This window comes from Sorex fumeus, unplaced genomic scaffold (assembly GCF_029834395.1).
Source record: "Sorex fumeus unplaced genomic scaffold, SorFum_2.1 ptg000018l, whole genome shotgun sequence".
In the NCBI taxonomy this organism is placed as follows: domain Eukaryota; kingdom Metazoa; phylum Chordata; class Mammalia; order Eulipotyphla; family Soricidae; genus Sorex; species Sorex fumeus.
This window is the reverse complement of record NW_026606075.1, coordinates 25,381,813-25,670,170: the sequence shown is the minus strand read 5'-3', so window position 1 is coordinate 25,670,170 and position 288,358 is coordinate 25,381,813. Positions and strand designations below refer to the sequence as shown.

The following is a 288,358-nucleotide window of genomic DNA, read 5'->3' as shown; positions in this document are numbered from 1 at the left end:
AGCATCCCCTGTGGTTCCCTGAGCACTGCCAGGAGTAATTCCTGAATGCACAGCCAGGACTTAACCCCTGAGCATTGCTGAGTGTGACCCAAAAAGAAAAAAATAAAAAGAGCTAGAGTACATAGTTTGCATGCAGGAGGTCTGGACTCAGTCCCTGCTATCACTCAGTCCCCTTAGCACCACTGCCATCAACTTCTGAGCAGAGCCAGATGTGGCCCCAGAAAAAAAACAAAACAATATTGAACATGCACTTTCAAGCAGTCTCTTTTAGAAACACATTTGTGTCTTACCCTTCTGGAATGAATCAGAGGATAGGAAGACACTAGAGTCCACCTCCCTCAAATTCTCTTGCAACTAAGCTTCCAGTTGTAATTTATTTGCTTGTGTGAAAGATAAGATTTGGCAAGTGACCAGGAGGGGATGGCTACCTTTCTGCTACTTCTGCTACAAGCATAGTTGGGAGTGATTGTGATCTCAGCCACAGGCTTAGTAGGTTTAAAGTTTGGGGCCAAGGCCTCCATGACACCAGTGTGCATGGAACTGGGGTGAAAGTCACCAGGTTTGAGAGTTCTCTTTACAGCAGAGGCACCATTACAATGGAGCTGGTAACTTAATGATTGCAGATGATGCCACAGCTTCTTGGATACCACACATCTATTAGGCAATTTTGGAAATTGCCCCTGAAAGCTCATCCAAGAGCCTTTTCTTATCAGCTCTTTCAAGGATTCTGAAGTCAATGAGATTAATTGCAATAAAACTCACATGTTAAAATTATTAAACTAAATTAAATAATTTTAACGAAAACTAGTAACTGTTCTCTCAACCTAACTCAGATTCCATCAAACATTCATCTTCCTGGGGCTAGGGAGGAAACTCAATGGTAGTGCAATTTTCTAGCATATGTGAGGTTCTGAGTTAGAACCTTGAACATCACAGCTGTATAGCCCTGGTGGCTCCTTGCAAGCACCACCAGACTTGAACATAGCACTTCTGTAACTGGCCGTATTCTACTTTTTCCCTTCAGTTATCTAGTTCCTTTATATATCAAATTACACCTTAAGGCAGTAATCAGTATTTGTTTTTCCTGAAGTATGAGAAACGTTTCTCATATACTCCTAGTCACTTCTTATCCTTTTTAATTTTGAAATGTTTGATCTCTGTAGACTTCTTAGTAATAAAAGGTAAAGGTAAAGGTAAAGGCCCTCCCGTTGATCGTCGATTTGCTCGAGCAGGCCCAGTAACGTCTCCATTGGAGACTTTGTTGTTACTGTGTCTGGCATATCGAATACTCTCGGTAGCTTGCCGGGCTCTCCGAGAGGGGCAGAGGAATCGAACTCGGGTCGGCCATGTTGGCCGCTTGTAAGGCAAACGCCCTACCCGCTGTGCTATCGCTCCAGCCCCATTTTTAGTAATAAAAATGTAAAGGAATTCTTTAAGAAAAACAAACAGAAAGATCAGTATTTTTTAAAATATATTTGCGGAATATGGCTGGAGCGATAGCACAGCAGGTAGGGCGTTTGCCTTGCGTGCAGCCAACATGGCCGACCCGAGTTCGATTCCTCCGCCCCTCTCAGAGAGCCCGGCAAGCTACCGAGAGTATCTCGCCCGCACGGCAGAGCCTGGCAAGCTCCCCGTGACATATTCGATATGCCAGACACAGTAACAACAAAGTCGCCAATGGAGACGTTACTGGGCCCGCTCGAGCAAATCGACGATCAACGGGAGGGTCTTTACTTTTACTTTTACTTTTACTTATGATTAATTAAAATAGTGAGATATGCAAATATTTCTAAAATATTTTAATCTGGGGGTCACATCCCATGACACTCAGGGATTACTCCTGGCTCTGCACTCAGGAATTACTCCTGGGAGTGCTCAGGGGATCATATGGGATGCTGGAAATTGAACTCACAAGACAAATGCAAGACAAATGCTCTACCCACTGTATTATATCTCTCCAGCCCCCAAATTTGAATTTTTATATTTAAATTCTACAATTTATAAATTGCCAAGATGAATCTCTCCTTACCCTTTTTAGTGGGGAGGGTGGGCCATTCCCAGTGGTGTTCAAATATTATTCCAGGTTATATGCTCAGGGGTCATGCATGACAGTGCTTAAGAAAACATATGCGATGCTAGGGATTGAGCTGGAGTCAGTCACATGCAAGGCAAGCACTTTAATTTCTGTTCTATATCTTGGGCCAGAACCTACCATTTTCCAAGTTAATAGTTGACTTTCCAATATTATGGCGATAGTTATAGGACCTTACCCTAAAACTATTTCAATAATGTAGATACAGTAAAATAGGAGGAAAAAATTCAGAATAAGCATTGCACTGTAGCACTGTCCTCCTGTTGCTCATCAATTTTGCTCGAGCGAGCCCAGTAACATTGTGAGACTTGTTATTACTGTGTTTGGCATATTGAATATGTCACGGGTAGCTTGCCAGGCCTTGCCATGCGGGCAAGATCCTCTCGGTAGATTGCCGGGCTCTCTGAGAGGGGCGGAGGAATTGAACCTGGCTCGGCCGAGTTCAAAGCAAACACCCTACCTGCTGTGCTATCGCTCCAGCCCTAGAATAAGCATTAACACTATTACAATGTCTACTTTGGCAAAAATTCTGAGTATTTCAAAAAAGAAGTCCTAGATTTATATCAACCTTAAGAGGGTTTTTTATTTTTTGAGGGCTATGCCAGAGGTGCCCAGGACTTACTCCATGACTCTCCACTCAAAAATGACTGCGGTTTTGTGGGGACCATATGGGATGCCAGGAATCAAACCTGGGTCAGGCTTGTGCAAGACAAGGACCCCACTTGCCGCATTAGTGCTCTGATTCTCCCATAAGTGGTTCTAAAACTGGTAATTAATACTCCAAAGATCAGATTAAGCTTCAAAAATAAATTGGAGACAGGATAAGACTGTGTAGTGCTTGGAGCTAGAAAACTCAATCTGAAATAAGAAGGGGTTAAGAAATCTGGAGGGTCTTCAAACATGATAACCTCTCAGTGTCTGTATTGCAAGCCATAATGCCCAAACGTAGAAAGTATGGGGAATCATGTCTGCCATGGAGGCAGGGGAGGGTGGGAAAGTGGGGGTATATCAGGGATATTGGTGGTAGGGAATGTTCACTGGTGGAGGGATGCATGTTTGATTATTGTGTGATTGTAACCCAAACATGAGAGCTTATAAGTATCTCATGGTGATTCAATAAAATTTTTTAAAAAAATCTGGAAGGTCTTATGGATTTCTGATCTATAGAGGGGATATTTTTTTAATGTCCCATTAAAAAATATCACTTGATTATGTTCTTTCATTCCCCTAGGGAATTACTCTCAATTACCTTGAGTGAAAGTAGGCTGGTAAAAAAAAGAGAAAGAGAGAAAAGCAACTGTCATTAGAGAATCTGGCTAACCAGTGAATCACTGATTTGATCATGGAACAAAAAGACTCAAGAGAAGTAGGTCTGAGATTCTGGAAGTCAACTAAGGAAGTTCCCAGAAGGCAATTTCAAAGTATCCTGTATTCCAGAGAACCACAGAATGTAGGAACTTGTGGACCAATTGTTGATCAGAGAGAAATTTTGATCCATATGTGAGGGCAGAAGTCATATTGCAATAGATTGAGAAGTAAATGGAATGTGAGAATGGAGAAATAAGTCTATGCACCCGTTTGCAGATGACAGAAAAGAATGATAGGGCAGTAATTGGAGCATAGTTGTGAATAAATTTGAGTATGGTTCTTCAGGAAAAAGAGTCCATGGAGAAAGGGATAATAAATAAAAGCAGTAAGGCATCTATTTTGAGTGTTTGTATCCCCGCTATGGCCACAAGTCTAAGACATGCTTGCTGTATCATTTGTGCTAATTAGATAAGAAAACCCAGGAAGCAGAGATAAGGACTTTGTTTTTCACACGCTTAAATGAGAGAAAACCCTAAAGAGACAGGATGAAGAAAGCCAAATACAGATGAATTTTTATCAGTTCCTTTAGCTGCCTTCTTGTCAACTCTAACACCCAATCATTGTTCTTTTCACATTTACTTCATTATTCCCAGCATCCAGTAAGATACCTTACATATAGTAAAAACCTAACTAATATTTGGGAAACTGAACTTAACTTAGAAATATGAAAATACAAGTGATACAGGAAAGATCTGGGCTGGAATGATAGCACAGTGGGTAGGAAATTTGCCTTGCACACAGCTGACCCAGGTTCGATTCCTCCATCCCTCTCGGAGAGCCCAGCAGGCTACTGAGAGTATCCCACCCACATGGCAGAGCCTGACAAGCTCCCTGTGGTGTATTTGATATGCCAGAACCAGTAAGAACAACAAGTCTCACAATGGAGATGTTACTGGTACCCACTGGAGCAAATTGATGAACAACGGGAGGACAGTGCTACAGTGCTACAGGAACAATCTAAAATTTATTTAGGCATTTATTTGTTCTTGTGTGTCTGCTATATACCTCTACTGGAAATCATTTTCAAACAGAAAGGCTATATTTACTGCTGATTTATTGGAAACATTAATCTTTTGTTTTATTCCAATAATTCCTTGGAAGATTTTAGTCTTATAGTTAAATATTAAATATTTAACTATAAGATATTAAATCACAACGAAAGCTTTTAATTGGTCTTTCATTATATTCAGAGCTTGTAGATAAAGTTTTCTTGATCTTAAGATAAAAACTTAACATCATCACGAAAATTATTGACATCATTAATATCATGTGGTATCCTTTAAATAACTTTTTTTGTATTTTTTAAATTTTATTGAATCACCATGAGATAGTTACAAGCTTTCATGCTTGGGTTACAATCACACAATGATCAAACACCCATTTCTCCACCAGTGCACATTCCCCACCACCAATATCCCCTGTATACCCCCTCTTTCCTACCCTCCCCCTGCCTCCATGGCAGACAATATTCCCCATATCTCTCTACTTTTGGGCATTATGGTTTGCAATACAGACCCTGAGAGGTTATCAAGTTTGGTCCTTTATCTACTCTCTGCACACATCTCCCATCCTGACCGATTCCTCCAGCCATCTTTTTCTTAGTGATCCCTTCTCTATTCCAGCTGCCTTCTCCCCTTTGCCCATGAGGCAGGTTTCCACCTATGGAGCAATCTATCTGTCCCATGTATCTACTGTCCTTAGGAGTCAGCCCTCATGTTATGTTGTTTTGTACTCCACAAATGAGTGCAGTCCTGTACGTTTCTAGCCCTTGTTCTTCAGGTAGGCATTAGCAATCCACTGAACACAACAATGGAGCAGGGGTTAAAATGATTTATTTTTTACCGTTTTGCAGCCCTGGCTGCTAAGCTGGGAGGCTGGCGCTGGCTGAGATGCTCGGCTCTGCCTCCTGTTCTCCCTGGAGCCTAATGCCTAACAGCTGCATTAACTCACCGCTTTCGTTTAGTGCATGGAAAGATCGTTTGCTTTTCTCCGCAGGCCTCTGCATCAACAGATGCCCTCTCGCCTGCAGATCATCAGAGTTCTTTCCTGGCACCTGACTTCCCATGACTGACAGGTGCTGCAAGAACTGACCTGAGTAACAGCTCGCCGTCACAAGGTCCAGCTCAATTCCCACCGCTCCGTATTTTCTCTCCCCCAGGCTGTCTCGCGTGTCCCTACGAATGAGTTAGCACTGCAGTGTTCACCTTTTCCCCTCCGCAGACTCTCCTGTAACAATTCTCTCCTTTGCCCCAGCAACGATGTAATTCTCTGCTGGAAAGCCTCATCTTCCCTCAGAAAGCAGGGCATGGAGCAGCGGGGTAGCAATGCCTTGGCTATGTGTGTGTCCCTTCCAAATTCATAGATGGCAGCCGTGATACCCCGCTAGTGGAATGTGGAGGTGGGGGAATTTGGGAAGGAATTGGTGCTTCAATTTGGATCATTTCTGACAGAGGGGGCCGATGGGGCTGGTTCCCAGGGGCTGAGGGAACCAGAAATCTTCCTCTTTCCCAGGTGAGGGCTTATGAGAGTGTCAGGTGGCCTTTCTCCACATTGTTCCCAGCTCTCAGGTTACCATAGATTACCCAGCTGGCATGAAAGGACATGGTGAGGACTTAAATAGGAGGCTCCTCCCTCTATTCTGAAGGATAAAAGGGAGGAACTCAAATGTTTTTGGAATGTTTAGCTACATGGTGTTGGATCAAAATATCTAGATTATAGGCAGGACATACAAATCTTTCATGTCACTCTGACCCAGATGCCCCAAAACAGGAGTAGCGAGTCTATGTGCATCTATGTGCTTGGGTATGTGTTAAGGGGAATGACATTTCTTCCCATAGCACACCCTCCAGTCCTTGCCTTATCACATTCCCTGGATCAGCAATATTTCCGGCCTGGCACTCATCCATCCATTCTTTCATACCATCATGCTTATGCAAAATATATAGGTGTGTATTCTTTAAATCGTGTATTTTACATAGAATATAAAATTACAATTTTAATTATTATATATAATATACAATGATATAATAATATATAAATGCATATATACATCAGAAAACAACCCCAAAGCATGTATACATACATACTATGTCACTGTCCCTGTCCTCCTGTTGCTCGAGTGGGCCCAGTAACATTGTGAGCCTTGTTACTGTGTTTGTCATATCGAATACATCATGGGTAGCTTGCCAGGCTTTGCCGTGCAGGCCAGATACTCTCAATAGCTTGCCGGGCTCTCAAGAGTGGCAGAGGAATCGAACTCGGGTTGGCCATGTTGGCTGCATGCAAGGCAACTGCCCTACCAGCTGTGCTATCGCTCCAGCACATATACTATGTATAAATAGTATATATGTAGTATTTTTAATATATAGTATTTATTTAATATATAAATAATATAGATAAATAGTAGCATGAATGGTATAACTATATTGTATGTATTTAGTATATATAGTATTATATATGATATAGTATGAGTATATGGGCTGGAGCGATAGCACAGCGGTAGGGCATTTGCCTTACAAGCGGCCAACATGGCCGACCCAAGTTTGATTCCTCCACCCCTCTTGGAGAGCCCGGCAAGCTACTGAGAGTATCTCGCCTGCACAGCAGAGCCTGGCAAGCTACCTGTGACGTATTCAATATGCCAAACACAGTAACAACAAGTCTCATGATGGAGACGTTACTGGGCCCACTCGAGCAAATCGATGAACAATGGGAGGACCGTGACTGATTATGAGTATATATAGTATAAAATTATATACATATTCCTAATATTTTGATATACCATTACAAATCATTTGGTAAACTTATTCTCAGGGACTAATCTTGGTATACCTACACATGCATATATACAGCTTTCTCTCTTGACATAACTGATATTTGAGACATGATCATTCTTGGTTTGGGCTGGCTGGCCTGCAAATATCAACAGCATCCAGCCTCCAACTGTGATGAGAAAACTATCTCCAGACATTGGGACACACTCCTGTTTGAGACCACTGATACAGAGTAAAAATCTGTAGCCATTTCCCTATTAATTAGGATTCAGGTTACTTTCCGTTAATTTTTTTTCCACTCAGCAAACAAACAAAACAAACCTCCAAAGTTCTATCATGTACTTTTAAACAACATTACTTCTGCTAAAACCTTCATTTTTCTTCTTTTCTTTTTTTTTGCGGGGGGGAGTGGTGGTTGTGGTGGAGAGGTTTGAGCTACACTTGGTGGTGTCGTGCTCAGGAATCTCTCCTAACAGGTTTCAGAGACCACATAGGATGCTGAGGATCAAGCCCAGGCCAGCCACATGCAATGCCAAGTGTCCTCTCTGCTGCACTGTACTTCCGGTCCCTTGTATTCTTTTCTTTTTGCTAGTCAGATGCATAAAAATTGGTATACTTTGATCTTTAATATTTCTGGTCTTTGTGAACATGTCATATTGGTCATTTTCTTGTCATGAAACCTGTGATATCTTTTGTCTGGTTTGATTTGTTTGGTTTTGGAGGCACACCCAATGGTATTTCGGGTGCAGTGCCGGGGCTTTGCTCCCAGCAGCATTGAAAGGACTATGTGGGGCTGGGATCAGATGCCAGGCTTCTGAAAACAAGCATGTCCCCCTTTCCTTTGAGTCATCTCCAGGCCCCTTGGCCTGTTTTTTGGGTGATCTGTATTTTTTATGTTCACCAATTAATGTAAACATTTTTGTTAGAAATATTAATCCTATTTCTCCCCATGCTTCTCATTGCAAATGCCTTAATTTTTTGTTGTTTATTGATTTATTTTGCAGTCATTTATTTTTCAGTTGTTTTTGTGATGCTGTATTCTCCCTTTCCTTCCATCCTTCTCCCCACCATGTCACCTTTTTTATAAGGTACATTCTCTAGCTAAGACTGGCCTTTTTATCTTATTTGTTTATGCCTATTTTACGAGGCCAGATGGAAACTGGGAGTCCCTGCTCAGGTTCTCAGGTGACTGTGCAGTTTCCAGGATCAAACTTGCATCTTGATCATAGAGAGCATGTGATCAGTCTGTTAAGCAATTTCTCTGGCAGCCATTTATTTTTTTAAGGGAGTAAAATAGTTTTATTTAAAGAAATTTACTTAGAGAAATGTGAAGGAAAAGAAAAAGAGTACATTAAAGGCTTCTCCAGAGTGAAAAAAAAGCAGAGAATGGTTTTGGAGAGAGGTTATATACAATTTCTCCAAATTGTCTTGACCTGGACGTCTCTTCATACATAAATTTAATCTGATGTTGTCACAGAAGAAAAAAACTTGGACTCGTGATGGTCTGTTCATGTTCTTATGATGATTCTCCTATATTTTTCCATCTTTGAAGTCAGTCTTCCCTTCTCTGGGTGATGACTAAGTTTATGCCTTTGCATGGTGGATCCTTTTCTCCATCTCCAAAAAGCTAAATATTTGCATCTTAAAGGTAAGTGGCCTCATGCTTTGGGGCTATTTCAGGGCCAGATAATTTCTTCTTAGTTTTATAATTCCCCCCCCCCCCAAACAACTCATTATCAAGCTCCCCATCTACCTGCCTGCAACATTCCCCACCTAGAGATTTTACCCTTTAAAGTCTTTAAGGGGCACCTGGGTGACGTTCCGTCTTCTATAACTGCTTCCTGATGCCAAAGAGCATGAGCTTGCCTATGGAAAGGAGTAAAATATTGCACTAACTTTGCATGATCGGTGCTTATGCAATGATTTCTTGGGTTTCAGAGCTGTCTTTTAATTTTTTAGCTTTGGAGTCACAATAGACAATGCTCAGGGTTTACTCCTGACTGTGCTCACGGATCACTCGTGGCAGGGCATGGGGGATGAGATGAGGTGCCAGGAATCAAATCCCAGTTAGCCGCATGCAAGGCAAACTAACTGCTGTATAATTTCTCCAGCCCCCAGAGTTCTCCTAGTCTGAAAGAGAAATCATACATTTTTTTAAAAACTGGAAGCCTTTTGTTTTTAATGTCAAGAAACTGCAGGGAGAAGTGACTTGCTTAAAGTTGCTCCTTGAGTTAATGAAATAGCAAACCAACTTACCCTCCCCACATCTCCAGATTTTCCCCTTCCTGGAAGTTGCCTTCAGGGAGCTATTCCTCCTACCCTGTCCTCATCCCTACATGCTCCATCTGTGCATGTTTACAACAATAGTTGAATCAACTTGAAAACCCAGGATAACAAAGCATGATAAACATCATAACATAAAAAACAACCCACTTGCCTTGAGCACAATTTTTTAATGTTCCCTTTTATAGTAGTTCAAACACCTAAGCAGTACATGGGGAGAAATTGCTGGCTCCTTGGCACATAGAGGGATACCAGGGATAGAGCAGATGGCTGTGGGGCATTCCTGGCTGGGAATTCTGCCAGGGATCATTCAGTAAGGAGAGACATAGATAGACTGAGCAAGACAGCCAAGACACTAATATGCTCAGATGGCATAATGCCTCTTCACAAACTGCTAGGCTCTTTATCTGTGGCAGAAGGAAAAAGGGCTTTCAGAAGCTCTGCCTAATACCTTACATATCACATCACGTTGGAAACCCCTACCCAGTAAGAGAATGAAAGTATCTGGAAAACATCCCTTGAAATATCAAGTCTGCTGAAATAATGTTTCTGAAAGCAGCAAAGACATTTTGGTCTCATTTGAGACATTGAGCCCTTCATTTCTACAGAAATGATTTGTTGCACTTTTTAGTTCACCTGCAGCTGGGTACCCAGAGGAAGGCAGTATGGTGATTCAAGAGCTTGTGTGTTTAATTTAATATTGTGTTGGAAAAAAATGGACGTCAGATGGTCTATCTGTGCTGTATCACTTATTAGCCTTCTGTATGGCTTTGGGGAAGCCAAGCAGAGCTTCAGTGCTTGCTTATGTCTCACAATTCCAAACACGTTAATACAAGATGAGTAACAAACATTAGGAAATTTGGGCTTAGATAAAATGTGCTTTTTAGAAGTTTTTTGGATGACTAAGGCAGTGATTTTCAACCAGAATGGTGGGAGGTGGGTGGAGAAGGAATTTTAAATCTACACATTTCCCCCAGGATTCTGATGTATCCTATTATAAGGCATCCCATCCACCTCCACCCAAGGAGACAATTAGGTAAGCCAAGTTGGAAATAGATGAAGCATGCTTTTGGTGCCATAAAGAAAAAAACTTTTGTTCAAACCAAGGTCACAGAAGATTTGTCCAATGTTTTCTTCAAAAATATTTTTAATTTAACTATAGGATCCATTTTGTATTGATTACTCTGTATGGTTTTGGGTATGGAATCAAGTTCTTATTTTGCATGTAGATATACAATTGTTGTTGCATCACCCTTTGAAATTGTTCCAACTATCACGTATCCACAGATTTGCCTTTCTGCCTCTGCTGCTCATGTTTGTATAAATGTATTTTTGAAATCTCGATTCCATGTATTGCAACCCATACCTCTGTTGAAACCCATACCTCATTGTCTTAAATATATTAGCTTTTAGTAAATCAACTAAATAGGGAGTGTACTTAAACTTTGTTCAACAAAAAGTTCTTGTCCTTTTTTTTAAATTGTTTTGCCAATTTCAAGTCCTTTGCATTTCTGTATGAATTTTAGAATCAATGAATCAATTTTTTATGGTTGATTTAAATATTTAATGTATTAAAATTTATTTGTAGGAGTCAGAGTTCATGGTATTTCAAAATCTTTTATAATGTTATTATCTTTTAATAATGTTTTAAAAATTAATCAACTAATCAATTTATACCGCTGTCCCCCCCCCCCAAATTCTCTGGGAGTTTAAGTTGGATTGCATTGAATCAATACATCAATTTGGGGAAATTTTTGTCTTAACAATATTGATTCTGACCCATGAACATGATCTAGCTTTCAATTTATTTAGTTTTCCCTAATTCCCTGTAGTTTCTTTCTTGACAACACCCTAGCAAAAGACTCTTCTCTACATAGATCGCCTTTCAAATAAAGTGGGGGCTTGGCAGCGTCAGGGAACCCTCTAAAACCAACTTTGCAAAAATAAGAGCTACATCTTCAACTCTGGAATTGCTCACATGCCAATATGAGGAGTGTTATTTCTTTAACTTTATGGGGTTCCCCCTCTTCTCTCTCCTTTCACATATTTGCTGAATAAAAGTTCTCTGCTTCACTACTTATCTTTAAAAATTCTTTTCTGCAAGCAAAGATAATGAGCCGGGGAAACCTCATCAGAGATTAGGGCTGACTTTTTTTCTTTCAACTAAGAATAAATCTCAGACCTGCCAGAGAACCTGAATTGCAAGTGGTGGAACAAGTATACTAAGTATATCAAGTGGCTCTCAGGTGAAGCTTGACAGCTGCCATGGAGGACAAGTGGACCCTAGTGTCTAGACCATGCAGGTACTCAAGCAGACTTAAGTTATCTGACCCCTCCTGTGTACTTCCCCGGTGATGTTGGGTTGGGTGACGCAGGAGGGGTTAGCACTCAATTGTGGCTCCTACCTCCCACACTCCCTCCTGCAGCTGAAGCATACTATGAGCCGGAGGATGTATAGCGGCTTCTGAGACTCTACCTATTACATGCCTTCTCCAATCTCAAGTTTCCTCCCATTGATAGACACTGGTGCAAATTTAGTCTGGACCATAAGCTGCTGGAGAGCATAAATTGTTATATATCCAGCACTCAAATTCTTGAAAGCATACACTCAAAGGCCTATGAAGTTAATGAATGATCTAAACAAATGAAAGTCATCTGTCCCTGTCTTTTAGAATAAGTGTTTTCAAATCTCATTCATCTTAACAACCAATGACATTTCTAATCAAATGCAGATATTCCAACTCCACTCCCAGAGTCATTCTATAGATAGCATACATATCACTAGCGTTTGTATTTTCACACATTTCTCTGTGATTCCAGAATCTGGGAATCTTAAACTGTACTACCATACTAAACACTGTTTAATAGGGGAGAAAATAGTAGTTCCAGTGGACCATTTACAAAACTTTCAAGGGGCCTGAGAGATAGTACAACAAAGGTGCAAGCTTTGTTCTAATTGGCCAATGTTCTATCCTAGGCACTGTGACTCTCTAAATACAGTGGGGTTTACACATTACCTAGGGCAATGGTTTCCTAGCCCCATTGTCCAAGAATCACTAGGAGTCACCTCTAGGCTCTCGAGCATCCTTGGAGAGGCCCTGACCCTGCAAAATCAGAATGAAAACCCAAAAAGACTACAAAAAAGTCTGAAAGTATTTATATACACCCTATTAGGGCTGGAGCGATAGCACAGCGGTAAGGCGTTTGCCTTGCATGCAGCCAACATGGCCCACCAGAGTTCGATTCCTCCACCCCTCTTGGAGAGCCCGGCAAGCTACTGAGAGTATCTCGCCCGCAAGGCAAAGCCTGGCAAGCTCCCCCATGACGTATTCGATATGCCAAACACAGTAACAAGAAGTCTCACGATGGAGACGTTACTGGGCCCGCTCGAGCAAATCCATGAACAACAGGGTGACCGTGACCGTGATTAGTAAGCAAATGCAGTTTCATGGTTAGGAAAACAAATGATTTTGCTCCTTCACAGAAAAAAATCGCTTTAAAATTTTAAAGCAAGAAGAATTTGCTTTTAAAAATTATTTAGCTGAATCTGTAACTCTGTTACAATGACATTGACCACATGGCATTTACTCTGGGACAAAAAATAGGAAATTTTAGAATTCAGTCTGGCATCTTTTCACTCTGCAGAGAACCACTGCAGGAGTCTGTCATCAGAACAAGTTCCTGAAGTGAGTTCTGTCTCAGCAACAGTCACTTTTTTTCAAAACTTCACTGGATGGAGCCCTTCACTTCCAGAGGCAGAATTCAATTCAGATTACCTCAGATCTGGTTTCTATGGTGACTACTTTACAGAATGAAGAAGAGTCAGAGAAATCACTCAGAAGTTTTGAAAGGGAAAGATTCTAATGATTTATTTCCTTTTTAAAATTCCAGTAAACTCTGAGTAAATATGAATAAGCTTGTTTTAATATATGCAACTGTTGAAGGACCCTATGCAGGGGAGAATAGTTGCATATTTTGAATGATTGATTTTCCAGTTGAATGATTTTCCAAGACAGATTGCTTAGGTTTCTTCATTTCTTTAATGTTTCTTTTAGAAAAGTTTTCATCATCTTTGCCATCAACCTTGTCTAAAAGCATATCAGTTGTGTGCCAATCCGGCTAAGAGATTTTAGAGAGGAACGGGGCTGGAATTTTGGTTGGCAGTAACCTGGAAACTTTCCACAGGTGACATAAACAACAACAACAAAATAACAATACTTAACAAGCTTTGTAAGATATTCTTCATCAAGTCATTCCAATATTTTTTGATGTTTAGATATATTTACTTTCCCCCATTTTTAATTTATAAACTGTGGTTTACAGTGGTTGTCAGTTTGCATGGTTGTCTGTGATAGTTTAATGCATACATTATTCCACCACCAAACCCACTATTAAAGTGCCCACCTGCCTTGCTTCCCTCACAGGGACCCCTCCCATTCCCACCTCTCCACCTTCTCTCCTCCAAGGACTCTCATTTCTATAGATAACTCTCAGTTCTGTTGCCTTTGGTTTGTTGTTGTTCCCTTACTGTATGTCTTTATATACCACATATGAGAGACCCTTCTAATATTTTTTAATAATTTGCTGAACTTTAGACATTGCAAATGTTGCTGGTTTTGTCTGCCCAGCTGTCACTGACTAAATGATGGACCTATCTGAGCCACACTGGAGGAAAGGAATGCAAATAACTCTTCAAACAACGATCCTGTTCCACTCATTGTCCTTTTTTTCAGTCTTGACACAATTTTTTAATTGAATCACTGTGAGATACACAGTTACAAAGCTGCTCATGATCAAATTTCAGTCATACGATGCTCCAACACCCATCCCTCCAACAGTGTACATTTCCCACCACCAACCAATAACCAATGTCCCCAGTTCCCAGTTTCCCTCCTGGCCCCCCCCCCCCCATCTCTATGGCAGGCTCTCTCTCTCTCCCTCTCTCTCCCCCCTCTCTCTTCCTCTCTCTCTCTCCCCTCTCCCTCTCTTCTCTCCTCCCCTCTCCCTCTCTTCTCTTCTCTCCTCTCCTCTCCTCTCCTCTCCTCTCCTCTCCTCTCTTCTCCTCTCTCTCTCTCTCTCTCTCTCTCTCTCTCTCTCTCTCTCTCTCTCCCCCCCCCCCTCCCGATACTGAGAGGTTATCCAGAGTGATCACTACCTACTATCTTTGCCATAGTGGTCTCTTCTCTATTCTGCCTTCTCCCTCATTCATTATCTTTTGTCTTTTGGTCTCTTCCTCCAGGGCTCTTTCCCACAGCTTTGTGGCCATCCTTAGGTGCCTGGCTTGCTTATTCCAATCAAGTACACATCAGATTATCCCCATGATTTCCACACAATCTGGTCTCGGCCTCGGTCTCGGCTCCTGTCACTGAGAGTACCCTGTGTCCCATGCCCCTAACTTCTCTGACCAGGACGCTGCTCCAACAATACAGGATAACTCAAAGCTTCGGGAAAAACCCTGTATGAATTCCAACTTCATGAAGTCCAGCCTTATTGTAGTCACTAGTTCATAGTATCCTACATGAATCTGGTGAAATGGAAATTTCCTAGATATAGTTGCTTCTGTTTTACTCATTAATATGTGATAGAGTTAACTGTGATTATTTAAATAAAAACAAACAGGCATTTTATTATTATTGATTAACTGTGGCATGAAAGAAAATAGAGTGGTTTTTCTATGGTGATGGGATGATATCTTATGATATATTTCTCTTCTTGCACTGCGAATAAGACCTGTTACACTAAAGTTGCAAGCCAAACATTTAAATAATAAAGTGAAAGGCTCTAACTAAAAGGTGAAATTGAGAAAATGAAGCCTGTGATTAGGAGAAACTGCTCTATAAGGGAAATAGCATGGTTTGGGGAGCCAAAAAGACCTTGGCCAGCGTCCCAAATCTACTACTTACATGTGTAACCTTGGGCTTGTCACTTACTCCTATGACCCTTGGTTTTAGATTATAAAAAATGAAGGTTGTATGGCGTAATATGTTCATGGTGCACACTTGTCTTAAAATTATCAATAAGGTACATAAAGCTCTGGGAAGATAGTGATAAAAATGTGAAGACAATCACATTTCTAGTCATTCATATCATTAACTGAAAGTATTAATCCTAAAAGCAATCAAACATATCTTAGAATATAAAGGAAAATTTTTCTCAATATACTCTGAGCTTATAGCAAAAAATAAAATGGGCATTAAACCCCTATAAATTTTCATAATTCTTGAATATCTTGTGAAATGTCTCTGAGAAGATTAAAGCTTTTTGCAAAGCAGCTCCTACTACATCAATCATCACCCCTTAATATTAATCTTCCAAAAGAAATAGTGGCACAGCACAAAATGCTTCACAGAGCTTTGTTTCTCAGGGGCTCTCATCTCATCGGTTCTAAAGTGATACTGAATGATTTTTTAAAGCATTGCTTTACACGGGGCTACATGTAAATTATAACCAGCAGAAGAAATAGACTCCACTAGGGAAAGAAATGGGATTGATGATGTCACAAGAAAATTGCCCAAGTGTGAGCATCAGGGCATCTACCTGTCCTTCCCTTCTTCACTAGTCTTCATTAATGGTGACTGGAGGTTGCATCCAGTGATGTAGTTCAGTTCTTGAACTTCAGTTGTGGTAAGAAAGGGAATTGGAGACAAGATGGCAGTGAAGAGCTCCCTCTGAATCATGTTGGACCCTAAAAATGCAGCAGAACACAGAAGCAGCCAGAAGATTCTATTAGCAGATGCTCAGGTGCAAACAGCTCCGGGAAAGTGTCATAGAAGAGCTTCTGTAGCAGAAGCAACTGGAGTAGCACTGTTGGAGGCAAGGGTGGAGGCAAAGCAAGCATACAGAGCATGGTCAGGGGCAGAAATAGTGGCTGTAAATTCACTCAGACTTGAGTCACCAGATGTGTAAGATATAAGAAAGAGGCTGGTCTGAAGTCTGATAAAGTCCCTGATAGGTGGGGACAACTGTGGCCCCAGCAGAAAGGTCAGGTCTGTGGCCCTAACAGAAAGGTCACTACATGCTAGACTAATTTGGCAGGCAGAAAGACACAGGTGACACCAGGTGAAGTCAAAGACTGAATCATCCCACAAAGAACTTCTGAGGTGAGGCATTTACACAAGTCATTTACACATTGATGATGTGATAACCATATTAATACATAGAAATATAAAAATCATATGATCACATCAATATATGAAGAGAAAGCATTTACAATTTCCAATACACAATTGCGATCCATAACTCTCAATATAATGGAGGTAGATGGAATTTTCCTCATTATAGAGAAGCCCATATATTGCAAACTACCAGCTAACATCATACTCAATGATGAAAAACTGAAATCCTCTTTTACAAGCTCAGGCACAAGACAAGGATATCCACTATCACCATGAGCTATTCAGCACAACATTGGAAGTCCTTGCCACAGCGATTAAGCAAGAAAAAAATACAAAAGGGATTAGAATTGAAAAAGAAGTCAAATTATCACTGTTGACATATTATTATGTTGACACACTATTATTTCTCTAATCCAGTAACATCACCACTACAAAACCCCTAGAAACAATAAACCAATATAATAAGGTGACTGGGATACAAAATCTATACACAGGAAAAAATTGTATTTCTATATGTAAACAATGATGGCTGAAGAGAGAAATAAATGAATCAATCAAATTTACAATTGTGCCCCTTAAAATTGAATACTTAACAAGGAAGATAATAGATTTCTACAAAGAAGACCACAAATCATTAATAAAAGAAATAACAAAAACCAAGGAAATAGAAAGATAATTCTTGTTCATGGATTAGAATAAGTAACAGTGTTAAAATGACCATCTTATCCAAAGTACTATATAAATTTAAATAAACTTATCATCAAAATTCCTATGGCAATTTTTAGTGTTATTGGCAAAATGCTGTTAAAATATATATGCAGTAATAAAACTTCCTAAGTAATCAATTCTCCCTGAGAATTGCTAAGAAATTTTTTTTAAAAAAGAATATAGGAGGCTCCTTCCTTTATTACTTTAAATTATACTATAAAACTATAGTAATTGGAATAAAGGAACATTCTCAGATTAAGGGAATAAAAGTAAGATCCCAGAGCCAAAGTTTCAGATAAGTGAACATTTAATGATGTTCAACAAGGGAGCAAGGTGCCAAGAACTGGAGCAAGAAAAGCCTCTTCAACAAATGGTGGGAATACTGAATAGCCATACGCATAATAGTGTCACTGTCACTGTCACTGTCCTCCCATTGTTCATTGATTTGCTCAAGCAGGCCCATATATTGCAAACTACCAGCTAACATCATACTCAATAATGAAAGACTTCTTACTGTGTTTGGCATATCAAATATGTTGCGGGTAACTTGCCAAACTTTGCCATGTGGGCACGATACTCTTGGTAGCTTGCTGGGCTCTCCAAGAGGGGTGGAGGAATCGAACTCAGGTTGGCTATATCGGTTGCATGCAAGGCAAATGCCCCACTTGCTGTGCTATCGCTCCAGCCCACTCAAAATAATAATAATAGTAGCAATAATAATAATAATAATGATAATCTGGATGCCTGCTTTATTCCATCTACAAAAGTTAATTCAAAATGGATTAAAGACCTCAATATTAGACCTAAAGCATAAAATACATCAGCAGAATCCTTTTGATATTGACTTTTGATATTGGAACATTTTCAATGTTCCAGTGCCAAATGTTCCAATGCCATTGATGAAGAAAACAGAGGCTAAAATAAAAAGACAGGACTACATCAAATAATAAGGTTTCTGTACTGCAAAACAATGACTAGAATTTTTAGAATATTCCCTAGTGAATGGGAGAAAATATTCATTCACCACACACCTGACAAAGGGTAATATCCAAGATCTATAAAGAACTTGCAAACCTTAAGAACATAAAGCAAACAAGCCCATCAAAAAAGGGGCTGAGAAATTTAACAGACACTTTTTATTTTTTTTTAAAAAAGCACATGGCCAATAGGTATATGAGGTGTTCTTTGTCAGTTATAATCAGGGAAATGCAAATAATAAAAGACATACACCTCATACCAGTACCAGTAAGGACAGCGTACATCAAAAACACTGGAAACTACCATTGCATCTGGGGATGGAGGAAAAAGAGCCCTTGTCTACTAATCGTGGAAATGTATCTAATTCAACCACTATAAAAAATATGGAGACTTCATAGAAGAAAATTTAATTGGATTGAGCTCCCATATGAACCAATAATTTTCTTTTTGGCATAAAAACCAAGAGCACAAAAATGGTCATTTGAAAGGATATCTGCACTCCTACGTTCACTGAAGTAGAAACATGACACATATACACAATGAAATATTCCTAAACTATAAGAAACCATGAAATCCTGAAGTTTGTTATGGCCTGGATGGGACAAAAGAGTATCAATGCTGAGCCCAGTGAGTCAAAGGAAAGGGACAGATATAAAATGGTCTCCCTCATATTTGGAATATAAAGAAACATAGTGAGGCAATAGCTAATAATTTATGTGAACAGACCCCAGAGTCTGTCTATAGGACTGAATTCACTAAGTGGGGGCAGGGGTGAGAGGGGACCTAGAGATCCTGGCAGAGGGTCACTGCTACTCTGGTGGTGGTTGTGGTGTAGCAACATTGTATTCCTGAAGCACTAATGGTAACAGTATTGTAAATCACAGTGCCTAAATAAGAAAGAAGGAAATTGATACTAACTTCTTTTTTTTTAATTTAAAAAAATTTTTTTATTAGTGAAACACCATGGGGTACAGTTGTAGATTTACATTTTTTTGTGCTTGGGTTTCGATTATACAATGATCAGATACCCTTCCCTCCACCAGTGCCCATTTTCCACCACCATGGATAATTCCCCCCCCACCCCCTTTCCCCCATCCCCCCCTGCCTCTGTGGCAGAGCAATCCCCTGTGTTCTCTCTCTCCTTTTGGGTGTTGTGGTCTGCAAAAGAGGCATTGAGTGGCAAACATGTTCAGTCCATAGTCTACTTTCAACATGCATCTCCCCTCCTGGGAGGATCCTCCAAACACCCTTTGTTTGGTGTTCCCTTCTCTATCTGAGCTGCCCTTTCCTCTAGAATGCCCGACTGGCCACTAAGCTATGGAGATACTAACTTCTTAGGGAGTGATTGTATCAGTGGTTATAATCTGCCTTGCTAATAAATAATATAAATACATGCCTATTTTTCTATTAACTTTTATCATTTAAAGAACACTTATGAAAAGAAAAACCATATCATTACTGAAATTATTGCTGCCCAAACCCTAGACATATTTCCACTGTCACTGTCCTCCCGGTGTTCATTGAGTTGCTCGAGCAGGCACCAGTAATGTCTCCATTGTGAGACTTGTTACTGTTTTTGGCATATCAGATACCTCATGGGTAGCTTGCTAAGATTTGCTGTGCAGGCAGAATACTCTCGATAGCTTGCTGGGCTCTCCGAGAGGGCAGAGGAATCAAACCCGGGTCTGCCATATACAAAGCAAATGCCCTACCCATTGTGCTATCACTCCAGCCCGTAATTTAGCAAATATTCAAATGAGAACTTTGAAGGCTGAAGTGGAGAAGGATTTCATGTGAACAGCAGTTGAACATGGGTCAGTCGGTCCTGAGAGATAGGCGAGCACCATTCTGAAGGGAAGGGGGATGGGAGCTCCTCGAGTATGGGGCCCGCCCTGGAAAAACCCCGTGGATGCTACACTTCGATGAAGAGTAGGAGGGCTGCTGCAGTAAGCCTTGAAGTCTAGCGCATGGGCCCGGGTGGAGCTGCTGCAGGTGCAGATTTTGGGGTAGTAGCAAATAGGAAAAGCATCATTATTAATTTTAGGATCACACCCAGCAACACTCAGGGACTATTCCTGGCAGTGCTCAAGAGATTATACATGGTGGCCCCCCATGAACGGCTCTTCAGCACAGCCATGGCTCCAGAGGCACAAGGATTTAATGCAGAGCCCTGCAGCTTGCGGCAGAAAAGTGAATGGACTATGCGTTAAACTACGGCACCATGCATGCCTCCCCAGGAGGGAAAGGGTGTTGTCGTGTTGTCTCTCCCTTCCGCCTCCTCTCCCCCGGCCCCCCCCCCCCCCCCCCCGCAGCAAGGTGGCCGCTGCCTCAGAGCTTATTGGAAAGCCAGGTATGAGCTGGTGGTGACGGGGCAACTGCAGCCTCATGGGAAGGGGAGCAGTACTGGCTCATCCTTCATGCCCTACCAAGGCCACGAGTTGCCCCCCACGAGTGGCTCTCTGGCACGGCCATGGCTCCTGAGGCATAGAAACCAATCTCGTAATTATCTGACTCTTGGCAGAAATCCCTCCAGACTTAATTAGTAAAATATCAGAAATCCAAAATCGCGCGGCCTCAATAGCGGCCACGCAACCTCATATGGTTCTCATAACCAGCTATAGAAAACAAATTATTTCACAATGCCTTTTCAGAATTTCTGACTGTTGGGTGGAAACTCTAAACAATAATGGTGCTTCTCTTGTCAAAATAATGAATGTAATCAAAGTAGAGAGAGAGTTAGGTAAGAATCATCTGCCTCACAGGCATTGGGGGGGAGGGGGGCATACTGGGATTCTTGGTGGTGAAAAATAAGTATTGGTGAAGGGAAAGGTGTTTGATCATTGTATGACTGAGACTTAAACCTGAAAGCTTTGTAACTTTTCCCACAGTGATTCAATATATAAATTAAAAAAAAAAAAGAAAGAGAGACAGAGACAGAGAGAAAGACAGAGAGAGATTATACATGGTGCTGGGGAGGGTCACCAGGAATTTAGGTGTCTTAATCCCTGGGCTATCTCTCTTGAAGTAAAACATCTTCAAATAAAGGGCAACAAAGTTAAATGAATGCGCATATACTGCTCATTATATGAGCTATATACATATACCTGCTTCTACCAAAGACTAGTATGCACTATCCTCCCGTTGTTCATCGATTTGCTTGGGCAGACACCAGTAACGTCTCCATTGTGAGACTTGTTGTTACTGTGTTTGGCATATTGAATACGCCATGTGAAGCTTGCCAGGCTCTGCCATGTGGGCTGGATACTCTCGGTAGTTTGCTAGGCTCTCTGAGAGGGACGGAGGAATCAAAACCGGGTCTGCTGTGTGCAAGGCAAAAGCCCTACCCGCTGTGCTATCACTCCAGCCCCAAATAAGCAACAGAAAAAAATTGGGGAGGGGGGAGTAGTACATCTTCTGGTACTCAGGACAAATTCCTGGCTTTGCAATCAAGGATCAATGCTAGCAAGCTCAAGGGACTATATAGGGTGCTGGGGATCAAACCTGGGTCAGCTCTGTGCATGGTAAGATCCTATTTTCTATACTATCTCTCTCTTGTCCCAGGAACTCTCTCTCTCTTTCTTTATTTTTGGTTACTCCTGTCTTTGCACTCAGGAATTATTCCTGGAGGTGCTCAGGGGACCATATGGGATGGTGGGATCAAACCTAGGTAGGCTGCATAGAAGGCAAACACCTTACTCACTGTACTGTGTCCAGCCCCAGTACGTTTTTTTTTCTTAAAGAAAATTCATTTTGTAGAAAAGTCTAAAAACTGAAAAAGGATGCCTAAGTAAAAGTCTCAAGGCAGAGTCTCCTGCCCCTGCGCCTGGCTGTCTTCGCCGGGGCCCCTTGGAGGGGAGCGGGTTGAGTTTCCCTCCCCCTCCCCCCCCACACCAGGGCTCCAGCAGCCGAAGACCTCCAAAACCAGCCACCACCATGCTGAGACCACTCTCCACACGCATGAAGGTACCGGCAGAGGAACAAAGGCATGTGGGTCCCGGGACTGAGATCTCCAAGCCTGCTCAGATCGGGGCTGAGCATCCTCCACCCAGATCCTCCAAATTCCAGTAGGCGGGGGTCATACCCACCAACTGGCCCCCTGGCGCCATGTAATCCCATCAATGGCCAAGACCCAGAGACTATAAAACCTAGCTCCCAGAACCGCAAGGCCACATTTGCGGCCGCACGATATCTTATTATCTCATTTCTATTTTGGACAAACTGGCAGGCTACCGAATGTAACCTGCCCACACGGCAGAGTTTTGCAAACTCCCCGTGGCATACCCAATATGCCAAATACCAGTAATGATGATGGGTCTCATTCTCCTAACCCTGAAAGAGCCTGGAATATGGCACTTTTTAAAAAATCTCAGGGTTAGGACAAAGGAGACGTTACTGGGGCCTGCTCGAGGCAATCAATGAACAACAGGATGGTCATGATCGTGAAGTAAAACTCTCTAAGATTGCGCGCGGCCAGCCCGGCCAAGCCAGGTTCAGAGTCCTCCGCTGCTCTCAGAGAGCCCGGCAAGCTACCGAGAATATCTCACCCACAAGGCAAAGCCTGGCAAGCTACCTGTAACGTATTCAATATGTCAAACACAGTAATAAGAAGTCTCACAATGAAGACGTTACTGGGCCCACTCGAGCAAATCGATGAACAACGGAGGACAGTGCTACAGTGCAATTCTTTCCTACTTGAGTTAGGGAGAATAACTGAACACTCTGGGCAGATCAGCACCAAAGGGAGCACTGTAGCACTGTAGCAATGTCCTCCCGTCCTTCCGTTGTTCATCGATTTGCTGGAGCGGGCCCAGTAGCGTCTCCATTTTGTGACTTGTTGTTACTGTGCTTGGCATATTCAATATGTCATGGGTAGCTTGCCAGGGTTTGCCTTGAGGGCAAGATACTCTCAGTAGCTTCCTGGGCTCTCCGAGAGGCTCGGCTGGGCTGGCTGTGCTCAAGGCAAACGCCCTACCACTGTGCTATTGCTCCAGCCCACCAGTGGGAGAGCTAGGAACACTGGTGGAGGGATGGGTATTTGATCATTGTATAATTGAAACCCAAGCACAAAAATTTGTAAGTCTACAACTGTACCTCATGATGTCTCACTAATAAAAATTTTAAAAAATAAATAAAAAAGAATGACGGCAAACCGGAATGTTTACCATGTGCTGTTGGTTCAAATTAAATGTCTCCTGGAACGTCTCAACAGTCCACTGCTATCTCCATTCAACCGGCATAGAGAAATCAAGAAATTCGACTTTTGGGACTAGAAAGATAGTAGTATAGTAAAGTGCTTGACTTGCAAGTAGCTGACCCTGAATTCAGTCTCTGACACAACACATGGTTGCCCAAGTCCTGCCAGGAGTCATCCCTGAACATAGAGCCAAGAGTAAGCCCTGAGTAGTGCTGGTTGGGTTCCCAAGCCCAAAATTATCCCCTCCTCCAAAATCTGATTTTAGGTTTTCCAACAAGACAGTATCTTTAATATGACTTTAAACAACGATAGAGTTTAACTCTAGAGCACAGACTCTACCACAAGTAAGATGGCTTTAATGTTACTTTTCTCAGGTGATTTTTTTTCTTAATGAGGCAATAGATTCTTTTCTGTATCTTTAACCCTATCTCATCCACTCAACCAGTAGCAGTATAAAGCTTCTGTTGCTCCACTTCTGACCCTGGCACTGTGCTGAGGGTTATTTCTCTGCAGGAGTGTGCATGTATCATCAATCTTCCTGCCAGCGAGATTGTAGTAAAGAGTCTGAGCTAGTCACTGTCACTGTCCTCCCGTTGTTCATCGATTTTCTCGAGTGGGCCCAGTAATGTCTCCATTGTGACACTTGTTACTGTGTTTGGCATATCAAATATGTCATGAGTAGCTTGCCAGGCTTTGTCGTGCAGGCAAGATACTCTCGGTAGCTTGCCGGGCTCTCAGAGAGGGGCGAAAGAATTGAACCCAGCTGGGCCAGGCTGGCTGCATGCAAGGCAAATGCCCTACCACTGTGCTATCGCTCCAGCCCCTGAGCTAGTAATAGTTCTATTTATTATTATTTTTTTAAATTATGGGGTAGGTTGCAATAAGATTAAAGTTAATAATATTGATGTACAAAGTTGCTGTATCACCACCGAAATGTCCAGGACCCTCCACCACTGTCCATGTGTCACTTTTAAATGGATCTTCATTCCCGTCCATTTCTCTCTTCACTACTTGGTAAACAAATTTATAATCCAAGGCCAGGGGCTAGTCATTGTTTGATGCTGTGTATTTTCTTGTTTTGCCACTCTGTATACTAAGATCATTGAGATAATTTGATAATTTCCTCCTTAGTTTGACTTACTCCTGACTTATTTTGCTTAACATAATTCCTTCCAATTTCATTCATATCACAACAAACAGCATAATTTCATCTTTTCAATTGGTTTCATAGTATTTTGTTGTGCACATACACCACAACTTCTTTTTCCATTTATCTTTCATTAGATATTTGGTTTGTTTCCATGTATTGGCTATTGTACTAACACACATAAACATATATAAATATATATATATATATATATATATATATATTTCACGATCACGACCATCCTGTTATTCATCGATTGCCTCGAGCAGGCCCCAGTAAAGTCTCCTTCGTCCTAGCCCTGAGATTTTTTAAAAAATGCCATATTCAAGGCACTTTCAGAGTTAGGAGAATGAGACCCATCATTGTTACTGGTATTTGGTATATTGGGTATGCCACAGGGAGTTTGCCAGACTCTGCTGTGTGGGCAGGTTACATTCGGTAGCCTGCCAGTTTGTCCAAAGTAGGAATGAGATAATAAGATGTCATGCAGCCGCGAATGCGGCCACGTGCTTCTGGGATCTGGGTTTTATAGTCTCTGAGTCTTGGCCGTTGATGGGATTACATGGTTCCGGGGGCCAGTTGGTGGGTGTGACCCCCACCTACTGGAATTTGGAGGATCTGGGTGGAGGATGCTCAGCCCCGATCTGAGTAGGCTTGGAGATCTCAGTTCCGGGACCCACATGCCTTTGTTCCTCTGCCGGTACCTTCATGTGTGCGGAGAGTGGTCTCAGCATGGTGGTGGCTGGTTCTGGAGGTCTTCGGCTTCCAGAGCCCTGGTCGGGGCAGGGAGGGAAATTATATATATATAATGCTATATATATTATATATAATGCTGTATAATAGCTAAAAAGTGAAGATAAAGTAAATGAAAGGACTAGCACATTGAGGAAGGAACACAGAAGATAATTGAGCTAGAAGTAATAAGAGAAATATTTTATTAACTTTATTTAACTCTGAGATTCTTAATAGCCAATGTAAACATGGAAAAGAAAGAAAGAAAGAAAGAAAGAAAGAAAGAAAGAAAGAAAGAAAGAAGAAAGAAAGAAAGAAAGAAAGAAAGAAAGAAAGAAAGAAAGAAAGAAAGAAAGAAGAAAGTATTTCTGGGGAGGAAGAATGATGTGATTGGAAGGTCATGTTTTAACCCCCTGGTTTGCTTCTTTAGAAGCCAATGAGCTGAATCTGAAATGCACTAGAACTCGGAAGCCATGTTTCTCTTCTGCCTCTTAGTGTGTTGACTACATGGGGAGGGGTGAACAACTGAGCCCTGGTTCACAGCTCTGGACCTGCAGTGTTGGCTTCTCAGAGGGGTTGCAGGATTGGGACTAGCTTCTTGATATGCTATCAAATGGACAAAACCAGAGATAAGTATAGACATAATTTGCTTCAGGGAGTAAGGGAAGTTTGGCCGCATAACTTTCCCAAATAGTTGGCATTCTATTTCTCTAAAGTCACAGATTGAGGAACTGCAGTGTTCAAGCCTGGGGACTGGGATGTACAGTCTTGTCAGGTAGAGTGACCAGTGAGGGGAGCTGGCTGGGAGGAGCAAAGGGGAGACAGCAGGTTTAATAAACAGCAAATATTCGCAAGCCTGTTCTTGTGGGACCTGAGTATAAATAGAATTTCATGATCTGCACATCCTAATAATGAGAATTATAGGTAAGCTAACTAATTGCTAAAGCACACTTTTCTCTCTGTCCTTCCTAACCACACCCCCAGAATAAACTAGAAGACTAAGTTCAAATGCAGAACCATAGATTCTGAGGGTTCTGCTTTAGTTTACAGTCAGACTTCTTCTCTTCCCAACTCTGGCTTATCCCATGTTGCTTAGACTTCAGACATGTCCATGTGGTCATCACATCTGTACATCTAAGCTTCTGTAATGTCTCTTTAGTCAGCTAATTGCACAACCTGAGTGCATAGGGTAGATATAGATTTCACCCTTTAAGGGATTAAGGATCCAGGTAAGGTCACTGTGGAGAGACCCCAAAAGCAAGTTCAAGACATTTGGATGGGGAATTCCAGGGTGGTGGGTACTTTAGAGATAAAGGACAGATTCTCAGTATGTGCATATCTTTGGTCAGTTTAACTCCTTAACTCATGAAGACGGTCTCAGGGAATGTGCTGCTCGTAATCTCCTAGAGTCTTCTAGGTGAGATTCAGTGATTAAATCCTGCTTGTAACAGGATGCAATGTTTATCACCAACAGTTTCCTCACAAGAGCTAGTTGAATGAGTCTGGCTCTCTCCTTTGGATCTCGTCCACCACCTCTCTTAATCCTTCCAGCAGCACACAGTAACGAAGAAACCTGGTCGGTGGACTCCACAACTCCCGGAGAATTCTCCTGGGCCCATACCAAGCCGATATCACCCGGAGGTCCCAGATGGGGTAGGTGCTGTCTCCCTACCTTCTCCAGATGGAATCCTGGCAACCATGAGTTTCTACAAGCATGGCTCAGGTATGCGGGCACCAGGACTATTCTTCCAAACTGCGTGAGGCCTTTCCTGATATGTAAAGTGAACCATGGAAAGTAAATGATCTAGGGGGCTGGAGCGATAGCACAGTGGGTAGGGTGTTTGCCTTGCACGCAATCGACCCAGGTTCAATTCCCAGCATCTCATATGGTCCCCTGAGCACCACCAGGAGTAATTCCTGAGTGCATGAGCCAAGAGTAACCCCTGTGCATTGCCAGGTGTGACCCAAAAAAACAAGAAAAAAAGAAGAAAGTAAATGATCTAGTATCTGTCCCTGGAAGGCAGGCTTTAATGGTGGTGGGAAAAATTGAGCAAAATATAATGCCCAACCGAAATGCATCTGGACTATGCATTAAACTATGGTGCTATGCTGCCCTGGGAGGGGAAAGGTGTTTGTTCCTCCTCCTGTCCCCCCTTGTGGCAGTGGCATGGTGGTCTCCATATTTTAGAGCCTAATGGACAGCCAGTTATAAGACTGCATTGAGGAGGCATGCTGGGCCTTGTAGGATGGGGGGGGGGGGGGTGGAACCGGCTCTGCTCCCTGCACTGACAAGGCCCTGGGTTGCCACCCACAAACGCTTCCTCTAGCTCCTGAAAGACCATGATACCAGAGTCACACAAACCTATCTCAGAACCCAGGGGCTTTTGGCAGTAATCCCTCTAGATTTGTTACTAAAATAACAGAAATCCAAAATCGCATGACCACTATTGCAGCCACATGACATCTTAAGCTCTTCATAATCAGCAATAGAGAACAAATTACCTAATGATGTCTTTTTGGCAGGTCTGAATGTAGAGGAAAATTTCAAAAAATAATGTTGAGTCTCTTGTCACAATATTGAATGTGATCAACATAGAGAGAGAGTAAAGTGGAAATCTGCCACACAAGCGGGGTGGGGGGTTATACTGGGGTTCTTGGTGGTAGAAAATGTGCACTGGTGAGGGGATGGGTGTTTGATTATTGTATGACCAACCAAGACTTAGACTGAAAGGCTTTGTGACTGTTCTCCTCACAGTGGTTCAATAAATAAAACTTAAAAAAAAAAGAGTACAAACAGTCATTTTAGTAAAAAAAAAAATTAAAATCTTTCCAAGGAGGTAAGTCTATATGGTAGCTGCTATATACATTCAAATTCACAGAGAGAAGAGGGTCTAAGGGTCTCCTGTGTACCAACTCTATTCAAGGCTAAAGGGTTTCCTAGCTAAGTGTTTTCACCCAGAGTCCCTCTGACTATGTCTACCAGCTATCACACCCCGAGACTGTGGACAGCCATGTCATGCCCTACAGACATGGTGCCTTGACCATCATCACAATACCTGACTCTATACATCCAAATAACAAGAATTATAGGTATATTATTGCTAAAGCACACTTTTTCCTCTGTCCTTCCTAAACACACCACCATAATAAATGAGACCAAGTTTAAATGCAGAACCATAAAGGCACTTCTCATGTAGTCCGGTTGCCCCATTATAGGTATATTATTGCTAAATATATATAAATATATTAAAAACATATATAAATATATACAGTGGTAGTCTCGCTGTAAGTCATACTCAGGAGTTCACCTCACTTAGATGCCTCATCTCGATATTATATGAAATATTTCTTTCTCTTCAGACTTCACAATGACAACAAATGAACAACTGAGAAGATGGGGTTCCAAACAAACCTGAGTTTATTTCTGCCACCTACTAGCTTTGTGAACTCTAACAATTTCTTCAACCCCCCTAAGCTTTTCAAGTTTTTCATCTAAAAATTAAAGATGGTATACACACCATGCTATAAAAATTAGATGAACTAATAGCTGTGAAATACTTAGCCAGTGGCAGGTTATTGATAAATGTATTCTCATCCTTTCTTTAGAAGTACTTAGGTCCTTACTTCTAAGGCATAACTCACCCCAAATATATTGTCTCCTCTTGAATCTCGATTTTCAGATTAGCATTCAAGGCCCTTTGGCAGTTGTCTCCAGCCCCATCTTTTGTCTGTCCCCGATGTGACTTTCCTGTTTCTGCCAAGTAAATTTCCATGTCCCAAGTGACTCACACTTCCCTGACTCCCTGTTTCTGCTCCTGCCATTCGAACTGTATAGTGTTCAACGCCTGAACATCTCTTGACATAGGACCTCCTCTCTGCAATTCCAGGTCTCAATTTATGTCAAAGCCTAGCTTAGTATTAACCTCTTCCAAGAGAACCAATGCCATTTTCCTTGCCACATGTAGTTTCTAACAATAGCTGTGATTGTCTTTTTTGATCCCACACCCTCTATTGCAATGTGACCTTACCAAAGGGTAGACTTTTTTCCCCTTTTTTGGTCACACCCAGCGTTGCACAGGAGTTACTCCTGGCTCATGCACTCAGGAATTACTCCTGGCGGTGCTCGGGGATGCTGGGAATTGAATCCAGGTCGGCCTCATGCAAGACAAACACCCTATCCGCTGTGCTATCGCTCCAGCCCTGGGTAGAGTTTTTTTTTTTTTAAATCTCCTTTCCTTGAAACTAAGTGGACACTGTGATAGTTTTAATGAGTAGGGTGTGGTCAGGTGTGATCTCCAGTTGTTTAGAACCAGACCTTGGGAGGACAAGTTGATGCCATGAGATGCCTTATTATGTTCACTCTTGTAAAGCAACTTGCATTGTTAGAAACCTGAATACCCTAAGCATGCCATGCAGTAAGGAAATCCAGGTTGGTTATTGGCCAGTCAGAGAGAGATGCCGGCCAATCTCCTGGTGTTTTAGACACCTATAATCACTAGCCTCCAAGTTTCTGGTGTTGACTATCTTGTGTAATATTCTTATATTAGGGTTGTTCTGTGCGATTAATAACATACAGAACTTACGTAAGAGAGGGAATGTAAGAAATTACTAAAAGAGGATGGAAACACACAACATTCTTGCTGTTCCTGTACTTATCAGCACATGAGAAGGGAACTCAAAGCAACCAGTTCTGATTGGTTACAGCACATGCTTTATGAAGAGAACTCTGGCCATGATCCCCCCCACTTTTTTCCTTTGTTTATTCTGAAATATATACTAACTCACACATGCCCTAGTTGTATACTGAAATGCAAATGGTAGATGTGACTACAAACCGGCCTGTAATCCAATACACTTATTCAATTTAGTACTGCCCAGACTAACCGAATCCCTACATGAATATTTCCTGCCTTAGTTTCTTCCCTGCGAGACCCTATGCAAAACTCGACATATACAACTCTCCCTGAAATAATCCATGCCTTGGCATGTGTTTTTCTGTTACTCAGTCCTTTTACTTTATGTGCACACTTTGTCTCATTCTTGAATTCTTTCTAATGAAGACAAAGAACCTAGTGAGTTGACTGAGCTTCCACTAAGTTCCCTTTTCATTGACTCCATTGTGTAAAATCTTGTCCTCAAATTCCATAGTTGCTCTGAATCCTACACCCAGGGATGGCAGGGAGACGAGCTCCCAGGCGTGTCCTGGAAGACGAGGTGATGCACCACTGCACCTTCTACTCTCGTAATTCTCTGATTCAAGAGGGAGAAGTATGCTCCTTACTCTTTGATACTGATCCTCCCAGCCCAAATCATCTCCATATATAAAGCTATGAAGTTCATTATCCAAGTGAAACATCAGTTTTATTATACTGCAAAATTTTATTTAGTATAAGCCAAATGCCACAGAGCAAGTCACTTTAATTATTCATTTTTATAGTTTTTAGTGCCTTATTCAATCGGTTTATTTCATTTTTCAAATACATGTCTGCAGGCCATTCCCCCTTCTGTAGTGTAATAACACTGAAAATTTCTTTCTTTTGCCTTTGATTTACTTTCATTCCACTCACTTTTCTGTACTGATCTATATTGAGTGAGTTTTCTACAGTATGAAACCAAATAGCACATAAATTAATCTGTTGTGCCCCAAGATGTCACTTTGTGGACTCTTTGTGCTTTTTCTTCTTTGTGCCTTTTTGATGCTGCTTTCATAAATGCAAGGTTTTGATGCTCTGAGCTTTATTATTTAAATCTCTTTTGTGTTGCTTTTCAATGTTAACGGTATCGCAACTGTTTTAGACTCCTCAATAAGTCTATTGCTTACAAGGAATTATGCCAAGCTCAAACCCTTGAGAAGGGTTTCTGTCCTTAAAATCCTTAAGGACACTGGATTTACCATGATAGCTTATAAGTCTACCATGATTTCTAACTGGGGTAGCAGGAGTTGAGAGAATAAATCCATCCAGTCATTTATTCCCCAGATAGATTTTAGCCATGTTGCAGGCACAGTTCTAGGCATTTGAAACTCCAGAATTTGGAATTCCAGAACAGTGAACCAAAGAGACAATGAATGGGTAGTAATTAATAATTAATAATTATTAAGAAGAAATTAATAATCAATTAATTTGTTGTGCCCCAAAATGCTGCTATAGGACTGTTAAGATTCTTTTTACAATGTGAGTTTTGTTGCTCTGAACATATCATTTAAACCTTCATTTTATAACTGCGCTCTGCCCCCCCATACACTTATGGCAAGGTTCTAACCATTGACCAGCCCCCCTGACCCCTGTTTTCCCTGGTTAGGTTAGAGAAGGGACCAGTATGATAATAATAATAGTTGAAAATGAGCACTCTGTACAAGGACTGAGTGTTGAAAGTAGATAAAGAGATATGCACGATAACCTCTTAGTATCTGTATTGCAAACCATAACACCCACAATGTAAGAGAGAAAGAGGAGGAGGAGGAAGAGGAGGAGGAGGAGGAGGAGGAGGAGGTGGAGGAGGAGGAGGAGGAGGAGGAATAGAGGCAGGGCTGGGGGTGTGTTCGGGAGGGAAAGTGAGAACAATGGTGGTAGGAAATGTACACTGATGAAGGGGCGAGTGTTGGAACATTCTATGACTGAAACCCAGTCATGAACAACTTTGTTACTGTGTATCTCACTGTGATTCAATAAAAAAATAAGTAAAAATTTAGAAACAACCCTTAATTTTGTCATCCCAAAGTGACTATACCACATACCATGTTATCTCCCTTTAGAAATGCCAAAATAAAGACAGACCGTTCGATAGAAGAACATAAGAAAGCCCTGAAACCTGGAGAGGCTTTGTGGTAGCATTTGAGTTGTATCTTCAAAGAAAACAAAAGGAATTAAGAGCTTCAGGACTAGAGGTATAGTATAGGGGTTGAGGGGTATGCAACACACTCCACTTCATCCCTGTTGGATCCCCAGCACCACATTATCTCCAAGAATCGAGAATCACAGGATTCAACTGTGAAGACCTCCAAGAACTGTTGGGGTGGCCTGCAGGGCCTAGCATCACTGAGGCCCCTGCAACAAACTGCCCAGCAGTTGGCCAAGAATCCTCAGGAGCTCCTCCCAGTTTCCTGAGCAATATCAGGAGGTGACCTCTAACAAACAAAGATTAAAACCAGCACATGCCTCTGTGCTTGGGCTGTTGAGAATGTCAAGAACATTCACCTTACCTGTTCCTTCCCCATAAACACTGCACCAGGAAGGTAACGTTTCAGGCTGGACCCTGCTGGCCTAAGATGAGTCCACCAGGAAATTTATGAGCCACCTAAAGCCCAGCAGTTTGTATCTGTCCTCTCTAAAGAGATACTTTCATGTTCTTTTCCATTAAAGCTGCTTGTTGTGACCATTCCTGAGTTCAACCTGCTAGCTTGTTGCTAACATCTAAGCTCTTTCTTCACTGGTCACCTTGTTTCTCTACTGATTGATCCCCTCAAGAGGCAGTGAAACGAGCATCATCTAGGTTAGTAAAATAGGAGGAAAAAGAATTATCACTGAGGGAACTAAATTCATGGGTATTGTTTACTGCAGAATATTGTTTAGTAGCATAAATTCATGTGATAACATAAAGATAAGAAATAAAAGAAGGAAGGAAGAATGGAGGTAGGAAAGGAAGGAGAGCGGGATGGAAGAAGGAAGGAAGGAAGGAAGGAAGGAAGGAAGGAAGGAAGGAAGGAAGGAAGGAAGGAAGGAAGGGGAAGGGAGGGGCGGGGCGGAATGGGGAGGGGAGGGGGGAGGGGAGGGGAGGAAGGGGGAGGAGGGGAGGGGAGGTGAAGGGGGAGGGGAGGGGGGAGGGGAGGGAGAGAAAGGAGGGAGGGGAGGGAAGGAGAGAAAGGAGGGAGGGGAGGAAGGGAGAGAGAGAAAGCAGTGGTAGGGAGAACGAACTATGATAGGAATATCTCCGGCAGAGGCTGTGTCTTACAGCTGCTGGGGAACAGAGAAGACTTCTCAGAGAGCTGATCAAATTCTTGATCACAGAGTGGAGGAAGGAAGGAACTTTAAAATGGTTACTCTACGTTTTTTGGATTCAGGAGACTCTCAGAAAGGTTTTCTAATGAATGAGAACTTATTTCCTACAAGTCAGTGTATGTTCATAGCACTATTGCATTTAAATAAAATGCAAAGAACATAAAGCAATACCCTCTTATTGGAGTACAGACCTGCCTAATCAACATCTTTGTAAATTAAAAAATAAAAAGCCTTAAGCTCTGAGTGACACTTTGTCCAAAGCAGAAGCCTCGAGACTCAAGGCCCCTTACACACACACATACACACACACACACACACACACACACACACACACACACACCCTCCATGCAGTCTCATTCATTTTATGACCCCAAGCATCACTAGTGACTTTTCCCATTACAGAAATTGGGGCTTTTTTTCCTGGACTATACTTATTCATGGTAATGCTTTGGCTCTCTTCCAGTCCAGCTTCTAATTAAATGCTTATATGCATTCCACTGAAGATCGGGAACTGAGCATTCTTTATTATGTGATTCATGTCCTTTGTAAGTCTTCACGACTTTTCCCCTAATATTCTTAATAACACTTTTTCTTTGATTAAAGTGTCATATACATATGGAGAAGTAAAACAAACAAACAAAAAAACCTTGAGTGTATTGCTTAATGAGCTTTCTTCTTTGAGTAACCCAGTACCTTCCCAGCACTCCAGAAGCCTCTTTGCATTTCTCCCAGTAATGATCTTCTCCCCCAAAGATAATCGGCCTACTAATAGCAGTGATCAGCTTTGTCTGGTTTTAACTGTCTGTAATTATAAATGGAATCACATAGCATGTGTTCCTTCCTGTTGGGCATCTTTTACTCAACATTATGTCAATGAGCTTTGTTTGTGGCTGCAATACATTCTCTATTTGTGCAATGTCCGAGGTATATCCTTGAAATCAACAGATCCCAGGGCATCTATCCATTGCTGCTGACAGCATTTGAGTCGTTCCCAGTATGAGGTCAAAGCACTTAGCTGATTGCTTTCAAAGCAATTTATGGACCTTTGTGATTGGTTTAAAAAATATGCTGTTAATGGATCCTCTGTTATTACAAGCAAAATTTAGCTTCAAAAAAATTGCAATAGACAGAAAGTTCCTTGAAAATAAAATGCATATCTCTGTCTCCATTGAATTTTCAGAGACATTCATGGTAGAAACTGGCAAACAGGGCAACTTAACAAACATTTGATAAACATTTAAATCAGTGCTATGAAGAAGCAAATGTCATCTTTAGAGGACTCATTAAAGAGGTCATAACGTTAATTGTTGAGCCATTTTTCAATGGGTACAAAGGATATTCTCACAAGTTTCTCAAGGGGTATTTTAGCAAAAAGTGAACAATCTTTGAAGGTCTATTGTAAAAGGGATCTCTGCAATGAGGGTACAGCAGATAGGACTAAATGATTTCAATTCTAATGATTTTTCTTAATACTCTTGGGCCTCTTAAATGTGTACATCAGCCTCCTCCAGAGTGGGAAAGTTTTCAGCTATGATCTCTCCCATCACTTGTTCTTTACTGTAGGATAACATTGCCACAGAGAACTTAGGTTTATTGGGTTACACTCATCACAGTGTTCCCTAGTCACTCCCATTCCTCTGTTTATCTGTAAACTCTTCTCTGTGATCTCCTCCCCAGCCAGTTAATCACCTTTTCTATCTAATCAGATTTTGTTAGCTTTTAAGATCAGATCCTTCTAAGGACACTGAACTTGTAAGTTATGTCCTTTGCATAGTTTACCTTAAAACAATGTCCTTTCTGTGTGAACACAGGAAGACAGTTAATATTATGCTTTGTAACTTGGGAGTTGATTCATTTACTCCTGGCCATCTGCTTTCTTGACTCAGTTGCTCTAGCACCCCAAAAGCAGGGACTGAATGAACCCAGGGCAAGCTGTGAGCTACCCTGGCATAGAAAGGGGCCAGGCCTAAGCGCCACGATACTCAACTATAAATTGAGGACATGAACATGGACAAATGCTGTCATGATCCAAAAGTAAGTAATGACAAGACTAGGACCCTGCTGGGGCTAAGAAGACTAACCTGGCCTGAGGACTGCAGATGTCCTCAGTGAGATGTCCTCAGGAAGAACCAAACTGTAAGTTTATATCTCTTACTGTGCTCATACAGAACGACATTGCTAGAAGCATTGGAAGTAGATTTACTATAACTATTTAAGTAGATTACTATCTGAGGAAAGAATACACCCTTGTTAGGATCCACCCTTGAGCACATCTCCTAGTAATCTGGAATAATCTCTTTAGATGAGATTTTATCCTTGAGTTAATCTCCTCGAGGAGTGGTCTTACCTCTCCTTGCTGATTTGTTAATGTTCAACCCACCTTTGTGTCACCACCCTACATGATTGATATATAAACTAAGACTGTAAGCTCGAGAGGGCTGGGGTTGGAGAGAGCGAGAAGGCTCAGGCTGAGGAGGAGACTGAGGCTCAGACTCAGGCTCAAGCTCAGGCTCAGGCAGAGGCTCAGGCTGAAGCGCAGGGTCAGGCTTGGGAGCTCGCACTCCAGAGGGCAGAGTCAGATGTGAGAGGGGCTCAGGCTTGAGAGAGAGAAGCAGAAGGGGAGTGAAGATTGGAATAAACTATAATTGGTATCAACCAGCCTGACCCTTGTTCCAGAGTCTGCCCATCACGGCTGACCTCCCCCGGGTGGGGGAAATGGCTGGAGACTACCAAACACGGGCGGCGGGAGAGATAGAGCACTGCGGGCCTTTTGAAAACACACACCTTTCTCATTTTCCTCTCCTTCTGGTATTCCTGTAACTTGAAGATTGTTTCTCTTGTTATCCATGAAGTACCTGGCATTCTCTTCCATTCTTGTGCTTCTCTTCTCTTTTGCCACTTCCTCATCAATGCTGGCTTGTACTTGTCTTCAAGTTTATCTATATGGTTCTCTCTCTGTGTCCCTGTGCAATTCTGCTACTATGGCTTGCTATCGTGTTCTTTAGTTCCTTCAGCTCATTTTTTATGGAACCTACTATCCTTTGAATAAGTTCTAATTTAAGCTGGTTGAACTTCTCTTTTTTTTTTTTTTTTTGCTTAATTTCACCGGTCAGTGCTTGCTTAATTTCAATTGCCAGTATAGCTAAGTGTTGACTTCAGGTCCTTATTGACCAGACTCAAGGATTTAATGGACTTGAGGATTTGCTTCGGTTTATATCTCTGTCTGACACAGCAGTTAGGTTCCTTAGTTTTCCATTGTTCTTTGAGTTTTGTGTGTGTTTAAGTTGGAGGTTTAGATTCCCAGTTACTTAAGAACTGATATGTTCAGTAGTTTAGACGAGAGGGCTACTGATAATACTTTTGCTGTTCAGATTTTTCCCTTTACCATGTAGTGCTATTAGAAAATGACAAGGGATTTTTGAAATAGTCACTCCACTTAGTTTGACGGTGGCATATGACTGTTTAAGGTCAGTGAAGTGTGGTAGTTGCATCTATTGGCTACAATAAGAAGGGTGTGTTTACTAATATCCTCGCAAGAAGGCTAATGAGTCCACATGGTTCTAGGTTTGGAAAATTAGCTATGGTGAGAGGGAGCAGGTTGGAAAAGTCCCAGGGCCCAGAAGCATACATGTGGTTTTGGAGAATTAGAACTGATGCCAGATGGGGTGACTCCCTGAAATAGGAGCTGAGATCTGCAAGGGAGAAGCCCAAAGACTCCTGGATGCAGGGCATTTCATCCTGAGCCTGGCAAGGGTGGGAAGGGAGCAGGTGGGTGGACTTCCCAAAGTGCTAGGCATTTAACATGTAATAACACAAGTTCAGTGGCTTTAGGTTAAAAGTCTATAAGAACAAGAGGAAACTAATGGTTTTGCTATTTGTTTCTGTTTGCAATTTTTAACTTTAAAATATATTTATTATGTAGTTAAAAGTACACATCCTCCAAAACTTCACTAGATCCCTCACATAAGTCACAGGGAAATACCTGAGAGGAAGGACATATTCTACAAGGGCAAAAAGGTGACCACCATTGACCGAATTCATCCAGAATCCTTTCTCGCAGTAAGAGAGAACAGTGCTAGTGAACTGGAAGGTCCCGCCTCCATACAACTACAACAACATGAAGAAACAGCGCAAATCCCACCATGTGGAGAGGATGAAGAAAAGATTCCAGAAGCCTCAACAGGGGTTTCCCACAAATACTATCTCTCTGATAAAGAATTCAGAGATGAAATGCTGGGGATGTTCAAATAACTCAAAGAAACAGTGGAGCAGGCATCCATCCAGTAAATTAAAGGAGGACATGCAAGAAACAGTGGAACAGTCAGCCAACAAAATACAGGAAGAAATGAGAGTAAAATATATTTATTATATAGTTAAGATAATGTGTTTACGATGGGTGTGGATATTTATGGCCTTGGCATACACAGTTACTTCATCTCACCACCACCACATTTAAATTTCCCAACACTATCCCCTACTCCTCCACACCCTGTGTCACATCCTGTCTATGTCTTCTCTTTTGGGAGGGCAGTTGTCTGCACTAAATACTTCACAGAGGCAGCAGAGGAAGTTGGCATTTCAATAAGTAGAATCCTCCACAGTACCAACATTTTGCTTAATTTTTGTGTTTATTTTGTAACAAAGGCTTCAATCATTCTGTTACATGACTTTAGTAATACTGTTTCTGCTCAAGGCAGAACAGATTTCTCAAAGGAAAGATCTATCATAACCATAGGGAGCAGAATTTGGGAGCAGATAGTCCAGGTTAAATTCTGGACCATTTTACTGTTTGCTAACAGTGTAACTTTCAATGACTTACCTAACCTCTTGTGCCTTGGTTTCCTCATCTGGAAATGCAGCTGTTTTTGGTACCTACTTCACAGAGTTCACTGCATCACTGTCCTCCCATTGTTCATCGATTTGCTCGAGCGGGCCCAGTAACTTCTCCATCATGAGACTTGTTGTTACTGTGTTTGGCATATCCAATACCTCATGGGGAGCTTGCCAGGCTTTGCCGTGCGGGCGAGATACTCTCGGTAGCTTGCCAAGCTCTCCGAGAGAGGAGGAGGAATCGAACTCAGGTTGGCCATGTTGGCTGTGTGCAAGGCAAACTCCCTACCTGTTGTGCTATCGCTCCAGCCTTCTATGCTATCGCTCCACTTCACAGAGTTATCATAGAAAATAATGTATGTAAGACACCTGAAATGATGCTGACACAAAATAAGCACTCAATTAGTATTCATTCTTGTTATAAGTACATTCCATCACTTATATTGTAAATATTTGCTATAGGCCACCTACTTAACTCATTAGATTAATATTCAGTAAAATATTTAAAGTTGAAGAGATGTTGTGAATGGTATTACTTATCTCTTATCAACATAGTACTAATTTTTAATGTACCTTTATATAACAGTCTTTTAATTATTTTCACATTAACTATTAATTGTCATAAATGTAAAACTAGCTAACATTTGCCAAAAATCAGTATATCAGTACAGTGAAAATGTAAATTTATTAAGATGTAATGAGGAATATAACATTTATTCAGTGAGTGAAAGTGTGGGCCTTTGAAGGAAAAGAACTTAGCGAAAACCCAACAACAGGAAAATCTCACTGGCAAGTAAGAGAAACAAAGTGTAGAGAATGCCTAGGGATAGGGAATTTTCACAGCCAGATTAGCCTTGGGGCTATTGAATTCAGTGAGATGAGTCTAGGTAAAAAACGGGGCCACCCAAGAGAGCTGCAGAATGCTGAAATGTACGTATATGAGGTAGTGTTCCTTGGCTGGGTGATTCATTAGCCTTGCATCCATTTTCTTTTTCTCTTTGTCTTCTGTAAAGAATTTACCACCTTCACTTTCCCTCCCTAGTTTCTGATTAAAGTTCACCAGAGTATTTAAAACTCTGGCATCAAAACTGTTTATCAGTCTTGGTTCTACTGATAACTTTGTAGCTTATGTATTGGAATTAAAACACCCAAAGAAAGTTATTTATAACCATTCAGCACTGTTCCAGCTATAAAGGTAATACCAAGATGAATCATGTTTGGAAACATATAATCTTTTTCCTGTTCATCAGTTTTTTAAAAGTTTTTCCTCTAAGGGAAAGACACAAAGAGAAAAACCTCTATATGTCTCTGCTACTTGTCTGAATAAAAATATAATAATAATAAATACTGCTGACAAATTAAAACATTGATACATATGATTTTAATGTTTTTGTTATTTTAATTAAAGGAATAAAAAACGTGAATATATATTACACAAAGGAAATTTGTAGCCACTGTAAATTCAAAAACTAAAATACCTTTGGAAGTCATTAAGAAAAGATGTATTCACAGAAGATGCCATATAACTGCTCAGGTAATACACCCAAAGTCGTAATTGTATTACTAATAAAGAAATGACAACAAAACCATAAAATTATAGTACTCTTACAATTGAAAAATCAAGTTTTTTATGAAACTCAGTGCCTCTTCTATCACCTACCCTCAATCTCAGAAGAACTATCTGTGTTAAGAAAGCAGAAACTGGGCCGGAGTGCTAGTACAGTGGGTAGGGCATTTGTCTTGCACATGGCCCGACCTGGGTTCAATCCCTGGCACATCCCATATGGTCCCCCAAGCACCTCCAGAAGTAATTCCTGAGTACAAAGTTAGGAGTAACCCCTGAGCATTGCTGGGTGTGACAAAGAAAGAAAGAAAGAAAGAAAGAAAGAAAGAAAGAAAGAAAGAAAGAAAGAAAGAAAGAAAGAAAGAAAGAAAGCAGAAACTGAAACCAAGTATAGTGGTTGGGGGCACTGGCTCTGCACACAGCTGACCAAGTTCCATCCCTGACATCCCATATGGTCCCCCAAGCAGCACCAGGAATTCCTGAGTGCAGATCCAGAAGTAACCCCTGAGCATCTCTGGGTGTGGCGCCCAAACCAAACAAACAAACAAAAAGGTAGGAATTAGTGGGACCAAAGAGATGATACACTTGGCTTGCATGTGACCAACTCGGATTGGATCCCAGGCACCATATATGGTCCTTGAAACACTGCCAATTATCCCTGAGCACACTGAGCACAGAGACAGTCCATCCTTGAGGAAAGAGAGAGAGAAAGAGAAAATGGAGGGTGGGGAAAAAAGAAAAGAAGGGAGGAAAGAAGGCTGGAAAGATCGGAGAAAGGGAAGGAAAGGGAGGAAGGAAGGAAGGAAGGAAGGAAGGAAGGAAGGAAGGAAGGAAGGAAGGAAGGGAGGGAGGGAGGGAGGGAGGGAGGGAGGGAGGGAGGGAGGAAGGAAGGAAGGAAGGAAGGAAGGAAGGAAGGAAGGAAGGAAGGAAGGAAGGAAGGAAGGTGGTTTGTAGGATGTGACAGTCCCTATCTGGGAGAACCACCTTGTTATATACTTTTTAGCTTTCACTGGACCAAGGGAGAGCTTTTAAAAGATACATCTGTGCCTATAAAGACCCAAGACCCTGGCTGGACAGCACAGGTCAAGGCAATCTTTGATCTTAAGTCTCCGTTCTCCTCATTACCCACTAAAGACACAACCCTGAGGATGTTTCTCTGCCATTTTCTGGACTTTCTTTGCATATCCATTGTATGATCCTCAAATGTGCTCCTACAATATTCTCCATTATAAATCTGTATGTGCTCTCCTGAAAAACTACTGATATGCATAGACCATTGGGTCTCTCTCACTCTATCCAGCATTTAAAAAAATGACTTTCTCTTCCTCTTTCTGAAGCTTGCTCAGTATCCTCTACCTGGTGCACAGCTTCCCAACTTCAGTTGTTTTTCTTGCCAGTAAAGCTCCACTTTTCTATTCTGGCATTACTGTGATTTTCAAATGACATTCTATCTTAAAACAACAAACACAGGTTTAAATGATTATACTAAGAGTTGTTGCAAATAGAGGCAGTAAAGGGGTCTCTGAGAAACAGAATTGGCACATTTCTACAAGATTTAATTTAGCATTATGTGTTGTCTTAATGATTATGTTTTCAGATCAATAAGTTCACATCTAGAAATCTATTCTAAGTGTTCAAAAGTCTAGCAAAACTTTGTCAACAAAAATATCCATCACAGCATTGCTTAAGCTAGTAGAACACTTAAAAATCAGACAAAATTGCATGTTTGATTATGTATTCCGTTCAATAATAGCAATAGCATTTGCATAATTTGCAATATAACAAAAAAGGAGCTATACAACAATGTTAAGTGAGGGAAACAAGCCATAAAATACAGTATGATTGCTATGATGTAAACACAGATTTTGAAAAGTCTAGAAGATTAGGCATCACACAAAAAAGATGAAGGAAAGAGAACAAAACAGCAGATATAGAGGTTTTTGTAGGAATCAGAACTAGGAATAAGGCTTTACAACACTTTTATTATCCATTATTATATGTGTTATACAAATATACCTCTTAAATAGGAAAATATATATTTGAAAAAGCAAGCAAGCAAGGAAATTAAAATATGCGAGCTTCCCTCTCCCCTCCCCTCCCTTCCACTCTCCCCTCCCCTCTTCTCCCTTCCCTTCCTCTCCTCTCCCCTCCCCTCCCTTTTCTTGCCCTCCCCTCCCCTCCTCTCCTCTCCTTTCCTTTCCTCAGACTAATTTTATCTGAACTGTGACTTTATTTGTAGAGTATAAATTCTACTATACAGGTTTTCCTATCAAAAGTTCGTGTTGTTAGAGCACCTGAGCCTGCAAGATTAAATCTTTTTGGGGGGGGTCACACCTGGCAATGCACAGAGGTTACTCTTCACTCAGGAATTACTCCTGGCGGTGCAGGGGACCGTATGGGATGCTGGGAATCAAACCCGGGTCGGCCATGTACAGGGCAAACGCCCTATCGGCTGTACTATTGCTCCAGCCCCAAGATTAGATCTTAAAGCCATTTGAGGCAGGCCATATAAAAAATAAAAGAAAATTCCAAAATTCTTAGTGCTTAAATTTCTTGGAAATTCCACTTTTCCCCAATCAACTCTGGGAAATTTTTGAAATTAATTTTTCCAAAATATTTTATTTTTAACTTTATGCATTTGAGGGGGGTCCTCAGCTGTTTGGGGAGCTCCCACGTCATTCCACTGAAACTTAGCTCAGTGGTGCTTAGACAAATAGTTAGGGAGTAATGAGGGTCACTCCTTTGGTGGAACCATGTGCTACAGAAATGGAAATCAGTCCCTTGCACATGTAAGGCATTGCTCCACCCTTGTCTCCTACCCACCCCCACTTGGGGGAGATCATATCTAGCAGTACTTAAGATTTTCTCCTGACTATACTCAGGTATTACACCCAAAGGTTTTCTAGAGACCTTATGTGGTACCAGAAATTGAACTGAGGTCAAACATATGCATGACAAGCTCTTTAATATCCATACTATATGTACTATCTCCCTAGCGCCAGGGAGCAACATTTTAGTGGAACCTCAAACATGGTTATTAACCAATAACAAAGAGAGACTTTGGGAACTCAGAACCTCTCACATTCTGGTGACTTCTAAGGCTGACTAAAACCAAAGTTTTAGTTCTTTTAATTCCAAATTTTACAAAATGAGTCATCAAAGAAAGGAGCAGTCAAGAATTTCAGATAACTATTGTAAATTCTAAAACCCATGCCAAGCATCCAAGCCTGACAAAAGTTGACCTCTTTTTTGTTTTTGGTGTCACTCATATTTTCAGCTGAACACCAGGTCATGAGTCTGTCACATTGCTCAACAAAACTCCCCATTTGACACAAGCTCTGTGATACACTGCTAGTCTCTGGAATCAAAATGAAAAAAAAAAGCCTTTTTTTTTAAGTCCTAAATGTACCAGCATCATATCAAATGACAGATACTTTGATTTTGTGGTTCATCGGTCACATGTCATTCAGTCTTTAATGATAAATTCATTGATTGACTTGTGCTGCCATGAGGATGATCTGCTGGAATATTGAGAATAGTGTTTTCATTGCCCAAAATCATTTTATCAGAAATCATTTAATTGTGTCTATATCTTATTTTAAAAAGAAAATAAGCTTCAACCACTACTCCTGGCCTAAAACTACCATTTTGCTGAATATCCAATGTATTTTCTTTTGGATTTCAGGTACTTTCATTGTGCATCTTTACTCCCTATTCTGTTATTTTCAGTTGTACTTCAAGGAGGCAGCATGTACTATGTAGAAGTCTCTAAATCTGAGTCCATACCAGCTTTGTAAAAGTGTGAAAGTGTTTTCCACACAAAGGTGTAAAACACACTTATTCTGTTAGGCCTCAAACTTATGGCCTATTTTATTTCCTTTTGTTTGCATTTATTTATATGATAAATTTACTACAAACTAGGCACTATATATGGAATAAGGCCAGGGCTCATGTGCAGACAGGAGATTGACTATGGTGAGAGGAAAAATACCAAGAGTCCTGAAACTGTCTCTCTGTCTCAGCCAGTTCAGTCGACATGTCTACAAACCAGCAGTTATCAGGATTTGTTATGAAAATTATGCCGTGTTCCAAAGGGAAGACATTTCAGATCTCTGACCTCTCCGGAGGTGTTCTAAATTTTTGCATCAACCCTAGGGCAGGCTCACTCAACTCTTGGTTGATCTGCTGTCAGGACAATATCAACCAAATAATCTTCTACCCAATGGTAATTTCCTACTAGTCAGCCTAGAACTAAGTTCTTTGTTCACTTGTCTCAATCATTGCTGCTGACCAAGATCTTATTTCTATGCAGCAACAGGTTAAATATTGGCAAAAACATAGTTTAAGTGTTTACTAGAATATTGACATAGACAAGGACCATTCTAAGATCTGAAGGAGAATATTCCAACAAGTACTGAACATTCTATGTTTTCATTATTGCAAAATAAAATTTGAAACAATAAATTGGGTGATGATTTGCCTTCTAATATGTGTGTGACTGTAGCACTGTAGAACTGTCTTTCCATTGTTCACTGATTTGTTCGAGCTGACCCAGTAACGTCTCCATTGTGAGACTTGTTACTGTGTTTGGCATATAGAATACGTCACAGGTAGCTTGCCAGGCTTTTGCTGTGCAGGCGAGATACTCTCGGTAGCTTGCCGGGCTCTCCAAGAGGGGCAAAGGGATTGAACTCCAGTCAGCCAGGTCAGCCACGTGCAAAGCAAACCCCCTACTCGCTGTGTTATTGCTCCAGCCCATGTGTGTGACTAGAAGGTGAGATTAGAAATTAATATTACAAAGAAAATCTAACCACAGTTTAAAATAAAAATACTTCAAGATTACTTCAGAATACTAAGCACAAGCAGATTTTATGAAATGCTGTGATTGTACTGTTTCAAAATTCTTTTCCATGGTCTTGTGCCTCTATTCACATTTAGAATGCCTTACAATGATATAGTAAGTAATTTTCAAAGTTCTGTAAGCAATTACAAATATACTGACTTTTCATAAAGAATAGAATATTGGGTTATATACCTGTTCTCTATTATTTTTATTACCCAAAACCAAATAACTAAAATCAATTCCTCAAAGCATCATCTTTATTCAAACAAGGGACCTAGTTTGATTCAGGTAATTGTGATGTCAAAAAGAAAGCAATGAAATTGTCCTGCCATTACCCCAATTTTGTATTCAAGGATGGAGTTATGTCTAAATGTGTGAAATAATAGGCCCAATTTCTCTCCTCTATACTTATTCTTTGGAGATACTGAGTTAAAAATTATAATCATTTAAAAATTATATGTATTGAGGCCCTGTTGAATGCAGAATTGTATAGGAAACAGAGAGGTATAGAAATCTGCCCTTTAAATTTTATGCTACTATGTTCAATTGCTGGAACTTTTTTTTTCTAAATTGGAAATTTAAAAAAAAGAAATAAAAAAATAAACAAAATGGACATTTCAAGTCCTGGGGATGTGGTTCAGATATAGATCACATATTTTGCAGGCCCAAGGCCAAGAATTCAGTCCTGGTGCACAGCAACCAAAGCGCATGCAAACTCTGAGGCTACTGTGTGCAAACCCTAACAAATACCACAGCCAAGTGTGGATCCAGTGAACCTAGAGTTTAAGAAAATACAACACCAGATCATCACAGCAACAACGGCAATAACAACAAAAGGAAGGGTGGAGGAAAGTAAAAAGTAAACTCGGCATTTTGAAATAACTGTACATCAAGAGAATTACAAAAAGGGTTCAAATATAAGCTACAGGATTTTATTCATGTCAAATGCAAAACAAAAATAATATTTTGTCACATCAAACTGTTTTAGTTTTAGTTCATTTTTAGTAGACACACTATACAAAACCAGGAATAAAATAGTTGAAACATTCCTGTGTTTTTATATTCTGGAGACTAGTTGCTTAATATTACCTGGAAAATAGAAAACCTGCTACCATCTTTGTCTTAAAAAACTGGGTAGACTGTTTTATTTAATGGAATTTAGAGTATGGGCAAGAGAAAAAGAGAGAGACCTCTGGCAGGTTGTTATGTGGATATAGTTTTAAGGGTTTTACTGTACCTGAAAAAAATTAACCAACTATGCAATGTTCTTGGTGATAGCACAGTGGTAGGGCATTTGCCTTGCGCACAGCCAGCCCGGCTGAGCCGAGTTCCATTTGTCCGCCCCTCTCAGAGAGCCTGGCAAGCTACCGAGAGTATCTCGCCCGCCCAACAAAGTCTGGCAAGCTACCCGTGACGTATTCAATATGCCAAACACAGTAACAACAAGTCTCAAAACGGAGACGTTACTGGGCCCGCTCGAGCAAATCGATGAACAACGGGAGGACAGTGTTTATTGTTTGCGATGTTCTCATGTAGATGGCTATTATCACTTACAGTTTTTTCACTCTGTGACTTGACAGTTACTCCAGAGAAGTAAGAGAGGCTCATTATAGAGGGCTATGTTATAAGCCTGGGTCAATTTAAGATGAAGAATCAAAATTAATATTATATTTCTTACCATGGCAGTCAGCCAATTCACTGGTGTTGCTTTTAATTAAACCCCAAAAGCTCCTACAGTGGTGCAGAGAGCAATGCAATACCTCATTTAAACTGCATGGACTTTCCTCATCAGAAAGCAGGTATTCAGATGCAGAAGCTGTGAGGAAAGGAAGTCGGCCATTCGCTTACCTGCCATGTTGTCCTGGCTTCCTTAAAACTACCTAGGAGCTCTTAATTCTCTGTACATCTCCACCAGCCCATCAAAACGACCCACTTTCCACTAGAAGGCAGAACCAATCCTCACTTTCTCAAGCAGAATCACTCTCTCTAATCAGAAGCAATTATCCTCTCTAGAGAACTCCTCTCCTTCCTGGAGTTTCCCTGGAGGTTTTCTTCTTGAAAAGAGTTGTTCTGTTGTCTCCAGCACTCACTGTAGCACTGTCCTCCCATTGTCCATTGAGTTGCTCAAGCGGGCCCCAGTAAGACTTGTTACTGTGTTTGGCATATCGAATACGTCACGGGTAGCTTGCCAGGCTTTGCCATGCGGGCAAGATACTCTCCGTAGCTTTCTGGGCTCTCCGAGAGGGGTGGAGGAATCGAACCTGGTTCGGTCGGGTCAGATTACTTACATTTTGTGTTCCTCCTTCCCCAAGGAGAAGACAGTAACTATCCCAGCCTCCTCTGCTGGAAAGGCACAGATGAGGGTGTGCCTAGCTTCTGCCAATGCTAAGGCATCTTTGTGAAAAGCTTTGATTTAGAGCTCATAGGGCTAGCCCTATTCATTTCTTACAAGTGTCGGTGCTGAGAATGTGGGGCGTTGGGGGCAGCGCCAGTGGAGATCCAGCTTCCAACAGGGAGGAGGGAATATATCAGTGTCCCTTGCTAGTGATGCAAAATCTTCACAGGCAAACACCAGTGTGGATACTAACTTCCACTGTGTTAGAACTTTAAGTCTAGTTCTTTGCTCTTTTCAGACATACTTGAGCTACTTCATTTCTATCAGAGATTTCTTCGCTAATTGAACTGTTACACTTCTCTGCTTACAATTAACTTGTGATAAAAGTTGCATGAATTAAAAAAAATAGGGGCTGAGAAATAGTACAGGTATTAAGGTGCTTGCCTTGCACATGGCTGGCCCGGGTTCAATCCCTGGCACCATGGTTCCCCCAGTACCACCATGTGATCCATGAACACAGAGCCAAGAGTCACCCCTGAGCATCACCAGGTATGGCTTAAAAATAAATAAATAAATAAATTTTAAAAAATTATAATCTTGCCTCTGCCAGAGATTTACACTTAAGTCTAAAAGAATTTCTCTTGCGGGCGTTGGAGTGATGGTATAGCAGGTAGCACATTTGCCTTACAGATAATAACCCAATTTCAATTCCCGGCACCCCAAATGGTCCATTGAGCCCTGCCAAATGTGATTCTGAAGCACAGAACCAGGAGTAACCCCTGAGCACTGTTGGGTGTGGCCCAAAAAACAAAAGCAAAAAGAGACATTTCCCTGCCTTTTTAGTTAGTGTTTCTGACACATTTGAAAGTATGAGCAGCTTTAAATTTTTGTGTATTCTTTTAGAGTGATTCAGAGTCACAGTGTATCCTAGATGCCTGTAAGTATCTCTAACCAAAACATACACAGACAATAAAAAAAGGAATAGTGACAATGAGGACATGGGAGAGTAAGGAAGGGAGAGAATAGACAGCATGAAGAGTGTCGCAGCATAGAGACAATGCTAGTATTAATGGATTGTGCAATGAAGTGTACAGTGCAGCAGCAAAATAAAAGGTAACGCAGAATCTTGGGTAGGTAGGGGGAGGGTTGGATAGGAAATCTGAGACTGAGACTGCGACTGCAAATCCCTGGAGAAAAGTCTACAGCAAACTCCACCTTGGCCCTGAGGTCAAGCTCTTATCAGAGTTTCTCCCAGGTGCAGCTCCCTCCAGGGAAGTGAAACACAAACAAAGGAAAACATCCCCTGTTACACCGCTCAAGACACACACACACACACACACACACACACACACACACACACACACGCACACACGCATGCATGCACACTTATTAGGAATGAATTCCTTTGCTTCCGAACCTTCGTTTTGTACTTTGTATATAATTTGTTTTGGCATGATTCCCCAAAGTACTCATTTTTATTTTGTTAGTCATTTAGTTTGGTGGATTAGTAAGGTGTTGCTCTGCCAGAATTGAATCCAAGTATTCAAGACAGGTGCTTTACCTCTGAGCCCCATCCAGATCTGGGAGGATTTATTACTTGCTCCTCTTCGTATTTTTTTTTAAATGGAGAAAAATTGCTTTATTTATTTATTGCTATATATTTTTTAAAATTTTTATTAGTGAAACACCTTGAGGTACAGTTGTAGACTTACAAATTTTTGTGCTTGGGTTTCAATAATACAATGATTGAGTACCCATCCCTCCACCAGTGCCCATTTTCCACCACCACTGATCCAAGTACCCCTCCCACCCCCCCCCCCCCAGACCACCCCACCTCTGTGGCAGGGCATTCCCTTTTGTTCTCTCTCCTTTTGGGTCCTGAGGTTTGCAAAAGAGGTATTGAATGGCAATCATGTTCAGTCTATAGTCTACTTTCAGCATGCATCTCCCATCCTGGGAGGATCTTCCCAATACCCTTTGTTTGGTGCTCCCTTCTCTATCTGAGCTTCCTTTTTCCCTAGCATGTGCGGCTGGCTTCCAAGCCATGGAGTGAAACTCCTGGTTCTTATCTCGGCTATTCTTGAGTGTTAGTCTCCTATTTTGTTACTTTATGTTCAATGAATGCAAACTTTCTATGTCTGTCCCTCTCTTTCTGACTCACTTTGCTTAGCATGATACTTTCCATGTAGTACCACTTGTATGTAAATTTCATGATCTCATCTTTTCTAACAGCTACATAGTACTCCATTGTGTAAATGTACCAAAGTTTCTTTGACCAGTCATCTGTTCTTGGGCACTCAGGTTTTTTCCAGATTCTGGCTATTGTAAAGAGTGCTGCAATGAACAAACAATTGCAGATGTCACTTCGACTATACCTTTTTGCCTCTCTGGGATATATTCCCAGGAGTGCTATAGCTGGGTCAAATGGGAGATTAAATTCTAATTTTTTGAGACTCGTCCATACTGTTTTCCAAAGGGGCTGAACCAGTGGGCATTCCCACCAGCTGTGAAGGAGGTTCCCGTTCTCACCACATCCACGCCAACACTGGTTGCTTTTGTTCTTTTGGATGTGGGCCAGTCTCTGTGGTGTGAGATGATATCTCATTGTTGTTTTGATCTGCATCTCCCTGATGATTAATGATGTATCCTCTTTGTATTTTTATGGTATTGCTTGTGATCAAATTTGGAAGAAATCATGAAAAATTGTCCCAGCCTAATCAAGAGCTTTGAATTCATCATTGTTTGCTTTTTGAATTTACCACTGTTTGTTTTTTCTTTATATGTGGGACTGGTGGAGGGTGGAGCACACACCTGGCAGTCCTCAGGGCTTACCCCTGCCTCTGCCTTCCAGGACCTCTGCTGGCAAACTGGTGAGGGTGGGGAAAGGGGTCCAATGGGACGCTAGGGATTGAACCCTGGTCAGCCTTCTGCAATGCATAAGCACTACTTGCTATAAAATTGCTCCAGAGCCCAAGAGCTTTGAATTTAGACCTGAAAGAAAACCCTCAGTCTTCTTCTCACCGATGTCTTATAGTAAAGACTTGATTTGTATTTTGGTAGGAATTGGATTGAGATGCTCAGAGAAACTAACATTTTCCTGGTCATCTCTTTTAAATATCAGTATTCTGGGGCTAGAGCCATAGTCTAAATGGTACGGAGCTTCCTTTGCACGTGACTCACCTGAGTTTGATCCCTAACTCCCTGCCTGGTCCCTCCAGTCCCACCAGGAGTGATCTCTGAGCAAAAAAGAGACAGGAGTCAGCCCTGAGTACTGCTGGGTATGGCCCCAAACAAAGAAATGAAATCAGTGTTCTGAGAACACAAAAATGTTCCATTTAAATGTTAATATTTCCTTTTTTGCTAACATGATCTTAAGATCAAACAACAAAATTCTAAGAACAATCTTCTTACAAATAATCAAAGAACATGGAACTCTTACAGTATTCATTTTTCTTATGAGACCTAAAAAGAAACTTAAAAAGGTGAATAAACATTGTAATTTAGTACTGTCTTTGATACACGAAAAGTTGGTTTTGATGTTGTTAATGAGTCTTATTTAAAATCAAATATTAAACTTCACTGGGAAAAAAATTCTAGTGATTGGTCTGGTCCTCCAGAATTTCTGTCTAGCTTTGAGGTTAGATTTCCTATTTGTAGTTTCCACTTTAGGACAGACCCAGATAGGAAATGACAGCATCAAATTGAATCAATTCTTGAGCCTGTTATGTCCAGGGAAGGGGGTCTCATAGTTACTCTTTTCTCCTTCCCTTTTTGTTGTAACCATTACTGCAATGACCAAGTGTCACAGACATTTGCTTACTAGGGGTGACGATGGTACTCACACGTGAGCTGGGGGGTGTAGTATCCCAGGCAGCCCAGCCCACCCACTTTGAGAAAAAACTTCACACACACCTGTCTGGGCACTAGAGATTACCACACCAGGGGGCCCAGACAGCAAAGATGCTGAGATCATGCAAGGTGCGTCTGGGTAGCACTGGAGACTGAACTCACGACCCCACAGCTGCAATGCAGGTGCTTTTAGTCACTAAACATCCATCAGATCTCTCAGAATTGTTCTTTTACTAAAAATACCTAAGGAGGGGCTGAAGACATAGTACAGGGGATAGGGCACTTGCCTTGCAGGTGGCTGACCCAGGTTTAATCCCATTGGTCCCCTAAGCAAAGTGCAAAGTCAGGAATAATCCCTGAGAATCATTGGATGTGGCCCCAAAATAAAAAAAATGCCAAAGAACTCTTACCTATTTTATTCAGCTAAATATACCTATAATCATCAGTTCAATAGCTTCACCTTGAATTCCTTTAATTTTTAAGAACTTTTCATTAATTCCATAAGTTAGCTTTAAAAGAATAGACAGATTTTTATGGTATTCAGAATATAGTGTATCTCTATGCATGCATCTTGTAAAATTTTAGCAAAATTTGGTGCCTTTATGCATATAGTTTCCACAATTTTCTTCCTAAAATTATCCATGAAACTTTTATATATTTTCTTGTGAATAATATCTTTTCAATAGTACTTTATAACAGTTATTGCTAATATACAGGGTAGCAGTGGAGTTTTGAACATTTCTTTGGATTTATATACTGCATCCTCCCTATCCAGCCATCTGTCAGTGGGTGCTTAGTTTCAAACCCTTGGCAATTGAAAATGGCATGAACAAGGGAAAGCATATATCTCTTCAAATAAGCGTTGTATTTCTGCCATTGTTTCCCAAAGTGGTGTCACTGCATCATACGTAGTTGTTGTTTCACATTTGGAAGACTCCCCATACTGCTTTCCATGATGGCTGCACTCGTTCACATTCTCACCAAAAGGGCACAAGAGTACCCTTCTTGCCACATTCTCTTAGACTTGTCACCTCTTGTCTTTCGATACTAGCCATTCTCATAGGCGCGAGGTGATTTCTCTCTGTTGTTTTGATTTACACTGTCTACATTTTACTAATAACATATGATGAATGTGTTTGATTGTGGCTATTAGCCGTCTACCAGATCCTTTGCTCTTTTAGTTTACTGGTTTTGGGGTCACACGCACTGGTGCCCAAGAGCTACTCTAAGCTCTGTGCTCCAGGGTTGCTCCCAGCAGTGCTTGAAAATCCTTGTGGCCCAAGGCCACCTAGCCTGTGGTTTCTCCGTATAGAGCATGCACTTAACCCTCTGAGCCATCTCTCCAAGACATCTGGCCATTTTAAAAATAAGATCTTCCGTTATTGAGTTTAATATGTTCTTTGTATACCTTTGGATGTTGACATCCCATCTGGATGTTAATGCCTCATCAAAGTAGAATTTGCAAATATCTCATATCCAGTAAGATGACTTTTCATTTTGATGATAGCTTTTTTTGCAATATGCAGATGCTTTTAGGTTTGACATAGTCCTATTATCTTATCTCTGCTTTTATTTCCTATGTTATTAGGGTCCCCAAAGACATCTCTAAAGCTAGTCTCTATGGACTTTTATCCTATGTTTATTTTCTCTATATTTAATGGTTTCAATATTGCATTAAAGTCTTTATTCTGAATTACTTTTTGCCCAGGGTATTATATAGTGCTCCAGTTTCATTCCTTTTTATGTGACTGTCCATTTTCCCAGCGCGATTTATTGTAGAGACTTTTCTTGCTTCACTGTAGGCTCTTAGCTCCTTTGTCCTCAATTTTCTGTCCATATGTGTGTGTGTTTATTTCTGGGCTCTCAATTCTGTCCATTGAATCACATTATTATTTGCAATCTATTTCTTGACACTATATTGTGCTTTTCCTCCTGAAAAAAAAAAAGAACCCTAGGTCATGGTTTGCTCTCTTCTTTTTTTCCTTCATCAGAAAAAGTCTTTTTGCTGATATATATGTATTCTTACATCTATATTATTACCTATATTATTAATTGAGACTGGTGTGTAGTTTTTTTGTTATTTTTGTGCTATTGCTTTGAGGTATTTTATATCATGGGTTTCTAGTTTTATAGTTAATTGGATAGCTTCCCATTCCCACTTTTTATTCTTCAAATAGTAATATAATAGTAATTATCTTATCCAAAAGGTTGAAGACAGTAACTATGTTGATATTCTTAAGTATTTGTATCCTGAACTACTTAAAAAAACTGGGAAATTTATGTACAAGTTTAAAGTGTAACTAGACAAAATAAACATCTTACATAGAAGCATCACAATTTTTACTGATACTGACAAATAAATGAAGGAAAATTTCTCTTGGTTTTACTTACTCTCTTATGTTGCCTGACCAAAGCACTAATAAGGTTTTTTTTATATTCCCAACTCAATAATGAGGTTGTATCTTGTTTCATAGTAGGAATTACATCTACTATGTGGACAAATGGTATGATGCACTGTAGCACTGTCCTCCCGTTGTTCATCAATTTGCTCGAGCGGACACCAGTAACGTCTCCATTGTGAGACTTGTTGTTACTGTTTTTGGCATATTGAATACGCCATGGACAGCTTGCCAGGCTCTGCCGAGTGGGCAGGATACTCTCAGTAGCTTGCCGGGTCTCTGAAAGGGATGGAGAAATTGAACCTGGGTCGGCTGCATACAAGGCATATGCCCTACTCACTGTGCTATCACTCTGGCCAAATGGTATGATCTCTAAGTAAAATTAATAATACTGATAGTATAAAAAAGGTAAAGTGCAAAATATAAAATTGATCAAAAGAAGGCCACTTAATGGGGGGATGGGGGGTGGGAGGGATACTGGGACTGGTGGGGTGGAGAATGGGCACTGGTGAAGGGATGGGTATTCGATCATTGTATAACCGAATCCCAAGCACAAAAATTTGTAAGTCTACAAGCGTACCTCATGGTGTTTCACTAGTGAAAATTTAAGGGAAAAAAAAGCTACTTAAGGGATATATGTTTCTTAACAAATTTTCAAATGGATACATTGCTCGATTTGGGGACTCTTAAAATAAGTTTGTTCGTCACAACTGAACTTCTGATATGAAATAAATAGTGGAAAGTTTGAAGTTATGATCACTCTGCCAAGAATTTGGAGTGCAGATTTTCTCGATTTGCACCATATGCTTGGAGTTGTGACTAAGGAGAGAGGTTGTGTCTTGGTACGGTCCATCGGTTTGATTTGATGGTCATGTTGTCTACCTGAGCAACCTAAATACTCAGCAGATCTCTCTGCCCAACTGCCCCTCTTCTATACACAATTATGCCATCTTGCTGCTCTGGAATAACATGCACTTCAACAAGTGCCTACTGTGTGGGGGAGGAGGGATGAGGAGGAGGAGATGGTGGTGGTGGGGTACATCCAGTAAGAAACAGAAATTGCTTCACTTCTCTCCACAGGTATCCTGTACTTTGCTCTGGCAGACGGGGAAGGGTCCACCAGGCCTGAGGCCAAGGCTCTTGGAAGACAGCACTTGTAACAGTCGTGTTTCAGCCTTTCCTTTTTCTCCCCTGATGTGAATTCTGATACTCTTTATAGCTAAGAATGTGGAGCTTTGGGCCAGGGAGATGGCTCAAAGAGCTGAAATGCAAATTTTGCCTGTGGGAGCCCTGAGTTCAATCTCTGGCACTCTATGGTCTCCCAAGAATCACATGATCTCCTTAGCATGTCTGGGTTTACTCCTCACCCCCACACAAAGAAATATTGAGGTCTGCTGTCTCTGGACACTGGAGTCTCAGCACAATCACCTCTAAGACTCCTGTGTTAGCCCACTAGATAAGAATTCTTTGCTTGCACTGCCTGGAAGGCTTTGGGAAGGTTTGGAAATTACATAGGCCTTTGGTCTGTGTGTCAAGTTGCAACCATTTTTTGATACTTTATGAAAATTCTTCTATGATCTCTGGGTCTTAACCTATCTGCATAGGTCAAGGAAATACCTCAATTAAGTATTCTGAAGAACAGTGATCTGGAATATACGCTGTCCACTATACCATTTCTACATTGTCTCTGGGGAGACCTAAAGAAATGTATGTCTTTATCTGGGGGAACTTGGGGATGTTTGGACCACACCTGGTGTTGCTCAGGGCTTACTTTTGGTAGTATTCAGGGGACCTTATATGGTGCTGGGAATTGAACCAGGGTTGGCCATGTGCAAGGCAAGCACCCAACCCCTAAGGGTACTATTCCAGGCTAAGAAATGCATTTTTAAGATCTTCTCAGTAGAAATCTGGGGTCAACTTCCATTCTTCCAAGGACCCACTCATATTACATTTACAGCAATCCTCACAGAAGAGATGACATTTAGAAACAGTAACTTCACACCAGTAGGTGACATCAGAGAGATGAGTGTGTCAGAGAAATAAGCCCAAGCCCACCATCTTTGAAAGGTACCAACTGCACTAGCAACTTGACCCCTCCTCCCACCGGTTAGATGGTCCGGGAATGGAAAGAAAGAAGCTTCTTTAGAGAGCAGACAAGTGTGCCAGAGTCCCCAAAATGACACAACACTTGGTAAATTATAGCTTAGTCACTGGGAAGTGAGTAGTACAAAGGTACTAAACTTTACTAATACCTCAGACACCATAATTAAAAACCTTTTATTTTTCTGCACAAAATTTCAAAATAAGTTCAAATTGCATGGTAGGAGATGCAACTATTATGCGGGATGCATTATTATGCAGGAAATGATTGGTTAGGCACCCTGGAAACTTTGGGATAGGAATTAGTAGCACTTTTGCTTTTGTTGTTAGTGTTTTCGTGTTTTTGTTTGTTTTGGGTGGGGAAGTCAAAGATGGGGGACACTTGGCATTGCTTAGGGGCTCTTCCTGGCTCTGCGCTCAGGAGTAACCCCTGGAAGTGCTCATGGGAACCATATGTGGTGCCAGGGATCAAACTGGATTTGCCTAAACCAAGGCAAGTGCCTTATCTCCCTAATTATGTCTGGCTCTGAAATAAGAGATTTAAAAAAGACTTTTTAAATCAGAAATAGTAAATATTGTTTAAGCAAACTATCTATACTTTTTTATTATCAACATTCAATTAAAGTAAAAAGAAATTTGTGTCCCCAAAATTTGTCAGCTTCTTTATATTAAGCCAAAAATAAAAGTAAGTGGACCTCTTGAAAGCTTCCTACATACATTTTCAATAGCTAGACTAAATGAGGGAAATCAGTGTGTCTATTATTAAAATAGAAAAGCTGGGTGTTAGAACATTAATTTGGAGCAGAAAGATTATGCAAGACCAGTCCTGAACATGAAAACAATAACTCTCCCTTGAGTAGGAAAACAAGTTAATAGAATTCAGTGTATTAACAAACCTGTAATAGAATGCTAAAAAGGAAAAGCCAGACAGTGATAGTGTGGAAGACCCAATGGGAATATTCAGATTTGAACTGTAAATCATTTGGATACCAGGGATCCATAACACTTGTTGCAAGATCTTCAAGCAGTAGCAGAAGGAACTGAGAGAAAACAAGAAGGAAATGTCCAGAGAGGTTACACTTGCCACTAGGTAAGCATCTGTGTTGAGTTGTTCTTGTTGTTTTGTTTTTTTATTTATCTAAAGAACAAGGGGTGGAGTTCAGTGGCAGAGCACTTCTCTTGCATATGTGGCCCCGTGAGTTCTATCATTGAAACCATACACCCAAAATACAAATAAAATAAAAACTAAAAGAATATTGGAGATTTCTCAAGATATTGTGCCAAGGAAGACACTGCAAAATTTAAAACTGTAAACCCATGCTCTTGGCAGCCCCAAGATGCTTCATTTTAGAAAGTTCAAGAGGAATAAAGAAAGCAATATTTGGGATAAGTATTCAAAACATTTTGGCAACTCTCAATCCAGAAACTCTTGTGCTGGGCCATTTGTGAGACTTCAAAAGGCTACTGTGCAGGAAAAAGGAAAGAGAACGCTCCTTGAAACCATGCTGCAAAGTGATGATAGCCAGGTATGCAGCTAAAACTAAGAACTACTGGACTGTAGATCAAGGAAGGAGACTTTTTCCCATAATGGTTGGCCAAGCCACTTCCAAGAAGATAGCATTTGGCAAGACAGACAGTGAGCAGGTACAGTGGAGTAGCTTTATACAGATGCAGGGAAACTTGGTGAGTGCAGCAGGATTAGGAATGCTGGGGAGTGCCCATTAACCCAGAATATGTGAGGTGAAAGAGTTCAACTGGGAATCCTGGAACGGGAAAGATAGAGAATAATGCCAGATCACAGCTGGCTTGTACTGCAGAGTCTTTGGTTTCAGGGCTTGAGTGCATGGTTGGTTAATGAGTTGGTTACTGCCTGGGGCCATTGGACATGAGCTCACTGGAAACTCTCAGAGAGACCATATGAATCTTGTTGACTTTCCAGAGGGCAACAACCCTGAAATTCTTTCCGTCAACTACCTTCCCTCACTGGTTGAGAGGACACGAACCCATGAAGTAAGTACAGGTATCACATAGTTCAACCATCAACTCTCATTCCAGCCCCCTCTTCCTTCTTGCTTTTTCTGTGCTGAAAGTTCTAGGGGGCTTGGATCTGAGCATGTGGACAGGCTGGGTCCTTGACACTCTTTCAGAGGCTTTTGCCAGCACTGAGGAATGGGGGGCTACCTTCTCAGCAGTTCTCCTCCTGGGAGTTGAAAGCCCACGGTTAGAGTCAGCCGGATCCTCTTCTTGGAACCAAAACTCAGGAACACAACTTCTTCCCTGAGGCCTACCAATCAGTGCTGCAGGACATCCTCTGAGTGAAAACTGACTTTTTTCTAGTTGTGAAGCTACATGGGTCAGGGGGCGGGGGCAGGGGGAGTTAAGTGGAGGGGGAGGAGGGCAGGCCCATGGGGTAAACCCAGGTTCAGACCTGCACAGCTTCCAGTTCCATATGTTTGTTAGCTGGTTGGTTAATTGATCTATGTATATTCCCACACACGCCACACCCCTCCATTGTGGTTGATACTGTCATGATCATGAGGGTAATATGCACACCAGGCTGTATGGTTAACACGTCTAGTCACCACGTTCCTGAATGAGAGGCAGTGAGCATATTCTTTAGTTGCAATTCTCAAAGCATGTTCTGATTATAGTATTTGCTCCAGGTCCCTGCAGTGGTCGGTCACATAGATGCTTGCCAGGGTTCACTCTTCCAGGGAGTTTGCATGACTTTGAGTGGTGCTTACACACACCTGCTTCCATGCAAGCCACAATGACTTGTAGCTTCAGAAATCAGAGACAACAGAGTTGCCAGAATTTGCTTGGCAGATGAGGTAATACCAGGTATTGAACTGGTGACTATGCACTTAGGCAGGCATTTTAAGTCACTAAGCTATTTCTCCAGGCTCCTTATAATCCTCTTTAGTACGTCTTTCCCCTTAACAAGAAAGTTTCCGGACAAATTCTGCATTTCTTTGCCAAGAAATTTGGACCTCTCATAAGCAATTCCACTCGGTCCCGATTCGCACTCTAGCACTGACTCCTAAGTGACTGCTGCTTTCCCCTCTGGGCCACCAGAGGAGGCTAGAGACTTTTCAGGTTCGCTTTCTTGACCCTGCACTTGGAAGCTTCTACCCTGGAAAGTGGAACAGAAAAATTCTTTCAGAATCTGAATTTTCACTGAGTTTAATTTTTCCCCTACTCTCAGCTTTCCATCTGGGCTCTTAAAGTTTCCCTTGAGCTTGTGAAGATGCCAAAGCCATTCTGGCTTTAAGTAAATATTTGCCAAACACCTTCTATGATCTAGAGACTGTGCTAGACACTCGTAATACAACAGATGGAGGCGTCATTCTTGTTTTCTCAACAGAAATGAACTCAGTGAATGAGTCAGTTTAAATCACAAGATACTATTGGGGGATCTACAGTGAGGATGGGATACATGTAAGATGCTTTCAATGACAAGTCAAAGGCTTTAACTGAAAGTAATTGTGTGTGGGGGGGGCTGGTATGTCACTCAGTGGGAGTGCACCCTCCTGACCCTGCTATTTGTGATTCGTAGAACCACATGTGTGTAATCTCTAACACACTGCTATCAAGTGTGTGACCCCTGGACATTGCAACAACAAAGGTAGGGTGGTGGGGTGTAGTGAGTAGAAACTCTTTTAAAATAAGGACATAGATTACTACGCAAAAGAGGTCAGTGTACACCAGGTAATATAGAGGACCCTTGCTCTATTCAGAAGTTCACCTAGCTTTTCCATCCATCATGTACTTTATCAGTAGACTATTTTACCTGCAAGATGGTAAGCCATTTATATATGTTCTATAGATCATATTCATAGATATTCTTTAAATCCAGAAATAGGACTTTTTATTTATGTTTACAGGAGTGATGAAACCTTTCCAGAAGCTGTCTAGAAATGTTTCCTTCATGTGTCATTGGTCAGGATTGTGTAATATGTCCCCATTGAAGCTTATCTGGAAAGGGCTGTGCAATGACATGACTGATTGGATCAATTAAGTTGCAATGAACTCAGCCACGAAAGGACAAAGCCAGGTGAAAAATGGTGGATTCTGGCTTGCTTCAAGGGTCAGGGGCCAGAATGATCATCTCAGGGGTTAGCAGGAGAAAGATGGAAGCTGGCAGGCCTGGGAAGAGATGGGTTAGAAAAGGCCCTCACAGGATGGAGTGGAGGAGTACTCTGGCTGTAGCAGGGATGCATCCTTGAAGAGTGACCTGTTTAGTAAAAGAAGTCAAGCCAGAGTTCGCGAAGAGGGCACACTTCAATTTTGTAATTGTTTATAGATGTCTTTGAGAGGGGATGCTGCAAAGCCGTGTGTAGGTGGCCTGGGGATCACTCAGCTCACTGAATCAGACAGTTGCTACACCAACCTGATGCTAAAATGCTGCGCAGGACAGTGATTCTGTTGGGTCACCATGCCCCCCAGGAGCCCTTAGAGGTCGTGCTGTCTAGGCTTAGAACTTGAGGTCTCCAGGCTCTCCAGCCCTTTGGGATATTTCCTCATTCCTGTTTTTATAGCTCTTAAAAGACCTTGCCATGAAGTAAAAAGATTGACAGTATAATGCCTACCTAGTACAACGTCTCGCAGAAAGAGGACTCATGATTTGTAACCCACAGTCACCAAAATCTCAAACTGATTTCTTGAACATCAAAAACTCCTCCTAATCAGGCAGCAGCTCCTTCAGGGCTCACGATGCCATATCCAATTTGATTTACTATTTAGTATATTTATTTTTCGACAGTGATGCAAAGAAACATACATATTCTTTTCCTCCCCTGATGATTGCTATTAGGACCTTTAAGCCTAAGAAAAATAAAATCCATCTATTTAGGGGGTGGATTTGTCTGTGTTATGGTCAGAATATCAACCAAAGTGAAAAAGGCATTCCAAAGCAGGGTCTCCTGAGTCACAGGACACCGCTTGGATGGGGCACAGGTTCTTGCTTGCTCAAGTGTAAATGTAGTATGTGCTTAGTACTGGTGGAAACGAACATTTTTGTGTATATTAAATTTGTAGGAATGAAGGCAGAATTAGTCTTCAGGGTATGACTGAGTCAGGAGCTAAAATTAACAGGCAAGGGTGACTTGAAAACCCGAGCATGCCAGCAACATTTACAAGCAGTGGGTGTATGAAGGTTGACAAAGTGAGCACCAAGTGTAGGTTTTAGGAAGGGGGCAAGAATGTTCTAGGAAAAAGAACCACCTTCCTCCTTTCTGAGACAAGAATTACAAGAGATGAAAACCATGTCCGTTATTTGAGGGGGCTGTGGGCAGGAATGGAAGGGAAATATGCCCAGTTCACTTTGCTCAGGAGAAACTGTGATCCAAAAGCCTCATTGAAGACTTTTACAGGAGCTGGCTGGCAGGAAAGGAACAGTATATAGAATGAGCTGAGCCTTATGAGCCTTTGGATGTAGGGGATGAGGATGGCAGGTGAAATTCTGTCGCTGCTGGTGGAACTGAAATAAACAAACCTGAAGGTGTTGGAGCCTGACCAGAGTCAGGAGAAAGAGCCTGGAATTCTGCCTTGCAAACAAGGCCACGTCATAGCTGCAAACAGCTAGGAACTCTGAGTAAACTGGGTTGGGGTCAGTATGTTCCGATACAGCCGCCTTCTGTTATAGATTAACTGTGCTCTGATTGGATGAAAGCTAAACAAATATCTTACTGGACTATTGTATGGAGCTTACATAGATTTTAATGTGGAATATATGGGAAGTGGGATGTAAATATTTACAAGGTGGTCTGATTTACTTCATCAAGAACTTTGTGTGTCATTAGGCTACAAAATAATATGTACTTTAAGGAGTTTTGAGCTTGTGTATTTTGATCTTATGTAATCTGACGGATGCTGGATGTTTTGATCGTCAGTCAACCCAATTAAAAGGGGCTGCAAAAGCCAGTCAGTGCTAAATGGCCTGAGTGAGCGTTAGCCCTCTGCTTTCAAATATTCCACACACCTTACTTATCTCTGCACCCCCCCACCAATCACTCAAGAATTAACATTGAAAGACTCAATGAGATACAATGTTTGGAAAGCATATGTTTTTGGGTACAAAATGTGGGTGCCTGTGTGTCCTGTTGACACCTTAATAACGTAGGTGAGAGGAACTAGAAGGTGAGGTTTTGGTTCAAGAGCAGGAGCTCTCTCTAAGACCTGCTTGAAAGGCAGGCATAACTCAGCTTGAGGAGTCCCTGGAAGGATTTTCACTTCACTGCACAACCTTTGGGAAGCTTCACTGTGCTATGAGAAAGGGATGAGCATTATTCTCTGCCCACTTGGTACAAGGCACTGTGCTTCTTGTGAATGTCATGTTATCACATGTAATGAGCACAGCATCCGTAGTTAGCACATGTTATTTCCATCAAAACAGATTTGCGGAGGTGAAGACATGATGGATGTTCGATGTCCTTAGTGATTCCCTTTCTGACTCATAAGCAGAACTGTCCTGAGGTTGAGACTCCTGATTTGGGAGGAAGGTGTTGGCTTTAGAGCCTGGGACATGGTAGGACCAGAGCAGACGTCCCTTTTGCCTCCAGAAGTTTGAATTCATAATGGAAGTATAAAGAAGATGATTCGACTGCTGGATCTAAAGAGTTGTGAGTCCCAGGGGGTGCACCAGAAGTTACCCTAGAATGAGAACAGTTCAAGAGAACAAATAAAGGCTGCTGTAGATAAGATCATCACAGGAAAACATTTGCTACCGTGCAGAGACACATTGAAGTGCCCTCTTCCAACACAACCTGATCTTAAATCAGACATTTCCTGCAAACACGCAATCAGGGATTTTCTTGTAGAAGCTATTATCTATAAATGCATCAAGACGTGAAAATCCAGGTGCTTAAAAAATGTACTTCTTTAAATATCTTCCATGAACAGCACAGGAGAAATGATTTAAGGAAGACATAGCAGAGAACAAAATTGATAATTTTTAAGGTTTCATGGTTCTTCAAGCTATCATTTGGAGAAACAATCCATTATTCTGTGACTTTGGGTGGCGGAGGTTCTCCAGAGGGTGTCCATTTGAAAAGTCATTTAATTACCAGTGAGTACATTTTTCAACTGAAAGCTCAAAGTTTTGCATATACTCCATAGGAAACAAAAAGATCTTTTAATTTCACTTTCGAAAAAATAATTCCAGGGGCTGGAGAGATAGTATAGTATAGTGGGTAGGATGTTTGCCTTGCACATGGCCAATCCAGGTTGATCTTCAGTACCCCGTATGGTTCCCTGAGCACCAACAGGAATAATTCCTGAGGTTGGAGCCAGGAGTAATCTCTGAGCATTGCCAGGTGTGGCCCAGAAAAAAATAAATAACTTCAATGCTTAGTTCACAGACATTCCCATAGAAGTATTTTTCTTCTCATGATAGAAACACAATAATGCCAACCCAATAATTACTTGAATAATTCATTTATGCAGAAGGATCCATGCAATGAGTATGAGCATATTTTTGAATTTTCACATTGCCTGACCTCTTCCCAGGACCACATGAGGTTGAGAACTGCAAAGCCTTTAAATAAAGCCAGATCCAGGCAGGCTTCCAAAAGACCAAGGACCAAGTGTAGCCTTAGGAAGGCAGGAGAGTTCTAGAGTGCTTTTAATGGTGAGTAAGGAAAGTCAGAAGCCAAGAATCATCTCTCTTCTTCGCATGGTATCAGGCATAGCACAACAATTCAAGCCTGAAACCAAGGTCTGTAATACCAACAGGAAGAACTGCCTCTTCCTTTTACCAGTTTCTTGGACTCAAGGCTGTCTAGATAAATAGATGTCATCTTCTCTGGACTCCGAGCTGCAAGAGGTGACTGATAGACCTTTTCCTGGGCCATGTGATAATATCCATACAATCGTTCATCTTGGCAAATTTACATGAATAGAACACATAGGTCGATGGGGGTAGTGTGTGTGTGTGTGTGTGTGTGTGTGTGTGTGTGTGTGTGCGCGTACACGCGCGCACTCAAGAGAGATATGGTCTGTATGATGATGTGTGTGAGAGAGAGAGGGAGGGGCAGGGGGCGGGGGAGAGAAGGGAGAGGGAGAGAGAGAGAGAGGGAGAGAGGAGAGACAGAGACAGGAGTCAGAGATGGTCTGTATGATGGTGTATGTGTGTGTGTGTTTGTGTGTGTGTGTGTGTGTGTAAGAGACGGGGTAATGATGGTGTATGTGTGTGACCATGGGGCATGGGCTCCAGCCCGGGAGACCACTCCCTAGCTAGCACGGGATCCGCTGGAGCACAGGGGTGGGTGGGGAAGAGGGAAGCAGAGCCGGAAGGCGGGCGGGAGGTGCGGGAAGGCGACGCCCAACTCTCCCCCCACAGCCCTTGCAGCCTGCTACACCAGCCCTGGGTGTGGCCTCGTGCGGGCAGGGCAGGATTCTCTCCAGCCCCTGCAGAGCCCTGTGGCCTTGAGGATAAAACTGAGGATCAATTCGGAAGATAAGAGCAAATTTCCCGTGATATTTCCCCCCTCCCCTTTTCTTTTTAATATTAGGGAGTTTACCCCAAGAGGGCCACTTGCAATGTCTGTCTTCGAGTCCGGTTCTCTGCATTTGGGGGGACTAAAGGAAACCCCGCCAAGTTTCCATCCAGTTTGCCCCTGCTGCTCGCACGCCCCCTCTCTAACACGCCTGCCGCCTTGGTGTTGGGGTGGCGGAAAGGTGGGGGTGGGTGGGATTGGGAGATCGGGGACTCTCCCTGCCCGGTGACTCCCCAAAAACCGCGTTAAAGTTAAAAGAGGCCCAGAAACAGGAGGAAAACTTTCCCTCCCTCCCCCCCCAGCCCCCGCACCCTGGGCAGTAGGGGCTCCAGCAAGCGGAAGCCCCCGGTGTCTCGCTGGAGGGGCCTCGGGGTGCCGCCCCCAGCAGCAGCACACACGGCCGCACTCCAGGAGTCCTTCCAGCTGCTGACAAACTCGGAGCTTCGACTTCTCCAGAAAAGTGCCTGCTACTTGGGGTGGGTGGGGGGCGGCCCCCATCCCGCGCCGCAGCCGCCACCGCGGTCCCCCGACTTCCCCGGGGCCGGCCTCCCGGCCCGCGCCGAGTCGTGCGCCGCGCCCGCCGCCCCCGTTCGCCGTGACTCCCGGGCGCGCCCCGCTCGTAGTCGGGCCACGCCGCCGCCCGCCACTGCAGCACCGAGGGGGCGGGGGACCGCAGCGAGCGAGCCCGGAGCCGCCCGCCCCTCCTCCCGCCGCCGCCACGCTCGGCGGAGCCTCCACTCCGCGCGCTGCGGGAGCGAGTAGCAGACGGAGGCGGCCCCGGGGAGCGCGCCCGAGCGACGCCCGCCAGGCGGCGGCTGCAGCGCGGACAGCACCCAGGGCGAAAGGGGGTCCCCGCCGGCCAAAGCGGTGAGTTGAGGGACCCTGGCGGCCGAGCGCGACGGGGTGGGTCGGCCTTTCCCGCCTAGGCTTCATTTCCCAGCCGAACCCGGACTCCGGGCGCTGCAGGCTGGGGGAACTTTTGCAGCCTTGCAAAAGCGCAACTTTGTCTCGCCTGCCTGGAAGGGGGAAGCCGCGGTTGCTCGCGCCAGGAGCCCCTCCCGGGCTGGGGGTCTCCGCTGGGGTGGGACCCGGGAAGTCAGGGTAAAGCTGTTAGAGTGACACCCCCCTCCCCAATTCCTCACTTTTGGTTTGGGGTTATGTTGGCTCAGGGTTAGAGAACCAGGATGCGCTTTATTCGGGATTCTGGGATGGGGGTGGGGGTGGGGGGGCGCCTTGGGCAGCTGCTGGGATGCAGGAGCCGCGCCCGCCTTCTGCCGGGAACCTCCACGAGTCTTTGCTGGTGTGATTCGACGGGTAGGGGAGGCTTATTCAAAGCAAGCAACTTGACCCGGGGTCCACCTCTTATCCAAGCCTGAGCGCAACTTTTCGGCGGGGATCCCGCTGCAGACGTGCGCGGGTGGCGGGAGAGCCGAGGTAGCTGCGGTAGGCGCTGCTGAAGCCGAAAAGAAACTCCGAGGACTGGAGAGCGGGGAGAAAAAGAAAGAAAAAAACTATTCCCTACAAATCTCCGTAGCCCTTGCCTTAGAGTGCACGCGAAGGAGCCAGAGGGAGGGCGAGCGGGGAACCCCACGGGGCCGGGGCTATTGTAAGAACCGGCGCGTCCGACTCCAGGCTCGCCTTTATTCAGCAGAAAAACACGGTTGAGCGCCTACTGTGTGCCGGAAGAGGCGGGTAGCCATCCCGCCTCAACTACCCAGTGAAGGTGCGAGCAGGACTGCAAATGCAGCAAATACAACCCCAAGGTTCTCTTCATTCAGCCCTGGGTTCTAGAACTGGGAAGACCCCCCCCCCCCACACACACACACATACACACACACACTCCCGACCCTCTCCCCCACGCCCCACAGTGTCGCGGGGGACCGCCCGGGCTGGACCCACGAGGACAGCGGATTCGGACGGAGGGTGCACTCGGGTGGGGGCAGCGGGAACCCGGAGGGAGCTGCACCCCGCACCCCCAGCCCCAAGTCCAGAGCGTTGCTGTGGGCGCGCGGAGAGCGCGGGCGGCCGGCGCGCGGGGGTGGAGAGGGAGGGGCTGAGTCACCGGGCTTGGAGGTGCCGCCTGGACAGCGCGAGGCTGGGGGGGGGGGGGGGGCTGTGTAGTGGGAGGGCTGGGGGCCGGGGCGTGGGGGGCTGCTGGCGTCAGCGGCTACGTGTGTGGGTGATGCAAATGCAGACCCACTGGGGCGGGCGGGGGGCGGTGATTCTCGGTGGCCGAGCGCGCGTGTGCGTCAAAGGCTGGCGAGTGATGGATGCGTGGCAGCGCGGCGGGCGCGGAGCGCGGCAACCCGGGGCGGGGAGGGGGAGGGGTGCACCCGGACTGCGGCTTGGGCGGCGAGGAAAGCCCCGCAGGGCCGCGGCGGCGGGCAGACGGGCCGCTCCGCAGTGCGCCGCAGTGCCAGGGAGGCGCTGCAGCGGCCGGCTCTCCCGGGGGGGCGGGGGGGTCCAAGGATCGGGGGTGCCCTGATGCTCTTCTCTCTTAGCTGCGCTGCCTGCTCCCTTCGCCCCGCACCCGGCGAGAAAGTTGTGGAGGTTTCTTCCTCCTCCTAGGCAATGCTCCCTCGCAGGCGTTCGCTCCTTTGCAGTGGCCACTTCTCGGGGCCTCGTGCTCTGGGCGAGTTTTCGTGTGAAAGCTGCGATGCTGAGCCGCTGTAGGTTCAGTCGCGTAGACCCGTCCATTCCCGAGGCTTCGGCTGGGATTTCAGTTAGGAGGTTGGGCCGCCTTCCCTTTTCCTGCTAGAAAACCATGCACTAAGCAAGTCATATGAATGCATTTCCTGGTTGAAAATCAAGATCTCAACCCATGTTTCATTTTGGAGCCCAAGGCCGCTGTTTTGGAAACCCAGTTGCTTTCCCAAATGAGTCTAGATCTGCAAAAGCCAAGAAGGGAGATGTGGGCTGCAGTGGAAGCGAGCAAGAGAAACAGCGGTAGGCGAGCAGAGAGAGCCTTAGGCCCATTTCCCCTGGTATTCTGCTGTGTCACCTGGGACTAGTGCTTATTCTTTGTGAGCTCGTCCTCCACATCCCAGAAATGTGAAAAGGAGCTCAGACTAGATCTTATTAGAAAGTTGTTTTGAGGACGAAAGAGATGGTCTCCCTGAGTGGAGAATACTATGACACAAAGAACCTTTAAGGAAAAAGAAAACAGTTGTATCTTTTAAAATATCCTGAAGCCTTTATACTCAGGCACTGTTCCTTTAATGAAATTTGGCTTTCAGTGTCCGCAAATGCAGACAATAGACTTTTCCTAATGGTGTACAATAAAATCCAATACCATTAGCCACTCACGGGAGTAGGGGTGGGAGGAAGAGAAAGAAACCCTGCGTTTATACATCTGAGTGTTTTGGATGATGTAGTAAAGAATTTTTCTTTTTCTTGATCCAGTACAATGAAAGTAACATTTTTTTTTTCTGAGCAGCAGACCAGCTTACCGGCTTTTACATAAAAATTCCACAGATTATTAACCCCATTGTAATTCTTGAAGTGTGGTGGGTTGCTCTGATCGGCAGGGTTATGGCAAAGGGCACCCTAATGGATACTATATCACGTGACCACAAATGCCAGAAAAATCTGTTTCCTATAATTAGAGCTGTTAGTACTTACTCTGAGATAAACTTGATGACATATTTTATGAATAAAAATATCTGATTTGGCAAAATGCCTTCTAAACCAGCTCTCTGGTCTGTTATTCATTTTACTCATAGTTCTGGGTAGATTCCTGTGAATAGTGAGAGTTAACACAGTCCTATTTTATTCTCCGCAGATACACCTTGGGAAAACCTGTGTGTTTCCTGGTCCCCCCTTGCTGAGGTCTCCCTTGAACCGGTAGTTTACCAGCGCGGATCATTGCGCATTAAACACAAACTCCTCATTTTTCAGCCTCTTTGTGATGCAGTGAAGGTAGTCCCCCAGCTGTGGGCAGTTTCCACACAACATCTCTAAATTGTTTTTGTTTTTGCCTTTTCAATTGTAGCCTCACTGAGCGACTGTGTATATTGTGGCAGTGATTGCATTTCAGGCTTCTTTATTTTGAGGCAGCTGAGGATAACAATGGGGCATAATGTTACTATCTTAATTTTTGATGTAAAAATTCCTTAAAATGGGGTATAAAAACACCATGCAGTGTTTGATCACAAGTACCCCATGTTGGGGAGAGTGGGTGGGGAGAAGTTACGTGTCATGATGGCTTCTCCTATTGGGAAAAATTGAGCAAAATTCAATCAGTGGAGAAAGAATGCTTGTGCTTTTCCATTTCTTTATTCTTTTGTTCTATGAAATACAGAAATATATGATGTGTTGTATGTGTAGTTTGAACTGTGCTTTCAAGTAGAAAATAAGAAGTACCTTTTCTTTCACTCGTGTTAAAATTTTATGTGCAACTCTGGGCTCTATTTTTAATAGAGCAAATGGTCTGGTAGATATCGTAATGCACCATTAGGAGTATAAATTAGAACAGATCAAATTTGAATGATAATAGCTTGATTATAAAGCAGATGTTCAGGTCAATTTAACATGACAACATTTTTAATGTTTTCTGTTGATCACCTAATGCACATCATTCCTGCTGTATATTTTCCCTTGGACAGTATATGATACAAATAATTAGACATTAAGATTTATATTGCTGGGTGTCCATCTCCTCGTAGTATTTGAGAGCACAGTGAGATATTTGACAGATGAGACTAAGAATTAGCTTTGATATTTGCCACTCTTTGAAAAGTCTATGAACTAGAGTCAGAAACCTTACCAGTTGCACCAAGCCTGCCATTCCCACTGATCTAACTTTCATGCTCAACTTCTATGTCCTAACCCTAATCCTAGCCCTAACTCTATCTAGAGTCCTATCATATATCCTAAGCTTTGGCCAAATCCTACCAATTACACAAACCTAACATTCATCCTCACCCTGACTCTCATTCTCAACCTCTAACATGGCCTACTTGAGCCGGAGAAAATCCACTGTGGGGTACTTGTGCATGATGTAGACCTTGATGGCGGCCACTGAGGTGCCCCTGGGGTGCTGCGTAGCCCGAAGGGCCTCCAGGACCATGTGCAGCACCGGTGGGTGGCGGCGCAGCTTGTCCTGGCCCCAGTCTGGCTTCTCAGGCTCCACGGGAGAGTCCACAGAAGACGTGAAGGTGGTGGTGGAGGAGGAGGAGGAGTAAAGAGTGAAGGTCCTTCTCTTCTGCGCCATCATGGCTTAGTGGTGGACAGGTGAGGGCAGTGTCACATGAAGGTACTGGCAGAGGGACAAAGCCACGCGGGTTCCGGGGCCGAGACCTCCAAGCCTACTCGAATTGGAGTCGAGCATCTTCCACCCAGATCCTCCAAATTCCAGTAGGCGGGGGTCACACCCACCACCTGGCCCCCTGGCGCCGTATAATCCCATCAGCGGCCAAGACTCAGAGACTATAAAATCCAGATCCCGGAACCGCGCGGCCGCATTTGTGGCCGCGCGACGTCTTATCAGAACTTTTCTTTATGACATCTTATTATCTCATTCCTACTTTGGACAAACTTGCAGGCTATCGAATGTAGCCTGCCCACAGGGCAGAGTCTGGCAAACTCCCCAAATATGCCAAATACCAGTAACAATGATGGGTCTCATTCTCCTAAAGAGCCGTGAATATAATCTCAGGGCTAGGATGAAAGAGACGTTACTGGGGCCTGCTCGAGGCAATCGACGATTAACAGGATGATGAAATGAAATGAAAATGAAACATGGCCTAAACCTCACCCTGACTGTAACATGACCCTTACAGTAACCCTAACCCTAACTCACATGGGGAGTTTTGAGCCCCTTTCTAGACATTCTAGTTTTGTGGGTCCAGACTATGCTGTTTCTCACATAATGGGTTTGTTGTTAATCATTAAGTGAAAAAGCATTGGTGTTAGTATTGAGCAGTATCGAAGGGACCCAGAACAGTGATTGGGCAAGTGACGTTGGTAAGATGCCAGAAAGAGTCATGTAGGCATGGGTAGAGAAGGAAGGGTACAGGCAGATGGAGCATCATAAGTGATTGATCAATCTAGTGGACTCAAAGCTGCAATCCTTATCAGCCCAGGTCTATCAGACCCTGGACACGCTGACTTCTGCTCCCTTCTATTCCGTCATTTTTGCATAACCGCCCAGCCTCTCCCAGGCCCTGCCATTTCCACACATCCTTCTCCTCTCTCCATCACCGTGCCCTTGCCAACTGCCCTCTCTTCCCCATAGTAACTCCTGTGTCCTCCAGACTGCAGCCCAGCCCCCTTCCTGGGGAGGCCACTCAAACTTCAGCTGGGAGTTTAAATTTCTCTCTCACACACAGTGTATTTTCCTTGTAAATATGATTGTCAGAGAAAGTCAGGATGGTCATTAAATTTGAATTTAAGTAAGGATGACAAGATGGAGAATAGAGTAGTGTTAGCTTGGTAGACTGGAGGGCACACTTTACATGTAGGGGACCTGGGTTTGCTCCCTGGCACCGAGTGTTACTCCAGCACTGTCAGACCTTGCCCCATCTCTGAACACTGAGCCTGAAGTAGTCTCTCCAGAAGACAGAATTGTTTTAGTGTAAGTATTTAAAATATTATGTGCTTTATGCTTAGGTGAAAACATTTTTATATGAAACATTTATCTAGCATCCTTTATTTGATAATTCTGGTGATTCTATTTATGAAGATCATTAGTTGTTATCACTTCTTTTTTATAAGAAAAAAAAGCAATGGCAGTCCTTACATTAATGCCTCTCCCTTCTGTTTAAACTCTTTGCTGTAGCAGAGCAAAGACAGGATTAGGAATTGGCTGCTGCTTTGTCTTGCTTCATTTCTAGAGTCAAATTTAATATCTGGGGTGTGGTAAGGAGATCAATAAGTATTATCAGGTGATTGAGTTATTAGGAAAAAATGGTCTTAACTGCTCTGAGCCTAAATTCCTTTGGCTATTGAAAAGATGATTTTTTAAATTTGCTTGTCTGGATTTGTGTCGATTAAATTGGAAATATATCACGGAGCTCCTAGCATGTTGCTTTGTAGCTACTGGACTTTAAAAGGTCTCCAACCTTATCTCAGTATTTACCCTGGAAGTGAAAGGATCCTTTTTTTAAATGTATGAAATCTGACTTCCTTTTTCTTATAGTGCTCTCCCCATAGATGGTCTCTAACTATTTACCAAATGAAAGCAACTGTGAAAAGGTTCTATTCTCAGAGGGTGCCTCTCAATACACTGCCAGTCTCATGCTGGAACCCTGGAACCCGGGCACTCACCCAGGGCCCCACACTTAGAAGGGCTCAGGATTTGGTTTATCCTCTGATGTCACCTCTTGAAATTCTTTACACAGGAGCATATTTTTCTTTTGCACTGGGCCTTGCCAGTCAGGTCACTGATACTGGAAAGCATGTATGCTCCTAAACACTATGTGCATGCTAATTATTATATTTGAACTTCAAAATAACCATGGATCCCAAAATGCTTTGATTTTCCCAAAAAAGGGCATGACTTAAATCGATGAAACCAAGTTCATCATTCTTTGCATAGCACCATAACTGCCTGAATCTTATTACTATCTTGAAGTGCTTCCAAACTTTTGGACAAATATCAGGAGCCATAAAAGAACCATTGTTAAATCTCTGATTCTTTGATCACTTCTGTGAATCTCCCTCTCCATCACTGAACCTCCAGTTGCTGAGCAACGGAGCCTGAGCTTCTAGATCTGCCTCTGTAGGAACATCAGGAACATCACCAGAAACTGGTATTCAGTTTTAAAAATCTGCCAAGTCAAACATGATAAATAGTGTTCTTGGACATATGGGACATATGAAAATTTTGTATGAGAACGGTCCTCCCGTTGTTCATCGATTTGCTCGAGCGGGCCCAGTAACATCTCCATTGGAGACTTTATTGTTACTGTGTTTGGCATATTGAATACGTCACGGGTAGCTTGCCAGGCTCTGCCATGCGGGCGAGATACTCTCGGCAGCTTGCCGGGCTCTCCGAGAGGGGCGGAGGAATCAAACTCGGGTCGGCCGTATTGTCTGTGTGCAAGGCAAACGCCCTACTACTGTGCTATAGCTCCAGCCCTTGTATGAGAACAATCTAAGTAGCTCAGCTGAGTCACTCAGCACAGAGCCTCTACAGCCTCGAGCAGCCATGAAGTTTTGGCAGTGACTAGAGAAGGTGACCCACTTTGACATTTCAAGTTCTGGCTAACCTGTTTTGAAATTTACTCATTATAATGCTACTTTTTAAGTGTGCCATATTTTATTTCATACTTGTGCTTATGTGCATTTGTCTTTAAGAAATGATGTTCTAACCCTTGGATGGGGCCATTCTCCCCTTTCACACTATAACTATTTTCATCTCATGGAGCATCTCCAGTTAATGCACATTAAGCACCTTAAATGAGCGATGTTGAATACAAAGCTCATTTTAGCATAAAGAATTTTTTTGGTTTGTTTTTGGGCTATACCTGGTGATGCTCAGCACTTACTCCTGGATCTCTGTTCAGGGGTCACTCCTGACAGTATATGGCTACCAAAAGTGGTGCCAGGGAATGAAACAAGTTGGCCACATGTGAAGCAAAATGCCTTATTCTCTATGCTCTCTCCCTGGCCATGATTATTTTTGAAGTACCTAATTAGTTCTATAACCTGGGTGTCCTGCTTATCATCTCAGAAGGCCATAGATATTTATATCAACAGTAATATGCATTTCTAATAGCTTTTCTGATTATATTCCTATCTAATTGTGGATTCCTAACCAGCTACAGAGATTCCTGTTTTTAATATCTGACACTTGTCAAAAAACTAGGAAATTGAGCTTCCATATGATCCAGTGATTCCACTTCTTAGCATATACCCCAAGGGTCAAAAAAACTCTGTTCAAACTGACATTTATACTTTTATGTTCATCGCAGCACTGTTCAAAATAACCAAAAATCTGGAAATAACCCAAATGCCCAAGAACAGATGATTGAGTAAAAAAATATGATACATGGACCCAAGAGATAGTACAGTGGGAAGGGCACTTGTTTGCAAGTGACCAACCCACGTGCTATCCCTAGGATCCCCTATGGACCTCTGAGCACCTCTAGGAGTGATTCTTGAGTGCAGAGCCAGGAGTGACCCCTGAGCCCCCAAACAAAAACTATAGTATAAATGTAGTTGTAATTTGGCTTTAAGAAGATTAAATCATGAAATTTGTGGTTATGTGGATGGACCTAGAGAGTATAATGCAGAGTGAAGTTAGTCAGAAAGACAGGGACAGATGTAGAAGGATCTCTTATGTGGGATATAAGAAGGGGAATAAAATATATCCAAGCAGGGCCGGTGTGCTAGTGAGCCGATAGGGCATTTGCCTTGCAAGTGGCTGCCCTGGGTTCGATCCACGACATCCCATATGGCCCCCTGAGCACTGCCAGGAGTAATTCCTGAGTCCAGAGCCAGGAGTAATCCTTGAGCATTGCTGGCTATGACCCCAAAAGCTCCCCCCCCAAAAAAACCCCAAAAAACAAAAACTCCCAAGGGCAACAGAACCTGAGAACCAGTCTTCAGTAGGAAGCTTACCACAAGGCAGGGAAGTGGGGTATAGGATGGAAGTGGGGGACATGGAGATAATGTTGGAGAGACGCAGGCACTCCCATGGAAGGTATGGTGCTGGAATGGTATACATGAATCCTGACATTAACAGTATTGTATTGCATGGCACCTAAAAAACTCCCGTTTCTGAGTCCTTCCCAAGATCACAGAACACTCCTGTGGTCCTTGTCCCTACCTCCCATAGGTCAGAATCAACTGGTTCTAGTATTACAGAATCTGGCCCTGAGGTTGATGGGTGAATGCCTGGGCGAGAGGACACTGCAAGTGACCGCTCAGCATCCATAATCAGTTCCCCGCACTGAGGTTGGCCTATTAACCCAGGACTACACGTTACAGGTCAAATTCCATTTTACTTGGAATGAACTCTTTTCCCAAAAACTCCTTACTTGGTCCCTCCTTTCTAAATGTGCTCAGAAGTATCAATATTTGGACAACTCATGAGGATTTTGTACAGGATGTCCGCAGCATCATTATTTTCAATGGTGAAAAGATAGGAGCAATTTATGTGTTGGTCAGAAGGTGATCAGATTAAGTAGAGCTCATTGAAATCCTAGCTTCTGAAACTAGGGGCATGATCTGATATGGGGTCCCTAACAGAATGTGGGGGTCATGAAAAAAATTTTAAATGTGTTTTAAAATTTATTATCAGTATATGTTTGTTTATATTTCTGTCACAAAACTGTATATCCATGGTAACATAAAAACTTCTCAGGCAAAAAGGGGTCACTAGTGGAAAAGCTTAAGAATCTCTGTCTTAAATAATGAAATCACACAGTTGCTACAACAGTGGGGAGTGAACTATATAAATATATTAAGGTGGAAATGTTTTGAAGATTTGTTATCAGAAGTCAAGCAGTTGTTGACCTATGAGGTATATATCTCTTCTCAAAAATTAAAGCGCATTTAACACAACCTGGAAAAATAAAGAACACGCTGTGACTTTTTGAAGATCAGATGGAAAGGATCTCACACTTTATCTTTACATATTTCTGGTTTGTGTGAATTTTCAACAATTCAGCGTACTTTGCATGTCTAGTTATGGCATCAATAAAAAATGATAGAAATTAATTTCAAGTTGCTCTGGCAATGTTTGTTTCTCAAATTTGTTTGGGTGGTTTAGAATCATTCCAGGTTTCCTGGTGTATATATTTCTAGTTCATAGTATAGGCAGAGTAATCCTCACTGTGAGAACATACTTTTTTTTTTTTTTTTATTTATTGAATCACTGTGGGAAAGGTTACAAAGCTTTCAGGTTTATGTCTCAGTAATGCAAATATCAAACACATTTCCCTTTACCAATACTTATTTTTTACCATGAAGAACCCCAATAAAACCCCACCCCCCACCCCTCCCCGTCCCTGTGAGGCAGATGAATTCTAGTTAACACTCTATCTGCTTTGATTAGATTCATTGTTTCAATAAAAGATTCACCACTATTATTTAGAGTTTACCCCCCCCCCCCCAAATCAGACATGCTGAAAAAGCATTGTGAAGTGATTTGCTTTCTACAGCTGGGTTAAAGAATTAAATGTTGGTTTTGGATTTCTGCTATTTTACCTATTGACCCTGGAAGTATTTCTACTGAAAGTCAGATAGTTAAGAAACTGGTTTCTGTGTTCTGGAGTCGTGGCCGTGCTGGAGAGCCGCTCGCGGGGGGCAACCGGTGGCCTCGGTAGGGCGTGAAGGGCGGAGCGAAACGCCCCCCTTCCCATGAGGTTTTAGTCGCCCCCACACTCCCGGTTCATACCTGCTGTCCACAAGGCACCCATGTGGCCGCCATCTTTCTTTCCAGAGAGGAGAGGGCGAATGGGGCAACACCCTTTCCCCTCCGGCAGACTTGATGGGCTGGATCAACGCATAGTCCGTTCACTTTTCTGCTCCAAGCTGCTGGGTTCTGCATTAAGTCCTTGTGCTTCTGGGGCCATGGCCGTGCTGGAGAGCCGCTCGCGGGGGGCGACTTGTGGCCTCGGTAGGGCGTGAAGGACGGACCAGAACGCCCCCCGACCCATGAGGTTTTAGTCACCCCCACTCCCCCGGCTCATACCTGCTGTCCACAAGGCTCCCATGTGGCCGCCATCTTTCTTTCCAGAGAGGAGAGGGCGAATGGGGCAACACCCTTTCCCCTCAGGAAGACTTGATGGCCTGGGTCAACGCATAGTCCGTTCACTTTTCTGCTCCAAGCTGCTGGGAGAACATACTTTTTTTCTGCTTTTCAATAAAGCTGTTATCATTTTGAATGAATGAAAAACACACGCTGCTATACATCTCAGTAACTGCCCTTCCGAATCCTGCTCATTACTGCCTTCCCCTTCTGCTCCTCCAGTTCTCAGTAAATTCAATGTGTCCAGTGGCTGTCAAAATACTGTGTTAACACTCAAAACTGCAACATACTTAGTTTACTTCCAGACACGTTTTTGATACACTGTTATGGGTGTATATTCCGTGGGACCCTCGACTGGAGCGTAATGATTTTTAAAAATTTTATCATCAAATAACAGTCCTAAACGTTCAAAAAACTGTTAAACAGATAAAATGGCAGATATGTGTATTAATTAAAAAATACCTAGTATCCCTCCCACGTGGTGGTGGGAAATGGGCACTGGTGGAGAGATGGGTATTTCATCATTGTATAATTGAAAACCAAGCACAAAAATGTGTAAGTCTACAACTGTACCTCATGATGTCTCACTAATAAAAATAAAAAATAAAAATAAAATAAAAATTTTAAAAAAATACCTACTGATGAAAGCCAGGTGATACCACTTCTTTAGATAGCAAAAGTGTTGAAAAAGATGTAATTTTCATAGGCCTGTTGTGAGCTACTGGTATTTAAAATTGTAAATGTTAATAATCTGAAAAGATAAGTTAGCCATGATTTAAATTTTGACAGTTGTGTTTTATTTTGTAAAAAACATGGGCCCGTTTAATCTTTATTCAAACCTCTCTTGGTTAGGTGGCAGATATTTATTTTCCAGAAGTGAAGCAACTTGTATATCAAAGGAGATTGAATTGGTTTTTGTATATTTTCGGGTCTCACCCATCAGTGCTGAGGGGTTACTCTTCGCTCTATGCTCAGAGATCATTCCTGGAGGCTGAGGGGACCCCATGGGATGCTGGAGATTGATGTGAGTTAGATGTGAGTTAGCCTTGTGCAAGGCAATTCCTCCCACTGTACTGTTTTCTCTGCCCCCCAAAACTGTGGTTTGCTTAAAACTTACCAAGAGTTTTTCATCATTTCCATGTGGCAGTAGATGTAGCTGTGATACTTAAATTGCAGATCAGCACACCTAAACTTGTCTGCCCGGGTGCTGGTAATCCTGCAGTTAAAAGCAAGCATCTCAGGACTTCATTTGGTATTCTGGAAGTGTGTTGCTGAAACATTTGCATATTTTACTGCATAATTTATGATTATTTCCTCTATTGAGGTGTTATATAAATACTTTAAATTTATGTATGCAGGCAGACTATTTCATTTGGGAACCTTATTTAATAAAGCTTTGCAAAATATGTTGTTATTAGCTATCGTTGGAGTGCCTAAATTTTCTGTATTTGGTCATTGTGTGTAGTAAGCTTTTTTTTTGTGGTAGGCATCCTCCCTAGTGGTGCTCAGGATACCCTGCCTGCATCCCCAGTCGCGCTCCCCTGAAGGCTATGGTGCTGCTCAGGCCTTGTGGGGCCAGGAATTACCTGGGTCACTATGGTGGTACTCTGGACCCTCCAGACCTTACCTGGAAATTCTGGGGGGAACCATGTGGTGCTGGGGTTAGAACCTAGTCGGGTGCATGCTATGCATATGGTAGAACTATCTGTTATCGCTTGGTCTACCATTTACCTTTAGGGCATAACACGGAATCTCTTTCCTCCTGCATCTGAGAGGAATGAGGAATATGCTCTTTCTGCAATGGTGCCTCCTCTCTCTCTCTCTCTCTCTCTCTCTCTCTCTCTCTCTCTCTGTTTGTGAAGTGGCATGTGAGTTGGACCCACCTACAAATGGTTTGTCGGTAGAGAATATGCAGGCCTCTATCATAATTCTGCTTCGGGAAGGCTGAACACACACTCCAGCAGGCTGTGAAGGTGCCGAGATCTGATCTCCTCTTGAATCTCATTGGGTGAGAACAAGGGATGCTCAGAGAGGACACTGTAGATGTGTTCTGTGATTGCTGCTGGCAGTTCTGGGCAAGCCCCTGAAGTAATCAGTTGGTTTCTGTCTGAATCTGTTTTTTAAATTGTTATTCTCTACAGCAGCTGCCAGTCAGGATTCCGTGGGGGTACCCTTGAAGAGTGTGAGGTGGGAAGGGTTCTCAGAAGAGACTGACCAGGGGGAGCTAGGCAGCTGGTATGAACTCAAGGATAGGAACATTTTCCCATCCTCTGAAATTGCTGACGCGGACATTCAGCAAGAATGAATCAGAAGATTGAGGGGCCAGAGATTGGATAATCTATGCAGCTCTGGAGCCTTTGAATTGAAAGTTGGAGTATTGAATAGGAGCCTCACACTCTATCTGTGGCATGCAGGCCAAACAGTTGATGGAACAAAGCTGGCTTTGGTTATTGATTAGTGCATTATAGCTCATTGTTCTCCTGAACACTCAGACTGGTGAACCTAGTGTGGACTGACTCTGCCTGCCTTCTGGGATATGGATGTGTTTGTTTAGATTTAAAGGCAGTGCATATGTTTCCAAAACCTTTGAAAGTCCTAGAAATATTTTATATTCCTATAAATAAAAAGGTAAAGGCCCTCCCGTTGATCGTCGATTTGCTCGAGCGGGCCCGGTAACGTCTCCATTGGAGACTTTGTTGTTACTGTGTCTGGCATATCGAATACTCTCGGTAGCTTGCCCGGCTCTCCGAGAGGGGCGGAGGAATTGAACTCGGGTCGGCCATGTTGGCCGCTTGTAAGGCAAACTCCCTGCCTGCTGTGCTATCGCTCACTTTTCCTCAATAAATTAATAATTTAAAAATATTTAAAAGCATACCCACACGAAAAAGCTCCAGTGTATGAAGGTGAATCTCCTCTCCTGGCATGTCTGAGGAGGAATATAGCTTAAGGGGTGGGGCAAATGTCTTTCATGCTCGGGTATGATGTCCGGCCTGAATGACTCCCTCAGTAATAGGTAATCATTTGCTCCCAACTTGTTTGATTATGCACTCCTTTGTTACAGTTACTGTGCTGATAACTATCAGATATTTGATATAACATATTTTTAGATAAAGATCTTCAAGTAAAATGGGAAAGTTTATGTTATATCTAATTGCTGGCTTAGGAATTTTTTTTTTACTTAGTAGATGGTTTTGAAATTGGGTGTTGTAAAACTTAAAAAATTAGCTGATAAATTGCTTTTGCCAATAAGTTTAAAGTACTGTCAGAGACAGACAGACAGACAGACAGAGACAAAGAGAGAAGTCAAGTGTCTGCTGTAGAGGTAAGGGAGGTAGGTGGCAGGAGGGAAACTGGGGATACTGGTGGTGGGAAATGTACACTGGTGAAGGGACAGGTGTTGGAACATTGCATGACTGAAATTCAATCGTGGACAACTTTTTAACTGTGTATGTCACAGTGATTCAATTTAAAAATTCTTTTAAAGTACCATTAAACATATATTCAATTCTTGGGCTTCTGTTGATGTTTTTGAAGCTTTTTCGACCACACCTCCTGGAGAGAGAGAGAGAGAGAGAGAGAGAGAGAGAGAGAGAGAGAGAGAGAGAGAGAGAGAGAGACTGTGTTTCTGTCTGCCTGTTCTTCACTTTCTATTGCTGGTAATAATAGATTGTGACATTTTCACTCCAGAAACCAAGGCTATGTTAACTGCCTTCTCAGCGGCTTGCAATCCAATCGCACCTCTTTATTTGCAAGAGTTTCTTCCTTCCCTAGAGATAAGTAACAGTTGATTTTCAGTCTGACTGACTTATGAAAACATAAAACTCTCTTTCGTAGTGGGTTTCTTTCTCTTTCAGTGATGGCTCTAGCAACCCGGATATTTTATTTCTCTGTGTAGACTTCTCAGGTTGGTCATTGTGCTCCTTCGCGGCTTGAATACTATTTGGGTTTATAACCTAGAGAGTTCAGCTTACAGGTTTAAACACAAAAAGGTGTAGTGATGACGATCCTTTTTTGGAGGGTGGGAGGACACACCTGGCAGTGCTCAGGGAACAGTCCTAGCAGGCTCGGGGGATCATAGCTGGGATGCTGGTATTGAACCAAGGTTGACTGTAGCCCTACTCATTCTACTATCTCTCTGGCCCTTGTGATGATCTTTTCTGATCATGTCCATTTCTTTTTTTCACTTAAGCTAAAATTCTTGTTGAGAATTCCAAACAATTCTTAGAACTAACCTGTGTATTTGTATATTACTTAGGCTGATATATTTTTCAGATTTTAGGAGCGATAAAGTATGGAATTGATGGCCAGATGGGAATTCTGTTAGTCATTTCCCCCCCAAATATGCCAAAGTCTCTAAATGTTTACCTCTCTCTGTATAACTGGCCATATTTTACTTATAAAATGTTCAGCAAATATTTCTATTGTCAGTCAAAAAATTAATAAATATTTAGTAGTTCACATATCGAATGACAACAAACAGTAGTTAAATCTTAGAACAACAATTAAATTGTTCTAATAAGAAAAGAATGAATTCTAGGAAAACTTTGACATTTACATTTTAGTCCTGATTCCTGGCAAACCACCTTTTAACCCAAGTGCAGGTAAAGTTTGGCTATTTGCGCATTAATTAGTGCATAAACTACAGTTCTGCTAAATAAAATAAATGCATCTTCACAGTCTGTAGTAAAAACTAGCACCAAACCTGCATTTAATCCAGCTTAATGCCAGTGATTGCCTTTAAGGAGTACTGTTCTCCGTGAAATTATAAAAGGTACTAGAGTTTATCTGGCAATAAGACTGATAAGTTATTTAATAACGGTACTTATGTATTTAAACTTAAATGCACTAAAGATGATGCTTGCTTTTTTCTTCTTACCAGGGAACAGGAGAAAAGAGAGGAGTTCAAATGAAATATTTAAAAAATGTGAAATTGAAATTTTGATTCATTCCCCAAAAATGAATCATCTTTGAGAGTCTAAAGAATATTTTTTGCTCATTGCTAAGCTGGGATGGTTGGGACACAGTGTGTGATATCAGTGTACAGACCTGGGAGGCGTGGGTCAGACACATTAAATGGAAAATCTCAAAAAAGAGCACACATGTAGGGCAGTAAGAGCACCAGGCTTCATGGGGCTGAACATTGGCTTAAGGCAGGGTTCCCTGTCCAAGCATGGTTCACTTTTGAGCCAGGCCATCCTTTGATGCAGGGAACTAATCTCTGTTTGGTCTGGCCACACCCCTGACCTTTACTCACTTGATGCCAGTAGTGACATCTTCTCCAGTTGCCCTACCCAAAAATGTCTCCAAACACTGCTAGTAGTCTCTGGGGTGGGAGCAGAGAATATTCAGGGTCACAGTTGAGAACCATTCACTTCAAGAATCAAGGAAAAGTACCAAAAGCAATTGCTTGAAGGATTTTATCAGGCAGATGGAGGCAGGTGGGGGGTGGGAGGTAGAGATGGGTGCCCTGGAGGAATTGGGGGTGGCGGGTGCATTTAGGGGAAAGGCTGAGTGAGAGCTGCCTTATGGCAGTGGCGGGAGAGTGAGCTGTCAGGGGTGGTGGGAATGCTGGAAGCTCAGATGCTGCCATTTCTTCTAAGTCAGAGCAGGGACTTATATTTATCAGAACCACTCGTTTAGAAAGATGAATTTGAAGTAGGTGTCTGATGGCTAAAAGGAGAAGGATGCTGCAGTGGAGATAGCAATTAAGAAGAGCCAATATGAGCCCTTGTTCTTCTGTGAAGCAGTGATGTCGACCACACATAGTATCCCTATCATAACTGGTGGAAACCATGTTCAAGGGGTTTGAGCCCTACTGTCATAAATATTCAACCAACTGAGCTGTAGTGTTCAATGCTTGGGCCTCTGATGAGTTTGGGGGGAACATGGAGCCTCCCTGGAACTGCTTGGGGGCCACCAGGGAAACACCTGGTGGTACCAGGAAACTCCAGGACTATTTCCAGTGGTTCTGGTTCCACTTGTGGTGCCAGCATCCAGAGTCTGTGTGTGCACGACATGCACACATGACCCCGAGCTATTTCCCCAGTCCCAATAGTACTTTTCTTACATGCTGGAGGTAGAACAGAGGGCAAGATTGAACTTCTCTTCTCATTCTAGAGGGAAGAGAGAACAGTGAGTATATAAAAAAATTTTTTAAAGTGCCTGGGGCCAGAGAGATAGTACAGTGAGTAGGACACTTCACTTGCCTTGCGCTCAGCTGACCCTGGTTCAATCCCTGGCATCCCATATGGTTCCCCAAGCACTGCCAGGAGTGATCCTTGAGTGCAGAGCCAGGAGTAACTGTTGAACATCATCAGGTACGGCCCCAAAACAGAACACTATTTATGGAACTTAAGAACCCAGGTTCATTCTATGCACCAAGGGAATCTGTATTCTGTGGCACATGTGAAAGCATCATATGCTCTTTTGGTTTACATGGTTTATTTGGGGACTTTCTGGAAAAAACAGGAAACAACACCTTGAACATTACAGTCTTTTGTGATGATTACATGTCTAAGACAGTCTCTCTCTCAAGGCCTCTATTCCTAGGCAGTGAACATTTAGCCCTTGAAAGAGCTAGGTTTTGTTTTCCATTATATTGATTCATTAATATTCATTTAGATGTTTGCATCAATGTTTTTGTTATAGCACCTGGTCTTTTATTCCCTCACCTCTGATTCTGTTGCAAAATCATAATTGATATGTGGGGGAAATGATGAAATATGTAATATAAGGCATAATTAAATTGCTAAAATGTTCAGTATTTTGTGTAATGAATTTCTAAAATTACAGCACCTTGTATTCATTATTTACATTCCTTTTTGAGTAAGTAAATACAAAGGAAAAGTAGAGTGGAATTTTGCTATTTGTAAATTAAATGTATTCCTAGTTTTAAGACAAACTAGCATCATGTATTTCTTGGATATATAGAAATTTAAAGAACAATTATAAAACAGAATGTCTCCAATCATATAATGCTGAAATTATTTTCAGAGTTTTGTTTCTTTGACCACACCTGGCTTTGCTCAGGGACATTTCTGGCAGAACTTGGGGGATAGTATGGGGTGCTGGGGAATGAACTCGGGTTGGCCACAAGCAAACAAACCTTTACCTGGTTTACTCTCTCTGGCCCCGATATTTTCTGTTTTAAGATGCACTTTCAATACATATTTTAAATGTATTAAACATTTCATTTAAATGCATTAAAAGACATTGATGTGTAATGTCTACAGAAAACAAATCTAAATTTCCCTTCGAATTTTGGGCTTTTACCATTGTCACTTTTGGTCAACATAGATGGTTTGCATGTCTGCTTCTGCTAACTTTCTCAATGGACAGCAATACTAACTACCTATATAGAATTGAATCAGCAAACTAATGATAATAGCTTGAGCACTGTTATTATATGGTGCCACACCTAGGCTCTTTTTCATACATAATTTTATATATTAATCCAACATCACATTTGATGATATAGTTATAAGGATGGAACTAGGAGAGATAGTCCCAGTGGTTAAGGCTCCTTGCATGCAGCTGACCCGGCTTCGGTCCCCAGCACTCTGCAGTGTCCCCTGAGCTCAGAGTCAGGCATGAGACTTGAACACTACTGGGTGTGACCCCCAAATCCATCCTCCATCCAAAATAGACAAAAACAATGATATATTAATGTGTTTTGCTGGTTAATTATGCTAGACATTTACTAGTGAAAATAGTAATTTTTCAGACTGTAGTAAAGGCAAATGTATTTTCCAACTAAGTTTAGAAAGCTAACATTGCACTTCAATTAAAATTAGGAAAGGACATTAAAGGGAAAGAAGGTTTACGACTATTATCCTTCATAGGTATAGACAAAAATACCTTCAACAGTGCTAGCAAATTGAATGTCAAAATTTAAAAAATGATAGTGCATCCTGATCAGGTTTATTTTTGCATGACTGTTTTGCATGTCTTTGCATGATTGCAAGACTATTTCAGCTTTTAAAAATCAATCAATATTAAATGCATCTCACTTAACAATTTTTTAAAATCAATCAATAATAATTTATCAATTTCTCAGTCATCTAATAAGTTCCAGATCAAATACTATAGGTAGAAGAAGACAAAATAAAAAGCTAAAAGAAGAAAATTACAACCAGCACTTTTTATTGTTGCTTTTTTTGTGGAATAGAAACTGTTTGTCTCACATTTTTAGCAGTAGGATGAATCTGTCCAGTTTGGAAAAGAGAGAAGCCCAAAGATCATGAATTCTTAAAAACTACAACATCTTGTTTTGGAAGTTGTTATAAATCCAGTAGCAAATTATAATTAGGGTACCCTATAATTTATTGTTTAAATGAGAACATTTTACTTTGCAAGGTTACGAGACATTAATGAGTATTATTCTAAGATATCGGGTGTAAAACAAGTACTGCTCCATAAATTCGGGCTCTGTTGATCACCCTGGTTACAGGGCAGATACACTGTACAGATGTTTGATAGTTACTCTCATTTACGTTGAAGATAGTAAGTTAAAAACCACTTTATTAGCAGTTGTTCCTTTTTCTTCATGATGTTCATGGGCATTACTCAGCTATAATTCCTGCTTGATGCCTATCATTCTGCTCCCCCTCCCCAACTCATTTCTTCATTAGGGTGCAAATGAATATATGTTATTATTTTATAAAATGCTTCTCAGAATTGCCTATGTACACAGATAGCTTGAGGATCTTGTTGAAGAGAAGATTCTTCTCTGTTTTCATTTTTCATCCATACTTGGTGCTGCTCAGTGTTCATTTCTGGCAGTGCACAGAGTGCTGGGAATTGGTCCCAGACATCCTGCATGCAAAGCATATGCTCCAGACAGAAGATACTAAGACTGCTGGCCGACTCACTAGTCTTTAAGAAGCAAGTTTTAGGGAAAACTTGAAAATTACTGGATTCAGCACTGGGACAATAGCACAGCAGGTAGGGCGTTTGCCTTGCATGTGGCTGACCTGGGTTCAATTCCCAGTATCCCATATGGTCCCCTGAGCACTGCAGGAGTAATGAACCAGAAGTAACCCCTGTGCAATGCCGGGTGTAACCCAAAAAGCAAAAAAAAAAAATTACTGGATTCTGGATTCTTGATAACACGCAATACCTGGATGCTCATCTGATTGCTAGACACTGGAGTTTTGAAACGTTGAAATGGATATGTTTTATCTTACAGAAATAAAATGTTTTGATATATAAAGAGTGAGTTAAACTAACTTCCTTCCTCTCTCTCTCTTCCTCCCTCCCTCCTTTCCTTCCTTCCTTCCTCCCTCCCTCCCTCTCTCCTTCCCTCCCTCCCTCCATTCCCTCTCTCCCTCTCTCCCTCTCTCCCTCCCTCCCTCCCTCCCTCCCTCCTTCCTTCCTTCCTTCCTTCCTTCCTTCCTTCCTTCCTTCCTTCCATCCTTCCTCCCTCCCTCTGTTCCCTCCTTCCTTTCTTCTTTCCTTCCTGGACTGGAAGGAAGAAGGAATAGGGACTAAGTGTATTTGTTAATTTGTTTTGTCTTGTCAGAGCTTGAACCCAGTCGAGGAACACAGTCTACCATTGAGTAGTGGTAGACCACCAGCTTAGTACAATGTTTCTTAATGTGGACTATGCAGCCAAAGGTAAATAAGACAATTCTTTAGTGTAAGAAAGCCATAAGGAAATCATTATATAGTATGCAAAGAGAAAGTGTATGTTGCAAACAGTTTCTCCTAAGGTAATGTTAAAGAAAAAAATTTTCTGCTTCAGATATTCTAATGAGATTATAATTTTGTTATAACCTTACATTGAAGGTTGAAAATGATCATCAATGGATGTGGACACCTGAAAAACACACACACACACACACACACACACACATCACACACCAGCACCAAACAATTCACCAGAAGTCTTTTCTTCCTTCTTTAGATTCAAGTTTTACAAATGTAGTGATTTATCAGCATGCAGCATTGTTTTTCCTTATTATGTATGACATGTAGGTTATTCACTGAACTACTATTTACTAATTTTATTTGACCAGGTATGTTTGCATGGAATTCTTTTCTTCACTCTCCTTCATTTGTTTGTTTTTGGACCACACCAGGGCATACTCCTGGCTCCACACCCAGGAGTCACTTCTGGCAGGGCATAGGGGACCGTATGGGATGCTGGGGATTGTACCCAGGTCAGTGGCATGCAAAGCAAGAACTCTACCCACTGTACTGTCACTCTGGCTCACTGTTTGCATGGAATTCTGGTTAGTATCCCCACACCTTCCTTGTTCAGAACACCAAGATGGTTTCAGACACTGAGAGTGGACTCACCAATATGAGAAATGAAATTGCCGACCACATAGAAGCAATACAAGGAGGTCAGATTCTATACTTCCACAGGACCCTAAATGACTTCTCTTGTACTGGTCATTTTAATCACCTTAGACCACTTTTAGACTGAGGCACCCATACACTAAATGATTTCTTGTTTTTTTTTCTGTTGAACATATTAGTTCATTGATTTCCTAGGAAGAGAGAAATATTAAACAGAAATTAATGGTGATAGGCAGATGAGGCATTTTCTTTCAAGTTTGACTTTCCATGCTTGGATTCCTTCTTATAATTTATTGAGTAATGCCACTTTTCTGTGAAAAAATGCAAACCCTTTTTATAAAACACAGAAGTAATGAGTTAGTTATTAAAGTAAAGTCTCCAACTTATTTCCACTATTAAAATTCTTAGTAGTCACATAATAATATTGATAACCATATATACTAGTTTCGGTAGTTAGGTAGTAGAAGTAAAAATCTGACAGCTTTCTTGCAATCTTTTATACCAGCCTTTAGTTAATAGATGAACAAAACATGCTAAAAAGCTATTAAAATACTTGTCTAAAGTTTTATCAACAATTAATGATAATAGTAGTCTTGGAACCCAAGCTTCCTCATTCATAATGTTCCTCGAACATTAACATTTTTATATATTTTATATATTTTAATTTCAAGTTTGGCATATTGAATACTCTCTGTAGCTTGCCGGGCTCTCCGAGAGGGGCGGAGGAATCGAACTCGGGTCGGCCATGTTGGCCGCTTGTAAGGCAAACGCCCTACCCGCTGTGCTAGGGCTGGAGCGATAGCACAGTGGTAGGGTGTTCGCCTTACAAGCGGCCAACATGGCCGACCCGAGTTCGATTCCTCCACCCCTCTCGGAGAGCCCAGCAAGCTACCGAGAGTATCCGATATGCCAGACACAGTAACAACAAAGTCTCCAATGGAGACGTTACTGGGCCCGCTCGAGCAAATCGACGATCAACGGGAGGGCCAATTTCAAGTAGAGCATAATATTTCCAAAAGTATAAAATTAATGCTCTTAAGGATGCATCTTAGTCTTTGAATGTGCATTGATTTGTTTTTTGGGCGTGGGGAGTGACATACTTGGCAGTGCTCACGGCTTTCTCCTGGCTCTCTGCTTAGGGGTCACACTTGGCAAGACTCAAGGACCATATGCAGTGCCAATGATTAACCTGGATTGGCCATGTGGAAGTCAAGTACTCTACACACTGTGCTTTCCAGTCTCATGTGCATGGAATTTGTTCTGTATAATAATTTGAACTAGTTTTATTGGTGTTGTCATCCTCCAAATACTAAGCTATGGCAACACAAACACCCACTCTCAATATTCCATATACTTTATACTGAAATTATGGAAATGCACTTTGGGAGCTGCATCTGGTGATGCTCAGGGCTTACTCCTAACTCTGCAGCTCATGAATTACTTTTGGTGGTGCTCAGGGGACCATATGTGATTCTGGAGATAAAACCCAAGTCTGTAATGTGCAAGACAAGTCCCCTACCTGCTGTATAATTGCTTCATCCTTGATTACTGAATTATTTATTGTAGTGTCAAAGCTTAATTTGACTTCATAGAGAATGTAAGTTCATGGATGCTCCATGGAATATATTCTTATCCAAAGTGGTTTTTATATGATTTGAAAACATCAAAAGGGAAGTTCAGCAGAAGGGAGTGACAGGCAGGTGGTGGTGTGGGCATTTTGAGCATGTATGTAGTGACTCACGGTCATGGATCACGGTCCTCCCATTGTTCATCGATTTGCTCGAGCGGGCCCAGTAACATCTCCATCATGAGACTTGTTGTTACTGTGTTTGGCATATCGAATACATCACGGGGAGCTTGCCAGGCTCTGCCGTGCGGGCGAGATACTCTCTCTAGAGATACTCTCTCTCGAGATACTCTCGGTAGCTTGCCAGGCTCTCTGAGAGGGGCGGAGGATGTTGGCCGCTTGTAAGGCAAACACCCTACCACTGTGCTATCGCTCCAGCCCATGTAGTGACTACTACTGTTCTAATGTCAGAACGGGCTGGGACCATTGGTGAGGAACTGGTCATGGTGCTGAAACCACTGAGCGTCCAACAAAAAGCCTCAGAACCGTTTTCTCCCCCCCGCCCTCTACACACACACTTCCTTGACGGGAGAGCAATTGAAGCTAGCTCCAGCAAACGGTAATCAGTTCTCTGATTTCTTTACCTGTCATCAACATCTGAAAGAATTGGTCATTCATTCTTACCAGCTGCTAAGATATTGCCTCAGTTTTAATGCCACTGGTCTGCTTTCTGTGAGTGACACTAGGAAAGGAACTCTGGGAACTCCTATTTCTGAGATGAGTGACTGTGAGGCTCTGCCAATAAGAGGCATTTGAGCAGATGAGGCTGAGAGGCTGCAGGGGAAGGAGGGACTTGCTCTTTCTCATTGGTTTACCTCATGCATCCTGTTGCATGTGGCCCTTGTGAATGTTGTGGCTTAGAAAAGTCTTTGTCTCTGAAGTGACAGATCCTAAAGGACCAGAAGCTTTATTCTAGGAAGAATTGGCCAGATTGGCTACGTGGAAGGCAAATACTCAACACACCGTGCTTTCCAGTCCCATATACATGGAATTTCTCCCATTATTTTCCAAAGTAATTTTGACCCTGGTTATCTGGTGATTCTATCTCTGAGAGCACCAGGATGTGGTGGTTTGGTGTCTCAGCACTGCCCTACAAATCACCGTAAACCTGAGTCTTAAGACAGCAGAAATGGACCTTTTTTCTTATTGCTACATTTTTACTTCAGTTTACAGTTTGCTCAACCTGGGAAAGACCTTGCCTGGGGCACCTAGAGAGGTACCTCAAGTGGTAGAGCCCTTCCCTTGCTGCTGTCATATTTGAGTCTCTGAGTTCCATCCACAGCACATGTATCCCCCACCCCCAGCTCCACTGGGTGTATCCCTGGTGACCCTGTCATTACCAGGGGTTACCCAGGCTCCTGGAGTACCATTGCATGTGACCCCTATGGGAAAAAAATAAAACTGTTCTAGGTTGTAACTGTATTCAAAGGTCACTAAAATTGTTCGGGAGGTACTTGGTAAGTCACTTGCCTTACATGCATCTGACCCTGATTAGATCCCTGGCACCACATACGATCTGCTAAACATTGCCAGAGGTCATTCCTGAGCACAGAGTAAGGGGATACTCCTGAGCACCTTCCCATATGGACCCCCTTCAAAAGTATCTACAGAAGTCTCTCCTCTTCAGAACCTCAGAATGGAAAGTCTTTGGAGATAAAGTTGGTTAATATCACATTACACCATGTAAGATGATGTCCTCAACTCCATGACTGGTGTCTATCCAAGGAGGCACATGAAGATGAAGGCATAGAATGGAGTGATAGAGGAATGCCCTGGGAGAACTGGCAACCACTGAAAGTCAGGGTAAAGGAATGGACTTTGTCCCCACTCATCCCTAGTGCCCTCAGTAGGACCATTGACCTGTGAATGCCTTGATTTCAGGTTTCTGGTCCACAGATCATGTGAGAATCCACTTCTGTTGTTCTTAAGGCACCAGGTTTATGATGATTAATAGGTCTAGGGCACTAGACCACCACATCCTGGCCTCTTCGGGGACATAAGCACCAGATGTCTGGTGGCCTCTTCCTAGAATAAAGAACCCAGTCCCACCGGGATTCTCCTTTGAGCTCAGAAATGACAGCAGCAGCTGAGCAGCACCTGTTTCTCAAGGGTCTGAATTCAGCTCTGTGGGACTCCTTTTCTAAGTATACTTAATTATTCACAATATGTGCTTTGTTCTTCCAGTGCAGGAAACAGTCATTCTCCCCCTTCCCCTGGTTGTTGCTGCCTTTATGACCCATCAGAGTTCTTCTTTCACCTGTTTGGTACCTCGTTAACAACTTTATGTTTAGTTCTTATTTTAAGTTATTTCCACTCCAATTTCTGATCGGATCATATGCAATACACACCTGATAGTCTCAGCATTAATCACCATGGAAATCATAGTCTCCTGGGATTTCCCCCACCCCCCCACACACACTCCTCCCCTACCCCAACCTCCTGCCATAGGCCTTGGCTACTCAGGTAACTCTGCTCCTTGATTCTCTTTGCTCAAGTCCTTAAGCTTTCCATGATCCAAGTTGCAGTTTTCTGCCTTCCTCTCCTCTCCCTACTCTCCCTTTCTCTCCTTCCCCATTTTGCTCCTCCACATCTTTACTCTGCCCTCTTTTGTCTTTAAGCTATAATTGACACACTGATGGCTTTGAAGCCATCATAGCTTTGGCCCTGAACTTCAGCAGTGTACACAGCATATTTATTGGATGCCTAATAAACATCTTAAATTTAAAACACCACAAATAAACAGAAAAACAGCCCTGCTGCTTCAAGTACCCTACTCTGATTTAGGTGTTGAAAAAAATCCATCCTTCTCTTTATGAATCAAGAAATCCTTGTACCTCTAGCTTCAGATTATCCCAACTGTGATCATTTCTAATGTCCACTGCCGCTGCCTCCCCACCCTGTCTGAATTGCCTGAATTACTGAAGTTGACTCATGTTACATCTTTCAGCTTCTAACTCTTGTCTTCAAGAGTCTATCCTTAGCACAGAAGCCAGATAAATCTCTTTAAGTAAAATCAGACCATGTTCCTTCCCTGATCAAATCCCTAAAGTGGCTAGTCATCATACTTAGAGTAAGAGCAGGTCCTTCCTATTGCCCACAAGGCTTTACATTATCGAACCACTTGTTTCCTGTTTTCATCTCTCCCTGTCATGGCTGCAACTGCACGGGAGTTCTTGCTTGGCCTTAAATATGCCGAGCATGATGTCGACTGACTTAGAGATTTTGTTGCATCTTCTCTGCACTGAGCATTCTTTCTCTATATGTTCTCTTGGATGACCCTTCTCTTCTGTTTTTCAGGTTTTGTTTTGTTATTGAAGTTTAATTCCTCCTGTTATTTTTTAATGTTTTATTTCATTGAAGTTTAATTGACATGACATGATATCTGATTGGGATGTAGAGCATTCAGTATTTGTATTCAGTACAAATAATCACCACAATTAATTTAACATCTATCACCATTCAGTACAAAATGTATTCAGTACAAAATGATCACCAAAATTAATCTAACATCTATCATGAGAATATTTTTTGTTTTTTAAGATTTATTCTATTAGTAATTTCAAATATGCCATATTTTTAATTAACCTTAATCACTATTATATCCTATGATTTATTTTATTACTGCAAATTTGTATCTTTTGGTCCTCCATTTTGCCCTCCACCTCACCCCACCTCTGGAAATGACCCATCTGGTCTCTGTGTCAGCTTGTCTTTCTTTTGTTTCTATGTATGTGTTAGATCATGTTATTTCTCTCTCTCTCTCTCTCTTTCTCTCTCTCTCTCTTTCTCTCTCTCTCTCTGACTCAGCTTTTAGCAGACATGTTGCAAATGGCAAAATTTCTTTTTTTTTCTATGGTTGAATAAGTTGCAAATGTAACTATGTTGTCTTTATCCATTCATCCATTAATAGACATTTAGAGATTTTTTTGGTTTCTTTCTTGAATTTTTTTTAATTGAAGTTAAATTAAACTTTTAATTAAACTTCAAGAATTTTTTTTTCTTTCTTGTAGTGCTCAGGGGCTCTGGGGGTCACTGGCAGTGTCTGTGCTAGGCCAGAAAAGGCTGAGTTGCTAGGGCCCTGCAATGCCAAGACCATGGAGTCCTCCATGGAGGTGCTTGGAGGGCCTCAAAGGCTACACTCAGGGGCGCAGCAGGACCTTGAGGTGCCAGGGATTGGACAGAAGGAATCAGATGCAGGAAAGGGATGTGCCTCTACCCAGGAATCAGATGCAGGAAAGGGATGTGCCTCTGCCCTGTACTATGCCTCCAGCCCTTAGGTGATATGTGTCGCTTCTTTATGGAGGATGGTTCATGAGAATGTAAATGTTTATGTTTTAGGCATGGATGCTGCCGTACCATTCCCATTCTCAAGGGGCCAATAGCTCTCCACCACTGTCTGTAGGTCACTTTCTAGTTGCTCCCACCATCAGCACAGCAAACACTGTTTGACTGGTTTTCATACCTTCGCCATTTTTCAAAATGCTGAAGTGAATATGGGATCTAATACCCAAAAGTGGAATTGATGGATCATATAGTAGTATTAGAATTTGAAGGATTTTTTTTTACTGTTTTCTGTTAATGGATACACTCCTACCAATCTAATCCATTTGCATTCTCACCAACAGTGTACTGAGTTCCCTTTTCTCCATGTCCTCATAATATATGTTACTTCTTTTTTTTTTATAAAAACAATTATCATCTACCAGCAAGGAGGTGATACCTTGTGGTTTTGGATTTCCCTGATGGCTAATGATATTGAACTTTTTAACATGCACCTGTTGGCCCCTTTTATGTCTGCTTTGGTTAAAAAAAATCCCTTTTCATCATCAGTAATCCTTGTTTGTATTATTTATTTTTTGCTATTGAGTTGTTTGAGTTCCTTATATATTTTGAGTTCTTGAATATTAACTCCTAATTATAGTATTAGCTACATATCCATTGGCTTTTCATATTGTTGATGATTTCCTTTGAATTGCAGAGCACTTTAGTTTGATGTAATCCCACTTGCTTGGTTATACTGGTATTTGTTTTTCTTTGTAAAGTTATTGCCCAAGTCTCATTTAATGAAACCTACTCTGAATTTCCTAGTTCTGTAAACCACATCCTCCAAGTTTCAATATCCTTTATGTTGGTCTCTAAGTTTAAATCGTTTATGTTTATTTTTTAATCACCTATTTTAATCAGTTTTTATTGTGTTTCTACTCATGCTAAGATGAAAGTCTCACAAGAAGTTCTTGCTTGTCTTTGTAGCAGCTAAAATATTTTCAGATCCATAGGAGAAAGACATAAGTATCGGTTGACTATTAAAATAATGATTATATTTAATGATTAGCAACAGAAGTTCAAAAATGTGCTCACACTCAGTTAAATATACCATAATAATGAGTATATTAAAATTAAATACTGTCAGAAATAACCAGATAATTCAATAGAAAATAAATACACTAACAGTAGCCAAAGAAAATCACGAAACAAGTGGCATTTTTTAAAGTATTGCAGTTTGAGAGCAACCAGGAGATGCAAAATGTGAAGATTATAAAAACTTTTTGCTGAATCCCAGTAATTTGAGTACAAGGTGACCTGTATTCCACTAAGCATAGTTTCAGAATTGCTGCTATTAAATAATGGACTGGTACAAAAGTTATGCAGAGTTTGGATTTTGTGTGTACACAATTTGTATATAAGGAATTTATACTTAATAGTTAATACAATTATCTTGAATTACATTTTGATTTGCAATTGCGTTTAGCAGTTAAGAATTATATAAGATCCATAGGAGTATTTGAAGACTTCTCAAGGAAACCATTCTTTTGAGAATGTTTTCTCAGAAGTATTTTGAGAAAACAGTATTTTGTTAAGGTCAGCTGTTCAATTCCTGAAATAAGTTAAAAATAAAACCTCCAGATCCTTTTAAACTTTACATTATACCTAAGTATGCAAAAACCACATTTCAAGAAAAGGTCATTCACTTTTAGTCTACCCAGTATGGTAGACAAATGTGAAGATATTTGTTTTTCTGGATAGTTTTTGGATAGTTTGTATACATTGAGCACAGCACTTTTCTTTAAGATCACTGATTTAGGAGTGGGAGAGAAGGAACTTAACAAAGAGCCTGTGATGTGAAAGCTTACAGAATTATCTAGAAAACTTTTCAAAGTTTGCTTTAAAAATCGTAACACAGACATACAATTAAATAATGATTTGTGAATAGGAATACTTTCTATTCTATAATATGGTCAATTAAAGAAACTAAATGGCAAGCATGAAGGTGGCTCAAGGGCCACACATGCTGTACATGCCAGAATCCTTCCTTCAGCGCCAGCAGCACTTGATCCCCAGCACCATGGAAGTATCCCATGAGCACCACTGGGGTGTCCCAAGAGCAGAAAAAAATTAAACATGGAGTTATTTCCCTTCCATAAGGGAGAAAGAAGGGCATAAAGATAGGGTCTGACACAAGAACATTTGGATGAGTCACACAGAAATGAAGAACCAAGTGGTTCAGACACTAGTCTACTAGAAATTAGAGACATGAGCAACTTTTTCTAAATAAATGCCATAAAATCTAAGCTTCTTAACGACCATGATCCCAAAAACTCAGAAACAAATCTTGAAACCCAGCAGCTTTTGGCAGAAATGCGTCTGGACCCCACAGTAGGCTACTGTCGCCGGGCCACCCCAGGGGGGAAAGGGTGTTGTCCCTCCGCCTGCTCCCCGTTGGCAGCTCGGTCGCTGCCATCCTCCAGAGGCCATTGGACAGTCTGGTTTGGGCCTGCAGTGACGAGACATGTTGGGCCTCACGGGATGGGGGTGGAGCCGGCCCTTTTCTCCCCACCTCAACAAGACCCCAAGTCGCCACCCATGAACGGCCTTTCTGGCTCCTGATAAAGCTGCTTAACGGCCATGATCCAAGAGACTCAAAAACAAATCTCAAAACCCAGTGGCTTTTGGCAGAAATGCGTCCAGACCCTGCAGTAGGTTACTGTCGCCGGGCCACCCCAGGGGGGAAAAGGTGTTGTCCCTCCGCCTGCTCCCCGTTGGCAGCTTGGTCGCTGCCATCCTCCAGAGGCCATTGGACAGTCTGGTTTGGGCCTGCAGTGACGAGACATGTTGGGCCTCACGGGATGGGGGTGGAGCCGGCCCTTTTCTCCCCACCTCAACAAGACCCCAAGTCGCCACCCATGAACGGCCTTTCTGGCTCCTGATAAAGCTGCTTAACGGCCATGATCCAAGAGACTCAAAAACAAATCTCAAAACCCAGTGGCTTTTGGCAGAAATGCGTCCAGACCCTGCAGTAGGTTACTGTCGCCGGGCCACCCCAGGGGGGAAAAGGTGTTGTCCCTCCGCCTGCTCCCCGTTGGCAGCTTGGTCGCTGCCATCCTCCAGAGGCCATTGGACAGTCTGGTTTGGGCCTGCAGTGACGAGACATGTTGGGCCTCACGGGATGGGGGTGGAGCCGGCCCTTTTCTCCCCACCTCAGCAAGACCCCAAGTCGCCACCCATGAACGGCCTTTCTGGCTCCTGATAAAGCTGCTTAACGGCCATGATCCAAGAGACTCAGAAACAAATCTCAAAACCCAGTGGCTTATGGCAGAAATGTATCCAGACCCTGCAGTAGGTTACTGTCGCCGGGCCACCCCAGGGGGGAATGGGTGTTGTCCCTCCCGCCTGCTCCCCCCTAGGCGGCTCGATGGCCTTCATCCTCCATAGGCCACTGGACAGTCAGATTTGGGCCCTCAGTGACGAGACACGTGGGGCCTCATGGGATGGGGGTGGAGCCGGCCTTTTCCTATCTGTCCCAACAAGATACTGAATAGCTGCCCATGAATGGCCTTTCTGGCTCTTGATCAAGCTGCTTAACGGCCATGATCCCAGAGACTCAGGAGCAAATCTTGGAACCCAGCAGGTTTTGGCAGAAATCCTTCCAGATTTAAATGTTAAAATTTCAGAATCACGCGGCCACTACTGCAGCCACGTGACTCATATGTTATTCATAACCAGCAATAGAAAACAAATTGTCTACTCTTGCCTTTTCAGCAGATCTGAGTGTTGGGGTAAAATCTCAAATAATAATGGTGGGTCTGGTGTCTGAATATTGAATGTGGTCAAGGTAGAGAGAGAGTAATGTGGAAATCATCTGCCCCACAGGTAGGGGGAGGGTGTAGGATGGGGGTATACTGGGGTTGTTGGGAGTGGAGAATGGGCACTGGTGAAGGTACGGGTGTTTCATTGTATGACCAAGACTTAGAGCCGAAAGCTTTGTAACTGCTCTCACAGTGATTCAATAAATAAAATTATAAAAAATGAAAAAAAAGTAAGGTGGAGTTCATGCCCAATTCAATCAGCTGATCAGTGGCTGAATAAATAGCAGTACTCCTACATAATAAAAAAATAATAAATGCCATTAAATCTATATCCTTATGTAAACCTATAAAGCATAAATGTTTTGAAATTCTGTTCTCCATATTGGAAGATAAAAGATTCTTTTTGTTTCGGAAAAAATAAGATACATCTATATTTCATGGATTATATAAATTATATAGATATCCTTATATTGGGTAGCCTTAAAATCATTGAGCCATTCATTTAGGACATAAAAAGATAGCATTTTTCTTTCAAGCTAAAGCTTTAAGTAATTTTTGCTTCTTAGCCAAGAGATCAGTTGGACATAATTTGTGAGTCCTGTGTTCGATTGTCAAGTAAGCAGAGATAACCTATTAATTTGGATAATTGTAGAAAATATGTTGATTTTATTGTCTTCTGTTGAGTAGAATGAGATCACCCAGTGTCTGTCTTTCTCCTTAAGATTTATTTTGCTTAAAATACCCTGCTGAATTACATTAACTGCATCTTTAGGAACTTGGCCTTTTCTTGGGAGTACATTCTGCCTACTATCGTCACATGAGAACACATTGACAATGGCTGGCTAAAGGTATTATGTTCAGCAAAAATAAGTCTGAGGGAGAAAGGAGATGCTGGATGATCTCACTCATCTGTGGTTTATGGAGAAACAAATCATGGGAATAGACTATCAAATAGTGACAATTATAGTTGAGTTTTGAATTACAAAACTTAAACTACTAAGAGGTGGGGTCAGGGAAGACAAGGACAGACTAGAAGTGGCTTGGGAATAGTGGCAGTAGGTATGGGGATTTTGGTGATGGTGGGTGTGTATTAATTGTGTACAGCAAAACCATAAACTTTAATACTATTGTAACCATGTGACTAAGACTATTTAAAAAATTCATTTTAAAGTGCAGCACCAGGTTATATAACTTGCAAGTAAGAGTGCTGAGGGCTACCCCAGTTCTGAAGCTGCTGTGTGCAGGTGAACTGAAGTTGGTGGGAGTGGGGGTTGAGTCTGGAAGCCCACTAATATCAGCATCACAAGGCATCTCTGGTGCTTCCTGTTTGTCTCCTTCTGTATGTGTGATGGAGGCATACGCAATGGAATTCGAGAATCCGGGACAGGATGAAGCACATCAGAAAGCAGTCACAGTGTGACTGACTGGCCACAGAGGTTCCAGAGACAGGTGTGTGAAGTTCAGCTTTAGTTCACCCACATTAAGGCAGAAGTCAGAGCCCAAGGCTATCGTCTTCCTAGATTTGGCTTCACCTAGAACTAGCCCTGTGTAACCCTGAGCTGGTCCCAATACATCTCTCACCCTCAAATTGATCTGTTGAATCCCCCCTAAATGCAGACAAGGATCAAGTGAGGCAGTATATAGGATACTACCTTACCATTGTTCATGTGATGTACAGATGGCATGCCATCACTGCGTCTCTATTGCCTGCCATGCAGTTTCTGTTGTACACCCTCCAAGTAATGGAGAAAAAGGGCAAGGGTTGGAAGGGAGCAGATAAGCCTGATGTACTGTGCTTAGGTTTAAAAAACCTTTTAGGATCTCTTAAATCATTAGGGCCCAAAATGCTTGCTTAAGTAAAAAATTCAATTTAGTGCAGAGGAAACCATTTCCATCCAGGAGGACAGTAATCCACTTACTGTCTTTGCGTTTTCCTTTTAGATATGTCAGGTTAGTCCTTAAAGTACAAGATGTTTCGAATTCTCTCGAAGCCCAAGATCACTCTTGTAATGGGTCTGAGTGGAGGTGACTCATCTGCTGACTTGCTTTAGAATAGAATCATTTCTGGGCCAGAAATATATAACTTGCCTGCACACAGCTGACCCTGGTTTGATCCCCAGCACTGCATATGGTCCCCTGACCACAGAGCCTGGAGTAAGTCCTGAGCAACACTGTGTGTGACCCCAAAAGAAAACTATAGAATCAGCTCTAAGGTAAACTCTGCACTCAGGTTTTAGACATGTCTGTCTTCTTAGGTGAGAGCAGACTTATGGGATCCCTCCTTCTCCCCTCTGCTATTCCTGTCCAATGAGTCTCATAATGGCCCCCTCCCCCCACACCATGCAGTGTTTCTAGCAAGTTGGAAATCCCACCTGAAAGAGATTTTCCAGGGAACAGTCTGGCTTTCTTCTCTCCAGTCTCCCTCCTTGCTTCTCCCAGCCCTCAGGTTCTACAGACTCCAGGCATCCTGCAAGGAGGTCTAGAGTAAATGCTACCGTGGGTCAGGATTTATTTTTCTTTTGGTTTTTGAGTCACATCCAGCGATGCTCAAGGGTTATTCCTGGGTCTGCACTCAGAAATTACTCCTGGCAGGCTCAGGGGACTATGTGGGATGCTGGGATAGAACCTATGTCAGCCATGTTACAGGGCACGTGCCCTGCCTGCTGTACTATCCAGGTTAGGAATTATTATTTTTTTAATTTTGATTGATTGATTGATTTGTTTGGGGGGCCACACCCGGCAGCGCTCGGGGGTTATTCCTAAAAGCTTTGCACTCAGGAATTACTCCTGGTAGGGTTCAGGGGTCCACATGGGATGCCGGGGCTTGAATCCGGGTCAGCAGTGTGCAAGGCAAGCACCCTACTGCTGTTCTATTGCTCCAGCCTAGAATTATTTTTTAATGGCCTTTGAACACTGAGTTTCTTCACTAGCTCATGCACTTAAAAAAAAAAAGAAAAACCAAACAAACAAACCCAGAAACCAAACCAAAAGAACCTAGATTATCTTTCTTGAATCACACATGATTTCTTTAATATCACAGTGAGGGTGGTTATTCATGGTGAATGCTTAAAATGACTGTGTGGATGATGTGAGCCTAACTAAGGAAGGCACTTTTCCAGCAAAGAAACGAATTTCATCCCCTTGCCTTCACCCTGAGCATTTGTAGCCATGCATTTCCATTTGGAGACTGGCTAATAGGGCTGTTGTAATTTGATTCCCTTGCTGCTCTAGGAGCCAGGCAGACTAAGGCCGCATCTTTCTGTGGAGGGTTCTGGCCATGACAGAACCATGGTTCACTACCCAGGGAGAGCAGGCAACTAATTTCCCTCCCCTCGACCAGGATGAGACCAAGAAACATCGAAATTAATTTGCTTTCTTGGGATCCCACTGAGCGTCTGGGCTGTTTCTTCTGCTCTTGTACTGTGGGAAGCTGATTTCATAGCAGGGGTATTTCTGTGTGTTCTTGAGTGAACCTTCTAGTTGGCAGCACTAGAAAAGTGTTTTCATCCTTGATGTCTCTTCCCCCGTACTATTCCTGAGGATATTCATTTTGTAAGACATTCAGGCCTCCAGGATCAGTGAGGTTTGAGTAATGCTGTTTTCTACCCTTTCATGGAAAAGGTAAGGGAAAGAGGCCACACCAAGGCCCTTCAAAGATCCTGAGAAAGACTATAAAACAGTAACAAAAATGAAGAGTTTTTCTTCCTTTAGTATTCCCTGCAGTCATTTGTTTTTTAAAAAAAGTTATTTTAAAATGTGTCAGTCATTCTTTGAAGTCATGGGCATTTAGCCAAGAAAAAGCAGACATTCCTTTTTTAATTTTTTTTTTTTTTTCAGTTTTGGCCACACACAGTAGTGTTCAGTATTTACCGCGGCTCTGTACTCGGGGATCACTTCCGGCAGGCTCAGAAGATTATATGGGCTGCTGGGGATTGAACCCAGGTGGGCTGGATGTAAAGCAAGCTCCCTACCCGCTGTGCTATTGCTCTGGTCCCCATAGCTCTTTTTCTTGTGGAGTTGATAGTTTGTGGGGAAAGTCACAGCAATATACAAATCAAAAATACATGTTGTCAGAGGATGATAGGTGATTGGAAAGCAGCCTAAAAGGCTTGGCCCTGTCTGGGATTGCTGACTCAGGGGCTCCCTGTGGAGGAGACATTTGAGACGAGACCCAGGGAGGCTGGCACGCCTATGGTTCTCTGACTGGAGAGCACTGTGAGCAGAGAGAAGAGCAAGTGCGGTGAGTGAGTGTTTCACCTGCTCGACGTGTGACTTAGCAAGGTCTCAGTCAACCACCATCAACAACCACTTTGGTCCCAAAAGGCCAGGTCTTGTAGCCTCGGGGTGTGTAGTAGAAGACGGTGCTGGGGGTCAGAGCGGGGATGTTGGGGGCAGCAAGAGATGGCTCTTTACTGCCTTGCCCATGGAGGGGGTTTTCCTTGCTGCTGTATAAAATGGTCCGTCACGGGCAAAGGTAGAATAAGGAAGATCCACAAAGAGGACCTTACAGAGGGCTGGTGATAAGAGAGGATGGATGGAACCCAATGAGGAGACCACAGAGGAGTTGAGAAAGGAGCAAGTGTTTCTCATTTTATTGGCCCAGAAATGCTCTTATTTTCAAGGAACATGTTTAAAAATGATTATCAAATTCAGTTTGGAAGTCACTGTTGTTTATAATCAGGCATGTTTATTTCTTTTTATTTTTTGGTTTTGGTTTTTAGGGTCAAACCCAGCAATGCTCAGGGGTTTACTCCTGGCTCTGCACTCAGGAATTATGAATTACTCCAGGAAGTGCTCGGCTGACCATATGGGCTGCCAGGGATTGAATCTGGGTCTGCTATATCCAAGGCAAATGCCTTGTCCTCTGGACTATTGCTCTGTCCACAGGCATGTTTCTTTTCTTTTTTTTTTTAAATACCCTCCCCTACTCCTTGTGATCATTCACAGTGGATAATTTCACAGCTGTGACACCAGTGGAAGAAATGGAACATTCTAACTTTAGGAACTCAAAATCAATTTGACTGTTGTCCCAGTGGCGTGACTGTGAGTGGAGGCACTGGGGATCCCCTTCAGTGTCCCCTCTCTTCCAGGTCTGCTACTGGGCCATGCATGCAAAAGGTTCTCACTGACATGTGTATTCTTATTTCAGCTTTTACTGTTGTCTTTGGGCTGGAGCAATAGCACAGCAGGTACAGTGTTTGCCTTGCATGTGGCCAACATGGCTGACCCGAGTTCGATTCCTCCGCCCCTCTCGGAGAGCCCAGCAAGCTACTGAGAGTATCTCGCGTGCACGGCAAAGCCTGGCAAGCTCCCCGGGATGTATTCGATATGCCAAATACAGTAACAAGTGTCACAATGGAGACATTACTGGGCCCACTCGAGCAAATCTATGAACAACGGGAAAACAGTGACAGTGACAGTGACTATTGTCTTTAATGGCTTCATCCCTCATTGTAGGTGCCATTCCACCTTTTACCCAATCAATTCAGGTTTTACTTTTTTTTAATGTAGGAGTACTGCTATTTATTCTGCCACTAGCTTAGCTGATCAAATTGGGCATGAACTCCACTTTACTTTTTTAGTTTTTTATAATTTTATTTATTGAATCACCATGAGAGCAGTTACAAAGCTTTTGGGTCTAAGTCTAGGTCATACAATGAAACACCCGTACCTTCACCAGTGCCCATTCTCCACCACCAAAACCCCCAGCATACCCCCATCCCACATCCTCCCCCTACCTGTGGGGCAAATGGTTTCCACATTACTCTCTCTCTACTTTGATTACATTCAATATTTTGACACCAGACCCACCATTATTATTTGGGATTTTACCCCAACACTCAGATCTGCTGAAAAGACAAGAGTAGACTCTTTGGGGATATGGTGCCGCCAGCAGGTCAATCTGTACCTGTGAGGTGAGTGCATCAGCAACCTGATGGTGCCTTCAGACTTCCAGTTACCCCAAAATTGCTGCTGTGCCTTTGGCCAGACCCCAAAAACTTGGGGCAAAGTTTACCAAGAAAGTAAACGGCCAAAAGTTAGGTATGTGGGAAACACACCCACAAACCACCTCCGGCTCAGCTATATAATTGGAGCCACGGCCTCTCTGGTTCCTGATTGAACTGCTTAATGGCCATGATCCCAGAGACTCAGAAACAAATCTCAAAACCCAGTGGCTTTTGGCAGAAATGCGTCTGGTACTGGTCTAGGTTACCGGTGCTGGACCAACCGAAGTGGGAATAGGTTTTGTGCTTTGGCCTGTTCCCCCCTAGTGGCTGCCATCCTTCAGAGGCCACTGGACAGTCAGGTTTGGGCCCCCAGTGACGAGACACACAGGGCCTCATGGGATGGGGGTGGAGCCGGTCCTGTCCTCCCCACCCCAACGAGACCCCAAGTTATCACCCACAAACAGCCTTTCTGGCTCCTGATCAAGCTGCTTAAGGATCGCAGAGACTCAGAAACAAATCTCGAAACCCAGTGACTTTTGGTAGAAATGTGTCCGGACCACACAGTAGATTACTGTCGCCGGGCCACTCCAGGGAGGAGAGGGTGCTGTCCCCCCGCCTGCTTCCCCCTGGTGGCTCCGTGGCCGTCATCCTCTAGAGGCCATTGAACAGTCAGGCTTGGGCCCGCAGTGACGAAACTTGTTGGGCCTCACAGGATGGGGGTGGAGCCGGTCCTGGTCTCCCCGACCCAACGAGACCCCAAGTCATCGCCCACGAACGACTTCTCTGGCTCCTGATCAAGCTGTTCAACAGCCATGATCCCAGAGACTCAGGAGAAAATCTTGGAACCCAGCAGGTTTGGGCAGAAATCCATCCAGATTTAAGTATTAAAATTTCAAAATTTCAAAATCACATGGCCCTACTGCAGCCACGCGACATCATATGTTATTCAATAGAACACAAATTGTCTACTGTTGCCTTTTCAGCATATCTGAGTGTTGGGGTAAAAATAATGGTGGGTCTGGTGTCGAAATATTGAATGTAATCAAAGTAGAGAGAGAGAGTAATGTGGAAATCATCTGCCCCACAGGTAGGGGGATGGTGTGGGATGGGGGTATACTGGGGTTTTTGGTGGTGGAGAATGGGCACTGGTGAAGGTACGGGTGTTTCATTGTATGACCTAGACTTAGACCCAAAAGCTTTGTAACTGCTCTCACGTTGATTCAATAAATAAAATTATAAAAAATGAAAAAAAGTAAGGTGGAGTTCATGCACAATTCGATCAGCTAAGCTGGTGGCTGAATAAATAGCCATACTCCTGCATAAAAAAAGAGTAGACAGTTTGTTTTCTATTGCTGGTTATGAATAACATATGGTGTTGTGTGGCTGCAGTAGTGGCTGCGCATTTTTGGAATTCCGAAGTTTTAACAATTAAATCTGGAGGGATTTCTGCCAAAATCTGATGGGTTCCGAGATTTGTTCCTGAGTCTCTTGGATCATGGCCATTAAGCAGCTTGATCAGGAAGTATCAGGAAAGGCCATTCATGGGCGGCGACTCAGGGTCTTGTTGGGATAAGGAGGAAAAGGCCGGCTCCACCCCCATTCCGTGAGGCCCCACGTGTCTCGTCACTGCAGGCCCAAACATGATTGTCCAATGGCCTCTGGAGGATGGCAGTCACCGGGCCACCAGGGGGAACAGGCCAAGGCACGAAACCTATTCCCACCTGGGTTGGCCCAGCACCAATAACCTACTGCAGGGACCAGATGCATTTCTCCCAAAAGCCACTGGGTTCCACGATTCGTTTCTGAGTCTCTGGGATCATGGCCATTAATCAGCTTGATCTGGAGCCAGAGAGGCCGTTCATGGGTGGCAACTTGGGGTCTCGTTGGGATGGTGAGGACAGGGCTGGCTCCACCCTCATCCCGTGAGGCCCCGCGTGTGTTGTCACTGCGGGCCCAAACCTGACTGTCCAATGGCCTCTGGTGGATAGTGGCCATTTAGTCGCCAAGGGGGAGCAGTCAGAGGGACAGCACCCTTTCCCCCCTGGGGTGGCCTGGCGACAGTAACCTACTGTGCAGTCTGGATGCATTTCTGCCAAAAGCCGCTGGATTTCGAGATTTGTTTCTGGGTCTCTGGGATCATGGCCATTAAGCAGCTTGATCAGGAGCCAGAGAGGCCATTCATGGGCTGCGACTCAGGGTCTCGTTGGGGTGGGGAGGAAATGACAGGCTCCACCCCCATCCCGTGAGGCCCCACATGTCTCGTCACTGGGGGGCCCAAACCTGACTGTCCAGTGGCCTCTGGAGGATGACAGTCACCAAGCTGCCAGGGGGAACAGGCCAGGGTATGAAACCTGTTCCCAACTGGGGTGACCCAGCGCCGGTAACCTACTGCAGAGACCAGATGCATTTCTGCCAAAAACCGCTGGGTTTTGAGATTTGTTTCTGAGTCTCTGGGATCATGGCCATTAAGCAGTTCAATCAGGAACCAGAGAGGCCATGCCTCCAGTTATATAGCTGAGCCAGAGGTGGTTTGTGGGTGTGTCTCCCACATACCTAACTTTTGGCCGTTTACTTTCTTGGTAAACTTTGCCCCAAGTTTTTGGGGTCTGGTCAAAGGCACAGCAGCAATTTTGGGGTATCTGAAAGTCTGACGTTGCCATCAGGCTGCTGATGCACTCACCTCACAGGTACAGATTGACCTGCTGGCGGCACCATACCCCCACAGGGACTTTCTGACTAGTGGAAAACATCAAATCTTTATTCTACAGGTTGAAGTTAGTAGAGAAGTCTGGGGTTGAGGCCACAGTCCAGGGAACAGAAAAGAGAGCATCCCTTGGGTTTTCATCATGCTGTGCTCTACAGTGCTGCAGTAAACACGGCTGCTGCTTTTGCAACCCATGGCCCCAAGAGCCCTGCATAGTGGAGTATTCACTAAGTAAAACTATGGATATTTCCAGCCCTGAGGGGGAGAGCAGTGCAGCCTTTGGGGGGAGCAGGGGTGGGAATCCCTCCTGTTGACACCCCCAAAAGTTAAGGGAAGTTGAGAAAGTATTTTGCTGTTCTACATGTCATTGATATACAACTGAGGTCAGCTTGATATATTTGGCCATTTGTAAATAGCATTAAAACTCTGACATTATTGTTCATCACATTTCCTTATTCCCTCAGAAAAGACAGGTAGACAAATAGACAATGGCCATTCTTCTTGAAGCTTTGCGAACCCATCAACCTTAAGGGGTGTATATTAGCAACAACTGTAAAAAACTGGGGAGAGTCTTTTGAAAGAGCTACTGAATCCTGGCCTCCCAGCCCTGGCTACAGGCTAGACTGCTGGGAGTGGTTGGAGATCAGCCCACTTCATTAAAGGTTGTTTTTTGGTTTTAACCCAAGAAGGAGACTGCTAGCACTGTCACTGCTGGATGATGAATTGTTGCTATCAACTCTTCTTTTATTCATCTTTATTTATTTGGGGGACCACACCTGGCAGTGCTTGGGATTTACTCCTGGATAACTCTTGGCCATACTCAAGGGACCATAATGGGTGCTGGGGAGCCAACCCTAGTCAGCAGCGTGAAAGGCAAACTCTTAAACCCTCTGACCCTAAATGTCAGATTAAAATGGGTTATAATCTGACCCGCTGATGGGATTAATCCCATCAGCGGCCAAGACTCTGAGACTATAAAAACCAGATCCCGGAGGGAGAACAGTGCAGTCTCCTGCGCCCGCACCTGGCTATTCCTCCCCGGGATCCCTTGGAGGGGAGCGGGTTGAGCTTTTCTCCCCTCCCTGACCAGGGCCCCGTCAGCCAAAGACCTCCAGGACCAGCCACCACCATGCTGAGACCACTCTCCGCACACCTGAAGGTACCGGCAGAGGGACAAAGCCACGTGGGTTCCGGGGCCGAGATCTCCAAGCCTACTCGGATTGGAGTCGAGCATCCTCCACCCAGATCCTCCAAATTCCAATAGGCGGGGGTCACACCCACCAACTGGCCCCCTGGCGCCATGTAATCCCATCAGCGGCCAAGACTCTGAGACTATAAAAACCAGATCCCAGAGGAGAAGAGTGCAGTCTCCTGCCCCCGCGCCTGGCTATTCCTCGCTGAGGCCCCTTGGAGGGTCATCTTATTATGACATCTCATTCCTACTTTGACAAACTGGCAGGCTACCGAATGTAGCCTGCCCACACGGCAGAGTCTGGCAAACTCCCCGTGGCGTACCCAATATGCCAAATACCAGTAACAATGATGGGTCTCATTCTCCTAAAGAGCCTTGAATATAACCTCAGGGCCAGGATGCAGGAGACGTTACTGGGGCCTGCTCGAGGCAATCGACGAATAACAGGATGATTTGTGATTGATTGTTGATAATCTGACCCAAAAGATAGCACGGGAAAAAGTGCTATCCTTTGGGTCAGAATAGTGAATTGATAAGATGTTAAATCCTCTCTTCTATAAAGACAGAGAAAGAAGAAAAGTGCCTGTCACAGAGGCAGGCGAGGGAGAGGGACGGGAGGGAAACTGGGGACATTGGCAGTGGGAAATGTACACTGATGAAAGGATGTGTGTTAGAACATTATATGACTGAAACCTAATCATGAACAAACTTGTAACTGTGTCTCTCACTGTGATTCAGTAAAAACAATTAAATAAAAAAATAAATGAAAATCATGGGTGGTAAAAATAAATAAATCCTTTCTTCTTATCTCTTTCACCTGATTCCTTAGACCTAGATGATATATCAAGATATTGTTTATGCTCCAAGGTAAGCAAAAGAAATTATAACATGCCCAAATAGAAAGAGAGCATTAGTAGAGTGTGGAGGCTGACCCTGTGCTTCCCAGGTTATAACTAGGACATGACCTCAGGCACTGCTCCATGTCCCTGGAGGGAGGGACTGTCCATTGAGTTCCCTCGAAGACAGGACCCCATGCTGCAATGGGAACTCCTGACACAGTGTCTCTGTTCCTCTGTGGAAGTCCAGAACTGATGTGTGGTAGGAAAACCACTGCTGACTTTCAGGGGTTCCACCAGAGCCATGTTCAAAACTCAAAAAAGAAAAAATAAGCTAAGTGAAGCCACTGAAGCTGCTAGGAGAAACATACAGTTTTCTGTGTTTTCGTCTGACCTCAGGACCCACTTTTCACTCTCAAAAATTACTAAGGTCAAAAGAACCTTTATTTTATATTTCTACCCATCAGTACTTGCTGTTTCAGAAACTGAACCTGAGAAACCTTTACAACACAAAAACTTTAAAGTCCACATTCTGGTGATCATCAGAGCAACATCATCGTCAAAAATCAAGTAGCCACAGGAAAGTGGTGTGAAAAATGAGAGTGAAAAAGACAAATAGCATCATTAAATTACTTCAAAGAGTATTTTGACTTTAAATTGTAGGAGTTTGCTGAGACTACTCAGATCACATTTTTATAACCATTGCTGTAGATTTGTTCATAGACAAGAATTGCTGAATGTGTAATAAAGCCCTGTACTATTTGAGATAGCTTGCTACCCAATGAATGAGAAAATTCATATTTGAAGAGTTAGAGATAATCGGGTCATCTAAGAAAGGCTTCAAGTTCAAATGTGTGGTGTGCCCTACATTAATTATGTGCCGCTTATGCAGCTGCATAGCCCAAGGATTGGCAGAATAATTGCTAATTGTAGGAGTGGTCATTTCCAGTAGTGAGAATGTACATGTCTATATTTTTCATTCTTTTTTATAAGCAGAAAAAATATGAGTGTGCAAAATTTAGTCCACATGCTTCTCCAAAGGAAAATGCTGCTATCATTAATTCTTTTGAGAATATTACTTCTGTCAGGTCTAGGATCTTCCAAGAAGTTCATATATGTAAAAGTGTATTTGGATGAGGCCTTTGGATTTTGTTAATCTGAAATTTGTAGAATGCCACGTTTACCCTGGCCTAGGACATCTGTGCTGTCCTTTGCAAAGTACGTTGTGTCAAAACTGCAAAAGAAGAATATTAATACGAAGTCTCCAGGCTTTCTGAATGACTTAAAAGCTGGTAGACATGCGAGATATTCTTTACTTATGTAACAAGTCTGTTTAAAAATGATTAGATTACATTCTAAAATCTTAATTTAAGTTTTTGTTAGACAGGAAAGAAATACTGTATTCCATCTTAGAAATAATATTTTAATGTAGACTTTCTGCCTTTGATCCTTCTTCTCTCAATTAATTCTAATTTGAGAGTTTTATTATATTTATAATAGAGGCATTGGAATTTTAAGGTAATGGTGTTAATCTTAGTTTTTCATTGAGTGGATAAGGAGGACAATTCACTGGGGTTCGGTTGAAAGTGGGGACTTCCTGCAATTTTAAGTTTCAGAAATGGGAGAGTGGTGACACAGTCAGACAAGGTTCTTGTTTTTATAATGGCCATTTCTTTGGTTGTGGATCTTTATCTTCTCAAGAAACCTAATTTCCATATTGAAAATTGCACTTTGGGAAAATGCTGATCCAGACAGCTCTCTCACAAGGAAAGGGGAATAGATGTCCTTATGATTCTGTGACCTTATTTAATAACTCTGCTTGGTACCGTACTATATGCTGTTTGAAATTACTAGGCTCCTGAGGGAAGACTATTGACTTAGTGGATAACATCATGGAAGTAGTGATTGAATGCCAGAGGAAACTGCTAAACTGGGATGGGTGTGTTTAGAAACCAGTGAAAAGGTCCTATTGAACTGCACCTTGAAGAATGGGAGTTTATACCTAATTTTTCAAGATTTACACACGTTATAACACACTTAATACCCATTTTCCAGGATTGCCGCACCATATTTGATAGGGTTCAAATATGGTTTGAACCATGGGAACACCTTCAAGTGTGATTAGAGGCCGCCCCAAAAGCCTCTATCCCTCTCGGAGAGCCTGGCAAGCTACCGAGAGTATTCCACCCACACGGCAGAGCCAGGCAAGCTATCCGTTGTGTATTCGATATGCCAAAACCAGTAATTACAATGGGTCTCATTCCCCCGACCCTGAAGGAGTCACCAATATGGCAGCATTGAGAAGGATGAGGAAGGAGAGGCTGATAAAATCTCAAGGCCGAACTAGGCTGCCAAAACGAAGAAGATAAAAATGATTGTCTGTACTTTCAATGCTCGTACGCTGGCATCAGATGCATCCATCGAGGACCTGATGGTACAAGCATGAAAGATCAAGTACGACATCATTGGTCTGACTGAGACAAGAAGGCATCAATCACATCATGCTGTTTTTGACACTGGAGAAGAACTGTTCCTCGGAACATGCGATAAAAGAGGCGTCGGAGGCTTCAGTGTCCTTGTCAACACGAACTTGGCCATGAGCATTGATTCATTCGAATGCCTAACAACCTGAATCGGATGATTACACTTAAATAGATGTGGCTCACTGCCGGCAGTTTCTATTTTTGTTGTCTATGCACCAACATCCAATTATGATGAAGGAGAAATTGAGGAGTTCTACATGGAGCTGGAGAAGTTCTATAAAGAAGACCAAACCTTCTACAAGATCATTGTAGGTGATTTTAATGCCAAGATAGGACTGAGAAGATCAGCAGAAGAACTCCACATCAGGACCCATGGCCTAGAAATGGAACAAACAGGGTGAGAGACTGTCTGAGTTCATCATATCGACCAAGACCATCCATGGTAACTCACAGTTCCAGAAGGCAGAATCTAAATGTTGGACATGGGAGTCTCCTGGTGGATGGTTCCACAATGAAATTGACCACATCATATTCAATCAATGGTTTTGTCTGATGGATGTCGCTGTTGTCCCAAAATTCCAAACAGGATCAGACCACTGTCTCCTTCCTGAAAAATTCTACTTCACGGAGCGGGGAGAAAGGGCTGCAAAGTTTAAGAAGAGAACTCCCAGAATGACCACCAACTGGGAGCTCTTTGGCACTATTGCTGCAACATGGGAAGATCCCATCGTTGACAACATTGAAGAGGAATATGATTGACTGGTTCAGCACCTCCATGATTGTGCGAGGAATACCAAGAGAAAGATAGCCACAAAAAAAATAATGCCGGTCTTCGAAAACTCTTGAGCTTATTTGCCAATGTGGCTTGGCGCATGCCTCAGGCAATCACAAGTGAATGTCCGAGCTCGCAAAGCAGTGCAGAGATGCAATAAAGGAAGACCTCAAAGAGAGCACCAGTGCTGGCAGATGCGGCAGAAGCCAGGCAAAGCATTCGTAATGCCCATCTGTCCTTCGCCAACTACAAGACCAAGATGACTGACTGCCCTCTGATGTCCTGATGGATCTATTACATCTTCCAGAAGGGCAATGGAGAAGATTATCCATGACTTCTACTCAGATAGCCATGTCCACCTGCCCGCATACCAAATTCCGCAGGATGGATATGTCGTTCCCAACATTCTCCCTTCCGAAATCCGACACGCCATTTTGTCAGTAAAAAAATGAACAGCACCTGGCCCAGACAAGGTCAAATCTGAACACCTGAAGAACCTGCCATCAGTACTCATCATTACGCTGGCTCGGCTCTTCACACGCTACCTGTCTGAATGCAAGGTTCCGTGCCAATGGAAAACCAGCAGGACTGTACTACTGTACAAGAAGGGAGACATCCAAAACATTGGCAACTATCACCCGATCTGCCTATTATCTGTCATCTATAAGCTGTTCACTCGAGTCATCCTGAACAGGATTGGTAGAACACTAGATGAAGGACAACCATGCAAGCAAGCCGGGTTCCACAAAGGATTCAGGATGATCGACCATATCCACACCATAACCAAGCTCATTGAGGTTTGTCGGGAGTTCAAGATGCTGCTCTGTCTAACATTCATTGATTTCAAGAAGACCTTTGATTCTGTTGATACAGAAGCCGTCATTGAAGCCCTAGCCAGTCAGGGCATTCAAGCCCAATACATCAAGATCCTCTGTGAGCTGTATTACGGATTCACTACCAGGATCTCACCATTCTACAAGGAAGTGATCATCAACATCAAGAGAGGGGTTCAGCAGGGTGATACCATTTTACTGAAACTCTTTAGTGCCACCCTCAAGAATGTCATGCAGCGACTAGAATGGGAAGGAATGAGAGTGAAGATAGACAGTCTGCAACTACACCTCCACTTCGCTGATGACATCATTCTGATAACATCAAACATTAGCCAAGCTGCACAAATGCTGGCCGACTTCGACCGTGAGTGTGGAAAGGTCAGACTACAGCTGAATCTCACGAAGACAATGTTTATGAGAAACAGCCTCGTTCCTGACGCTCCATTTGCTCTCAATGGAACAACCATCTCCGACTGCAACAGTTATGTGTACCTAGGTCGAGAAGTCAACAAGACGAGTGATCTGGCACCTGAGTTGCGCCGGAGGAAGAGAGTGGCTTGGAACGCCTTCAAGAGCATCAAGGAAATAGCTAAGAGGACAAAGAATCTCAGGCTATGGGTACATCTCTTTGATTCCACTGTTCTTCCTGCATTAACATATGCCTCAGGGACCTGGGCCCTATGAAAACAGGATGAGAAAGATATTCAGGTCTCCCAAAGAGGAATCGAAAGAGCTATGCTTGGAGTATCACGTTTCAAATGAGAGAAAGAATCTGGAGTTCCGACCTCCATCGATGGTCAAGAATCAGGGATGCTGTTTTGTTTGCCAAGGTGTCGAAAATCAGATGGGCTGGACATGTAATGAGATTTGGAGACGACTGCTGGACTAGAGCCGTTACCAACTGGATTCCACGGGACATCAAAAGACTGCGTGACCGCCCACCTACAAGTTGGTCAGACTTCTTCGTTAAGACCCTGAACGATCGGTTTGAGGCTCTTCGTGTTCCTAGAATGAACAGACGCCATTGGGCTACACTAGCACGTGACAGGGACAAATGAAGACGTTACTGGCGCCAGCTCGAGCAAATCGATAATTAACGGGAAGTCAAGTGATCAAGTGATTTAAAGATATAGGGTAAAGTAGGGTGGTGCCCCTCAAAATAGTCTGAAATTACTGCAATTTTTTGCTACTCACTTCCCTTTTGTTTTATTTTAATGAACTCTCATTTTTGTGGCATTACTTTTCATTCATTCAAAATGAGTAGGATTGGGCTAGCAAGATAGTCCAAAGGTTAAGATGCTTCCTTTGCATGAGGCTGACTCTGGTTTTATCCTTTCTACCACAGATATATACTTTAAGGGGTCTCTCCTGAGCACAGAGCCCAGGAGTAACCCTGAGCACTACTAAATGTAGCCCCAAAACAAAGAGCTTGGAACCTGATATGCTTGTCTTTGGGATATTTGGTAAGGTAAGGCCCTCCCGTTGATCGTCGATATGCTCGAGCGGGCCCAGTAACGTCTCCATTAGAGACTTTATTGTTACTGTGTCTGGCATATCGAATACTCTCGGTAGCTTGCCGGGCTCTCCGAGAGGGGCGGATATTGGTATACTTGGCTACATTTTGACCAAGTTTACATTGGGAAGTCAGGTGTTATCCCTCACCTGGAGAGTATTTACTCTGCTGCAGGCATTTCCACTTCTGCTTCCCACAAGAGACAAACAGGAGAAAAACACTTTAGAGATTTTTCCTCCCCAGCCAGTACACATACCTTCACTTGTCCTGAAGGGGAAAAGGATCAAATTCTGTGGCAAATAAGACACCCTGACTTGCTGGACCATTTCTGTATGGACAGCTCTCTGGAATGTCTTCCACCCCCCCCCCCCCCATATGCTCCCCTCCATCCAAAGGACTGCTGTGTGGCCCAGCGTGCCCCAAGGATAAGGCAGGGCATGAGGGATGACACGTGGGCATCAGCTGGTAGGGTAGTAGATCCCTCTTGTCCTCTGTTGCCATTGGACCTGGATTTAGAGGGGGAGAGGGTATATATAGTATGCTCCTCCTTTCAGTACACTAGAAAGAAGCAAGTGCTTTAGATCAGAGTTTCTCAGTCAGCACCATGCCCCTTCAGCTGCCCTCAGGATATTCCAAGGGGATCTCAGATTTAAACAAACAAACAAACAAACCATAAATTGCTGGGGGGTGGGTGGAATGGCATGAAAACTTGAAAGATTTTTTAAATTTCCAAGCATAGGAGAAAAGAAGCCACCAAGCTGAGGGGAAGCCATCAGGCTGAGGGGAAGAGGCTGCTGCATTTGCAAAGAGCACAGGGAACAGTGTGAGAGGCACGACCAGGGCCTAGTGGGAAGACAACTCAGAGCTGGGCTCCAGCATGACCTCTGCCCCTGCTTCCCTTCTCCTGCCTGTCAGCTCCAAAAGTACGGAAGTCAAGATACTGTCTTAAGACAGTTGGCAGGTGACCTTATAGTCGTGTGTTTCATTGTGTCTTGCCATCTCCCAGAGCACAGGGTATGCGACGATCGTGAGAGGGTCAGTGTTGATGGCACTGGGTCCATTTATGCTCCCATTTATGAGTTTATTTGTGAGTCACTTCATTGGGTTTGGTGGAGTTGTTGGACTGAGCTTCCTTTGCTTGGAATAACCACGTACCACGTGCCTTGGATATGAAAGGAAAAAACAAAAGAGCGCTATGTAAATCCATGTCTAGAGTGCTGCCCGCTGGACTAGGCAAGCTGGTGCTGGATAGAAAGACCTTCTGGGGCTGGAACGATAGCCCAGCAGGTAGGGCATTTGCCTTGTACACGACCGACCTGGGTTCGATCTCCAACATCCCATATGTCCCCCAAGCACCATCAGGAGTAATTCCTGAGTGAAGAGCCAGGAGTAGCCCCTGAGCATTGCTGGGTGTACCCCCCCCCCAAAAAAAAGAAAGACCTTCTGTCACCTGGTACAAGAGCAGCCTGGCATTGGCTCACTTGAGCCACCAAATGAAGCAGTTCAGTGGATGTGTGAAAGATGAGTCATCCCGTTGTCAACCTGATGTCATGAGTCAGAACAGGCTCTCTCAAAGTAAAAGAAAATCAGAGACAGGCCAGTGGAGGCTGTAGACTCTTAGATCCCTAGGTGGGGAAGGGGCAAGGTGGGAGTGTGTGAATGTGTGTGGAGAATGTGTATATGTGTGTGTGTATATATGGTGTGTATGGTGAATGTGTATCTGTGTGCTATGTATGTTGAGTGTCAGGTGTGGTGTATGTATGATGTGGACCAATATTTGTGTGGTGTTTATGGTAAGTGTAGGGGTGATGGTGTGTGTGTGTGGGGGGGTGTATGTGGTGAGTGAGTGTATATGTGTGGTCTGTGTTTGGTGAGTGTTTTGTATATGGTGTGTGGGGGTAAGTGATGGTGTGTAGGATGTGTATGGTGAGTGGGGATGTGGTGTGTGTGTGCATGTGTGTATGAGAGGGAGACAGAGACAGACAGAGATGGAGACAGAGAGAGTATGGAAGACTTGGTGTGCAGAGAGGAAGAGCAGAGACAGTGGCTAGAGTACTTCATGGAGGGGTTAAGAAGGGACACTGCAGGGGCTGGAGTGATAGTACAGTGGGTGGGTATTTGCCTTGCAAGTGGTCGGCCCAGGATTGATCACGGCAACATATATGGTTGTCTGAGCACTGCTGAGATCCATGAGCACAGAGCCAAGAATAAGCCCTGAGCACTGCTGGGTGTGAACCAAAAATAAAACAAGAAAAACAAGAACAAAAATTTAAAAAGAGAGAGAGAAAAGGGGAAAAAAAGGGAACACTGCCAGTGGTTCCCTGGCCTGTAACCTACAGAGATTTCTGAAAAATTTCCATTGGACCAGCCATATTTCCCAAGTCAAAGATTATCAAATGCTTCTGTGATATCATTTGAAATAGACCCTACCCAGTTTATACAGCTAGGACTACTTTTCTAGACAAAAATACCTTTTGTCAGTTGGGGTGTCATGTGAATCACTGTTATCAGTTACTAAATGATGGGAAAGAAATGCACTGAAAGGGGTATATACAGTTATGTATAAAGAAAGTTAGATCTGGAATTTGATAGCATTATCTAAGTGTGCTGCTCATCTGTCTTCTCCCTCACCAAACGTGAGGAAATAATGTTAGAGCAGATACTTCTAATGTTCTTGTTTTGCTTTAGACATGTATGAATATATTTGTGAAAAATATTATTTTCCTTAATCAAAGACACCGTCTTTCATTATAGCACTGTGAAATATGTTACAGATACTTCTATGATTTAAGAACAGTTTTGTGTTTATGAGTTTTGGAGCCATGCCTGGCAATGCTCAGGGGCTATTTCTGGCTCTGTGCTCAAGGCTCACTATTGGTGGTGCTCGGGCAATCATGTGTTGCCAGGAACAGAACTGGGTTCAGTGCTTACAAGCAAGTGTCTTGCTTCCTGTGCCACTTAAAACGGGTACTTTTAAAGACATTAGATGAGGCCGGAAAGATAGTAGAGCAAGTAAGGCCCTTGCTTGCCTTGCATACAGCTGATCCAGGTTCAATCACTGGTACGCCATATGCTCCCCCAGCCCTGGGATTGATTCTTTAGCATCCAGTCAGGAGGAAGCCCTGAACAGCGCTGGGTGTGGCCTCCAATAAATAAATAAGTTGTGTTAGAAAACTCCATTTTATTCTCTTACAGTCTACAGAAAGTTTCAGAATAAGAATAACAGTAAGTAAAAACAAGAGAAATAACAGTAACAATCCTAAATTCTCTCCAGTCGATCACATGCTCAGAGATCTGGCAGCCGTGGGTGTGCATTGAGTTTGGAGAATGGAGAAGCTAACTTAGTGTCTTGGTATGCGAGGGCAACGGGAAAAGACCAAGAGATAGATGGTGAAAACATGGACCAAAACAATAATTCTCTGGTGGTCTTTCTTCTCTTCTAGTTCTGTTTTGAAGCCAACGCAGATGATGCTGTGAGAGCTGACCCACTGAATAAGCTGTCTTCTTGTCAGTCATCTGCAGAGGGAAGATGGAAGACTCTTACAAGGACAGGACTTCCCTGATGAAGGGTGCCAAGGACATTGCCCGAGAGGTGAAGAAACAAACAGTCAAGAAGGTGAACAAAGCCGTGGACCGGGCCCAGGATGAATATACTCAGAGGTCCTATAGCCGGTTCCAAGACGAAGAAGATGATGATGACTATTACCCTCCTGGAGAAACCTACGACGGGGAGGCTCACGACGAAGAAGGCTCCAGCGAAGCCACCGAGGGTCACGATGAGGATGATGAGATCTATGAGGGCGAGTACCAGGGTATCCCCAGTATGAACCAGGGCAAAGATGGCACTGTGATGGTGGAGCAGCCCAAGAATGAGAAGTTCAAGGACCGCCGGGACCTGGAGTCGGAGAGGAGAGCTGATGAGGAGGAGCTCGCCCAGCAGTATGAGCTCATCATCCAGGAGTGTGGCCACGGTCGCTTCCAGTGGGCCCTTTTCTTCGTCCTGGGCATGGCGCTCATGGCAGATGGCGTAGAGGTGTTTGTCGTGGGCTTCGTGTTGCCCAGCGCTGAGACAGACCTGTGCATACCCAATTCTGGCTCTGGATGGCTTGGTAAGTGCCCTGGGCAGGGAGGCATGTTCTGCAACTGCTTCATTTGCACGGTACAGTAAACAAATGGAATAAATGCTTTTCTTCTAACTGCTTCATTTCCCCCAACAATGTTATGAGAAAAACTATTGTAGGTCAGGATGTTCCTACGTATTCACTACCTAGACTCTGGTTCACATTTACTGATTTTATCATCTATTCATTTACTTTTCTGTCCATCAAACTTATTTTTATACACATAAAAGTACATTAAAGCAATATATGTATATTGGGAGAGGTCTCCCAAATGGTGCTCAGGAAATTCAGGGCCCCCATCTGCAGTGCTCCACCACCCAGAGCTTGGGTTCAGCGCAAGGGTCCAAGTTCGTAGCACTGCTGGGCCCTGTGGTACAGAGAATACCCGGACCACCCCAGAGTGCTGGGCCTTCAGAGCCACACCCCGTGGTGTGTGGGAAACCATATAGTGCCACGAATCAACCTGGGTCAGGGCACTCTAGACATATACCCTGACCACTCTACTATCTCCCAGCCCCAAAGCAACCTAGTAAACAAAACATGGGTTTTTTTGGGGGGGGTCACACCCAGCAATGCACAGGGGTTACTCCTGGCTCATACAGTCAGGAGTTAACACCTGGTGGTGTTTGGGGGACCATATGGGATACTGGGAATCGAACCAGGGTTGGCCGCGTGCAAGGTAAATGCCCTACCCACTGTGCTATCACTCCAGCTCCACAAAACTTTTTTTTTTAATTTTTATTTTTATTGTAGTAATGTTGGTTTTTAACAGTGTAAATGATAGTATATTTTAGGGGTCCAGTGTCACTCTGCTCACTGACTGTCAAATTGCACGTATCCATCCTCTACAGTCTGTTAGAACCTTTCATTCCACTTCTCTCCCCTTTGTCACCTCAGTTCTGTGGTCAGTCTAAGAGTTTGTTCCATTAGACATTGTCACTTCCTTTACTTTATTTTTTTATTCATGACACATGAGTGAGGTGATTTGTACTTAAGTTTTCACTTCTGACTTAATTAGCTTAGCACATCCCTCCAACCCAGTCCTTGCTGTAGCAAAAGCCCGGTTTTGTCTTTTCGCCCAGCTGAGTAGTGTCCAGTGTGTATATAGATAGCACGTCTTCCTTCACTCATTGTCATCAGACACTTGCCAAACCTTGGCTACTGTAAATAGTGCTGCAGTGAATCTAGGTGTGCCTAGATCTCTTTTCTTGTGTTTGACTGGGTACCTAGAAATGGAATTTTTGGATTCCATACGTAATCCTGTTTTTATTTTTTCATGAGAAATCGCCATACTATTTTCAATAGGCTGGAACAACTACATTCCCAGCAGGGGTAAACAAGGGTTCCTTTTCCTCCACGTCTCAGCTCGCACTTGTTGCAGGTCCCCTTTCTCTTTGAAAGTCTTTCTAAACTGACTTCTCATCAGCTAGAATTTGAGGGCTATAATCTATTCTCTCTAGTATAAAGGATTCATTACAACTTGCCACCAAAGTTCCCATAGCCTCTCATCACTAAAATTGCCCCAACTCTTTCCATTTTTCTTTAGTAAACCATGATAGTTCTCATTGACTCTAGAGATTAGTTTTGTTATAATTTTCTTAGCCAGTTTGTTTGCTTTAGCTATTTATATTTCTACAAGTGTGAGGTGATACTTTTATTATTTTAATTTGCATATGCCTGATGATAGATGAAAAATGAACTTTTTTTTTCATGTCCTTGTTGGTACAGTGTCTATTTGGTACAGCAATCTATTTTAACTTATACTATTTTAAGTATTTAATTGTATTTTCTTTGTTAACTTCCAAAGATAGATCCTTAAAATTTAATAAAGCTTTTATATGAAACTTACTTGACACTATTCTAAAAGCACAGGTTAATTTTATATCCCTTAGAGAAGCATCATTTCAAATTCTATTTTTCATACATATCATACCAAGGTTTAAATACTTGTTAGGCCCTGCTATTTTTAACTTCTTCTGTGTGTATTTTTCATTTAGTTTTATTCAGAGAGTAGTCTCTGGTAACTTTTCTTTTTTCCCAGTTTATACCTTTGTGACTAAACTAGAAGAACTGTTTTTTCATAGGAGTTAAAAATCAATTTCAGATACTATTAAATCTGTCTGCTAAAATTTAGAAACCTCCCTAAAAATATCATACATTGATTTTTTTTAACTGATTTGAGTTTAAAGTTACCATGCACTCAAGGTTCATATTGTCACAAAGCTGTAGTTACACTCCCACTTATTCTCCTGTGCAGGGAAATTAAGATGGTAGAGAAACCCATCTTTCCATTGCAGAGGAAAACTCTTAACAATTTAGGCATTCACTTTATTTTTTACTTTTTATAATGTAAGAGTACTGCTATTTATTCAGGCATTGGTAATGCTGACTTAATTGGGCATGAACTCCAAATTACTTTTTTATTCAGAATGTTAATTTTATTTTATTATTTTATTATTACGCCCCCCTCTTTTTATTGACTCACTGTGAGATACAGTTACAAAGCTTTCATGTTTGAGCTTCGGTCGTACAATCATCAAACACCCTTCCCTTCACCAGTGCAAATTTTCCACCACCAAAATCCCCAGTATTCCCCCCTCCCTCATTCCAACCCTTCCCCTGTCCATACTCTCTCTCTACTTTGGTTACATTCGATATTTCAACACCAGTCTCACCACCACTCAAATCTGCCCAAAAGGCAATGCTGGATGATTTCTTTTGTATTGCTTGCTATAGATAGAATAAATATAATGTCCAGGAAATTCTGCTGTGCTCTATTCTGGGAGCTTTAGTTTATAGTCTCTGGGTCTTGGTTGTTGATGAGATTACATGGCGCTGGGGGCAGTTTGTGGATGTGACTGCCAAGCTACTGAAAAACTGGGGACCTGGCGGGAGGAGGCCCAGTCCCAATCCAAGTGGGCGTGGAGATCTCAGTCACGTGTTCCCGCATATCTAGGCATTCACCTTAAACACGTGATATGAGGACTTTCAAACAAAGCTTACCCAAGAGCACATTTTTATGCTTATTAAATCTTTATATGTGTCAGAGTCTGTGAAAGAGAGAATACGGGTCCAAAGAGAGTTCAGTGGGCTTAGCACATCCTTTTCTGCTGGCGGCTTGGGTTCCATCCCCAGCTCTGCATGTTCCCCTGACCACCACCATAAGCCACCTAGACTGAATGCCAGGTCTGACCCAATACTGAAACCAAACAAAAGGAAAGAACACTTGTTACCCCTGTTTTCAAGGGATCTTTTTTTTATAGTACATAAATGTGATATTTTATTTCAGATTAATTACTTGTACACTCATGCACTTGTTTATTTCGGATCACTTCACGATAATATTATTCCTGCCTGAAACGACTGTGCATCCCTTTTCTTGCTTCTTTATTTTTGCTTGATAGTCTCTTTAAATTAGATTCACTTTTTTTATTAGTGAATCACCATTGGGTACAGTTACAAACTTATGAACTTTTGTGTGTGCATTACAGTCATGCAATGTTTACCCATCCCTCCACCAGTGCCCATTCTCACGACCAATGTTCCCAGCATCCTTCCCACCACCCCACCCGGCCTCAGTGGCAGGGCATTCCCTTTTATTCTCTCTCCTTCTGGGTGTTGTGGTTTTCAATAGAGATATTGGGCGACCATTGTGTTCAATCTATAGTCTACTTTCAGCAGGCATCTTTCAACCCGAATGGAATCTTTTAAAACATGCTTAAAAGGTCAAAAGTACATAACTCTTTTTGTGGAAGCCCTTTTTTTCTGGGCTTTTGAGTCACACCTGGCGATGCTCAGAGGGTTCTCCTGTCTCTGTGCTCAGGAATTACTCCTGATGATGCCCAGAGGACCATATGGGATGATTAAGATTAAACATTGGCCAGCCACATGCAAGGCAAACACCCTACCCACTGTATTATCGCTCTCGCCCCAAACCTACTAACTTTTTTTCTTTCTTTTTATTTTTCAAGCCCACTAAATTTTTTAAAATTTTTTTTATTAGTGAGACATCATGAGGTACAGTTGTAGACTTACAAATTTTTGTGCTTGGATTTCAATTATACAATGATCAAATACCCATCTCTCCACCAGTGTCCATTTCCCACCACCACGGATCCCAGTATCCCTCCCACCCCCCATTCTCCCCATCCCACCCTGCCTCTGTGGCAGGGAATTCCCTTTTGTTCTCTGTTCTCTCTCTCTTATTGGGTGTTGTGGTTTGCAAAAGAGGCAATGGGTGACAATCATGTTTGGTCTATAGTCTACTTTCAGCATGTTTCTCCCATCCTGGGAGGATCCTCCCAACACCTTTATTTGGTGCTCCCTTCTCTATCTGAGCTCCCTTTTCCCCTAGCATGTGTGATTGGTCTCCAAGCCATGGAGTAGAATTCCTGGTACTAATCTCAGCCATTCTTGGGTGTTAGTCTCCTATTTTGTTACTTTATGTTCCCCAGATGAATGCAATCTTTCTATGTCTATCCCTTTCTTTCTGAGTCATTTCGCTTAACATGATACTTTCCATATTGTACCACTTGTATGTAAATTTCACGACTTCGTCTTTTCTAAGAGCTACATAGTACTCCATTGTGTAAATGTACCAAAGTTTCTTTAATCAATCATCTGTTCTTGGGCACTCAGGTTTTTTCCAGATTCTGGCTATTGTAAAGAGTGCTGCAATAAACAGACAATTGCAGATGTACCAAAGTTTCTTTAACCAGTCATCTGTTCTCGGGCACTCAGGTTTTTTCCAGATTCTGGCTATTGTAAAGAGTGCTGCAATAAACAGACAATTGCAGATGTCACTTCAACTATACTTTTTTTGCCTCTCTGGGATGTATTCCCAGGAGTGGTATTGCTGGATCAAATGGGAGCTCAATTTCTAATTTTTTGAGAATCGTCCATACTGTTTTCCAAAAAGGCCGAACCAGTCGGCATTCCCACCAACAGTGAAGGAGTGTCCCTTTCTTGCCACATCCGTGCCAGCACCAGTATGCCCACTAAATTTTTAAAGTAAGGCTATAACCATTGGTGCTGAGAACTTTTTCTGAGCACAATAAAAAAAAATTTAAATTATAGTTTTTATCTTACTCTGTGACCAACAGAGAGAATCACCAATGAGAAAATGAGCGACATCTTAACTTCTTTAACACTTATCTCTTTTCTCTGATCCACGTCTAGTATTTGCTTTCTTAAAGCCAAAAGAAATGAATTCATGAAAGAAGACGGAGGAGGGGCAGGAGCGATAGTACGGCGGATAGGGCATTTGCTTTGCATGCGGTTGACCCGGGTTTGATTCCCAGCATCCCATATGGTCACTTGAGCACTGCCAGGAGTAATTCCTGAGTGCAAAGCCAGGAGTAACCCCTGTGCATTGCCGGGTGTGACCCAAAAAGCAAAAAAAAAGAAGACAGGAGAATGAGAATGGGGTTGAGTTGTCATATTTTGGCTGGTGGATCCATTTGAGTATTGAACCCCCCCAAAATGCAGATCATGATTTGTAGGAAGATCCTTGGTTATTTGTTATATCACTCCTTTCAGCATATTTATTTTTCCTTTTCTTTGGTGAGCAAGTAGACCCACTCTAAGCCTGGGTATACAAATATTTATCAAGATTTTGCTATAAAAGTGTATCAGCAGAATGTATTATGAGGATAGATGCTTAAAAATATATTCACACAATAAGATATCTATGTTACAACCCAAGTCTTTATTCATGTGAGTTTTTTTTTAATGGTAGAAATATCTAGAAAAGACTTGGCTGATCTTCCCCTGCACCTTTACCTTCTTGGTGCTGGAATGGAAGCACAGTTTTATGTAGGATTCTGTGATAACTCTGTCCTATGAACCCATAAACTCTCATGACGTCATGCACCTCAGGTGGCACTCGGAAGTGTAGAGAATGGTGTGGAACAATTGCAGGATGCTAATGTTCACCTCTCTGTAAATGTGGCCTGCCTTAGCAAATTACCACTGTCTCCCCAGCTGTGTATGGTTTCACTAGAGGCTGTGAGACCCCAACAGAAGCATTTTAATGGTTTCAAAACGGTGCCTTCCAGGCTTGCATTTCAATTATTTTGCCATTGTAATTTCACTTATAATTGTATTCTAACGGCTTCTTTTTAGACAAGCATTTAAATTGTTTTGCCATTTTCATTTCATCGAATAATAGCTTTGTAATATAATTACCACACTAAGTTAGAGCAGTGAGATCAAAAGCAAGCAAGAGAGCCACATGACCCTCTCTTGGTGGCATTTTGAGGAGCGAGATTGGCAAACTAATTTCTCATTTGCTATGATGCATCAGATCATTTTCTTCAAGGAACACCAGGAACAAAAATATGATCCAATTCATTTTTTATTATGTAAGAAACATCTTCCCTTTGGGCTTATTAGAAACTAACTAAAAGAGCAGGTCCAAAGACATATTACAGCCAGTCAGCCTGGGTTTGATCCTCGACACCCCTGTGGTTTCCCAAGCCCCACCATCAGTGATCCCTGAGTGCAGAGCCAGGAGTAAGCCCTGAGTCCCACTGGTTGTGACCCAAAAACAAACAAAAAAGTAACTAAGGTCACACTGTGTCTATGTGTGTATGTCTGTACGTGTCATACATAACATTGTGTGTGCATATAACATTTTTAATTGGGCTGGGGAGAAGTTTGAGGGAATATTTAATTATCCAATAAGGTTCACTTTTGAAGAATAAATGCAGTCACTTTAGGACAATTAGTTGTCTATTGCCAAAGTCCTATTGAACAATTGCTTGTGCAAAGCACAGTGTTACTACAGAGGATAATAGGACCCCAAAAATGAAAAAAGAGTCTCTGAATGGGAGATTGATGGGTGGTTCCTGTGATCAGGGAAATCATGATTTTTCCAGCTTTTAGAGCTTCAGTGGCTTAGCAATCCCTGCCATATTAAAGGTGAAGGTCAGAGACCAGTAGAACTTGGATGATTTGTGTGTTCCTAATTTTGGGTATTGCTGGAGAGTATTGGTATAGCCCATCTCTTTTTTTTTTTTTTTTTTTTTTTTTTGCTTTTTGGGTCACACCTGGAAATGCACAGGTGTTACTCCTGGCTCTGCACTCAGGAATTACTTCTGACGGTGCTCAGGGGACCATATGGATGCTGGGAATCAAACCCGGGTTGGCCACATGCAAGGCAAATGCCCTACCCACTGTGCTATCGTTCCAGCCCCATAAATTTCATCTCTTAATCCCATGTTCTTTTCCAGAATATTTCCATTTAAAATTACCTTGATTATATCTACTTCTGATATAAAGATCAAACAAGACTCATAATTTTTGGTGAAAATATACCACCTTGTTATCAAAAGCAGTAGTCTGGTGATTTACTATTTTGGTATGAACCCTGATAGAATAATGACCTGTTGAAGTCCTATTTCTTTCTCCGTTTTCCACAGCCCCAAGTAGATAGTTCATAGTATCTTGTATATTCAGGTCATACTAATAGCAGCACAGATGTTAACCAAAAAATCCAGTCTATGGCGTAAAGTCATCTTAAAGAGGTGTAGTAACAGAAGTTAAAATAAAGATAATGTAAGTCAGGGGTCGAAGAGATAATACAGTGGGTAAGGCACTTGCGCTGCATAAGGTCAACCTGGGTTTGAAGCCTGGCACCACATCTAGTTCCCTGAACTCAGCCAGAAGTGATCCCTGAGTACAGAATCTGGAGTGATCCCTGAGCCCCATCTGGTATGGCACCCCCAAACAAGCAAAAACAAAACAAAACTAGATAATGTAAGTAAATAAAGGGAATGTAAATTAATGTCAGCACCTTGGGACCATAGCTTTCTGCCTATTGTTCACTGCTATATTTATATCCCCTGCACAGACCAGAGTTTGGTGCATAAATGGGATCTTAAGAGTATTTGTTGAATGAATGAATGAATGAATGAGAGTCTCTGAGATCATTAGCACAGCCAGACCTTATTGTAGATACGGACATACCTAAACTAAGACCATATCATTTCAAATGGGATTTCAGATATGGAGGGAGTCATTAAAAAAAAAAAGGTCATGTGCACAGATGTTAGCAATGCCCTTTTAAATAATACCCCTTTTAAATGGTGCCTAGGATCAACATTCCTGTTCTAAGGGTATTAACCTGCTTCTGGGGTCATATTAATTAAAATCATTGGGAAAGCCCACAGCCTGGAGTTCATTCATACAGACGTGAAACCTGTATCAAAGATCTTTCCTGTTTCCATGTACCAGTGCAACCTGGATATTTCAAATCAGACTTCCTTTTGTCTGTCAGGAAATTTTTGTTTGTTTTTTGGGAGGCTACACCTGGCAGTGCTCAGGGATCACTCCTGGCAGGGTTCAGGAGCTCTTATACAGTGCTGGAGATTGAATTTGCATCAGTCATGTGCAAGATATGCAAGGCAAGCATCTTACCTGCTTTACTATTACCCTGTCCCTCTCCCCCCACCGATCAAGAATATTTCTGCCAGAGAATGCTGGTCTTCTCACAATCCTGTTTTCCATTTAAACTAGCTGATAGTCACTCTGGATTTTATAACGTGTGTTTGTGGGGTTGACTGTTGGGAGTTGACTTCGGAGCCATGGCTCTGTCTTCAGTGTGTTTACACATTGACTGTGGAAGACAGGGATCAAGTCCAAGCAAGGGCTGGGAATCCTGGTGTAGCCAGCACGGGGAAGGCCTGATTGATGGGGTTCTCCAGAGAAATATTCCATCTGTTGTACTCCTTAATGTCTTTAAAATATCCACGTATCCACAACATTGGCTAGAATTGATTGGCATATTAGGCAAAAACAAAAATAGACCAAGAAAATCAGAGCAATGGAGAATATATATATATGTATTGTGTGTATGTATATGTGTGTATACATATATATGGACTTTTACTTGATATCTTTTTATTTTAGAAGCTCTTGAAAGTTTTAAAAATATTTCTTAGTTGGGCCAGAGTAATAGTACAGCAGGTAGGGCATTTGGCTTGCATGCAGTCAACCTGGGTTTGGTCCCTAGCACCCCATATGGTTCCCTGAGCTTGCCAGGAGTAATTCCTGAGTACAGAGCCATGAATAAAACCTGAACACTGCTGAGTGTGGTCCCAAAACAAAAACAAATTCTGAATAATTCTAGAATAAATATAGGGTTTTATTTGTAAGCACTATTATTTTGAATTGCATAGGTATACATTTAACTAGAAATGAATAGTGATTTTCATTTTATTCAATACTTTGGTGTTCACTGTATCTAGTCAGATTCTTGGCACTCCTGTATTAATAACTAGTATATTAATAATTAGCATTTTCATTCAATAAATTTTTCTAACTTCTACTACTTTTAGACTCTAGAAATTTGATAGCAAAAAGAATCTCTGGTGGGTCTTAAGTATGTCTGTCTATTGCCTCTCTTTCTGTTGTTTTCCTGGATGGTAAAATTTCTTGGGCCTTACTGAATTTCTCTGTCTCTCCTCCTTTTTTTCCATGCCTTACATATTCACTTATTCCTTTAGATAATAACAAAAGGAAGAATGTTATTAGTGTTTCTAGCTGCTCTATCTCTAACCTTCCTTATTTTTAAAAACACCCAGTTTTTCTGGAAGAAACCTGAATGCCCAAGAACAGATGACTGGTTAAAGAAACTTTGGTACATCTACACAATGGAGTACTATGTAGCTCTTAGAAAAGATGAAGTCATGAAATTTACATACAAGTGGTACAATATGGAAAGTATCATGCTAAGCGAAATGAGTCAGAAAGAGAGGGATAGACATAGAAAGATTGCATTCATCTGGGGGATATAAAGTAACAAAGTATGAGATTAATACCCAAGAATAGCTGAGATCAGCACCAGGAGGATTACTCCATAACTTAGAGGCCAGCCGGGTATCCTAGAGGAAAGGGCTATTCAGATAGAGAAGGGAGCACCAAATAAAGGATGTTTGGAGGATCCTCCCAGGAGGGGAGATGCATGTCAAAAGTAGACTATGGACTGAACATGTTTGCCACTCAATGCCTCTTTTGCAGACCACAACACCCAAAAGGAGAGAGAGAACACAGGGGATTGCCCTGCCACAGAGACGGGGGGATGGGGGGATGGGGGTGGGAGGGATATTATCCATGGTGGTGGAAAATGGGCACTGGTGGAGGGATGGGTATCTGATCATTGTATAATTGAAACCAAAGCACAAAAAATTGTAAATCTACAACTTTAAAAAAAATAAAATAAAATAAAGGGGGAAAAAAAAATTAAAAAAAAAAAAACACCCAGTTTTTTTTGCTCAATAATTTATTACTAAATTTATCTCACCAAATTACCTTTACTATTTTTATTCCTATAAAAATATTTAGATTTTATAAAAAATTATAAGGGCAACCAGTTTATTATTTCTGAGACCCTTCCCCCCTTTTCAGGCCTGTTGACTCTTGTGTGCCTCTGGCCTGCGATTGGCATGCAGCGGCAGACAAGTCACTCTGTGTTAAAGTTAGTGTTGGGTTATGACTGACCTTTGTCCTAAACTACCAGGCCAATTCAGCATATCTCATAAAAAGAGTGATGCAGGTGTTGCAAGATTTTAAGCATCTGGTGTTCAGATCTAAAATTTAAGACCTGTAGCTTTGTACTCTCAGCATATAATGCTGCAGATTTCAGGATCGGTAGCTCCGAGTACCACCCAACCCTTCTCTGACCTATACATCTGCTTGGGTGTCTATTGTACATGCATCCTCTGGTTCTGTTTAGTCTCTCTGCTGTCACCTTGATCTAATTGGCATTAGAACATTATTGGCTCCTAGAGGACATCCTGTCCACCAACACCAGCAAAATGTGATTTGGATTCATTAATGCCAAAGTGAACAAGAAGACTCAATAATTCACACAGTTATATTCTTGGGTCTCATTTCTTCTTGTCGTTCTCATTCTCCTGAGAGATGCAAGTTTCTGAGATCCAAGTGCAGTGCGCTGAAGAGCCTGAAACGACTCCTCCATTCACAGACCCCTTGGTCCATTTTCACAAGAGAAGAATGAACAGAAACTTGCGGATAGATAACATTGTGGAAGTGGGAGTGTGGGATTTCTAAATGCCCTCTGTCACCTGCAGATCACTCAGTGGTTTCTATAGCACATATTTTAACCAATTCCTGCAACCAAGTCTCACATCCTGATGTCCTAGTACATTCTTGCTGAGTACTCTTTGCCTGCCCTAATGTATGTTTTTGTTTTGGACTCTTTCTGAAACCACTAAAGAAATTGTTGTGTTCAGTTTGGAGGAATTAACCAATCTAAATTAATTTTCTACAACCTGATCAAAACAAAGACAAATACATACATACTTGTGGGTTTGGATTATAAACATCAAGATACTATTGTTCCCTTTTGTGGAAAATCTAATTTCTGAATATTCTCATACAACATGAGCTTTCATGTAACCCATAGTTCCTTCAGAATGTTTCAGAGACAGGGAAGTGGATTGCATTAATCTTGAGGGATTCATCTAATGAATTTCCCAAGCAAGAAATCCTAATCTATACATTTGTGAATAGGCGTTTTTACTTTAAACTCAGACATTTTTTATAGGCCTTTAAAATTGTCAGACAAGAGTCTGGAGTGCCCAGTGACTGGCGTGACTGAGGCTACCACCTCAATGTAAGAGGCCTACATTGGTTCCCAGCAACCCGTGTTCCCTCAAGGACTGTCAGGAGAGATCCCAAGCACCATGCAGGGAGTTGTCCTTCAGCACTGCTGGAGTGGTCTGTTTTCTCCTCCCTGCACCCTTAAAGATTATGTTTCCTTTTTTCCTGGTTTTGGACCACACCTGGAGATACTCAAGGCGTATTTCTGGTTTTGCACTCTTAGATCACACCTGGCAGGGCTTGGGGGACATTTAGGCATGCTGTTGATTGAACTCTGGTTGGTTATGTGCAAGGTAAGCCCTTTACTTGCTGTACTCTCTTCTGGCCCCCTGGATATAATCCTTACCTTCAGTTTTGAATTTGATAAGTCTCTAATAAAATACAGCATAATGAGGAAGCATTGACTTCAACCAGTTAAGGAATTTGCTTAAAATAGAATGTAATGATCTTTAAGTTATTTTCACATCAGTGTTAAAATGATCAGTATTGGTATGTGTATTTTACAGTGATGAAGCATGCATTGTTTCTTTGAATATCAATAACAAGCAGATGTTTTGAAGCTTTAGGGTACTGCTTATTTCTGCCACTAAATATTTTCACTGTCAAATCAGCTTGAAATGAGCTGAAAAAAATTGACAGCTGAGTGTGAAGAGAGTCACTCTAATTTGACAGCTGAGAGAAAATGGATAAATATAGGACGCTTTCTCATATTTGCGATTTAGAGACACACCCTAAGGAGTGTCAGAACTGGAGAGATGATGGTCCACAGAGGTGAGCAAGGGCAGGGGGCTTGGATAAGAGGGGATTGGGGGACCTGGGTTTAGGGAAATGGGCAGTCTGGTGGCCGGCATGGTACTGAAATGATGTACACATGAAACAGTCATTGACGGTATTGTAAACCACAGTAAAGGTAAAGGTAAAGGCCCTCCCGTTGATCGTCGATTTTCTCGAGCGGGCCCAGTAACGTCTCCATTGGAGACTTTGTTGTTACTGTGTCTGGCATATCGAATATTCTCGGTACCGCAATAAAAATTGCACTGTACCACTGTAGCACTGTCCTCCCATTGTTCATCGATTTGCTCGAGTGGGCACCAGTAATGTCTCACAACAAATTGTGAGACTTGTTGTTACTGTTTTTGGCATATCGAATACATCATGGGGAGCTTGCCAGGCTTTGTGGTGTGAGGGAGATACTCTCAGCAGCTTGCCGGGCTCTCCGAAGGGATGGATTGAAAACAAAAAAATAACTTGACACCTAAGAAACTGCTGAGACTAATAATGGAAGCACTTTCCATCACCGCTCTTAACTGTGGGACTGCTACGGGCAGTTGTGCAGGTTGTAACATGTGCAAATGCATCTGGTGATGCTGGAAACCAGCTCTTCTCCCACTTGGGAAACCATTTGCTCCGAGCTGGTGATGTTTCTGTGTCCCTGGAAGAGGGGTGCCTCTGTGATGATGCTTCTGTCACTGGAAGCTCCCACTTTTTTTTTTAATGTTATTTACCTCCCCTGTAAGTAACTTCTCCCTGACACATACAGCTGCTCTCTGTGCCATGAACCGCAGGATAGAAAATCAAAAATCGCAAATCTGTTGCTCTTCTACCTACAAATATGAGTTAGAGGAAGAGAAATCACAACCACAATCCTAGGGGCTGGGGAGATAGTGCAAGGATTCGATCATACCACTGGATCCCTAGTACCACATGATTTTCCAAGCATTGCCAGGTGTAGCCCTGGAAATCCCCAGAGCACTGTGGGGTCTGAGAAACACTGGGTCTTGCACTGAACTGCCAGCCCAGAGGGTTGAATTTCCCCAGGAATGGCCCCCGGGACCTTGGAGTGTGCTTGGAAGCCACCCCAAGACCATTTATAATTGCATTTACGAAGAATAGAATACTGGGAATAAACTTAACAAAAGTTTAAAACAATCAGACATTATCATCAGAAATAGAAGACCTAAAGAAATGAACGACATCCTGTGTTTGAGAATTGGAAGAATGCGTTATGAAAATGGCCATCTTACCTAAAGTAAGCTACAATCAATATGCAAAAAGCAAATAAAACCCAACCCAATTCATATCAAAATATCAATGACATTTCTTAAGGAAATTAGAAAAAAAGCAATTCCAAAATATGTATGGAAACACAAAAGCACTCATTAGCCAAAGCAGTTGTGAGAGAAAAAAAGAAAAATTGAGGCATCAATCTCCCTGACTTCAAACTATATTGCATAGTAATATTAATTAAAACAGTGCAGTGCTAGGAAGAAAACAGGCATACAAACAAATGGAATAGAATAGAGAATGCAGAAAAAAATCATCATAAATATGGTCATTTAACCTATAATTAAAAGGCTTTAACACAGAGAAACATGCCTATCATGCAGAGCTGGAGCAATAGGATAGCAGAGAGTGTGCTTGCCTTGCACATGGCTGACCTGGGTTCGACTCCCAGCATTTCATTTGGTCCCTGGTCCTGAAGCACTACCAGGTTCCTGAATGCAGAGCCAGGTGACCCCTGAGCACCACTGAGTGTGACCCCAAAACAAAAGCAAACAAAATCAAAAGGGCAGCATAGCAATTGAGAGAAGATACTTACATATTTCATATACTAGTTGCAATAGGGTGATATCAAAAATATATATTCAGAGAACTCAACAACATAAAAACCAAGTAAAAATGGCAAAATACATGAATAGACAGTCTCTAAAGTAGACATACAGATAGTCTGCCAACATAAAATAGTCAATATTTATTAGTAAGGGAATGAAGGTTGGAATACCAATGAGATATCAATGGTGATAATGACCAGTATAGAAAGATTGGAAACACTAGGTATTGCTAAGTGGTCAGGAAAAAATAGAACTCTGATGCTCTGTTGGTGGGGATGTAAATTGGTGTGGTTACTATGGAAACATATGGAGATTCTTTCAGAAATTCAAAAGAGAAATTCCATATGATCCAGAGGTACTATTTCTATGTGGTTTTGTGAAGGACGAAAACACTAATTTGAGTGGGCATTTGCAGCCCTATATTCATAGTAGCATTATTTACAATAGCCAAACATAAAATTACTCTAAATATCCATTGACATATGACTGGATAAAGGAGCTGTGGTATAGACCCAATGCAGCACTACTCTGCCATTACAAAAATTATAGTGTGCCTTTTGGTACAAAATGAATGGAGTTTGAGAAGTCTGTACTAAGTGAAATAAACCAGAAGTGAAAAAAAGTTTCTGGATGGTTTTACTCATGTGTGGAATATGAGTAACTAAAGCAAATGAACTAGAAAAACAACAATAAACAAACAAAAATACCCCACCTAACTCCTGGGTTCCATGAAAACTATTTTGATTTCTGCAGAGAAAGAGGGAGGATGTCACTCAAACATTGGTGGCGTGTGTGGTGACCTCACACATAGAGGTGTGAGGTTACCGCCCCTGAAATTCCATATTATAAACCAATGATAAATCAATTTTAAAAAATCTTGAAGAATTATCAGCCTTCAGCATTTGAAAGAAGGGTCCTTGGGCAGAGGTTGGACAAGCTAGAGTGCCCTTGGGTGATGGCGGATTGAGCACACTTCCTCCATTGATACTTCCTCCATTTTCTCTTCTGTTTCCTGGTCTTGAATTCACAAGTCTTTCTCCTTATCCTTAATAACTGCCATCAATATTATTAATGTTATTAACATAGATAGAAGGAAAGTGCCTACTCTAAGACAGTGGACTGTGCCAGCTTTAACTCTCACGGTACACTTCACTCTCAGCCCTGCAGATCTGCTCTGTGGTCTTGCTGGGGCTTGGAGGCACAATCTGCATCCATTGGCACCATTGTATGCCTTCAGCAGCATCACGAAAATGGAGCGAAACAAAGATGCTTTTCTTCCCTGAGACCAATGGAGAGCAGCACCCAGCCACCATGTGGTTTGGTGAGTGATTCAGCTCCCATGGCTATGAGGGTTAGTGCCTGAAGGAATTCCTTTTAGGTAAATAGCATAAGATTGAACTCTTAAAGGGACCTTTTAAAAAAGACCACTTGATATTCAGTAAGCACTTAGAGAAGTCAGGAAGACAAGATGTAAGAGGGGTGGTGTTCTTCGTGTGAGTTGTTAGTAAGGTACTTTCAAGTAATTGCTGGGGTCACCAGCTTTTCTCATTGTTGTTATTGCAACCATGTTTCTATTAAAATTGCCAAAGATCAAATAAACTACACTCCCAATGGCTTTTCGTATTAGAATTTAGCTATTTGTAACGTGTGAAGAGAAGAGGACATTTTCACTGACACTGCTCCTAAGAGAACCTTAATTCTTGGGGAGATTTTTCTGAAAAAAGATGAGAATAGCATCTGTGTGTTTCTTTTTCTGCAAAGAGGCTTGTACTGTAGGACATAGTGATACCATATGATATATGTGAGCATCACATGACTATCAAGGAGAGGTGAACACCCCAGTACTTCTCCTTTTCCCACATATGGTCCCCTGAACCCTGCCAGGGTGTGGCCTATCCTCCCTCTCCCCCCAAGCAAAATTCCTCTAGGCGCAACCCCCAACCCCACCAATTGTGACCCCCTAAATGAACAACCAAACAAAAAAGGCAAATTTTAAAACTAATGTAAAATAAAAACAGAAGTTTTGAAATTTAGGGCTAGGGAGATTGTTCAGAGGTCAGAGACACGTGTCCTGGATGCACAAGGGCCAAAGTTAGAGTCCCAGCCCCCCACGACCCCTCAGCCCTGCAGGGGTTACCCCATGGCCTCAGCATCACTGGCCCGAGCAGCATCACCGCTGGCACACAGGATCTGGTTGGTCAAGTTTTACTTCTTGTGGGCCCTGGGGCTCATCTAAACACTTGGGATCTCATCCTCCCAGAAGTAGTTTTGGAATTGAACCACTTCATTCTTTCAGGTGTATAATCCTCTGGTCAACTGGGTTCCCTTCCTAGGACTTTAGCATGGATGGTCTTGTTCCTGCAGCCCACTTCTCCTTGCTTTTTTCCTCATTCCTGAGCAACAGAGGTCATTTCCATGCTCAATATATTTTCTTGTTCCTATAAAAATTGTTTTAATGTCTTAACATAGGCTCCATGATCTACAGTTGTGTCACTGTTTCTGGAATGTGACATTACAGCACCACACTTGTCACAGAGGGCCATCATCCCTCCACACTGGCATCGGTTATCTTAAACACCTTAGGATGATGTTCAAGGTGCCCCAGAGCTGGGCCTAATCTGTTTTCCCAGTCTCACCTGCTGTTTAGTCAACTCCCCAAGAGTTCTCAGCATTATGGGGTAGATTGTTTTACTAAATGAGTACAAGATGCATAGTGAAATTTGAATTTGAGATAAATAATCAGTGAATAACACTTTAATATGTCTCATGTAATATTTAGAACTTATTTTAAAAGGTGGCTTATGTTTTAAAGTACTCATTTCTTTTTATTGAATCACTGTGAGTTAAACAGCTTCAAAGGTGTTCATGATTGGGTTCCAGTAATACAATGTTCCAACACCTGTCCCTTCACCAGTGTACATTTCCCACCACCAATCTCCCCAGTTTCCCTCCTTCCAACCCACACCTCCAGACTGCCTCTATGGTAGACACTTTTCTTCTCTCTCTCTCTCTCTCTCTCTCTCTCTCTCTCTCTCTCTCTCTCTCTCTCTCTCTCTCTCTCTCTCTCTTTCTCTCCTTTAAGGCAGTGTGGTTTGTACTACTGTTACTGAAAGGTTATCATGCATATCACTTACCTCATTTCATCACTCAGTTCTTGTCCAGAGTAACTATTTCCAATTAAGAAATGATTTATTTTTGGTTTGGGGCCATACCTGACTATGCTCAGTAATTTCTCTTGGCAGTGTTCATATGGGGTCCCGGAGATTGAATCCTACCAACTGTACTATTGCTCAGGCCCAGATATGGTGTGGTTTTTTTGTTTGTTGCTTTTGTTGTTGTTGTTGCTTTTCTGTTATTACTGGTCACTGAGATATCATGTGGCTACATGGTAACCTCGTGGGGAATGGGTGACGACAGAAGGAGGCGGGGCACCTGGGGTCTCATCTTTGCCTTTCTTATATGTCCAACCTCATAGCAGGCATATGAAGGTCCTGCTCTCGTTTCATCAGACCCACGGCCAGTCTCAAACTTTCTGAGTCACTGTGAGGGCCTGGGAGGATGAGGAGATGCTCTGTGAGGAGACTCTTGCTCACAGGGAAGTTTCAGAAACACCTAGTTTGAGATCATTGTTTCTCAGACACAGAGCGCATGCTTGTCCCGGAGGATGCAGGCTTGGGGCCCACAGCCGTGGAGGAGGGGTTCTCCATGCCCCAGCCCCCCAGGGATGCTGTAACCTGGGTTGCAGAGCTCATTTAAAGGAGCAGTTTCTGGGCCCCATGCCAATAAGCAACAGCACACACCCTCTCCACAAGGACTGTGATAGCTCTGGCCACAGATGAGATGGTTTTAAACCCAGGGGTGAGCACTAGTGAGCCAAGTGGAATGTTTTCCTTATCCACCTCCATAGTGATGTCCACGTACAGGGAGTTTTAGGTGTCATTTTTGAACTGCAAATGCCTTCTGTTTTTGTTTTGCAGCCACACCCACTGATGCCCAGAAGTAATTCCTGGTTCTGCACTCAGGAATTACTCCTGGCAGCGTTGGGGGACCAAATAGGAGCACTATTGCAAGTGGCAAGCACTCTACCTGCTGCTCCAGCCCCCATCCAAAGCAAATGTCCTCTTGGAAACTGATGTGTTTTCCTACAGTGATCGGTAGTGTATTCTCTCTGCTGGTCCCTCTCCTACACAGCGGGGAGACTTCCCTGTCTCCAACCACATTTACAGCTCTGCATCCTAGAATGGACCCCAGATGGGCAGGGCATAGCGGAACTCTGCTTTGTGGAAATAGTTTCTCCCTGTCAGTGTCGCGATGATAAAATTACAAATGTGATTCTTGCAGGATGTCCCTGGGCCGATCTGCATCAAATTAAATGGGTTTTCTGAGATTGGTTCAGTTTTCTCCATAGAAGCTTTTTTTCAGTGGTGATAGTCGGAAGTTTACTATGTCCAGAAAACCGATGGAAAACGGAAGGTAGAAGGTGTCAGCTGCACTGCTCACAGAGACAAAAGAAAGGTCTGCTGCAGGAATCAGTTCCCCTTAAGTGAAAATGCCTGGGAGATGGGTTTTCTGTGTGAGAGGTGATTGGCTTTGCAGGGATCCAGGGCACCTTGATTATCTCTGTATTTCTGTACTTCTTTCCTTTGAGCTGTCTCTGTGAAAGGGAAGACCCCTTTCCAAATTTACCAATTCTCCCACAGAAAGAAGACCCGTGTCAGGGCCTCACCATCCGTTCACCATCTTCCTACTAAGTCAGTGCAAGGCACTGCACTTCTGTTTTGTGGCAGACACCAAAATCAACCAGACAAAACCCCAGGTCTTTAAAAATGATTGCCACTCAATGCCTCTTTTGCAAACCACAACACCCAAAAGGAGAGAGAGAACAGAGGGGAATGCCTTGCCACAGAGGCTGGGTGAGATGGGGGGGATGGGGGGTGGGAGGGATACTGGGATCCGTGGTGGTGGGAAATGGGCACTGGTGGAGGGATGGGTATTTGATCATTGTATAATTGAAACCCAAGCACAAAATATTTAAGTCTAGAACTGTACCTCATAGTGTCTCACTAGTAAAAATTTGAAAAAAAAGAAACTGAGAGGAATGAGAGATTAAAGATATTTAAAAGGAGTGAACTTACAAAGCCGTCTGAAGATTGTGAAATTTGAGCAAGACCAGGGAGCATTTGCACTGTAGGTAGAATTTGGAGGAGCAGAGATAGTGGAGAAAGAGTTTTTTTCTGGGAGCAAGAAGAGACCAATCAAAGGCAGAAATGCTCAAATACCTTTGGGGTGGGTAATGTACATGTACAGTCTGTTCACTTCATTTGAAGCAAAGTACATCTAGAGAGGACCAGTTGGCAAGGTGGGTGGGAACTTAGTTGATGGAGAGCATTACATGGTGCAGGTGGGGAGTGATTGGTACCTTAGCAGAAAAGCTAAGCAGTGAGAACCTTTTTGGGGGAACTGCTGTGTTTGGAGAGCACTGGAGAAGAGCTGGTGGATGATCTGTTAGGATGCATTTGCATTTGAATGGCCAGGGCTCTCCCTGTTATGGCCCTGTCTTTGGGACCTGGTAGAGGGACTTGGAGAGAAGAGTGTGAGAGATTACTTGGACCCTCACCACAGATCTGTTCTTGAATGCGAGTGGTACATATCACATGACACTGAGGCTGCAAGTCCAGGTATCCTGTTTGGTGGCAGTGCCTTCCACAGAAATGGAAGAGGTCTGTGGGATAACGCAGTGCCTTTGAAGGTTGCCTTCGAAGGTCTTTCCCGCAAAACTAAGGCTGCAACTTGAATACCTGGTACACCTATGTGCCGTGTGATTCTGGCAGCTCTGCTGGTTATAATCCCCAGCACCACCAGCCGTTTCCAGTTTCCATATGTATGTGTGTGGACACCACAGGTGAAGGAGTGTGGCCCCCGGAAAGCACCACTAAAAGAAGTGTGAGACGATTGCCACTCAATGCCTCTTTTGCAAACCACGGCACCCAAAAGGAGAGAGAGAACGGCGGGGAGTGCCCTGCCACAGAGGCAGGGTGGGATGGGGGATGGGGGTGGGAGGGATACTGGGATTAGTGGTGGTGGAGAATGGGCACTGGTGGAGGGATGGGTACTTGATCATTGTATAACTGAAACCCAAGCACAAAAATTTGTAAGTCTACAACTGTACCTCATGGTGTTTCACTCATAAAAATTGAAAAAAGAAAGATGTGTGAGAAGCAGTTTCAGGAAGTGTGGCTCGTGGTGAGCACATGTGAGAACTATCCAGCTGCAGCCTGCAGCCATGGGCAAGACTGGGTGGAGGTGCAGGCAGCACCGTCTCATGTATAACTGTGGCAAGCAGCACAACTAAAATGCACAGATACCCATCAGGCATGTGTATGATCCCTGTAGCAGCAGCAATAATGAAAGGGAAGGGAGGGAAGAGGGAAACTGGAGTTCTAGGTCGGTTGAGAGGCAGTGGGATGAACCCTTGCACAGCGGAAGATGAGTTTAGTAATATCAATTCTAAGTACAAGAAATGAAAATCTTACTTAGACTACCCTTCACAATAGCTCAAAACCTGCCATGGATGAGGGCCCCCAGTGGATGTTTGTTATATTGGAGGAGCCCTTCCATCTGCTCAGGTGAAGAAGACCAGGGAGGCATTTGGAAAAGAGAGCTAGAACTTGATGGGGAGAAGAATTCTGATTTTGTAACCTACCACTCTACTATATAAATCTATTTTTAGGAGCTTTTTGGTAGAGTCTTTAGGATTCTCTAAGTATAGTGTCATGTCATCTGCAAACAATGAGCCCTTGACTTCTTCCTTTTCTCTGGATGCCCTTGATGCCATTTTCTTGTTTAACTGCAATGGCAAGAACTTTCAGTACTATATTGAATAGAAGTGGAGAAAATGAGGAGTCTTGTCTTTTTTTTTTTTCTTTTTTATTAGTGAAACGACATGAGGTACAGTTGTAGATTTACAAATTTTTGTGCTTGGATCTCGGTCATACCCCGATCAAATACCCATCCCTCCACCAGTGCCCATTTTCCACCACCAGGATAATATCCCTCCCCCCCATCCTCCCATCCCCCCATCCCCCCCTGCCACTGTGGCAGGGCATTCCCCCCTGTTCTCTCTCTCCTCCTGGGCGCTGTGATCAGCCAAAGAGGCATTGAGTGGCGAACATGTTCAGCCCAGTCTACTTTCAACCTGCATCTCCCCTCCTGGGAGGATCCTCCAAACACCCTCCACTTGGTGTTCCCCTTTCTATCTGAATTGTCCTTTCCCCTAGGATACCCAGCTGGCCTCTAAGTTATGGAGTAATTCTCCTGGTGTTGCTCTCAGCTATTCTTGGGTATTAATCTCATATTTTATTATTTTATATCCCCCAGATGAATGCTATCTTTCTATGTCTATCCCTCTCTTTCTGGAGGAGTCTTGTCTTATGCCTGATCTTAGGGGGAAGGCTTTTAGTTTTTCCCAATTGAGGATAATGCTTGCTGTGGCCTTGTGGTAGATGGCTTTGACTATATTGAGGAAAGTTCCTTCAATTCCCATTTTGTTAAGAGCTCTTATTATGAATGGGTGCTGGATCTTGTCAAATACCTGGGAGAAGAGTTCTGAAGATGAACACTGGGATCACCTCTGACCAAAGATGCAGAGCATGTAGGAAAGGAGGGCATGCTGGAGGGAAATGGAGAACAGAAGCACGAGGAGGAAGGCTTCCACAGACGCTTTAAGAGGTAGAGGAGCAGAGTTCAGCAAATGGCTGGAAAGATGGGAAATGTCTCAGTTGCAGAGGGCCAAAGCAGAAAGGGTTTTTCTAGACAAGAAGGTGGTTGTCACCAATGAGTCTTCAAGGGGGAACATAACTGAGAATGGACATTGGCCACGGTGATGAGAAAACCACAGAGAGGAGGGGACAGATGTCAGATTAATTACCAGAGTTCTAATGTATCTTTTAAAAGGGAAGAAAATAAACCAGTGTTTAGCAGATGGTCAGGAGCTACCATGGTATGTTTGTTTAGGATAATACTTGTAATAATATAATTTTACCACAGACTGGAGCAGCTGAAAAAATATTAATCATTCTCCTTTACCTCTGTGAGGGAAAAGTTGCAGGTTTGTAGACATTATTTAGTACTTTTGCATTATTCTATGCCAGTAATTGCATCTGTAATCTCTATAGAAGGTAAATTGGCAAACCAGGAGCAGATGATGTTAGCTGTTCTGATGTCATTTCATTTATTTTTTTCCAAATTGAAAACTGTATCAGTTACTGATACCTGGTATCTGGATTTTAAAATGAAATGACCTCTGCTGAATGTTGACATTTAAGTAACCAAAGAGTAGTGATAAAGTGTTTCCAAATTGTTTGGGGCAGATAATCACAGGGAGAAAGGCTGATCTGTCCCTCAGGGTGAGCTGAGTAGATCAGGGGATTCTTTTAACTGAACAGTTCGACTTTGTCCCCTATCCCAGGTTTCTGGAGCATTTCACTCTCCTCCTCATTCTGGGCACGTATTTGTGAGGAAAGAACTCAGCAGAAATGCAGCTAGTCGTCACGTGATGGAGGGGGTTCCTGCAGGCGCTCACTTAGTATATGGCACGACAGATCTTGTTTTTAGAGTCAGAGGACAGTACTTTGCTCCTCCAACTATGCCAGTTTTCCTTCTTCAGGGATAAATAAATTATACAGCAGTAGTATGAGAATGCATCTTGCATGGGTCCTGAAGGAGCCCAGAGGAAAGACCACGAAAGCTCAGGGGATCGTCAGGGAACGTAACTGTTGACCATTCATATGCATTTTGTACATGAGGCTATAAATTCAGTTCCTGGCATAACCCCACAGCATTGAACATCATCCCTGGAACTGCCCGGTGGGCTTCAGGCATGCTGTGTGTAATGGAACAACACAACACAACTCTGATGTCCTCAACTTGCTGTGACAATTGGGTGGCTCCTGATGCTACAACAACAATAACAAAAATTTGTTAAAATGAATAAATTTAGCAAATATATTAGTTTCTCATGCCTATTGTAGCAGAGTGTCACAAATAGGGTAAATACTTTCTTAGAGTTATGAAGACTTGACGTTCAAAATCGAATTGTTGATGGTACCTCTGGAAACTCATGAGTGGAGTTCTTCCTCGCCTGAGCTGACTTTTGATGTTTGTTGTCAATCCCTGATTTTTTTTTTACATCATTCCAGTTCTGTCTCCATCAGGACCTGATTCTTATGAGAGAACTTTCATATCTCTCATCTCTTTTGACACGTTGCCTCAAGGACCTATATGTTGCAGTATATGTTACAGAATACCTATATGTTCAGTACATCTGTGGTGACCCTACTTTTAAATAAGGTCACATTTTCAGATACTAGGGTGAGAACTTTAACGCATGAGTTTGGAGTGACACAGTTCAACCCCTAACAATGTGATTGCAGAGTATTAGATAATTATATGAAAATGAAGTTTATTTCTGTTTACTGACTGTGAACCATCTGAAAACAGTATTTTTAAATAATTTGATTTTCATGAAAGCGCCACAGAGAATAATGTGCTTAATAAATTGGATGAAAAAGTGTAAAACTATTCTCAGAAGGGACGAGGAAGTGATGGAACATCTGCCTTGTATATTGAAGTCCTGGGTTTGATATCTCACACCACATGACTCCCAGAGCATCCAGTGGATCCCAAGCTCTGTACACCTGAGCGTAGCATGGGCCATCCCAGACTTCCATGCCCCAATAGGTATGGCCCCTATTTTGTTTTTTTTAAACAACAAAAGCATATACCTTGAAAACTTGGGAAAAAAACACTTTGAAAAACACTAATGAAGTCTTCAATAGATATTCTATCTTCATGGACTAAGAAATGATATTATTTATATGACAGCTCCCCCAAATCATACCCTCATCATCAAAATCCTGACTGACTTCCTAATCCCATCAACGGCCAAGACTCAGAGACTATAAAAACCAGCTCCCGGAAGAAGAACAGTGCAGTCTCCTTCCCCCGCGCCTGACTGTCCTCGCCACTGGGGCCCCTTGGAGGGGAGCGGGTTGAGCTTTCCTCCCCGCCCCGACCAGGGCTTCAGCAGCCAAAGACCTCCAGGACCAGCCACCACCATGCTGAGACCACTCTCCGCACACATGAAGGTACTGGCAGAGGGACAAAGTTACGCGGGTTCCGGGGCCGAGATCTCCAAGCCTACTCGGATTTGGGCCGAGCATCCTCCACCCAGATCCTCCAAATTCCAGTAGGCAGGGGTCACACCCACCACCTGGCCCCCTGGCGCCGTGTAATCCCATCAACGGCCAAGACTCAGAGACTATAAAAACCAGCTCCCGGAACCGCGCGGCCGCATTTGTGGCCGTGTGGCATCCGATTATAACATCTTATTATCTCATTCCTACTTTGGACAAACTGGCAGGCTACCGAATGTAGCCTGCCCACACGGCAGAGTCTGGCAAACTCCCTGTGGCGTACCCAATATGCCAAATACCAGCAACAATGATGGGTCTCATTCTCCTAAAGAGCCTTGAATATAATCTCAGGGCTAGGATGAAGGAGATGTTACTGGGGCCTGCTCGAGGCTATCGACGACTTCCTAAAAGAAATCAAAATTTCTCTAAAATTCATATGAAATTTCAGAGGACCCTTGAAAAAAGGATAAATTAATGAATTTTTTTTACAGCCTAGGAGATTTACAATTCCTAATTTCAATACCGACAGTGGTAGTGGAGAACTGTGTTACTGGCACAAGTGTTAATACAGTTATTCAATGATATTTAATTCAGAGTTCACAGATAAGCATGTGTCAATGGTTAATTGATTTCTTAAAAAGACACCCATATCATCCAGTGTAGAAAGAACAGTTTTTCAATAAATGGTTACTGTATAATTGGATGACTGCATGCAAAGGAATGCAATTGAGTCCTTGCCTCATACCATTAATAGTGATTAACCCAGAATGAATCTAAGAGTTACATATAAGAGGCAATAATACAGAGCTCTGAAGGATATGAAACCTCCATGGCTTTGTTCTAATAAGAAATTCTTAGGTATGAGACTAAAATCTAAGTATCCAAGGAAGAAAATTATATCAAAAGTAACTAATCTGTGCTTCTCAGAGCAAACCATCGTAAAGTGAAGACAATTCAAAGAACGGCAGAAAGTATTTTCAAATCATGTTTGATAAGGGACCTGTATTCCCAGAACATATAAAAAACTCATAGGTTTTACTGTCCTATGATTTATAATAAATAGACAAACCAATTAAAAAATGTACAAAGGAACAAGGAGACATTTCTCTAAAGAGTATTTCCAAATGGCCTAGAGCACAAGAGAAATATTTAACATCATTAGTCATAAAAAGAAAAAACTCAAAGCCAGATTAGTTACTACTTTATATGCACTAGGATAGCTAGAGTAAAAATCAGATAATGGGCCAAAGAGACAGCTCAGTGTTTTGCAGGGCATAATTTGCATGCTGGAGGGCAGGATTTGATACCTGACACAGTATAGCCCCAAGCACCTCTAGGAATGACCCTCAGGCAGAGCCAGAAGAAGGTCTTAGATGCTGTTGGATGTGGCCAAACCCCAAACATTTTTGAAAAAGTAAAAGAATAATTAGTGTAGATAAGAATTTGGAGAAATCGTTACCTTCATGTCTTATGTCATTACTGGTAAAGTGATGCAGCCTTTCTGTGGGAATAAAGAAAAATCTAGCAGTTCACCTGGTTTATCATAAAGTTATCACATGACTCAGCCGTTCTACTTCTTGGTAAATATCCAAGGGAAATGAAAGTCAGAGTCCATGGAATAACTTTATACAAATGTTTATAGCAACATTATTCATAACTAAAAGATAGAAACAGTATCTCTGAACTGGTGAGTGTATACATTATATATGTATGCAATGGATTATTATTTGATTATACGAAGGGAACAAATACTGCATGATACTTGCTACCATCTGGAGGGATCTTGAAAATATTAGGCTAGTTGAAATGAGGAAATCATAGAAAGCACATATACCATTCCATTTATGGGAATTCCAGAATAGAGTAGATAATTATATAGAGAAAGGAGATCATTTGTTACTTAGTGCTGATGGATGAGAGGATGGGAACAATATCTAGAAGGTACAGGAATTCTTTTTGGGGTAATGAATGTTTTAAAGTTGGCTATGGCAATGGTTGCATATATCTGTAAATATACTAAAAACCATTGAATTTTATATACTAATTGGGAGAAAAGAATAGACTTGTAAGGTTGCCTAGGAAATCAACTTGCTTACTTCATAAAGTTGGGTCAAGTATATTTGTATATATTCCTTGTGGGCAGTGCCAGTTTAAGGACTTAATAAAATCTAGGACAGAAATAAGAATGTGTCCTTTTTTTTCTTTTTGGGTCACACCTGACGATACTCAGGGGTTACTCCTGGCTCTGCACTCGGGAATTACTACTGGTCGTGCTCAGGGATGCTGGGAATCGAGCCCGGGTTGGTCAAGTGCAAGGCAAACACCCTACCCACTGTGCTACCACTCCGGCCCCACAAGAATGTATCTTATCACCTGGCTCTCTGATTTTAAATTAAACCTGTTACTTAGTTCTGCTAGCTATAGCCTACATGTTCATGCCACCACTGATCATTTTGTTTGGGCTGTTTTATAGTCTCTTAACTGCTGCTCTTAGCTAAGTTTGACTTTAGGGGAAAAAAATCTGCTCCCAAAATCTTTATCTGAGCAATTATAGAACAGGTTGGTGCTAATAAAGACTTCTAAGCTATTATCTTTTATCATTGGGCTTGGTAGGCTTTTACACCATTTCCGCATTGTATCTGCTATTCTTTGGGATGAATTTTTGTACTTCAGTCCTGTGAGGATGCTCTCAGTGGCCCAGCCCCTAGAGACAGCCATGGCTATCCTCGGGTTGTGGACTTCCACGGGGACACTGGTGTCTTCAATGAGAAGTTAGAGGACTAGAGGTTGTCAGGCAGTGGAGGTTGATGTTAGAGTTCTGTTCGGTCTCCTTCAACCTTCTTGGCAGCATGTGGATAGCCCGACAAAGCAGCAATTAGGTACTGGCACCAGGAACCTCTCTGGGGTGTGAATTGAACTGACTTCTCTGGGGTGTGAATTGAACTGGGGGCTTTAGACTGAGGTCTTGAAGTTGCTCTCAGACCCCAGACTGTCTTTGCTGTGCTGTCTGTTCTGTTGTGGCACTTACCCAGGGGGATTGGTGACATGGGGGTTGGTGCAATGAGAAGCTATTTTCAGCAATAAGCTTTATGACACAATATAGCAACATGAAAGATATATTTTTTGTTAAATTTTTTAATTGAATCACTGTGAGACAGACCATTACAAAGCTGTTCATTATTAAGTTTAGTCATATGGTATTCCAACACCCATCACTCCACCAATGTACATTTCCCAGCACTAATGTCCCAAATTTCCATCCCATCACCCCCGTCCCCAACAGCCTGCCTCTATGGCAGATGCTTTCTCCCTCTCTCTTTCTCTCTCTCTATCTGTCTCTTTCTCTGTTTCTGTCTGTCTTTCTCTATCTCTCTCTTTCCATAAAATATATTTTAAACCTCACACTGACACAGTTATATCAGAGAATACCTTGACTTTATGCTAATGCTTCAGCTCAAGCACATCTTGTATTTCCCCCTGAAAATGTTTGGTGATGCTTCCACTAAAAACAGTTGCATGTTTTTCTCTATTTATATTTATACAGCAATACAGAAATAATATCATTGACTTCAATGCACATAGTTGTTTTTAAAAGGGCTTTGAAATTAAAACCCTGGGATTAGGGATTGGATCAATAAATGAATGTGCTTATGGTCGTCTAGAGCCAATCATTCTCTCTTCTGATAAATATTTATGCATTAAAACTTGTATAGTATTAATAAGCTCTACTTATTATTTCCCCCATAATGTAGGGTTTGAGACTTGAAGGGTGCCTCCCACCAGCTAGTGTGACTCCACTTTAGAGTACCATATTCTTTCTTAGAGTTGTTGACCTGTCTTTGTCCCTACTCAGTCTTGACTCCTGATTAGCTCTGAGCTTCCATTCTCAAGTGCAGGTCTCCTGCTCATATTTGAGTAAGACATTAAGCTCATAGTGAAGGAGGTAGGACCTTTCCTGAGAAAAGTGGTGGGGTTTTCTACATCTTCACTCAATTACCAAGTATAACTAAAGAACATAATTCAAATGCCTCCATTACTTTTTTTTGTTTGGTTTGGTTTGGGGGCCACGCCCAGCAATGCTCAGGGTTTGCTCCTGTTCTGCACCCAGGAATCATGTCTGGTGGTATGAGGAAACCATATTGATGCCAGGGATCAAATCCTAGTTGGCAGTAAGCAAGGCAAGTGCCCTTCCCACTGTACTATAGTTCTGGCCCTTCCATTCTTTTTGATGTTGCCAATTTTATTGAAGCACCACGATTTATAGTACTGTTCTTGTACTTTTCATGTGTACATCATTCCAACACCACACCCATAATCAGAAATCCATCTTCCCTCCATCAGGGTCCCAAAAACCCACTCCTGGCCCTACCCTCGTTCCCTGTCACGTAAGTTCAGTTCTGTAGACAAAATCTCTGCTTCTGCTGGCTGGCCATTTACTGTAATTCTTCATATTCCACATATGAGAGAGATTTTAAAAAAAATTTATTGTGGAGGTGATGACACATACACATATATACATATATACAGTTTATTTTAGAGGTGATGACAATTACACACCGTAGAGCATTAATGATACAGTAGGAAAACAATTGCCAAAAGAAAGCCAGCCATGGGGCCAGAAAAATAATACTGTGGGTAGGGGGCTTACCTTCCTCTCAGCCAATCTGGGTTTGATTCTGGGCATCCCATATAGTCCCCTGAGTCCCCCAGGAGTGATCCCTGAGCACAGAACTAGGAGGAAGTCCTAAGCACCTCCCGATGTGTCCACCTCGCCAAAAAAAAGCTACAAAAATGAACCCATAATAAGAAAGTCAGCCAGATTTGAATAAGTGACATCTTTGTGTGTCCTCTTCATTTCATGTGTCCACTCTTCTCAACTTGATGTTAAATTTCCTATATTTGCATTAAAAGTGCCATGCAGAGGCTGGGGTCAGAAAGCTGGAGCATGTGTCCATACAGTAGGCTCCAAGTTCAGTGCCCCCCACCTACGCAGCACCCCAGCGCCCTTTCATCCCTACTGCTGGATGTGGCCCTGGAGACACCCAGCACCTCTAGGCCTGAGCATCATCAATCACATTGAAGGACTTGAGCCCCCTGGCCCACTGGGAGGCACTCTTCCCAGCCCAAAACGAATGCCACAGGAGGAGGTCAGTTTTGAAACTCAGTTGTCATTTTTGATCCTCTTTTGGTTTGTGCTAGAAGATTCCTGAGTTTCCTAGTGAGTATTTGCATAGCTAGAGATACATGTTGTATATTTCAACATTTTATATTTCATACTTCAAGAAGTTACCAAAAATAGTATACTTTCTTTTTACCTTTCTCACAGTTCCCCCCAATAACACTGATTTACCAAATCCTGTATATTGTTGAACCAAAAAACTAACGTTGGTATGATATTGTTAACTGAAATACAAACCTTATTTGGATTTTATCAGAATTTTGTTTTTTTTTTAAATTTATTTTAGGATTTTTTTTCAACCCAGTCTGCTTTTTTACTTGGTGGTATTGGGGGTGGGTAGGTGATGGGTAATACCACTAAGAAAAAAATTCTAATCATATATTAATTTGTGCTATAACCTCATACACTATCAGTATATACTATTATTTCATCCCCAAAGAAACACCCTAGTGTCACCCATTTATAATTACACCATCACCCCAGCCCTAACTCATGGCAACTACTTACTTGGAGAATTTATAGAGATGGAATTACATAGTGTATCCCCTTGTTGAAGTTGTTTTTTCTCTCTTTCATCATGCCCTTGACATCCATTAGTGCTGGCACACGTTCATCATTTGTTCCTATTTATTGCTGAGTGCTGGGAGTAGTTTCTCTTTAGCTGGGTTTTCTTTGTTCCCCCCTGAGGTTAAGAACACTCAGAGAGATCAGCTGATTAGGTGCAGGAAGTGGGGCAGATAAGGTGGGGCTGGGGAGGGAGTGAGGCGGCTGGAAAGAAATCTGGAAAGAACAGAGGCGCTCTAGGAGGCATGCTCTAGGAGGCATAAGATTGGAGTAGAAAGGATGGATATAGCCATCAGCCAAGAACAGAGCAGTAGCATGATGGCTGATGTAGGGCGGAGCCAAGGACCAGGCAGATACACCATCTACATCTGGGAGAGAAATATTAGCAGGGGAAACTGGGAATAAATGCGTGCTGTCTCCTCAGCCTGACCCTGGTACTTGTTGGGCCTGCAGAGCACCCCTCCCCCTTCCCCCACTCCACAGTCTCGATGCGATTTGTGCCTTGCAGTATTGAGTGTGAGCATCCTGCCCAGATTAGAAATGAAGACCTGGGGTAGGAGTGTGAATTCTCTCATAGAAGAGTTTTAGGCAGTGAAATGCCTATCAGCTGACCGAGTAGCATCTCATGATCCAGCACCATTCTGCCTCCTGCAGTGTGGAATATGGGATGGCCTGCATCTACTTTCAAAGCCTTTTAATGAGAAGAGGGAGGATCAAGTAGAAACGGGGCTTCTGTATTCCAAGCTTCCAAGTCAGCAACACAGTACATGCCTTTGCTCAGTCCAGATCCAACTGTAAATTGATAGGGAAAAAGTGAGACTTGTACAAATACAATTAAAGGGCACCTTTATAAAAATCATAATTTTATAGGGCGGGAAGTAAGTTCTGCAAATGTTCTGGAAGCTGGGGTTAAGCCAGTAGACAGCTGCACCTATAAATACTGCTCAAAAACAAGACAATATATTGTTTCAAAAGATGATAAACTTGGGGCTGGAGCAATAGCACAGCGGGTACGGTGTTTGCCTTGCATGTAGCCAACTGGGTTCGATTCCCGGCATCTCATATGATTCCCTGAGCACTGCCAGGGATGATTCCTGAGCGCAGAGCCAGGAGTAACCTCTGTGCATCACCAAGTATGACTCAAAAAGCAAAAAAGAAAAAAGAAAAAAAGATGATAAACTCTTGGTCTTGGATTATAGAACAGATCACCACGTAGAGGAGGAACAGTGGGGATGGAAGAGGTGGAGAGAGGCAGCTTTGGCAGAGGTGGAGGTGTGAAAGTGCTTTCATAAGGTTTTAGCAGGCCCGGAGTGATAGTACTGAGGGGGTTAACATACTTGCCTTAAATATGGCTGACCCCACTTCAATCCCCACTAGTGTACACTCCTGAGAACCTCTAGGAGTGATTTCTGAGCACAGCTGGTTGTGGCCCCGAAACAATAATTTAGGATTGTTCATGTGTACCTGTCTGAATGCAAGGTTCTGTCCCAATGGAAAACCAGCAGGAACTGTTCTACTATACAAGAAGGGAGACATTCACGACATTGGCAACTATCGCCCGGTTTTGCCTGCTGTCTGTTGTCTACAAGCTGTTTGCTCGAGTCATCCTGAATAGGACTGGCAGAACACTAGATGAAGGACAACCATGCAAGCAAGCCGGGTTCCGAAAAGGATTCAGCACCATCAACCATATCCACACAATAACCAAGCTCATTGAGGTTTCTTGGGAGTTCAAGATGCCACTCTAACGTTCATTGATTTAAAGAAGGCCTTTGATTCTGTTGCAACTGAAGCGGTCATTGAAGCCCTAGCCAAACAGGGCATTCAGACTCAATGCATCAAGATCCTCCATGATCTGTATTATGGATTCACTACCAGGATCTCACCATTCTACAAGGAAGTGATCATCAACATCAAGAGAGGGGTTTGGCAGGGTGATACCATTTCACTGAAACTCTTCAGTACCACCCTCAAGAATATCATGCAATGACTGGAATGGGAAGGAATGAGAGTGAAGATAGACAGTCGGCAACTATATCACCTCCGCTTCGCTGATGACATCGTTCTAATAACACCAAACATTAGCCAAGCCGCACAAATGCTGGCCAACTTCAACCATGAGTGTGGAAAGGTCGGACTGCTGCTGAATCTCACGAGGACAATGTTATGAGAAACGGACTCGTTCCTGACATTTCATTCGCTCTCAACGGAACGAACATCTCCAAATGCAACAGTCATGTGTACCTAGGTCAAGAACGTCGTGTGGACCAAGAACCTAGGTCAACACGACGAATGATCTGGCATCTGAGTTGTGCAGGAGCAAGAGAGTGGCTTGGTACGCCTTCAAGAGTGTTGAAGAAATAGCTAAGAGGATGAAGAACCTCCGGCTCCAGGCACATCTCTTCAATTCCACCATTCTTCCTGCATTAATATACACCTCAGAGACCTGGGCCCTATGAAAACAGAATGAGAATGCTATTCAGGTCTCCCAAAGATGAATCAAAAGAGCTATGCTTGGAGTATCACGCTTCACTCAAGTGAGAGAAGGAATCTGGAGTTCTGACCTTCGTCAACGATCAAGAATCAGGGACGCTGCCTCGTTTGCCAAGGCGTCAAAAACCAGATGGGCTGGACACGTAATGCGATTTGTAGATAACCGCTGGACTAGAGCCATTACCAACTGGATTCCATGGGACGTCAAAAGATCACATGGCGCCCACCTACGAGATGGTCAGACTTCTTCGTCAAGACCCTGAACAATCGCTTTGAGGCTCTTCATGTTCCTGGAGTGAGCAGACACCATTGGGCTTCACTAGCATGCAACAGGTACGAATGGAGACGTTACTGGCGCCCGCTCAAGCAAATCAATGAGTAATGGGATGTCAAGTGATCGAGTGATCATGTGTACCCAATCCACAAAGGGTAACACTGTAGCACCGTCCTTCCATGTGGGCGAGATACTCTCAGTAGCTTGCCGGGCTCTCTGAGATGGGTGAAGAAATTGAACCCGGCTCAACCGGGGGCCCGCTGCGTGAAAGACAAACGCTGTACCGCTGTGCTATTGCTTGGATACCACAAAGGGTAATGAAGTGAAAATGTGTCTCTACATTCCTATTCACCCTATTCACCTTTGAGTGGGTGTCATGAAAGTCATGGTGTCCTTTGACCAGCTGCCCAGTCAGTGGGTCCAACCCTAAGTAGATAGCTGGTTCGCTCCACACCGCATCTCTCTCTCACGTGTCTCCTTCCTCCTTCTCTTGGTGCTCTGAGGTGAGTAAATCTTCCCTTCACCAGCAGTGCCCATTTTCCTCTCAAATTATATGATAATGAGCATGCTAATAAAGTTCAGAGAACAAAGGTGCACTTTCATTAGGTTTTCCTCATAAAATATCAGTCTCCGTTTTCTGTGGGAGTTTGAACAATTTTGAAATGACAACCTAGGAATGTTCCAATGCCAAAATTAACCCTGAAAACAAAATTCCCTGTTCTGCTTCTTCATTATTGAGACTGCGCAGCAGTCACCTTTAGTTAATTCATTCCTTTTGGTGTGCCCTTAAACTTGAGGAACAAATGGGGGGAAGTACAGTAGCAAATCTCCTCCTATTTCCCCCCTGTGAATCTATGATCTATTGTTTAACATATTGTTGACTTAACTGGGTCCCTATGTCAGGTTGTTGTGCTAATTGGTATTAGTTGAAAATATAGGAAAATAAGGCATAAAATGCCTTTTTTCCTTTTGACTTTGGGGTCACACCTGGCAATGCACAGGGCTTACTCCTGGCTATGAGCTCATCAGGGATCACACTTGGCAGGGATCAGGGGACCATATCGGGTGCCAGGGTTTGAACCTGGATCTGCTACACATAAGACAAGTGCCCAGCCCACTATACTGTCGCTCTGGCCTGCAAAATAAAGTACATGTTATTGCTCAGAGCAGAAGTGAGAACAGTTGAATTCTAACGCCTTTTCAGAGGAGAGCTCTGCATTTCATTAAAATGAACCTGGGAACGTTGTGGATGGTTCGTACTTGCTGAAATTTGTCTGGTGATCCCATTTAGAGCACACGCGCTATGTGTGTGAGGTCCTGGGTTCTGTCTATGAGACTGGGTCACTGTGCCAGTAGGATGACTGTCATTCCAGTTTACTGGGGTGACACGATTGACTTAGATCTCTGGAGTTAGGACACTGTATTTTGCACCTGCACATAGTGTAAGATTCAGAGAAACCTTGTAGCTTAAAACTGTCAGGGTGCTTAAATTAAACACACACACACACACACACACACACACACACACACACACCATCCTGGGAATTAGACGTGTTCCCAAGGCTTAAGTAGGTATATTTTATCTCAGGCTTGTCAGTTAGGATTTTGTTTCTAAAGCTGAGAGATCTGCTGGATCAAAGAAGATAAAACAGCACTTACACGTCTCTCCGTGGCACCAGGGAACTCCATTACTGCGTCACACTGTTACCAGATTAGTGAAGATTTAGTAAACCCTGTGCCAACTGAAAGTTGGTGATAATATTCTTAACCCGTTCCTTTACACGGAACCAATTAACAAAGCCCCCCAGACACAGCTGACGCTGTCTGGAAACCAGTTCTAATGACAATGGCATATCGAATCTTAGGGATGGAACCGAGGAAGGAGCCTCTGGATTCATCTTCTTCCTCGGGAGATCATTGAGGTGTTCTGACTCCCAGGCTTCTGGAAGAGAGTGGAGTCAAGTTGTTAAAAGGGCTGATTGTGGTAGGTAGGAAAGAATTGGTTCCCCAAGGGAGAGTCAAAGATGTCTTCTGAACATCTGAGGGCGGATGGCTGTTTAGTGTCAGCTGTGCAGGGAAGAGAAAGACAGACAGCCCTTCCCCACAAAAGTGTTGTGACCAGCTGGCAGACTCTCATCCCCATTTTCATAAAAATCTTCCTGCGCTGCTGTTTCTGCTGGGTGTGGGAAGTAAGACTGAAAGGGCAAGATAACCTCAGCACGCGCCTCTTCTGGCTGCCCTGCCATTGTAGCCCTGAGGGAGTAGAAAGTGTGAGAGCCCAGGTCTTCTGCAGATGCCGCCCCTCCCCGCAGTGAGTGCTGCTGACACAGGGCCGGCGGCAGACCACGGGTGAGCAAAATATTTTCTACAAAAGAGCAAATGCTGCTACTCTAGGCTATTTGAGCCCCCCTGCGGTCTTTAGCCACAATATTCTTTGTTATGATCCTTTAAAATAATAAAAAAAGAGATAGGATTAGAGAGATAGTACAGTGGTTAAGGGTTAAAGCACTTGCCTTGCATGTACCCAATTCCATTTCAATCCCTGGTGTACATTTTCCACCACCACCAATCATCCCCAGATCTCTCTCCTGCCCCCCTTCCCAACTGCCTCTACTTCCTCCTCTCTCTCTCTCTCTCTCTCTCCCTTATGGTTTGCAATATAGATACTCAAATGTTATCAGGTATATCCCTTTACCTACTTTCAACACTCAGTTCCTGTCCAAAATGATCATTTCAAACTATTATTGTCATAATGCTTAGGGCTGGAGCTATAGCACCGCGGGTAAGGCGTTTGCCTTGCATGCGGCTCTCCTCCCTTTCTCTCAGAGAGCCCAGCAAGTTACTGAGAGTAACCCACCCACACGGCAGAGCCTGGCAAGCTCCCTGTGGCATATTCAATATGCCAAAAACAGTAATGACAAGTCTCACAATGGAGACGTTACTGGTGCCCGCTCTAGCAAATCAGTGAACGACTGGAGGACCAAGCTACAGTGCTATTGTCATACTGATCCCTTCTCTATCCTAAGTGCCCTTTGCCCTGCAGATACTCTTGGAGCACACTTCCAGCCATTGACTCAACAATGGTCTGAAGCCTATTCAGAAAACACCTGATTGAATCAGAGCTCTTACCTTTCTGGGTAAAAATGAGGGGTAGTCTTTGGCTCCCCCTAGAGGCTAGAACTTGCCAACAACCAGTAGCACTGTAGCACTGTCCTCCCATTGTCCATTGTTCCTACCCGCTGCTCTGGAGCCATAGCACCACCAACAACTAGTTGTTGCCAACAACTAATAAATACCTAAAATAGAGCAATGCACTTCGTTTTAAAGCAAAAGTAAATCTGCTTATGACTAGATTTCACTTAAGTGGAGCAGGAATTGGCTATAATTCAGCTAAAGAGAATATATTTGAAAATTTAAGAATATAGATATTGGTGCATACATTTAAAATAGTATAGTAAATCCAATATTGAATATTTAGACTTACAATTGAGTACAGAGAGAAAGTTTGAGGCATCACAGGAAGATACATGTGCAAGGGTTCTAATAGGCAAGGTGAACACTGCAAGACGTCTGAGAAGTCATGGAGGAGCATCTTTTTTTTTTTAATTTTTATTAGTGAAACACCATGAGGTACAGTTGTGGATTTACAGATTTTTGTGCTTGGGTTTCGGTTATACAATGATCAAGTACCCATCCCTCCACCAGTGCCCATTTTCCACCACCACGGATCCCAGTATCCCTCCCACAGCCCATCCCCCCATCCCACCCTGCCTCTGTGGCAGGGCATTCCCTTTTATTCTCTCTCTCCTTTTGGGTGTTGTGGTCTGCAAAAGAGGCATTGAGTGGCAATCACGTTCAGTCCATAGTCTACTTTCAACATGTATCTCCCCTCCTGGGAGGATATGGAGGAACATCATTTTACCCTAATCTGTGTATTGGGGTTTTCCGAGGAGCAGGAGGAGACAGCATGGACTCTGCCTCTTGCTGAGGGAAAGTCAAAGAATTTGCATCCCCTGAATCAGGCAAGCACACAGGACACCTCCCTATTCTGTTCCTTGTCAGCAATTCATATCATGAATCATGGTTTAGTACGTTTCCTTTCTTACCTTAATCCTTTAGAATATACTGTTTCCAAAATATCATTCCCACTATTTGGAAATTCATACCTGTAGATGCCCGACTTGAGGATTTTAAAGTCCAGTTCAAATAAATGAGTAAGATTGACATAGGAAAGACAACTTTTTTGTTGTTTTATTAAGGAGGGAAATTATAATTGCAATTAATAAGGAATGCTATTCTTTATAATAAATATTACTTAGTGAAACAAAAGGTATGCTATTCTAACAAAAGGTATACACATCAAGATAATAAGGACATTGCCTTAAAATAAATTTCAATAAAATTACCTTTATGAAAAAGATATCTTATTTTCCTTGTTACTGCCATTTTACTACAGTCTGGTGGAAAACTGATCTCATGAAACCTGTTCTATAGAATTATTGGAAATTACGCTTTGTGATCAAAGGTCTCAGTTATACCATTTCTCACACTTCCTTGGGACTCTTAAGATATTATGGCAAAAATTTTAGATGTACTTTAATTGCATTATAACTATGTGTGAAGAGACTTTAAGTTCAAACCTCCTGTGTTAAGTTCAGGTGAAATTGGCTAGCTTTAATGATTATTTAAAATGTGCCTAGAGGTGGGCCTGGAGATAATGTAGTATGTACAGTGGGTAAGTCACTTGCCTTGCATGCAATTAACCTAATTTCCATTCCCACCCATCCCCTTCTTCCCACACCACATATGGTCCCCCAAGTCCTGCCTGAGTGCAGAGCTAGGAATAAACTCTGAACATTGTCATGAGTGGCCCCAAAAATAATAAAAAATGCCCGGAACAATATAGTTTTATGATGCAGTTTTAGAATAAGATGTCATAAGATTGAGTACCTATTAAGGGTTCAGTTGCAAATAAGATGTAGAGGTAATATTGACACCTATGAAATAGTAACAGCTAATGCAAGTCAGAATGTAGGTGAGAGTTTTTCATTTTTCATTTCATCATCCTGTTATTCGTCGATTGCCTCGAGCAGGCCCCAGTAACGTCTCTTTCATCCTAACCCTGAGATTATGTTCAAGGCTCTTTACTACTACTTTGGACAAACTTGCAGGCTATCGAATGTAGCCTGCCCACAGGGCAGAGTCTGGCAAACTCCCCGTGGCGTACCAAATATGCCAAATACCAGTAGGTGAGAGTATATAGCAGTTACCCATGAAAACTAGAATAATCTGGATGTCCTCATGAAGAATGTAGGGTTTGAGTAGAAAACAAGAGAAAGATACCGCATGTGAGTTTAAATTATATAAGAATTTGGGGCTGGAGCGATAACACAGCAGGTAGTTTTGCCTTGCACATGGCCGACCCAGGTTCAATTCCCAGCATCCGATATGGACCCCCGTGCACCACCAGGAGTAACTACTGAGTGCATGAGCCAGGAGTAACCCCTGTGCATCGCTGGGTATGACCCTAAAAGAAAAAAAAGTTATAAAAAAGTTTAAAGAAAAGAATGGTGAGTTTAATAACTATCAAGAGTTTTAGGTGTCTTGATTTTTAACATACTTTGAGGAAGGCCCTAGAGGAATCATAAAAATGCATTCAGTATTCTTTTGTTTTTGAACCATAATAGAACAGTCCATTAAAATTCTTACTTTTTCCTTACTCAAAATAATTGTACATTTTTCCTTCCTCATCTGAGAAGCAGGTGGCTGACTGCTCATGCTAGACACAAATCATTTATAATTATAATAAAAATAGTCAGCCACAAAATCACAGCTTCAGTTCTGTGGGTCATCACCTGAACATTGGGTCACCTTCCCTGGAACACCTACATGTACTTGTGGCAGGTTAGGATTGAGGAGCCTTTATGCAATGTTTCATCACTAATGACAAAATAAATCTCAAGTGTCAAGAAGTGCTGCCCTGAATTCACCTCGACTCTGCCAGAAGTAATGGATCAGGACCAACATCCATTAGTGCCAGGCTGCCCTCGATAAGTACTGACACAGTGTTTTTGGCTGATATTTTGGGTATCTGCCTATTTGGGGGGACCAAGAAGTCACATTGTAGCTTCAGAAACAGAGTCCTAAGTTTTTTCTTCGAACATTTACCTTTTGCCGATTATAATCTAATCAGATTTTTATTACAATATCTGCTACCTAAACTTAAAAAAAAGGCAGTAATACTTTTCTGAGTAGGGCTCTTGAAGAACTTTATGTTCAAACAGGTCATGATCTTTTACTTGTTCGCTTCGGGGTCACACCCACACTCAGGGCTGCTTAGCTGATCAAGGCTCGCTGCTGGCGGTGCTTGGGAACCATGTGCAGTGCTGGGGATGAAATGTAGGTCAGCCAGATGCACAGCAAGTGCTTTTGCCTTTGTACTGTCTCTCCAGCCCACTGCTTGGTCTTGAGTCCATTTCAGGACTGTGTTCCTGTCATGTACAAACATATCCCCAGTATGTGGAGAAGGTCTGCCTTAAATTGGCATCCTTTCCCAACATAGTCTTATGTTGCTTAAAATATTTTTTAAATGTATATATGTATATGGTTTGGACATATTGAGAGATTATTATTTTGTTTTATACCTCTAAAATACCAGTTCCTTTGAGGTTTCTATACTTCATCTGTTTCTATTTTGAGCGAAAAGAATTACTATAGAAAAAAAATTCAAAAACTTGCATGACATGGGAACGTGCTTAAACTGGAGGAGAGAAATGCGTTTCTCACAAGGCCTGTTTCATGTGCTTCCAAGCTCCTGTGAGCACTTCACTTTCAAACCCATGCCCCTGAGTCCAGGCTTCTTGGTCTTTGGTTGGTTGGTTTGGTTTGCGGCCACACCCAGCAGTGGGCAGAACTTATTCCTGGCTCTGTGTTCAAGGATCACTCCATATGGGATGTCAGGAGTAGAACCCAGGTGAACTGTATCCAACTCGAGCACCCTACTCTCTATCTTCTCTCCATGCTAAGGCGAGCACCCTACTGCTGTCTTTTGCCCAGCCCCGCTCCATGTGGCCCGTTAGTGGCAGTCGTATCCATGATAACATGCTGGATGCTTTCCCTCTGTTTGTCTTCTTTGTCGGTGCTAGTGTGTCTGTCCATGTTCTTCCTGTCTAGAACTCTGTGCCTCTCTACTCCTCCCATTGAGCCTTTCCCTAGCGCCTGTCCCCATTTCCTCACTGCCCACTAGGCTTTGGTCTCCCGTCCTCTGCTGTGCTCGTGCCTGCTGAGAGGGCCAGGCACAGACCCAGGCTCTACCCTATGTGCTCTACTGCTGAGAGCCACATGCGTGTTCTCTGCCGAGTTCTCTCCTCTGTCCTTCCACCCACTTCCTTATCATTTTCTTCCTTTCCTTAAAAATTTTTTTTATTAAGGCATAGTTAATAAACTTATTTTAATTTTTTATTAAGCCATAAATTTTTTTTTTATTAAGCCATAGGACTGGAGCAATAGCACAGCAGGTAGGGTGTTTGCCTTGCACACAGCCAACTTGAGTTCGATTCCTCCGACCCTCTCAGAGAGCCTGGCAAGCTACCAAGAGTATCCCGCCACAATGCAGAGCCTGGCGAGCTCCCCGTGGCATATTCGATATGCCAAAAACAGTAACAAAAAGTCCCACAATGGAGATGTTACTGGTGCCTGCTCAAGCAAATCGACGAACAACGTGCCATAATTGACAATATTGTCCATAGTTGATTTTTAGGCGGACATTGTCCTGGCACTCTTCCCACTGCCATTGTCATCTCCCTTCCACCAGTGCCCCGGATCTATCTCCTTCATAGGCGTGTTGTTTTTAAGTTTGGTTGTTGTGCTTTGGGTCTCGTTCTTTCAGTGTTGTTGACTGTGTAGTTTAGATGCATAACTAAACCACACCTCTACCCCACTGATGAGCCTGAGACTCCTGCCCCCTGCTCTGGTTATTTCCCCCTTCTATTTCTTCTTTCTTCTATACCTTAGGACCAAGGATGATCTGGGTCTCCCAACTTAACTCTCTTGCACACCCTCATACTGTTATTCTCTACACCACAGATAAGCGAGAGCATCTTGTGTTTGTCCTTCTTTGGGCTCACTTCGTTTAACATATTACCCTCCAGTTCTATCCAAGTTGCAGCAAATCCCAAGTGCTTCCTTCCCCCGACCCTCTTTTTTTTTTTTTAACATCTGGCACATCCTTGGCTGCCTACTTTCGTTCCTCCTGGCAGAGAAGTTCCATTTCTCACACAACTCGAAACTGCCCGCTCCCCTGTTACCAGCTCTCACACACATCTCCCCAGCCTTGGTGTGATGCTGTAGTTGCTTCTCAGACACTTTCCCATTCAGCTATCACAGCCCTGCCCTGGGCCCTCCCGGCTGAAAATTATACCTCAAAGCAAAGCTCTGCACGCTGCTGCCTTCTAGCCTCCCCCAGCCCAATGCTGGATCTGTAAATGTCTTATTGGAAAATATTCAGGCCACTTGGTTTCTCTGTGGTCGGTGGCTGCTTGGTTCTTGTCCCAGAGTGAGGATTCACTGCCCTCGGTTGTAGAGACTCTGTGCTTTATGGGGAAAGTTGCCCAGCCCTGCTCTAAAGGTCCTGGCCTTTCCACGCTAGGCCTTTGATTAAGTTCATTCTCTATAACTAACTTTCCATCATTCCTGTAACACATTTTAAAATCCTTTGGCTTGATAATTGGGGATTTTCTCTTGCCTGCTTGCACAGCTTCACACACCCAACCCAGCTTGCTGCACCAGGCTCCTCATTCTCTTGAGAACCGCCCCCCCCCCGCCCCCGCCCCCCACCCCCACCATCACCAGCACTTGCCCTTCCCATGCTCAACCCATTTCAGACCTTCCTGTGGTCTGAAAGGATCGACTCAGGAGTTGGCAAAAATGCCATTTTGCTGTCCTCTTCACCTTTTTATCTTAAAACAAGACAAAACAACCTCAGCAAGCTTTTCTTTTCTTTTCTTTTCCTTTTTTTTTTTTTTTTGAGAGAGACTTCCTGCTAACGGTGCAGTGCCAGTGCCTATGGTAGCATTATTGATTTGCAGATGTTGCAACTCTAGCTGGTCTGTATTAAGTCAAGGACTGTTACTGACTAGAACATCTTCCTCCCCTCCTCCAGCCATGCGGGGCTGCCCACCTCCATGTCCCTCTTGATGCATTTTCCTATCACTTCTTGCAAGCCAGAGACTTTAGCAGCAGCCTCAACTCTTAATTCTTCACCCCTTAATTTACAGAGAACTGGTTGCTCTTCTCCAAGCCCAAATCCCTGGCTGCTGAAGTTCTGGCCTGGGGTTCGGAGAGTGAGGTACATACAGCACAGAATTTAAGAAACTGCTTCCTCTCAGTGTGGGGCAAGCAAAGACCTGCACCAAGAAGTGAGGTGTTTGCTCTGGGCACCCCCACTATTGTTGCCAGTGGCTCCTTCTCTCCCTCCCCCCTCCCTGCCCCCTCCCCTGGACTCCTCCCCACCCTCATCTTTCCTTCTCCAAGTTTACCTTCATGTTGCTGATAAGATCTTGTCAGGCTTGGATGGCATCTTGGTTCATCAGTTTCCTCTCTTGACCCTCTGAGAGGAAGAGCTACAAAGAGCTCTGTATTTTGTCCCTCAGAACTACCTTAGTGTGCCGAGCTCTGGCACACTGGAAGAACATTATCTTCCCTCCCTTGGAACTTTCCCTTTTTTGCTTGGAAAATTCTCATTGTTCAAGACTCAGCATGACTCACCACAGTTAGCTTTTATGGGAATATTTTCAGAATTCCCTAGAACTAATTAAGTAGCTTCTGCCTTTCCCCCCCTTAAGCAGAATGTACTCACCTTAATTACAGCAATGTGTTTCATTTTGTGTTAATTAGTATTTTTTTTATCTCCCAGAAAACCAAAGGCTTAGTGCCCAAGCTTCATGTTAGAATCATTTGGGGACATTTTCTTTGTTTCCCAAGTTCTTGTTGAAGCGACATTGAGTCAGTAACATTGGTAAACAGGTGCCCAGAATTGAATTCAGCATCTACGTATGTTACATTGTGATTCTCACCAATAGTCTAGGTGTTTGTTACTCAAACTCTATCCCAGAACCAGAATCTCAGCACCTGGACTGAGCATCTGTGTTTAATTTTTTTTTAATTAAAATCACCCTCTTCCAGATGATTCTAATACACAGCCATTGTGTAAACCAGAGATTTTTATTGAATGTCTGTGCTCGAGAGTAAGGGCATCTCTCTTCCTATCTGTCACTCTCCACACCGCCCTCTCCTCTTTCCTCAGGCCTCGGAGATGCTGGGCCTTCAGCAGGAGCTTGGCTACAAGCTGTGGCATTAAGTGGCCATCTGCATTCTGTGTGGGCTCTGTCCCGGGGACTGCTGAAGAGAGGTCTCTTCACTCTCTCCTGCAGCACCTACGAGCAGGAGAAGTTTGTCAAGATCCTGGGGTGTGGAATGTCTATGATTTCCATGAGGCACCATCAGGGACTCACTGTGACTCCTTAGACTTGGGTCTCACTGCTTTGGATACTGAGTATTTGCCCACGAGGACTATAGGTTTAGACATGCAGAATGCTGTTTTAGTCTCTTGTAAAGGCCCAGTCAGTGGCTGTGCAGGATACCAGGAAGATGAATGAAGATGGTGGGGGGATAGATGGGCTTCCTTGTTTTGACTCTTCTGTAACAGGACTGGTCAGTGGTTGGAAACTTGCCAGAAGGGGTGTGGGGGTTAGGGGTAGGCGGGGGTGAAAGGCAGTTAGGACAGAGAAGGGTCCAGTATGACAAAAATAGCTGGAAATGATCACTTTGGACAGGAACTGAGTATTGAAAGTAGGTAAAGGGATATACCTTAATACCCAAAAGGAGAGAGAGAGAGAGAGAGAGAGAGAGAGAGAGAGAGAGAGAGAGAGAGAAGAAGAAGAAGGAGGAGGAGGAGGAGGAGGAGGAGGAGGAGGAGGAAGAGAAGGAGGAGGAGGAGGGGAAGGAGAAGGAGAAGAAGGAGAAGAAAAGTTCCTGCCATATAGGCAGGGGGCTGTGGGGAGGGAAACTGGGGATATTGGTGGTGGAAATGTACACTGGTGAAGGGACGGGTGTTGGAACATTATATGATGGAAACCCAATCATGAACAACTTTGTAACTGAGTATCTGTGATTCAATTAAAAAATAAATTAGTTAAGAAAAACAAAAGAGTCTGGTAAGGGTGAAGGGCTTTACCTTGCATGTGGCTAACCCTAGTTCAATCCCTGGTACTATGTATTGTCCCTCAGCTCTGCTAATTAGTGGCCCTGAGCACTCCTAGGTGTGACCCAAATCCCACTCCCCTCCGAAAAAGAAAGGCTTTTCTGCCATCAGCTCACTGAGTCCAGAGATAGTGTCTGTGGGCCTTCAGGTGAAGTTAGAAGCCCACGAGGGCTTGTGGAACAAGTTATGGGTGCTTGATGCTCTGTTACCTGCATCTCCAGGCAGAGAGATCAGACTCTCCCAGACCCATGGATTTAAATGTCAGGCTTTCTAAATGGGAAAGTCAGCGATGTGCCTTCACGGTATCTGATATTTACAGTTCTTTCCAACTTTGGTGAGTTGACTTTTGTTGTAAATGTTCTCCGATGCAAATTAGAATGGGTTTTTCCCCCCATGTGTACATATACCTTTGCTATTATTGCTTTCTTTGTTTTGATTTGCTCTGTGAAAATCCACAGATGCATTCGAACACACAAGGGCCCTTATCTTTGGCTACTAAAAATAATCATTGGAAAAAGTAAGGCATGGATTTTAGGAGAAGCCTATTAATCTTGTATTTTAATAGGTTTTGAGTTGCAAAAAAAAATTGTCTTTGAGATAAAAAGAAAAAAAGAATTACTCTTCCAGTGCTATTTTGGATGATTTCTTTCCAGAACTTGAGCCAAGGGAAGCTAGACTGTGATTTTGTTCTTTGCACTATTGTGGAATCCTCTTTCTCTTCCTCTTTTTCTTCTTTTTGGTTTTTGGGTCACACCCGGCAGTGCTCAGGGATGTGCACTCAGAAATCAGTTGTAGCAGGACTTCGTGGGACCATATGGGATGTTGGGGATCGAACCTTAGTCAACAGAGTGTGAGGCAAGTGCCCTAACTGCTGAACTCTCACTTCAGCCTCCCCTGTAGTAGTTCTGTCCTTGCTGTTTCCTTCTCTTCTTTCTTTGGCTCATGTCAGTGAGGTTTTTTATTGAATAACCATTTCATACTGAATTAAGTGCATTATTCAAAAGCCCACTTTGGTGATACTTTCAACCCCATTATATAGACAAGAAAACTGAAGAACAAAGAAATTAAATCATTTGCTCAAGGTCAAGAATCTGCTAAGAGGTGAACAAAGCCAACGGTTTTAAGACCTTGGGCTTTTCACTGGGCTGGAGCAATATCACAGTGGGTAGGGCGTTTGCTTTGTATGCAGCCGACCCGGGTTCAATTCACCCGTCCCTCTCAGAGATCCTGGAAAGCTACCGGGAGTATCACGCCCGCACAGCAGAGCCTGGCAAGCTCCCCGTGGCATATTCAATATGCCAAAAACAGTAACAACAAGTCTCACATGGAGACGTTACTGGTGCCCACTCGAGCAAATTGATGATCAATGGGAGAACAATGCAACAGGGCTTTTCACTATTTGCTTCCTGACTCACAATTCAAAGTGGTAACTAGTACTGGAGTGAAAGTAAAGGATATCCCTGTATACCAAAACAAATGTACTTCAGCTTCCCCCTACTTTCCTCCCAATTCCTTTTGCAATAGGTCCACTTCCTGGAATTATCAATGAAAGACATCCATAGCACAAGCACTGAACTTGAGTTCTCTGTCACTATTTCTAATTCAAGCACAGAGTTGGAAACCAGCAATAATAAGAAATGGCAAATGGCAAATAAAGAGGGTGATGCTATGGGGTGGGTGGGTGGCAGGGCAACTGCAGAAAGGGACGGATCCCTGAATTTAATCATTTATGGTCTGCAGTGGCATCTGGCCAAGGAGATTCATAGCAACCATTTAGGGGTCTAGTTGAGGAGCCACAGGGCCACAGTCACAGCTTCTACATAAGTGCATTATGTGGGACGGAGGGGGGCAGAAGAAGCCTAAAAGGACAGACATCTCCCCACCACCATCCATGACAGAAGGGAAGGCCAGGGTCAGCGTTGAAGAGCTGACTCTCACATCTTCAGCCCAGCATATTCTGTCCTTCTGTTTAAAGTATTTAAAATACAATCAAAGTATTTTTTAAATTCTGGCAAGCTATCCGTGAGTACTCGATATGCCAAACACAGTAACAACAAGTCTCATGATGGAGACGTTACTGGGCCTGCTCGAGCAAATCGATGAACAGCGGGAGAACCGTGACCGTGACCGTGACCGTAGTTAACATGGTCATAATAATGTTAAAGTTATGGTACTGATGTGCCAAGTAACTGCACCCACCCCATAGGCTAAAAGAAAAGGAAAAGAAAAAAAATATTTTAGAGCAGCAATAAAGAGCTGGGGATCTGACTGAAAGTGAACCTGAACCCCCACCACTGTCCTCTGTCACTTCTGATCCCATCTTCACCCCCGATCCCTGTCTTGCTAGTACTTAGTTTTGGTTGATCTGTTGAGTTGGTTAGGTAAAACTTGGCTGAGGACATCTGCTGCAGGTAGAACTCAAGTTCATAGAAGCTTCAGGAAAACTGATGTCGGGGCTTCTTTTGAAAGGAGCCATGACTACAAAAGATTAAACATAAATTAGAGAATCAAGTTTTTTTTTTCTTAGTCCTGGGAATAAGTCAGTCTTATCATGTTATTCTTTTTCACTATTTCCAGAACCACAATTGTCGCTGTTACCTTCATTATATTTTTTAATTGAAAAAAAGTATGCCTCCTGGGTACTGTTTAGACAGTGCCCCACAAAAGCGGGGAGGGAGTGCTGGAGATAGGTTAGGGCACATGCTAGGCATGTCCCCAATCCCGCTTCTGTCCCTGCACTGCGCAGTTCCCCAGAGTAGCACTCTGGAGGCCCACAAGTACCACTATTGAGTGTGGCCCTGGAAGCCCCCAGTACCACCAGAGTGGTCCTGGTATCCCCAACTCTGCAGGCCCAAGTAGTGCCACATCCTTGCACTAAATTTCGGTCCCGAGACCTCCTGAGCACCTCTTGGGAAGCCCCCAAATCATTTTATAAGCACTACACTCCTCATGGCTGGGGAGAGTAGCCCAAGGTCCACTCTGGTGGTTTTTCCTAGTGATGTGGCCTGATGATGTGGCTCAGGGGTCACCTGCAGTGCTGTGGGCTGTGCATGTCAGGGATGTCACTGTGTGCCTGCAGAGGCCAGGCCTGTGCTCCTCCACTTTCAGTCAGATCCTCAGCTCTTTATTGCTCTAAAATATGTTTTTCCTTTTCCTTTTCTTTTAGCCTAAGAAAACCCTTTGGTGAAGGGTGAGTGTGATCACTGTCTCGTGGAGATTTCATATCCCTGAATTCAGAATCCCAACACAATGGTTTGAAAATCAGGTCTTGCATAAACAAGTTAGATGTGAATAACTGAAGTGCTTAAAACAGTGTTTTAAAAACTTTTGGCTAAGAATAACTATAAGAAAAGCACCACTGGGGCTGGAGAGATAGTACATCAGGGAGGGTACTTACCCTTCAAGCGGCCAACCTGGGGTTAGATCCCTAGTATCATGTCAAAACAATCCTGTGTAGTTTAAATGTGAGATTCAAAAGATCCAGAAGTCAGACTAGGGAATCAAGCACCTAGACCTGCTTTCCAGTACCTGTCTCTCAGTCTGTTTTTTCACCGTAAGATAAGGGACTTTGAGGGCTGGAGAGAGCACAGTCTTTAGAGTACTTACATGTAAGTACATGCATGCATGTAAGTTGCTTGCATGCAGGCAACCGGGGTTCAATATCCATCTCTTGCTATGGTCCCCTGAGCTTGCCAGGAGTGATCCCTGAGTGCAGAGCCAGGAGAAATCCCTAAGCACCACCAGGTATGACCCAAAACAAACAAACAAAATTTAAAAGGGACTTAGACTTAAGACACTGTTTAATTCTGACCATTGGCAACAGCATAAAGAGGGGAAAGCTGAGAAGGCCAGCTGCAGGCAGGGACACAGCTCAGCTCTGAGTGCCCAGGGACTGTCCTTTATAACACCCTGTAGAAAATGTGGAAGTACAGAAACATATAAGGTAGGTGACACATTTGTACTCTGGCCATCCCCAGTGATGACTCCAGAGACATCAGGCCATAGTGCACTTTGATCTGTTTGGCTTTGGTTAGTTCACACTATCAATAAACCCTTCAGGGTTCTCTCCTAAACCTTTAAGGTCTCAAAGTTCTTGGCTAGGCTTGATGCTGCCTGTAGCAGGCCCCCTGGAACCATCTAATAATAAACCAATATCGTAGGCACCTTTAGATCATAATCACATTTTAACCAGAGTAGAAATGAAGCACACAGTTTACTACACATCTTAATGCTCAAACTGCCAGCCATCGAAGAATTTACAAAACCTTGACCTTGTTCCTCTTCCTCAGGTGTCTCTCAGATGTGAAAGCTTCCCGGGGGCCACAGTGAGAATGAGACACCCCCTTGCTCCCTTGCCCCTAGTTATAGCTCCCTGTCCTCCCAGTCTTGCCTTATGCTGAAGCAGTCGCTGTGCCCATGGTCTCTCTCGCCACAGTGCTCGCCCTGATGGAGGATGAAGGAAGATTATGGGCCTGAGCCCAGGTGCCTGAATGCACCCTGGCGCTGCTCCGGCCTGGGCATATAATGTCAGGAGCCATGGAAGGTTCTGGTCTGTTTGCCCCTTCCTGTTAGTGGCCATGGTCTGATGGAGTTGTTGGGAGGGTTGTCCGAGATATGGCTGTGAAGATGTCTCCCCTGCTCCGGGGCTCAGAGTAGACATCCGATAAAGCTTTGTTGTTTTTCCTTCCCTTTAAGGTAAGGGACCATGACTTCTAAATCTGTACATTTCTAGTACTTCTGGAAAACTTGTTCTCAGTGGGAACTGGATAAACTTCCTCCTAAAATGGGAATTGAACCTTCCCTGTTTAAGGAAACTGGGTCTATTTATTTTAGAGATTATTATTTATAGAAATAATGCAAGATAAAAAATGTAACTGCTTGGCTTTCTCTAATTAGCTATTATTAATATTAGCTATTATTTACAGCTAATAGAAAACAAAGTAATATTAGTATTATTAACATATAATTATTATGAGCTAGTTAATATTATCTATTGTTTATAGACAATAAAAATAATTTTCTGAAATAGCTGATATGTATCTTGAGGCAGTAACAAATTCTGACAATTTTTTTTCTGGTTTACTTAGTTTAGACTTTCTAAACACAAGAAAATATCAGTGCTACATGGGCTGAAGGGTCCTCTATTTAATGGGTTATTCTTTTAAGATATCTATTTTTATACATTTATTATAAACTGCATAAATTCTCTGGAAGAATTAGAAATAAGTTGATGGCAGTTTCCTTTGGGAAGAAGGTTAACGGTCAAGAAGGAGATTTATTTTCACTGTATGCATTTTCATATGATTTGAAATTTGGGCTAGATAGGCATTTTTTTTGTTTTGGGGTCACACCAGGTAATGTGCTCAGGGATCATTCCTGGTGGCCTTGGGGGACCATATGAAATACTGGCGGTCAAACCCAGGTTGGCCACGTGCAAGGCAAGTACCCTGCCTGCTGTACTACCCTCCAGCCCTGGTAGGCATGGTTTTAAAAGTTATATTTATATTAGTATATATATATATACATGTTTATTGGATATATGTATATATGCCTATTAGTGTGCATATATATATATATATTCCTATACACTAGTAGTAATGTAACAAGAAATTTGAGTGGTAGATCTTTATTTTTAACTTTATTAATAATTGTTTTATATAACAAAATCTTCCATACATTTTTGTTGGGTTTTGGGGGGCCACACTTGGTGATGCTTGGGGACTATTTCTAGCTCTGTACTCAGGACTGACCCCAACAGTGCCAAGAATTGAACCTGGTGGGATATATGCAAGGCAGGAGCTTTGCTTACTATATCATCTTCCCAGCCTCATTATAAATGCTGTTTCAGACCTTTTTTCTCAGGTGGCTTTCTGTACAGGTGTGGGTCAGTGGAGACTTCCTGTCACATGAGCTGTTGTCTACACAGTCAAGGGGAAGCTCAGCCTTTCCTTCTGCGGAGCTCCTAGAGCTCAGGTTCAGGACTGTGCCCACCCCCTGCTGCTAAGGGGGGTGGAGGTGGGGCAGGGGGCAGGCAGGGGAAGCAGCATCAGAGAGTCAGAACCCACACTTCATAGAGCTGGGGTATAGTTGAGAGAAAACAGGCTCTCTGTGACTCCCAGAAAATTGAGAGCCACAGGCCTTTGAGTCCAGCCCACCAGGACCATCATCCCCACCCCAGAAAAACCAGAGCTCTGTCTTCCGCTGGACCTTAGTTTGGGAACTTGTTTTTAATAAGATATTCAGTTTCTCCTTTTCCTTTGGTACCCACTGAGTGATTATCAGCAGGGTCCTTCGTTTCTTCCGAGCTTCCTTGATATTAACCCCAAAGGGATGGAGTGAGGATTAGATATTACTAATTTATGCAAATACTTAGAGCTGGTAAGTATTCCTCAGAGTGTTAGTGACCATTTTTGGTTTCTGAATTTGGAATTCCATCAGGGATTCCTAAATCTTGACACCATGGCAGCCACAGGTCATTCCAATGGGTTTCTGGAAGCCCATTTTCCAAGCAGTAGGATTGCTGAAGATACAGATATCATCACAGGCAAGCTGAGTTACTGGGGATTTTTCTGAGCCCCAAGTCTGTGATTTTGTGAGTTGCAAGTCTGAGGCTCTTCTGCTCCCCAAGGCTTCCTGGGGAGATCAGACTGTTTTAGAAATTGCCATGCCCAGGGCTGCTTGTTCATTAAATTGTCCTTTGCACATGAACTGGTATTCAGGATAGGAGCAATCTCCTGTTTGGAAAGATAATCTGTGTATGTATAATTAGGAAATAGCCACCCAGAGGCCAGAGGGGAAGTAAAGAGATGAGGCTCTTGCCTTCAACATGGCCAATCTCTGTGGAATCCCCTTCACCACATAAGGGCCCCCAAGCACTTCCAGGAGTGACCTAAGCGCAAAGACAGGAGGAAAAGCCTTGAGCACCATAGGTGCTCAAGTTGGTGTCCCAACTACCTGCACAAAATGCCACCCACACTCAAGCAAAGAATGACTGCCACCTCTTTGCAGCATCTCAGGAATTGTGTTATTGTACCATTGCTCCAACATTCACTGTTCCCTGCAACCATCCGCAGTGGCTTGTCATAATGTGAGAGACCCCAGCCTTGCTAGGGGTCCTCCTCCTGGGTCTCATATTAATCTATTAACTGTGTGTTAAGCAAATGAATTTGGGTTGAATGTTTAAATAAGATATTTCCCACCTTACTCTAAAGCGATAAATATACCTTAGGGTTTTTAAAGCTTATTACTTAAATGGTGCTCAGTATCTGAGTATCTTCGGAAAGGGACTATTCAAATTGTTGTTTGGTGGGAAGGGAGAAGACAGAAATGCATGCATAATGAAGTATCAGCTTTGTAAACTCCATATACAAATGTAACAGACTTTCACTTACTAATCATGCCATTTCTTCTAGATATTGCACAAACTCTGGGAAGTCTCCCTGAATATTGAGTCACACTTGCTCTGCTTAATATGATTTTTGTCCTTGGAAAGAGCTTGGGATGAAATTGTGGACAGTCTGAATTTTTTTTTTAGAAGCAAGTGAATTAAAAATTCAAGTGCATACTCACGATGATCCCCAGAGGGACATTGACCTAACTTGGAGTATCCATTTTGTTTCCCTGAAAGAAGAAAATCATCTTTGGAAAGTTGAACATTTTCCAACCTGCTAACAGCTATTTCTCTTCTCCTTAGGTTCATTTCATACCCAATTCCAAGAAGAAAGTTTTCTCTTAGGAGAAGAATATTTTAAAGTGAGCTTAGCTAATCTGTATCTTCACCTTCCTTGACTCATAAGGAAAAGCCGGGGCTATAGAGAAAGAACTCTGGCATCCTTTGGCTCCAAAAAAGACCAGTGACTGCAGCCTTTTCATAACTGAATACCAGCACTGGTCCGCACTGGTGGTTGAAAACCAGTCTCTGACAGGATCCATATGTGTCTCACATTAAGTGGCCAAATCATGGTGCAGGCAGACTTCTGAAGATCTGGGGTCCATATTGATCTGTTGTGATCTGGGCTGGACATTCAGATCAGAGGGAAATGACCATGGTGTGCTGTGGGTCTGCTCTGAGTGAAGATACCCGACTCAGAAGGCTGGCAAGGATGTGACTCATTCCTCTTGGCCCTTGCTTTCTAGCCCAGTGGCCCCTGGTAGCCCTCAACATGCAAGCTGATGCTGCGTGTGCCCTGAAGGGTGTACGTGACAGGTCATGTCCCCATGAGCACTGTTGGCCTGTATTTTGTCCCTGGTTTATTTGCTGTGATTTACGTCTTTCCCTCCCACACTGACGTGACTCTTTGTTTTCTGTGTGTTGCAGGAAGCATAGTGTACCTCGGGATGATGGTGGGGGCGTTCTTCTGGGGCGGCCTGGCGGACAAAGTGGGAAGGAAACAGTCTCTTCTGATTTGCATGTCTGTCAACGGATTCTTTGCCTTCCTTTCTTCATTTGTCCAAGGCTATGGCTTCTTTCTCTTCTGTCGCTTACTTTCCGGATTCGGGTAAGGTTTGCTTCTTCATATTTTGTACAGATGTATTTATTCTTCATAATGGTACATGTCCTCCACTCTCGAGGGCCTTGTTACCAAGAAATGGCCTCTTCCCACACCCCCCTGTCTTCATGTCAGCCCTAGGAGCCTCCAGGCTGCTTCTTAGAAATGTTAACTATTAACCATTAAGTCCCGAAGTGAAGGAAGCTTACGCTTGTGTTTCATTCTTTTCATTTAGTGCTTCACTTTGAGGAAATGCAATATTGTTTTAAATGCAGACATCAGAGTTCTCTGGTGGAGCAAAATAATAATAATAATAATACGTAAATGTATTTTACTTTTGAAAAATTGATAAAGAAATAGCTAAAGAAATAGCTCTGATCCAATTATTATGAACTAATTAAAAGTTTGAGCACTAAAGTTTAAGAGCATGCTCTTAAATCCAGGATGAGAATGTCTCAAGTAAATGTTGTTTGATGTATGTGTACTAACAGCATATTTAACTATGTAGTAAGCCTTCTTCTTGAGACATAATAGGGCTTTTGGTATGTTCCCTAATTCTGTTAAATTAATGAAAGTTGTAGTATTAGTCAAGTGTAAAGACCTAAGTACAGTTGGCTGTACTGTTATTTTCTCCATGAAGTATGAAACATTTCTATAATAACTGAATCCACAAACTTAGGAAAACCAAATCTCTTGTTTAGGAAAGAATGAAAAACACTGTGTTGATTCACACAAAAATGCTAAAATGTTTTGGACTTATAATTGATAACATTAGTTTAATTTGAGACATTCTTCATGAGGCTCATAATGTAAGATGAATCTGTGAATCTATGGGAAGATGAATCGATGGGAATAATATAAATGGAAATAGTCAGTGAAGAAAGGGAAGGTGATAGTGCTGGTAAGTTTGAGACTCAAGTAAATTGTGGTTGATGATACTGGTGCCCACCCAGAAAAGCACAATTTTGTCCCAAGAGAAGGTCAGAGAACTTCTGTTTTCTTCTTAGGCACATGTAACAGGAATACTTTCAGATAAAAGAGAGGACTATTAGAAATGCAAAGCTTCAGAGGGAATGACTGTTGTTGGGTTGTAAGATTTGAAATCAGTCCTCGTTAGTGCAGGGTAAGAAAGACTGAAGAAGGAGAGCAACAATTCCATGATGGGAGGTAGGTAACATTTGTGGGTTTTTTTTTTCTTTCAGGGGTTAGAGAGGAAGTTGGGCCATACCTCGTCTGTGTAGAGATAACTAATGACTTTGTGCTCAGGGATCACTCCTGGCAGTGCAGAGAGACTGTGTATGGTGTTAGGGATGGAACCTGGGCAAGGCAAGAACCTGACCCACTGTACCACCTGACCTGGTAGATAGCAGTTTTAATGAACAACAAAAATCACAAAACTTTGTCTTGGGTGGACGCAAGACAAGTTTTTCACCCTTCCTATCAAATCATAGAAGTTGACAGAGAAGACTCTGCTGGATTTAATCATGCACGTGACCAGATGGTCTTAACACAATGCTTTCTCAGGTTTGAGTTATTTTGGGGATAGGAAGCCAAGAAGAATGAAATTGCAAATAACAGGGAAGGGAAATAGAAGCCTCCAATTGCCCAGATCCAGAGCATTGAGGTCGATGAAATACCTGTCTCTCTTGCTTGCCTTCCCCAAAAGCTGTCTCAGAGGATACTTCAGGAATACAATGGTTTTCTTCTACTGATTAATGAACCACTTTTCAGTTCATTAAAAACAATTTTTTTCATTATATAGTTTTCTACCACAGGGTTTGTGATAAAACTGAATTTTTTGGATTAACTCAGATTTTTATTAGTTGTTTTTTGGTTTTTGTTTTTTTTTAATGTGTGTGTGTGTGTGTGTGTGTGTGTGTGTGTGTGTGTGTGTGTGTGTAGGGTGAAGAGGACTTCACTAGCAGTATTTAAGAGTTCAGGGACCATTCCTGGTAATACTCAACTTAGCAATTTCAGGCCTACCAAACAGGTACTCAGACCCATCTGGGGAGACCAGGGCTACCCCAGCAGTATTCAGGCATCAACAGGGTCACACCCAGCAGTACTCAGGAGCTATGCATTGCTGGGGATAAAACTCAGCGCCCCGCACATTCAAGGCTTACACTTCAATTCTTCGAACTACCACCCTGTCCATGTGAAGTTTTAAACATTATAGCCCTGTATGCACTATGTCTTGGACATAGTAGGCAAATACATGTCTAGGTTGCACAAATTTCAGGAGTGTTTCTACATATCAAGGTGATGTATTCCAGTAAACCCAGATAGTTGAAGAGTTTGTGAAAGTGTAAAGACATTTTGTCCTTAAGGACAAAATTTATTGATTAGAATCAGTAATTTTCTTTGTAATGATGGGAAGGGGGGCTTTTCCTCAGTGTAGGAGAAGTGCTAAGACCTCAGAGATTAGCTCCGTATACTGTCAATTTATGCAGGTATTTTAGACCATATACTTAAGAGGCTACAATAGATTTAAAGCAGAGTAAATTGAGACACTTGAAGAATAGGAGGCATTATTTGGGACTCTTTGTTGAAGAACGATTTCTGCTAAAGACTTTAAGGTAAGCCATTCTTACCACCGGGAAAGGCCAAGTGTTTCCTTTCCTTTCTGTTATCTATGTAATATCCCTAGCTTGTCAGAAGGATGCTAATAGCCTAAGTCTGAATTCCAGTGCTTTCTATTTGCAGTCTTCTCCAGGAAATTTCAACTAAACCCACAGACTCAAAAGTACCTGACTGTGGTCAAATTATTATGGCAATGTCCATTGCCGATCTGGATTATGACATGGTAAACCCAGTTGAGCGCAGCAGGGGAAAAGGGCTGCTATGGTGGCTGTAAAATATTTTAAATGAATGGACTGCCCAGAAGCTAATTCAAGGACAGTATAGTAGTAGAATCCACAAGGGTCTATTCATGATATCATCCTTTGCTCTGTCACAGATGGCTCATTTCTCGAAATATTGGAACTGACCTAGCATAGCATAGACCGTGTGTTGCTAATCATGAGACTCAGACTCAGCTGGTCTCTCATGGAGAGATTGGACGCTAACCCACTGTGACTTCACATCTCTGCCCTGGAACTGCACAGGGAGTCAGGGAATCCATGTTCTCCTGAGCTTGCCTTCGCTGGGAGGTCTTGGGAGAGTCACTGAGGCTGCTGGGCCTGACTTGTCTTTTGCAAAAGAGAGATGGCAGTGCTGGAAAGATGGAAATCCCTACATTGAAGTGAGAGGATCAGGTGAAATAGACTGCAAGTACATGGTAAGGGGGGAAATGTGAGCTATTAGTGTCAAGATTCTCCCACAGTTCGGCATCAGTCTCTTTAGTCTGGTGCAAGTCATTCAGATTAGTGTCCGTTGCCTCAGAGCAGGGGAGAGAGAGTAGGAGAGGCCCCTTTCTGGCTTATGAGTTTCAAGTCTCTTCCATGACTAAAAGAGGGCATCGTGGGCAGAAGATTTTAAAGAAATCAGGATGAGTGAGAAAAGTCAAGCATACGTGTTCTTGGAGTAGATAAAGAATCCCCCGGACTGGGCATTCAGGTGATTTAAACTTGCTAGGGGGAGGAACATGTAAGTGTGTCCTGGGAGCGGGGATATGTGTACTTTTTTTTTCTATGCCCGGTTTTTAAAAATATTTTTTATTTAATTAAAGGGCTGGAGCAATAGCACAGCGGTAGAGCGTTTGCCTTGCACGCAGCCAACATGGCCGAGCCGAGTTCGATTCCTCCGCCCCTCTCGGAGAGCCCGGCAAGCTACCGAGAGTATCTCGCCCGCACAGCAGAGCCTGGCAAGCTACCCACGATGTATTCGATATGCCAAACACAGTAACAACAAGTCCCACGATGGAGACGTTACTGGACCCACTTGAGCAAATCGATGAACAATGGGAGGACTGTGACCATGATTTAATTAAAGAACGGTGATATACAAAGTTACTGATGTTTGAGTTTTCAGCATATTTATATTTCAACACCAATGAGATCAGAATGCAACCACCAGAACTATGTAATGTGCTTATCAAGGTGACAGTGGGTAGGGAGGGACATGTGTACTTTTCACCTGGATGAAATAGACAAAACCTCCAGCAACTTGTGGGATCCAGCAGCTGAGGAACTTGAGAACTGAAGTTAAGGAAAATGAAGCAAATTCTCTTTTTGACCAAGTTCATGGTCATCATACTAAAATGTAGCCTGTGAAATGTTACTTCCTGGATGGGAGGGCTTTTTCCAGAAGCTCTGGAGTTTATCTGGGGTCTCTGTCTCTGCAGCTCTGAGAGACCTCTGCTGAGTCTCTGTTTTCTCCAATTCCATTCAAGTTCAGCTCCAAACACATCTTAACACATGCTGCACCCCGAAACCTTTTGTGGATATACCTGGACCCCAAGTTTTTCCATTTGGTTGTAGTGGGAAGGCAGACAGCTCTGCCACTCATCACCTCTAAGAATCATTGCCAGGGAGAGGTGATCATAGGAAATAAGGAAAATTATGAAGACAATGATGAATGTCAGCCTCATTTCCACTTCAAAGCTCTTCTTGTTTTTCTAGGCAGACACAGTTTTAAGTCCGTCCCACTCCCATTGGACCCAGTATGTAAGCAACTGAATTTTTTTGTAGCCCATTTTAATTTCATCTTTCCTTATTAAAACTTAAACCAAAGAGTCAAGTTTCCCTGGAAATGTCAAAGAAGAGATCATATTATGTCTACTTAGTTAAGCAGCCCCCTCCAACCAAATCTGATCCAGTTTTTAAATTGACAAAACTAGATTACCAAGGAAATACAGTATCTGAATGCTATGAATTTTTCTTTCTTCATAAAAAAATTATTATAATACTGTGATTTACCAAGTTGCTAATAATACAATTATTTTGCACATTCAATGCACCAATGTAGGCATTGAACACTATCTCACCATCAATGTCACCTTCCCTCCACCAATGTTCCCAGTTTCCCACCCACCACCCCAGCCTACCCCCTTAGCAGGCATAAACAAATTTACTCATATTGTTTGTTACAACACAAAATCAAATGGAATTATCAAACCTTAGATCAATAAAGTTAATTTGTGATAAACGTTATATCTCACAGTGTTGTTCCGAAAATCATTGTCTGAAGATCAATTGTGCTGGTTAGTGCTTTTTTGTTTTTTTGTTTTGTTTTTTGAGCCACACCTGGCTATGCTCAAGGCTTACTTTTGTTTCTGCACTCAGAATTAATTCCTGGCAGGGTTCAAGAGACCATATGAAATGCCAGGGATCGAACCCGGGTCCACTGCATGCAAAGCAAGCACCCAACAGAACTCCACACATTGCCAGGGCCTGACAAACTGCCATCTTTTCACCTCCAAAACTCTTCTCCCAGAATCCTTTGCGCTGACCACTTCAGAGAAGCTGTTCTGAGACCAGCCCTCCCCTCCCACCATAGAATTCTTGTGTCCTTGAAGTCATTTCTCAGAGCTTAAAACAATGGATAGGGCTTGCTTTTCATGTGTTTGCATCTCTCACCTCCAACAATAGCTAAATTCATAGCTAAATTCTCTGAGGGTAGGAGAGATCAGACAAGTCAGCCTGCTCTTTACTGTTTTACCGCCAAGGCCAGGTGTGCGTGAATACTGCCCTGAACAGCAATTAAAGAAGACAAACTTTTTTTTTTTTGCTTTTTGGGTCCCACCCAGCAATGCGCAGGGGTTACTCCTGGCTCTGCACTCAGGAATTACTCCTGGCAGTGCTCAGGGAACCATATGGGATGCTGGGAATCGAACCTGGGTCAGCGGCATGCAAGGCAAACGCCCTACCTGCTGTGCTATTGGTCCAGCCCCAAGAACACAACTCTTATAAAGACTTTTTTAAATTTTATTTTATATATTTTTAAATTTTATTTGAAGCATCATTACTTACCATACTGTTACTGATAGGGTTTCATGCATATAACCTTCTAGTACCTCATACTTCCCAGAGTATCTGCTCCCCAGCCACCATTATCTCACTATCTCTCCCACCTCCTGCCACTCCACCCACTATGTGTAAGCTGAGTCCTGTAGACCAGATCTCATGTTCTGTTGGTTGATCCCTTACTATGTTTCTTTATATCCTACACATGAGAGAGATCGTACTTTATCTGTCCCTCTCCTGATTGATCCACTCAGCATGATGCTATTCTGATCCATCCACCTAGCAGCACATTACAGGAGTTATATATATATATATATATGTATATATATATAGTGAATAGTATTTCATTGTGTATAAATAGTCTGACTTGAATCTATGACATGGTGTTCCTAGAACTGTAATGGATATGAAATTTGCTGCCTGATTTGAATATGCACATGAGTTCTAGGTGAAATCAAAAAAAAGTTAATTTAAATCATCAGGAAAGAGAGCCTTTCAGTCAATTCCCAGACATGAGCCAGCCTCAAAACTCCATAAGGGAGATATTGGGGATCTCCTAGAGGATGGCACCTGCCAAAATTAGTTACTAATCATTCTTCCATTGTTCCCCAAAATGAACATAAGGCCATTACCCCAGGCAACCGCATGAGGAAAAAGGAAGAAATTAGATGTCTAGAAGCTCATCAGGCACTAACTCTGAACTGACACTAATTTCTGGAGACCCAAGAACTGAACATCTGACAGATCCTCCAGTCAGACAGGAGCATATGGAGATCTAGTGACCAATGGAGTTTTAGCTCATGTCTTGTGTGATTTTAGCTCGGCTCTAATAGAATCCCAGTGGAGTCCCTGAATCCACCCTGAGGTCATTTTCCAGCTGGAGTGAACACTGCAAATGGCATGGTCTGAGCATTGTTACAACTCCTGGATACCAATGCCACACACTGGGAGTTTCAAAGCAGTAAGAAAATTTATGGGTCACAATCTGGACCCTTCATTTGCAGATTAAGTTTTGTCAGTGGAACCAGGAATTAAACAGAAAGACTTTAGTTGCAACTTAGTCCTATTGTTATTTTTGTAATGTTTTTTAATGAGCTACATACTGAACCCAAGGTTAAGAAGTCTTTGTAGCCAGTGTCACAGATTTCAAGTCTCTCTAACCCACTTGACTGCTGAAGTGTCATTAGTGGCCCTGTGTTAGAGTCTGGTGCCTGCAAATAGAGAAAACGAGTAGTGCCTCCTTCATCCTTTTGCTCTGAGTCCCTCCTAGATTTATGGTCTCATTGCCCCCAATTGTGCTTTTTCTGTTAATTCACCATGTCAACTTTTGAGGATATCTTATTAGAAACTACTATCCAATTGCCATGTTCTATGCAATTTTAAACATTTGTCAAGTCCAATAAGCGATTCCCTGCCAGGAACAACCATGTTTTTGTGGGGATGAGGAATAGAGCATCACCAGTCATTCATCTGTCTCTCGCTTTCTGGACTGACTCGGACCAGGGAATAGACACTCCCCTCTCATCTTTCGTTAGAGTAAAATTAGAAAGATGGAAAATGAAGCTGACACCATTGATTCATTTTCATTTTCCCCAGAATTAAATTATTTGTTTCCAGTCACTGTTAATTATGGGAATGAGAATGCTTTGGATGCCAGGCAGTATCAGAGTTAGGAACTTTTCACTAAGCCTGGAATTGCCAAGCATGAAGGTCAAGAGAAAAATATAGCAGCAGTAGGAACAAAATATCAGTGTGTTTTTCATATGCAAATGGTCATTCTCTATTGGGAAATGGAGCCTCAGAAATGCCTGATTTATGGCATTTTGTAATATTTTTTCCATTGGCTATAGTAAGTTATAATAGCCACAATGCTTTGTAGAAATAATTACATTCACTCATGGCAGTAACTCTTCAAAGTCTTTTATCCACAGTATTTTATTTCTATGGGGCTGGAGCAACAGCACAGCAGGTAGAGCATTTGCCTTGCACACGGTAGACCTGGGTTCTATTACTCTGCCCCTCTCGGAGAGCCCGGCAAGCTACCGAGAGTATCCTGCCTGCATGGCAGAGCCTGGCAAGCTACCTGTGGCATATTCAATATGGCAAAAACAGTAAAAATAACGCATCTCATTCCCCTGACTCTGAAAGAGCCTCCAATTCCGCAGCGTTGGGAAAGACGAGTGAGGAGAGGCTGCTAACATCTCAGGGCTGGGACAAATGGAGACGTTACTGGCACCTGCTCGAGTAAATTGATGAACAACGGGATGACAGTAATACAGTGATTTCTTTGATGATTAGGTATGCAAAAAATTGTGCTTTTATTAAATTAGAGATCTGAATAAAATATTTAATGATTTTCCAATGTTCATTAGTCCTCAGGTCTTAAAAGTTTTTATCTAATTCTGAATTGTTAGGTCTTCATTGCAAAGCAGACTTTCTCATAAGATATTTGTTATCATTTTGGAAAAATGAAGACCCATTTAACACTTCAAAACATTTTGGGGGAACTTTGGCTCACACCAGGTGGTACTCAGGGGTGCCCTGACTCTGTGCTCAGGAATTACTCCTGATGGGCTTGAGGGAACATGATGAGATCTTGGGAATCAATCCTGGGTTGTCCACATGCAAGGCAAGCACCCTATTTGCAATACTATCTCCTCAGTCCCAATATTTCAAAACTTTAAAAATATTTCATCAGCCATAGTTACATTCTAATTCTGTAGTGTATGTATATATTCTGATGTATATTATGACTCACTTTGAAATGTGATGAATAATTGGTGATGCCTCATTCCTTACTCCCACTAACGCACAGTTGTCCTGGCAGAAAAATCATTATTTTGGACTGAGTAAATATGAATTCATACACAGACATGTTTCTAAATATTGAAACATGGTTCTAAATATTGACTCATTTATACCTCACCCTACTAAAAATACATGAATTATTACACCCATTTTTATAGATGAAGAAATTGAGGCACAGAGAGCTCAAGTAACTATCTGATCTCCCACAATAAGTGCTGCCATCGTATTATCATACTTGAGCATCCTGGCTCCAGAGCCATACTCATATCCACCAGGCTATGCCAGCTCAGATTTGATGAGAAGTGTGTCTGATATCATAATGCAGTGCCTAATACTGATGCAGATATGAAATAAACATTTGAAAAAGATCAATTCAGGAAGATTTCTGATCCAAAAAAATCAGAATGGGAAGCATTTCTCAATATGAAGCTGAAGCACACTAGGACAAAACTTGCTGGGGAGGGGCCCACACCTTGTGGTACTCAGGAGCTACTCCAGGGTCTGTGCTCCAGGGATCACTCTCAGTGGTGCTCAGGGGGCCATGTGGTCCTGAAGATTGAACCCAAGCCTCTCACATGCAAAGCATGCACTAAGGCCATGGAGCTATCACTCTGGTCCCAGACTAAATATTCTTAATACCAAATTATCACAAAACCAAATGTGGGTTAGTTTTTTGATAGGACTGTGTTGTCCAACAAGCCACAGGAGCTATCAAGTACTGGAATTGTGGCCCAATTCAGATGTGCTGTAAAAATCAAAACTTTTAGAATTGGCTTTACAAGAAAATGCAACATAGTATATATATATATATATATATATATATATATATATATATATATATTTGCTTTTTGGGTCACACCCAGCGATGCACAGGGGCCACTTCTGGCTCATCCACTTAGGAATTACTCCTGGTGGTGCTCAGGGGACCGTATGGGATGCTGGGAATCAAACCCGGGATGGCCGTGTGCAAGACAAATGCCCTACCCACTGTACTATGCCTTTAGCCCCCTCGTAACTTTTATGACAATTACACATCAAGGTAATACTTGTATAGATTTATAGGGACCTTAAAATTAACTTCTAGTTTTTTTCCTTTGTCTTAATGTCTGTCTAGAAATTTTCATAATATATGTGTAGGCTCACATTGTTTTTCTACTGGAAAGCACAGTCAGACAATGTCTTTTATAAGAATTTCCAGCAAAAGAATTGACTTTTTGAGACACGTTATCTTTGCAGTAGATCCTTGGCAAAGCTACTCTTGATCCCAAGAAAGAAGTAATGAAGCAAAAGAGCTTCCACACTCCAAGGTCTAATTGTGAAAAAATGAGCCATAGACACTCTTTAAAATAATGCTGTGGGTTCATTGCGTTCATCCTGCCTGTATCTCCAGCATTTGGTGATGTGCCTGACCCAGAGTTTGGAAAGATGATGAATGGAAAAATAGTAAATGGTGCGAGGTTAAGTGAAAGAATGGATGAGTGGATAGCAAGTGGCTGAAAAGTCTATGATTTTATCATTTCCTGCAGGTCAGTATGAGCATCACCATATTTATTTCGGATGCCGTTTGTGATATAGAAACACATTCTTTCAGCTATATCAGTAGCAAGATTAATTTCTCAAGCCAGCATAGAAGTCATAATACCTTTCCCAGGGGAATACCCACTGTGTTTCTGTGGGCCTGTACACTTTGTCAAGGCACAAAAGAAATCATTACTTATCCTTCTGTGTTCCTCAGAGGCTGGACAAACAATCCCAGAAGCTTCAGATTGATAAGAGGAAAATTTAACAAGTTTCATAGAACTGCACCTCCTATATGCACAAGGGAAAGAGATCAAGCAGAGATGAGAACTCACTACATAGGTTTTATTTATTTATTTATTTTTGCTTTTTGGGTTTCACCCGGCTATGCACAGGGGTTACTCCTGCCTTTGCACTCAGAATTACTCCTATATGCACAAGGGAAAGAGATCAAGCAGAGATGAGAACTCACTACATAGGTTTTATTTATTTATTTATTTTTGCTTTTTGGGTTTCACCCGGCTATGCACAGGGGTTACTCCTGCCTTTGCACTCAGAATTACTCCTGGTGGTCCTGGGGGACCATATGGGATACTGGGAATCGAAACTGGGTCGCCCGAGTGCAAGGCAAACACCCTGCCCTCTGTACTATCATTCCAGCCCCACTCACCACATAGTTTTGATCTTTAAATAGTTCAGCTAAGTCAAAGAGCTAGCAAAGGTCAGTAAGGGTAGTTACGGGGGGGGGCAGACAAAGGCATGAACATTGAAGTTCTTTCCCCATTGTAAAGATGAGGAAATTAGAGTCTCCCTGTGCAGTGGGGCAGACACCCTTATAGAAAGAATGCAAATTATGGACATGCACATTGCGTTGCCAAAGGCTTTATATTCGCCGTTAGTATCCCTGCCATTATATTTGCCTTTTGACAAAAACTAAATTTTAGAGTGGCATGTTTTTGCTCCCTTGTCATTTTCATAGATTTATGGAGCATAGGACACCATGGTTCCTTGCTCAGGAAGTTGTATTGAAGGTTTTTTTTCTGAAAGTTTCATTTAAAAAATTATAGTTGAGATAACATGATTACAATCAGGTCACTCTTTTTGTCTTAAGTGTGCAAAGTTAATACGCTTCTTCTACCACGAAAGTACCCCAAACTCTCCACACTATAATTATGTCACTTAGAAGCACTTTTTAAAATCCAAATGTTATATTTACATATTGGTATTTTGAAGTAATCACGTTTTCTGCCAATTATTTGATTCATAATTGAAATGACATTAAGAAAATATTACCAACTGCCTTATCAAAAATCAGAGAAATAAAGCTTTCCAAACAACCCATTCTTTAGCATTGCCACTCAGCATAGACAGTTAGCTTTCTTGATTCGATGATTGATTTGACTACAATTAAGTGTTCTCCTGTTTCAGTCTTGATTACTTAGAATAAACATACATCTTTTAATCAATTAGGAGTTTTATTTTTCATTTCCATTCAGTTCCTTCATAGGCCAATAGATCTGTGCCTGTCATCTTAGTGTCTGAACAATCCCTATGATATTCCATGTACTTTAATCAAAAAGAGGCTTGCCGAAAAGTTCATCTTTGGAAAATGTTGCTTTCATTCCTTATTTCTGTATTCAATTTAAAACACAATGAATTGATTTCAAATTGCTATGCAACTTGCCTGGCAGTTCATGGGTATCCTTCTTTTTTCCGTTGATTATGAGTAAGGATTGAAAGGATATTTTTCATGCAAGTTACTGTAATTATGATTACTAGATAGAGTACACCATTCACCCTTCTTTTTATCAACCCGTAATACTTGTCTCAAAAGCTGCAGGCATCTGCTCTTGGTTAGATTTTGACCTCTGCTCATTATCTGTGTGGGACATGTAGTTTGCGGTACTTAATCATCTTCCTCCTTAATTATGTTCTTGAGTGATATCCTATTTCCCAATGGAAATGGAAGATTGAGGGAAAGGACTGTTTGACAATGAGATGGTGAAATAAGTGAGAAGCAAATTACTCTTCATTACATACTCACTGGAGAATTAAAGTAGAACGGAATTACCCAGTGGAATTCCTCAGGACAAGAAATTCTTCAGACAGTCCACAATTTCTCCCCTAAAATGTCCTACTTCAAGTCATTTGCAGTAAATCACTCTTTTTATTACAATTGCCCTCTTTCACTGTGAAGAAATTGAAACCCCTTCCCATCTTTACCACAAGAATCAGCATAAATCAGCACCAGAATGAGATTTGAGCAAATTATCGTTCCATTCAGGTGTTGTCTGAACTGGAGAAAGAGGGGGTGTGATGGTGAGAGCCTAGACCTGAGTTCAATCAGGGTCCTCAATTCTCCATGAGGTTTTTGAAGACAGTAATACTTCACATTTTCCTTCCCCCTGCTCTGCTAAACTGATTGAACCTTTGTTTCTCATGTTTCTGACAGAAGAGAAATACACAGTATCCTACATGTAAATCATCATAGGTCACTAACAAAAATAAATGTTTCATGTTATTTGACAGATAGCTAATATTGTGTCAAATGCATGCTTTTGTGCATGTGTGTTCACGGTGGTCATGTGTGTTCATGTGTGTATGCAGACTTATGCTCATAGTGGGTTGAAACAAGCTTCCAAATTTGCCCTAGAAATGGATTTTTTTTCCTGGTTTTGGGACCACACCCAGCTATGCTCCGAGCTAACTCCTGATTCTGTACTTGGAGATCATTCCTGGTGGGGTTTAGAAATTGTATGGAACCAGGGTCAGCAGCATGCAAAGCAAGTAGTTTACCTGCTGGAGTATTACTCTCCAGCCCCTAGAAATAGATATGAAAGGTTTCTTTGCTTGATATTTTTATGACTAAAGTTGTAGAAACCTAAAATTATTATTACTTAGAAAAGAATTTTGAAATTCTAAATATTGGCATGCTGTTTGGTTTGTGTCCTTTCAGTTCTTTTGAATATGGCTAATCATGTAGCTATGTAGAGTGTGGGTTGCAATTATTATTCCTCTGTGCTTTCTATTACCATGTATAATTAAGATTTGACCCTTCTGACAGAAAATATAATAGGTTTCATATCCAATCCTGAGAAAAATTTTTTATAAACTACTCTGATTTGATTGCTTCATTTATATAAACATTCCATCAAAGTAAACTTCAGTAAATTTGAGTAGCAGCTAATTGATCATTATATAACAAGCCATTTAAAAAAAAGATCTCCTGTTAACTGGTTATGATGAAATGGGTTAGCCTTTATGTAATGTGAAAGATAACTTATATTTAATGTCTAAATATAAAATAAGTGTATTTTACATATTAAGTTCCCATTGCAAGAGTTCATCAATATCAACACAGTTGCTGTTTTGTTAGGTCTGTAACTGTTAGGGGCTTTCTTGTGAACAGAATACTGCAGGGTTTATTGCAGCATCTTTATCATTTCCCCACGATATGCCAACAGCAAGTCTTGAGTTGTAGCAACTATAATGTCACTCCTCATTGCCACATGTCTGCTGGGAATGGAAAGCAGAAACAACCCTGCTTAAGAACCACTAACTACACAGGAATTTGAGCACTGATCTAAATATGTTTTATATCTTCGACCATATCTATAAGGTAACCAAACTCATTGAGGTTTCTCAGGAGTTCAGGATGCCGCTCTGTCTAACATTCCTTGATTTAAAGAAGGCCTTTGATTCTGTTGCGACTGAAGTGGTCATTGAAGCCCTAGCCAAACATGGCATTCAAACTCAATACATCAGGATCCTCCGTGAGCTGTATATGGATTCACTACCAGGATCTCACCATTCTACAAGGAAGTGATCATTGACGTCAAGAGAGGGGTTCAGCAAAGTGATACCATTGCACCAAAACTCTTCAGTGCCACCCTCAAAAATATTTTTCTAAAGCACCAAAGATAAGTTCTGGAAGCTCCTGGAAGCCCAGGGTGATTGGCCACAGTCTGTGTTTCAGAGTTCTAAGTGAATTCCCTTGTTTGGGTCAAGACGTAACCATGACAACTGAGACAGTAATACAGTAACTCTTTGGGGGCCCTGATAGCTATGAGAACATCCATTTCAGTGCCCCCATTTTCTCTTGAGGTCAGATTGACCCAGAAAACAATATCTATGTCCCCATTTATTAGAGACGTTGAGGTCATCAAGAACAGATTATTCCAAGAGACAGTGTGCCAGCTCCATCTCTGGAGAATCTTGGTGAAATTCAGTTCTTCAAAGCAAACACTGGGATGTCCACTAGGCCAATTACAAGGGATTCAGTGATGAATATGGTTAAATCCACATCTTGAAGGAGCCTCATGTCAAAGACCAATATAAAGCTCACTGATGAGTGTGAAATGCACATCATTGTTGCGTTGCAGTGTGAGTTTGGTTTCCTGTTTGTTACAGGATGTCATGGTAAAAGGAAGAGTCCTAGATCCCCAGTGCACGACAAGAAATGTGACTGCTTGGGTGGTTTTTATAGGTCTTTGAGTTTGGAGAACTTAGCAAAGGATTTAAATAGATTCCCTCATTCTCCACTGACATCAGAGTTCTTGCCGTGTGCTTTACTAACACACATTTAGAGACATCCAGGCAAAACTAACCACCTTAAAAAAAAAAAAAGAGGCAATATGTCTAAGCCAGCTGAGTTGCTTAAAAGTCCTTAAAATTGGTATTTTCTTGTGCAAAACAGCCACTTGCTTAACACAAGCAGGCAAGTTTACAGTCTACCACCTGCCATTTTAGCCACCCTGAAGTCCGTTTACTGTGGCTAAGAGCACATGAGCCCATCTTGACCTGCCCGTGTGAGATAGAGAGGCCAGAGAGATAATGGCACTTTTCCTTGCACACAGCCAACCTGGATTTGATCCCCAGGTTTGATCCCCAGCACTCCATATGGTTCCTGAGCCCTGCCGGGAGTGATCACAGAGTCAAGAGTAAACCCTGAACACTGCCGGATGTGGCCCCCAAAACAAACCAAAATAATGTAAGTTAGAGCTCTTGCATAAAGGATGCTGAGAATCCATAATGAAGCATAAGTTAAGATATGAAAAGCTGGTAAAAGCTGGAACTCCGCTTTTGCTCTTCTTGATTGTCATATGACCATGGGTCACATTTGCCTGGCTGTCGGGTTCCACATTTGACTGTAGTGCTCTTTCTTTCTTTGCGGTGCTTGCTTCAAAGTTTTGTGGGGGCCACACTCTCTTGGTTATGGTGCTTAGCACACGTCAGGTGTTCCTGTGGGCAGGAGCGGCAAGGTGCTCGCACACCTTCAGTTGTGGTGCCCCCACACACACCTGGCTGCAGAGACCCAGAGATCACATACTCCACTGCAGCCAAAGGGGCTCACTCAGCACATGTGGGGGGCACTAGATCGAACTCATGCGCCTTGTGCTGAGAAAGCTGGCATATTTTGACCACTGAACCATCCCCAGAGAGAACCCTCTGGGGCTCTTTTTCTGGACTGAGAGGTCATGGTAGAGATTAGAGACTGGGGCTTTATGATGCAGAGGAAATGATCCTCCACATCCACAGGAAAAGGAGTAGCTTGAAAAGATTTATGATTTAGACATTTTATTAGCCACTAAAACTGTGTTATTATAAAATCCTTTCAAATAGGAGATGTTCAAGGCTCCATTGAATTTTTTAATTCAGTAACTGATTCCTGGTATGAGCTCCTCAAAAATCCAGGCAGAGAGCTGTGATTTTGTGCCTGAGGAACAGAGCCAGCCCTGACCATCGGCTGTGCCTGAGCTGCTTGCTAGGGGCCTGCATGATGGCCTTGAGCCTGCTGGCTGCACCAGGCACAGTGGTACTGAGTGACCATGTGCTCCATTGAGTCACATCTCTGGAAGTAAGACTGCTTAAGACTCCCGTGAAACCTGGACTGGAGAAATAGTTCAGGAGTTAAGGTATTTGCCTTGCATGCAGCTAACCCCTGGTTCAATCTTTAAGTACTTTCAGATGTGGCAATGTAATAACATCATAGCACTGTAGCACTGTCCTCCCATTGTTCGTTGATTTGCTCGAGTGGACCCAGTAACATTGTGAGACTTGTTGTTACTGTGTTTGGCATATCGAATACGTCACAGGTAGCGTGCCAGGCTTTGCTGTGCGGGCGGAATACTCTCGGTAGCTTGCTGGGCTCTCCAAGAAGGGCAGAGGAATCGAACTCAGGTCAACCAGGTCGGCCGTATGCAAGGCAAACGCCCTACCCACTGTGCTATCGCTCCAGCCCAAAAACATCATAACATAATGAAAATTGGTGGAACTCCCACAGTCATAGCCAGAGGAACAAATACAGATACTTTCACATGAGAATTTTTTTTAACACTTTGAACAGCAACCTTTACTAAGAAACATGACTCATACATTTGTATTCAAATACGTATATAAATTTACATGCACTTGTATATATATCCAAACATAGTACATTAGGCTGTGCATATAAATATATTATGTGTAAATAAACATGGAAACCAAAGTTTCATAAAATGGTACTTGAATGTTACTAGTATTTTAATTTTCGCTTGTTTTTAAAAATGTTTAGACACCGTGATTTGTAAAGTTGTTTGCAGTAGGTTTCTAGGCATATAATGTCAACCCCATCCCACCACTAGTGATCCCAGTTTTCCTCCCACTTCCTACCTTAACTCCTTGACAGACAGACTTTTAAGTTTAATTATTGTAGCGTGGGTCCGTACTTTCCATCGTATTGGGTCTAGTGGCTTAGATCAATGCAGATACCTCATCAGTACAGCCGAGCCTAGTCCAAGGTCCCCCTTGCCTCATGTGATTTCTGGGACTTCTCTTTTTTTTTTTCTTTTTTATTAGTGAAACGACATGAGGTACAGTTGTAGATTTACAAATTTTTGTGCTTGGATCTCGGTCATACCACGATCAAATACCCATCCCTCCACCAGTGCCCATTTTCCACCACCAGGATAATATCCCTCCCCCCCCATCCTCCCATCCCCCCATCCCCCCCTGCCACTGTGGCAGGGCATTCCCCCCTGTTCTCTCTCTCCTCCTGGGCGCTGTGATCAGCCAAAGAGGCATTGAGTGGCGAACATGTTCAGTCTAGGACTTCTCTTTCCACTTTCCCTCACCCCCATTCCTCTCCTTTCTTGGAATTTTTGTTTCGATAATCTACAGCTAATGTTGCCCACCTTTGATTTCTTCCATTAAGTTTTTAAATGCTGCTTTCCATAGTTAAATGAACAGTGCTGGCCTGAAGGATCTGCCTTACCATGCAGTGGAGGGCCTGGGTGCCCTTGTAAGCAGGTCGCAGGCATGCAGTGAGTGGTGCTGTGTGGAGCCAGGCGAGGCACAGTGATACCACGGACCTTGCAGCTGGTTTACTGTGTCCAGTTTAGCTGCTGACATGACCCTCCTCCAAGACACATTTGGTTGGTAAGGCCTCTACTTCCTGATCCTATCAAGCCCGCTAAGATCAGTTCTTGATAAGTAGATGAATGTGTGTTTTAGTCCTCGGCATCATCAGATTTACAGGAAAAGTCAATAGGAATTTCCCTGACAGAAACCAGAACATAAAGGAGGTGTATATCTGTGAGGTTTCCGGATGTACTTTTCAACGTCTTTCTTCTCTCTAGTCCCTTTCCCTCGCTGCCAAGGATGGTGCTGCAGCAGTGGCCCTGGGGTGGGGGCCTTGCCCCTAGTCAAGGTGCTGACACACATGCCTGCTAGTGGTCCTTCTTCTTTCCGTGATGCTCATGTTTGTACTGGCCCTGTGCTCGCACACACAGAGAGCTCGTGCTGCGATGTGTCCCTGAGGATCCCCAGGGCAGTGCCGTGACCACGATCATGCTAGGGACACGCAGGATCCTGCCCTGGCTCCAGCTCCCAACCTCATGCCCCCAAAGGCAGGTGCTTGGCCACTCAGCACCCCAAAATATTTTCAACGGTGTCACTGATGTTTCTACCACCTGCTGTTATTATTGCACGTTCCTTTCTTAAGTTGATTTTAAGACTTCATCTATTACTTGGAATAATATAAGAAATATATTTTTTGCACGACTCTGTTTTTGGAGGCAACAGTTTAAAAAGTCAGGCAGATCAAGACTTGTGACTTGATGAGGTCTGTGATCCACCTCTCTAAAGGAAACAAAATTTGGTTCCATGATCCTATTTGAGGGGCCGGAGACATAGTACCAGAGTTCAAACAGTCACTTGCCCTGCATGCCGCCCATTTCAATTTCATTCCCCAGTCCACAGAGGGTCCACTGAGTGCCACCAGAAATAATGTAATGAAAGAGTGAGCACAGAGCCAGGAGTAAACCCTGGGTGTGGCTAAAAAAAAAAAACAAAATAAAAAGAAGCGGAAAAAATTTAAGTAAAGTAAAATGCCATAATCTTACTTGAGAACCTTAAATCTGAGCCAAAGTCACTGTTCTCCCCAGAGCACGGTCAGCTTCTCTGGAAGGAAGAACTCCACCCCATGCTCTGGATACCTAGACCTCAGATGAGTCTACATTTTTGCCTGGACTCCTCCTGCAATGGTACCTATGAACTAGATCCAAAGGCAGTCTGAGAAGCAGCCTCCTTGGTCCTGCCCACAGATCATCTGAGTGAGCCCAACTACCCTCAGGCTGTAGCAAGCTGCCTTCTGAGAAAGTACAGGCTGCACTTGGAGAAGGAGTTTACGCCCGTTTCCCCAGATGCCCACAGCATGGGCAGAGAATGTCTTTGTGGTGTGTGTGTGAGAAATAGGCAAGCAAAGAATGGAAATAGGCAAGCAAAGAAATATATCGACACACTGTATTGCAACCCATAATGTGTGTGTGTGTGTGTGTGTGTGAGAGAGAGAGAGAGAGAGAGAAATGTTTTTATCAAAACTTATTTAGAAAGATGTGAGGGGGGAAATTACATGTTTGAGAGAGATCACGGGCTTCTCCAGAATGGAAATAGGCAAGCAAAGAAATATATCGACACACTGTATTGCAACCCATAATGCCCAAAAGGAGAGAGAGAGAGTATGGGGGGGAATTGTCTGTCATGGGGGGTGAGGGGGGGGATGGGGAGGATACTGGGGACATTGGTAGTGGAAAATGTACTCTGGTGGAGGGATGGATGGTCCATCTTTGTTTAACTGAAACTCTAACATGAAAACTTTGTAAGTGTTGCTCACGGTGATTCAAGAAAGAAAGGAAAGAAAGAAAGAAAGAAAGAAAGAAAGAAAGAAAGAAAGAAAGAAAGGAAATATTGATACAAACAAGCAAGATGCATGTTTAAAGAACAGGACCTTGGAAGAACAAGGCAGAATCGCTTTTTAAAATACATTAAGGGCCCAGAGAGATAGTGCAAAGGTTAATGCACTTGCCTTGCATAAGACTGACCCGGCTTTGATCCCTGGTCCCAGCTGTGGTCCCTGGATCCCACCAGAGTGATCCCTGAGCACAGAGCCAGGAGTAAGCCCTGAGCACTGCCATGGATGGTTCCCAGACAAACGAAAAAGCATTTGTTGAACCCAGGAGATAACTCAAAGGTTTGGAGGGAGTGTGCTGGACATGTCCGAGGCCCCAGGTGTCTCTCATGGTCCCTGACCCTGCTGGACAGGAGCAGCACCTCCAGGTACAAAGTCCATCAGGTGCCCACATCTGAGCCGCGTGTCACTGGGAGTGGTCCCCAACTTCCAAGCCCAGCTAGGGAGACCCCACTTAAATGCACTAACTAAAATTGTCGTTCTATCATACTAAATATTGTAATTTTAAAATAATAATAATAATCTCGCTTTGTAAAGTCAGCTCTGAGCAGAAAGTGAATGGGCTTTTAAGCGCCATAGACGAACTGTGTGGAGCACTGCTGCCCCCTTTTGGTAAAGTAGCTTAATTACAGGTCCAGTGGTCTGTGGCAGACACTTACAGAGACTTGTTTAAGTGACAGAATCGGGGACACTACTGGTATAGAGGGCTCATGTGTCAGGAAGAGCGCGCTTCACTGCTGCTCTCTGCATCTCATGGGGCCACACGTGCTCCCATGTCACGTACTTTCTGTCCTTCCCGGCAGGATTGGAGGAGCCATTCCCACCGTGTTCTCCTACTTTGCCGAAGTGCTGGCCCGAGAGAAGCGGGGTGAGCATCTCAGCTGGCTCTGCATGTTCTGGATGATCGGCGGTATCTACGCCTCTGCCATGGCCTGGGCCATCATCCCGCACTATGGTAAGAAGCTAACCTGGCCCAGCGCAGCCGCCACCTTGCTTCACTTCTGACTTCATTCACCTTCCTGATCGCTCCCTCCCTCCCTCTCCCCCTCCTCCTCTTCCTTCCTCTCTCTCTCTCTCCCTCTCTCTCCCATCTCTTCTCTCTTTCTTCTCTCTCTCTCTCTCTCTTTCTCTCTCGCTCATGCTCTTTTGACAAAAAAAAAAAACCATCATGATTCTCTCCCTTTCATTTTCTATGCCTAGACTTTTTTGTTTTGTTTTGTTTTGTTTTGGTCCAGAGATCTGTATAAGGTAAGACTGTGCCAGTGGTCCTTCAGGAATACAGTTGTGTTTTACCATTGAATTTTTTGTTGTTATTGTACTTAGGGGCCATACAGACTGGGGTTATGTGTTGCCTACATTGACAACTCTTATCAAAAGTATCCAAGCACGGGTACAGGACCACAGCAAACCGCAAGCGTCTCTCAGGGCAGTGCAGGCACCAGAGCTCCCCTGCCCTTCTTTGCCACATGCCGGACTCACTGGCGAGCTCTACAGCATGCAGACCCCGCCCACCAGTGCCAGGGTGGGTGGGGGCTGTGGCAGGTGTTGAACCCTTGCATAGCACTGTACCACTGTGCCCCACCCTCAGCTCTGTGTTTCGCCATTTTTAAATCCATTGCTTTCATTTGCTTCCTGTGTGCTATCCGTGGGGTCCTTGCCCAGGGGGAGGTGAGAGTGATCCCCAGACCATACTCAGATCATAATAAGGCAGACCATACTCAGATCATACCCAGATCATACCCAGATCATACCCAGACCATACTCAGATCATAAGACAAACAGAAGAACTGAAGCGTGAACTCCCCGGCCCCCACTTTCCAGGCACCCTCCCCAGTTCTCCTGAGCACTCAGTGTACCTGCCACTTGGAGACCTGAAATGCTTCTGAGTTCTATTGCTTTGTTTTGTTTGGGGGCTATTCCTGGCAGTGCTCAGGGGTTATCCTAGCTTTGTGTTCAGGAATCACTCCTGGTAGGGCCTCGGGGACCATTTGGGGTGCCAGGGATCAAACCCACGTCGGCCGCATTCAAGGCAAGTGATCCTCCCACCATACTTCTCCCCGGCCTTGTGTCTGGCTTCTCTGACTTGGATGCCTGAAGTTCCCAGTTGCTTCCCTCACAAACACCTAAGTCAGGGGTAGGGGAACCGAATATAGGAATCAAATTCAGTGTATCAGCAGAGCGTGTGTGTGTGTGTGTGTGTGTGTGTGTGTGTGTGTGTGTGTGTGATGTATGTGTGTGGATCAACAGGCTGAAGTTAGCCAAATATGAACACTATATGAAAACCCCTTGTGACCTCACTCATTCATTGCTCTGTCTGAAACCTAACAAAGCAAAAAACTCAGGTTTCAGAAATTTGCTCTTGGCTCATTTTCTTCTCTCTCTTTTTTCAAAAAAAATTCTGAGACTATATATAATGTCCAGATATTTTTTTCTGCATTTTTTTCTACAACAGAGCAACAGAGTGACTTTTAAAAAATTATTTTTGGTTTTGGGGACACACCATGATGTGGGGATCAAACCAAAGTTGGCGCATGTAAGACAAACACCTTAGCCTTTGTGCTCTCTGGCTCTGGCCTCAAACCTAGCCAGAGCTCACAGTGGTCCTTGCAATTGGTGAGCTCCGACAGGCCAAGCATGATGGTGTGCATCTGTCAATAGTCTCCCCACTCGGCTTTTAGTTCCTTGGGCTCTTCCCCTTCATACCTCCCTGCCTTTGCTCTATGGAGGGCTCCAGATTTTTTTCTCTGGCCTTTCTGCCACTCAGTCAGTGACTCACCTACACAAAATAAGCACTATCCCCAGCTTTTTTTTTTCAATCCCACAGTAAATAATTTTTGTTTATAACAAAAGGGCTTCCTAAGCCACTTGTAATTAGAAAGGTTGAAGGTAGTAAATCTTACACAATGCATGAAAAATTACCAAAACAATCACAGTACAGCAGAATTAAATGTATTTGAGACTGACTTTAATTTCTGTGTCGAAGTAGCCTTGAGAAATAGTCATGCGGTTAATGAAAAAGAAATTAATAAAGGTCCATGGAAGTGACTTAGCGATACATGGAGGCCATGTCTTGTAGGTATAAGGAGGGAAGGCAGAGAAGAAAGGAAGGTAGGGAGGGAGAGAGGGAGGAAGGGAAGAAGAAAGGAAGGAAGGAAGGAAGGAAGGAAGGAAGGAAGGAAGGAAGGCCTTTTGCATCTGGAAGTATGACTGAAAAATCAAGTTATTTCTATCAATCCCATATATATATATTATATATATATATTAGAATTAAGGGGTAGTCTTTTAAAATACGCTTATCTTTTTAAAATCCCTATATATATTGAAGAGTTTTAATTGTTTCGGCTGGAGTATGATTTTTTTTGTTTGTTTTTTTGCTTTTGGGGTCACACCCAGCGATGCACAGAGGTTACTCCTGGCTCTGCACTCAGAAATCACTCTGGCGGTGCTCAGGGGACCATATGGATGCTGGGAATAGAACCCAGGTCAGCCACATGCAAGGCAAACGCCCTACCCGCTGTGCTATCAATCCAGCCCCTGGAGTATGATTTTTAAAAATCCTGTATTGAGGTTGCTGGATTCTGTGTCCTGTGACTGGGGTGAGGGAGGAATATTGTGAAAATCCCTTAAACTGCTTTTGCTCTCTGTGAATTACATCTTTTCATATGTGACTTTTAGTAAAAGTTGACTCTTCTCTCACCCCTGAAGGGAGCCATGGTTGGATCCTACCCATCCTCAATCAGATTTCTGATCAGTCTCTGGGCCTGAGACTCAGCAGGAATCATTTAAAGATCATTTAAAGAGTCCTGCAGCCCAGATTGAGAATCTTCAATGGCTCACCTCTCCCCTCGGGTGGGCTCTGAGCCAAAGTCTACACAGGGGCCGGGTCGCGTCTGTCCTGTGAATATTTGGGCAGTCCCGACCTGCACGCCTAACTCCTTTCATGAGTGTCGGTTACTACGCCCTGGGTTTTTTAGAGTCCCATTGACCTCAGAATGTCAGTCTTTTCAAGGGTACCTCTTTTCATGTACTGAAAATGATCCAAGGGTTAAAGTCTCTGCATGCTGTTGGCAGCTTTGGGAAAAATACAAAACATGAAACGCTGTGTTATTTCTCTCGAGCTCTCTGTTCCATCAGGGATGCTGCAGCCCAGAGAAGCAAGAGAACGGGAGGCCCTACCTCTACCCTCTTCCATTCAAGAGCCAGAGGAGCACCTTTGCCCTGGGCTGAGTTTTATTCACTCAAAGCCCATCACCAGCCTTTTTCACATGGGTAATATAGAATTTGCTTGAAGGGTCAGGATGTCATTGGCACCCACTTGGCGGGTGATCCTGATGACCAGAGGTGCCCCCAGCCCCAGTGTAAGAAGCTGTTTCTGCATTCATGTGTGACCCAGTGGTTGGTGCCCAGTTACCACCATTTGAACCCTGGCTCCACACCAGCACCTGAGACCACGCAGATATTGAGCTGGTCACTAAAGGTTGTCTGGAAGGATTCCTAACAAGGTCAGCATAACACCAGACAGAAAAAGCTGTGGTCAGATTGTGGCTGTGAGTTCCTGGTGGATGGTGGGCCTAGCAGTTTCTATACCAGCTTCAGATTACCAGGGTGTTGTACCTTCACACGTTGCTTGAGGGGCTGAAAGTCTCCCTGGAGACGGACAGGCAACTGCCAATATGGAAAGCTTCTGAATATGTAAAATGTCCTCAAACAGTCCAGCAAGGCTGCAGGGACTGAGGGCTCGTGTCTCATCATACCCTGCACCTCTTCTGCCAGCCGCCGCCATGTTACCAGCTACTTCCATTGAGCCTCAAGGCTGTTCCCTGTACACAGAAGGCCACGGCTTCCCACATCACGTGTGGCTGAGCTGCTGTGACCAGGCATAGAGAAAGGATGCTTCTGGAATCCCCACACTGGCAAGGCTAGACACCAGTTCTGGGACCAACAGTCAGAGTAAGGGCCGCTCTGGGTGTGCTCCCCGAGGCCCCTGTAATCAGGTCATCTGAGACCTTAATGGAAGCACCTTGGAAGGGAAAACAGGAACTGGCTGAGTCACCTGCACTTCGCAGCCTTGGCTGAGTGCTTCCTTCTGAGGCGGGTGTGTGGGAGTGTGGCTCGCTCCATTAACGCTCTGTCGTCACTGCAGAGGACACATTGTCCCCTGCTGAGGTGCGTGAGGATGTGCAGCAAGGATGTCGGTTATCTAAATGGGGGGTTCTTTGAGCTGCTGAGGGAGAAGGCAGTTGGGGTAGCAAAGGGACCACCATGACAAAGATAGTTGGAAATGATCTCTCTGTATAAGAACTGCGTGCTAAAAATAGGTAAAGGGACAAACATAATAACCTCTCAGTACCTGTATTGTAAACCAAAGAAGAGAAAGAGACAGAGACAGAAAGAGACAGAGAGACACAAAGACAGAGAGAGAGAGAGAGAGAGAGAGAGAGAGAGAGAGAGAGAGAGAGAGAAGAAAGGCGCCTGCCATAGAGACAGGCTGGGGGGAGAGGGTGGTGGCAGGGAACCTGGAAACACGGATGGTGGGAAATGTGCACTGGTGGAGGAATGGGTGTTGGAACACTGTATGACTGAAACTCGACCATGATTAGCTTTGTAACTATCTCACCATGACTCAAAAAAAAAAATTTTTTTTAATTGGCTTGAATTACTTTTATTTTTTTATTTTTTTTATTAGTGAAACACCATGAGGTACAGTTATAGACTTATAAATTTTTGTGCTTGGGTTTCAGTTATACAATGATCAAGTACCCATCCCTCCACCAGTGCCCATGCTCCACCAAAGTTTTTTCAAAAAGTTAAAAAGTGCTTTTTGCTTTGCCCTTTTAGAATGGGGTCTTGAAGTCAGGAGCTGCCTCTTTGATTGCGTATTAAACCACACACAGCACAGGCCTGAGGTCTTGGCGCTTCCCTTCAAACTCCCCTGTCAGCCACTTGCTGAGCTCTTTCTGTGCTCCAGGCTCCATATCAGGTACATTGTCTCTGGTACCAGAGCTTATAGTTGGCGCCTTGGGCGTTTGAGACGGGGCCCTTTCCTGGGTTCCAGGGAGGGAACCGTAGTCCTCACGGCCGACAGGTGGCGCTGTGGAGCCGCTTTGTGAGCCAGTCCTCAGCCACAGCCCACCCCTTCTCTTGGGGAATCATGTTTTTAAATGCACATGAAATACATAGGATCAGAAATGACACCAGCTGACTCAAGATACTCTCATCCAACTCATATTGTCATATTCATTAACAGCACTTATTGACAGTTCTAGCAACCGCTGCCATAATTGAAGTGATTCCAGCCTCGAAACTAGAAATCAATTAATCTTTACTTTTGAATCTTAGGAAACCGCTGCGCTGGGGGGTTCTCTCTGGAATCCCACAGCATCTTTCACCATCTGTCTACGCTAGTTAAGATGAGGACAACTGGGTCCAGAGAGATAGTTCAGGAGTTAAAGGCGCTTGCCTGTCACACAGCCGACCCTGGTTTGATCTGCAGATCTTGAGCACCACTGGGTATTTCCCCAAAATCAACACCCCTGTATGAAGAAAAAAAAACACCCAAAAATACAGACGCATTAGGATAACAGTCTACCAAAGGAGATGAAAACAAATCAAAAGATATAATACAAATATGTTTGATGTCACATATTAAAAACCACCACCAACATCAAACACCCCGATAGAAGAGTTTACTTTAGAGTTTTGTCATTCATTTGTCACTTTCCAACCAATAGAGACATTCTAGGGAGCACAGAAATCACACAACTCTACTTACATCTCATTGCTCAAAATTTCAACACTTGGGGCCATAGTGCTAGTATAGCAGGGAGGGGGCTTGCCTTGCATGCGGCTGACCCTTGTTTGATTCCTGGCTTCCTATGTGGTACCGCAAGCATTTCCAGGAGTAACTCCCTGAGCACAGAGCCAGGAGTAAACCCTGAGAAAAAATCCAACTTCATTCAATTCATGACCTTGATGCAAAGGGTACATGGAAAATGTATAGTTGTCTTCTCACTCCAATCAGCAAGGAAAATACATATCAAATTAGAGGGGAAATTGGGAGACAGCTTACCATCCTTGCTGTTCCATTTAACTCTTCCTCTGGGAAATCTTTTAGAGTTGTTCATAAAGCTTAAGTAGGATGGGTTTGAGTGGAACAAGTCTACTTGTACATTTTTTTCAACCAACATGTTGGAAACATTGTTTTACTTATCAGTGCAATAAATATCTATAATTAATAAATACCTATAGTTAATTATCAATTCCCTTGTAACATTATCTTTTCATTTTTGTTGTATAGTATTGGTGATATCATACATCACTAGTGTTCCTATCATAGGATACAGCATTAATGGTAGATGCTGACAGATGATTCATCTTATAAACAAACGTAAACTTAGGGTGTCAATAAATACAGCACAGTACTGTAAATGATTTTCTCTTATTTTCTCTTGTGATTTTGCTAATAATATTTTCTTTTCTTGCTTCCTCTGTTCTAACAGTACAATACATAATACATAACTATGTTAATCATTTCTATACCAGCATAAGTTCTATTTCCCAGAGTTTTTTACGTTGTGTTTGAAGGGGTGGGGGGGTGGCTGGGTTGAGAGGATGTTTCACATCTGTGTTGTCTAAGGTCAATTATAGTTCATAATCCAAAGTATAAGATGGCACTTCTAGTCTAGCCTATTTGGATGCCAGTAACAGAAAGCAGCTATAGTTAATGAAATTGGACTAGGAATTTATTAGAAAGCTGTTGAGTTGTTCACAAAATGCTGAGGAAGGCTGGGAAACCCAGCCAGAGAGCAGCAGGAACCGTTGCTGGGATGACTTGATGGTCCAGTTCCTCAAGCTAAGCCCCAAGCCCACTCATCCCCTCATCCAGGCCCTCATCCCCCAAACTTAGAGTGTATGAAGAAATAGCTCAGATTACCCAACTTCACTTTCCAGTATACTGAGGAGCTTTGAGATTGGTTAGACTATTCTTTCCGTGTCATGGACAATATTGTTATCCCTGCAAACTGCAAACCTTACAGACACCATCGATTGTCAGTAAATCCTAGTCACAGTCACAGGACAGGGTGTCCAGGCCCCCTCAGTGTTCACTTAGCACTTGCCCATCAAGTCTCAGTCCCGGAGGAGAATCCAGGCTATATGAAGGTGGGTGCAGTTGGGTGGGTGTGTACTTTCTGAGTTGGTTTCAGAAAATATAAGTTCAAGGCTCCAGAGAGACTTTTCTATGGGTATGAATTCTTTTTTGTGTTTCAGTGGACCAAGCTTTCCTGATCCTCAGACCTCATTTAGCTAGATCCTGGATCTTTCCTAAAACAAGTCTGATCTCCAGACTGACGAGTAGACCAGGTCCTTCACAAATCCTGGAGAACTTGATCCGAAGTAACTGGCTCTTACCATTACAACAAGCAGGCTTGGTGAAAGTTAGTTCTGTTTACTGTGGCTCCAGGTGCCTACTTCAAGACATCTTCCTGTTAGACTTACCTTGAGGACAAATAAAACACCATTACATTTTCTAGCGTAAAAATTTTGACTGTGGGGACTGGAGTGGCAGTACAGCAGATAGGGCATTTGCCTTGCACAAGGCCAATCCAGGTTCGATTCCCAGCATCCCGCATGATCCCCTGAGCATCACCAGGAGTAATCCCTGAGTGCAAAGCCAGGAATAACTCCTGTGCATCACTGGGTGTGATGCAAAAAATAAATATTTGAATAAAATTTTAAAGAAAAAAATTTTTGAATGTGTTCAGCTAGTAGATTATGCTATTTCTAGTCTCAGACTTGTGCAAGCCACTTTCTCGTAAAAATCTCTCTCTTTCTCTCTCCTTAGCTATATTCACCTACCTAGCTCTCAATAGAATGGTTATATTTGTGGCTGGCTCTGTTTCTCTGAAGATCCTGACTAAAACAAATACCTAGCCTTGATATGTCCCCCATTTTCTGGCAACACTGAATGCAGAGGATTACTGCACTCTCTAAACTCTTCCCTAAATCACCAAACACATGAAGTAACACCACAGGCGGCCCTTTCTAACACGCCGGCACACCCTGAAACTCCCCTAATGTGTTCTACCTTGTTGTAATGAACCCACAAATTCAAGTTTCTTTGGGTAAAAATAATAAAATAAGTAACAGTGGTGACTCCAAGTAATGGAGGGGATGCAGAGAAATTCCATGTTTCATGCTTTAATGTACAGCACAGTGTGACCAATCTGAAAAAACAGTTCGGCAGTGCCTTAAAAGCACAAAGCATGCACACTAACTGACCCACAATGGCACACCTGGGTATTTAGCCCAGAAAAATGAAAATCTGAGCCCACACAAAAGCTTACAAGTGATTGTTCATAGCAGCTTTTTTATCTTTATGAGCCCCAAATTGGCCATCACCCAAATGTGTTCCCAGTCCTGGACAGCCTCTCAGCACTGAGAGGAAAAGAGCAGTTCACACAATGGTGTGTTTCGACTTGAAGGGCATTTTGCTGAGCCAGAAAAGCCAACTCCATAACATGCTTATGGAATGTTTTTCTTAAATGACAATGAGATGGGTGACAAGTTCATGGTTGTCAGAAGTTTGGGGTGGTAAGAAGCGGGCTGGGTTCATGCCTGAAAATTCTTGGTTTTGTGTTGTTCTGGGAGGGACACACCCAATAGAGCTCCTCAGCAGTGCTCAAGGGCCTTTCCTGGCTCTGTGCTCAAGTATCACTCCTGGTGGTGCTCAGGGGACCCTTTGTGAACTGATGATCAAACCAGGGTCTGTGTGATACAAAGCGAGTATCTCAACCTCTGTATTATCTCTGTGACCCCTTCTTCCACACCTGGAGATTTTAACTGGGAAATCATTGGGTTTATGGACTAGTATCTTGATCAGAGAGATGATTACTTGAACCCGCACATAAGGTGGCTTAGAACTGTCCTCATGCATTAGACAATGCCCATTTATTTCCTTTGCTATTGTGCTATAGTTAGATCTATTTATAACCTTTTAGGGAAACTCAGTGAAGGTCTTTTTGCACTGTCTTGGCAACTTTCTCTATAAAATCATTAATAAATTTTCCTGAACGATGTTCTTACATAGATCATCTTATTCATCCTAAGAATCATGGGTGCAGAAGCAATAGTGTTATTCCCATTATCCTAATGGAAAACCTGTTTCACAGGAAGCTGTCCTCTTCCAAAGTGATCCCAAAAATGGAAGATTAGATATGAAAAACAGCTTTTTTGAGGGCCCCCCCCACCCACCCCCAGATATCCTCCAGATGTGACAAAGCTAAGAAATACTCCAAGGGGCCAGAGCGATAGTATAGTAGGTAGGGTGTTTGCCCTGCACGTGGCTGACCCGAATTCCATCTCCAGCGTCCCATATGGTCCCCTGAGCACCATCAGGAGTAATTCCTGAGTGCAGACCCCTGAGCATCACTGGGTGTGTCTCAAAAAGAAAAAAAAAAGAAATACTCCAAGGGTAGCAGAGAAGATGGCTTGGAACCAATTTAACCCTGTATTGGGGTATGGGATTGCCCCCCTGCCCTTAAGATGTTGGTGATGCCACCGAAGGCCCTGCCAGACTCTTAGACCAAACCTCCTTTGCATGAGAAAAACCATACACCACCAGAATGCTTGTGACAGTGATAAGACACAGTAAGATAATAGCACTGCACTGCACTGTCCTCCTGTTGTTCATCGATTTGCTCGAGCAGGCCCAGTAACGTCTCCATTGTGACAATTGTTACTGTGTTTGGCATATTGAATACATCACGGGTAGCTTGCCAGGCTTTGCCGTGCGGGCAAGATACTCTCGGTAACTTGTCAGGCTCTCTGAGAGGGGTAGAGGAATCGAACTCAGGTCGACCATGTTGGCTGCGTGCAAGACAAATGTCCTACCCACTGTGCTATCGCTCCAGCCCACTGTGTCTTATATAAATAATAAATCAAAAGTAAGTGTAGCACTATAGCACTGTCCTCCCGTTGTCCATCGATTTGCTCTAGTGGGCACCAGTAATATCTCCGTTGTGAGACTTGTTGTTACTGTTTTTGGCATATCAAATACGCCATGGGGAGCTTGCCAGGCTCTGCCATGCGGGTGGGATACTCAGTAGCTTGCCATGTTCTCCGAGAGGGGCGGGGGAATTGAACCCGGGTCAGCTGCATGCAAGGCAAATGCCCTACCCGTAAGTGTAATAAATATTATTTTAAAAATTATCATAAGTGTAAATGTTTAGAGAAAAGCATAATATATATGAGGTTCAATACTATCCATAGTTTCAGGCATGCACTGGGGATCTTGTTTCTGGTCCAGTGGACCAGCATCAGGCTGAGTCTTGCCCCTGCTGTCCCTTCCCCGGTTCTCTCTTCCCACTCTCAAGATGTTCGTGATTAGACCAAGTTCAAGACAACATTGTTTGGGGATCCACATCCAGTGGTACCCAGGGCTTACTCCTGGTTCTATGCTCAGGTATCACTCCTGGTGATGCTGAAGAAACCATATGCAGTGCTGGGGATGGAACTAAGGTCAGCAAGGCAAGTGTGCTACCTCCTGTACTGTTTCTCCAGTCCTGACACTGTTTTGGGAAGGTATTGCCCCCAGAGAAGGGTGAGACTCTTGCAGAGTCACCTCGAAGGCGCAAGTGTTAGTATATAAATTTTGAGAAGACAGTTTAGCCTGTATCACTACCTATATGATCTCAGTGAACAAAGACTCTAGCCACTAGAACCACATGCCCCGACTCCCAATCTTTAAAGGCATTGGAGTTTCTGTGGATGCATAAAATTGCCGTCTCATTTCTCTGCATATTTCTGCATTTTGAACTAGACATAGCCTCTGTCTGTCTGTCTGTCTGTCTGTCTGTCTGTCTCTCTCTCTCTCTCTCTCTCTCTCTCTCTCTGTCTCTCTCTCTCCCCCACCCCCGAGTGTGTGTATATGTTTGTAAAGAGCTGTTCCAAAAAACCCTTGTTGGACTAAATATGTCATTAGCCTAATTAGATTCTGTATCCAAGGCTTACAGTTAGCGCCATTACCAGACCTTGGTAACTAACTGCTGTGCTTACAAATTAACTTTCACCTAGAGGGACATAAAACTTGTCATCTTCTTATGAAGCGCTCCTTATTTGAGAGCATATGATCATTCCCCAGATTTTCATCAATGATATTGCATTGGAGTAGAATGACAGAGATATTTACAGCTTTGTGGGTGGTAAAGAAAGCTGTCCAGATGTTAGGACATAAGCAAGAGAACCTGGACACCTTTCCACTGAGATACATCACAGAAGGGGCCAGAAGGAAAACTTCCTTCTCTTTCCCAGATTGAGGAGATGAAAGGTTACAGCACTGCACATCTTTATAAACATATATGTGTGTATATATATAGATGTATGTGGAAGCCAAACTTTAATTTTCCTGAGCATACCAGCGGAAGCATTGGTGCAGAATGACCTAGAAGTCCCTATCCTTTTTAGGGTCTGATTGGGTTATTTTATGACAATCTCTCTGTCCAAATAGGTTTTCTCTGACTGGCTTTTATTATTATTATTATTATTATTATTATTATTATTATTGCTTTTTGGGGTCACACCTGGCGATTCACCGGGGTTACTCCTGGCTCTGCACTCAGGAGTTCTCCTGGTGGTGCTCAGGGGACCATATGGGATGCTGGGAATCGAATCCGGGTTGGCCGTGTGCAAGGCAAAAGCCCTACCCACTGTGCCACCTCTCCAGCCCCTGAGTGGCTTTTAGAAGTTCTCATGACAGTTCTGGTTAAAGTCCCAAGGAACAGTATCTTGGCACATGTGGCCATTCAGACAGCTCTACCACTGAGGCCATCAGGAGCACTGCTAACGTCTGGAGTAGAGCTTGGAAGAATAGATTGATATTAATGTTATTTAGGACGGAGTTTGACATTGAAAACTTAATGGTGAAAGACGGGTGGTCGATCTGCTTATACAACTGTCTCCTAAAGGCATCCTTCTCCACTCTGGAGCTGCCCTGGGAAATGCTGATCCTCTATGCAGCACGGGAGTCTGTTTGCACTTGTGGAGATTAGACTGCATTCTCCACTTGCTGCTTGTTCCTGAACTCACCTTTCCATGGGCTTTTCAGTTGCTCGGATGCACTGTGGAATGTACAAGAGGACAAAAAGCTGTCAAGAGTTTTGGACAGGACGCATTCAGGGAGCAGAGTGATCCCGGAGGCTGTGGGTGGGTGGCACAGGCGATGGTCAGGAGCTGATGCTGGCAGAATTCAAGGAAGAGAAGTTTGGTGGAAGAAAACAGTCTGCATTAGGCCAACGAGATCGTTCCCATGACTAAGGACGGGCTTTGCATGTGGGATGCTCAAGTTTAATTCCCAGGAGCATCTGGGAGCAACTTCCAAGGACAGCACTGGAAATGACCCCCAGTACTGAGTATGCCTCCCTAAAAGAGAGAAGTGGGTGGTTGTCCTAGATCTTAATCAGATGAGTTCTGAGACACTGGCAGGTTGCTAGGTCAGTTGCAGAGAGGAGGTGAGTGGTTTTGGCCGCTGCTATAGTCCCTTGCTTAGGCTTCTCAACTATTTGAAGTATTTCTTTAGGAGATGGTCATTTAGGGTTAGGAAATCAGTTGAGGGCCTGGATCCAATGTTTTTCTTCCTGTGTAAATCTCGATTTTTCTACCAAGCAGTGCTCAAGAGATACTGAGCCTTCATTTAAAATACTTGATGATGGTGTAACACTGTATTTGGGGGATATTGAACATTTGGGGGTATCTTCTCTGTGTCTGATGCTTAACCGAAAGCCAGAAATGCAAGACATATCTGGTCTTAGATAACAGAGAAAAGCCCTGGGCCCAAGCTTGGCTATCATCTGCCCTGTTTCAGGCTCTAGATTCAAAGCTCCCCTTTCCCAAATGCTGCCAGGGCGGTGGAGGTGGAGTGGTCTGCCTTGGTTTGTTCTTTAACACAGAGATGAGGCTCAGGTGGGTGGAGGGTGCCATCAGCCAGCCAGGTCAGATGAGGGTAGGGAGGAGTGGGGCGAGAGGGGGAGGTGAGCAGTGATGAGCTAGAGGGTCCTGGGTTCATTTTACATGCTGAGGTTGAATGCTGAGGTGAATGCTGAGGTGGCAGATGTCACTGTGTCATGACCGAGCAGGTAAATGAGAATGGAAGCCAATGAGTGTGCAGACTCCATCCTTTCAGAGGGTCAGATGTAGGAGTTTTCACCACATGGACCATGTCTTATGTGGACATCTGAGCTTCTTAGAAAAGGTAGAATTCTGTATATTGATAGGAAGTCTCTCCAACTTTCAGTTTTCTTCCTTCCTTCCTTCCTTCCTTCCTTTCTTTCTTTCTTTCTTTCTTTCTTTCTTTCTTTTTCTCTCACTCTTTCTTTCTTTCTTTCTCCTTCTTCCTTTTTTTGTGTGTGTGTATGTCCTCCCAAACAAAACTCAGGGAACCCGGAAACTACTTGCCAACTGAGTACTCAACCTGTGTGGAACTGGGAGTTATGTGGTCCCAGGGTTTGAACTCAGGTGGCAGCATGTGCCAGACATGGTCCACTAACCTCCCCATTCCCTGGTTTACACTTTTCATCTGTCCTAATACAAATACAATTTATTTCTGGAGAGATAGTACAGGAGTTAAGGCGCTGACCTTGTATGCTGTTGACCCCAGTTCAGTCCCCAAAGCACTATCAGGAGTGATCCCTGAGCACAGAGACAAGAGTAAGCACTGAGCACCACCAGGTATGAACCCCCCGAACCAAGGTATACATATGGATATGTGTGTATATAAAATTTATGTGTGCAGTAGACAGAATGATGAACTCCCTAAAAGATGTCCACATCCTCACACTCCAGAACCTGTGAATAAATGGTTTTATAGCAAAGGGGAATTAAGGTTGTAGACAGACTTAAGGTTGTTAATTCAATGACTTCAAAATAGGGAAATAAGGGTACTTTAGCAATGGTACAGGGAGTAGGTTGCTTGCCTTACCTATGGCCATCCTAGATTTAATCCTTGGCACCACATATGGTCCCCCAAGTCCCACCAGGAGTGATCCCTGAGTACAGAGCCAGGGGTAAACCCTAAGCACTGACAGGTGTAGCCCCCAGACCCAAAAAAAAGATATAGATAGATAGATAGATAGATCATAAAAATAGGGCGATTATCATAGACTATGTATTGACCTTAGTTTAATCACAAACATCTTGAGAGTGGGGAGAGAGAGTCAGGAAGTGATAGTAGGGGCAAGACTCAGCCTTGAGTCTTGGCAGAGGTAGGTTTGGCTGGGCTCGCTCAGTGCCAGAGCATATTCAAGACTCTCCTTTCAATCCATTGAATCAGTAAAGTTAGGAAGAAGGGCACAAGCCAAGGGATGTAGGCAACCTTGGGAGCTGGCAAGAAGGGAAGTCTTCTGCTCTCCAGTCCCAGAGGGAACACGGCTCTGCTAACCATCTGTTCTTGGGGGAATGAAGTCCACTGTGGACTTCTGACCTCCCAAACTATACGCTAACATATCAGTGTGATTTTAGTCACTACAATGCATAGGGGGCTGGAGCAATAGCACAGCGGTAGGGTGTTTGCCTTGCCCGCGGCCAACTTGGCCGACCTGAGTTTGATTCCTCCGCCCCTCTCAGAGAGCCCGGCAAGCTACAGAAAGTGTCTCACCCGCAGAGCAAAGCCTGGCACGCTACAGAGAATATCTCGCCTGCACAGCAAAGCCTGGCAAGCTCGCTGTGACGTATTTGATATGCCAAACACAGTAACAACAAGTCTCACAACGGAGATGTTACTGGGCCTGCTCGAGCAAATCGATGAACAATGGGAGGACAGTGCTACAGTGCTACAACGCATAGGAATTTGTTTCAGGGCAATAGCAGATGAGTACAGCATACAGTTCAGGCTTGCAAGTCATGACATTTGACAGACACACATTTGTCTCTCTGAAACTGCCACTTTAGTTAAGATACCAAACACTGCTGTCCCTAAAAGAGTCTGTTGGTCCTCCTTTGCAGCTAATCTACACACACACACACACACACACACACACACACACAAAATCGCCGGCCCTTGGGAAGCAATGATACACTTCCTATCTTTTCTAGAAGTTCAAATACATAGAGCCATGCATCCTAAAAGGTCTGTGTTTGACTCCAGTGGACACAGTACCTTTGCGACTCACCCACGATGCCAAACATTTGTTTGGTATTGCTGGCAGTATCCACTGTGGGATGGAATTTGAGTCAGTCAACAGTTGATGGACCTTTTTAGTGACTCACAGTTTGGGCTGTTACTAACAGAACTGCCACTGCGAGAGCATTTGAGTGCAGCTCATGGCGTGGGTGAAGATTTTCTTTCTCTTGGGGAAATACCTAAGACAGGGATTGCTGGATTGTTTGGAAACTGCACATCTTGGTTAATGAGAAAGGCTGAATTGTTAAGTAGCTCGGCCATTAAACTGTCCATTTTTTAAAAAGTTTTTATTACTTTATATGGGTATACCTAGTGGGCCTGGGGGCTTCAGGGCCGTTCCCAGCCAAGCTTGTGGTTTGGGCCTGACAATTTAGTGCTCAGGCCCGTGTGGTGCCAGAGATCAAACTCAGAACCTTGCACAGACTGAGCAGGTGCTCCTCTACTTGGACCATTTCTCCAGCCCAGAATTATTAACCCAACAGGAAGCAGGTGTAGGTGTCAGGTGTCAGCTGTGACACGGGGGTCAGAGTCACCCAGTATAAGAGGAAGAATTACGCCCAACTGGATCAGAAGAAATCAGATGGCCGGCTTGTACTGGTGGGGGTGAGAGGAAGATTTTCACAATTAGGAGAAAGGCAGAAGGGCTCACAGAAAAAGACCAGGAGATCTCAGGGATGGGGCCCGCTATGCCCAAGGGCCAAGGGGCCGGAGCTGGACTCCCCAGGAAAATGACCAGGGAGAACAAAGAGTTTCATTTCAGCCAGCACTTTGTTCTATGTGAGCTAGAGATGCCAGAGCAGGAGCACATGAGCAGTAGAGAAGGGACCCTGGGGACCTTCAGGGACTGGTGGGTGGCAGGCACCCTCCATATGGATGGGAACCCCTTGGAGGTCTCAGGAAGCCTTTGGAAGACTTTCAGATGCTGCTTCCCACACACAAATGAAAGCCAAGGCATAGGGCCGGCCGACAGAAGACTCGGCTCAAGCAGGACGGGTTCCTGTCCACTCAGCCGCGTCATCCAGCTGCCCTGTGAGGGGTGTGCTCAAGGATGCCGTGGGCCAGTCCTGTCCCTTTGCTGGGTAGAGAGAAGAGGAATAGAGGAAGACACTATGCACGGGTGTGCTTTAACCCTTCCAGCCCCAAGATGGTCCCAGGGAGACCAAGTAGAAGGAATGATTATCCCAGGACTTTTCTAGGAGCGGAATCCTACAGAAGAGGAGGTACCTGTCGTCCACTGCTCCTCATGCCTTCTTACCCCCAATGCACACCTTGGTCTTAGAGACTAAAACTCGGTTTCAGAAAGTACCTTAGTGCTCGCACCCATTTCTGAACTCCATGAGGAGAACCGAATTGCTGGGCTCCATCACCCTTCCACCCACTAACCACGCTGCCTGACCTAGATTAACCTCCAGAAACGGGGTGCCCATTCAGTGTTCAGGGCGTGGTCAGTGATGATGATCCTCACCCACAGCTGACCCAGGGCAGTGCTAATTCATGAGTTGTACTTTCCTACCACCCGCCCCCCCCCCCTTTGTGACTCAGCGTTTTCAGGATAGGGTAGTGACTGATGAGGATTGAAACTGAGGAACACCATCTCTGCTCCTGGGTTCCTTTGTCTGCACCACCGCAAGGCGCTCTGACCTGGAATCGCAGGCAGAATTAGAAGCGGCTTTGTAATTGCTGAGGACCACTGCCTGGTTACTGTCATTGAAAGAGCCTCTCAAGCTTTCCCTCTGCCTCTCTCTAGTCTGTGACTCAGTGTGTATGTGTGTGGAGGGGAGGGGTGCCCTCCGCAGGGGGCAGAGAGAGGAGGGCTGAATGGTGTCATCCTTTCTGTAGCAGGCATTCACTTTCATGGCCAGCAGGGAGAGGTCCCTGCTGTCAAAAGTGGCCTCTGCCTCCCCCCCATCGAACCCACCTGGGCTTTTCTCTGGAAGGGGCCTGTCACCATAGTGATGGTTTGACGAGCAGAGACGCCTGACTGCACAAGGCCAGGGCAGAGCGGGCCCCCAGTGACCTGCCAGCTGCTACTCCGAACAGGGGTCCTCTCCATGGCTTTCAAAAGTCATGGATGGGTTTTGTGTGTGTGTGTGTGTGTGTGTGTGTGTGTGTGTGTGTGTGTGTGTGTGTGTTGGGGGAGGCGATTCTTCATGCTGCACTCCAGGAGGACTGGGCTGTAGAATGGGGAGAATGGAAAAATTCAGAACCAAGCAGTGAGGAGGTTGAGGCAAGAAAACCATCCATCTGCCTTTCTCTGCTTTTGTGTTTGAGTTCATGTCTAGTGGGAGAAGGGTTGGGACTGAGGGAAGTAAAAGGGACCAGGAAGTGGGAATAGAGGAGAAATAACCCTCTGTGCATCCTCACCTCCTGGGGGAAAAAGTTTTGGTGTCCATCCCCTTATTCACTGTTATTGCACTTTCATGGTGGACTATGTGCTATTCCAAGCAGGAAGCATCACTGTTCTCTAGGTACTTGCCTTGCACACAGCCAACCTGGGTTCGATCCCAACAGCCTGTATGGTTCCCTGAGAACCACCAGGAGTAAGCCCTGAGCACATAGCCAGGTGTAGCCCAAAAACAAAATAACTATTCTCTGATGTTTATTACTCCCCCATGTGGAGATATTATATCCTCTCTTTTTCACTGATGAGATTTGAAGTAACTGAGACCCAGCCAGGTCAGTAGCTTGTGCAGGGTCAGCCAGCGAGTGCAGTGGGGGGCCTGGGAGTCAGAACTACGTGGCGCCGTCAGGTCCTGCGCTCATGCCCTGAAGCTCCCATACCACCCAGCTGCCACTCAGGAAGTCATTTCTTACTCCAAGGTTTGTGCCCAACTTTCCACCAGAAACTCCAAATTCAGGAGGCAAACCCTTCCTCCCCCACAGTGAATCTGCAAAGGGCTTAGCTCGGAGACAAGCACCATTTGCAAACACTACCCAGAAAGAGAAAACCCATCCACAGCAGCCCACTGCTTCTCTCCCTCCCCACGGCTGCAGGGCACTGTCCCGTAAGAGAAGACAGTGACCCCCCTCATGGGCTGCCTTCCTGGCTGACCGTACAGTGCCCCTCTGGCCTCAGACTTTGATATGCCTGCTGCTTTCCACTTCTTCCCTTTCTTCCCTGGGGACACTGGGGGACGGAAACTTCAGTGTCTGTCACCTTTGCCTTTATTGCGCATTTATTATATGCATTGTATGCTATTCCAAGCAGAAAACGTAGCTATTCTCTGGCACTTGCCTTGCACGCAGCCATCCTGGGTTTGAGCCTCAGCACCTCCTATGGTTCCCTGAGCACCATCAGGAATGAGCCCTGAGCATAGAGTAAGGAGTAAATCCTGAGCACTGCTGGGTGTGGCCTCAAACTCTTCTCTGAGATAGTACACAGGATCACAATGCTCCTCTATCCCCAATACTGTCTCTGATCACTGTCCCTGGGCAATTCGAAAAGGGAAGGTAGGTCATGAGATAACCCCTTCCAGGTGGTCAACCCAGGCTCTGAACTCTGACCCTGCAGGGTGTTCATCATGGACTCTCTCCCTTAATATACTTCCCCACCTTCGTGCTCACGGCATGCAAGTTCCTGCTTTACAGTGCTAAGCATCCCTGATACCAAGATGACATGTCCTTAGTGTTGGTCTCCTACTCAGAGAGGGCCAGATGGCAGAGGCATGTGATGTGGTGAGGCCTGTATTCATATATGATGGTTGGCACCCTTGCCACCTCTTCAAAGCCAGGCTGAGTCTGAGTCCTCGATTAAAACCTGAATGGGAGGGAGCAGGGAGGGGACTGGGGGTGACTTGGACCCAGGATCCTCCTGACCATGCAGGAGAGGGTACACAGGGGCAATGTTTTTGGAAAATAATCAGATGGTGCTTGTCAAGTGTATTAGTGGATACAATCTGCTCAGGCATATTCAGCCCGAGTCTAGTGCTTCCATTTGTAGATCTGTAAGGTGTCATATCTAAGGAGGTTCATCTAAGTATTGCTTCAGAAATGAAATGACTGGAACAGTGCCCATCACTTGGGAAGTAAGTTTGCAAAAATTGGTATGAAACATGGATGGCAGGCAGTAGAGTACGTGGCTTGCATGAGTGAGGCCCATAGTTTGACCCCTAGCACTGCCAACAAGAAAGAAAAAACATTAATGGCATCATAATAAATCATAAAAACAGTGCTGAGCTGGGCAGACTCCTGGAAGGACTAGAGCACGTGCTCTGCATGTGGGCCCAGGGTTGATTCCTTGCACCACAAGGTCCTCCGAGCTCCAAGAGCACCCCCAAGCTCAGAGTCAGGAATAGATTATGACATGTTGCTTTTGTGTAAGTGAAAGACACATTCTTTCACTTACACAAAAGGTTTTACCAAGGTGTTACTCAGATTCTGGAAATCAAAGCACAGGGACTGGAGCAATAACACAATGGGTAGGGTGTTTGCCATGCACGCAGCCGACCCAGGTTCGATTCCTGACATCCTATATGGTTCTCCAGAAGCACCACTAGGAGTAACTCCTGAGTGTATGAGCCAGGAGTAACCCTTGTGCATCTCTGGGTATGAGAAAGAAAGAAAGAAAGAAAGAAAGAAAGAAAGAAAGAAAGAAAGAAAGAAAGAAAGAAAGAAAGAAAGAAAGACAGACATGTTAGCAACGGGGTCAAGGTGAGAAAAATCCTAGCTAAATATGCTCCTTGTTTGCATGTTGATAATGAGGTGGTGGGAAGGTACTTCACTCAAACCTCTGTCCCTAAGGTTCTCAGAGAGAAAAAATAACCAAAAGCTTTATTGGAATTTGTTTTAATTACTTAGTGTTTTACTTAGTGTTTTCTGAACATAAGATATGTAAGGAGCAGAGAAAAAAATATATCACAAAAATTCTGGACCAAGATCTTGGGTCATTTTTTTTTTCTTAGAACACTCCCTTGACCCTGGTTACCAAGCCTCAGACCCCAACACTCATATACTGAAAACATTTGCTGAGCCACGTACTTCATACATCATAGTCTGAGCTCATGTGGCAAGTCATTGTAAAGACGATGAAGGGAGGAGGTGTGAACCAAATCCAATTTCCATTGCATGCAGGAATCTTCAGCGTTAACTGAGTACAGGTGAACATAGTAATCATGGTCTTGCCACCTTGCTAACCACGCCAGCTCTCAGTTCAGCTGGGCTTTTGTCCAGCTTGAGAGAGACAGGTGTTCATGGGAAATCAGCTCAGGGCTTATTTTCTTTCCTGGTTTTAGGACGTTTTGTGATTGAAATCATTCTGATGCCACAACAAGGAAACTGCATAAATTCCCAACTTGAAAAAGCAGCTCTGTAAGGAAGACGTCTGTGTGTAGAGCTCTTTCAAACAAATGTTTTATCTCTTCAGAGAATTATGTATTGTTACACACCAGGGAGCAAATGGGCATAGCAGGTTGATTTGTAAGACTATAATGGGCTATTCAATAAATATTTAAATTTAATGGAGCCCTTAACATAGAAATACCTATAATATTTCTAGAACCACTTCACCACAGCAAGGTAATGTTTGCTTTTTAACTTCCAGCAAAATTAAATGCCTGCATCAAAACTTCACACTGAGCTAGAGAGTTCCAATCACATGGAAATGCTCAGGGATTACTTCTAACTCTGGGAACACTCCTGGCAGGGCTCAGGGGACCCTATGGGATGCCAGAGATTGAATTTGGGTAAGCCACTTAGAAGGGAAGTGCCCTTCCCGCTTTACTGTTTCTGAGTTCCCAAGAGTCTTAATTTTATCAATCTGTGTGTGTTCCCAAGAAAAATATGATTCAAGTTACAAAGCAGAACACTAAGTAACATACCCACTTTATCAAACTTAGCACTGTTTATTTAAGATTCATCTGCAGTGGTCTTTAATGAAAGGTATAGCAATTTTTCAGAGGAAAAGCTGTTTGGGATTTTTTTTTAACTCAGAAATAACCTAATGCTTTGTGTGCTGTGATTTCAAATTGGCATGATCCAAAGAGATGAAGCTTTATTTCTGTGCATCGTTTTGTATCCTTGATAAAGCAGCCACTTGAGCAGCAAATCACAATGTGATTTTAGACTTCAGTTTTCACTGGTTGCCTGCAGCGTTGCTGCCTCTGTCCTCAAAAGCTAGCGTCCTGACACTGTGTAGAAGCATGATAAATCATGGTTTCCTTTTAAGAAAAAGATTATTGATTTGCTCATTTTTCCCCTTCTGCCTCTGGTGCAGACCTTAGTGGGAAATTGAACCTTTCTCAATGCGGTATATTATAGCCAATCAAAAGGGCGTCCTGTGCTTACCTGATTTATAATGAAAGGTGATACGGGTGAGTGGTTTCACAGTGCTCAGCCTGCTGTGACTGTAATCAAGAGATAAAGCTGGAGCAACTCCACACACCAGCTGGACTTCACTGGAATTATTCACTGCATTTCCTACAACTGGGATGCTCATCAATTTAAATAGAAGCACTAACATAGATAAATGCGTGTGTATTTCATTTTGCTTTTACAGCCAGGCAACATTCAGATTATACTATGGTTATGAGTTTGCCCTTTCAGGATCCAGTCATCTAAGTGTGATTTGACTTAAGTGATTCCCCCCCACCCCACAGACACACAGAAGTTCCCAGGGCAAGGGGAGGGGGCAAAAAAAATAAAAAGGGAAGAAAGAGGGAACATTTTATCATATCTCGAAAGATGCAGGGTCAAGGAATAAATGGATATCCTTAGTAAAACGCGGAGATGTCACAAAATGTCTTGGCAAAGGAAATTAGACTTCATTTGATTTTGTTGTTGTTATGTATTTTCTTTTAAGATATGATCCCATTATTTGGCAAAGGGAAATACTGGGGGAAACATTTCTACATCAGGGTAGTTGCGATATACAAATCTAATTTTGAAGGGAAAGACTGAAGTTGCAAGAAAAATAATGAAAATCCAGTAAATGCCAACTTTTAAATCTAAGCAGTATTATTATGCCATTGCTTGCAATGTGGGAGGAACTTGGAAGACAAGTGTGTTGGTTGCTTGCGTGCTGGAAAACCATGGAAAACCTTAGGGTCTCAGTTTCCCATGACATTTGCTTAGTGAGAAAGAATCTGTATGCATTTCTTTTCGCTTTTGCTCATAGATACTTTTTGTATGTTTCACTAGTTGTGTCTTCTTCAGATGAACATGACTCTTCTTTGCATCCAAACTGACTAAAATGGAGATTTGCGCTCTCCCCACTCCCCAAGTCCTCTATGATATTAAAGGAATGAAGTGTATTTTTTGGACAGAATTGTCTTTAATCTAGGTATAGTTGTGTGCTGCAGAGTTTGTAGGAAGAATTCATGTGTCTTGCAGAGAACCAAATACCTTGTCTCTGCTTCCTTTAGAATGAAGTAAAGTCTCTGCAGTATCAGATGCCCTATGTGCCGTCTCAGCAGCCTAAGACTTTCAATATAACTCCTTGATTTTCTAAGGACCATATGAGCCATAGCACAGGGGTTGAGGCATTTGCCTTGCATATGATCAATGCCTGTACAATACTTGGCATCACATATGGCCTTCCAAGCACCACTGGGAGTGATTCCTAGAACTTGTTGGACAAAGGCCCACCGCCACCCAGAACATCTCCTGGTAAATCCTGAACCCCAGCCCCAATGATCTCTATGGCACAATGAAAAATACACAGACATAACTTCTGTACTTCAGAATAGATTTTCTTTTTTAGCTATTTTTTAAAAATCAAAGTAGCATTTGTCCATATCCTAAAAATCAACTACCAGTAAGGGATTATTACCAAAATTAGCCACAGTCACTCCTGTCCTGACCCTTCCTCCATTCTTTCTCTTCAGAGGCACCATTGATCTCTTCAAAGTTTTTTCCTCTATATTTGGGTCAGTGTTCTTATACATTCACCCCTTCCTGATCCTCCTCCTATAACTCAGTAGATCTCCCTCAAAATGTTGGGTTAGATCAATAATTAACATTTATATCATTATGGCCATCCAAGAACCACTGGGCCAAGTGGTTTTTTTGTGGGTGTGATTTCTTTCTTATATAACTTGTCTTCACATAAACTTTTTGGACTTGCCTGGTTTTCTCAGTAGATTTCACAAGTATTTTTCTAAAGCAACAGTCTCCTATAGCTTTTCAGCATAACAAGGTATGTTAGTTGAGCTTACTATTTCCACAATAACTTTTTTCTAAGGAACATTTCTCTATAGAATTTGGTCATTCTGTTTCCTGGGTTTATTGGTACTTGTCATCTTCACCACTCTTCTGAGATGATTCTTTGTTTCTGCACCCATATACTATATACCTAAAAATGTTGAAGATTTTCCTCCACTGTCATCTAGCATGCAGTATTGTTGATAAGTCTGATGCCTTATATCTATCTACAGCTTGTTTTTCCACTTGTTCTTATCTTCTGTTCAACCATGGTATCATGATTCTAATATGCCTTCATGGATCCTTTTGTCTTCTTTCTCTCACTTTACTCAAGTTTACTAATACATTTCAATTAAAGATTTAGATTCTAAAGTTTAGAGTCCTGAAAAGTTTCCTCGTGTAATTTTATTTAGTATTTATCTCAGACTGCTTTTACTATTCTTACTTTCAGACCTCCTATTAGATGTTAAACTACCCCAATTAATTCTCTACAGTTTTCATCTCCTCTTTCCCAGTATCTATCTTTGTATTGCTGCTCAGCTTTGTAGGTGTTTTCTTTAACTATCTTCTAGTCATTCTATTGAATTATAGTTCTTTTGTTATTTTTTGAAATTGCTATGTGATCTGTATATATGTGTTAGCTAAATCCGTTTTTGCATAGCACAGCAGGTAAGGCGTTTGCCTTGCATGCAGCCAACCTGGCCAACTTGAGTTCGATTCTTCCGCCCCTCTCGGAGAGCCCAGCAAGCTACCGAGAGTATCTTGCCCACGTGGCAGAGCCTGGCAAGCTCCCCATGGCCTATTGGATATGCCAAAAACAGTAACAACAAGTCTCACAATGTTACTGGGTCCACTTGAGCAAATCGATGAACAATGGGAGGACAGTAACAGTGACAGTTGTATTATGTTTGTTTTTTTTTCCTCTTAGAGTATTGACTGTTTGATTTCAGGGTGGGTAAGGGAGCTAACTACGGTGTTTTTTTTCTTCAATTTTGGGGGTGAATGTATACCTCCAAAGTGATGATCAGGGGACCTGGTGTCATCACTACAAGCAATTCTTGGTGAACAGGGTCAGCTTTTCAAAATAAGGACCCAAGGATGTGGTGCCTCTCCACCCTTACAATGCCAAAGATTACTTAGACTTTTACTTAGAAATACTCAAAGGCCTCCAAGGCCACATCTGGTGGTGGCTTGGGGTTTCTAAGACTGTATTGTATGCTCAGGAGCCATGTGGTTCCAGGGATTGTGAATTTGGCCACACACAAGTACTGCCCTTTCACCACTGTGCTATCTCTTGCCCCCTCTTTTCCTATATTAATCTGATTCTTTTTTCTGTTTGGATATTTCTTCATATTGGACACTTTTCTTAGGTACCTATCTGGAGATATTCAGCTCTCTATACTTATTTTCAAGTGAAACATTAGAAATCTGACTGATAATAAGACAACTTGTTGACCATGGGTAGAGGATGCGGTAGGAGGTTCTAATAGCTATCTCTTTGATCAAAAGACTTCCCTACATGCCAGGACCTATTTCTTCTTGTTTTAAGACTTCATTTTCTGCATAGAGGCTTTAAAACTACTTGTGTATGGAAGACCATGCTGTTAATTGGTCCAGCAATACCACTTCTGGGAGTATACCCTGGGGATCAAAAAACCCACAGCAGAAACACCATCTGCACTTCTGTGTTCACTGCAGCATTCTTCACAATAGCCAGAGTCTGGAAACAACCCGAGTGCCCGAGAACAGATGACTTGTTAAAGAAACTGTAGTACATCTACACAATGGAATAGTATGCAGATGTTAGGAGGAGTGGAATCATTAAATTTGCTTAGAAATGGATGCACATAGAACGATAGCTCTCATTTGTGGGATAAAAAACAAAAACATAGTATGAGACTAATACCTGGGGACAATAGAAACAAGAGCCAGGTCTGTGGTTGGAAGGCCACCTCAAGTGAATGGGGAGAGGGCAGTTGGGATAGAGAAGGGACAGCTATGACAATGATGGTTGGAAGTGAACACTCTGCGTGGGAGCTGTATGCTGAAAGTAGGTGAAGGACCGAACCATAATGCCCAAAGGGGGGGGGGGAGAGAGAGAGAGAGAGAGAGAGAGAGAGAGAGAGAGAGAGAGAGAGAGAGAGAGAGAGAAGAAAAACATCTATTATAGAGGAAGGCTGAGTGAGGGTGGTGGTGGCAGGAGGAAAACTGGGACATTGGTGGTGGGAAATGTATGTAGACTGGTGGAGGGATGGGTGTTGGAGCATTGTATGACTGAAACCCAACCATAAACAGCTTTGTAACTGTATATCTCACAGAGATTCAATTAAATAAATAAATGAAGTATTGGAGGAGCCAGAATGATAGCACAACAGATAAGGTACTTTCCTTACACACAGCCAACCTGGGTTCAATCCCTGGCATCCCATATGTTCCCCCAAGCACTGCTTGGAGTAATTTGTGGATGAAATGCCAGAAATAACCCTTCAGCATTGCCAGGTGTGGTCCCCAAACCAAAAAAATTAATAAATAAATACTGGAAATTCCCTCATTGAATTCTTTTCCAGTAGCTTCAGGTTGAACCTGCTTTGTTTACATGGTGAAGAAACAGAATGCTTGGAACACTTGCATGTACTGTGTAGAGAACCAGAATTCAAACCAGGAGGGCTCTCATAAAGCCACAGCCCAGAGCCACCATCTGCATGACCTTGGAGCAAGTTCTTCTTCACTCTCACTCAGGAATTTCCAACCAAACTGGCTGTGCTCTGCACTGCATTTACTTCTCAGCATCTTTCCCTCTCAACACACTAGCACAGGCACTCCCTCTTCTGGAATGTTCTTCCCTCAGACAGGGACTGATTACTACTATATTCAGGTTCTCTGTTCTTTGGAGCAGTCATTCCTGCCTGTCTGATCTGAGGGAGCCAACCCCTCCATATATATATTTCATATATATATATATATTATATATATTTTGGACAAACTGGCAGGCTACCAAATGTAACCTGCCCACACGGCAGAGTCTGGCAAACTCCCTGTGGTATACCCAATATGCCAAATACCAGTAACAATGATGGGTCTCATTCTCCTATCCCTGAAAAAGCCTTGACTATGGCACTTTTAAAAAAAATTTCAGGGCTAGGACGAAGAAGACGTTACTGGCACCTGCTCGAGGCAATCGACGAACAACAGGGTGGTCGTGATCGTGATATATATATTAGATGCATACGCTTGACCTCTCCAGCTAGAGACCTGCTGAAGCCTGGAGCTCTGTCTCAAGCTGCTGCACTGGCTCCCTGTGTCACCTGGAATGTGGAAGGATTCCCCAAGATATGGATGGAATTAGTGTGGCATGAAGTATTTGTAGGTGGGGGACTTCAGGTATGCATGAAGTGTATAAACTGTCATTTAACAAATAATCATACACAAAACATAGTGCCCAGGTGCAGAGTGGTGAGAGCCAGTTCCTACTGACAAAGAATAAAAACGCTTTCACTCATAGAATCAGAGTCAAATGGCAGTTTCACAAATAGTCTTAAATTTTCTAGTAGCCACGTTAAAATACTTTGAAGTCATACAGTTTGTTAATAAGAATGAAATTTAATTTAGCCTTATATCCAGACTAATCAAGTGGCATACCTTGGTGGAAAAAGTCAAGATTGGGAGCTGGCCTGGTAGATAAAAATAGGTGAAGGGAAAAGCTTTGTTTTCATAGGTGGCTGAGTTACCAGTGTTAGAGACCTGGGGGAACCTTGAATGACAAGAACTAAGAAAAATGATGAGCTCTTGTAACTAGGAAATTATTTTTGAGAGTCCACAGAGACATTCAGGCTAACTTAAAAGTAGCCCTTTGTATGTGATTTCATTGACATCACTGATTTAAGAGTGGAAGCTATTTCCAGCATTATGACTAGTTCTGGGCCCTCGGATCCAAGCCAGTCTTTAAGGTTTGGTCAGCTGGGTTCCTTCCAGTTCCTGAAGCCCCCACCCATGACAGCAGCTAAATCTGTATGCTAATTGAAATTGTGAGCGATTCATCGCTGGCTTGGGGCTCTGTGTGATTTATGGGCTTCTGATCTAAAGATACTTAAAAGATGGAATTGTTGGAACCAGAAAGAGAGTTGTGATTAATCAAAGAAGACAATTTACTAAATGGCTCACTAAAACACTGCAGTAAAAAAACTGAAAAAGAACTCTAGTTCTAGTGACCTAAGGAACGTATATGTGAGAGAGAGAGAGAGAGAGAGAGAGAGAGAGAGAGAGAGTGTGAGAGAGAGAGAGAAAGAGAGAGAGAGAATGCATGCAGGATGTAAAAAGGTTGTTTTCCCAAAATCTGGAGATAAGGATGGTGATTTTCAAATTCAGATGTTTCTTTTATGTTTGCTAACTCTGTGTCCATCACCATCATCCTATGTCAAGTTTCTGACTTCGTGTTTGTATCCCAAGAGCTCCCCCGCCAATGGGAGAATGACAGCAAAATAAACAAGCAGAACCATTTCCTTTATAGTTCAGGCCCTGCTGTGAGGCCAAACCTTTGTTTCCCTTTGTCTTTCTTCATTCTCATTGTGCTGTAAGGGCTGTGGGTCCCTTTTGTCAAAATTAAAGGCAACCAGAAACCAAGATGCAATTCAAAATGTCCTAGTACTTATCTAAAGAGGAAAATATTGAATTAATAATATGCAAGTACTTGTTTTGAATAGTTACTGGTCTGTGCTATCAGTTAAGAAATTTTGCTTTCTTTCTGTCCAGCAGACCATCTTGCTTATTAGTGAATACTTCTCTCTTGATAGGCATCTAGACATCTTTTTCCTAAGTGGACTGTCAAAATAACTGTCAGTCCAGTTCTTTGAGGGAAAAAAAATCTCTGATGCATTACTTGGGACTTAGTAAATTTCTATTTTCTAAGTGCAACCTCTGTGATTTCTTAAAAGAAACACACACACACACACCTACACACACACACACACACACACACAACAGTCTTTCCAGTGCACCATACTTACTTATATGGATATAAATTATGCCCAACTCAGCCAGACATTGTGTTTTCTCTCCTTGTAAGCACAAAGACCGCCTCTGTCTTTGTCACCCTTCTACAAACACACAAGGACACACACATGCACACTTTTATTTTCTACCTTAATGCCACCTACCTGTGCCAACTAGATGGTTTTAAAAATTAGGATCAGAGGGCCAGAGCAATAATACTGCAGATTAGGTACTTGTCTTGCATGTGAACTGACCCAGATTTAACCCCTGCACCACATATGATTCCTCAAGCCCCACCGGGAGGAATCCTTGAGCACATAACCAGGAGTAAGCCTCCTGAGCACTGTAAGATGTGTCTCAATGACCAAATAAGCAAAAATTAAACCTGAAGCCTGAATTGGTAAAGCACCTATAGAATTAGGATGACCTTGAGAGCTACAAATGACCACCTTCCTTTGAAACTCTAGCAAAGAACTGATTGGAAATGGCATATTTGCTGAGAGGTATGTTGAATGAACATTGAAGAATCAGATCTGAAAATGAGAAACTCTAAATCTCTTAAACAGTGGTTTCCGGTTTCCTTGTTGGCAAGAAAGGGACTAGAGAGCCTCACAGACCTAGAGAAGGGATTCCTTAGAAGGGTCCTTATTAGCTCCATGACCCCTGTTTGACTGAAAAATGGCCAAGTGAGAGCAATGACAGGTCATGCAACCTTGTGACCGGGACATTTTGCAGGCACGCATGCTCATGGGTCATGGAGTGAGGTATTCCCATGGTCGTACACTGTAATGAATTGTCTGTCCCCTATTCACTCACCACATTCTTTCCTAATCAACCCACAGCTGTCACTCACTGAAACCAACTCTCCTTTCCACAGCTAGAGCTAGTCATGGATGCTGTGAGCTGAGAGAGAATAGAAAAAAGGTTTCCTTCACTGAGCGAAGCTCATCTTTACCCTGGAGTGATAACTTGCTATCTACGTGCTTGTTACAATTTTGAGTTATTAGGGCAGGTAATAGGTTATTAGGCCACTCCTCCATCCAGCTGTCCCACAGATAGAGATTACATTAAAAACCAAGCTACCTCCCAAATGAGAGGGAAGCCACACCTGGGAATTTTATTAATTCTGACCATCTTTGGGAAGAAAGCATGGTCGGGGTCACGGGTCCCATGACCATCTATGGAAAGAAAAGTATACTAAAAGTGTGGGATTTGGCTTGGGGGCCACATCAAGCTATGCTCAGCAATTGCTCCTCACTCTACGCTCAGGGATCTCTCCTGGCAAGGTTTGTGGGACCATATGTGGTGCTGGGGATCAAATCTAGGTCAGCTGAATGCAAGGAAAAGCACTTTATTCACTGCACTATCTCTTTAGTATCTACACGGGAAATTTGAATTCAAGTAAGAACTTTTTTCACTTGTGGGCCAAAAGTATTTTTCCTTTTTGTATTAAAACTGAAAATGATAATGGCACTGGGAACAAACCTGCATAGTACCATTCTCATTGGTTTCCAAAATTAAATTTGAAAATGAAAGGCTTCCTACTTGCTGGTACTTTGTAAGAGGATAGTAAAGCATGAAATTTAAAGCTTTCTTAGTCCCTCCATCAGGTACAACATTTGATGACAGTGATTATTAAGTGTATGGTTGAAGAGAAGCAAGATATTGAAGGGAGAAAATTAATTGCCCAAGGCATGATGAGGTCTCGGTTCAGAGCTCCTGATAGCAAAGTTACGTATGTCCTATTTGCCTTTTGTAAATGCTGCAGAGCTGGTAATATTCTCCAAGGGGGGATTAATCACTACACACTTCACCTTGCATGCTGTTATCAAATGCACATCTGCAATTGTTCAGATGCAAAGAGTACGTGGGCATAAGGCAGTTGTGTTTGTTCTTCTAGGGTCTCCATAACAAAAGCCACGGACTGAGAACTTAAATCGGAAATATATTTAATCAGAATTCCGGAGACTAGAAGTCTGAACATAGGGTTCTGGCAGCCTTGGTTTGTTGGTGGCATATAGATGACGGCCTCCAGCCAAGTGCTCACATGGTCAACCTCTGTGTTGTCTGCATCCTAATCACTGATCCTAAGGACACCAGTCATACTGGTTTAGGGTCCACCCTCAGGACCCCAGTCTTACTGACTTGTTTCTTTAAAGGCCTTCTTTTCCGATCAAATCGCATTTTAGGATATTTGGGGGTTACCCTTTGACTTACAAATTTGGTTGCAGAGAGATAATTTAGCCCCTCATGGCAACCAACTTTCCACCGAATATCCTGTACATAAAAGGTATTTGATAGATGTTGAATAAATGAAAAGTTATTAGCCAGAAGGTGCTATTCTCAGAAGTGAGAGCAGGTATTAGGAACAAAAATGTGGCAATGCTGTGACTACAGTTTGGCCACTTGGACAAAATAGCTACAAGTGGCAAAAGATTATGTCAGTACTAAACCTCAGGAAAGATAACATTCTAAATCATCTATAAAGAGAATGGGGAAGGCGCTTGGAGAATCTCTCTGAGGGATCCAGATCAAGTATAAACACTACAGTTATATCTACCCTCTGTCACAGCATTTCCTGAATTGGGTGATATTGTCCCCTGGGGGTGTGCTAGAACAATGTGTAGGCACTTTCTGTTTGCTGTCTTAGAGAAAGTAGATTTTCAGGGGGTTGGGGGCCACTTAAGTGATTTCTTTTCTGGAAAGGGAGAAATAAGCCAAGTCACTTTGAGTACCTCTGCTCTATCATAAGTAAAACAGATGCGAACAATTAACAGCTGTTCTGAGTTTATGAAAAATGTGAGATTGGAAGCGCCTATGGTAAATTTTGTTTACTCTAGATTCCATTATTGTTTTTAACACATTCACACGAACAGGAAATATCTTAAGCCATACACAATACATTTCTCGATTTTACATCCCCCTTATACTTGGAAAGTTTAAAATACACACAAGAAAAAATAATAATAAAATTTTGAGCTACTATCGATCCTAGATAGCTAAGACTTTGGAATAAAGTAACTGGATAAAGGGGGACTCCTATCTATGTTGTTCTTAATTTCCAAATAAAGGAATAAATGTTTTCAAAGTTGGAAAAAAAAGAAGCAAATTACAAAGATGCTTGATGCAATTGAGTTAGCTATAATTCCATCTAGGCTTTGAAAATCATTATGACCTGGTGATTAAAAGCCAGTTTAGGTAACATTAATATATGACTCCAGGTTTTTTAGTAATTCTGTTAATATACCACTGACTAGTTAGTAAAATGGCTCACTTGGCCACCCTCAGCAGTGCTCAGGACTCATTCCTGATGGTTCTCAGGGACCAAATGGTGCTTTGGATGGAACTGGGATCAACTGCATGCCAGGTAAATGCCTTAATCCCTGAACTCTCTCCAGTCCCTAAAATGACTCATTTTATGACTAATACCTTTTCCCAAAATGTACGAAAGACATAGCCACGTGTTGTTAAGGTGCCTGTACATATCTTTCTATGATGTGCTGAGACTGTGAAGCTGTTTCCTTACTTGACTGTCAGGACACAGACAGGTGTGCCTGCGGTGCTTCTGCACAGGGCTGTTCCTGTGTGCTTCAGTAGCGCTGAGCTGGGCCTGATGGAAGTTTCTGCAGAGCCATCGGGTATATAAATCTCGGGAGTCCTGACTCAGTCAACCAGAAAGCAGCTCAATTTCATGCCACAATCCTTGTAATGAGATTTCTTTTTTCCAGTGTTATCAGCTCCTTGTTAACCCTTGGTGGGATGCTGTGGTGGTTGTGCACAGTTATGCATTTTATTTTGAGCACTTGATTTGGAGAGTGATCTCTCACTTTTCTCTCCAAGTCTCTTATGGGAAAAGCAAAAGTGAGGGTGAACATCAAAGGGTGCCGGCTTTGCTTTTTTCTTCGTGTATTCTTGTTTCAGAAGTTAGTCCCTCCATAAAAGGCAGCAGAGGCCCATTTTTTTTTTTTTTTTTTGCTTCACTGATGCTCTTTGGCTCTTTTCTTTCTTTTTTTTTTTTTTTTGCGTCAGTGCTTACTTTTTTGCAAATATGATTAAGGAACGTCCAAACTTAACTAGTTGTAAAAATAAAATGTCTAGGATCAGAGAGATAGTACAGAGGTGGAGGCACTTGCTTTATATGCAGCCAACCCGGGTTTGAGCCCCAAACATCACATGTGATCTACCCCACCAAGCGTGATCCCTGAGTAAAAATTTGGAAGTGATCTTTGAACACACACACACACACACACACACTCACACACACTTAATTAAATGCCTAATGGTTGTTACTTGATTGTGTGTCTAACCTATGTTGTTAACAAAAATAATCTTGATTTTAAAGGTATTTTATTAAGGTCAACATAACTGAGGTTCAGAGATGATGCTCAGATGAACCCTTTCTTTGAAGACTTATGGCTAAGATTGTTGCTGCAAATTGTTTTCTTCTGGGCCCAAAGATCAAACCCAGGGCCTCACGTATGTAAGATATAAGCACTGCCACTAAACTATATCCCCATCCATCTCTGCCATTATACCATGTTAGGGTTTCATTTCTACTTAATAGTTCTGTGGAAACAGCATTCAGACTGCACTTGTTTCCTAATTTTGAAGCTCCTCCTTCCACTTGTTTCCCAGGCTGTGTGCTCAGTAGGTTTTATTGAGAAAAGGAGCTCTAGGAGCTGGAAAGATAATATAGGGGACAAGGCACTTGCCTTGCACACAGCTGACCCAGGTTCAATCCCTGGCACCTCATACAGTCCCCTGAGCATTGCTAGTAGTCATTGCCAGTGTGTGCAATGACTAGCCAGGATTAAGCTCTGAGCACAGCTGGTTGTGCATCCTCCCAAGCCCCAACAAAACAACAAGAATAGAAGAGGGAAAATGAACTTAAGAAAAAAGCCATAGATGTGCCATAGGAGCCATAATGGACCCTGGTCCAGCACCCACCCCTCACCCCCCTGCAGCGGCCTCTCCTGCATTTGATTGAGGTGTCTAAGAGCAGACTTCTGGTTAGTGTGAGGAGTCAAGGGCAGGCTTCCACCTGGTATAGCCTGTGCAGAGTAGTGCGTTATCAAGAGCAAAACCCCATTCTTTGTAGCCATATGGGCACAGCAATCTCAGTGGATACTTTCCATCCTTCCAGTTGTGTTTCTCATTTTGTAAAAAGGAAAAACAAAAGGAATTTCTTGTTCTTGCCCACAGGAGGAGAGCAACCACTAGCCTGTGTGTTCTTTTTAGCTTTTTGGGTCACACCTGGCAATGCTCAGGGGTTAGTTACTCCTGGCTCTGCACTCAGGAATTACTTCTGGCAGTGCTCAGGGGACAATATGGGATGCTGGGAATCAAACCCGGGTTGGCCTCATGCAAGGCAAATGCCCCACCGCTGTGCTGTCGCTCTAGCCCCTAGCCTGTGTGTTCTGAGATATCTTAAGTGATACCATGAACACCTCTGGGTGGGGCCCGACCCCCTTCCTAAGGTTATAGGCATCAATAAAGAGCACTTCCAACATCTGGGAAGATGTAGCATGTTCACGCATAACTAATTCGTTATGAATGTTTCCTCTTGAGTTCTTCTGCCTCCCACAATTCTGGAAGTTCAGAGGAATTCACTCTCCTGACATAAGTGTCCTGAACAGCAGTGTTCTCAAACTGTGGTGTATAACAGAATCATTTGGGGGTGCAATCCAAAACCTAAAATACAGATTAATGGGATGGTGGAATCTCAAAGGGGTGCGAAGCCCCAGCCCCAGCACTGTTTGCTCCTCACCCCAGCACCAAAGTGCTGAACCACCAGGCTATGTATCTTAACGTGTCCCTTACCCCACCCCTAGCACTGCTGGGGAGTCCTCCTTTATCCAGACATTCCGAGTTACTGGGTTCCCAGATAACTAATTCTGTAGTTCTGGGTGGATCCAGAGAATTTGCTTAAGTAATTAATTAGGTAACCTTATTCCAAGCACTAGCATCAGTTTTATACCTTAGCACGGTCTTAATTGTTAAACTTGAATTGTTGGTATTGAAAAAGACAATGGATATAAGTACACACCATTAACATAAGCTGTCACAATTACAGATCTTTTTGTTGTGTTTTGACATCCAGTAGTGCTCAGAGCTTAACTCATGACTCTGTGCTCAGGGACTATTCCTGGTGCTGCTCAGGCAACAGTATGTGGTACCAGGGATTGAACCTGGGTTGGCTGTGGGTGATGTGTGTGTGTGTGTGTATGTGTGTGTGTGTGTGTGTGTGTATGAAAACAGTTCATTCACTGAACTTAAAAAAAAAAAGACGAAAGTAGTGGCCAAGAGTTAAAGTCAATGATTCAGAATTTTTCTTCCCTTTCTAGGTCAAATTCTAGACTTTTTGTGGGGGCGGGGGTGGGCAAACCCAGTAGTGCTCAGGGCTTACTACTGGTTCTGTGTTCAGGGATCACTTCTCATGGAGCTTGGGGGACCATAGGAGGTGCTGGGGATCAAATGTGGGTCAGCTGCACGCAAGGCAAACACCTGCACACTGTACTATCTCTCTGGTCCCCAATTCTAGGGTGGGAATGCCGACTGGTCCAATCCTTTTGGAAAGCAGTATGGACGATTCTCAAAAAATTAGAATTTGATCTCCCATTTGGCCCAGCAATACCACTCCTGGGAATATATCCCAGAGGCAAAAAAGTATAGTCGAAGTGACATCTGCAATTGTTTATTCATTGCAGCACTCTTTACAGTAGCCAGAATCTGGAAAAAACCTGAGTGCCCGAGAACAGATGACTGGTTAAAGAAACTTTGGTACATTTACACAGTGGAGTACTATGTACCTGTTAGAAAAAGATGAAGTCGTGAAACTTACATACAAGTGGTGCTACATGGAAAGTATCATGTTAAGCGAAATGAGTCAGAAAGAGTGGGATAGACACAGAAAGATTGCATTCATCTGGGGAACATAAAGCAACAAAATGGGAGACTAACACCTAGGAGTGGCCGGGATTAGTACCAGGAATTTTGCTCCATGACTTGGAGGCCAGCCACACATGATAGGTGAAAAGGAAGCTCAGAGAAGAGAGCACCAAATAAAGGGTGTTGGGAGGATCCTCCCAGGGTGGGAGAAGCATGCTGAAAGTAGACTATAGACCAAACATGATTGCCACTCAATGCCTCTCTTGCAAAACACAGGACCCAAAAGAAGAGAGAGAGAACAAGGGGGAATGCCCTGCCACAGAGGCAGGGTGGGATGGGGGAGATGGGGAGTGGGAGGGATGCTGGGACCCGTGGTGGTGGAGGATGGGTGCTGGTGGAGGGATGGGTACTTGATCATTGTATAACTGAAACCCGAGCACAAAAATGTGTAAGTCTATAACCGTACCACATGGTGTTTCACTAATAAAAAAATTTGAAAAACTAAAAAATAAATGAATAAATAAAAGTATTTTTTCTTCCTTGTAGTAGTTAAAATTTTTTTTATTAGTGAAACTCCATGTGGTATAGTTGTTGACCTTACAAATTTTTGTGCTTGGGTTTCAGTTATACAGTGATTGAGTACCTATCCCTGCACTGGTGCCCATTCCCACCTCCAATGCTCCCAGCATCCCTCCCACCCACGCCCACCTCCCCATCCCACCTCACCCCTGTGGCAGGGCATTCCCTTTTGCTCTCTCTCTTCTTTTGGGTAGCAGTTAAATTTTTTTTAATTTATATATCCATATTCAAAGCAGCATTACTCACAATAACTGAAACGTGTAGGCAGCCCAGTGTCCACTGTAAAATGAATGAAAAAGCCAAACAACATGTGCTGTGTCCGGATGATTAATATTATTACTCCGCCTAAAAAGGGAGGAAAAAATATGAAAACCATGGATGGACCCTGAAGATACTAAGCGAAGTGAAATATATCAATTATAAGATTAATAAAAATTTACTTAGTTGAGGTAACTAGAATAATTCAACTCAGAGAAAGAAAGTCGGGTCATAGCTGTTAGGGATGGGGAGATGCTCGCACACTAGCTACACAAACATTGTGTATTGCCCCTTTGATTAGTTCATTCTAGATAAATGAGATGTTCAGAGTTTATGTGTCTTTATGAATATCCCACCCTAATTGTTGTTAGTTTATCTATAATTCTCAATATTCTTTGTCAAGAAAGTCTACTATTCTGTCCTGTAGAAGGGGCAAGCAACTCTCGAATATTATGCTCAAGACTATAATTTGCTTCTGTCTCTTGCATTTCTTTACCCTGGCAGGTAGTTTTTCCTGATCCTTTTGAAAAATTTGTAACTTAACTAAGGAGCAGAGGTATAAACTACACGCTGGGGCGGAGCGGGGTGGGGGAAAGGGGATGGGGGTGTATTTAGGAAATGGGGAGCAAGGATTTCTGCTCTGAACCATGCAGATGTGCAGCTCTAGCACCCAAGCACCCAAGGCTTGAGCCTTCCACCTGGACAGCCAATGCCTCTGCTCTGTCTTCGGTGTCTCCTGGCTTTGGCCCTCCTGATGTGAGTGCGGGGCTCCAGCCTGTTGTCTAGAAGGTGCCTCTCTGCTGGGTACCCAGCTAAGGCTGCATAAACAGCTCAGCAGTTGACTTATAGTTGGAGTGAAGGAGATCTAGAGGAAAGGAAAGCGCCCCAAGCTGGGGTCCTTGGGGTGCTTCTGGGTGCAACAGCTTAGCAATTGCTCTCAGCTTCCTCTCAGACTTGGGAGGAAGTCCTCGTGATGAAGCCACTTTAAAAAAAAAAAAATCCCATTTTTGTGTATCTTGTGAGCCCAGAGTGCCCCCAAGTGTTGGTTATGGTCCATCGCAGTCCCCATTTCTTGGATCACACCGACCTGGCTGTGAATGATGCATTTTCACTTTATGATTCGACGGTTTGTGTCACTCCTCATTTTGTGCCACCAACTTTTCCTGCCATAGTCACCTCCGGAGGACTCCTGAGGGATCTTTATTTCATTTTATTCTGTTTTATTTTTATTTTATTTTATTTTTTTGATACACTTCAAAGAATGCTTTATTTGGCGGGGGGGTCTTTTGGGGCCACACCTGGCAATGCACAGGGGCTACTCATGGATTATGCACTCAGGAATTACTCCTGGCAATGTTTGGAGAACCATATGGGATGCTGGGACTCGAACCCGGGTCGGCCACGTGCAAGGCAAATGCCCTACCTGCTGTGCTGTCGCTCTAACCCCCTCTGTTTGATTTTTTTTTAATTTATTTATTTTTTTACAGTTGTAGATTTACAATTTTTTTGTGCTTGGGTTTCAATTATACAATGATCAGATACCCATCCCTCCACCAGTGCCCGTTTTTCACCACCATGGATAATATCCCTCCCACCCCCATCCCCCATCCCCCCCTGCCTCTGTGGCAGGGCAATCCCCTGTGTTCCCTCTCTCCGTTTGGGTGTTGTGGTCTGCAAAAGAGGCATTGAGTGGCAAACATGTTCAGTTCATAGTCTACTTTCGACATGCATCTCCCCTCCTGGGAGGATCCTCCAAACATCCTTTATTTGGTGCTCCCTTCTCTATCTGAACTGCCCTTTCCTCTAGGATACCCGGCTGGCCTCTAAGTTATGGGGTAATCCTCCTGGTGCTGATCTCAGCTATTCTTGGGTATTAATCTCATACTTTGTTACTTTATATCCCCCAGATGAATGCAATCTTTCTATGTCTATCCCTCTCTTTCTGACTCATTTCGCTTAGCATGATACTTTCCATATTGTACCACTTGTATGTAAATTTCATGACTTCATCTTTTCTAACAGCTACATAGTACTCCATTGTGTAGATGTACCAAAGTTTCTTTAACCAATCATCTGTTCTTGATTTTTAAATCATGGACTGAGCTGCCTAAAATTGTGGACATGGAGAGTAACTGAATACTCCCTCCAAATCCCCATCACTTTGGGAATCCGAGTCAGCTCTTCCCCAAAGCTAATTTACTTGTGGACTAATGAGGGGGAGGAAGAGAAGCTACACACCATTATGCCAAGCAATCAAGACGCTCAAGGATGGTTTTGTTTGGTTTAGTTTGTGTCTGATTTTCAATATTTACTTTCAGGAAATTCTATCTTGCTATCCTTTGCAAAGAGGGGAAACAGCTGCTCGATCTGATATTAATACTAACACCCTTCAGGATAGGAAGTTCTCTGTCTCTCTAATTGATTTGCCCTAACGGTCTTTTTTTCTTAATCCCTCTTTAAAAACTGAAATATTTAGGAAATAAGGATTACACTTTGAATGAATCTGATCTGTAGCTTGTTCCCAAGGACTTGATTTTGCGTTATGATACTCAGGGAACACATTGTGTTTATTTAGGTGACACTCACCCAGGATGCTCAGAGCTTCCTCCTGGCTCTATGCTCAGGGACCACTCCTGGAGGGGCTTAGGGGCAATATATGGTTCTGAATATGAAACCCATGTCAGCTGAGCGCATTACAAGCTCCACGACCCTTGTACTATCTCCCTGGCCTAGAATGAACATTTTCTACAGCCAACACCCGTTCCATGTCTTTCCCCCCGTATTCAGGCTGCCTGGCATCCCAGTGTCTAGAAATGTGCAGCACTGGATTTGCAGTGCCACTGGAGTGATGCAAAGAAATTCCTCATTTTCCTATTTATATATCGTTCTTTTTATTTTGCTGTTTTTAAGAGGTTGGGTTTTTTTTTTAACTTGCTTAGGTTTGATTTTGTGCAAATTAGATTCTGATTAAAGAGCGGTTTCCATAGAAATTCATTTCCCAGAATCCTATCGACTCTCCAGTCTTTTGTTTTTGTTTTCCTTTTGTGGAAGCCACTTCCTTTGCACTGGGAGGAGAGGCGTACACAGTGCCCGAGATCAAACTCAGAACCTCACACATTACAAGTCATATGCACAACCCATTTAGCTACATCCCTGATCCTCCAAATTGTTTTTCAATCTTCTCCCGCCCTTTTAAAAATATTGTTCTAGAGCCAGGGCAATATATATGTAATGGGTAGGGTGCTTGCTTTGCAAGCGACTGAGTTGGGTTCGATCCCAGCACCACGTATCATTCCCCACTCCCAAGCCCTTCCAGAAGTGATCCCTGAGTGAGAAGTAAAAGCATAGCCAGGAGTAAGCCCTGAGCACTGCTGGGTATGTCCCCAAATCCAAACAAAAATTATCAATTTATTTGTGAGACCTTCATAAAACTAACAAATGCTAGCTTGTTCACTTCTTCACTTTGCTCTCAGACAGCAAAAAGTTTTTATGAAACTGCTGGAGCGATAGCACAGCAGTAGGGCGTTTGCCTTGAACGCACCCAGCATGGCCAACCCGAGTTCGATTCCTCCGCCCCTCTCAGAGAGCCCGGCAAGCTACCGAGAGTATCTCGCCCGCACGGCAGAGCCTGGCAAGCTACCCGTGACATATTCGATATGCCAAACACAGTAACAACAAAGTCTCCAATGGAGACGTTACTGGGTCCGCTGGAGCAAATCCATGAACAACGGGAGGACAGGACAGATTTAGTGGTGGCCAAATGGGTTTCCCCCTGCCACCAGCCCTTGAATGTGGCCATGAGTCCCCAGAAACCATTTTATAATTATTCTTCACTGGCTTCTGTGTCGAAGCACGCCTCTCATTTGGGTGTGTAGACCAGTTGTCGGACTTCACCCAGCTCCCAGCATCTCAGGGTCTTAGAAATGTGTTCTCACTGCCCACATGTTCTCATGGGCTTCCAAATCCAGGGCCACGGAGTGAAAGTAAGAAAATCCTTGCTTTCCCTACTAATTTATGACTCTCATTACACTAGCAAAGAATCCACCTTATTTATTCATTCACAGTTTTTGCTGCTTACTCATTCATTCTTTGTATGTAAATGTGTAATTGTGACGAGCCTGCTGGGACGGAATGTAATCATGAGATCACAGAAGTAAGCATTTCCTGTTCCATGGCTCCAACCCTTCGAAACAGGAGCTCTGTCTCTGCACCCTTTCATGGGCTGTGCAGGATGTAGTATGTGGTTGGATTCCTCTAGGACTGCTAAAGACTTGAAGACAGCATGCTTGTGGTCTGGACAACAGCCTCAGGAACTCCCCCCCTCACCATGGAGGAATGGCTTGAGTGTCATTGGTTCCCTACCATTGGGGATGCCCTCTTGAGGAGAAACTGAGTCCAGGGCAACTTGGTCAGTTGGGTAGGAGAAGTTTCGATATGGAACCTGGCTGCAGTCTGACCTTTGGGCACTTCTGTGAAGACCAGAGTGTGATCTGTTCAGAGGTGAACTAACCCTTGCCACCACTTGAAACAGTGCTGAACCCAAGACAGCACAATTGGAATGCTTTCAAATCAAGTTAATTTATAGTATTTTGCCTCTGATCCATTTCTGGCGATGTGGTCTTGCAACTGACATAGTCATCCAATGCAACTTTATAAAAACAAGATTATAATTTATATATAACATTATTTAAGTGCACATAATTCAGTGGATTTTGACAATTGCACATATACATACATCAAGTACCCATCTCCCCACAAACTTCCTTCACCCCAAATCCAGGCAGACTCTTTACTCCCTACCCAGAGGCAATCGCTGTTCCAATTTCTATCAAGAGAGGTCAGTCAGTTTTCAAATCTGAACTTCATTTCAGTGTGCAACATCCTGGTGTCTTTCCATCAACACAGTGTCTTTAAATTTCCTCCAGGTTGTTGCATGCATCAGTAGTCCCTTCCTTTTCATCATTAAATGTATTCCACTAAATAACCACACCACTCCATGTCCCTCTGTTTTCCTCCCGATGGCTACTCGAGTGGTTTCTAGTTTTTCATCGTGGTTTGGCATGGGTGAGTAGAAGGGATTATGTCTACTGTTTTCAAGGCTGCCGCCTGAACATTCTTATAATAGTCTTTTAAGCAGCTTCGGCTTTACTTATGTTGCTGTTTCTCTTGGATAAATATCCAGGAGTTGAATTTCTGGGTCCTGGGGTAGATGTGTGTTTAACTTTATAAGCAAATGCTAGTAATGCATGAGAGTTCCAGAGCCTCCCTCTAACCTTGGCAGCATGAGATGGGAATGTAATGGCATCTTGTTGTGGTTTAAAATGGCATTTCTCTGTAGATTAATGTTGAGCAGTGGTAATACAACACTCAGGCTGATTTTCTAAATCTTTGCTTCCTTCTTATTTATTTTGGAGTTTTAAAGCCACACCCAGCAGTGCTCAGGAGCTATTCCCAGCTCGGAGCTCAAGGTCACTGTTAGCGGTGCTCAGGGGAACCATGTGGTGCCAGGATCAAACCTGGGTCTCCTGCATGTAAATAAATATTTTACTTGTTTGATCTATAAAATGGGACATAGCAGTGTTCCAGTGAAATCTCTATATGTCTTATCTGAGCAGATTTCCAAAAGGCTGTTCAGTATGGCCCTAAGGACTCCAACTGTGTAAGAGAAGAGGAACCACCAGGAGTAGAAGGGCACTGAGATTTAAAAAAAAAAGGGGGGGGGGTTGCCAGAATGATAGCACAGCTGGTAGGGCATTTGCCTTGCATGCTGTCATCCTGGGTTCGATTTCCAGCATACCATCTGGTCCCCTGAGCGCCACCAGGAGTAATTCCTGAGTGCATGAGCCAGGAGTAACCCCTGTGCATCGCCGGATGTGTCCCAAAAAGCCAAAAAAAAAAAAAAAAAGAAAGAAACAAAGAGGGCAGGGAGATGGTACAGAGGTGCCTAGTCTGTAGCTGCAGCTGCCACGACCCTGCATCAAATCCCAGCACTACATATGGTCCCTAAGCACTGCCAAGAGCGATCCCCCAAAACAAAGCCAGGTATAACTCCCAAGCACCACTGGATGTGCCCTCACCTCCTTAGAAAGAAATTAAAAAGAAATAACAAAAGAGAACATCTATGACCCAATGGCCCAGATAAAGAAAAGAAGGACCAATGGAGGCAGTAGTTTCTATTCCTACGGCTTTCAGCTCATCCTGTTTCAGTCTGAACACCAGTGAGGGGGAGCTGGAAGTGAACTGAGGGTGTCCTTGGAGAAATCTTCCGAACTTAATGGAGCACAAGATAGAAGGGAGTTTTGACACTGGGTAAACGAGCCAGGGGGTACTGACCTTGCCAGTGTCTGACACCCCAGAACGATCACAACATGGCACAGCATGAATTAAGATTCATTTAGATGAATCTGTCAGCCCCATTTTATGGACAGGGAAATTGAGTCATAAATTAAGTCAATACAGTGATTCTCAAATATTTAAACATGAAATTAATATATGCCCAACAATTCCATTTCTAGCTCTGATCCCAAGAAATTACAGGGACTTAAAAAGGCATTTATATATCAAGGTAATAGTATTTTTGACAGTAGTCAAAAGATAATAAAAATAAGTATGTAGTGATAGACGAACAGATAATGTGATAATGTTTTGAATACATACGGCTAGAATTGATTCTCAGTACTGCATGTTTCCCTGAGCACAACCAAGAGTGACCCCAAGCTCTGAGACAGGAGTAGTCCCTGAGAACTGCCAAGTATGTCTCCAAAACTAAACAAAAATATGATACATGGACACAGTAAATTACGGGAAGGGAAATTCTCCTATCCAGTACAATCTAGATAAATCTTGAAAACATGCTAAGTGAAATATGCTCGATACAAAATAATCAGTGCTCTGTAATTTCACTTATCTGAAGACCTACTGTGGTCAGATTCTTACAGTAGAAAGTAGAATGGTGGAGAGCAGGGAGTGAGAAGGTAATGATGGGATCATATGATGGTATAGAATCCGACTCAGGAAGGTGAAAGAAGTTCTGCAGGCAGATACGGGTGATAGTTGCTTAACAGTATAGAAAATGGGGAGGTGTGGGCTGGTGTTTGGGTCATTCTCAGCAGTGCTCAGGGGCTATTTCTGACTCTGTTTTTCAAGAGCGGCCCCTGGGAGTGCTCAGGGGACTATATGTAGTACCCTGGATTTGAACCAGGACACAGTGAAGTCCAACTCTGGTGTGGTTCCGAGTCTGAACCCAGCCCTTTCTAGAGACTCCTCAAAGTTGGGAAGTAGCAGCAACAGGCAAGCTCTGTAGGTTTTTCTTGGACCTTAAAGGCCATTATTTCATGGCAATAGTTTCTCCAAAACGTGTAACAGAAGACACCCCAATATGTATATGAATGAGAGGGCAGCATTCCTGTGTTCATAAGGGATGTCCTTCCAATCCCCAAAAAATAGCCTCAAAGTTAGAAAGTTCACAGTACAGGGGGAGGGCAGTTATTGTAAGCCAGTTCTGGAAGATGCCTGGTGGAGGGCTGGGGATGTAGAGCTCAAGAGACAGAGTATACATGAGCATGTTTGGGCTCTACACATAGGACTCCAAATACAATCAGGAGTAGCTCCCACTAAAATAAAAACCATCAAATAATGGGGTCTGAGAAATAGTTCAGAGGTTAAGGGATATGCCTGGCATGTGTGTGATGCGCCTTATCAAAGCCGCTCTACACTGCATCAGCCAGCTCTATACTGTCCCCCCAAGCATTGCTGAATGCTGCCCGGAAGACCCCCAGCATCACAGAGTGTGACCGAGGAGGACCCCAAGCATCACAGAGTGACACTGCAATCCCCGGCATTGTAGGGTTGGGACAGCACCACATTCTTGGATCCAGGCACTGAACCACTGGCGAGCCCACCACGAATTGCCAGGAGGGGCTCCAGACTTCCTGAGCACTGCTTGGAACAGTCCCTCCCCACCCCATTAAAATAAAAAAAACTAAATGAAATAATCAAAAGTAGCACTGTAGTACTGTCCTCCCATTGTTCATCGATTTGCTCGAGCGGGCACCAGTAACATCTCACAACAAATTGTGAGACTTGTTGTTACTGTGTTTGGCATATTGAATACGTCACGGGTAGCTAGCTTGCCAGGCTTTGCCGTGCAAGCAAGATACTCTCAGTAGCATGCTCTCCGAGAGGGGCAGAGGAATCAAACTCTGGTCGGCCATGTTGGCTGCGTGCAAGATAAACGCCCTACCCGCTGTGCTATCACTCCAGCCCAATAAAAAGTAAATAAATCAAAATATAACTAGAAGTAGTAGAGAAATAGAACTTCTCAGATGTGTATATATCTGCAAATAAATGGAAATTTGCGATTAACATAGGTAAAATCCAAGTATAATGTGATTTTTTTTTTTTTGGTTTTAGGGCCACACCCAGCAGTGCACAGGGTTGACTCCTGGCTCTGTGCTCAAGAGTCGTTCTGGAGAGTGTTCAGGTGTCCATGCAGTGCCAGGGATCAAACCCTGGCCTCCTGCAGGCAAAGCACACACTCAGTGTGCTATTCTTCGGTGTAAGTCTCCCATTCTGTTACTTTATATATATTCCTCAAATGAGTGCAATCTTTCTATGTCTATCCCTCTCTCTCTGACTCATTTACTAACATAATACTCTCCATATTGGTCCACTTATATGCAAATGTTATGACTTAATCCTTTCTAACAGCTGCATAGTATTCCATTGTGTAGATGTACCAAAGTTTTTTAACCAGTCATCTGTTCTTGGGCATTCGGGTCTTTTTCAGATTATGGCTATTGTAAACAGTGCTGCAATGAACACAGATGTGCAGATGTCATTTATACTGTATTTTTTTCATCTCCAGGATATATTCCCAAAAGTGGTATTGCTGAGTCAAATGGGAGTTCAATTTCTAATTTTTTGAGAATCATCCATACTGTTTTCCACAAGGGCTGAACCAGTCGGCATTCCCACCAGCAGTGAAGGAGAGTCCCTTTATTCCTACATCCGCACCAACACCTGTTGCTTTTGTCCTTTTGGATGTGTGCCAGTCTCTCTGGTGTAAGGTGATATCTCATTGTTGTTTTGATCTGCATCTCACTGATGATTAGTGATGAAGAGCATTTTTTCATGTGCCTTTTGGCCACTCAGATTTCTTCTTTGAGGAAATTTCTGTTCATTTCATTGCCCCATTTTCTGATGAAGTCGGATGTTTTCTTTTTGTGGAGTTCAACCGATGTCTTGTATATCCTTGATATCAACCCCTTAACTGATGGGTATTGGGCGAATATCCTTTCCCATTCTGTAGATTGTATTTGTATTCTGATCACTGTATCTTTTGAGATGCAGAAGCTTTTTAATCTAAGATAGTCCCATTTGTTTATCTCTGTTTCCACTTGGTTGGTCAATGGCATGTCATCTTTGAAGATTCCTTTAGCTTCAGTGTCGTAGAAGGTTTTGATGACCTTGTCTTCAATGTACCTTATGGATTCTGGTTTGATGTTGAGGTCTTCAATCCATTTTGATCTGACTTTTGTGCATGGTGATAGGTAGAGGTCTGAGCCCATATTTTTGCATGTGGTTGTCTAGTTTTGCCAGAACCATTTGTTAAAGAGGCTTTCCTTGTTCCATTTCACATTTCTTGCTCCCTTATCAAAGATTTAGATGATCATATATTTGAGGATATGTGTAAGGATATTTCACCCTCTATGTAGCTGTCAGAAAGGATGAAGTCATGAAATTTACATACAAGTGGTACTACATGGAAAGTATCATGCTAAGTGAAATGAGTCAGAAAGAGAGGAATAGACATAGAAAGATTGCATTCATCAGGGGAAAATAAAGTAACAAAACAGGAGACTAACACCCAAGAACAGCCGAAATAAGTACCAGGAGGATTACTCCATGGCTTTGAGGACAGCTGCACATGCTAGGGGGAAAAGCAGCTCAGATAGAGAAGGGCGGACCAAATAAAGGGTGTTGAGAGGTTCCTCTCAGGATGGGAAATGCGTGATGAGAGTAGACTATAGTCCGAACAAGATTGCCACTCAGTGTCTCTTTTGCAAACCACAGCACTCAAAAGGAGAGAGATAACAAAAGGGAATGCCCTGCCACAGTGGTAGGGTGGGATGGGGGGAAGGGGGGTGGGAGGGATACTGGGACTGGTTGTGGTGGAGAATGGGCACTGGTGGAAGGATGGGTATTCAATCATTGTATAACTGAAACCCAAGCACAAAAATTTGTAAGTCTACAACTGTACCTCATGGGGTTTCACTAATAAAAATTTAAGGAAAAAAAAAAGGATATTCCACTCTGTTCCATTGGTTTGCAGCTCTGCCTTTGTTCCAGTACCATGCTATTTTAATTATAACCTCTTTGTAGTAGACTTTGAGGTTGGGGAAGGTGATGCCTCCCGTCTTTTTTTTCCCCAAGAACTGCTTTAGCTATTCATGGGCATTTGTTGTTCCATAAAATTTCAGAAATGTTTGATCCATTTCTTTGAAGAATGTCATGGGTATTCTTATAGGGATTGTATTGAATGTGTACAGTGCCTTGGGGAGTATTGCCATTTTGACAATTTTAATTCTCCCAATCCATGAGCAGGAAATATGTTTCCATTTCCTCAGGTACTCTTTTATTTTATGAAGTAGCGTTTTGTAGTTTTCTTTGTACAGGTCCTTTACCTCCTTAGTTAAGCTGATTCCGAGGTACTTAATTTTCTGGGGCATGATTGTGAACAGGATTGCTTTTTTTCATGTCACTTTGCTCTCTCTCATTGTTTGCGTATAGGAAAGCCACGAACTTTTGGGTATTGCTTTTATAGCCTGAGACTTTACTATACAAATCTTTAGTTCCTAGAAATATCTTGGTAGAGGCTTTAGGGTTCTCTCGATATAGTATCATATCATCTGCAAATAGTGAGAGCTTGATTTCTTCCTTTCCTATCTGGATGCCCTTAATATCTTTTTCTTCCCTAACCGGTATATAATATGACTTTTAAAAGTTTCTGGGCGGTCTATATTTTGCATATCTTTTTGGCTATGAAGGATTTTCTACACTTGAAAAGATCCTTTTTGCCTTTCCATTTTAAAATGATTCAACAGATTTCATTAAATTTAACAGTAGTTAAAGGGGCATACACGATCAACACATATGTAGAATGTAGAATAAATAGTTGAAAGAGAAGGTATATAAATCACTGCAGAAATAATGAAAACAAAGGCCTGGATCTGGGCGGCCCCCTTGCGAGACCAGATGAGGAGAAATGCTTAGCGCAGTGATGGCTGACACGAGCAGGGAAGATTCCTGGGGATTCTCCAGGCCTGTCACAGCGGTGAGGAAAAAAGCATTTGAGCTGAGGTGCCCAGAAGGCAACCCCAAGTCTCTCACTGTGCAGATGCCGAAGCCCTGTGGTAGGACCATCTGGAGTGCTTGTGGAATTGCAGATTCGTGAGCATCATCCTGGCCCTTTAAATGGTGTCTTTCTGGAAATGGGCCTTTTCCAGGCTATCCCACCTGCAGCGTGGAGCCTGGCTGAACTGGAATGGAGGTGCCCCAGATGGAGAGGAGTGTAGAGAAGCAGTCTCGGTAGGGATGCACAGGGCCTTGTTGTGCCTTTCAGGGAACAGGGAGGTGGAAAGGGAGTGAGTCTAGGCAGGTCCCACAGCAGCAGAAATGTGGAGGCTGCAGTAATGCATTTCATTGTTGATGTGGTTTTCCCCACAAGACCAGGTGATTAACAATGGGTGAGAAAACGAGACGACTCGTTGTGCATGCTGAGAGAAGGCAGTGAAGTCAGGAGACCTTGGAGTCATCAGGCCAGGTGGAAGGAAGCAGAAAGGAAGACTCCAGGAAGCAGAAGCCGCCTCCCCAGAATTCTCAGAACAGGCTTTGAGAAGCCCAAGAGAGCACCTCCCACAAAGCAGCCCAGGGTTACGGGGGTCACCTGTGTAAGGACACAGCTGAGGCCAGGTGCTCCCACTCAGGATGCTATTTCCCCATTCCTGAGGATTAGTGGGGAATTTTAAGAGCAGCCCTCCCTGCCCCTCAAGGAACTAGACTACAAATGCTTTGGGGAATAGATGGTCATTGCCTCTTGGTGTGCATGAAAATAACCACTTATAAGATGCAGGTGTTAGCAGAAAGTGGCGGAGAATGTTCTACTCTGCCAAACCCCAGCGTGGGGGACAGGGCCAGCTTTCTTTGCACCTCTTACTGTGTGATACCTTTTACTTGCTTTTTAAGGGTGCATTTAAAACGCTATAGGAGAAAATGGCATGCCCATAGATCAATTTTAGTGCAAAAAAGGGGAGTGGGAGATAGGACAGTGGTTAAAGCACATGGTAGGCATGTGGGTCTAACTCCTGGCACCACATGGTCCCCTAAGCAGCACTGAGTGTATTCTGGAGGCCCCAAGCACCAGCAAATGGGATGACCCTTTGCAAACATCTTTTCTTTTCAAATTAATGCATTTGAATTCTTGGGATAGATGCCAAGAAGTGGGATTGCAGGGTCATAAGGAGACTCTATTCTTCATTTTTGTAAAAGAAATCTCCATACTGTGTTCCACAGAGATTGAGCCAAAAGACAGTAAGCTTTTAAATTACTCTCAAACCTCAGTTCTGTTAAATTTGAGTAGAGTTACATTAATTGTGACTTAGAAAAGCTCAGAATAGTTTAGAGCAGAACTTCTCCAACCATACATTCAGAGTTGGCTGATTCTTTGGCTGATCCAGTGACTTCCCTGCTTGTTGTAAGAGGATCAGCAGCGTCTCTGGCCTATGCCCGATGGATACCAGCAGGCACCCTCTTCCCTCAAGCTCGTGACCATCCAGGTGTCTCCAGGCATCACTGTATGTCCCCCGATTACCATACTTAGCAAATAAAAATACCAAAGACTGCTATTCACAGTAGCCAGAACCTGGAAACAGCTCAGGTGCTGAGGAACGGATCAGTGAATAAACTCTGATACATATACACTTTGGCATACTACTTAGCTATGAGATGAAATTGAGAGAGCAAGAGAGAGAGAGAGAGAGAAGAAAAGTGCCTGCAGTGATGGAGGGGGGTTGGGGAGGACAGGAGAGAAATTGGGTACATTGGTGGAGGAAAACACATACTGGTGTAAAGAAATAACGAATATGACTGAAATCCAATCATGAACAATTCTATAACTATGTATCACTGTGATTCCATTAAAATTAATTAAAGCATGAAATTTTGCTAAAGTTGGTCCACAAAACTGACGGTGTTGGTAGGGTTGGGGAAGGGGTTGAGGTCTTGGGGAAGATGAGAAGGTCCTTGGAACATTGGTGGATGGAAGTGGGCACTGTGGTTGGGTGTAGTGTTGGAACAAAGTATGTATGAAACTATCACTCACAGTATTGTAGATCACTGTGCCCCAATAAAAATGGAAAGAAACAAAAGACTGACATTCCAAATATCTGAGACATTACCTTGGCATTTTGATGCTAATCATCATCAAGATTTTATACTGTCACTGTCACTGTCGTCCCGTTGTTCATCGAATTGTTCAAGCGGACCCAGTAATGTCTCCATTGTGACAATTGTTACTATGTTTGGCATATCGAATACGTCACGGGTAGCTTGCCAGGCTTTGCTGTGAGGGCGAGATACTCTCGGTAGCTTGCCGGGCTCTCCGAGAGGGGCAGAGGAATTGAACTCGGGTAGGTCATATTGGCTGTGTGCAAGGCAAACACCCTACCCACTATGCTATCACTCCAGCCCACGATTTTGTACAGTGGGTTTTATCATTAGAATTAGGAATTAAATCTATGAGTAGTAAAATAGAAAAAATATGCCAGGGATCATAAAAATTACCCAATCTTACCTCGGAAAACATATCATCTATATTGAACAATGAAATGTCAAATTCATTGTTTTGAATTTGAAAACAATGAAAGTCTGAACAAGTGAAAGTCTATCACATTTTGTTTAGATAGTAAATTGTTACTTTCTGTTTTTTCAATACAAAGCACCTCCTTCAATGTGAACTTCAGAGTAACAAAAATTAGTTTTTGAATGTAGTATGTCTCAGATAATGGGTGAAATACACAAAAATTTTTTTCATAGGTTGACCTTATTTTCTCGTACCATCCTCCTGTGGGGACAAGGGCGTTATTGATGTATGAAATGCAATGATGTGTGTCTGAGGTTTCTGACACGAGCTGGATGTAGGCTCAGTCTCCTAGGAATTTCCTGCGGCCCTCGATTTCACTATTTATCCTTCCTGAAGCAGTCCCGTTAGTACTCAGGCTTTCTAGCCTTTACAGAGCTGCATCAGGTTGAGGAGAAGGAAGCTCGCTTGTGAGTCGATATACACTGGGGGGTTAGCTTCCCGGTCAAATCCGGTTTCCCATACACTGGTGCTGGAGCAGCCATCTGCCTGGGCTTTGGTGCATTGTCCCCCTGTGCTCCTGAGTTATTACCTCATTTCTCCTGAGGAGAGCCCAAGAAGGGCTATGGAATGAAAAATAGCTGTGTTCATCCCAGACTCAGTCACTCTGGGTCTGATTTTTCTGGCGCCAGAGCCCTAGAAAGCTATTCCCTGCAATGCACCAGGACCCATCATTTCCACAGTGGGTAGCTGCTAGGAGCTTCTTTGTGGGTTGAGATTAATGACCCAGGCAAGTCAGCCTTTCCAGAGAGCGAAGGTAGAATTGAACTCTGAGTAGCTGCCTGACATTTTGAAACAAAAGGGAGGGGTTGGGGGATGGGAAGCACCAGCATTTCTAGGTCTTCTGTAGGTTCGTAAATCAGGGATGGGCAGGAATGAGCTGGGTCGACGCCAGCCGGTGAACTGGTGGGGCTCCTATGTTTTATCTGCAGACAATCTGAATAGAACATGCTTCAAGATGTGAGAAGTGTCCTTTAGGATTACATATCTGTTTATGGTCCCTACTCAGTTTTATTTTTCCAAAAGGAAATCCGTTCTGTGTCCAGAGAGAAAGAAATAGTTTCATTGCTCTAGGGAGAAGCAAAAACGTTAGCAATTAAAGTGATGCTCAGGTGAGGGAAAGCAAGAGGGAGGGAACCAATGAGACAAGCGTCAGCCAAGGGCAAAGCCTGCTTGCAGATAGGTTTCTCTGTTATCCAGTCCTGGTAGAGAAACATTTTGTAATATCACCAACTTACACACAGTTGTTGGGGAAATGTCATCAAAAATAACAATGATAACAGAGAATTTGGGAGATGTATCGAAAGGGAGTGAATACTTATATTGGGGTAAATTGAACAGGTAAGAAGTTAAGTGTTTTATGATTGTGCTATACAACTAAAAAGTTTTTAAGTCCTATTATTTTTTAAAAAAGCTACTTTATTCTTTTCCATTTTGTGCCTCCAATGGTATTTCAAATATTTGTGGTGTTCTATAATCCTTCTTCTTCTCTCCACTTATTCCCCTCCCATTTGGGACTGATCATTGTCTTAACATGACATGCTAGACACTAGGATGTTAGGAAGTAGGTGGCTAGCTTATGTCGTTTTTCTTTTCTTTTTCCTTTTTTTTTTTTTGCAATTTTATGTCTTGATTTCACCAAAGGTATGTGTTCCCTTTCCAGGAATTCTTTGGCCATGTTGGCATTTGACTATGATACACACACACACACACACACACACACACACACACACATATACACACATACACACTCACTCACACCTAGCAAAAAGAATAGAGAGGGCTGGAGAGAGAGTAAGTACAGGGGATAAGGTGGTTATATTATATGTGGCCAACTCCTGGCAGTGCATTTGGTCCCCCAAACACTGTCACAGACTATTCTGAGCACAGAACCAAGAATAGTCTCTGAATACTGCTGTGTGTGGCCGAAACTGCTCCCCCCCAAAAAGATGTGTAGTAAGTTTATACAGATCTGATGTTACTATAATTATACAGGTGCCATAGTAGGTATAATTAAAAATACATTATTGTATATTTTAAATTGTCTAAGCAAGTAGACATTAAATTTTTTCACCACTCTTAAAAATTAATGAGAGGGACAGACATAGAATGACTGTCCACAAATGACTCATTTGTGGAATATAAAATATCATAATATGAGACTTAACACCCAAGGACAATAGAGATAAGGGCCAGGAAGCCTGCCTCATGAACTGGGGGAGAAGGAAGCTAGTATAGAGAAGGGATTGCTAAGTCAGTGATGGTTGGAGGGATCGCTCGGGATGGGAGATGTGTGCTGAAAGTAGATAAATGGCAAACATGATTGCCTCTCAGTATCTGTTTTGCAAACCATAATGACAAAAGCAGAGAGAAAGTGAAGGCCCTATAATGTGTCTCGAAGACTTGACAGAGAACTTTCAACTTGGCTAACAGAAGACTGAGTTTTAGTTTTCCATATTGCTAAGAGTGGACTTGGGACAGGAGATACGGTAAAGGTGGGAATCAGGTCTTGGAGATCCTTGTGGTCACACTGAATGTCTGGACTGTACCTTAAAGGGCCAGTGAAGAGCCACCGAAAGCTGATGAATGAACTGATAGGATGCTTACTCCATGAGATGCTCTCATAGATGTGTGGGAAAAGAGCCTAAGAGTTGCCCCCCACGAGCAGCTCTCTGGCACAGCCGTGGCATCAGAGGCACATGGACCTAATCCAGAACCCAGCAGCTTGTGGCAGAAATGTGAACAGACTATGCGTTAAAGTACGGCATCATGGGCCCCTGGGAGGGAAAGGGTGTCTGACTCTTCGCCTTTTCCCCCCACCCAGCAGCATGGTGGCCGCCGCCTCAGAGCTTATTGGAGAGCCAGGTATGAGCTGGCAGTGACAGGGCAACTGCAGCCTCATGGGATGGGGGGCGGAACCAGCACGTCCTTCACGCCCTACTGAGGCCACTAGTTACCTCCCATGAGGAGCTCTCCAGCACATCCACAGCACCAGAGGCACACAAACCAATCTTGTAATTGTCTGGCTCTTGGCAGAAATTCCTCCAGACTTAATTAGTAAAATATCAGAAATCCAAAATTGTGCAGCCACTGTCACGGCCCTGCAACATCATATGGTTTTCAGAACCAGCAACAGTAAACAAATGATTTCACAATGCCTTTTCAGCAGCTCTGATTGTTGGGGGGAACTTCCAAACAATAATGGTGCATCTCTTGTCGAAATAATGAATGTAATCAAAGTAGAAAGAAAGTTAAGTAGGAATCATCTGCCTCACAGGCATCTGGAGGGGTGGAAGGGTGGGTATGTTGGGGTTCTTGGTGGTGAAAAACAATTACTGGTGAAGGGATGGGTGTTTGATCATTGTATGAACAAGACTTAAACCTGAAAGCTTTGTAACTTTTCTCATGATGATTCAATAAATAAATGTAACAACAAAGAGCCTAAGAGGCAGATTAGAAGCTGGGAAATCTCTTAAAGAGAGGTAGTGGTAGAGATTATTTAGCAGTAGGATATTGGCTTTCAGAAGAGGGAAGTACTAGATCCAGGTCTCTTGAGGTTCCCGCTGGGGCCAGGAGCTGCCTCTCCATTGCTGGACTAGAGAACACCAAGTCCCAGGAGTGCTGGGAGCAGCTGTGTGTACCATGGACATGTCAGTCTTTGAGCAGTGGGCACAGATCAGCCCTATTAGGTCACCCAGAAATGGACGCAAAGGCCCAAAATGAAGCTGGGATGGAGAGAAAGGAAAAGGTTAGTGAGAACTAGAGAAACAGAATTGTACTTCTCAGTTATTGGTGGACATAGGGGAGAGGGGGCCAATCTGGTCTGAATGGCTGTGACGAAGGCTGAATGCTGTCTCTTGGAGCAGAATCCTTCAGGACGCTCTGATGACCATATGCATCAGGACCTGGAAGCCCTAACGGTTTTGCTCTCTTGGGGGTTCACTGGTTGGACAAGAGCCCTAGCCTGTTGAGGGCCTCATTAAGTGTAGTTATCCAGCCTCATGTTTCTATCCATCATACTGGGAAGGAGCGTGTGAGGACCCCTTACCTGAAACACAACCCTCCCCGCCCCCCGCCCAAATCAGAGCTCCCTTGTCATTGTGATTGTATTTATCTCCCAGCCTTTAGAATGGGATTTCTATCACTAAATGACAAAATCTCAAAGGGTCATCTGGGGTTAGAATCAGGAGCTAAACAGCTGTTTTCCTTGTCAAGTGTTAAATGATTGGTTTGAGATCAGAGGTTACAAGTCAAGAAGTGGAGTTTGGAAAAACGAAGTAGATGGAGAGATCAACAGTGAGAAGAGATGTGTAGGCGTGACCTTTGTGACAGCAGCAGAGAGCGTTCAGGCTGCCCACAGCTGCCATAACCCTAGAAACAGTGCAGCCTCTTCTCCATCCCTCCTCTGGAAAACCTGTTACCTAAGAATGGGTTTTCTTGGCATTTTATGTCATGTCATTAGGGAAAAAAATCTTCTGAGAATAAGTAGCTTTTACGAAAAAGATCTTGTTGAGGCCACATGTGAACAACAAAAAGAAGATGATCAGAAATAGAATTGGGACCATGAAATTGTGTAGAGAACTGATTAGAAAAAAATTAAGTTATTTTAAGGACATCTGCTTTAAAGCAGATGGATTCAAGTTGCTAAAATATAGAATAAGTATTTGCTACAAGTCCTCTAGCAGTGTTGAGGCACTTGTGTCAAAACTAAGTGGAGGGGCTGGAGCGATAACACAGAGGTTAGGGTGTTCTCCTTGCACGCGACCGACCCGGGTTCGATTCTCAGCATCCCATATGGTCCCCTGAACACCACCAGGAGTAATTCCTGAGTACATGAGCCAGGAGTAACCCATGTGCATCGCCGGGTGTGACTCAAGAAGCAGCTTACAAGAGTATTTTGTATTTTTTTTAAATTTTAAAGTGTTTCATTTCTTGGCCTGGGATTTGTACTGGAAAGAGGTTTTCTCTTTTTGGGGGGGGGGGTAAATTTTTTTTAACTTTTTTATTGAATCACTGTAAGATAGACCCTAACAAACGTTTTCATGATGGTATTTCAGTCATACAGTATTCCAACACCCATCCCTCCACCAGTGTATATTTTCCAGCACCTATGTCCACAGGTTCCCTCCCATCACACCCCACCCCCACCCCCTACCTGTCTCTACTGCAGATGAGGATGAGTGCAGCCCTACTGATACCCCCCTGCTCGCTCTCTCTCTCTCTCTCTCTCTCTCTCTCTCTCTCTCTCTCTCTCTCTCTCTTCTCCCTCCCATTTTGGGCATTGCAGTTTGCAATATTGATACTGAAAGGTTATCAAGAATATCCCTTTACTTCACCCGAGATGGGAGATATGTGCTGAAAGTAGACCAAGGACCAAACATGATGGCCTCATAGTATCTGTATTGCAGATCATAAAACCCCAAATTAGAGAGAGAGTAAGAAAGAATGTACCTGCCACAGAGGCAGGGGGTGGAATGGGATGGGGGTGGTGGGAGGAACACTGGGAACAGTGGTGGTGGAAAATTTGCACTGGTGAAGAGATGGGACCTCGAGCATTGTATGAATGAAACGTAATCATGAAAGTTTGTAACTGTATCTCACAGTGATCGAATAAAATTTATTTTAAAATAAAATAATATCCCTTTACCTACTTTTAACACGCAGTTCTTAACCAGCATGATCATTCCCAGCTATTATTGTCATACTGGTCTCTTCTCCATCTTACCTACCTTCAGCCCCACACACACATGTGGTTATATCCAGCCACTGACCAGTCCTAACCCCATTTTCCCTGGCCATGGATATTAGTCTTCTACTATATATAATTCTTGATATATACGAATGCAGTCATTCTTTATCTGTCCCTCTCCTTTTGACTCATTTCGTTCATCATGATACGCTCCATATCCATCCAAATTTGACTTCATTTTTCCTAACAGCTGCATAATATTCCATTGTGTATGTATGCCATAGTTTTTTTATCCATTTGTCTGTTCTTGGGCACTCAGGTTGTTTCCAGATTCTGGCTATGGTGAATAGTGCTGCAATGCACATGGGAGTGCAGATGGTGTTTCTGCTGGGTGCTTTTGGATCCCCAGGGAATATTCCTAGAAGTGGTACTGCTGGGCCAAATGGTAGCTCAATTTCTAGATTTTTGAGAAACGTCGATATTGTTTTCCAAAAAGGCTGCACCAGTCAGCATTCCCACCACAAATGAAAGAGAGCACATCCTTTCTCCCCACGTCCATGCCAACATGACCCCAAGAGAGCGTATCTTATGGCTTCACCTAATTCAGGCACAAAATCCTAGAATCAAAGTGAATCTTATTCTTGAGATGGGTAATTTTAGATCCTGTTACTCCTACTTTTTACCAAATGTAAAGATTTCCAATATTTATTTTTTGTTGTTTTTTGGAACATATCATTTTATTTTATTATGTTTTTAGCATACAGAATCATATAATGAAAATGAACAGAACTGTTAGGGTCAAAAATATCAGGCAGAAAAAAAGCAAGCAAAAACATCCTAAAGGAGTTTGGAATGTCTGTGGAAAGCCAGTGTGAACTCGGGGTAATGGAAAAAGATGTGGTATTGGAGTCAGATTCCAATAGTCCTCATACATTATTATCAGGGATGTGTGTTTTATGGAGAGTACCCCTACCATAGTGAAATTAGTTCCTATTGCATTAGTACTCCTACAGGACAGCTATAAACTGCACAAAATGGAAACAAATCACAAAACAAAAACTATCCAAAAGTCACTGGACTGCAGAGATACACGGGCAGATTAGGGGAGGATGTCAAGACTTAGAGGAGGAAGTGGTACAGGTGGGCTTTCTGTAATAGTTTCAGGCTGAAGCATTCTGCACATGGAATGACTGAAATTCCAGCTGAAAGCTTGACATCTTAGACTAGAGAGAGAGCTCCACAGGATGGAGCACATTCTTTGAATGCAGGAGGCCTGGATTAGATCCCCAGCACTGCATGGTCCCCCAGCACTGCCAGGAGCAACCCCCAAACAGAGAGTGAGGATTTGCCTTCCTCAAACTGCTGCATGTGGCTGAAGACCAAGAAAAGAAAGGAAGGAAGAGAGTGAACGAAGAGCAGGAGGGGAGGAGGAAAAGAATTTTCCTCCCCTTGGAAGATTAGAGTCTGAGACAATTAAACAACTAAAAAGCATTTCAGTAAATAAAGATCTAGGAAGCAAGGCTGGTATGAAGGTTATAACCAATTTTGTAAATAAAATCTGCCTAAATATTTTTCTGACCCCTAAATTGCACACACAGGTCGCAGTGACATGCCCTAATAAAGTAAAAAGGACTGAGCAGAAATTTGAACAAGAGACAGACTTTGCAGTTTGAATTCAACTGAGTTAAAACATACAAACAAACAAAAAGCAACATTTGTCAGAGAAATAAAATAGAATCCAGTGACTCAGAGAGAATATATAAAAGTATCTGGGATACAACCCAAAATTACTCAACTAAAGAAGAATTAGGATATTTCCCATTCTCAAAAGAAAATAAAATCAATATAGACCAGTCCTGATTTGAGCCAAATGTTGAATTGAGCAAAATAATATCAAACACATATTCTAACTACATTCAATGATGCGCTAGAAAACATGCTTATAAATCAGTATACATGAAATCTCAGCTGAGAATAAAAAGAACCAAATATAAATTCTAGAAATGATCGGGTAAAGAGAAAGTTCAGCAGACTAAGCTGCTTTGCTCTGCATACAGGAGGCCTGGATTTGATCCCAGTGACCTCTGAGCATAGAATTGGAAATATCCTCTCACACTGGGTGTGGCTCAAGAATTTTTAAAAATTTAGAACTAAAAAAATGATAATATCTGAAATTTAAAATTCTCTGAACCTAACAGAGTGGAAATAACAAAAAACTAATCCATAAATTTGAAAATGAAATGTTTGAATTTTCTTCTTCTCCCCACATTTCATATTTTTTGTATCTTACTACTACCAGGGGGATTCCTCACCTTCATTATAGAAGTCCTTCCAACATTTTTTGGAGGACCAATTTAGAATTTTTCTAATTGTAGTTCCTCTGAAAAGCTCATTCTTCCCCTTTCAAATAAGAATAAGGTCCTCGGGACTGGAGCAATAGCACAGCGGGTAGGGCATTTGCCTTGCACGCGGCCAACCTGGGTTTGATTCCCAGCATCCCAATGGTCCCCTGAGCACCGCCAGGAGTAATTCCTCAGTGCAGAGCCAGGAGTAACCCCTGTGCTTCTCCAGTTGTGACCCGAAAAAGAAAAAAAAAAAAAGAATAAGGTCCTCGACAACATTAGTTCGAGAGGTGTTTTCCATCCCAAAATTTTTATCTTTTTCTTTTTTTCTTTTTCTTTCTTCTTCTTTTTTTTATAATATAGGAGTACTGCTATTTATTCAGCCATTGATTAAGCTGATTGAATTGCCATTCCAAACTTTTACTTCCTTCTGGTCCATAGCATTTCTGTGGTGAAATCTGCTTACTGTCTTATGGGAATCCCTTATATGTGACTACTTTTCTCTTTTGCTTCAGGATTCTCTTCATCTTTGAATTTTTCCATTTTTATTAGAATTTTGTTCTTTGGCATGTATCTGTTTCTATGTATTTTTTTTAACCCTTTGAGCTTCTTGCATTTGCATGTCTGACTTCTGGACTTGGGAAGTTTCTCAGTTCTTCCAATAAGAATTCTGCCCCTTTTATTGATATGTTGTATTATGTTGATTGACTAATGAATGTTAAACCATCCTTGCATCCCCGAGATGAATCCTTGGTCATGGTATATGATCTTTTTGATGAGTTGTTGAATTCTGTCACTGTCACTTTCACTGTCTTCCTATTGTCCATCGATTTGTTCGAGTGGGTACTAGTAATGTCTCCATTGTGAGACTTGTTGTTACTGTTTTTGGTTTATCGAATACACCACTGGGAGCTTGCCAGGCTCTGCCATGCAAGTGGGATACTCTCGATAACTTGCCGGACTCTCTGACAGGAATGAAGGAATTGAACCTGGGTCAGCCGCGTGCAAGGCAAATGCCCTACACGCTATTTGCTAATATTTTATTGAGGATGTTTACATCCGTGTTATTCAGGGATATCAATCTATAGTTTTCTTATTTTGTGGTGTCTCTGTCTGCTTTGGATATCAGGGTGATAGTTGCCTCGTAGAAGCTGTTTGGAAAAGTTTCTTTTTTTTTTTCAGTTTCCTGAAAAAGCTTTAAGAGGATTGGCAGAAGGTCCTCTTTAAAGGTTTGAAACAATTCACTAGTGAATCCATTTGAGCCTGGGCTTTTGTTTTGGGGAAGACTTTTGATTACCATTTCAAGTTCCTCGAAGGTGATAGGTCTGTTCAGGTATTTCAGATTTTCTTGGTTCAACCTTGGGAGGTTACAGGAGTCCAGAAATGTTTCCATTTCTTCAATGATTTCTTATTTCATGCTGTAAAGACTTTCAAAGTAATCTATATTAAGCTTTTGAATTTCTTTGATTTCTGTTGTGATCTCTCTCACTTCCTTTCATTTCTGATTAGCTTTATTGGGGTTCTCTCCTTTCTTTGTGAGTCTTGCTAGTGGTTTATCAATCTTATTTATTTCAAAGAACCAGCTCTTAGTTTCATTGATCTTTGAGGTTGTTTGGGAGGATTTCATCTCATTAATTTCTGCTCTGAGTTTTATTATTTCTTTTCTCCTGCTTGGTTTGGGCTCCTTTTGTTGGTTATTTTCTAAGATCTTAAGCTATAAAGTCAGGTTGTTTATGTGGACCCTTTCTTCCTTTCAGATGAACGCTTGCAGAGCTATAAACTTTCCTCTTAGCTTTTCCTGTGCCCGCAGGTTCTGATAGCTTGTGTCCTCATTCTCGTTTCCAAGAATCTTTTGATTTCTTCTTTAATTTACTCTCTCAGACCTACTCGTTGTTCAGTAGTGAGTTGTTTCATTTCTGGTGTTTAATTTGGTTTTCTGCTGCTGTGTTTAAAGTTAAAAAATTAACTTTTATTTTAAGTATAACTTTTTTCCTAAATGAAAATATAGTCAATTCCATTTTTATCTTCTTGATTTTTAGAGAAGTTTGTTTTGTGGCCCAGCATCTGGTCTGTCTTGGAGAATCTCAGTCTCCGCTGGTGGCAGAGCATAGAGAGAGCTGTCAGGGAGCAGAGTCTGGCTGGCAGTGGAGCACAATGGTCAGTGGACCCCCTGGGTAGCCAGCTGGGCTTTAGCTGCTACAGAATATTTTCTGTTTGTTGGGAGTGGAGTACTTGCAAACAGCCAGATGTGGGCTAGCAGGGCCAGGTCTTTTGTGTTTGTTTGTTTGTTTGTTTGTTTGCTTGGTTTTTGGTTTCTTTTGGGGGGGGGCGGGGGCTTGTAAGATACTTTTTTTTGGCTTTTTTTAATACATTTTATTTTCATAAAGTAGTTCACAATAGTTCATTACAGATAATATTCAAACACCCACCCCACCATTGAGCATCTTCCCACCACAATAAGAGGAGAGTGTGTGAAGGTTGTTATATTTCATTCCCAAGCCATTTAAGCCCGTATATAAGAGAATATAAACAATATGTTAAAACCAAACAAATGTGTGCTACTTTAGGTACATCAGGGGACTAGAGCATCTGAGGTTGCACAGCCGCAAATGCAGCCACATGCTCCAGGAACTACTGCATCACTCTCTTTTGGGAGTTTTATTTTACAGTCTCTGGATCTTGGCTGTTGATGAGATTACATGGCACTGGGGGCAGTTTGTGGGTGTGACTGCCAAGCTACTGGAAAACTGTCCAAGCATGTGGAGAGTAGTCTTGAGCATGGTTGCGGCTGGGTTCTGGAGGTTTACGGCTGCCGGGGTTCTGCTTGGGGCGGGGAGGGAAACTCAGTCCATGCCCTTCCGAGGTGTCCCTGTGAAGACAGCCTGGTGCAGGGTCAGAAGATTCTTCCCCGGGTCTTTTATTTTAGAAACCCCTTCCCTATTTGCAGTGTGTTGGCCCAGTGTGGCATTTCTTCCTTGGTGAGTATTGTCGGTCCTCTCTTTCCATTCCATGTCTGTGCTGTCCTTCTGTCCCATGGCAGTAGAAGCTTTATTCTTTAGGGGTTTAGATCAGTTTCTATGTATGTTAATCCACAGTCTGGTATTGATTTGCTGTGACACTACATAAAGAAAAGATGAGATTTTTCTTGCAGCCCTCTAATTCCTATCCCCAACCCCATTATTTTTATTTCACTTGCACAAATGAAGCACAGTTGACTTGTTATTTATTTGGAGATACTCACTTACATAAGTTTATAGACTAATATGAATCTACAAACATGGGCAGTTTGTTTCAAATGAATAAGTGTTTTCGTTTTCTTTTTGGGGGGTCAGACTCAGTGGTGCACAAGGGATCACTCTTGAAGGCACTCAGGGGACCATATGCAGTGCTGGGATTGAACTAGGTTCAGCCTCATGGAAGGAAAGTGCTTTAACCCCTGTTCTATGTTCCAGTTCCCAGATGAATATATATGCGAATAAAATAGAAAGTGTGCTTAAGTAGAATAAATAAATAAATAGAATATTTCAATTCCTCCGCCCCTCTCGGAGAGCCCGGCAAGCTACCGAGAGTATTCGATATGCCAGACACAGTAACAACAAAGTCTCCAATGGAGACGTTACTGGGCCCGCTCGAGCAAATCGACGATCAACGGGAGGGCCTTTACAAATAGAATAAATTAATTAATTAATTAAGTAGAATAAATAAATAAATAAAATAGAAAGTATAAAATAGAAAGCCTATGTGTGCTATAAAATAGTTGATGTGAACCTATGCCACATATAGGATAATGAGCTACATGTACGTGCATTTATGGATCAAGTTTTATTTGTATATAGTCTAAACTTGAGTGTCCTATATTTTAGCCTGCTATAAAAATCTTTTTTTTAATTAATTTATTTATTTTGAATACCCATCCCTCCACCAGTGACCATTTCCCACCACCGCATACCCCAGTATCCCTCCAACCCCCCACCTCCTCCCAACCCACCCTGTCTCTGTGGCAGGGCATTCCCTTTTGTTCTCGCTCTCATATTGGGTGTTGTGTTTTGTATAAGAGTTAAGCCTGATTTTCAGGGAGAAATGTTGGATGATTTACTTCCCATTGATCACTTTGTATATACGGAGATGACGCGAGGCCGCGTAAGCGGCCGCATGGTTTGGAGGAAGAGTCCTAGTTCCCGCATACTCGAACTATGCTTGTAGAGGCTTCTGGTCACCGGGGTTCCATCTGGGGGAGGCGGGATGTGGCACCTACCCCATCTGGGACTTCCCGGTGATCTCGGCTCTTTTTGGAACCTGGTGTCTTCTCCGGGAGCTGTGGAGCCAGCCCCCCACGTGGCCTTTCTTCTCTGTGGCTGTGTGCTGTAAAGATGGCACTGGGGGGCAGGTTGTGGGCATGACTTCCGGAATCAGAGTTTACCTGGGAGCTGGGGAGGTCCCGGCAGTTTGGAGAAAAAGTCCTAGTTCCCGCATACTCGAGCTATGCTTGTAGAGGCTTCTGGTCACCGGGGTTCCATCTGGGGGAGGCAGGATGCGGCACCTACCCCATCTGGGACTTCCTATAAAAATCTTTGATAAAATTTGAATTGGAATGAAGCCAGGGATATCATTGAAAGGATTGATGTGCATATTTTGCATGCAGGAGTCCTGGGTTCTATGCCCAGCACTTCATGATCCCCTGCACATCCTTGGGTGTGGCCCCCAAGACAAGAGTAATTAGCCTACATTATTATAGTTTTAATATTACATTACTGTCTTTCTACCAAAGAAAATCCAAAAGAACCTTTGTTTAAAGCAGATATATGCATTTTATACTATCAGATTTTCTTAAGCCCTTGAACTTATTTTTTCTCTCAATAGAATTTAAAAGTCAACATATTTAAATGAATCTTAACCTGCTGACTCTCGGAACCCTTTCTGCAAAGGTTATCTCATTTGCTTTTGCACATTTGGAACACCACAAAAGATACTGCAGAAAGAATAACAAGGAAAAATAAGTCCATTCTTAAGTTCCAGAAATTTGCTTCTGGGAACACCTGTGAATTGAATCACAGGTCAGACCCAGCAAGGAACAGTCTAAAATCCCTTCACTCTAGACCCCTACTGTATGCATCCCATGTGTAGGAGCAAAGGTCAGAAAGTGAATCCGGCAGGAAAGATCAGCTCATTTCTTGGGCCTACTCCTGGAGACAGATGACTGCCATGCAATTAGGATTTAACCCTGAAACTCTCTCCTGGAGGTTTTTATTCATATTGACTTGGCCTTGTTTCCTAAAGGTGTGATTGAAACCTCTAAGCAGTCTCTGATACTTTCAGTTTTACTTTTAGGATTAGATATTGTGTAAATTATTACTATGTTTAAGAAATTAAGTAGAGGGAAACTGTATGATTTAGGCGAATCATTAGTTTTAGCGCTAGTCTAGGGTCAGGGTGAGTATAAATTTAAGTTTAGGATTAGGATTTGCCTCAGGGTTAGGTTAGGAACTGTGTAAAGGTTAATACTGGGTTTTTCAACATAAAATGAGGCTGACACCAAATGATCGTAGATGCAAGGGACAGGTAGATTGCTCCATAACTGGAAGCCTGCCTCATGAGCAAAGGGGAAAAGAAACAGCTAGAATAGAGAAGGGATCACTAAGAAAAAGATGGCTGGAGGAACCGGTCGGGATGGAAGATGTCTGCAGAAAGTAGATAAAGGACCAAACATGATAACCTCTCAGTATCTGTATTGCAAACCATAATGCCCAAAAGTAGAGAAAGAGAATGGGGAATAGTGCCTACCATGAAGGCAGTGGGAGGGTGGGAAAAGGGGGGAGGGTATACCAGGGATATTGGTGGTGGGGAATGTGCACTGGTAGAGGGATGGGTGTTTGATCATTGTGTGATTGTAAACCAAACATGAAAGGTTGTAACTATCTCAGTGATTCAATAAAATTTTAAAAAAAAGATTGTATTTTTTAGAGCTTCCAGTTAAAATGGAAGTTTAAGTAATTATCGGGCAGGATATTCTCGATAGCATGCCAGGCTCTCAGAGAGGGATAGAAGTTTTTAGAGTGGCGTCTAATCACCCTTGCAGGTGTTCCCATGGTTCAAACCATATTTAAACCCTATCAAATATGGTTCGGTAATCTTGTATTAGGTGTCTTATGCAAAATAGCTGTGTAGTCCAGAAAGTGTCCTGGAGCATGGCAGTGACTGAGTAGTGGAGGTAGCAGAGCCTGCAAGCTATCTGTGGTGTATTCGTATGCCAAAACCAGTAAATACAATGGGTCTCATTCCCCTGACCCTGAAAGAGCCACCAATACAGCAGCGTTAAGAAGGATGAGGTGGGAGAGGCTGATAAAATCTCAAGGCCAAACGAACTAGGCTGTCAAAATGAAGAAGGATAAAAATGAGTGTCAACTTTCAATGCACGTACGCTGGCATCGGATGCATCCATCGAGGACCTGATGGTACAAGCACAAACGATCAGGTACGATATCATTGGTCTGACCAAGACAAGACGGCATCAATCACATCACGCTATTTTCGACACTGAAAAAGAATTGTTCCTCAGAACATGTGACAAAAGAGGCGTCAGTGGTGTTGGTGTCTTTGTCAACACAAACTTGGCCATAAGCGTTGATTCATTCGAATGCCTAACAACCCGAATCGGACAATTACACTTGAATAGATGTGGCTCACTGCAGGCAGTTTCTATCTTCGTTGTCTATGCACCAACATCCAATTAACGATGAAGGAGAAATTGAGAAGTTCTACATGGAGCTGGAGAAGTTCTATAAAGAAGACCACATCTTCTATAAGATCATTGTAGGTGATTTTACTGCCAAGATAGGACTGAGAAGATCAGCTGAAGAACTCCACATCAGGACCCATGTCCTAGAATGGAATGAACAGGGTGAGAGACTGTCTGAGTTCATCATGTCGACCAAAACCATCCATGGTAACTCAAAGTTCCAGAAGGCCAAATCTAAATGTTAGACATGGGAGTCTCCTGATGGACGGTTCCACAACGAAATTGACCACATCATATACAATCGACAGTTTTGTCTGACCGATGTTGCTGTTGTCCCAAAATTCCAAATGGGATTGGACCACCATCATCTTCGTGCAAAATTCTACTTCAGAGAGCGGGGAGAAAGGGCTGCAAAGTTTAAGAAGAGAACTCCCAGAACGACCACTAACTGGGAGCTCTTTGGCACTATTGCCGCAACATGGGAAGATGCCGTCATTGACAACATTGACGAGGAATACAATCGACTAGGTCAGCAACTCCATGATTGTGCAATGAACACTAAGAGAGAGAGAGCCACAAAAAGATGTCCGTCTTCGAAAACTCTTGAGCTCATTTGCCAATGTAGCTTGGCGTAAGCCTCAAGCAACTGCAAGCAAACATCCGAGCTCGCAAAGCAGTGCAGAGAAGCGATAAAGGAAGACCTCAAAGAGAGAAAAGCAGCAGTGCTGGCAGATGCAGCAGAAGCCGGGAAAAGCATTCGCAATGCCTGCCTGTCCTTTGCCAACTACAAGACCAAGATGGCTGCCCTCCGATGTCCTGAAGGATCTATCACATCTTCCAGAAGGGCAATGGAGAAGATTATCCATGACTTCTACTCGGATCTCTTCGATAGCCACATCCACCTGCCCACATACCAAATTCTGCAGGATGAATATGTCGTTCCCAGCATTCTCCCTTCTGAAATCCACCATTTCTTCAGTAAAGAAGTGAACAGCACCCAGCCCAGACAAGGTCAGACCCGAACACCTGAAGAACCTGCCATCAGTACTCATCAATACACTGCCTTGGCTCTTCATACACTACCTGAATGCAAGGTTCCATTACAAAGGAAAAGCAGCAGGACTGTACTACTGTACAAGAAGGGAGACATCCACGACATTGGCAACTATCACCCGATCTGCCTGTTGTCTGTCGTCATCCTGGATAGGATTAGCAGAACACTAGATAAAGGACAACCATGCGAGCAAGCTGGGTTCCGAAAAGGATTCAGCATCATCAACCATATCCACACTATAACCAAGCTCATTGAGTTTTTTCAGGAGTTCAAGATGCTGCTCTGTCTAATGTTCATTGATTTAAAGAAGGCCTTTGATTCTGTTGAGACGGAAGCAGTCATAAAAGCCCTAGCCAGACAGGGCATTCAAACTCAATACATCAGGATCCTCCATGAGCTGTATTATGGATTCATTACCAGAATCTCACCATTCTACAAGGAAATGATCATCCATGTCAAGAGAGGGGTTTGGTAGGGTAATACCATTTCACCGAAACTCTTCAGTGCCACCCTCGAGAACATCATGCAATGACTGGAATGGGAAGGAATGGGAGTGAAGATAGGCGGTCACCAACTACACCACCTCCGCTTCGTTGATGACATCATTCTAATAACAACAAACATTAGCCAAGCGGCACAAATGCTGGCCGACTTTGACCATGAGTGTGGAAAGGTTGGACTACAGCTGAAAATGGTCTCGTTTCTGACATTTCATTCACTCTCAACGGAATGAACATCTCCAACTGCAACAGTTATGTGTACCTAGGTTGAGAAGTCAACATGACGAATGACCTGGCACCTGAGTTGCGCAGGAGGAAGAGAGTGGCTTGGAATGCCTGCAAGAGCATCAAAGAAATAGCTAAGAGGACAAAGAACCTCCGGCTCTGAGCACATCTCTTCGATTCCACTGTTCTTCCTGCATTAACATACACCTCAGAGACCTGGGAAAACAGGATGAGAACACTATTCGGGTCTCCCAAAGAGGAATCAAAAGAGCTATGCTTGGAGCGCCACACTTCACTCAAATGAGAGAAAGAATCCGGAGTTCTGACCACCGTCAATGGTCAAAAATCAGGGAAACTGTCTTCTTTGCCGAGGCGTCAAAGATCAGATGGGCTGGACACGTAATGCGATTTGGAGATGACTGCTTTCACTGACACCAGAGCCATTACCGACTAAATTCCTCAGGACACCAAAACATCGCATGGCTTCCCACCTATGAGATGGTCAGACTTCTTCATCAAGACCCTGAACTATCAGTTTGAGGCTCTTCATGTTCCTAGATCGAGCAGACACCACTGGGCTACACTAGCATGCGACAGGGACAAATGGAGACGTTACTGGGGCTCACTCGAGCAAATCAATGAGTAATGGGATGTCAAGTGATCAAGTGATCAAGTAATTATCGATTGTTAATACTATGCTAATTGGTAGGGTTAGGCATTGACTAGGGTCCAAGTTAGTATAAATTGAGGTTAGGATTAGGATTAAGGCTAGGTTAGTGATCTGTCAGGGTTAGGTTTTTGTTGTATTTAATTTTTGTTGTATTTAAATTTAAGGATATAAGTTATTTATAGGCTGATTGTTAAATTTAGGCTAATTAATAGGTTTCAGCAAGGCTATGGTTAGGATTAGGATTAGGACTAGTGTTAGGGTTAGGATTAGGTTTTTGTAGCGGTTAGGTTTTTGTGAGATTTGGCTGTTTATAACATGAAAATAAAAAATAAGGATTGGCCAGTGGTTAAATTTAGGCCATTTGGTAGATTTAGGTATGTATGATCTAGGGTCAAAGTTGGTATAGGATGGGTTTAGTATTAAGATCAGTGCTAGGGTTTGGTTTTGGATTTCTGTAGGGTCAGGCGTTAGATTAGGCTATATTCAAAGCTAAAAATGCAAGTTAAATATAGGGTGATTGTTTAATTTAGGTTGAATTTTAGATTTAGAATTTGAATTAGAGTTAGTTTTAAGATTAGGTGTTGTGTAAGGTTAGGTTTTAGGTTTGGCTGTTTTTATAATTATAAGGTTAAAAAAATGAGAACTGAGTGATAGCACAGCGGTAGGGCGTTTGCCTTGCATGCAGCCAGCCTGGCCGAGCCGGGTTTGATTCCTCCACCCCTCTTGGAGAGCCTGGCAAGCTACCGAGAGTATTCAATATGCCAAACACAGTAACAAGAAGTCTCACAATGGAGACGTTACTGGGCCCACTCGAGCAAATAGACGAACAACGGGAGGACAGTGTGTGCGAAGGTTAAAAATAAAGGTTAAAGTTAAATATAGGGCAATTGTTAAATTTTGGCTAGTTGTTAGGTTTAGCCTTAGGCTAGTCTCAGAGTTAGTATTGGGTCAGAGTCAGTAGTAGGTTTAGGGCTAGGATTGGGGTTCTTACAAAGGTTAGGTGTTGGATTTTTCTTTGTTTAAAGTTAAAAAAAAAAAAGCTAAATGCAAGTTAAGTATATGGTAATTATTTAATTTTGACTAATTGGTAGGTTCAGGCCTACCCTATGGAAAGGATTTGTGTCGTCATAATGCATTTTATCTCCAGGCTTGTAAGTGGCCTTGCTTATCATTGCAAGACACACGCACCCTTATTAGTGACACACTGGTGAGCACTGCACAGTATCTGCTTTCACTGACACTCCTATTCAGGTCTTTCCTTGCATGGAATTTACATTCTGTATAGATAAATTTTTCAATATGACATTTTAATGGGTATTTCTAGCAGAGTCCAGAAATCAATTAGAACCGTTGCCCACAAAGAAATCCTTTTTTTTAAGACAAAAAAAGGCAAGGTGCCAACAGAAGGTCTCATTTGAAAAGAACCCATTTTACTGAGTGCAGATCAGTGTCCTAAAGCATCCGCCCGCTTTCCCAGCTGCCTGTAGCGGGGTTCACACGCCAGCCCTTCAGGCCAAGTTGAGTTTCTCTACTTCCTGAAGCTTGTGGTTTAAGTTGCAGCTCACTTAGTTTGAAAGTGTAGCTTAGGAACGGGTCCTGAGTGCCTGGCTGATCACTGTTGGGTGATCACTGTTTCATTGGTGATCATTGGTGATCACTGTTTCACCCCTTAGTTTTTTAGTCCCTTTATAATCCAGAGCATGATATTGTGATTTTTCTCAAGCATCTGCAGGGGCATTTCTCAAGACTTTCAAGAGAAAGTAAGCCATGAGCACAGTGCACTGAGCACTTCCAAGGGTCACTTCTGAGCACGTGGTACTGAGAATTAAACTCAGGTCTCCTGCATGCAAATCCTATGCACTGGTCCATTGAGCTCTAATCCTAAACATCTCTTCTTAATGTTGATGTAGTTAATTTAGCAATCCTTATAACTTTCTTGTATTAATGTCACAGGGAATGTTGAGCCATTGGAGATTGATGTGGCATGTATGGGTGCTTGCTGATAGCTCTGTCATCAGACTCTGAGTGTAAGAGAGAACACAAAGACATGAGGTCTTGGAGGTGTAAGATTCTGTCCTAGATCTGAGTAAAGATTTTCACGTGCAGTTCAGGAATGTAATGGTTCCTCCGGTGTCTCTCTGGTAGGCTTCTGTGTGAACAGCAATTAATATGCTCTCCTGCACACACTGTAAGAGCTGCAGGTGGTATAGAGACTTGTTGACTTTTATTCACAGTCTTATAAACACATTACTTAAAAAATTTAATGGCCTGACAAGGGCCAGACCATACTGTAGTAGGTAGGACAATTGCCTTGTATGTGATCAGCTGAGGTTTTATCCCCAGCACCACATATCCCGTAAGTCCTGCCAGGAGTAATCCCTAAACTCAGAGCAAAGAGTGATTCCCTGAGCACAGCTAGGTGTTACCACCCTCTGCACCCCCACACCCCCACACTCAGCAAAAAAAAAAAATCTTATGTAATTTGTCCATGCCTCTTTAAGTATCTATTTTTTTCAGTTAGATCTGAGAGGCCTCATTATTTCCCATTTAAAATATTACTGAGGGGACGGAGAAATAGTATAGCAGGTAGGACACTTGCCTTGCATGCTGCCAACCTGGGTTTGATCCCCGGCACCTCATATTGTTCTTGAGTGCAGAGCCAGGAGTAACCCTGAGCATCACCAGGATGGCCCAAGTGCCAAAAAATAAAACAAACCAAAAAATCATGTTGAGTTTTGCTTTCAATGATTTTATGTTTGTGTGCTGGCTTTCTTTCCATTCCTAAAGGGCTGTCTATTGGCAAATGCAATTTGCTTCTCTATTTGTTATAATAAAAATACTATTTAGAAACCTAAAATTCTCTTGATCTACGACAGTGTTTCCGAAAGTGGGCAATACTATACCGTGGGGCCACTGGAATGACCCAGAGGGTGGGATGGCGGTCGCCTCAGGTGTAATTGAGGGGTTCACTTTCTGATTGTTCACTTTTAAAAGGAGACTTTCCAAAGGGCTGCTGAGTGATCACTTTTCTGAAAAGAGCTGCTCAGTTGAATGACTTTGGAACCTCTGCTTTATTGCCGGATGTATATTTGGAGTCATTTCATGGCTGCCGAGTCTTAATCATGGCACAGCTCAGGTTGCTGGCAGGAAAGTGATGACACCCTCAGAGGGGATCATTAAAAAAAGAATTACAGGGGCTGGAGAGATAGTACAGGAGTTAACGCACTTGCCTTAGATGAGTCTAGCTCTGGTTCAGTCCCTGCCACTGCCAGGAATGATGCTTGAGCATGAGCCAGAAGTAAGCCATGAGCACAGTTAGGGGTGGTCCCAGGTCCCCACACTCAGAAGTTGAATAGCCATGCACCATGGTGTCCGTAGTGGAATGCCTCAGGAGAAAGGGGAGCAGCACACAAGTGGTGTCTCTAGGAGAAGATTCTGGATGATGTCAACACCCCACCAGCCAAAGGAAGAGAAATAAATATCCTAGACCCTGTTCCCTCCCTCCATTCTCCAGATTGTGTTCTCTTTCTGGAAGCTAGGGAGTCAGGTGATGGGGTACAGTAGAGTGGGGAAGAGATCAGAGCAAGACAGGAAAGCAAACACAAGTCACCAGTTCACCCATCTCTTAGATGAAAATTGTCATAACTCCATTCATCTCAGCCTTTGGAACTTGGTTTTTTGCACATAGACAGCTGTGCATTGGTCCTGGCCCCCTTTACTTTGAGCACCTTCTCCCTACTTTCCACCATCTTCACCCTGACATGCTTCCAGCCTCCTTAGTCACTGCCCTGGGGCCTGACATGGGCAGTTATGTGTGGCAAATACCCATTCTTTGTGGCTGGGAAGAGTTGATCCATCAGTTCAAGTGGAGACGCCCACATGACCAAAGACCTGCCTTTCTAGCAGGCAGCCCAGGATGATTCTACCCTCACTCTTACCTTCTCCTTTTCCAGGGTGGAGCTTCAGCATGGGCTCAGCTTACCAGTTCCACAGTTGGCGTGTGTTCGTGATCGTCTGCGCACTCCCCTGTGTCTCCTCCGTGGTGGCCCTCACGTTCATGCCCGAAAGCCCACGCTTCTTGTTGGAGGTGACGTCTGCTCCTACAGATACTCACGGAGACCCATAGATGGGAAGGGGGTCCTTGTTAATTCTAGAAAAGTCCCTATGCCTCTCAAGGAAATAAATGTTGCCTTCCTTCTATGAAACTCGGGGAAGTTTAGTTTCATGGAGATTGGCTTTAAACAAGCAGTATGATGGCGAGAGAGATTATATTATATATATATGTATATATATATATATATCCAATGGATATATATGGATATATATATGGATAAGGTTTATATATATGGATAAGGATATATATATGGATATATATATGGATAAGGTTTTTGTCCTGTGATGCAGCTGACTCTGGTTTTATCCTCAGCACTCCTGAGAGTTTTATGAGCACCATTAGGAGGGAGTCCTGAGCACAGTGCCAGGAGTACAAAGAGTGAACCAGTGTGTGTGTCCCCATAGCCCAAGAAAATAAAAAGGGAAATAAATAAAACAAGCAGCATGTGAAAAAGCTGCCTCATGGTCAAGAAGTACTCATGTTCTTCCTCAAGTAACTTTTTGTTCAAGGAAGAGAGAGTATGGCCTCTCGATTTGTGAATGAAATTTTACCATCTAAAAGTGCTATTTCTAGTAACAAGAACTTCCATTGAATTGCTGGTGTGTTCATTATGTTCAAGGAGACCATATATACCACTGGGAGGTACTAAAAGCATTTTGCACAATTGTACTTCATTTGATCAGACAATACAAGATGGTAACTGGGAGATATTAATATTTTGCCTCCTAGCACTTCTCTGTCTTCTCATGTTTCTTAGGTTGGAAAACACGATGAGGCTTGGATGATTCTGAAATTAATTCATGATACAAACATGAGAGCACGGGGTCAGCCTGAGAAGGTCTTCACTGTAAGTACTGATTCTTGATCCCCAGTAAATTCTCTAGGCCAGGAGCCAGAACCCTATTTCTAAAATCTCCAAATCATTTTTGGAAACTCTAATTTAATAAAAAGTAAATTCATGGAATGGTTTAGTAGGAACCGTGTTTTGGTTGTTGGTTTTGTTAATTGATTTTTTTAAAATCTTTTGTCATATGCAGTCACATACGACACTGAAAGTGCTTATTCAGTTGGGACCTTTCAGGCAGTCACAAGGGATATATATATAAATATATATATAAGTTTTTCATAAATAATATAAATAGGGTACTGATCAATGTATGACTGAAATGTAATCACAAAAGTGTATAAATCTATAACTGTATCTCACGGTGATTCATTAAAAAATATTTTTAAAAAATCATACTGAAGAACACAGCCCTCCCATTGTTCATTGATTTGCTCGAGCGGGCCCAGTAAGGTCTCCATTTTGAGACTTGTTGTTACTGTCTTTGGCATATTGAATACATCACGGGTAGCTTGCCAGGCTTTGCTGCCGTGCGGGCGAGATATTCTTGGTAGCTTGCCGGGCTCTCCAAGAGGGGCAGAGGAATCGAACCCGGCTCTGCCAGGCTGACTGCGCACAAGGCAAACGCCTAAAATTTAAAAACAACTAAGTTAAAATAAATAATATAATATAAATAATATAATTTATATATTTAAAATTTATATAACAATATAAATAAATATCAAATATAGTCCCCAAAATATGTGAAAATAATCCCTGATGAAAGAGTCCTTTGATATCTTATTTATTATTCATAGTGTGAAGATAGACTTCAGTCTGACCTCTACTCAGATCCTCATAATTCTTACTTATTTTAATAAAAATTATTCTTTGGTAAAAAATATTCCTGCAGGGGCCGGGGATAGTCCCAGGATAGGATGCTTGCCTACTGCATGTATTTGACCTAGGTTCAGTCCCCAGCACCATGGGAAAGTCTTGCTGAGTGTCACCTCAGATACCCAGGAGCACTGATTGGGAGGCTCTGATGATCCCCTGGTACAACAGGGCCCAACCGACACCAGTCTTAGGCCCTGGCTCTAAACTACTAGCCCAGTCTGACAACTCTCTCGAGTGACCCCTGGGCCCTCCTAACACCTCTTGGAATCCCTTCCCTGCTCATCCTCCCCTCTACCCGCCACTGCCAGATACTTATGCAATGTAATGGAGAAAGGAAGACCAGTGATGAATGTCCTTCACTGTGAATCGAGGTAAAACCATTGGGTAGATTCTTCTTCAGTATTAAGGATCAGGTGGAGGATCTGAGACATAATCTGGAAACTCAAACCATTCTCAGCCATATGCCCGTAAATCTCTTACCAAAGACCTTCTAAGACTGTCTTTGGGGCTTTGCTGCCATGCTTACCTGTTTTTCTCCTGGAATGACACTTGTTTTAAGTTACCAAGTCTACCCATGGTGAGCCATGCTGAGATTATTCTTTAAAGATTAGGTGGGTCTAAGGTTGGCACACTCCAAAAGAATGGGTAACCTCTAAATTGTTTTGACAGTGACTTTGCTTGTGTCATTTATACACGGCTTTCATGGACTGTCATTTTGAAGTAGATGAGAGTATTATTTACATGTGGTTTTCAAAACCATTATATGATTCCACATGACAAATTGGTCTTTTTCCTTTTAGATGTACAATACTGAGAATTTACATTCATTTCTCCAATATCTGTGTATAAAACTCTTTTTTTCTTTGCACCTATTTAAATATTGTTGTTTTTCATAACATCTCTTTTGAATCTTTAGCACTCTCATAGGAGAATTCATCTACTCCAAGCACTTCTGTTTTCTGATGAACCATCCCTAAAACTCCAGATATGCTTGTCAATGAGAGCTTTGAGGCCATCCCTCTACATACTGTAGGACTTCAAATTCTTATTTTCTAAATCTGAACTCATCACCTTCAGAGTCTTCACACATTGGGAACCATAAAATGGCTCATTTGAGAGCTCAGAGAACTTGTCCCGCAAGCATAGGTCTGCAAGTTCAACCCCATGTGCCACAACATGCTCCTGAGCACTCAGGACAGTCCACTGCTTGAGATCCCTGGCAAGAAAGTTCTGGAAGAAAGTTCAGTAATTTAATTTCCAAAGCAATACTGTCAACCCCACTAGTGGTCCAGTGATTCCCCAGCAAGGAAAAAAGGGCCTTCAGGCTTCTGTCTTGTCCTGAATTCTGCCAGCAAGAGCCTCTCTAGAATTTTATTTTGCTTTTTCCTTTATCCTCCTTATATCCAATGATCACTAACCCTTTTATTCTCTGTCCTAAAAATTACTCATCCTCATCCATTACTTTCCAGCCTTTACTGCCACTGATTTGGTCCAACGCTCATTATTCACTATGTTTCGTGAATACAAAATTCTTTGTGGTTGACCAAAACACTGTAGTCTTCCTACTTGGAGATCCCGCCAAGTACTTTTGCATGAATGCCAAATGACAGCATTCTTCATAAGCCCCAACTCAGATTTTTTTTATCCAGACAATCTCCTCTCTCTCCCAGGTCAACTTTAATATCCTGAACAACTTGTCTCTCCCATCTGATACAGAATTTGATGCGGATTCTTTTCATTGTGTGTGGGATTGTTGAAATCGTGTTTGATGTTTGCAGCTGCAGGGTCTAGTGTCAGTCCTGTCACTTCTTTTCCGGTTTGTTTCTGGGCCACACCCAGCTGTTTTCAGGACTTACTCTTGACTCTGCACTCAGGGCTCACTTCTGGTGGGGTTCAGGTAACCACATGAAGTACTGATGATCGACAGGACTGCAGCATGCAAGACAAATGCCCTTCCGACTGGACTATCTCTCCAGCCCCAGCCCTATTACTCCTAGGTGCCAGTCAATAAACAGGCAAGATAGGTGGAGTAGAGAAGAGTTCCCAAAGTCATATGTTGAGTGATAAAAACAAATTTATGATTAGTAATCTGGACTATCACAAAATAACAGCATGGATTATTTATCAAGTGAGGCCATCATTTTCTTTTCTTTTGTGCATCTTTGGGTGCTTATTCACATTTCAGATTTCAAGTGCTTGACAAGGAACAGTGAGACTGACACACATAACAAAGGAAATAAATAAGCAGTGTTGGCATGGAGATAGGGAGAAAAGGATCCTCATCCACTGCTGGTGGGAATGTTACTGGTCCAGTCTTTTGAGTAATCAGTAAGGACACTCCTCCAAAGACTTGAAATTGAACTTCCATTTGACCCAGCTGTTCTACTTCTTAGCATCTACCCCAAAGATCCCAAAACTCTATCAGAAAAGATATTTTCATGCCTATGTTCATTGTAGAATTATTCACAATAGCCCAAATCTAGAAACTACCCGTGTCCAAAACCAGATGAAAGATGAAATGGTGGTTCATAGACACAATGCAAGTCTACTTGACTATAAAAAAAGATGAAATCATGTAATTTGGTGCTACGTAGATGGATAGATTTGGAGAGTATCATACTGAGTGAAATTAGTCAGGGGAGGGATAGATACAGAATGATTTCTCTGATATGTGGGATATAAAGAAACAGAAGGGAGGGGTCTGAAGTGATAGCACAGTGGGTAGGGCATTTGCCTTGCATGCGACTGACCTGGGTTCAATTCCCAGCATCCCATATGGTCCCTCGAGCACTGCCAGGAGTAATTCCTGAGTGCATGAGCCAAGAGTGACTCCTGTGCACTGCCAGATGTGACACAAAAAAAGAAAAAAGAAAAAAGAGGGGATTAATACCCAAAGACAACAGAAATTGAGAATTGGTCTTCAGTAGGAAGTTTAACCACAGGGATAGGGGATGAGGGTAAACTAGGATATGTCTGGTGGGGAGGAGGAGGGTCACACTGGGACAACAATGGAGGGAAACAGATATTCTGGTGGAAGGTGTGGTGCTGGAATGCTTTATGCATAAGATTCTAGCATTGGGCTATACCCAGTAGTGCTGATGGACTAATCCTGGATTAGTGCTCAGGAGTAACTCCTAGTGGTGTTTGGGGAAACCATATGACAAGGTCATCATTTTCATCAAATGTGTGGATCTTTATTACATACCCAGGAAGAGGCTACAGTCTCCCACGTTATGGTGTGAAAGATGCAAAAAGTCCCTACATCAATTGTCGAAAGACAGCTTGGTATCTGGGTTCTCAAATATAGTTGCTACTTTGGGTGTCATCAGGAAAATCTCTCAACATTATCCCTGGTAGAGGTAATACATACACAGTATTTGTCAAATTCTTTAAGAAAAAAAAAACCTGATCTGATTAGGTTAGCTCATAGGATCAGATAAGACAGACACAGAAAGAAATCATTAAACATTTTTCCCTCTTTCCAGTGCTCTTTCTTTTTGTTGTCAATAAAACTTCTGTTTCTTGGATCTTTTCTTTGACCGAAGAAGACTAATTAAAAGAGATCACAGTGGCAGCCCCTGGTGCTGGGCTACCATCTCCTATTCACCTTCTTTTACTGGAGGACTGGGGTTGATGCTGATTGTTGAGGCTCATCCTCTTGACCTCATTGCATGGTCCCTGGAGGAATTTGCTGACCAGCTACTGTCACTTGACTGTGAGAGAATGCTAGTAGAGATGCTCTAAGAATAAAAGTTTGATATAATAACTTTGCTTAGGACCCATATTCATCAAGTGAGTAGGTTCCATACTGCTATTCCTATACATTTTGTTCAAGCTCAAGAATTCTTAACTGAGGAGCTGATCTCGATGGATAGTTTATATGTTCACTTGCATTTTTGTAGCAATGATTCAGAAAGGTCCTTTCGGTTTTATTTTATTACCATTGGCTCTTCCCTTCCCCGTCCCCATTTCTCAATTGGTTCCCATCTCAGTTCATACCTCCTTTAGTTCTTCTAGGTACCATTCATATGTGTATGTGGTCCATTAATGCCAATGGTCTCCTATGTACGGAGTGATTAACACCATACATGTTTTTGCTCTTTTGAAAATAAATTGTTTAAATAATAAAGAGAAGAAATAGGTAGTTGGGGTAGGTATGGGGATAGGGGAAATGGATGAAGGGCTTCAAAAGGTAAAAAGTTCCAAGCTATAAAGTAAAAAAAGTCAGGGACCGAAATTGTAGTACAGTGATCAGGGTGCTTGCCTTGCACACAAAGACCTAGGTTTGAGCCCTGGAACCCCATATGGTCCCCCAAACCCTACAAAGAGTGATTCCTGAGCACAGAGCCAGGAGGGAGCCTTGAGCACTGCCAGGTGTGGCAGCAAAACAAAATAAAACAAAAAAAACACCATAAAATAAAACATCATAGGACTATATTAGACATCCACAGTGGTTACTGTAGATAATAATTCCATGTTGTATGTTCAAAAGTTGCTGAAAGAGTAGATCTTAATGGACCTCATCTCAGGGAAAATATTATAACTAGATATGGGGAGATGTTAACTACACTTTTGGGGTAATCATTTCACTATTAAGTACTTGATCAAATACCAAGTTATTTAAGTTGTCCACCTGGTATAGGCCACATTTTATTAATGCTTTTGATCAATTACACCTTAAGAGAGAGAAATATTGGAAGTTTAAACTCAGCCTTCAGAGAGAGGAGGACTCAGCAGTTTTTGCTATATTGATCTTTTACAGGTAAACAGAATTAAAACCCCTAAACAGATAGATGAACTGATTGAAATTGAGAGTGACACTGGAACTTGGTATAGGAGGTGTTTTGTTCGGATCCGCACGGAACTGTATGGAGTAAGTAACCAACCTGCCCTGTCTTACTGACCAATTGGTGTATCTGAGGTTAGTCTGAGGCAGGGTTGACCAGACTAGCCCCATAGGCCCTTTTGCCCAGGACCCCCTGTGTCCTGGATTAAAAAGCAGGTCAGAGAATCCCTTTGGGATGAGCTTCCCATCTCTGGGAAGGAAGGAGAGAAGCAAGGGGTTGTGGTAGTGGGTGTGTCTCTGAATTCCTGATTCTTTGTCCACTGGTCTTGAGAAGCTAAACAAAGGAAACTCCAGGAGTAAGGCCAGTAACTCAAGTAGTGTAAGACCCTGAGTTTGATTCCAGGCTCCCCAGACCCCTCTGAGTACCGCCTGGTGTGCTCAATGGGCCCTAGCACTGCCAAGTGTGGTACATTCTAAAATTAAAATTCCAATATTTATGTTTTTGTAGTCATTAGCATTTACATTTATGTTTAAATGGATATCATCCAAAGATAACTCTGTATTAATTTGGTTAAAGTAACTGGGGGTGTGATTATCTAGATAACCGCATTTAAAAATAAAAAACATTATGTTTCTACTATTTTACAGATTTGGCTGACTTTTATGAGATGTTTTAACTACCCTGTCAGGGAAAATACAATCAAGCTCACAATTGTTTGGTTCACTCTGTCCTTTGGGTAAGTGATCCTTCACCCCTTGGTGAGTAAGATTGTTTCATTTCCTCACAGAAATTCCCAGTCTTGCTGCACTTTTGTGCTGTTTGATGCTGTTAACCTGCTGAGAAAGAATATTTGTCACCTTAAATTTGCTGACAATTGAAGTTTTTGCAAACCATCTTTTTTTTCTCCTGTCATGAAACTAGCTTGTCAAATCGGTGAATAGTATGTGGTATCTGATGGTTCCCAGAGGATTTGTCTCCCATCTTTTGCCACCGCCACTTCTCTGCTCTCCCTTCCTCATTGCTCAGCTGCAGCCTCAAGCCTTTGGTCTTCCTTGAACATGCCTCACCCTGCCCACCTCAGCCCTTTCACTGTTCTCTGCCCACAGACCCTGCCTGCTTATCTCCTCACCTCACTTACTCAGGGTCTTTCTCCCAGGCCACCCTCTCAGTGACACCTGCCCTGAACAACTTTAAAATGACAATGCCACTGCACAAATCTCTCTCCCTCCCTCTCTTTTTCTCTCTCCCTCTCGCTCTTTCTCTCCCTCTCTCTGTGGCTCTCTCTCTCTCTCTCACTCTCTCTCTCTCTTTTTAGGCCTTACCCAGCGATGCTCAGGGGTAACTCCTGATCCTGGCTGTCCTCAGGGGACCTACCATATGGCATGCCAGGTCAGCTGTGTGCAAGGCAAACGCTCAATCCGTACTATGGCTCCAGCCCCTACTGCACTTTCTTGCCCCTTCTCCACTTTATTATTTTGCATTCATATATTTCCATCTACCTTTTATGAAAGCATGTTCTTCCTTCTGTAAAGTTCTTTCTTGCTCCCTTGGGAAGCTCTTTGAGAACAAGATTTTAAGCAGTTCTATTCCCACTATGACTATGTAATAGGTGCTCCAAAACAGTGTTGTCAAAGGAATTAAGTTATCTAAGTAAAGAGGGTGTGAGGATGGGTGGAGTGATAGTACAGCAGGTAGGGCACTTGCCTTGCACCCAGCCAACCCAGATTCAGTCCCCAGAAACCCATTCGTTTCCCCTGAAGTACTACCAAAAGAGTAATTGTTGAGCTCAGAGACAGGAGTAATTCTGCCGGGTATGGCCTCCAAACAAAAAGCAAACAATTAAAAAGGAGATAGGAATAAAAAGTGAGAATTTATCTATTGACTTTCGAATGTATGTATACAATTCTCATTTGACCTAATTTGTGTTTGATTTTTTTACATATCAAATCTTATTGATTTGTCACTGACTTACAATACTGTAAAATTAAAAATTTCAGGTGTATAACTTTAGGTCATATTCAACAATATCTTCAGATCAGTTGACTCCGGGGGGGGGGCGGGGGGGGGCTTTTTTGAGTCACAGGGCTTACTCCTGGCTTTGTACTCATGAATTACTCCTGGCAGTATTCAGGGGACCATATGGGATGCCAGGGATCGAACCCAGATTGACTGCATGCAAGGCAAATGCCCTTCCCACTGTACTATCACTCCAGCCTCAGATTAGTTGACTTTTTTTTTTTTGCTTTTGGGTCACACCCAGCGATGCACAGGGGTCACTCCTGGCTCTGCACTCAGGAATTATCCCTGACTGTGCTCAGGGGACCATATGGGATGCTGGGAATCGAACCTGGGTCGACCGCGTGCAAGGCAAACACCCTCCCTGCTGTGCTATCATTCTAGCCCCTAGTTGACTTTTTTCTTTTAACTCTTTATTTGTGTATTGGTTTGGGGACCACACCCAGCAGTGCTTAGGGCTTAGTCCTGGATCTACACTCAGGAATTACTCCTGGTAGTGCTTGGGGGACCATATAGGATGCTGGGGATCCAACCTGGTTCAGCCACATGAAAGACAAACACACTCCCTCCTGGCTGTCCCATGGCTCAACTCTCAGATCAGTTGACTCTTATTACTTGATATAACCTAGCATTTTATATGCAAGTTCCACCTCTAAATGTCCTTAAAATAGGAGTAACTGGGACCAGAGAGATAGTACAGTAGACATTGTGCTTGCCTTGCATGCAGCCAACATGTCTTCAATTCCTGGCATCCCATATGGTCCCCCTGAGCCCCACCAGGAGTGATTCCTGAGTGCAGAGCCAGGAGTAACCACTGAGTATCGCCAGGTATGGCCCCAAAATCAAAGAATAAAAAATAAAAATAAACAAAAAAGGAGCTATTTCAAGTGATCCATCTTTCTCAGTGCTATTAAATTGGGAGGGAGAGAGGGAGAGGGAGGGAAGAGAGAGAGAGAGCTGAGGAAAGTGGGGTAAAAAGAGCTGGCATCTCCTTCTGCTGTGTAACTTGGGCATATGCTAAGTTTTTGTCCTATTTTAGAGTTCAGTTCTAGAAAAATCTTTAGTCTGTGAAGAAAGATCAGGCTGAAAATAAAGCATGGATTAAATACCTACTATGTGCTGAACACTGGCAAGGCACAAAGAGACAAGTGAAGCAAGTTCAAAGTCCATCTCTCAAGATGTGAAGCATCCCATAATACTCACCAGATTTTATATGTTTGCTTCTTTACTTACTGATCATCTCTTAAGCTTTATGATTTCCTCCCTGATGTGCTGAAAACCACATACAGTACCTATCATTGAGAGGCTATTCAGTAGATGTTGGCAGCATCCATTCGACAATTAACTGAAGCTCCTCCACATCATCCATGATAGATATTCCACAGTAGGATAATTCCATCATTGTTGGGATTTTTTACACCCACCAACTGGCCCCCTGGCGCCGTGTAATCCCATCAGCGGCCAAGACTCAGAGACTATAAAAACCAGCTCCCAGAAGAAGAACAGTGCAGTCTCCTGCCCCTGCGCCTGACTGTCCTCGCCGCCGGGGCCCCTTGGAGGGGAGCGGGTTGAGCTTTCCTCCCCGCCCCGACCAGGGCTCCGGCAGCCAAAGACCTCCAGGACCAGCCACCACCATGCTGAGACCACTCTCCGCACACATGAAGGTACTGGCAGAGGGACAAAGTCACGCCGGTTCCGGGACCGAGATCTCCAAGCCTACTCGGATTTGGGCCGAGCATCCTCCACCCAGATCCTCCAAATCCCAGTAGGCGGGGGTCACACCCACCAACTGGCTCAGAGACTATAAAAACCAGCTCCCGGAACCACGCGGCCATCTTATTATGACATCTTATTATCTCATTCCTACTTTGTTTGTTTTTTTTTTAATAGCTATTTAGTATTTATTTTTTTTCTTTTTTTATTAGTGAAAAACCATGAGGTACAGTTATAGGCTTACAAATTTTGTGCTTGGGTTTCAGTTATACAATGATCAAGTGCCCATCCCTCCACCAGTGCCCGTCATCCATCCCCATGGGTCCCAGCATCCCCCCCCCACCCTCATCCCCCCCCCCCCGTCCCATCCTGCCTCTGTGGCAGGGTATTCCCCCTTGTTCTCTCTCTCTTCTTTTGGGTACTGTGTTTTGCAAGAGAGGCTTTGAGTGGCAATCATGTTTGGTCTTACTTTGGACAAACTGGCAGGCTACCGAATGTAGCCTGCCCACATGCCAGAGTCTGGCAAACTCCCTGTGGCGTACCCAATATGCCAAATACCAGTAACAATGATGGGTCTCATTCTCCTAAAGAGCCTTGAATATAATCTCCGGGCTAGGATGAAGGAGACGTTACTGGGGCCTGCTCGAGGCAATCAACGATTAACAGGATGATTTGTGATTTGTGATTTGTTTGGATTTTTCAGATGTTTTCCTGTCTGCCTTGAAAGCAGTGCTATTTGATGTTACCTTTCCTTTCTGAGTCATTTCTTATTTATTAGACACCAATCTTACTCTCCCTCTCTCTCTCCCTCATCACTCCCCTCTGTTTGCATCTCTCCTCCCAACCACCACACATACACACACACACACACACACACACACACCAAACTAACTTATGATCAATGAATAAATGAAGAGACGGGGTTGAAATATATAGAATCCTGGAATGAAGATGTTTGGGGAATCCTGTTGATAATGACAGTTAAAAACTACATAGTTCTTACTTACTATGTAAGTAAGCACTTACTATGTGCTAGTATTTTACCTCCCATTTATTTAAACAGCCACCCAGGAAGGTGTATGCTATATCATCTCTATATTAGAAACAGGGAAAAGAGGATTAGATAAATGACCCCAGGTCACATGACTGGTAAGAGACAAGACCGGAACTTGAACTTATCATGTCTACCTGTGCTTATAGCCTCATTTCCCCCTGCGTAACCAAGTATAACAGGAAAAACTAGAACAGAGCTTCCTAGTTCTACTACTTTTGTTCTTATTTGAATCACCTAGAGAGCTTTTAAAATTCCAAATGTCCGTCTTATGTTCCTAATAATACATTTGAGGGCTAGACCAGTGTTCTTTGACCTCTTCACACATTTGAGCCAGCTCCTGCCCTGCATACTAGACTACAGACCTGCAGTTCTAAGCAAAGCAGTAGACCAGTAATTTGCAATCTTTCTCCACCTATGGATGAGTACTCTGCCACTATCCTAGACCCCAGAAATCTCTGAGGAGGGGATCCAGGCTATAGTATTTTTGGTCTGTTCAGGTGATTCCAATGTGCAGTAGACTTGGAGCACCACTGAACTAGAGCAATCCTTCTCACCTGCAGCCTCCACGGCCAGAGTTTCTGATGTTCCAGGTCCAGGAAAGTCATGTGAGTTTCTAGTCAGTGCTGCTGGCCCAGGGACTCTGCAGAGGGAGGCGTAGCTGCCCAGCAGCATTGCCACACAGAAGTAGCCCCATGAACCATCGTAAATTTTCTGGCATCCACAGTTGGAGAAAATGAAAAAAAGTAAAACCAGAAAACAGGTGAAACTGACTAGAATAATTATTTAGCTGATTATATCTGCAAATCATCATTTCATCATACGTCGATATAAAAATGAGAAATGGCCCATTTTGCATTCTGTTCTTCATACATCTTCAGTGTGGTTCTGTGTACTTGCAGTACATCAGCATAGCTGCATTTGCACCACTTGGGAACCACACGTGGTTAGTGGTTACTACACTGAAGAACAACCGCGGAATTCAACTGTTCCCTGTTAGAACGAAGGCCTAGAGGGAGACTGTGGATTTTCAGATAATCACCTGAATGACTCCTTTCCCAGCCTTGAACAATGTGGAAAAGGGATTCTGTCCCCTGGCTAGCAGTCTCATCATGGGGGGTGGGGAATAGTGAACAAGGTCATTTAGGTTTGGGGAGCACAGAAGTTGTATTTCTACCTAGAAAGTTGAGGTTCCTTGGCACAGCTAGGGTGATAAGAAAAACATCCCATAGGATCTCATCACAAAAGATAGTGCTTTAAGGTACATTTATTCCCTAAAGGGGGGGGGGTGGGGTTCAGGGATTAATTGAACTTAATTCCACAGGTGATCCCAGATCATCTCTCTAGCTTGATGTTTGCAGGCTTCATTGTGGGCTGAGAAGGTGGTTAAGATTACTCTCTGATGATTTAGAATGTTATAAAAACCAGTCAGAATCAGAAGTGCTTTTCGGAAAACCACCATCTTTAAAATTGTCTGTGAGGTCCTTGTTGTTCCTTGTTGCCTTTACAAACTGTCCTCTCCTTGTCTCTGCAGGTACTATGGACTGTCTGTATGGTTCCCTGATGTCATTAAACATCTGCAGTCGGATGAATATGCATCATTAATTAGAAAGGTGCAGAGAGAGAAATATGCAAATTTCAGTATTAATTTTACAATGGAAAATCAGATTCATACTGGAGTGGAATACGACAATGGCAGGTCCAGAAACTTTGAAATAACTTAATTTGTTAAAAGTTTAATTCTTATTATTGGCCTTCGTTGCAAGTTTTATTGCCTACTTTTGTTTTGTGTCAGCCTGAATATGAATGCTTACAAATGAGTTTAAGAGAAAAAGTTACACATGTATCCATTACTTCTCTTAAAACTTTGTCTGGGGGGAAGTTCATGCACAAGTCAATCAGCTTAATCAGTGGCTGAATAAATAGCAGTACGCCTACATTAAAAAAAAAAAACTTTGTCTGGGGACTAAAGAGATAGTGCAAAGATTGCCTTGTATAGAACCAACCGTAGTTTGATCCCCAATACCATGTGGTTTGTTATGCACTGCTAGTAGTCCCTAAGTAAAACCAGGTGTGGCACAATGCCCCTTTTCAAAAAAAAAAAAAACTGCTGCTAATGATCAATGAAAATTTAGAGAGACCTAGAGAGAAACAAAGTTATGAAAGAGACTTTGGAAGTGGGACAAGTATGAGAAAATAAGATGGGTTTTTTTGTTTTTTAATTGGAGAAGTCTGAGCTGTAATCTGACTGATCCTTCTATTCTTGGAAAAGAAGACTCCATTTATAGTTCTCCCTGCACTGTGCTGAGTCAGGAACTGGAAGTCATTCCAAAGAGATGGCTCAGTGATGAGTGCCTTCTTTGCATACAAGAGGCCTGGAGTCTAATTCCTGGTACCACATGGTCTCCCTAACACTGCTGGGAGCAACCTCTGAGCACTGCTGGGCATGACCAAGGACAAAGAAGTTTATTTTTTAAAAATTGGGGTTCAGTTGTTTAAGAAAGCTTCAACTAAAGATGAGCTAAAGAAAGTTAAGTTACAACTGAAGACCATTAAGGACTTTGAAAACACATAATAAGTGGGACTGGAGCAATAGTACAGAAGGGAGAGTATTTCCCTTGTGTGCTGCCAATCTAAGTTTGATCCCCAGCATCCCATAATATGCGCCCCTGAACACCTCCAGGAGTAATTCCTGAGTGGATAACCAGGAGTGATCCCTCAGAATCACTGGGTGTGGTCCAAAAACTAAAACAAAAAAAAATGAAACAAAAGTTTAAAATAGAGAATAAGTTAGCAAATGAGATTTCTTTCATTGAGTGTGGATTTGCAGTGGCTCAATGCAGAAAATGCATAAAGCTTATGAAAGTGATCTGGTTCATTCTTTCAGAGAAGGAAAGGGATGGACAAGGTTATTTGTTATCTTCATTTTTTTTTCCCCCAAGAAAATCATTGCTGGTCTGAGTTCTCAATAGTCTATATCATTCTTCTGACACAATCCAAATTTCAAGTGTGATCGAAGTGAAAATCTAAAATAATCAAACAATTTTTCAAGGCAAAAACCAGTTAGGAAAGATGAAAAAGAGTTCCCTGGGATCCATGATTTGAGGCAGAAAGAGGAAAGTGACCAATGTGGGGATAATTGTTTGAACTGGCAGTTCCGGGAAAGGCCTGACCGTGATCTAGACCACAGAGGGTCACCTTCACTCTCCCACAAAAACGTGCCTCAAGACTGTACTTGTTTTTTGGCAGAAATCTTAGAGCCAGGACTCTATTATAATGCTAGGGTGAAAACTTATTTACTTACTTAAAAATTCTCCTTTCTCCCTTAGAAGTGTCTAATAAATGTCTGTGTCTTTGACTCACGTTTTCCAATAATATTTTTAATAGTCTAAATTGGCTATCCAGTCATTATGAAGTATATAAATTAGCATTATAATGACTAATAATAGTGATACAACCAGTAAAACCAAGTCTTTTAAAAACATTTATTATGGAAGGTGATAGAATTTGAGGTTGGAGGCTCCCAAGAAAAGTTTGGAGGTCTGGGCTCCTCCCAGCAATTCTTGGCCAACTGGTCAAGCAGTTCAGTGCAGAGACCTGAGGATGTGGTGCTGCTCGGATCCTGCAGTGCTGGTGACTCCCCAGGTCATCGGAAGCACTTACAGGCCTCCAAGGCTGCACCTGGCCATGCTTGGGGCTCCATGTGATCAAATCAGGGCTGGCCACATGTAAGGCTTAATCCCCTATTTATCGTCTCCCCCCCCTCCCCCCCCCCCCCCCCCCCCGCCGGGCCCTGTGGTCAAATTTGTGTGTGTGTCTTTCAAGGACATTTAAAATCCCATTGCCAATTTTGTTTTTCAAAATTAGTTTTGCTCTCCAACATCTTGATAGGAAACTCTTTAGTGGTACTGATGCAGAATAACCTCCAAGATAGACTCCCCAGAGAACAAGCCAGGTTAGTGTCTTTCTTATTCATATAATGTTCCTTGGAACATGCAGGAGGAACTGGGAACTGAAAATAGTGGTTCTCTCCAGGCAAAGGAGTTAAGCGACTTGAAGATATATGTGTGAACACTTAACTTTTACCTTTCTCAACATTTTGAATTTTGTATAATATGTACTATGTGTATATATTATCCATTCAAAAAATAGAAGTATTTGCCCTTTCTAAATCCAGTTTCATTTCAGAGAAGTGGTCATCATCAAACATGCCGTTATTATGCCCCTTCCATGGGTAATATTATGGTTCAGGTAGTGTTTATTCTGGACCCTGGAATAGGTTGAAACAAGATTGTTTTAAAGCAGTTGGTCTGTGGCAACTATACACTTGGAACTGACATATGCAATTAGGCATGAGAGTAAGGACAGTTCTTAAAGCACTTGATATTTTCCATTTCTTTCTATTTTCAATGACCCACTTTTAAGTCAACAAAAAATGTCTCTGGGCAGATTTCATCTTTCTACACTTATCTAAAATATGCAGAGCTTTCTGTCATTCTAGCTAGGTCAAGGAATACCTGTTGGCTGTTAAAAGAAAAATACTGTTGGAAAGAATGTGACCTCTGAACTTCTTGACCCCTGAGTCCATCCTTCCACACATAAAGGAAGCCAGCTTCAAAAAATAAAAAATAAAAAAATAAAGGAAGCCAGCTTCTCATACTCTCTCTTCAGGACAATTGGAAGTCCCTACACTTGACTAAAGAAGTCTTGTTTGTGTTTTCAGTTGAGGAAACAGACTTTTATTCAGAGTTAGTAGAGGAGCACATCCTCAAATGGAGCCATTAACCCCAGAGACAGGATTTTCCAGTAAAGACATAGGCAGAGGAACAAATATTTTAGGGTTCTAAAATAAAGGATTAGCAGTCACAAGTAATCTCTAAACTATCAACCCACAGTTGCACGAATCACAAAATACCTTAACAATTTTGTAAAATCCCAGTGATGTTATCTTGAATTTCATCTTTTTTCTAGTGGAAAAATCATATTTATGAGCAATGGGATCACCAGAGTAGCACAAGCTCCATAAGGCAAAGGGGAAAGCTCAGAACTTAGAATGTGCAGAAACCATTATAATGAGACTTCAGAGTTGGATGATCACATTTCCCAACTTGTGTGCCTTCACCTCGAACCCTGGTGGACTCAGTCACTGACATAGATTTTTCTCTCTGTGTTGGACAGATTCCTTGGGGTCAAGTTCAAATCCGTCACTTTCAAGGACTCAGTGTTTAAGGCCTGCACCTTTGAAGATGTGACTTCACTCAATACCTACTTCAGAAACTGCACTTTTATTGACACTGTGTTTGACAACACAGGTAAGTGTCTGCTCAGCCCTGCCTCTGCCTGGGGCCTCTTCCAAGGGCACGGCATGGGACAGAAATGTGATATTCATGTGTCAGTGTGGGCCGAGGCTGTGAGGGGAGAGGAGATTAAAGTGAAATGAATGGATTCCCTACATTAGGTTGGATCCAAGTTAAGCTTGTATTGTCCTTGATCAGAGTTAACACAAATGTAATTTGAAAGTTCAAAGTTAAAAGGGGGAAAAAAAACTTTGCAGCAAAAGAATAGCCTGTAATTTATTTGTTTTGACAATCCTGGTTTCAAAATTTGGTGTTTTCATTAAACATGCCTGAACTGCAACTGACAGAGATGGACAATTGCAAGACTATACTCGGTGAAATTCAGGTTTTTCACTCAATCATTTAATGGAATCTGGAAAAGCTCTCAAATGGGGGGAAAAAATTGAAGAGGAGGGAAATATTGATTAAGCACCTTACCCTATGCTTCTTTGTACTGTTGCTCATTAAGCAATCACCAGCTCTTTCATTTTAATTGCCAAGGCTTAGAAAAATAATTTGATCACAGTCATAGACTAGTGATAGCTGACTTTTTATATGCATAAAGGGGCCAGCCATACCAAGTGATGCTGGGAATAGAAAGGGCCCCACTATTCAATACTCAAACCAGCACTGTGGTACTTGGATGTTAGGGACTATTTTGTTTAACAGTGCTATCACTTCTTACAAACCAGCATTTCTCAACTTGGGGAAGTAGGGCAGGGGGCATATCGGGTTCCCAAGATATTCCAAGGATATGGAGTTCCCGAGATATTACAAGATACTCCTAGATATCTTAGGGTTCCCAAGATAGCTACAAGACACTCCTAGGGGACCACGGGTGGGAAACAAGGTCGGAAGGGACCATAGTTGGAAAAACTGTTAAGAAACATTGGTCTAAACTAACCATCCTCTGCTTTTTGAAACTTCCATGAGCTCACAACATAGACCATAAGAAATTGTTTGAGGCTCACCCCCTTTTAACAGAATCCACAACTTTTTGCAACCTCTCATGAGAGACCTAAGTTAAAGAGCAAACCAACAGTCCTGCTAATGACCTTCAGAGGAGGCCAAGTCTGACTCCTTGGTAGACTCTTGCCCTGAAATTAGAGTTAGTCTCAAGGACCCAAGGAAAATTCTGTTCCTTCTCTGTGCCTCCGAAGCCCATAAAATGGCAATTATAAGTCTGATTCATGCACATTTTGAAACAAATTGCCTTTGTAATTGCAGTAGGGAGGCCATTAGTACTATAACCATCACCATTATGCAACATGATCATTAAAATGAAGTTACATTATAAAAGGGGTAAACAAATTAATTCACAGTGGGCCAACCATAGGCATCATTCAGCCTCTTTGTAAACCCGGCCTTCCACAGGCAAAGACCTACACAATCAAGTCAGCCCAGGCCTCAAAGCCATCCAGGGGGTAAAATAGAGGATTCCTTTTTTTTTTTTAAATTTTATTGAATCACTGTGAAATAGTTACAAACTTTATGTTTGGGTTACAATCACACAATGATCAAACACCCATCCCTCCACTAGTGCACATCCCCCACCACCAATATCCCCGGCATATCCCCCCTTGCCCACCCTCCCCCTGCCTCCATGGCAGACAATATTCCCCATCCTCTCTCTCTCTACTTTTGGGCATTATGGTTTGCAATAAAGACACTGAGAGGTTAGCATGTTTGGTCCTTTATCTATTTTCTGCACACATCTCCCATCCCGATCGATTCCTCCAGCCATCATTTTCTTAGTGATCCCATCTCTATTCCAGCTGCCTTTTCCTCTTTGCTCATGAGGCAGGCTTCCAGCTATGGAGCAATCTATCTGTTCCGTGTGTCTACTGTCCTCAGATGTCAGCCTCATGTTATGTTGTTTTATACTCCACAAATGAGTGCAGTCCTTCTATGTCTGTCCCTCTCTTTCTGACTCATTTCACTTAGCATGATACTCTCCATGTCTGTCCATTTATAAGCAAAATTCATGACTTCATCTCTCCTGACAGCTGCATAGTATTCCATTGTTTAGATGTACCAAAGTTTCTTTAACCAGTCATCTGTTTTAGGGCACTTGGGTTGTTTCCAGTTTTTGGCTATTGTGAACAGTGCTGCAATGAACATATAGGTACAGATGTCATTTCTACTGTGCTTTTTTGCATCCTCGGGATATATTTCCAGAAGTGGTATTGCAGGGTCATATGGAAGCTCAATTTCTAGTTTTTGAAGAACTGTCCATATTGTTTTCCAGAAAGGCTGGACTAGTGGGCATTCCCACCAACAGTGAAAGAGTGTCCCTTTTTCCACACATCCATGCCAGCACTGGTTGCTTTTGTTCTTTTGAATGTGTGCCAGTCTCTGTGGTGTGAGATGATATCTCATTGTTGTTTTGATATGCATCTCCCTGATGGCTAGTGATGTGGAGCATTTTTTTCATGTGCCTTTTGGACATTTGTATTTCTTTTTTGAGGAAACTTCCGTTCATTTCTCCCCATTTTTTGATGGGGTTGGAGGATTTTTTCTTGTACAATTCTACTAGTGTCTTGTATATCCTGGATATTATAGAGGGTTTCTTTTTAAAATTCTCAGCAGATTTCCTACACTCTATCAGGAGCTGCATGGTATCGGGGGCTTGATGCTTTGTCCTGTTCTGTGTCTACAGATTTTGAGCCATATAAATTCATTGACAGTGAGTTTCAAAACTGCTCGTTTTTTCACAACAAAACGGGATGCCAGATCACTTTCGATGATGACTACAGTGCCTACTGGATCTATTTTGTCAACTTCCTGGGGACATTGGCAGTGTTGCCAGGGAACATCGTCTCGGCTCTCCTGATGGACAGAATTGGGCGTTTGACCATGCTAGGTAAGTGCTGGGTTTCAGGTCCACCTATAGGAGCCTCCCTGCAAGCCAGAGGGTATGACTCTCCACCACACTCTCTAGCCCCATAAAGGTTCACATCCTAGGGCCGGAGCGACAGTACCAGCCCTAGGATGCTGCTTAAGTTCATGGTGTAGGGTGTTTGCCTTGCACACAGCTGACCTGAGTTTGATTCTCGGCATCCCATATGGTCCCCCAAGCACCGCCAGGAGTAATTCCTGAGTGCAGAGCCAGGAGTAACCCCTGAGCATCACTGGGTGTGACCAAAAAAGCACTGAGCACTGTAGCACTGTCTTCCTGTTGTTCATCGATTTGCTGGAATGGGCACCAGTAATGTCTCACAACAAATTGTGAGACTTGTTACTGTTTTTAGCATATTGAATACGTCACAGGGAGTTTGCCAGGCTTTGCCGTGCGGGCGAGATATTCTAGGTAGCTTGCCGGGCTCTCATGAGAGGAGTGGAAGAATTGAACTCGGGTCGACTGCGTGCAAGGCAAACGCTTTACCGGCTGTGCTGTAGCTCCAGCCCAAAAAGCAAAAAAGAAAAGAAAAAAAAGATTCACATCCTACAGACCTGAGAAAGTCCTTCAGATCCTTCAGTAGACTACGTTTTGGTGAAAATTACATCGAATAACATTTCCTTTGAGCAACTTCCATGAGCTCACGGACTGAAAAACTAATTAGGTGTGACTAATGTGTATTTTTCCACTTAAGTAGCCAAGTAATTGATATGTATTTCATGCTCCCTGTGCTCAGAAGGCAGTTAGAGAGGCAAACATTTCATACAGGTGGACATGGATGCACCTTAGCTTTCTGCAGCCCCCTCCACAGCCCACCACCCACCCATCCCTGGGATCTTGAAGCCCCTAAGGGTCTGGCTCTGAAATGACAAGCCTTTGGTTTGTTTTTTTTGGGCAGGGGGCTCTATGGTGCTCTCAGGGATCAGCTGTTTCTTCCTTTGGTTCGGCACCAGCGAGTCCATGATGATCGGCATGCTGTGTCTATACAACGGATTGACTATCTCGGCCTGGAACTCTCTTGATGTGGTCACTGTGGAATTGTACCCCACTGACCGGAGGTATGATGACAAGGGTATCTGGGAAGAGCTGCTTAAGCTCATGGTGTCATTGTGAAAAGTCATAAAAAGGAGCCAAACTGACATCCCCCCAACTTCCCCGAGAAATCTAAAATGAGAAAAATAGCTGTCTTCTGATAGTGTCAGTTTCACCTGTATTTTTTGGGAAAAAATAATCTTATATTGGATCAGGGAGATGGCTCAAAAGACTGGGTCTGTGCTTTATATGCAGAAGCCCCCTGTACTGCTCCCTGAGCACTGAATTGGAGCTAGTACCCGCCTCCCCAACACACACACACACACTATAGGATGAGGCATAGAAAAAAAGACAGGAGGGAGGGAGAGAAAAAAGGAGGGAGGGAAGGAGAAAGAGGAGATGGGAGGGAGGGAAGGAAGTTAGTTGCTAGAACAACTCACAGAAATCAAGAAAGCACTATATTTACTATTATTATTTATTAGAAATGATAAAGATGTACATAAGATAAGGTCCATAAAAGCCCAGTGGACAGACATCGCTGTCCCTGAGGGCATGGAGCATGACCCCTCCCTCCACATGGGTGTATTCACCAATCTGGGAGTCCCTGCACCAAGTCATTTAGTACTGATGTTCAACCTGTTGTACCCATGGAATAGTGAAAATGGGAGAAACATGTCATGTACCACTAAGACAGAACTAAAAAGCATTATAATTAAAAATAAAAATAATTTTTATTTACCTAGGGATGTGGCTCTGCAGTAATGGACACTCCTTGCATGTGTCAGATTTGGGTTTGATCCCTGGAACCTCAGAAAAAAGAGTACTCTTATATCCATATTTTATATTTATTATAATAGTACCACTCTCTGAGCAGGTATATACCATGTCAAGTGCTAATAACTTTAATGCGTATGGGCAAGAAATATCTGAGACTGACAGTCTCATGTTCTGAAAGTTGAAATCCTCTGGTTTAAGAGTTTGCTGAAATCATTAGATAGGCGTGACTGATCACATCATTGGCCATTGCGGAGTAAATCATTGAGTTTATTGAATTAAACTATTGGGTTAATCTATTGAGTTAAACTATTAACTGAAGAAGAGCACAGTCCCAGAACCCTGACCATGCTACCACCTACAGTGCTTTCAGCCCTCTCAGCAGTTGGAGATGCAGAGAGAAAATACAGCCCATTTATTGGGTTTTTAGGACTGGCTAGAATATGAGCTGTGATGCTCCATCAGGTCCAGAGCACTAAGGAAGTCAGTGCCTGGTATAAAAAATTCCCACCCACGAGGGATATTATCCATGGTGGTGGAAAATGGGCACTGGTGGAGGGATGGGTATTTGATCATTGTATAATCGAAACCCAAGCACAAAAAATTGTAAATCTATAACTGTACCTCATGGTGTTTCACAATAATAATAATTAAAAAAATCCCACCCACATCCTCAGACACCGACATGGGGATTTGAATCAGGGCCGGCTACATGCAAGACAAGAACCTTACTTCATGTACACTCTCTCCAGGCCCTCAACCGTTTTCTAAAATGTTTGGGCCACACCCAACTATGCTCAGAGCTTCCTGCTGGCTCAGTGCTTGGGGATCACTCCTAGGTGGATTTGGGAGATCATACAGGGTGCTGGGGGGGTTGAATCACACTCTCTCCAGCCCTACCATTTTGTTGTTATTTTGTTTGGGGGTCATACCTGGCAGTGCTCAGGGATTACTCCTGACTCTGCACTCAAGAATATCACTCCTAAATAAAATTTTAAAAAATAATATCACTCCTGGTAGTGCTCAGAGGACCATAGGAGATGCCAGGGATCAAACCTAGATCATCCACATGCAAAACTGCACCCTATACATTGTACTATCACTCTGCCTCCCAGCCTCCACAACTATTTTTTAATCCTCCTTCCTAGATCTCAGAGCAGGGAGCATTTACTATGTGAAGTAAAGAGACCCAGTTCCCAACTAGCTCAGAACTCTGCACAGACCCCCTTAGCCCTACTACCCGCCCAGTAGTGTGCTCCTGCCTCCTTCTGCCACCTCCTTCTTTCCCTCACTCTCGGCCCTGCTATTCCCCGCTCATCCCAGGCATCTGTGAAGTGGTCCACTTTAGTGTTGAGCTAGTATCAGCACAGTTTCCCTGAATGTCAGCCAATCTAAGCCCCACCCCTCAGGACAGGTCTAATTTAAAGAAGTTCCAGATCTCGAACCCTGAAGGTCTTGAATCCTGGATCTTCTTCTAGCTAGTCATGTGACCTCAGGCACAGCCCACATGGCTGTGCCTCAGTTGTTTAGATATGCAGTGAGGAGGTTGACGCAAATGCTATCTTGGGTTCATCGTGGTTCTAGAATTCTCTTCACCATGACCATCTGGCATTCCCCAGTGGTGATTGCCATCATCCCTTATCATACATTCCCTATCATAAAGAGCTCACCTTTGGCTGTTCTTAACATCATGGGTCCAGCTCTCTTCTCCAGCCAACCTGTATTCCATCTGTGGCCCTGCACCCCACCTCAGTTTTCTTTATAGGTCTTAGCATTTTATGTTTATATTTCCTGTGGCCACTCAGAAAATGTTCAGTCCTTTATGTCTCTGGAAGTTAGAAGTAGACAGTATGGGCATGAGAAATAGGTGTCCCCTTTATTCATAATCTCACCCCAAGGTAAAATATTACTGTGGAAGCAAAGCCCACCTGAGAAACCAGCAGACCCCCAAACAGTCCCTCAGGGTGCTGTTGGCGCCAGAGGAGCCCATCTGTCTCCCCATGGGACCAAACAATAAGGCAAGCAGCGTGAAGAGAACATGAAGTGCTGATGGGCCCATGAGAATTGGGGGCTGATCACACAGCAGTGCCCATGTTTGGGTCAAGGTACAGGACCCAGGGGCAGGATTGAGAGTCCTGAATGGTGGCACCATTTCACTGGGCTGAGGTTGCTGTTCTTGGAGAATGCTTTTCTGTCTGTTGCACTAAGGAGAGAACATTCTTCCCACCCAATGGCAGGGCCAAAGCCATAGTACAGTAGGGCATTTGTGTTGCACGCAGCTGACCTGGGTTCAATCCCCAGCATCCCACATGGTCAGCTAAGCACCACCAGGAATAATTCCTGAGTTCACAGCCAAAAGCAACACCTGAGCATTGCCAATTGTGACCCAAAAAGCAAAAAACACACACAAAACAAAACCCATTCAATGGCATATCTTGAATACCACTCATATCACCAATGAAAAAATTGTCTCCATGTTATCACACCTCATGTGGACTTCCAAGTTGTTTCTTAAAGCCCTGAATAACCATATCTGGCCTGTAGATTCTTGATGAACTTGCTTTAAATCCTATGGGTACTTATTGCCAATGACTTTCAATGCTATGCTAATTTTAAAGCAAATTGCCACCCATATGTGATGCCATAGAATGTTAAGTTTCATGTTTATTTGCTCTCTTCCCCCACTACAGAAAGCTCATGAAAGGCATATAGATGCTTTGTCTTTCTACTTTATTCCCATAAGTCAAGTGAGTGAGGAAGGAATGGAAGAAATAACATTTTTTTATTCAGTTGTTGAGCCAGAGAAGTAGTACAGTGAATGGGTAATGTGCTTGCTTTGCACAATTCCAATCTAGGTTAGATCCGTGGCATCCTATATCGTCCCCTGAGCACTGCCAGGAGTAATTTCTGAGTGCAGAGTCAGGAGTTGCCCCTGAGCATTGCGAGGTGTGCCCTTCCCCTAAAATAAAACAAAATTCAGTTGTTATGGGTCATGGTTTTTCTTCCTATCTCCCAAGAGCTGTCTGCTCCCACTTCCCTGGAGCTCTGTTAGAACCCCACTTCCTCTTCTCCAGTCTCCACCAAGCAGGTGGTAAACATTTTACCTTGACTGTGTTCCACTGCCTGTTGGCAACATCCAAATGGAGAGATGATCCATGTGATGCTATTTAGTGCCATGACTTGTATGTTTCCCCAATCTTGGAAAGCTCCAAATTCTCCTATGGTACGGGAACAGAAATCCTGATTTGGTGCTACATCAATTTACTTGAAATGAAGCACACATAGAATAGGGCAAACTGTTTTTAATGATTTGGGGAAAGCAGAAAGTAAAAATTATATGCATTGTGTAATTTGTAAAAATATGGTGATGATTGGGAGCACATGAAAGGGAATTCAGAAATGAAAACCATTTGTGTGGGGGGAGGTAGATGTTTTGCTTTGTCATTTCCTTTAATATATAGTAGTGAACCCAAATCAATTTGAAACTAAAGCTTTCTCTGGGAGAAAAGCAAGTTTCTCCACCCTTGGCAATACCTTATTATCACATAAGTCTTCTAAAAACACTAGTGCCTGGACCACAAGTACAGCAGTTGGTCATCACTTCTGTGAGCCTAGCCCAGGCACTGGTGTGGCCACCTGTTTAAAATGCACCAAGTTGGAATCTAGGCGCCTACATGAGGAAGAGTACACTTGCCTGGAAGCAGGAGAGAGGAGGCAAAAAGGCTCCAAGTACTGGAAGGATTAATGACTTCTCCATGGAAAGGGCAGCTCTAGGTTCTGAGACAGCAGCAGTGATGGAAGGAGGCCTCATGCTTTGCATCCATACAGGATTTTCATCTGAAGAACTGTCTTTTTGGTCAATGAAGACAGAGACTCTTTAGCAATAAAGATTGAATCGTCTCATTTAGAAGTTTCAGGTATCAATGGCCCTGGTGTGCCTCTCAGCACTGCTTGGAAGTCTCGGAAAGTTCTGGCTACTCTCAGGGATATGAGAAGATAGCCTCCATATTTTCTATGGTTGTGTGATGCCAGATGTGGATAGCTTGAGAAAGTGTGGTTATTATGACCCAGATGTAAATTCTGTGTGGGTCGTTCCTCAGCTTCAGTGCCAAGGACTTTGTGCAGGAGAATGTTTTCTTTCTTCTTATCAGCAATATACACACCAGCCATTTTCCCTCTCCGGAATAATGCAGCTTTTCTTACTACCTTACAGTGTTTTAGGGGAGCAAACAGTACAGCAGGTAAAGCCTTGCATGCAGCTCATCTGGGTTCAATTCCTGGCATTGAATCTGGTCCCCCAGGAGGGATCCCTGACCACAGAGCCTAGAGTAAGCCCTGTGAAGAGCCAGGTGTTTTCCAAAACCCTCCCTTGCTGTCCACCAAAAAAACATGCTTGGTGGGGCTAGGGCAACAGTACAGCAGGTAGGGCATTTGCTTTACACGTGGCCAACCCAGGTTCGATCCCTGGCATGGCATACGGTCCCCCAAGTACCACCAGAAGATATCTGAGCACACAGCAGTAATCCCTGAGCACTGCCCATGTAACCAGAATTTTTTTTTAAGATGGTAATTTCTGACTAGAAACCAAAAAGGCTAAAGTGGATTTTAAAACATGAAAGCAGTCATTCTCAAAAGACAGACTCACTATATGAGCTTAGTTCTGTGACACTCTGGAAAAGGCAAGATTACAGAGGCGATTTTAAAAAATTGGTAGTCACCAGGGGTGAGGGACAAAGCAGGGATTACTGGCACTCACAGAAATTCTTCACTTCTCTACCTGACACTGCACAAATGGATACGTGATCGTTTATCAAAGTCGGAAGAATGTACCGCAAGGGGGAACTTCAACCTGTGGTTCCTGGTTAAATGTGATAGCCTCTCAGTATCTGTATTGCAAACCATAGTGCCCAACACTAGAGAGAGAGTATGGAGGGAATTGTCTGCCATAAAGGCAGGGGGAGAGGTAGGACTGGGGGGGCAGGATACTGGGAACTTTGGTGGTGGAAAATATGCACTGGTGGAGGGATGGATGTTTGATCATTTTATGACTGAAACTCAAAGAGGAAAGCTTTGTAACTCTATCTCACGGTGATTCATTAAAAATAATAATAAGCCTACTACCATCTGCCCACCTCGTGGTAACAAATGCCCCACATGCTGGAGTCAATAACAAGGAAAACTCACGTCACTTGTGTCCGGAGTCACCTTCTGAACTTTGTCTCTTTCCTTTGCAGAGCGACAGGCTTTGGGTTCTTGAATGCCCTCTGCAAAGCGGCAGCCGTCCTGGGAAACTTAATTTTCGGCTCCCTGGTGGGCATCACCAAAGCCATCCCCATCCTGCTGGCCTCCACCGTGCTCGTGTGTGGGGGGCTGGTGGGGCTGCGCCTGCCCGACACACGGACCCAGGTCCTGATGTGATGCGGTCCAGCCCTGGCCCATGTCAGCTCCCCTGGCGGACAGACTCGAGGCTTCCGGTTTCCCAGATGACCCAGGTGGCTCCATACCAGAACACTCCTACTCCCGCTGTGACTGAACCGTAGATGCACCCTGCCGTGTGACCTTGCACAGTTTTCTTTTGTTTCCGTTTGTTGCCGCATTTGTTGTTATCTTTCCTAACAGGGATGCTGCTGCCTACCAAAAGCCCGTGGAAACCCTTTTTCCAGGCACCCTAAGTCAGCCAGTCCTCCCTGAAGTTCTGCTTGTGAACAGGCCAGGAGCCAAGAAGAGGATCATGTTGCCCACTCCCCATTCCGCCCTCACAGGATATGGGTGTTGGCACATGATGCCCTTTGTGCTGAGGAGAGAGGTTTTCGTTTTCCCTCCAACAGAATGATGTTTCCTGTTTACTTAGCAAAGGACTTCCAGCAATGCTCGCTGTGACAGTAGGACCTTCCAGAGAAATCCTCGGGGAACCAAGCAGGGCTGAGCAAGGCACTTCCAGCCACCCATCTCATAGTTAAGGGGACTCTGCAGATGAGGGAAATAAAGGCTCTGCAGGGAGCGGCCCGGGTCTGCGGGAGCTTCCCAGAGGCCCAGTGAAATGTCCGGAAAATTGGAGGGCAAGGGACCATGGGAGCTTCTGGGAGCTTCTGTGACATGGGGTATGAGTGTGTGTGTGTGTGTGTGTGTGTGTGTGTGTGTGTGTGTGTATCAACATTTTAGGAAATCAGAGATCAAAGTGGGGAAGGGAGAGAGAGGAAAGGAGGGAGATGAGACGAGAGAGAGAGAGAGAGAGAGAGAGGAGAGGGAGAGAGAGGAGAGGGAGAGAGACATCGCTCTTCTACTTGCATTTCCCCATCCTCGCCCCTCTCCCCCACTCCACTGTGTGGATCTTGCTGGATTCGAGCAAAAAAAGTGCTCCATTCTACAATGTGGGTCTGTGCCTCCCGGATTCTGCCATCTATTCAGACTCTCACCAGTCTTGAGATCGTCCAGGTGGTGAGTTGCAAACTCAGAAGAAAGTCACCCTCCAGGGGCCAGAGAGACAGTGTCTGGGGGGTCAGGCCTGGCGGTCTGTGGCCGATGCCCAGGGCAGTCTTGACTGACACCACATGGCCCCCCAGCCCCGAAAGTCGTGCAGCCAGCAAGCCATTTGGAATGCAAACCATCTCTTGCAGGGACACTTCTCTCTGCTCCTGTGGGTCACTGACTTCCTCATTGTTCTTCTGGGCCTGCTTCTCCTGCTCCGGGCTGTGCGTCCTC

The 288,358-nt window shown here is 43.0% G+C and overlaps 1 protein-coding gene across 1 annotated transcript; it reads left to right on the top strand.

Annotated features, from left to right (window-relative positions):
- The first annotated feature begins 115,297 nt into the window (after window positions 1-115,297).
- Window positions 115,298-287,179, top strand: SV2C (synaptic vesicle glycoprotein 2C). The gene is made up of 12 exons (XM_056112502.1): window positions 115,298-115,903; window positions 168,433-168,613; window positions 188,863-189,014; window positions 260,168-260,301; window positions 261,086-261,175; window positions 266,811-266,921; window positions 267,483-267,571; window positions 273,150-273,314; window positions 276,794-276,927; window positions 279,611-279,814; window positions 280,749-280,908; window positions 286,891-287,179. The coding sequence occupies exons 1-12, from the start codon at window positions 115,324-115,326 to the stop codon at window positions 287,072-287,074; spliced, it is 2,184 nt and encodes a 727-aa protein (XP_055968477.1). The 5' UTR covers window positions 115,298-115,323; the 3' UTR covers window positions 287,075-287,179.
- Window positions 287,180-288,358: the final 1,179 nt, after the last annotated feature.

Coding starts and splice junctions, on each gene's coding strand:
- SV2C (XM_056112502.1), top strand. CDS start 115,324: ATGGAAGACTCTTACAAGGACAGGACTTCCCTGATGAAGGGTGCCAAG. Junction 260,302..261,085: donor GCCCACGCTTCTTGTTGGAG/GTGACGTCTGCT, acceptor CATGTTTCTTAG/GTTGGAAAACACGATGAGGC. Junction 276,928..279,610: donor CACTGTGTTTGACAACACAG/GTAAGTGTCTGC, acceptor CTGTGTCTACAG/ATTTTGAGCCATATAAATTC.